This window comes from Motacilla alba, chromosome 10 (assembly GCF_015832195.1).
Source record: "Motacilla alba alba isolate MOTALB_02 chromosome 10, Motacilla_alba_V1.0_pri, whole genome shotgun sequence".
In the NCBI taxonomy this organism is placed as follows: domain Eukaryota; kingdom Metazoa; phylum Chordata; class Aves; order Passeriformes; family Motacillidae; genus Motacilla; species Motacilla alba.
In genome coordinates, this window is record NC_052025.1 from 7,538,302 (window position 1) to 7,801,109 (window position 262,808).

The window sequence follows — 262,808 nt, forward strand, 5'->3', positions numbered from 1 at the left end:
TAGCCTTGCCCTCCCTCCACCATTTGTTTGAATCGCTCTATTATTTTTGTCCCTCACCCACCAACAGTTTGATTTTGCTGCATTTCTCTTTCCAATCACCCATGAGCCTGTTGCCACTCCTGTCTGTCACAAAGTGTGAGAGAGACAGAGCGGGTCAGATTGGAAGGAGCCACAGCAGGGTCATCTGGTCCACGCTCCCAGCTCAATCAGGGTCATCCCTGAGCACATGGCACAGGACTGCATCCAGATGGTTCTGGACTATCTCCAGGGAGGGAGACTCCATGCCCTCTCTGGGCAGCCTGTTCCAGTGCTCACAGTGGGTTCGAGTGCTCACAGCCTGTTCCAGTGCTCGCTCACTGTGCAGTAAAGAAGTTCTTCCTCAGTTCAGCTGGAACTTTCTGTGCCTCAGTTTCTGCCTGTGTCCTCGAGTCCCATTGCTCAGCCCCACCAAGCAGGTTGTGGATTACTTGCCCACTCACCTGTTCATTCACTCCCGTCTCCTTTCCCGACTTCCTGGCGGATTGTGCCCCTGCATGTGACAGCAGCCCAACTGTCCTGCACCAGGTATCTGTGGAGCAAGAATAATGTGGGTCTATCCTGAGTTATGTGGGCTGCATATTATTTTAATGAAGAGATTTGCACAAGGGAAATCAGAAGGGCTTCACTGGCTGGAAGTAGAAGGCCTGTGCTGAAGGATTTCTGCAGAAGTATTACTTGCAAGATAGAATAAATACTTGAAGATTTTGAGCATGGAGACAGGCAATGTAATGGGATAAATAAGGTGAAATGAAAGAGAGGACAAATATGATTAGTGAAAGGCAAAAAATAGAAATATCGATATAGAAAATGAAAGTGTTTAGCGCTAATGTTGATTCAAAAGTATTGGCACACAGAGGGAAAAGAGTGAGCCTATGAAAAATGTTATGGCGACTTTGGAAAAAAAATCCATCAAGAAGTCAATCCATTTCCATAATTTTTATATTTTTACTAGTAAGAATAGCAAGGGGTTAACAGTGGCATTTAAAAAAACCAAAACAAACCAAACAAAACCAACCAACCAAACAAAAACAAAAACCAAAACAAAAAAACCAAACCAAAATGTAACTCCATCATTTGTGCTTTTGGTTTGGAAAAACTAAAAGGCTGAGATCAATAGTAGAGATCTAACCTACATGGGAAAAAGATTTTGTTAAGAAATGAATTACAGATTCTATGAGACATTAACACATCATAACTAAAGTCATGTTTTAGAAATATCTCTAGTGACATCCTGGGGGGTTTGAAGGGAAACAGGGGAACTAGAGAAGGAAACAAAGGTTGGCATGATGAAAGCTAAGAGGCGAAATATGCTCTTTCCAAACAGGAACTTTTTTTCCCCAAAAGTACTATTTCTTTTTGCAGAACTAAAATATCATCTTATTAATACTTTTACTTGTTTTAAAGTTCTTGTACAAAATAGCTATAAGAGCATAACACCTTAAAATGCCAAAAGTACTAGCAAGAAGATCTCTGCTAGTTAGATACTGAGGCAACAAAATCACTGGTTGAGATTAGAGAGATTAGAGCAACTGGTTTTCTAGCCAGCTTTTAGCTAAGACTTAATAAACAAAAGAGGGGTAATTTATTATATCATAAATTATTAAATATGTTAACAAACACAAGGTTGTTTTTGTTTGAAAGCCCCTGGGATTAATAACATATATACATATTAAGATTGCAAATTTGCACAATATTTCTAAGATTCACATTATGATTTATTTAATATTATTTATTTTTTGAAATATTATATCAGTTGGATTTAAACTTCAGCTACCTATATTTGAAGTAATATGAAAAGATCAGTATATTTGGAAAAATATTTCTGAGTGAATTTTCAAGTATTTCTCTGGAAAACAAAATTAGAAAAAATAAGAGATTTTCTTACATTCTTTATGCCTTACTCCATTAAGGTTTTATCACTTTGAAGTTGACCTGATGTGACCTTAACAGTTGTGGTTAATTCTCTAATACATAGTTGGTAACTGGGTAGAGAATAGGCTTATATGAGAGACCCCAACCAATAGGGAGATACATAAGGAGATAGGAAAATTTATCTCAGTATTTATCTGGGGGGAAAAAAAAGGCATTTGAAAGCATAACATTGGTATATGGTATAAGATTTAGCCAACAGTATTTGTTAGCAAATTCCCATTTTCCATTTAATTCTTTTTTAAGGGTTGACTCAAACGTGGTATCTGTAAAATGAAAATGTTTTTGTCAATTTGAGGTGAAGTGTGCAGTAGGTTAGAGACAGGTTTTAACCAGAGTGATGTTTGTGATCATAAGGATCTGTACTTGGGACCTCTTTCTAGGGACCTCTGTGATTAGAGCAGTATATCATCATTCTATTTTTTTTCAAGTGTTTCAACTTTTGTTTTCTGAGGATTATAAGACTGCAAAATTAAATTACTCCAACTGAAATGTTAAATTCAAAATGAAATTGTTCGCTGTGTTGCCCTTGGTTTTCTTCCAGCAAAGGAAGAGATAGGTCAGAGAACTGAAGAGCTCCATCAGTACAGCTGTTAGGAGTGGTTTGGGACAGAAGGGTGTGTGTAGCTCCTGGGATGTTAGAATAGTTTACTGCAGAAGACTGCTGAGGATCAATACACAGCATCTACTTTTGATTAAACCAAAGCACATGCATTATTTAGTTGTTACCCATTGCCCTCTTCCTTCTACAGGCACAAATTTTGTGATCTCCCTTTCCTCCTTCAATAAAAATACAAAAGCATGAGATTTTTATATGAGCCTGATATCTTCATGCTTTTAGACACAATTTTTGTTCATAATACCTTAATATCTTACTTGTTTAAAGATTCATTATACAGAATTTTCCTCTCTCTTAATAAAAGCTGTGATGTTTAGTAGAGGCCTCAAAAACTATCAACGGCAAAGGACAGGATTTCACTGTATCTCACATTACTTGTCAGAAACAGGAACGGTAGTGGTTTGGCAGAGTGTTTTCTTCCATAAAAATTACTGCAAATGTATCAGGCCAAAGAAATAACAGCTGATACGCTGGCTCAAGCTTTTTGGCTTTTTGGCATTTTTTTTATTGTAAGGCCCACTGTAAACAAATAGCACATATAGATGCCACAAATGCTTACAACTTTTAGACCAAGAATCACATTAAGGGCTGTATATTGGTATTGGTTTGGTACGTGATAGAGCTAAATTTGATTAATCTGTCACTACAGGCTTCTCTCATTTATACATCTGTTGATTCCACCTCTAGAAGAAAAGGTCTTTCATAGGACTCGCAGCTATATGCTGGACCTCCATACTAGAGAAGAGGGATGCTTCACAAAGGCAGGATGACTCAAAATGTTCATGCTTCCACATCAGCAAATTTGTTTGCCCAGGACCATTGTTAGTGCTTCCATTACCTTGCTGTGGGTCTGGCAGCCCCAGAGGTGCTGTTTCCCGCTGCACATTTCCTCTTGGAGGCCTGGCCATGGTGCTGCCCTCCGAGCAGCCCTGTTTGCAGGCACAAGGCTCCAGAGCGGAGCGCTGCAGCGTTGTCATCTTATTGTAAAAGCTCCGTACGGTTGTCTCCTTATCGCAAAAGTTTCATACCTTCTTAGTGTTTTCTCGTGGGCTACTCCTCAGAGCAGACTCTTCTTCACCCAGAAGACGGTGAAAAAGACAACAAACCACAACTCCCTTCTCAACCAGCCAACCCACTCTTTTAGAACACTCTTCTTCTCATTGGTCACAGCTGTGGCCTGGTAAAGTCAGGCCTGGTCCTAATCTTTGATAATTGGCCCAGCTGCAACTCCTTAGGGGTGAGATTACTTCCTACACTATCTTTATTTTCTTATATTCTATCCCCACACTCTGCAGCCTTGCAGAGGTGTGTGCTGCCAAGGGGCTGCTCCAATGCATTGCTGCCCTGTCTGTGCTCAGTATGAACTGCTCTTCACAGCATCCTGTGAGCAGGGCATGCACAGGGAGCCTCTTCCCGCTGCACAAACCCCGGGCAGGCTCAGCCAGCCCCAAGGAAGGGAACCAGAGACAGCAGCACTCGCTTGCGAAGGCAAATAATGTCAAGCTAGCAGGCAGTTGTTTGTTTACTTGTTTATTTTGAATGTGCCAGAGAGGATGTCAAATCCAAGGCATATCACTGTAACCTAAGCAACTGTAACCATTACAGCCACTTCATGCTTGAATAGTTTCCCTACCTTAAATTTCTCTTTCATTTTTCTAGTTCCAATTTTCTGGAGGGGAGACAGGGAAGAGCAAAATTTTGGAATGAATTTTATGTGGAATTTAATGCTTAGCAGATTTCTGGAAACCTGGATGGGTTGGTATTTTTGGTTTTGGTTTGTTTTTTTGGGTTTTTTTGGGGGGGGGGACTGTTTGTTTGGCTGGTTGGTTGATTTTTGTTAGCTTTAAATGCTCATCTTGTTTTTTACTTTAAAAGATAAAAATGGCTATTTCATATTTCTGTTGTGTGGAGTGTATTATAGCTAATCTTGAATTCACCTAAAAATCAGACTAAAATACATTATTATTGTGCAATCATAGGGAAAAAAAAAAGCAAAACCAAACTTGTGTACGGCAATTTCAGACATTAGTGGAATGGTGGGATCTAGACAATATGTAGCTATTAAATCAATAATCCAGACATAGAGGGAATTCCCCAGACAGCTGTTGGATATTTCCCTCTAATCAGTAATAATAATCCAATGGTGTTTGAAATGGCATGATTGTATATTGGAATGTATTTTTGTGCTGATATTTTCTCATGCATCTCTAATGGCTCCCTAAAATATGAAGAGGACCAAGCATTATTCACAGCCATGGATGATGTCCTGTGAAAAAGCTGCTGTTTGAATAAATGAAGTGTGTGCAAGTCCTTTAGCCCTTTCTGACAGACATCATAAGCTGGTTTAGCACCACTGTACCCTGGTATCTTTTGTTTCCTAGCAGGATAACCCTGATAGATGTCAGTGGTGTGTGCCAAGCTTTGTGTGGCAGAAGTCGGGGAGGTGTGTGAGAACCAGGTTTTGAGGGACAACAGAGCTGGGGAATGGGCAGGCTGGCCTGTTGAGTCTGTCCATCTCCACTGTCTCCAGTTTTGTTTTCATATAGATTTCAGTGCCATGGAAATATTTTTTCCCTACTTCTAATAGTTGTGTCGCCATTTACAATACCTACTTTCTAGGCTGGTCTGTGTTATGTTTTTATATAGCTATAACCAGCATACTTGTGCTATCCAGATTCCTGTTTACAAATATAAACATTTTTCTTTGTTCTTCTCTGCTTCACTGCACATTGGGGCTTACTTATTTCAGTGTCATCCTTCCTAACCTAATCCAAACAATAACCTTGGCTCAACAATTTAAACATATTGAATCCCCAGCCAGAGTAGTTTTCCCTAGTAATACTCTGATTACAGCAGCTTTTATGTCTGAACAGGAAAGGACCTTAAACACTAAATCTCATCAGCACTGTAAAAAATAAGTGGTGAGCATCAGTCACATTTTCTTGAAATACCACAAGTCTTTCTTGAGGCCTAATCCTTTAATCTCTGGATTTTGGGCACTTCTGTTCTGATTACTAGAGATCAAAAGGTTTGGCAAATACTCTTTAGACCACTCTTCAAAGTGGCCACTGTAATATTACCAGGTTGTTATGACAATTGTATGATTTTTTTTGTTGTAGTGGTAGCTGGTATTTTTGGAAAAAACAGAGAAGTTAGTTTATCAATGCAATGGTCTGCCACACTGAAAATTTTTTAAAAGCATGTGGTCCTCCAGTATAGAGGTTCAGAGTATTTGAGAACATGGCAATGTCAAAGTAAAGGAGAAATATCTTTCACTGATAATGGAAATTCCTCCTACTGTGTAAGAGGCAAACTTTGTAATGGAGGGTACCCTCAGAGGGCTGCTGCAACACTCACAAAGGCTCTTCTGAGCCTGTTAGCAAAGCTACAGAGTGACCTTCCATTTCACTGCAAATGAAAATCTTATGCCATTTCCTGCCTGAATTCCTGTCATGTGTGAAGTTACATAGAAAAAAGCAATGGACCAAAATCTACTTCTTAGACCCTCCTACCAGGTAGTTTTGTTAGATGTTCATTGGTCTGCTCTGGAGGTATGCAGTTTTTCGCTAAATGAGATTATTTCCTTGTCCTGTTTTAAACAAGGGCTACATAAGTTGAAACAAATCAGTGATTCCTCCTCCACAAATTTCATTTTACCTATTGCAAACTAGCAATAAAATTAAACTGAATATTTCCAACTATATTTGATCACTAGGATTCCAAAAGACTGTTACTTTATGTGTTAGATCTCTGTCTAAGGAAGACAACCCCACCTGACTTAAAGACAGCTACCAAGGTGCTTTTGAGTAATCACTCATTTTCAACAGAGAGGATTTCAATTAACGGAGCAGTTTTGGAAAAAGAAACTACCTTGTCACCTAAATGGAGGGCCCTGCAGTTATAACAGGAGCAAGTTCAAATCTCTCCATGCTATTCTTGTTCATTCCAGCCTTCATTGCTGGGCTGTCTTTATTGTTCCTGTCCCTGCCATTGTCTGTAAGAAATCCAACTGGGTATTTAGAACCTAAACCCCAGAGCCTGAAAGAGCCAAATACTCTTGTGCTCATCATGAATATTTTATCTGCATAGATGTGTCATCACTTGTATCCAGTTCCTCTTTACTTGGATTATGTTCTGTTACACAGCATAAAATTCATTTGGAAAAAAAAAAACTTTTATACTGTTGCTTTCATGGGATTTGCCACTTTGTATATTGGAGTGCATATATCAAGGGTGAATGCAGGTGAGGGCTTTCAAAGTTACTTTACTGTGTTGACAACACTACAACAGATCTGGCCTTTACTATCAAATTGCATATTTTTATTAATTTTTCATTCAGTGAAATATTCTGAAATATTCAGTGACTATAGTGGGCTGTGGCCAAACAAATTAAAATTGTGTATCAAGTATAAACAAGTTCTAACATTTTCAATGTGCTAAAGTTAGCATTCAATGTTGGCCTTAAACTAGAATAACACATGGTTTTGTGTATACTGTGTTGCTTGATAAAAGAAATGCTCATTGAGTTTGTAGTGCCAGTTCAGCCCTTGGCTTCCCTGATAATGCCTGCTCTCTGTGAGGAACTTGTGCCAGTGTAAAAGAAGGAATTAAAAGTCAAGCTCTGTGCCCCAAAAGGAGCACACATGGCTTGTTTGTGTATTAAACACTAAAAAGTTCTTTTGGCTTAGGGGAGGTAGGAGCTTTTTCACTAGCTGGAGGAAAAGATGTGTAGCTCCCTGTCAGCTGAGGGAGAACGCTGGTTTGTTATCTTTTGCCTGTTTTCATAAACAAATGCCGACAGCAACTGTTGTTTTTGCAGAGCCAGCAGAAATTCATAGGGGATTTCTTTTTGTTGTACTGCCACACTAAAAAGAGATGTTATTTTAACAACAGAATGTTTGATAGCTTTTAAAAATACAAGGCCTAGTTGTTAGGCATGCTGAGCCCCATAATTTCTATTGAAGTCAGCTCTTGCTGCAGATGCCCCAGAGTACTCTAAGGAGTCCCTCAGATTCAAGATCCAAGTACAGCATTAGGGAACATCTCTGATGTGAGCACAGTCACCAGGAAAAGCACAGAGGCTTTGTTTTCTATACATGAACACAAATTGGACTGAGTATTTTGGAAGGTGCATGTATTGAATGTGTCCATAAACTTGTGAAGTTACCATCTCAGCAGTCAGACTTAGTAAAGGTGCAAGTTAGCTTGCACTAAGGATTTCTCTAATGGAATTGCTTTGTGAGATGGAATGCAGAGGTAAGATTGCAGCATAACCACTGTGGGACAGGGAAACATCTGTCCTATGAAGAAACTAGCTATGGCAAAAATAACCTCAGACTGAACACTGAGCTCAATTCCCAGACTAGGTGCTTCTGACTTTAAAGATTTCTGTTGTGTGCTCAAAATGTTGGTTTTTAGGTTTTTTTCCCATATTGCAGCTAAGGTTTTCCCAGGATTTGTTCCTCATGAGGTAATAGTTAATGGAGAAAGTCTTCTGTTAAAAAAAACCAAACCACCAACAAACAAAAAAACAGCCAAAACGCAAAGCACTTAAGATTTCAAATCCCTAACAAAAACAAGTACATAATACAAAGTGTATTAATTGCATTTGCAAATAAAATGCAACCTCACTTCCATCCCATCACAACTTACTGTTTCCTTTCTCAAGCAGAGATTCATCCCTCCTTCATTTAGGTGTTGTATTTTCATTGAGTGTTTCAGGACAGATACACAAGCAATGTAGTGACAGATAAAGGACTCTTCAGACCTTTAAAATATATTGTCAACTGGTTTATTAGCATTATTAAGGGAATGTCTGTGTCCAAATGTTCTGGATCTTTAGTTAAGAAGATCGGAGGGAATCAAAAAGTGGCAGAAGTTAATTTTGAATGAATTCAGTTCTTGCACCGTTTGCTGTCCTAAGTAAAACAAGCACTCCAAAGATGTTGAAATTCAGAGTCTAGGTTGTGGGTTCTTTTCTGTAAAACCTGATCAAAAGGAAAAGATCCATTAGAACAGCTATTTTGTTTACTTAGATTTGGACATTCTTCTTCAGTGTTGGCAGCTCAGATTTTGCAAGAGCATGGCACTGCATAAGAAGCAGCAAGTGGGATGTAGAGATAAAAGCAACTGTTTGATATCAAAGAAAAGTTGAATTCTTACTGTACAGAGATAACTTGAAGAGTGAAAATATTAATTATAAAATGATTGTTCGTATCAATAAATTGAAAAATTGACCTTTAACATATAGTGTTAAGTTGCATTGAATAATTTTTTCATGCATGTTAAACAGCTCTGGTTATCAGCATAATTCTGCAGTACTTATTTTTATTGCAAATTGAGTCTTAAAAGGTACTTAAGTAGAATTAAAACTTAAAATAATAAATTTTGGACTGAGAGTGTCATAAACTGATACCTCCAGAACAGTGACTTTACTTCTGTGAAGATCACCTGCCTATCATTTCTTAACCAGGCTGAACTAACAGCTGTATTGCAGAAGATAGCCTTAGTGCAAAATTAGTCCAAAAGTGCAGTAAAAGCTCACACAGCTGATACATGAATAGCTACTGTACTCACTGTAAAGGCACTGCTTGTAGAGGAAGTCATTATCTCTGACCTGAATTTTAATGCGTTCAGTGACAGCAAACATTGAGACTTTTCCTAGAACTAGTTAGTTAAAATTATGTGTGATGCTGGCCGTGGAAAGTTGATGAAGTTATTTATAAATCTTTCTCCTCTTTTTAAATATTAGAAGATTAGTTCAAGTAGAAGTGAAGTAGTTTTAAACTAAAATCAGGTTAGGGAGATTCTGAATATAATAAATAATATTTTGTAACAACCCAATTTAGCAGAGGAGTTTCTGAGACAGTACCAGACTCTCAGGGGTTTGCTCACAGCATTCCTGGTTTCTGTTCTCTTGCTAACAACTCTGTAGTGGGCCTGAGTAACTCCTATGTTCTGCTCTGTTCACTGGCCTGGGGCACAGTACAATACTGTCTGTCCCGTGTGCAGAGGAACTCAGAGAAGGAACTTTGGCTGGTTTGGGAGATGATGCTAGAGATCACACGAACTGAGCAAAAGGAAGACAGATCCCCCGAAAGGGTTGTCAGGGTTGTGTAAATCTGAAAACATATTTTTCCCAATTTGTGTAGTATTTTTGTAGATCTCATCTAACAAAGATTTGAGTTTTGTTGGAGATTCATTCTAATGTTGGAACTCTTTCAGGAAAGTGGTTAAGCTCATATATAGTAATAAGTATGTGAGCTAACTAGGTTGCTGATCGGATTTGTTTCATCTCTTTTTGATTGGAAATTGATCCATCTTCTGCAATACTGCTCATGCTAATAAAAATATATTTATTCTTCCAGAAAGCCATGGTAGTTGAGTTAGTGCTTTCCTTTAAAGTTTGGTTTCTCCTGGCAGGGGGGAGTGTTTAAATTGTGTCTGGGCTACAGTAGAACAAATTTCTTAATGAATATGTAAGAGATTTGAGAAGCATACCTAGTTCAGCAAGTAATATGAGGCACCCTGTTTTATTGTTTTAACTATGGCTGTGCTGTACTGTTTGAAATTAAAAAAACATTTCTCCTTTTGCTTTAAATCTGTTCCTAATGTTTCAGTTTGTAAAATTATTCTTTGAGTTAGTAACATGGTATGAAACCGTACTATCTCTTTCCATGTTCTTTTAGAATTTACTTTTTTACATAAGTTTAGCTCCAGTTTTAAAAGTGTTGATGTTAACTGTTTTCTACTTGCACTCCGCTTGCCTTATCTATTTCTCAAATTTTTCTCTTCTGTATATAATTTTTCTGGCAGAGGCTAAGATGCAGAGACACACTTAGGGACTGGTGCTGTGTGATCTGGAGACTTTGCAATGCATATTGCAGTCATTGACACAGGGGAGACCTGAGCTCATTAACTGAGCTTTGCACTCATGCTGTGATATTTGTGTCTAGGTGACTTTAAGCTTTTACTCTTAAAATATCTCATTGTTGCCACCGCTGGTTCAGCTTCATGAGAGCTTTAGTCCACAGACAGTTCATGTAACAACCAAACTTTTGTTTTCTAGGTCAGCTGGTGTTCAGACATTCATCACTAAAGCAGACAAAATAGTGGCAGAAATAGTGAGAAACTGCTCCTTTGGTAGAGGGAGAAAAACTGAAGAATGGAACGGGCGTTTCATTATCTCAACCACCAGAGAGTGCTGACACTGTGATGTGTTGGCACATGCGCACAGTCTGACAATAACAGCTATCGTGCCCAAATTTCCATGGCATTTATTCATAATAATCCCTCTTCCTCAGTAAAAAAGCGAGGTTTTGGTGACTTTTCAGAATTTGTCTTCTGCCGAAAACTATGTATCTTAAAATGTGGATTCGGCTGAACTCCCTGGCTAAGACCGATCTGTTTGCTCGTTTGTACTTTGACCAAAGGATTATATTGATGGTTTCCCAGGATGCCAAATTGTATTTCATCTGTTCACAGAGCTACATATATTATTTGAATGAGAAAGAGGGAAATGAAAGTGCCCATAGCTACATCAGCTGGTAGCTGTTCACAGGAAGCAGCAATTACTGTCTAGCCTTCTTCCCCAGGAAAGCCCTCCTGACTGCTTCCTGTACCATGGAGCTGTGCCGTGCATGGCCACACAAAATAGCAAATAAAGCACCAGAGAGCCATAAAAACTAGTTTGAGGGGGTAAATAAATAAGAATGACAATAATTCCCACATGAACAGGACTGAAGCTAATTTCAGTTGCAGTTGGCAAACTGAGCTAAGCTGGCAAGGGAAGGAATGTGTGTAATCAGTAGCTGTGCACTTGCAGTGGAGCAGGGACTTGGGCATGGCATACTTGGACAGTCTCAGCGCTTCCAAATTTGCTCAGCCTGTACAGTACCCTGCATTTTTCCTCTTTGCTTTGTTTGGTCCCAGCTCACATATGTGTGAATCATCCAAGGGGAAAGTTTGAGAGATGCTGTGTGTCAGGTCAGTCCAGGTTCATTCACTGTTTATCCTTAGAAAGCCAGAAACACTGGTGTGTAAACAAGGGGGGAGGGGAAAGGAAGGTTTAATAAGACAATCAGGGTTAATCTTTTCTTTCAATATTGCATGTAATTTGGTTTTCTGATTATACACTAAACAACAGTTGTATTTTCTTTAATTCAGTTATACAAACACAGCAGCCACTTAATATTCCTGCACTCTCTGTGTTGCGAAGGGTGCACAGAGAAAACCTTCGTTATTTTTCTAGTGCTAAATCTGTTCATGTTAAACCATATTCCTCTACACAGCAACAGCAAAGTACACGACAGCATCAATTCAATCCAGAATGCTTGATAAATTGAGAGGGGTTGTTTACCTAGTGTATGAAAAAGTCCCTTGGGGATGGGTTTTATTGCAATCTGCATAGTCATCCATATTCCTGTACTGTCTGTGCTCATGTTTGTGAGTTAAACATATACAGTAATTTAGCATTCAGATAATCCCACGGCTATAATCCAGACAGATTTAGCTCAAATTTCTCTGGGATTTCTATTATCTAGATTTAGCCATGTGGTGTTGAGTGGATATTTTAAATTGCTGCAAATGCTTTTTTTTTTCCTGCAATAAACAACATATTTTGATGTTCTCGTAATTGAAGCTGTAGATTCTTTCTGGCATTAACCACATATAAAAATGTATCTTTGTGAGGACAGTGATTGCACAGCTGGAGCATGCTTTTAATGGATTCCAGCTATTTGACTACATACCACATAAGATCATACCATGTTTATATGAAAACCAGGATAACATATGTGAAAATACTAATAGGAATTATCTGAAGAACATTTATCTCCACACATCATCTCTTTGAAAATGAACTCAACTGCTTCAATTTTAGTAATGTTTTATTACAATATATTCGACAGTATAGTAATACAGAGTCTGGCTCTCTTACAGCACCTTTCCTAAGTAGACCAGAGCTTTTACTGTTTTCAGTTTCCTCAGATGGAACTTCTGGTCTTTCTCACTCAGCAGTTTCGAGGAAAAGAGGGAAGAAAGAGCATCATTATCCCCATGAAATGAGGGGATATTAAACCCAAGTGCACTGGGTACCTTTCACAGCAGACCACCCTTTGTCATATGTTGCTCTGATTAAGTGCAAATGTATTCAAGGGAGCAGAGCAGACACTGTAAAGAGGGTCCAAATGTTCTTGTACCAAAAATGCCAGCCCTCCCACACGCTCTAGCATTAGTGGGGCTGCAGGAGTAAGAATGCTTGTGTGGGAGATTTTTAGGAGGGAAGTGACTGTGGGAAAAATTGTAAAGCTGCTTCTTCTACCAGAGTAGCTGGAGTGAGAGTGTCTGAATTGAGGCAAACAGGGAGCAGGGCAATGCATGCTCTGTGCTCTGCCTTGTAATTGTGTTGCAAATGCACCAAGTACATTATTCACCCCCGGGCCAGATCTTCTGGGAAGAGGCTTGTGCACACTTGGCAATAATTTGATGCTAAGATTGTGTCATCCAGAAGTGTCCCAGAAATTCAAAATAAGCAAACCACTTTGAAATATTTGGAAAACAAGCTATTTGGAACCATTTGTGGGATTTAGGAGCTGTGTGTCATATTTTTGTTCCCTAAGCTGGAGGATTCAAACACCAGTTCAGTAAGTGAGTTCAGGTATGCTGCCCCTTAAAGCATCCCCATCATGCTGTATTCCAAGTGCCTTCTCTGACTGAGCATTACTGCCAGTCCCAGTAACTGTAAAAATCTGGAGAGGTATCTTCAATGTGAAAAAAGAAAGAGGATGTTCATTTAATCAGTTGTGATAAAATTGTTCCACGCATAAAATTGATTTGCTTAGTCCCCAAGCAGCAGGTTCACAAGAATGACGAAAAACAAAAACCAACATGAAAAAGCATAATGAGAAAGACTTTTATAGCTAGCAACCATAATTCTGGGTAAAACCTTCTGAAAGAAATATGCTGTGTCTGTGTGGCAGTACTTTTGGTTTCATGCTTGCCCTGAGTTACTCTTTGCAGTACTACAGCAGCTGGGTTTCAGAAGCAGAGCAGCGCTCACATTCTTGCCGTGAAAGGAGTCTGAGCGTTCACTCTCCTCGCTTCAGTGCCCTGCTAAAGCAGTGGGCCTGCTCCTTTCGCACTAAAAGCTGCTCTGAGAAGTTATATTTATGCCCAAATAGCTATCAATATCTGTGTTTGATCCCTAATAAGTAAGAACTATGAAGCTGTAATGCCAGCGAGATGGAAAAGCCATCTGATAGCTCTTAAACTGCTCTTCCAGACAGTGCCTCTGGCACCAGCTGTTGGAGCTGCGAGTTTTCAAGCCTAATTCTTCTCTTTCTCAGAAGAATTTCTTTAGATCCCTAAAGAGTGATATCAAAACCCCAGATAAGCAGAAGAGTTTAAAATGGATCTGACATAACTATGTGTTAGCTGCATCTTTTTTGAAAAGAAGTAAAAGTCAATTTAAAGTTTTACAGTCAGTGTCTGAGGAAGTTGCCAGTGCATCCACAGGCCTTCTCATTGCTGCACATAGCAGCTCGACTCACCAGACTCACCAGTTGGGTTCTGGCCACCTGCTTTATTTTCCTATGTGTTTTTTTTTTTCCTCCTGTTATAGCCTGACCTCTCATTCAGCAATTATTTTGAATCATGCTGAGGACACTTTTCCTCTCTCCCTTTGGATTTCCTCCAAATGTGAGATGCAAATGCATCTCAAAATACCATCTTCTGAAGTTACTACATCCAGAGCTTGGTGATGTGTACTGGGCTTAGCTGAAGTGTCAGACCAGCAAAGAAAGACCAAGAAATGAAAGAGCACCATGTAAATATTGACAGATTGTTTTTATGAGTAAGCCATGATTATCCTTCATTAATTTGTCTGTGCTTTCAGAAAGAGGAAATTGCTCAAAAGCAGAATAGTATTTTTTGCAACAGACAACTGTGTGCTCAGATTGTTAAAATTTATATTTAAGAAATCCCTCAAAATGAAAGAAAAGAAAGAAAAACCCACTCTCTCACAGAGAGGCAGGTCTGCATGTTTGGAAGTAACATCAGTGTGTTCTATATCTGTGTCTGTAATTTGAGATTAAATACATCGTGGATAAGGTTAAAAACATAATCTTTTCTAACCACCTACCAGGCATTTATGCAATATATTGTTTCCTTTCTGACAGATAAATTACTAGTAATAAAGCTCTATAACTGTGCCATGACAGTGCTTGTCCTCTAACATGGCTGTGCAACTGCTTCACCTGCTCTCCAGCACAGTGAGGGCAGAATCTGGGCCTGTAACATTTCTGTTTGATTACATTTCTGTAATCAAACTGTGTTCCAGTAGCAGAGCTGATACCTTTCAACCCCCTCCCTTACCTTGGTGCTGGAGGAATAAAGCAACTCAAACTGGTCAATTGCTGCAATTCTGAAAACAGATTTTCTGTGCACAAACTTGCCATCTGCAAAATCATCCTTTTCCTCTTCAAGTGGCAAACAGCCAGAAGGTACTGAGCCCCCTGTCAGAGTTGCAGAGGGAAGAATCCCAGACATTGCTTTGGTGGCTGAGACCTGCTGGGTTTTTTAACCCATTGAAGTATTTTCCAAAGATGCTCTTCTTTCCATGTGCTTGGCTGGTGGTGTGACCATGAGTGAATATATCAGGTTACTGGTATAGGAGTAGCCCTGCCAGGAAGCCAGAGGGCACGGTCAGTGCTAACTGTTTTTAGATGCCTGAACAGGCACAGCTCTAAGTTGGGTGCCTGCTAAGCTAATAAAAGGACTAAACATTATTTCTCCTACCTCCTGTGCGTGGACAGAACACAGCCTGTATCTAGACAAGCCTCACTCCTGGGCTAATTAGCCTTTACAACATTGTGTAAATAGCAACATTCTAAAACTGCATGTTTGAGTGTGTGTTCTGCTAGAATTTGAGGAGAGGACTTTTGAAAAACTGAAAGGGGAGAAACTAAGAAAAAAAGCAAACAGCAAAACTCCCCAACATGGAAAATTTTTATGAACAAAGTGTGATCAATTCATTCTCAAAGTTAAAGCAAATGAGCAGAGGGAAGCTGCCCCTACTTCCTTTCTTCTTAATGCTGAAAGAGATCTGTTCCTTGCTTCATGAAGGAAAGAAAATTATTTGAGTCAGGAAAATCAAGTTAGGAAGGTGACCTGCCAATTTATTTATTTTACTTTTTGCATGGTGGTAGAGAAGGTCCCGCTGCAAAGTGTACTGGTTTGTAAACTGAGCCACTCCACTAGAAATTGTTCAGATGAAAAATGCTGAAAAACCCTGAGCACCATCCCAAATAGTAAAGTCCAGTGTTTTATTAATTATAAGCCCCATGCTTTCCTCTTATTCCCAGATCATATTAGTCATAAAGTGGCAGCTTTTAGGTAAATTTTCATAATTTCACATATAATATTTATTAAAAAGGTATTTAAATACTTGAGTCATCTCTTAGGTTCACTTAACAGCAGAGGACATAAAGTGCTCTCTTGTATTAAAATTTATACCTTTTTCTCTTTTTTCTTTTGAATTGTTAGAGCAATGTTAGAAACCTGATAGTGTGGTAACAGCTGTTTCTTGGCTCTACGTGGTATTGATTTGTAAGAGTAGTGATACAGAACCGTCCAGCTAATTAAGAGGTTGATAAAGTATCTTGATAAAGGATGCCATTCTTCTCTTATCTAAACTGATTTGATACTGGGTTTCTTGCTGCGCACAGTTAAGACCATGGGTCCTGAGACCATCAGCACCACTGCTGCCTCATTCAGTGCCATGCTCACTGACACAGGAGCTCCCCAGCCCTTTCCTCCAGGCCGTTCACAGGCTGGTGTCTGCCCAGGGACCAGCTTCTCTACCAGCTCTCTGGCTGCATCTTCATCTCACTGGTACCTCTCTCCATAGCCTAACTTTGGCTCTGAGCTACATCTAGTGCTTAGATAGGATAAGATGTCAGCCAGATGGATTATGAACATTTTCTTTTCAACGTTCTTGGCTCCAACCCCACAGAAGGTTGCTTTAGCCCAACAGAATGAAGTCCTGTCCTTCAGATCTCTGAGCCAGTTGCGTTACTTTAGCATGCAGTGCAATTGTTGTGCATGTTCCACAGAAGGCATTCCACTCACAGCTTCTGTTTTGCACCTGGAATCTGAATGTGCTCCTGACATCAGGACCCCACAGTGCCTTGTAAAGACAGATGAAGGCATTAAGAATCTGGGCCTTTGTACAGTATCCTAAATAAACAATCTTTCATTTCTTATATTTCACCCTGATAAGAGAATATAATGTCTGTGCTCCACTGAGCTCTATGCTGGTGAGTAAAACTCTGTGTGAAGCTTATAAATTCATGCAAATAGATAATATGACTTTTCCCCACCTTGATTCAGATTATAAATCAATGAGATTTAGTCCACCACTCCTTATGAGCAATTCTGCAGTCACATATTCATGCTGAGGAAAACTTTTCAGTGGGATTTTTTTCAAGATAAGTCTTTGCCAGCTATTGGAAGTGTGATCATTGCAGAGCCACTAACATTTTCCTGCTCCATATCAAATGCATCACAAATCTGCCCAGCATCTTTGTCAATCATTTAGAGCGTAGCAGACAAAAATAATATTCTTAGGATTATTATTGGAAGAATGTATGGTCTCTTATGAAGTGAAAGTGATTTTGATATATGAACAGCATTGGGAGGAACTGCCAGTTTGAAAACTCACACCAGACCTGTGTGTGTAATATTCTTGTCTTGCAGGAAGTAGTGGGAGTAATATGTGAAAAAGAGTTCTTCACAAGTCAGAATCCTTAGGAGCTCTCTAGATGACTCTTCCTGCATTTTGTGATATTCTGCTAAAAGAAAGTTCCTCCTTCCCTTTCTTGAGCCTTTTTATGTCACAAACTGCACACAAAGGCATGTGTGTAGCAGCTCACACTGGTTGCTCAGCAAAGGATGTAGAGTAGGATCAGGTACAAAACAAAGGTTCCACTCATGATGGTGGTTACAACTACAAATCTCAGTGCAAAATAATGATAATTATTAAAAGAAAGATATTCTTAAAACTGTCTCTGTTGTTAAAGGCTGATTTATCTTTCCACACTATAATGAAATGAACACCAGACAAGGCTTTGCATTGCCTTCACTCACAGCTTAACTGGAATCACAAACAGTTTTCATAATGAAGTATACAGCCTGCAAAAAATTTGAATTCCAAGTGTGTGCACAGGCCCTGTTGTTCCAGACTGTACTTCTTTCCCCAAATGTGCACTGACAAGCTATTCAGTGTATTTATTACTGTACATCACTGTAAGCCAACTGATGCTTATTACTGGCTGTGCAATAGGTCAATGCAGAGTTTCACCACAACAAGGTGCATTCTGGTACAGGCTGAGCATGAAGGGCACAATCCCTTCTGGATCAGCTTAATGGGGAGAAGAACCTGCATCTTAGTAGGGATGTGCTGAGCACCCACCCCAGCCTCAGGGGAGAGCAGTTAAAGTGGCAAGTCCTGTCCTTGTAGTCTCCCAACACAACCACTCTTGATTTGTACCTGGCCTTTTCCCAGGCCTCTGTGGTGGAGGAAATCCTCCTCGTGTCTTGCCTCACTCCATATAGCTGCACTAAGGCCAACTGGAATTCCTGGTATGTGTATTATGCAGACTAATTACATCTATGTAACATAATAAATACATGTGTATTATACCTGTTCTGTTCTTAGAGCAAAGATGCAGCCATAAACATATGCATCAGACTGCTCTGTACAAAAAAGACAGATGGTATTTATTCCATATTAATTAATATTGCATGCAGAATTTCCTCCCTCTTTAAATATCTTGAACATCCGTTTCAAAATTTAAATGTACACATACAGATTCTTTTTGTTTTGACAGCTGGCTGTTGTATTTTTTTCTCCATTCAACATAGGTGGCCTTGGTTTGTTCTTACAAGTGCTATCATGTGTATCTTCAGCCTACCTGTCATCATTATAGTTCTCCTTTCTACTTAAATCAAGTTAATCAACTGATTTAATTAATTTAAAGATGGAAAGCAAACAACGGTGCAAACCCTCCTGAAATTTGGAGAATTAATAAATTAGGTTTGACAGGTTTGTGTCTGCCAGTTTTGTCTTCATTGGCCATGACCTTATTTCATAGTTTGCTTTTTCTCAGTTACATGTTTCAGAATAACATGACACATAAGGATGACATGCAGCCACTGCTGAAATTTTATTGTTCAGTGTAACTTGCTCACGAATGCTCCTGGAGACACGTGGTCTTTGTCTGCCATTGTAGTTTTACACTGGAACATTTCTGCCTCACAACTAGAGCCACACATAGACATGGCTAAAAACAAAAAAGCAATGGCACTGTCATGGATATTCCAACCCCATTGCTTTAAGGGATACTTTAAAAGAAAGTAGGCCAAAAACTTGACCTATTTTAAAAGACATGGCAATCTGTTCTTTTAAAAAATCTTTCACACTTCATTGAGTCCTTCTCTGTCTCCTATACCATGAAAAATATTGTACAGTAGCAAGATTCAGAATTCTTCTCCACTGTTACCCATACAAACAAATATTGCAAGCTGAAATCTGCAGTTTAACAATTTTATTTTTCTGCATCACTGATCTTGAAAAAGAAACCATCTTAAAAATTACCAAATGCATACATTGAACTAATTAGGTGTAACTAACTAAAATTGCTACATCACTGCACTTTCTCCATAGTGTTAGTTGCAACGGATCCATTTGGCAACCAAGAAATCTTAAGATCCATAAAGGATTTTTGCTTCTAGGAACTTCAGTGTTTTGAATTCGAAAACCAGAAGCAGTGAGCCATATTTCTCAGTTATTTTGCTGTTTGAAATCTGGCTGTGAAACTCTGTTTACTTTGTGTTGGACTCCCGCCAGAGGAGGCCTGGTTTTAGCAGATGGTCGTGGAGCGGAGGCCAGACGCTTCCTGCTGCGTCCTGACGAGGCACTGATAGCAGCGCTCCCAGGCGAGGCGCTGATGCCTTCAGCAGCCACCGAGGCTGGAGAGCAGGCGCTGCTGACACAAAGGTTGGGAAGAGTCCATGAAGCAGCCCCTCGGCAAAAGACTTTGTGGAAAAGAGGGTCCTGAAATGGTGCTCAGAAGTGGTGGAGCTGCCACACAGAAGATGAGCAGGGGAAGAGCTGGAGTTTTGACCAAGAGGAGCTGAAGTGTTAAAACCAGATGGGCATAAACCAGTACTGAGGAGATGCGATTGCTTTGATCTTTGACAGGACACTCCTCTGCCTTGTCAACAAGAGACTTGAAAGAAGAAGGTCCAACTGGAAGGCTTTACTGTGGTGTGGGTTTACCTGTCTGCTCTACAGTCACCGTGTGCAGGGAGCGTTTTCCTTTCCCCCATTTCTGGGGGGAGCAACTTCTCTCAGAACAAATATCCTTAATATGTCCTCAGGCTGGGTTTGATCTTTCAAGATGCTGCCTGCTCTCAGGATGGGGAATCAAAGGGCAATGCCATAATCGCAAGCACTTGAGTATCGCTGGATTGCTGCCTTGGCAATTTGCGTACAGGAGAAAATGCAAACAAATTTCTCAGGAGGCTGTATGACTTGGAAATCTTCCAGAAATCCTTCAGGCATCAGTAAGATTAAGGACATCCATAGTTTATCTGGGGATTCAGATCTTGAACCAATGTAGCTAAAATTCCCAGTTCCTCTGCCATATGGCTCTGTGTTTGGGGATTTGGGCTCTCCCATTCCCTGCTATCAGATACCTGGAACCACTGCATTAGCGTGTCAGGCTAATTTGGGTCGTGATTTTGTGCAGGTGGCAAGGCCCCTGTGAACTGCAGCTTATCCCTTCCTTGCACTCCAGCCAATCTGCAGGTAGGCAATGCTGGATTTTGCATGCTTGTGCCTTTCCAGTTCACTACTGGATCTCAAAAGTAAAGAAATCCCAGGAAGACTGAAGTGTTGATTGCTTTGTTACATGTCACTTGCATATATTTCTCCCTCTTTGGCCATTATTCACTCAGAATCTCCCCAAAACTGAGTCTCTGGGTCAGCATATGAGACAACTGACAAGATCAGGCATCTGCATAGGGCTCTGACTAAAAATATTTTCCCCTGAGCTTCTACCTGCAGAGCATCAACATTCAGCAACCCCAAAAATGGGAAAAGGAATGGTTTAAAACCTCATTCAGCCAAGTACTAAACTTTGGTCTTTCCTTCAGTGAGAGCCCTTCCTTCCTACTTATCAGTCTTACACAGGACAGTCTGAATCACCACTTTCATGATCCACTGTCCTCTTCTATGTAGTTTTCTTAGGCTGTAGTAGTTGCTGCCTTTTTCTACCTTATTGACTTCTTCCAACTTGAAGTCAGGAATATAGTATCTAGGAACACCACACTCCATTTTTAACAGCACAGCAGCTGAGCCCATTTGAAATTACACTGAGACAAGGATTTATTGTACTGTACAGAGAAGACAGTCAACAGAAATGAAGTTTTAAAGTATTTGTATCATCAAGGAACGTGGATGGACCTTGGGAATTTAATCTGGTCATCATCACTTATGGAATACAAGTGATCTGTGTCTTACCCAAGATGCAGAATGCCACATCCTCCTCTGACCAGCCCTGGTGAGCCATGGCCAGGCTGGGAGCCTGGGCCTTGCTGTCTTGCACCTCATGATTGTCCACATTCGCACAGAGGAGAGGCTCATATCCTGTTCATTAGCACCCTGAAGCTGCCATGCAGAGGTCTGAAGCCTGTTCCCATCACTAGGCAGAGGGGTGGTTAATGCTCTTCCTTTGCTAGAGAAGGACTCATGATCATGGGGCCTACCTCAGACTTCCCCAGCACGTTTTTAACATTTCCTGTTACTTGCCAAGAGGCCATACTGTGCACCACACAAAGCTCACTCCCACTCCAAACAGATGCTGCAAGACCCAGAAAAGCTTAGAAAATTTCTGGTCAAGCAGGCTTACATTGTAATTAAAGTAGCCCCCTTTTCACTGCCTGGTTTGAACACACACCATTTTCTTCTGTCAGCTGGGATGATATGAATTTGAAGCCGGGCTAACCGGCTTTTTTTTTTTTTTTTTTTTTTTAATTTTCTTTAATAATTGAAACCATAAAAGCTGAAGTTTTCATTAAAATTTGTTAGGTGAATTACTAGTTATTGCACTCTGATTTTACAGATCCTACACATGAATGGAGATAAGAAAATAAACAGCACCAGAGCGAAATGTCTTGGGCATAGCTCAGGATACACAGAGACAGGCATCCCTGGGGAAGGAGAGTTGCAAAAAGCCATCAAAATGGAGTTCACTGAACTGGCATTTAAAGCTTTTGGGAAGTGTCTTTTTTTTAGCAAACCTTTAAAGTCAATTATCCTCAGAGAATGTGCTTCATGTTTGCCTTGAGGATAAAGATAGTGAGATTTCATAATTTATCTGGCTCATACCTCTGAGCGGGCAGGGCCCTGGCCCTGTGCTAGACAAGAGGCGGCAGATCCCTCTCTACGGACAGGAGAGCGGGAAAAGCGCCTTCCCCTCGCTGCTGGCTGCGAGTGGAGAAAGGGCAGCGAGGCATTCCTCCCTGAAAGTGAGAGACGCTGTATTCCCCAACTGTCAGACACAATCCATTATGGAAAAAACAAAACAAAGCCATGCTGAACTGCCGCAGAGAAAATCCTGGAAAACAGGTGGGACAGTTCTTAAGCACAACTTTTCCCCACAGAGAGGGAATGTGTTAGATCTGAAGCTCCAGAAATGGAGGGAAAATAAACAGAGCTTTTGGAATTAACCTGGCAAAATGGAGTTGGCTCCCACCTGTGTCAGGACAGCACAGTGGAGGTTGTCCTCCTGCAGACAGCCAGCTCTTTCTCCAGAATGGCTCTTTCATTCTCTGTTGAAGATCATCCTCAGATGAATATGTCTGTCTGGCACAGGAGACTTGCAGTGCTCTTGAGTTAGAAAAGACATGAATTTTAGCACTAGTGCAGCAACATCAGTTTTCTAGACAAGTAAAATCTGCCTGCAGAAGGAGAGAGGAAGCCCCCACCTACTCACAGTTCAGCTGCTGTGCTCTTCCACAAGGGCAGATGTTTGGAAAATGGGGAAGAACAGGAAAGATCCTGGTCCTCCCAACACTAGTCTGGTTTCTGACATGCTTAAACTTTCACACATCTTTCTTTACAGTAAGGGGACTTAAAATTAACTCATGTGTATTACTTTTGGTGTGTTTGTTATACAGTGCTGACCAGCAGGTAAATGTCTGCATCAAATTACGGTTTTCAGAACCATTAGGTACAAGAACTCCAGCAGACGGTTGTAGTGGTCCTTGGTGGATAATCCCTGGAGATGTCCAGTCAGTCCATCTCATAGCTGTTCATCTCCTAGCAGTTAAATAATTCCCTTCAGTATCTTCAAGTTAATTCTGTCAGCACGAGCTCTTTGTCGAGACAGTAATTCTGGATCTGTTTGTTCTTTGCTGCAGTCACACACGGCCACATAAAGTGCGTATGAGCTGCCACCATCTTTGCCCATTTTGCACAGGTGCGTGAGCCTGTAGGAAACACGAGGCAAATTCAGCTGGTTGTGTGGGAGGCAGCCGAGATGGCCCCCATTTATGAACCTGTGAGTGTGTAAAGGGCAGGACTCCCCCCTCGGTGTGGGAACAGGCGCATGACAGACCTGTGCCAGCGCCAGGAGAGCACCGAGGGGAATTACTCCTAACAGGAAAAGGCTCGTGGAGAGCAGAGAGTGAGCTTCTCTTCTGTACTTATACACAGCACAGCCCCATTTCTTCTAAGTATCACACTGTGAAAAAAGGTTAATTTTTTATTTACTGCTAGGCCTGAGAAGGAAATCTCTTCTTTACACAAAACAGGACCCTGATCTAAGTTTGGGCTTTTGCGGAATCTTGTTTTGGGCCTGATGCTCAAACCCAGCAATAACAGGCTTATACTTGGAAAGCTTCACACCAAAGGCACAGGAAAAATAAAAAGAAAAAAAAAGTATTTTTATAGAACAATTGATTGATAGTGAGATATGGGAGCATAAACATAGCTTTGGAAGCCCATGGACCCTTTTGACCACCAAAATGCAACCTGGGAGTCTGGCTCACTTGTTTAATCTCTGTGCCAGTTTAATCCCATTCTGCCCTAAAACACCTGGTGTGATTTCAGGGTGGCACTGCTGGCCTTTGGGTGCCAGCCTGTCATGATATTGCAGATTTTGCAGAATTGCAGAAGAGAAATGACCTTTTTTTTTTTTTTTTTTTTTTTAATCACATGATGCCCATACAGCTGTAAATATACATTATTAAAAGGACATGTCTGGGTCCTAAATGAATGAGGAACTAAATAATACACTTGTCTTCCAGCTGCTGGTTTAGGCTGAAAGCAACACTGAAAAGATGTGTATTTTTTACAATTTATTGTAATGGTCTGTGCTCCTGCAAACATGATGGATATCTGTTGAACCTTATTCTGAGATGTAGGGCCAATATATAGGCGCTGGCCAGAATGATTTTATGGCTTGGATCCCTGTGGGTTAAATTCTGATCAGGCAGATGTGACTGAGTCCAACAAAAGATCTCAACAGAAGCAACTCTAGCTGTGTTGATACAGTTGCTATTAAGTGGAAATTGCCACAAAACTAAAAAATATCACCGAGGACATTCACCCTTGTCTTCCTGTGCCAGTTTACCTACATACTGATATAGTTTTCTTGCAAAAAGCATAGCAGTTAGGATTTAAAATTGATTACTTTTTAGTTTACTTCTGATTAAAAAATTGTACCTTTTTTCCCCCTTATTTTTTAAATGACCTTCAGAAATTTTCAATTATCATTAAAAAACATTTTTAATAAGAGGCAGGAACAAGAAAGCTTAGTTTTTTTGATTCTGATGAGAGGTTTTGTAAGGGGAAGATCACCGTCATTGTCATAGCCATTAATGTTCTGATTTTGGAGCAGTGGAGACGTAAGCAAATATTTATTTTTGAAAGGCCTTTGCTTCGGTTGATGACAAAATGCTCATCTCCTAAATTTAGCAATGCTGTGTCTCCATGTGTATATTTATATTATTAGTCACCTTTAAGCCCACATTTTCTGTGATCAGCACGAGCTAGGGAGTCAGTGCATCCTTGTGTCAGAGGGTACCTGCATGTCCGTGCCCCTGCCGAGTGGGCTGAGTGTCCAAGTTGTGAATTCCAGGGGGAACAGACCAGAACTGGAGCGGCTGGGAAAAGAGGGGCAACAGGGGGGCAGCCTGAGCAGGCTTTGTTACCATAACCCTACAGGGAAGAGAAACAATAACCATGGAATATCCAGAGTTGGAAGGGACCCGCATGGGTCATCGAGTCCAACTCCTAATAATGACTTTAATAATGGTCACCTTGTATCATCGTCCTTGAATGTAGGTATTTACCTGTCCACTATCCCAGGCTGTGCAGTTCCTCTGGCTTTTTTCATTAAAAGCCACGATCCCAAGGAGCAGAAATATGGCTTGCGCCTGTAGTTCAGAGAAAGCGGTTGCGGTAGCTGCACAATTTAAATTTTGGGAAAATGTTTTCGCAGAAAGGTTGTGGGTAAAGGCCGGCGGGACTAATGGCAACCCGGCCCCACTTACGTCTAGGGGACACACACAGGAAGCCTGAGGGCGAGCAGTGGCCCGGCCTACCGCCGCCCGTGCCGGTGTCTGGCTTCCTCAGCGCCATGTGAGCGCGGCGGCACTTGTTATTTTGTTACGAGCCGCGGCGGAGGGCGGGCCGGGCGCGGGGGCTGCGGGGCGCACCCGGCCGCGGTGCCGCAGCTGATGTAATGCTGCTGCCGCCGCAGCGCCTTCACGTGTCTGCGGCGCGCCCGGCCAGCGGGGCAGCAGCGTGTGCCGCACGGTGTGTGCGCCGCGACACACGGGGACACACACGCACACACACACACACACACGTGTTATTTGCGCCGCCGGGCCGCTGCGGGCGCAGTCCGCACCCCTCCCAACCGCGGCGGGGGTCCCGGGCCTGACGGAGGGGCCGGCCCCCTGCTCGGGCTGCGCTCGCCGCCCCCGGCCCCAGTCGCGGCCCCGGCCCCGGCCCCCTCCCCGGCGGCGGCGGCGGCGGCGGCGCGGGGCGGCCCGTGTGTCGGGCACGCCGAGCCTGCGCACTCGGCGGCCGGGCGGGCACGGCGGCCGCGGGGCGAGGAGCGGCGCGGGGCGGGCCGGGCCGGGCCAGGTGCTGCTGCGGGGCGGGGGAGCGCGGAGCGACCCTGCGCGGGGGCGGCGGGGGCCGGGCGCCATGCGCCGAGCCGCGGGCCGGGCTCGCCATCCTGCGGCGTAGCGGCGGGACGGGTTCCGCCCGTGATGTCCCCCGGGCAGCGGGGGAAGGCGACTCACTCGAGCGCTGCGGCAGAGGCCTAGTGCGGCCAGCGCCGCTCGCGTCCCATGGCCGAGGAGCAGCAGCCGGAGGGGGGGCAGCCGCCGCGGCGGCTCGCCGGCACCCCCGCGCCCGGCGGGGCCCTGCCGGCCCTGGTGCCGGGGCTGCAGGGCGGCGAGGCCAGCGCGCTGCAGCACAAGATCCGCAGCTCCATCTGGTAAGGGCCGGGCCCCGGGCCGGGGCAGCGGGGAAGGGGCCGGGGGGCTGCGCGGGCGCGGGGGGGGCGCGGCCCCTTTGTGCGGGCGGCGCGGAGCACACGCGTGTTCGCGGGCGGGGGTCGCGGCCGGTGCCGCGCGGGCGGGACCGGCCCCGTGTGCGGGCGGGCGGCGGCGCTGCCCGGCTGCGGTGGGCGGCGGGCTCGGGTCACCTGCCGCAGGCGCTGCAGCCGGGCGCATCTTGCGCGGCCCGCGGCGCTCCCGGTCGTGTTTGTAGCGCGCACAGGAGCGCCCAGCGCGGCGCTGGTGCAGCGGGGGATGCGGAGCTGGGCAGGAAGGGTGCGATTGTCCAGCCTCCTGTAAACCTCTGCTCTTCTGAGGTCCCAGTCAGGCACTTCAAATGCAGTTTTGGCTGGAGCTCACGATGGTTTTCAAGTTTCTGCATAGGAATCCAGGTTATTTTTTGCTGATTTTTTCCCCTAAACATTTAATTTCTTAGTAAACCAGCATTTTATTTAATAATTTCATTTTATGTGTATTGGGGGAATGAGGTGAACCGAGTTTAGGCTGGTGCAAATAGAGCACTTTGTTGTTCTTTTTTTTTTTGGTTTTTTTTTTAGCGTCTGCAGGAGGCTGTCACCTGCAGCATTTGTATTTTATGAACGTTTTTAAAAGCTGCTTTTGGCTGAGGGCACTGGTAAAGAGTACTGAAAGTTGGGAGTTGTAAATACAGGTTACTCATGTAATGTTTTCCTTTATATATACACACACACACCATGTGTATTTTATACATAAACTCATCCCAATAAAAACATACTGATCAAGCTTGCATATTACGTCATATTACAGTTAGATTGTGTGGTTTGAATGGATGTCGCTAGAAAATAAAGAGCATCTAAATATAATTTTGCCTTCAGATTTTACTGTATGGCATACTGAAATAGCTTTTATTATTAGGATGGTGGTTGTTTTGTTTTTATTTATTTAAACAGTAAATAATAGTTCATTCTCCTTCATCCACTCTTGCTACCTTTTGTTTTGGTCTTCTCTGCAATGTGACCTAGAGAAGGAATATGATCTGCAGAATTTTCTGTCTTTTTGGATCATAAAATCTTCACACCCTCCTAATTTATTATGGTATTTAGTGATGGTCTTTTCATGTTTCCTTCTCTTTGCATGAACGTGCTGTTTGGAAATGAGCCTCGGAGAGCATGTTTACATTGCATTCAGATTAGGAGGTATCATGTCCAAGTTGAAGACAAAATGGCTACTAAGTAAAACCTCTGCTTTTATTGTGGCTTTTCTTTTTCAAGGAAAAAGAGCACATATGTTAGCCTCTGAAATGAAAACTGATTGTTTGAGTCAGGTGAACTCGGTGAATAGCCCAAGCCCATGTTTGCTACAAAGGAATGAAGCGTTTTGCCCAGGGCCAGTGGCTTGCCTGGTGCCAAGTGCCTGTGACCGGCAGAGGTTTCCCAGCACCTTGCAGCCCCGTCTCCTGTTACTTCCCAGGCGTTCCTCACCTTCACAGTCTTCCTCCTGGCTACCTGCTTCTGCTCCGGGCTTCAACTTCCCTGCTGCTCTCAGGCAGCATCCATTCCCTGCAGGTTGTGCTGTTGAAATGCAGTATTTGAAGATAAGGTTATTTTTTATAAGAAAACCTTTTCTTTTGATGTTTTCAAATCTTAAATTTCTCTCTTGTGATCAAGCAGTCTTCCTTTGAGGTTGGAGTTTAATGTGAATTTGCATCTTCCTGGACGTGGGGTGGTTGTTTGGGCGCAGCAGGGATGAGGAGCGCTGCCAAGGCGTTGTGCACACTGTGCCCCAATGAACAGTGGAAGGTCTCCTTCTGAACTGGCATCAAACTGGGGCTTGCTCTACGTTCGGTGGCTGCTGGTGATGGATAAACAGCAGGAGAGGTGGAAGGCCGGGGTGAAAATGGCAGTGCACTGCTGTTAACGGAATGAGGTGTAATGTGCAGAGCAGAGTTTCTTCCTCTTTTCTCCTTCCCTCCTCTTCCTCCCCTCTTCCCTTGCCGTGCAGTTGCATGTGCTGGCAGGTTGGTGCATTCAGTTCCCCCTTTGCTTCCCAGCAGGTTTAGCTCATCCAGCTCGGTACTTTTCTCTGTTGTTGTCCCCCACCTTCTTTTTTCCTGTGCGTGTTTGTACATAGTGGATGGAGGCTTTTAGTTGGTTGTGCTTGTTACAGGTTTTGTTTGGTTGGTTAGTTTTTTAAAAGGTTTCAGCCTTCAGATTGTATTGTCAGTGAAAATAGTATAGCAAAATATAGCAGCCACGTAAATACTGGACTTGAGGATCACAAACAAGTCTGTGCTTGTCCCTCCACTTCACAGACAAATATAAATATAGAGACTGAGGCAGGCCACGAGTGGGACAATGAGCTATTAATTATCTCAACTCGCACTTATTTTATTCTGTTTATTAAATTAAAATGTAGTTTGACAAAAACATATTAAGTAATTGTGTCCATGTGGAGTCCCTTAAATTGAAACAATAGTTTAAGCCCTGCTGGTTACATTTGCAGGCATGGTCAGTATAGGTACAAGACTTAAAAATATGCTTTTTAGGTGTCCAGTCTGTTGGTGTTTGGTGTTTTTTTTTTTTTGTTGAGGTGTTTTTGGCATGTAAGGTGACCACTAGTTTGAGCTGAGGAGGGGAAGATAAAAGAGTGATTTAGCTGTGCTTAAAAACAAATCAGGAAGTATTTATTTGCATTACAACATCATATACAGGTATTTAACTGCTCTTTGGTTACAGTAATTGAAGCTCATCACTGTCTCTCTGTATTTGTGTCCTGGCTGCCCCACTAGAGCACATGCAGCAGTGGTGTCTGGTTTTGTTGTGCTGCGTGCGTGAGTTGCTGAGGCGGTGGGATGTGTTCTTACGGTGTGGGTGAAGCGGGCAGAAATAATACTGGGTGTCTTTTCCCATTGATGGATTAGAAGTCTAGACAGAGAGAACACGTCTTTGGGAGCCCAGCCTGGCTGATTAGTGTCAGCATGGGCGGGTTTGTAAATTGCCCTGGTCTTCGCTGGACACTGGGCCTTAATCTGCCTGTTTTTATTTCTCTTTAGATTTGTCAAAGCTTTCATATTTATTAATAGCTTTTTGTCCAGACGTTGGAGCCCGAGGCGGGAAAACCTCCCTAGTCAGCTGTCTGAGCATATAGACTAATGGGGTTTCACTTATTTCTTTGGGTGAGGGTACTGTATTACCAAATGTGTGTTATTTGTATATGATGTTTCTGTACCCAAACATATGGTGGTGAAGACAGAGTCTACTCAGTATCACATTGACTTGCCAAGGAATATCTTACAGCTGAAGACAGCCAGTGAAGTACGGATGTAAAAGCGGCGTGGCACGAGGATTGAGACGCAGAGATGGCCAAGGGAGGATGGTGTCAGCTGAGGGTCTGTCACTGCTGGCGTAAAAGAAAAAGACCAGCAGTTTTAGGCAATTTAATCCCTCTGCTCACTGTAATAATCCAAAATCCGGTAGCTGTGAACATTGAAGGAGCAGACAGGTTTGTTTTCTTGTTCACTATTGCAAATAACTGGCGATGGTTCTGCAATGAGCACTTGTTTACCATTGTAAATAGTAATCTAGTGCTTGCATCTGTGCATGGGTTGGCCCCAGCTTCTTTCACCTTGCCTGCATCTCAGCTCTTTTTGTCCTAAAGGCATCTGTTAGGATTTGAATATAGCAATTCTGCTTGAGAGATTAATTTCTCTCCTTCTCCGCCCCAGTGTCTCATGTGTAAGCCAAGCTGAGGACCAGGCAGTGTGGAGTGGCCAACACAAAGCACTGCACTTGCGGCCATTTCAGGCTGGACCTGGGTGTGGGTTTCAGACCCATCATTTTTGTCCTCCAGTCGCTCTTCTCGCTACAAGTTGTATCGGAAACCATCTGAGCGAGTCTGGGCAGTGCTGAAATTGTGTCCTAATGCCCAGTTTGTCTCACGTTGAAGAAGGAGTAGGAGGTGAATTGTGCCCTTGTTACTTTTGGACTCTTGTTATTGGGCTAGAAAACCAGATTAGCTGATTGTTACACCAGTGGGTTCTAATTTTTGGAAGGCTCCATTCTTTTTTATGACTTAAAACATTCCTGCTCCCTCCTGCAGTTGCATCCATCACTCCTCATTAGGCATTGTCAGCAAGCGTGGATCGTCACTTAGCTGTTGGCAGAGCCAATGTTCTGCAACTTGGGAAATGCCATTGAGGTTTTTCATAATAGGAATTGCTACTTATTTGTATAGTTAGGTCAGCAGAAAAAATTATTGACTTGATATTTTTAATAAAAATTAATATTGATTGACTTGATATTTTTTAATAAAATGCCTGGCAATGAAGAGGGAAGCTTGAGGGATATGTGTTTCAGGCTTCTAGCAAATGCAGATGGATATACCTTTTTGGTAGTTTTCTTTTGCAGTTGAAATTTCTGTATGTGTTTTTTTAAAACAAGTGTTTCTTGAGTCAGGTTGGATTAATGTGTAAACCAACCCATCTGCATTTTCTCTCTTTCTTGTAGCTTGGGAGAGGGAGACAGGAAGTAAGAGAAAAAAAACCAAAATACTGAAGGTTATATTAGGGAAGTAGCCTGTCAAAATTGGGAGAAAACTAAATTTCCTCTGATTACAGAGTACCTGTGGTTATTCTGTGCCCCCAGCCCAAAATGCAGCGCCATCATTCCCTCCTTCATCCTTGTTAATTCATTGTTGGAGGTGGGAAACACAGGTTATAATTCTTCAATTACAGATTACTGATTTCTGTGAGGAAAATCAAGTAATTGTCATTGACAGGTGTACAGGCTGCACTTATTTCACTTAGTCTATGCGACATCAGAAGTGTGTTTACCTGCTTTGAAAAAATACCTTGAGCCCCTTAGCTGAGAGGTGATGAGAGTGTAAAACTGCAGAGATTTCTTGTCACTGACTTAGTTTTCCCTGGCTTCTTGGTTCCAGTGATTGCAGGTGTTGGTACGGTTTGCCTGTCCGGAATGTGTTTCCTGATCTGGTGTATAAGCAGTCAAATACATAGGAAAAACCTGAACCATGGAGTGTATTTTAGAGTAGTTCCTGGTGATTTCAGGGAAGGTCACCCCTCCTTGGGCAAAGCATTTAGCAGCTTGTCATTCTCCTTCACACTCTGCTTCCCCAAATGGACAGGAGCAGAAAATGGAATTTGTTTCATTTCATTCCACCTGGTTCTGTACAAGTTCCCATGTAGTTATTGTGGGGGAAAAAAGGCATTTCTGAGATGAGGGGTAACTCCTAGGAGAGATATTTCCATAAAACAATCCATCCTATCACTTCATGTGCCGAATTCTCTGACTGCAGGCAAATTTCAAACCAGCGTGTAACCATCTGTGGTGCAGAACTCATGAATTGGGCAAAATAAATCCTACATCATTCGTCCCTTTCTCAGCTTCTCCTGGAGATGGCCTCCATGGGTTGTTCGGACGCCTTCCACTCCTCTGAGCAAGGGCCAGAACATGTTACTGCACGTTCCTGTGTACAGGACACTCCTTCGGTGAGGAAGTCCCCCAGGATTCCCTCTCAGCAAGGCAGGGTTGAACAGCTTTGCTGTCCCTGCTGCAGTGCATCCCTGTGCTGTTGGGAAAATCTGGGTGCCAGGAGCGGGCTGGTCAGCGGCGCAGCCGTCGGTGCCAGCGGCGTGGGAGGAGGAGCAGCTTTCCAAAACGGGCCACAGCCACCAGTGTGGTGGAGTTTCTAGGTCAGCAGGTGTGGAGGCCAATTTGGTCTGCAGGCGTTTTTACAAGGTTAGAAAATAAACCTGAGTTAAATGAATGGTGACCTTTATGTAACCTTTGGAGAGCGGAGCTGAGGTTTTATTGAATATCCTGGCTCTGAGTTGGAGGGAATAGCTTTGCAGAAAAAAGGTCTTTATAAACCTGCTTTTAGGAAGAGTGGATTTTTCACTCTTGTTTGTGAGTTTTGTTTGTCTTTGTTTCTTGAAACAATAGAATCTAAAAAAACTATATGGCAAAAAAAAGCAATATTCAAGTAATAAAAGATTTGGATAAGTTTTACTGTTGTTCATTTGGAATTCATTGGAGTGCATGCAATTGTTGACTTCACAGCATCAAACATACGCAATTTCTTGTTTCATAAACATTTTACTTTCCACTGCAGGAGTTTCTTCATTGAAGCAAGTCAGATGGTGTGACGTTGTGGTTCAGTGCAGCAGTTCTAATGAGTCCTTAATAAGCACAGACTTGCAGGGTTGTCATCCCAGGCCTCTGTAGCTGGGTTGCTTGCCCTTTAGGAGAGTTCTGCATTATTTACATGTGTCTGTATGTAAGACAAGTAGGCAAGTAGGAATCCAAATCTCTACCTGAAAAGCACACTTGGACAATCCCCCTAAAAGTTTCTGGATACTGTATAAATTAATCAGAAAAAATCATATAATTGGGTGAGGTTACTGTACTGCTCAGGTTAGGGTGGTCAGACTTACACTGAAGCACTGAAAAGTCCTTTAATTAATTGGAGCTTGGGATGGTTTTGTTAGTCTTTTTCTCTGTGAGTGTGTAGTTTTGAGAGCACGGGCTGAGCTTAATGTTTTTATACAGATCCCATAAGTTATGTATGTTGCCTTCTCTTGTTACTCTACTCAGCTGCTTGCCAAACAGAAGTATTTGGAGAAGGGCCAGAGCTGCAAAATTCAGATCAGGATCCAAATTTGGATTTTTGGTTCAAGCCTTTCTAATATCTAATATTACAAAACCTTACATATAAATAAGGAGTTCTTTATTTTTAAACTGTGGCGACGAGGACAGGGAGGTAGCTTCCTCTCCCTCTGGAGCAGTCCAGGTAGAAGGGTGGACTGTGTGTTACAAAGCTGGCAGCAGGTGATTCAAAAGGTAAGTTGAATAGGTGAAAAAGCAGTGAGTGCACTGTCACCCAGAAAGAGCCTAAGCAAAAGGCCAGCACAAATTGGTGCTTTGAAGCCAGTGAGAAGAATCCCCTAAATCTAAAAATTCTGGAAGTGGTGGGATGTTTCGTGGTGTTTGATTTGATCTTTGGGAATTTCGTTTGTTTTGTTTTGTTCTAAATGGAGTTAGCCAGTATCTCAATTTTAATGCTTTCTTGATTTAATGGAAAAAGGATTATCTCTCACCAAGTAGGATGCTTGTTATCGGCTGCTGTGCCATCAACAGGCTTTCAGTAAGCTGCCCAGTGTTTTGTGGTGTTGAACGTTTAGTCATTAAGACAGTGGAAAAAAAAACCATTCAAAACTTCCCAAATATTTTCCTTGTGGCTACTTTTTAATCGCTTGTGGTTGCTGTGGTGACACTGTACCTGTCAAAGGGTGACACTGTCAAAGGTGGAGAGGCTGGGTGTTGCTGCAGGAGTGGGATGGGGGCAGCTCTGGTGGGACCTGCACCCAGTGAGTGGCATTGTCCCCATGGCTCGTGTGACCAGCTGTGACCCACAGCCACCCTGCGAGGGCAGCACCTGGCTGCTCCAGGGCAGGATGGGTGTCTGTGGCTGTCTGGGGGTGTACCTGTGTTCCTCCACCGTCATGAGTCCCACTCAGCTTTTCCCTGGAGCTGGCTGGGAGTGCTATTGCTTGCCCATTCTCAGGTACTTCAAGTTTGGGAAGAGAATCTTGTTCCTGGGGAGAACTTTTTTATTAAATGGGGCACATTTGTATCTTCCCCTGAGAGGAAGTTTGTGGTTAAATGTTGAGGTCCATGATCGATGGCCATCCTTTCTGATGGATGGCCTCACAGGCGTGCAGGCAATGTGTATTTCTCAGTCAGAAATTCCTAAGTGCCATTATAAGGTTGTTGGGACACCTGTGTGTGAAAAAGATTGCACTGGACAGTAGAAATTACAGTTCGTGGCTTTGCATATGAAGCAGTGGATTATACTGTTTTTAAAGTGGTCAGCAATGCAAATTATTGGAACTTTTTCTCAATGTGAACGAGGTTGCCTTGTAAGTATCAACAGAAGCGTCCTTTAGACAAACAAAAATTAGTGTGTAAGAAAAGCATGCTGGACAATAGGATGGGCAGTTTGTTCTCCTGTGGTTGCCTTACCTTCTTCTTGCCCTTGTTTGCAAATTGCTTGAAAATACCTGGAGTAGTCTTTGTGACTTCAGTGGAGGTATTCCTGGGTGCCTTCTCCCTTCCTCTTCAGAACCACTGCCACATTAAAATACAGACTGGAAAGGCAGTTACTTAGTACCACAAATGGTAACTCTTTGAAGGCCTCTAAATTGAAAAGCTTTAACATTTATTTAATATTTTTGTGGATGGAATTTTAGTCTTGTTTTTAATCTGCTCTGAAAAAATACGACAGCTCCTTCTTTCAGAGCCACATGTTGGTTTTATTGCTAGTTCAGTAGAGGAAAATACTTGAGAGGCTTGGGTGCTTGTTAAATCGGGAGGAGAATTCTGCGCAGGGATTCTGGATCCTGTGTGAATGCAGAGTCTGGAGGCAGTCTGAAATTGAGACTCGAGGTGTCTGCTTCAGGGCTGGACATCCTCTGGCAGCACCAGGATGTTGTGTGCTGAGGGTGTGTGGGCAGTAGTTTCTTGGGAAGAGCACACAGGGTGCCCTGCCCAGGAGAGCTGTGCTCGTGGGTGCTTGGCATCGTCCGCTCCCAGCTGGCTTCAGATGCTTTGTGCAAGCTCCTGATTGCTCTGTGGTCCTTGTGCTGCTTCTGTGGAACTTGGTAGCTGTGGGTGAGGCATCTGTGAGGCCAGCCAGCCCTTGGTGAAAGCTGCAGCTCCTTCTGCTGTGATGGGGCTGTCTGAAGAAAAGGCTAAAAATAATTTTGAACTATTTTTGCAGGAGTCAGACTGCCACGGCAACTTTTTATCCAAGCTCTGACAAAGTGTGTCAAAATTCCTTTCATTAAGGGTGTATGAAAGGTTGGTCAATTTTCTTTATGGTTTGATTTTGTTGCCATATTAAGCCTTTTGGCATGATAAATGATGAGAGCCTACAGTTGCTATTAGTGGCCATATAAACTAAATTAATTAGTTGATATTTAAAAGACAGTCAAGTTACTCACTGGCAGTAATTGGAAGCTGCACACCTGGAACCACATTTTGCTGAAGAGCTAAGCCTGCTTTTGGCTCCAGGAGCCTGCTCTACAACATTACCTTCATTATGCTTGATTCCAGTGGTGTAGTTCAATCACTGACTCCTAAAGAGTTGTGAAATTGCAGCTGAGGGAAAAGTATTTGCCTTTTCCATTCAACAAGTGAGTGAAATGGGAATGGTAGCTATAGTTTTAAAATGCAAGAAATATCCCTGGAAAAGGATATTTTGAGCATAATCTGTTAGTTGTTGGGAGATAGATTGCTGCATCAAATAAAATATTTGGAAATGCTGGTGGTTTGTGTGTGTTTAATTACACTGGACAAAGGTTTGTCTAAATGCAGTTTATAGTGAATCTTCAGTTAAAAATTAATCTTGAGCTCATTTTATCATGAAAAAAAAAGTAAAATGCTGACCCTTAAGATTTAGTAACTTGTATAATTAAGTCTGTGATCCAAGAAGATATCCAGACACCTCTCTCTTATTGCTTACTTCTCAGTAGAAGCCAGGTGTCTGATTACCCTGTAGATCTGTGCCTGAATATACTCTGAGTAGTCAGTTTTTGGTTAATAGCAGCTAAAAAAATGGTAATAGTCTTGAGCTCTGAGGCTAAGAATAAACATGAAACAAAATTCTTTGTTTTGTTTAGTACCAGTGAGTTTAGGCAGTCCCCACTTGGCTTTCATGGAACTTATCTGCATGGACTGCATCTTTCTTGCTAGCAGCTTCCTTCTCTTGGTATGGTTTGTACAGTCAAGTTGGTGAAACTTGTAACTTAATTGAAAAACACAGTTTAGCTCATGTGTGCCATGGTTCCTTGTGTGGAAGCCCCTCTGTGAACACTTAGTCACCCATGTGTGCCCTGGGATGCTGTCAGTGAGTAGCTCCAGCTGTTCAGGGTGAAAATAATTGCAATGGGTGAGTGTTTGCAATGCAGGACTAATAATTGTTATTTGTGCCTTCACAGTGATTCTTGTCACTTTGGTAAAGTTCTTAGTTACTGCTGAGTACTTTAAATAGCAGTAGCTTTGTGGTAAATGTAGGCTTTGAGGGCCGGTGTAGGATCTGGAGATAGCTTGAGTGTGTTGTATTCTCCTGGAATTTGTCAAACTCAGAAAGGTGAGTTGCAGTTTTGGCTTGATTAGTTCAGCTCTTGAGCAAAGGAGTGGCAAAGCAGCATATAGTTCACTGTGAAAATTGAAATCAAACTGTGTTACTAATCAGGAAAGGACATTTTCATTCTCGTAATGTGAACATCTGCTCTCCCACTGCAATGTTTACGCATGATGTGATTCACGGGAATGAAAATCCAGACTGATCAGATCTGCAGTGCTCTTAAACAATGTCTGCTTCTGGAAGGACCCCTCAGACAAGTCATTTTGGGTACCATTGGCATGAGACTTTTGCAGAAGCATAATTCAGTGAACTGTTAGATGCTGAAAACATGTGGTAGCCTACAGGTGAATGTCAACAGCACTGTTACCCTGGTGAGTACTTGTATAGAACTGTCTACATACATCTGAAATATAATTCTCTGCTGTTATGATTTTTAGAAAGTCAGAAGTTTAGTGCAGCTTTTCTGAAATCTGATCTAGATTTAATCCAGCACAGCCTTTTCTGATTTTGACTCTTTTACTAAGTAAGTTGTGGTGTAATTGTGCAGCTCCCTGGGATGTTTAGAATATACATGCTATGGATAATGAATCCATCCAGGTGTTCTGTAAATTGTCTGAATAGGGTGCTAAACTCAGTGGCCTGTGTGGCTGTGGCTTCAGTACTTTGTACGAGGACAGGTCACATGGCCTCTGCTGCATTTTCAAAAGAAAACCATGACAGTATGAAAACTTCTGAAATGGGTACCAAAATGCTTATGGATGATGCTGTGCTTGCAAAGCAGGTGTTTTACTTGAGAAGAAAATGGCTAAGTTGTTAGGTTTTCGGGTCCTGTCGCCCTCGTTGCCTGTAGAAGTAGGATGGCGAGGCAACAGACTGGCTGCACACATTGTTCCCTGTTCTGAGGACAGAGAACTGAACCCTAAAGTAGTGGGGTATTAAATGCTGGTCAGATGGCAGGGAAGGAGGCAGTGTGTGGGGTGGAGTGCATGGTGTTGGCCTGCCCCACACTGCGGGTTCTGCAGTGCTGCCCTGGAGCTCTGTGCTGCTGCTGCTGCTGCTGTGGAGCTGGGCTGGCCTGATGGGGGCAGCCCCGGAGCTGCAAACATGATCCAGGTGGGAGCAGCCAGTTCTGCTGTGCAGGGCCATGTAAGCTACCTGTTGGACAGAGTTAATTTTCCACCTAGGAGTGAGTGCAGTTGTGTTTAAACTCCTTTTCATAAAATCCTTAAGAATTGGAGTAGCATGTATTTGTAACTCTTTCTACTAAAGATCCTAGTTCAGGGTTTAAAACCATTTAAAAAAGTGCCACATAGATTATTTTTTCTACCCCCAGAAGCAGAGTATGGCAAGCTGATGAGTTGCACTGCTTTAGCATTCAGTGAACTGACCTTTGAGATAGTCAAGAGTCTTCTGGCTACTTGCAGCTCTTTATTTGCAGAGACCAGAGAGCTTCTGTGTCTAGAGTGGGTTGAAGCTGATGAGCAGAGGTGACTGGGAAGTGCCTCGGTGCAGGTGCAAGGCTGAAGGATGGATGCCTGAAAGAACCCGTGGAAGCTGAACAAGGGGGAGTCCTCTGAGATGGGAGGTTGTATGGTCACCATCAGGCAGCAGTGCCATGTTCATCCTGCATGTGTTCAGCTTTAAATTTTCACCTGATGGTAAAGTCAAGGACAGGCGAGGGTTCTGGGATACGCCAGGGAGCAACATGGCACAAGTTGGAGAGAAGTTGCCTTTCCTATGGCAGTGAAGCCATGCCCATCTAGCAGGAAAGGAGTGACCCTTATAGTAGGCAGATGCTTGGAGAGTGCATGTAGATGCTCAGGGCATTACTCAGCACAGGGAAACCTAAGAGGTTGCAAGAATTGCATTCCATGGGAGTCAGCAATTGGGTACAGGTTCCTCAAGTGGAAAAAAGGGTGCAGAGGAGCTGTGTGGTGGGCAGCCATGAGAGAAAAGGGAGCAAGAAGGAGGAATGCATGTGTGCAGAAATCAGGGCAGAAGCAGGGGTAATAGGATGTTGCAAACAGCCTTGGGAGGAAAGGGCTAGATAAAAGCTGAATTTGTTTGCAAAAAGACAGGTTGATACCTATGGGGGGAGCTGTTCAAAGTGGAGGGGATAGAAGGATGTCTGTGGCATGGAGGAGGGACAGAGAGTGTGCCAGGGAAACCCTGCAGGTGAAGTTGGGCCTCCTCAGTGCAGCGTCTGTGAAAGGCCTAGGGCAGCCCCTGGATTGCTCCTCTGCTTCCCAGTGTGTGCCAGGCCCAGGGAGCATCGAGATGGCATCTTGGCGAGGCTGGGGCGCATCTCCAGGCTGGCAGTGGGACACCTGCAGCTGCTGGCCCTGCAGGTTTTGGGGAGGGGATGGCTGTGTGCCCTGTCTGGGTGCTGGCTTTTGTGTTGGGCTCTGCAGGGCAGGGGGGTCTCATCTGCTCCCTCAGGATAAAGCCACAGAAGAGCTTGGACGGGACTGGGTTGTGGCCCTGCAAACCAGATGACAGCCCCTGGGTACCAAATGAATAGGGAAATAAAGAGGCACAAATCTCTCTGTTAAGAGAATGTAACTAGGATAGCTGTGGGTCTTGAAAATGTTTAAGGAAATAATGTGAAATAAAGAAGAAGAAACCAAATTTTTTATGAGCAGGCTTAAATCTGCCATCCGGGCACCTGTGCCAGCACTGGGAAACACGTGTGGTGGAAAGCCTTGCTGCAGTGCTGCTGACCCTGGGAGCTGTTCTGTTGGGTTCAGCTGAGCTCTGCGCTGTGTGCAGTGAACACAGCACTGTGCAGATTTGTACATTTCTGGGTGTGTGTTACATGTAAGCGGAGCGTAGAACTCCTCCTATTTTCTTACATGAATATGGTTTTGCTTTGCCAAAACTTTTTTGTCTGTAGCCACCATTTCCCAAGGAAAAGGCAGTGGAGGACCAGGTCTGTGACCTGTGGCAGGCTGTGATGCCCAGCAAGGTGCTGCCTTCCTCCTCCTCCTCCTCAGCTAGTCGGCTCTGCAGGCATGGAAGAGAAACAATTTTGTGCACGTGTTTTATAGATGCGCTGAATTTCCTGTTTGGTTTTTAAGTTCTGCTGAGGAGTGTCACCCCCTTAGTTTCTCTAGGCATCCTTTCTTGGGGCCATGTGGGACAAAGGCTGGAGTAAAATCCCAGTGTCTCATTGTTGGCTTTACAGTGCCTCCAGTTCAGACCCTTAAGTAATAATGTTTTGATGGGGCTTCTGGTGACCTCAGCTGAAAATAGCACAGCAGATCTCTTAGCTATCTATAGGTTGGATTGTGAAGCAACCAAAGGTTGATTTGTTTTTTCATAATTAGTTTCAAAACCCAGTTTTCATTGTAGAATATGTGAGTTGTTGCAATGGATGGTGTGCTCTGTAGCCACAACCTGCACGTCTGGTGACTGTTTCCATCTTTCTGCTTTTAGTGGGACATTCCTGAGATGAAATTTCTTCTGAAATAATCTTTTTTCATTCTGCTTTTTTGAGATTGTAGATTGTTAGTAATAAATACAGGATGCGTCTCCTCTGAAGTCATATTATCTTCTCACATCCTGTACAGAGGGCACTGCATCCTTGGAACAGAATCTGCTGCCTGAATGTAACAATATGCACTGATTTTAATTCAAAGCAGTGCTGAAAGAACCAGGGTGAGAGCTGTGTAAAAGCATTTTCTTTGTCTCTTCTCAGAGTTCATTACAGTAACTTATGGCAATTTAAATAAATTTTTAAAAAAACTCCAACCCCAGGAACTTAAATGACTGTCTTGTTGGAATAGAGCACCTGGCAGTGTGTGGTTGTTGCAAGTTCTTCCCAGTTATTTTAAGAATAGTGGAACAAGCCTTTAGCATTGAATACAACAAGGTTTCTTCAGAGAGCAGAAAGAGATGTTTATAGACCCATGTTTCAGACGTAGGTATTCTCATGTCGGCTGGCTAATTATTTCTTGGCAGTTCATTACAATGGGCTACGTTTGAGACTTGGGCATTTCATTAGCAGCCTCATCTTCCTTCTTTGTTCAGCTGTTTGTATAGTTGGCATTATTTATACTCATAAAATGATGATAGTGTCAGAAATGGTGAAGGGATTAAATTTTTATTCTCTATGAACTATTTTAACTGCATTTATTTTAGTAACAATGTTGAAGTCACATGTTTGACACATTTTAACCTGCATTAACTTCAAGGTGTGCTGAACCACTGTGTTTTTCAGCGCTGTGGTATAGCATTGCTCCTTCCTATGTCTGATGGAAAACTGATTTAGCTTATTCTGTCAGGTGAGTGGAAGGAGGTGGTTAGGTTGCAGAGAGGATGAAGTAGTTGCAGTTCACCCTTCTTATTACACTGTTTTATTGGCTTGCTGAGTGTTTGCCTCCTGATTTTGCTGGGAAGGGTGGTTTACCTGGGATTGAGGAGGAATCTGCTTTCAGACCGAAAGAGACAATATTTACCAGTTGGTGAATTCTTGCTTTGTTTACTTTTTGAGGCCTGAGAGTTGTTGGACACTTTTCTGCATTTCCTCTGTTTTTATACTTCAGGGAAATAGCAATGCTTCATGTGCTTTCAGGATGCAATTGTGGCCCCTGTGGCTTTTATATGGAATAAAAATATATCTGCATTGGAATCCCGAAAGACCCAATTTGTCTTGTATTAAATGTTTTGCCGCTGTTCGCCTGTGTTTGTGCGAGGCTCAAGCGCCTGGTGCTGGGGCACGACCCTGGATTGTCCCGGGGGAGGGAGCAGTGCAGGCAGGGACAGAGCCCCTAGGTGGCATCAGAAGCCACCTGATTTTTGGCTGCTGCACGCCCGGGGGTGACAGGTGAGGCTGGGAGGGGGTTCCTGGCTCTGGGGTGCAGGGCCATGCCCGGGGTGTGCTTTCCTTTCCCGGTGCCCTGGGCTGGATGTCTTGCGGCATTAGCTGAGCAGTATGGATAGTCGTCATTTTGCTAATTCAAACAAGTTTCGACCTTGTGCGGCTCTGCTTTCTAAATATTTAATTGAAATGCTTTTACAGCCATTTTACTTCTTTATCACAGTGAGCCAAGCCAGACAATGTAACATGGCATATGTTAAGATGTTAATTGAGTAGCAGCACACATAGGCGGCTGTTTCATAATTTTCTCCTTAAATGATCCTTGGCTCCAGTTTAACATTTCTTTGTGCTTCTGAGTGGAAGGTTATATAAAGATATATTTAGAGCTGTTAGTCTAAGAAAGAGAAGCATTAATTCAGTAAGATTAAGAATTAAGGGCTGATTGCTGCAGGCACTGCTGGGACACAGTGCTTGTCGTGGCAAGGATGTGATAATAGTACCTTTCTGATAGTACCACTTACTGTAATGGGGCTGGTAATCCTTTTATTGAGTGGTTCCTCACAGCACACAGAGTAAATAGAGATTTTTTTTTTTAAATGTCACCTGATGTCGTCAGAGCAGTGGAATCTTTCCAAAAGGGTATGTGGTCAATTTAATAATGACCCTCCCTATTTTTAACAAGGTTTTCAGAAAGATGACTTTGCCAAAACTGTCGCTGTTGGTACTTTGTAGTGGACTCTGACTTGTTTTCCTTGGGAGCTGAAGTGGGTTTTTGCAAGAGGGAAAGGGGCAGCAGGACACAGCACAGGAGGAGGAGTTCTTGGGTGCTGTCAACACCCAAATGCCTCCTGTGCCTGGGAGACACATGCCTGGCAGTGCTGCTCATGTGCTCCTGCTGCCGACAGGAGCCGCCCTTCCAGGGTACCCCTGAAGCAGTTTGACAGACAGCCTGCGGGGATGGTACGGGGAACAGCTGATGCAGTGGGAAAGGGAGGCTTTTCAGATTGCAGTAATTTTTGAAAGGAGGTGTGGCCAAGACGCTCCTTGTTTGGCAGACAGCTCTTAAGTGTTGTCTTGGGTAGTCTTCTCTTGTGTGGGGCTTGTTTTCAGGTGTCAGTAAAATAGCAGGGCAGCAGTGTCTCCAGGCACTGGCAGGGTTGTGTGCTGCACATGAGCTGCTCTGAACTTTCCTGTGGCCTGAACAGTCCCTGGTGGGTTTTTGGTTTTTCCCTTTTTTCAAAGGATGTTTACTTTATAACTTTGTAAACATTTTCTCTCTCAGATGGCTGGGAGGGTGGTTTGCAGTCTGAGGTGAATAACTAGGTAACTGTGCCCATGGTAAGTAACTGCACGCTGGAGTTTTCCATTTTAGTTGCAACTTTTTGCTGTAAGTCCTGCATGTTGGGTAATAATGTAACTTAATACTCCAGTACTGGAAACTGGGAGCCTGCAGAGGGGAGCCCTTGCTGTCTGGTCAGGAGTTAAGCCCTGCCTTCCTGATGTAAGGCTCAGTTATGGGCAGTGATGGAAAGTGGTTTCTTTTCATCAATTGTGTTATGGTTTGGCATAAATTAATGTTTTCTCTAGGCTGTCCAATAAGTGCCAAGCACATGAAACAACAGCTATACGGAGGCTGTTTTCGGGAGGATGTTTCAGTTCATGCAGATATTTGCAGTCTTGGGCTGAAGGGGATACAGAGTATCTGTGGCAATTTCACAGAATGCACCAAACTTTTGATGAAAAAATCACTCTGGGCTTCCCACATGTGACCACCTACTCAAACCATTATTAAATTGTGCACAACAAATTGTAGCTCCACTTACCTGCTGAGTTTGAAGTGTCTCTGTTGTTGACATCCTCCTCCATTTGAGGGATGAGTCCGCTGCCAGTGCCTGAACGGTGACAGCCGTGTCCTGTGTGACTTTTGGGGCTGGGAGGTCTCCCCTGACAGAGCCAAACAGCGATGTCCTGGAGGTGCTGCTGTCCCCCTCTCTGCCAGGGACTCAGCCCAGGAGCCCCTGTGGCAGGGTTGGGCTCGGGATGTGTGTCCCAGGAGGGGAGCTGTGCTGCAGGGTGGGTGTTCACTGTGCTCCCACAGTGTTGGTCCTGCTGCTGCCTCTCATGGGGCTGAATGCTCTCACCTGCAAAGCTGCTAAGGGTTAGTTTCAGGGCTGTGCAGGCTTTGGGAAGGCTCAGGGTTAACCAGGCAGTAGCTGATAAATTCAAGGGCTTTCTTTTATTTCCCCCAACCACCTCCCTTTTTCTGGTCTCACAGACGTAAGGATTCTCTTATCCCTTGTTGTTATATGGCTTCTCTTATTTGCAACATTAAGGAGGTACTCGTGCTCAGAGCAACTGAATTCTGCCACTTCTGGTAATACAATAGTCCCATATTGCTCAGTACAATTCAGCTGCCTCTTCCTGAAAGTAAAGTATTGCTTAATTAGAGGAAGGTTGGCAGCATCTGGTTTTATGCCACTTAGAGAAAAGAATTGCATCTCCTTGCCTTATTCTTCTGCTTTTTTTCCCCTCTCTCTCTCTCAGTGCAAAGTAAACTCAGCTGCTCACCTGGGAAGAGAACACACTCCTCATTCTGCCCATGCCAAGTCAGGGCTGTTCTGAGCAGAAATACATAAACAGGTCAGAGAAAACAGAAATGCATACTTTGGCAGAAGATAGAAGAGCAGTTTGAGGAAATACTTTCATCTGATTTCTCCTGATCTCATTCTCCCAAAGATAATTTCAGGAGTTTTTCTTCAGCCTTTAGAAGCTTCAGTCACTACAGCCTTTGGAACTTACCCTCAAGAATCCTTCAGAGGTCTTGGCTCTTCCTGTAAGGCTTTTTGCTGCAGACCCAAAACAGCCAAAACATGGTTCTCTGGGAAGTTGTGGGGTCTGGGGTTCTCCATGAGACACAGCAGCTTTTCAGGGAGCTGCCCTGTGCTGCTTCTCCAAGCACAGCCTAAGAAACCTTCTTTTCTCTGCTGTTTTATTAATTAGTAGAAGCTGGGTGCATGTTTTTGAGTGGCTGGTGGGTAGGTGACCAGAAATGGCCAGATTGATCTGCACTGGTGGTATTCAGAGCAGAGCTGACATTTTTAAGGAGCATTGCTGTAGACTGTCCAACAGGGTCCCTCTTGAGTCACTCCCTGTGCCTTAACTTTGAAACAGTCAACAGGATGGCACCCACTGAATAAATGCTTCCTTGATAGTTGTGATAGTGTCTGTATTTTTTGATTGGAGAAGAGCACATACAAGGTTTTGATACGAAATTTTATGCTCCTTGGTTCTTGTGTTGGATGATTGGGCACAAGTTGTCAAATCCAAGGCAGCTGTAAAAGCAGCCACATTTGTTGTTGCTCACAAGAGACAGCTACCCCCAGAATCACAAATCTGGTCCTGGATAAAACTGCATGAAGTAGCCTGAATTAATTTTTGGATTAAGTAAGTGAACTAGTTTAACTTGAGGGAGACTGTCATCATGAAGAGCTGTGAAAGAGAGAGTAGCACCAGCTGTGCCCCTAGGTGGGGGTGAATCACAGTGAGCCTCCAGGAGGGGCAGTGCTGGCTGTGGGCTTTAGGTGCAGTTTCTGAGTTTCCAATAGGCTTAGGTTCCAAATAGATTCAAAAGGTTATTTTCATTAGAAAGAACATCATTCCTGCTGCTCTCCTGCAGCTGCTCATGAGTAGCAAAAATATGTGGGTAATGGCCTCCAGATGTTAGAAATGGCTCTGTGTAGGGCCTGATTCAGCCTGCTTGTTGGGATTGCTGGTTGCAGGCACTGTAATTGCAGTAGTAATTAGGTAAGGGATGCATTTGACAGGGACAGAAGCAGACTGACTTACTTGGAAATGAAACTTCAGCTTTCAAAGCATGTATGTCCTGCTAGAGAAGAAGTGGAGCAAAATAAACGAAGGTGGCAGGTGTAACTGGCATGTCTGTCCCTTTACCACCTTTGTCACTTGTCCTTTTGTATCCTGATGTGCTGGGGGTGTATCCTGCAGTGTCACCAAATGGAGTGTTTCTGTGCAGAGCTCAGGACCATGAGAAGGTCACTCCCAATACTCTCCCAATCAAAGGGCTCATTCCTCAGGGTTGCCATTGCTTGACTTGGATTGCCTTGACTGGAAGGGAAATAAGCATTTTTGTTGTTAGGCACAAGCTTTATGAAATGAAGCAACATTTACCTGTGTTCTGCTTAGGAAGAAAGAAATGTCAGTTTACCACTAACAAATTTAAAGATGTCCTCCCAGTATACTCAAGATCATGGTGCAGGAGATAGTAAAATTGTTTATTAAATAGAGATCACACTTACCCCTGCTGAAGCAGTGGGACCTTTGCCTTTTAAAATGTCACAACATCTGCTTGCAGATTGGAGGACATGAACTTGACTGCCCTTTTTGTGCTACCAGTTTACAAAAAGGAAACACAGTGAAGCTGTATTTCCTGGCCCTATTATTGCTCCTCTGCTGCAGCTTCTCAACGCTGTTGATCAGTGCTGTAGGAGCAGAGGTCACAACTGGAAGAGCCTGAACTAAATTTGATAGTTTACGTTTCCTGACTCAGACTGATATTTGGAGATAAAAGGACAGCTTTAGGGATCTCCTGCCCAGCTGCCTCCTGGCAACTTGCCTGTTTCTCTTTGCGAGAAGAAGATGTTAATGCAAATGGGCATGCTGGTGCTCAGGTTGGCAGAAGGGAAGCTGTGCTGGCTGGAGTGTGCTCTCCTGAAAAGCCCAGTGCATGGCGTAGTGTGCAAGTCTGTAGAGGCTGTGTTTGGGCTGAGTTTCCTGTGTCTGTACCCTGCATCCCCTTGCCCTTTATGCACCTTTCTGCATAAGCTGTCATGTGGGGAGCCATACAAGAGGTTTGGGTACAAGAATGGGTACAGATGCCTGATTCCTGTTGCCTGCTGCTTTGTAGGAGAGGCTGTTGATCTGTAGCAGCACAGGGACCTTGCTCGGGGTTGGAGGCAGTGGTGGAGTCCAGGGTGGAGAAGTGCTGCTGGAGCAGCTGTGTCCCTGTCAATTTGCTCAGCTTTGGGTCAGATGCACTGGCAACATGCAGCAGTAACAGGTCCCATGCTTGGTGTCCTTTGGCTTTTCTGTTAAGATGGTGGTTTTTGATGAGTGAGGTGACATTTAGGTTCCCTTCTTCAGTTGCTGCAGTATATGTGAGCATCTTACCCAAGGCAAGGCAAAGCTTCCATTTTACCATCCCTAGCACTCCCTGTTCTTCAAAATCTCCAGCAGCTCTGCTTCTGTCTCCTTGGTGTTCCTGTGTACCTACCTGATGGCTTCTCCTACACAAAGGCAGCCGAAGTGGATGTCTGCTGATGGATCTGTTTCAGTGAACTTGTCAAATGTTGAAAGCTTTTATTGTATTCTGTCACTGTAACCTGAGTGGTTTTTGTATGGGAAGAGGCATCAGTGTTAGCAGCCTCTAGAAAGCAGATTTTTAGACTGTCTTGTTTCCAAGTGGAAGTGGTGTAACAATCAGGGCAACCAAACTCCTGCCTCTGGGCATCTGATGGAACAGTAGATACTGGTTCCTATCACCACCAGACACTAGAGCCATTTGTTTTGCTTGTTTCTTACTTAGAGTTTTGGGAGATCCATCAGCTGCCTGACTTAGTCTAGCTTTTTTAGCATCTATACAAAAGCAAAATAGCTTCCATGAAATGTTTTGTTGTTTAAGGAGATTGAATTCTGTTTTATTTTACTAGGAAAATAATTGCTCTCTGAACTCAAAAAAAATTATAGTTTGATGCTTGTTCAGTGTGTGTTCAGGCTAGGGTTTTCTGTATGGGAAACCTCCTGCTCCTCTTCAGAGCAGTGATAAAATGCCTTCAACTAATGCTGTCAGACAAAGCTTGTGAAGTGCAGCACCCTTAAGAAACGCAAGAGCTGCTCATGGGTGTGTTTTTAGGAAGTATAATAAGTTCCATACTGTTTGCCCGCCTTGGCACATGCACCGAGGTCATTCCTGGCATATTTCTATTGAATCCCCACCCAGTGCAGTCTTAATGAGCCAGCTGGGAGGTAGAGAGACTAACTTGGAAAACTCCGGAGTTGCCAGTGGAATAACAGCTGTGTGCCTTGTAGCAGCCCTTTGGAAAGCTAGAAATACATGCCTTGTAGTGGTGGGATTTACTGAAGCATGGGGAGAAGGGGATGTTAATTGTGTTCACAGATAAACAAGTCAAATGCATTTGAATTGTGTAAGAGCTACAATAAAAGTAGTGACATCCATCCTGCCTGCACTGTGGCTTGGGATAATAGCTTGGGATAATAGTTGCAATGGTATTTCATTTTTTAAATGCAGTTTTTATGTAAAAGAAAAAGCAGCAAGAATTCTAGCAAGCAGTTAAGTTTGGGTGACTTTCTACAGAAAAATAGCTGACTATTATTCTGTAGATTAGCAGGATATTTCAGAGTAAGATACAAAGCCTGTAATGCAGTGATAGAAATTCTGATATGTAATGTTTTTGTCATTGATTTTAGACTAATTCAGTATTTCTCTCTTTCTTCCCTCTCATCTAGCAAAACTGTACAATCTAAAGTGGACTGCATTTTGGTAAGTACAACTCCAGAATGCTTTTCAATATTTAATGAGCTGCAAGACCAAAATAGATGGCTCTGGAGACTGACAGCTGTTATGAAGCCTTTCCTTAACAGTACTTGAAGGTACTACCACTAAATGTGATCAAAATTAGTTACCATCTCAGGTACCTTCCCAGAAATGTGCAACACTGCAGGTCCCGTTAGCTCTGCTGTGCTGCTTAAGGCTGAGAGATAATTTTTGAAGTGGGAAAGGCCCTTGAATTGCAAAATCTCCATTTGTGCATTAAAATAACAGGATCTAGGCAGTGATAAAAGATTATTTTTGGGAAGCACTAGTTCAGAAAGTTTTATTTGTTTTTAGTAGTGAGCGGGTTGCAAGTTTTGTTTTTTTTAAATCAGAGTCTTGAGTTCATAAATCTTAGGACTGGAAGGGATTGCTTATCCTGACTTTCTACCTTCAGCACTTCATCCAGAAGTACCAGTGGATAAGACAAAAAAGTGTCATAGGCAGCCATCTGGATCCTATCCTATCAGTATGGCTGAGCTAACAAAGAATGCTCTTCAAAGTCACCTGGTCAAAGGCTAATTCAAGTGGTACTGAATTCTCTTGCCTTAAAATGTTTTAATTTATTGTTGCATAAAATTTAAAGCTTTATTGTGTTTCAAACAAACTTTGGATCCCATTTAACCTCTGTTTAAAAGTTCTTGGATGCACCCAGTGGGAATAGGGATGCAGGATGTAATTTTTGTCCCCTTTATTCCTTATTGACGTTTGTGAACCCCAAGCAGGTGCCTTAAGATCTTAATTTTGTATTTGAGTCTTCAGTGGTAAAAGGACAGATTGCAAAACTGCATTTGTAAAACTCCTTTAACACCAGGTATTTCTGTAGAAAAAAAAATGGGAGTTGGGGTAGGTGTTTCTAAGTAGCATTGAGGAGAGAGTAAATAAGTGGGAGGCTTACCAGTCATCTACTTTTGGCAATCTGTTTTAAGAAAATGGAATTATGCTGGGACCATTTTTGCATTAAATTCTGCAGATTTATGGACTTTGTGAACTGAGGTAGGGATTATCAGGTGTTATAATGAATTTTTTGATGAGTTAGTATTGAGGGTATTGGGTAGGTCTCATCCGTTGGATTGGCAGAGAAGTCTTGGACACAAAGCAGTCTCCATGGCTTGACTTGGAATGGAGCAGCAGTGTCCTGATGGTCTAATTTTCTGTTCCAGATGCCTCCTTGTCTGTCCTGCTGATGAGTTCAGAGTTGTGTCAACAGTGGAAAAGCCATTCTAGGTTAGCAAAGATAGATCTAATGCTGTTCAGATTTTAAAAAGAAAAATCCAAGATCAGAATAGCTTGAGGAAATCAAAATTTAGCTGAATTCTGGCAAAATTGTTTCTGTGGTTTTAAGTGCTTGGGAAAGCTGTGAGCTGCAGGAGAGAATATAAAAGCATGTTGAACTGAAAGGCTGTGCCTGTGTAGCTCTGAATCCCTCCTTTGGGGGCATCAGTCACAGCCCCCATGTGCAAAGCCACACACAAATGTTCCTAGCTGCCAAGTTCGACGCAGATCAGCAGGGAGAGCTCTAGGAAGAAGCAGAGGTGGTGGCAATAGTCTGGTGTGGAGGTAACTCACAGCAGAGGGCTGTGGAAAGCAGCCAGTGTAAGGGCACTGAGACTGCAGCTGCTCATACAAGGGTCCAGAGTTACCTGCCTTCAACTCGTTACACTGCTCCACTCACATTCCGACATACTGTCACTTTCTGGGAGATCATAAGAAAATCATTGTGTACTGTGCAATCCAAAAAAGATAATTAGCAAGAATTGTGGTGTAAACAGTCATTAAAAATTCATTATAACATCTTTTTAACTGTAGTAAACAAGTCTAGCAGTAGATTCTCTTATGATTTTGCTTGTTATATTTGTAGCCACATACTAAGTGAACTTTTGAACCCGATTTTTAAAACAGTTTGCTCCATATAATCACTCAGCAAGAAGGCCAAGGTTTCTTTCCTGAGTGCTCTGAAAAGAGGTCAATGCTGGTGAGAGAGTGCTGGATTGATGGAAACCAGAGCTGCTGCTGCTGTGGAGTGTGCTGAGGCAGTGTCCGTCGGTCCTGTGGCAGCAAAGGTGCCACTTGTCTCCTGGGCCCTACAGGAGTCAGGCAGAAGCTCCAGGAAGCCTTGGCAGCTGTGCTTGGGCACTGTCAGAACAAAGCTGCCATGTGTTTTTAGGGCTTGTTTGGAATGTTTAGCACATGAAATATGTTCCTGCTTCTGCTCAGATAAAGCACATCAAATGTATTTATTAGCTGCTTTCTAGAATTAAAAAAGGTGGTTTTAGTATTAGTTATTTTCTGTCTTGGTGACATTTCCAACATAGCATCTGACCTAGAGTAATTCACCTTTGATTTTTGTTTCTCTATTCATAGAATGGGGAGATGATTGCTTGACTACTTTGCTATTTTTAGCTCTGGTTGTTAAATAATAGATATTTGTTCTGCTGAAGTATGACAAATTTTAGGGCCTGTCTGCCAGTAGGTGCAGGTTACATTGCCATTGGCACAGCCTTTTTCACTTTGATTATAGTTGTCTATAAGTACTCAAAATGTGGAAAGAAATATTAAGAGCAGTCCATGCTCTCTAAAACAGTAGTCTTGCATAAAGCTTGCCGAGTGCCCGTGGCCTTCAGCTCCCCTTATCCAGACTCGATGACAAAAATAACCTGTAATTCTGTTTTCATTATGGAAATCTGAAATAGTTCAAATTTGAATGACTTTTGCACTGTTTACATTACAGAAGTAGCAGCTCTTCTGATTGTTCCTTACTATATTCTTCTATCTTATTTCAAGTTTGGCCTGCCTAGGTAAACAATGCAGAAAAAGCACACGGTTTTTTTGCTTGGAGTTTTCCTATGGTAATCCCCTTTGACAACTTTGAAATGGAGTTTGACTAATGTTTGACTTGACAGTAGATCAGCAATCAGAGAAAACCAGAAGGAGAGAACCAACCCACCAAGGTCAGGAACCCTGAAAGATACTCTTTGATTTTGGGGATTCATGTTCAAATCTCTAGGTTCTCTGCTTCAAGCAGAAACATGAATAAACTCTGTTTCCTATAGTGCAGATTAAGTCCTTAACCTCATTCTATGCTGAATAGATCTTTGTCTCTTTATGCTGCAGAAACTTGCAGTGGCAAGTTAGTATCTCCCAGAATGGAAACAGATATCAAAACCTGCTATTTTCATTTTAAAAACCCTACCCCACATAATTTTGGTCATCCTGTTTATTTCACGGGTGTTTATTTTGCTCAATCAAAATGCTTGTTAAAATGATAAAGAAAGTTGCATCTGTTTTAATTAAAATCTTGTTTTATGTCTATCTTAGGCAGCAAAAGGACAGATTCATTTGGAACAGATCTGTGTGGTTTAATTTGTTTGCTACTTATTTTGTGCATTTCTGTAGTTACCTATCTGTATTTGGTAACTGTCAAAACAGAAATAGCAGAGATGTCTGTTCCTTTATGTGTTGCTGAAAGTCTTTGCTTAGCTGGGACTGGAGGTTTTTAATTCTTTGTCCTTAGTTTTCCTGTCTCAGAATATAAGATCATGGAGGTATTTTGAGTGTTTGATAGATTTTTGGCTAAATTGAAGCCAAGTTGTAAAACTTAGAATGAACACTGCCTGCTCCCCATCTTCTTTGAATCTTCCTTTGTTTTATATGGTTCCAGTTGCAGGGAATCAAGGTAATGTGTGAAGAGGAAGAGTACCAGAGGCAATGCTTTGTGCTGGCTTCACACCTCAGTCCTGCAAGCAGTTTAGCATGCTTGTGCATTTTTCTAATGCAACTTCAAGAGATATGATTTATAAATAGCCTTTGGAGAATTAGACCATCTTCATCTGATGTGATAGAACCAGTCAGTCAAGGTCAGGATACTTCAAGCAGGATTTTTACTTAGATCCTTTTAAGTAGCAGAAAAGGATTCCCCAGACGTTGCACAGGCTCTGTGGTTTTTAGAACAACAGTAGCATAAGCTTTAACAGGCTGCACAAAGGGGAGTTTGTCCAAGATGGTGCCAGCATCACATTCTTCCTTTTGATGCCACTCAAATGGCATCATTCCTTTTCTCTTCCAATCTAATGAACTATTTTTTCCCCGCTGTTGACCTATTTGGGGATTGGGGTGGGAATTTGTAGAATATTTTGTGTTCTTGTTTATTTTTTTTTATTTCCATACACATCCAACCTAGCACAATGCATAACACAGAATGAATGAACCTTTTTCTTCTTGGTCAGTTAGTAGAGCAGCTGAAGTGCTCTTCCAATTTCCCAAATTCTGTTATTCTGACTGCATTAAAAAATTGTAAATTCTCGATGGTTTGAACAATTGCAGTAACAGAACTGCAGTTATTGCTGGATTAACAGACCTTTAGCATTGAGAACTGGTGGATGTCAGCTGAGTTTGAAGAAGAGACTGTGCTTACCAAGACCGTCACCAAGTTTTGAGGGTTTCAGAAATGTGTAGAGAAAATAGCCTAAACAAAACACTGTTTAACAAATTTTAACTGATCAAAATGCAGTCTTTCCCAAATCTACTTGCACTGACTGTCACACTCCATCTCCTTTCTGCCACTTCTTCAGTTTTAAGATGATTTTCTCTAAATAGATTCAGTCTCATCTAATAAGCTTAGGTTTATCTAATTATCAGCCAGGTAGGATTACCTCTGTGAACTGCCTGTGACTTCTTTTAACTCTCCCATTCTGAGGAGGTCCTGCCTTCCAGGGCTTTCCTGCTACTGTCGCTGGAAGCTGAAGGAGTAGTGTAAAAAGTGCTGCCTAAGGCCAGGCATGGAGAGTGGGGTTTGAGCGCAGACAGTGAGATAACATCGCTCTCCAGCTGCCTCTGCCGAGGATGGGTGAGAGGAAGCTGTAATCCTCAGCCACCTCACTTGTAGGGATGCAGTTTTGTTCCTGGGAGAGTGACCAGCTCACTCACAGCCTTTGGAAAAGGTTCTACTAACGCAGTCCCAGTCACATTTTTTCCTTTGTTGTGGGGGTTTTTTGTTTTGTTTTTCTTTAATTAAAGGGGTTGGCAGGTGGCACCTGTGTAGCAGAGTGGCTCAGAAAGGGCCCTTCCACACAGCCCCCTCCTCCTACCATGACACAAAAATGACTTCGGCTGCAGTGGGCACTGAGACTGCTGCAGTGTATTTTGATGAAAGGTTTAATATTTCTTCTAAATCCTTGCCTCCTGTGTTGCACTTGGGCATAGATTTGGAAGGGAGAACTTGTCTTTCACTTCAATGTCAGACTCTTGGGGAGAGGAGGAGGGGATTTATTTTGCCTGGGATGCTTTTGTCTCATGGATTACTGCTTACCATGCAAGGTAATCCCACCCAGACAGTGCCCTTTGGTGTGCTGCTTGGGCTTTTGCCATTTAAAACAAAAAGAGCTAAGTTCCTTGGACAAAAGGATGTCTAATAATGAAGTACAATTTTTCTTGTTAAATTTCTGTCTTCTGAAAAATGATTAATTTTCTGTAAATTCTTTCTTTGGAGAACATTGACTTTGCAATGATGAGCTTGCTAAAGGAAAAACCACCAATTTAAATGTTGTGATTCATACAGGAAAGCAGAACAGAGAATTTGACAAAATGCACCTATTATTAAGAAATACCTCTCTTGGTGGTCTGAGCACCAACCACTGCTGTGTAAGCTGCTGTAGAGCCACACAGAAATTGGCGTCAGCAAATTTCAGGAGTTTGTCAGAGAAAAAAAAAACCCAACCAAATGTTGTGGTTTGCTGCAGCATATAAAAGCAACACATCCCGTGTCTGTTACCTGTGTGCTGCTGGAAGTGTTTCTCTTGTCTCTGGGCAGGTCTGTCACATCACTGGTGGCCCCGTTGTGTGCAGCACTTCTGGGGTGGGGTTTGCTGGCTGGGATTATTGAGACCCCCCGCTCTCCCAGCACCTTTCCCTGCACACCGTGTCCCACCAGTCCTTGTGCAGAGTCTGGGGTCAGGGAGAAAGAAGTGGAACCTCCTCTTTCATGTGCTGCTCTCAGTTTTGTGCCAGCAGGGTTGGTCTGGACGTGACTGGGTCCAGTAGGGAGCCCCAGTTTGAAGTGAAGTTTAGGTTTTTGGTTTCCCCATTCCCCATTGTGCTCACTGCTGAAGTGAGCCAGGTCTCACTGCATGTTGGTCCCTCCTCTTGTCTCTTGCTTCTGGAAGATGTTACATTGGCAGTAAGACACCAGTAAAGACAAAGAGAATTAGCAGTAATCCAGCATCTATTCTGACTTTAAAAAGGATCCTGTGAGTCTCCAACTCTGTACTGCTGGTGCACCAGCTCAGCAGTACAGAGCTCACCCCCTGTGCTTCCTGCTGTGTGGCTTTCCTTGCAGTGCTGCTGAGCAGACCCTGAGCATCTTAACACAGTTGATTTTCCTTCTATTTTTAAGTCCGTGTACTGGTTTCAGATGACCAAAAGCTGGTCTCTGTGTAGCAATCACTGGCTGCGTTCACCAGGTAAAACTCCCCCTCATTCTGATCCTCAGCTGGTATCCTCTGGAGGAGGAGTCTGGCATAACTGAGATGGATGTTCACTGAAGGGCTTGTGTGCAGTAACAGTTTCAATAAGTGATTTCCAAAGGAAACAAAAAAATACATATGTACATAGATGGGTTTTGAAACGCCTTCCTGAAAGTCTATGACACTTAACTATTACTGAATAGAGTGGATTGTGGGGTCACATCTGGCATTCTATGCTGTTACAGCATAACTGGATGTGATTCTGCTTTCTCAGAGGTGTTTCATGTGTGCTCTGTCTGACAAGACCAAGTTTTCATGTTACATGTCTGGTCACAGAAGTAATCCGTTGTTAACATTTTCCAGATTCTGCTTTTATTGCATGTATATTTTGTAATTGTAACAAGTACTTTCTGGTGGGTGAGGATGTGCAGATAAAATAGGAAATCCCATTTCTGGTCACGTAGTGCTCACAGTCATGTTCTTTCATATAAATAAATATATTCTTGTTTGAAATTATATTATTTAGGAATACACTGTCAGATGACAGTTTTAAGCTGTCAAGCTCAACTATTCTTACTTGTTTTTTCCTCTCCTTCCTCTCTCCACCCTTTTTTTTTCAAACCAACACACCTTATTTAGCAAGAAGTTGAGAAGTTTACAGACCTAGAGAAACTCTACCTCTACCTTCAGCTGCCTTCGGGTCCCAACAATGGAGACAAAAGGTATGTGTGTGAGTGTAAAGGTGAGCAGCTAGTACTGAAAACTTGCTTTATTTCCTGTGGCACTTAACTGCTGAGGAATCATTCACATGATGTTGGTAGCAGAAGCAACCTTTATTAAACATTAAGTACTCTTTTTTCCCTGAAGATCAGATGTTGGGCTTTTTTAAAACTTTAGAATCTTTTATTGCATGAAAAGCTTGTGATTATAAGTATCCTGAAATGAAAGAGTCATCAGAGAACGTGTTTCACAGTCTGTGTAATTGTTCCTACACTGTTTATGTATGAAGTCATAAAATAGCAACAGCAATGTGATGGTGGGTGAAAGAAGAAACTGGTGGTATTTCTGGTAGCACTCGTTTGACTAAAGGAAGTTCTAGAAAACCAGCCAGCAGATCAGAGTGTCACAAAATAAACCTCTTCCCAGCAGGATTGTTATAGGCAGGCAGATGCCTATAGGAAGCACACTGAGTATCTCCTGGGAAAACAGGGTGTTCCCAAAGGACAGCTGGCAAACTCAGTGGGCAAAAGCCAGTAAGGAATAATAAATTTAAGAGTCACTGTGTACTCGCAGCTGTGTATCAGTCAAGAACTGGAGTGTGGAGCCTGTTAAATTGTGGATGAAAGAGGGAGAAAGAAAACTGCTGCCCAAGGCTCAAGGAATAGGTAAATCCATGAGGTGCAGGCCCTCTTTGTCTCTGATGTCTCTCCACGTGTATAGGCAGACAGTCATGGAGCCTTCCATAGAGCCATGTGCTCATGAGCCCTGCTCGTTCTCTCCGCAGCGATCAGCTGTCCATGTCGTCCAGCCGTGCCCAGCAGATGCACGCCTTCTCGTGGATACGCAACACCCTGGAGGAGCACCCTGAGACATCCCTTCCCAAGCAGGAGGTGTATGATGAGTACAAGTGAGTGCCCTGTGTATGGCTTCAGCCAGTGCAGTGCTCTGTGACACTGACTCTGCAGGTACCTCACTGGTGTGTGTGGGACACGTGATGGACCGTGCTGCTGTACCTGAGAGTGCAGTAGCTGCTCTGTGGCCAACTATATTGATTACTACTGCCTCTGGAGATAAGGCTGGGATGTTTAAATTGTGCATTACATGTACAGTTGCTGAAGGAAAGGTACAAGTATTTCTTAACAAGTGAATATCAGTATCAGGTGAATGAATGAATAAATATTTGGTTTGTTTTGTGCAGTGGCACAGGTAAAAAGCATCAGTTACTATCTTACAGTGTGTGTTGGTCTGCTTGTTTACAAACCTGTATTTTGTTAAGGCTTGTTTACAAGCCTTAACAAGGGTGAGAGGTTGAATTGTTCCCCACAGATGCAGCTGTTACGCACATATGATCTTGCCCATCGCACCTTTCTTTCCAGAATAATGCATAAATATTGGACCTTCCTGCAGCAAACCTGATTTCTACAGAGGCACAATATATCTGAATATGTATGAAACCAGTAACCAAGGCCACTGTGAGTCTGTGTTGTCAAGTCTCAAAGCTACCGTGTAATGAGAAAGCGATTAGAAGCAAGGGAAAGGAAGCTGTCTGATGAAAGTTGGATTTGAATTCATTTACAGAACATACCCCATGGGGGAGGGGGAAAGAAATAATCATCCTCAGCCCAGTTGCCTGAAGATGAATAACAGATTTATGATCTAGTATGAATATTTCCATAATCTGAACGATTACTGTAATTTGCAGGGAGCTGAATCCCTTCACCTCCTAAGTGCCTACAGGATTCACCCCATAGTAGTTGTTATTGCAGGGCTGCCTTCTGCAAATACCTCCTTTTAATTAACTCTCTCTGCTGAAGTGTTTTACTGTGATTGAGCTGAAGCATGATGGCATTGGCTTGCCCAGGGTTGATAAACATGCACACACCTATTTGTGAGCTCCTGCAGGGCCGGGAGCGGTGACGCAGCCTGGCAGTGCAGCCAATGGCACAGACACGCTGCGCCGGCCAATCCCCGAGCAGCAGCCGCTCGCGCAGACACGGCAACAGCGGCAGCTGCTGTGCGCCAGAGAGATGGGAGCCTTATTCTTAAATATATTTCTTATTTAATAATTTATGGCCTGCTTCAGCAACAAATCTGCTTGGCTTCCATGCTGTGCCAAGCTGCAGATGCCCGGAAATATCATCATCTACAGATTGTGGAGTGTGAAATTTGGATGCCTTTGTATGTAGCGGCATCAAGTATTTGTGTATTGTATTTTTTTTTTCCCTAACAAAATAAGGGTGGCAAGCAAATATTCAGGAAAATATCAAATGTTTGGAATCTGTTCTCCTTTGAAAGCTTCTGTTCTGTTTTTAAAACATTCAGTTTCTTTGAATATTTTCGTGAGCTATTCTTACACACAAAAGGAGAGGTAGTCTTGGAGTGGGACGTGGGGAACAGGCCTATAAATACGTGAGTTAGTTTTGATATGTCCTTTTTCTTTACCTAAGGGTGCTACGACCTCGCAAAACTCAGTTCTGTTATATTAACCAGTTACCATTTCTCTCTTCTGTGTGCAGAGATGAATCTTGCATGAGCTCACATAAGCAAGCTTATGCACTCTGCATGTGTAAATCAAAAGTGCAAGGCTTCAGAAGACTGCTGCATCATACCAGCATCTTTGTTCCTGCCATAAATTTTGGTCAAAATAAATCTTGTAAAACTACTAGCCTTCTGCATCACCTTCCATATTTTTTTTTTCTATGAAGAGGGAAAGACAGAAGCTTGCACTCCACACAAGTTCACCATTGGCAAGTGCTGATAGTGTTTTCAGCTCCTCCACATTTCAGTAGCCCCTTCTCACTGGGCTTATTCAATACAGTGACTCTTGTTTCTGTTTTGTTACTCTTCAGTTTAAGTGTGAATTCAAGTTTCTAACTGGATAATAGTGAGTGGATTCATCTTTCTTTTGAAAGGGATAAAATAAATTAAAAATGCATCACAATATAAGGCAATAGCACTTGGGAAGGCTGAGAGCTTGCAGCTGAATTTTGAAAAGGAAGTAGAAGGAAGCTGGTTCACCTCCTGTTGGTGCTGTGATGATCCTTGAAGTGACAGAATACATTGAGTTATAAGAGGCTGGGTTTCTGTCGGGTGCTCAAAGTTCTTCTGCCATCTTCCTCTGGGAGTTATGTGGGAATACAGGCTGGAAAGTATGGGAGCTCAAGGGGAGGTGCCCAGCACGTTATCCAGCCTGCAGTGAATGGATGCTGCTTCCCATTAGATCCTTTCAATGTTTTCATGTAAGTCAATTTTACTTGAGTATCTTGTCCCTATTAGAAAACATCCTTCTGCACACAGCCATGTGTAGATTTAGCTGAGTTTAGAGAATTAGGATTTCAAATCTAAATGCAGTCCTGCAGTACTTATGCAGGCAAAATCCTTACTTGCCCACAAAATGATTTGTTGAGCCTTCAGGAAACACTTGAGTCCTTTTATCTTACTTCTGCTGCTGTGACGCAAGGGATGAAAGTCATTCATATTTCAGTTTGGTGTCTTGAAGATTCACTTGATACACTTAATGTGGATTAGGAGGTCTTTGAGTCATCCTGTATCTCTTTCCTTTAGTCTGTAAATCATTAATCCTTGCTTTACTGGCTGCTAGGCCACTGGGTGCCACCTGATGCATAGATTATATGCACCAAGTGTTAAGAATATTAACCAGTAAGTTAGAAGAATATTCAGAAGCTAACACAGAAGAGGACAGTAGGTATACGTATACCATGTCTGTTGAACACATAAAGGACACAAGGTACATACTAATCTTGTTGGGTAGTGCTTAGCCAGGGTTTTTATATAAAATTCCCTGATAGGAATAGGATGGGACCCATTGTGTTGCAAAGTCTAATCCCGTGTCATAAGCAACTACCCAACTATCCTTTGAAAGCAAATCAAACTCCACTTAAAGCAGTTGTTTCTCACCTCTGCTGCTGCTCCTGGGAGTCTGACCTGCAAATTCATTTCTCTAGTGGTTTTCAGACATCTGGTTTCCATCCTACCTGATTATAAGGACTCATTTATGTGCCAGCATTATTTGTCAGCCTAATGAGAGCCTATGTCTTTCTGAGGTTCTTGACTCTAACCTATTTTTGGAGACCAGTTGTTTTGGGGGTTGGATAAACCAAGAACTCTGTTTTGTTTCATTTGATAGGTTCTTTATAATTTCCTATTCATGCTGGGTTTTTCTGCCTAGGAAGCTGTGTAAGCTGGGCTGCACAGCCTCTCTTATCAGCTTTTTGGTTAATTTTTTGTGTGTTTTAATTCAGATGCATTGCCAGTGTATTTTTTGTCTGGAGTACATTCAATTCAAAGATCTTACCCCCCCCCAAAAAAAGCCTTTTCTCCTTATGATGTAGGGGAGCTGTGTACAAAGGAACAAAGCAACCGCGTGTCCGTTGTCATTCCTGTCTCTGCTCAGACCTTCCCTCCCCCCCCGTCTGTTTCCCACCCACCCTTCAAAGAGCAAAACAGCTCCTGGGCTCAGCGATGTGCCAAGAGTGCAAGTAGCAGAGAGAAGAGCTTCAGGGGAGAGACTCCTGGTATGTCCTGTCAAGTCAATGAGAGACCACAGATGGACATGGAGGGTTCTCCGCCAAGCCGGGAGGGGGAAGGGCCATGTAGGATGATCTGTCTGAAGGCTGAAATTCCATGATAATACTGGTAGCTCAGAATTTACAGGCTTGCAGGAGCTTCCACTGTGGATATGAGGGGACCATTTAGACTGTATGTTTTTGCTGCTAGCAAGTGATTGTCTTACAGCAGATGTGCTGGACTTAAGGAATGGATAATTTTATTCCCTTTTAATTTATTTATTTTCTCTTAAGGGGGAAGTAATTTTAACTTTGAAGTTAATAGTAGGTCCCTAATTCTGGTGTTTTGCTACCTTGTTTTTTTGGGGTTTTTTTGCTTTATTTTGCTGACATTGTTGAGTTGAGTTTCAATCAAAGATACTATGGTCAATGGCAGAGAAGTTTGGAGAGTCCTCCTTTGAATGGTATTTGAGATTTAAAATCTTGTAATCAGCATCAGTAAGCAACAAAGACCCTCCATTCAGGAATTTTCAGACTAAAGTTTGAATCCATGGAGGCCTGGCAAGATGCAAGGGACAAAAAGCACACAGAGATCTATTTATTAAACATGGAGCAATGTCTAATTCCTATGAGGGTACAGTGAGGCAGCAAAGAATTCCTTTGGAATGACTTCAAAGGGACATATCTAGAAACCAGCTTCTTCGAGTGACATACGTTGAAACGAAATGTGTTGGTATATAAATTGGATATAAAGCTTCTTGATGTTCCACATAGGAACTAGACTGATGCTTGACTGTGTACCAGTTGTAGGCAATGTCTCCTGGTTTGGATGTGGTGGGGAGGCTCTGCAGGGGAGTGTCAGCACCTAAGAGCATAAATGTTGCTGTTTGTCTTCATCAAAATCATTAAATCTGTGGTGGCACTTTCCAGGTGGAGGACACCAACATACAGCCAGGGTAAAAGCAGCAGATACTTGCTCTGTGGTAACCAATATTTTTACTGAGAAAGTAAACGTAGTGGAAGGATCTCAAGAAATACATACAGCATTCTACAGAGCTACAACTTGAAGAGAAGACATTTTGACTGGCCTGCTTGGATGCAGATTGTTACTAGGTGGTGCTGGGGGTGAAGCATCTGTTTCAGACTGCTGCTTTTTCCTTGCATCTGCCTGAGTTTTCAGGGGTTGGTTTGTGTGTGTGCACCTGATTAGAGTACAGGCAACTGTGGGGTGTGAAGTCATTGTTTCTCTGCTCTTGCTGATTACCACACTGATCATATGCACCTTTTCAGAGGCAGGTTGTTTTTGTGTATTGCTGATAGGACTTCTCACGGCAAAGGAGGTGATTGCTATCTCGTGTTGATGCTGTGGCTGTTGGGAATCTCACTGAGAAGGTTTTATACTGGTACATTTTAGGCCACAGCACATGAATGTCTGAGCAACAGCACATGGAGTTGCTCGTGCAGCCTTATGCACTTCCAGAGCAGATCTTGGTTTTCTCCTTTGCTTTATGTTTAGGATTTTCCAGAACATTCACCTTTTGCTGCAAAATCATCAATTCTTGTTCTCTTCCTCAAGAACATGGTTTTTTAAATGTCTCATATGCTGAAACAGAATTCCTTTTGCTGTTTTTGAGAACGGAAGACAGTTAGTAGTGCCCATTTTACTAGAACAAGTAAAGACAGCAAAATAATTATGTTTCTTTCTTTATTCCCCAATATCATCAGGTTGTATACTGAGCTGCATGATGATCTTCATTTGCAGCAGCAGTTGGAATCTCTGTTACTTTAGGACTGTTAAATAGGGTTGTCTATAATCAAGCAACTCTCATAGTTCAATAGAGCCACCGTGGTAGGAGGACTGCATCCTCAATATGTGCTTATGTTACACCTGTAAAGCTGGTTCCCTGGGAAGGCATCTTTTAAGTTCAGTTCTGTTGAGGTCTATTAAATAGAAGTTGTATATGCAAAATCTTTCTCTGGACACTGACACATCTTTTACCTGCTGCTTTTCAAATATTCCTGCAGGCCTTACCACACTCAAGCTCTGCTTCTGGCTAGAACAGGGTCTCTGCTTTATTATGTCCTGAAATATGTGAATTGAAACATATGCTTCAAACTGAGACGTGGAGTAAATCTCAACTGTGCTCTAGATAGTGCCACTGCTTGTTATGTCTCCACATGACTTGTCTTTGAACTCAGTAGAGAACAAGGCAAAAACTATGATATTAATAGCTCTGTTTATACATTTTTAATGCATTCAATTCGTTGTGGATAGCTTCATTAATGTTAAATGTGGTTCTAAATATGGATGGAGATAAGTGTTTTCTTTTGAAAACCTTTGGAGTCTAGCATGTAGGCTGGCCTCTTGTATTAACTACGATTCCATTCACGCTTTCTTTCTCTTTGTTGCAGGAGCTATTGTGACAATCTTGGCTACCACCCATTAAGTGCTGCTGACTTTGGAAAGATCATGAAAAATGTCTTTCCAAATATGAAGGCTCGTCGTCTAGGCACAAGAGGCAAATCAAAATATCCTTTGCTAGAACGCTTCTCAGTAACTTGTTCTGCTCTTGCCTGGAGAACATCTGTCGTTGTGGCTTAACTACCAGCTAAATGTAGAAGTAATGTTGAATAAAAAATGCCGACACTTTTCCAACATTCTTCAAAAATTATTAGTTGCAGTAGTGTTAGGTTGCAAGATATAACTTTAGAAACAAGTATTTATATTTAGGTTCTGACACTTAGTTGTCACAGCAGCAAGGCATCAAAAAAGTTTTATAATTTAGTGCAAAGAGAGATATTGGAATAAAAGAACCAAAACTGTTAGTGATGTTTGAACCAGTTTTTTCATCAGTCAGAATTTTTTCTGTTCTGAGCTGAGAATTGTACCTTCCCATGAGAGCCCTTAGAAGCCATGGTGAAGTAATGTCGTACCTGCTGCATTCCCCAGGGCTGGCTCTCGCTGCATCCTGATGTGCTGGGTGGGCAAAGCCCCTGCAGTAAGCAGGGGAGGGAGAGCATGAAAAGGCTAAAAGGCATTGAGGTGCTGGTAGGCCCTAATTAAAAACCACTCAAAAGCAGTAACAGTAATAATATGGATGTGCTGTGATACTGGCCTTTGCTAGGTCTCACTTGAAGCACGCCCCTAAAAAATTAAATACTAGCAGGTAGCCCAGAATTGAGGGAATAAACCTTCCATGCTGTAGTAAATGCAGAAGTTATGTGTCAGTTAAACTGTTTCATAAAAATACAGTGTTGGATTATCTAGCAGTGAAATCTGAAACCTAGTACTCATGTTTGGATAGAGCTAGAGAAGTGTTAAGGAAGAACTCGTACAATGTAATTGTAGCTTGACCCAGGGGATCTCTTTAAGTTCTATTTCCAGTGTTTCCAATTCAGAATGATCAAAATGTGACCTTGTCTCACACCTACCATAATTCCCAGGCTCCTTAGATTTCTTTTACTGTAATTGTGCTCCATCCAGGTTAATGCAAGCAATTGCAAACTACATGGCTTAGGAAAGAATACAGACATATTTACAGAATGTGAAAAATTAGGGATCCTGGAAAGGATTTGTGTATCATGGAGAAAAGACACTGTTTGTCAACTCCTAGACTGATGCTGTGGAGAGGAAAAAAAAAGGCTGATTTGGTTTTTAAACCTATAAACAAGTGAGTACAAATAATAAAGGCAGCATGTTTTTTGTACCGATTTGATGAGATCAGTGTAAGAAAAAGGCTGGGTCTTTATATTTTTACAGAAAAATTATCATGGATGAGGAGAGAGTGCCTCAAAAATAGTGTGAAATCTTAGAAAGAAATGCAGTCATTGGGCACTTTATGTTGTCCTGGGAAACTTCAGTTTGCGGAAGTCCTTTAGGAGAAGGAAACAAAGCAGAACCTAAGTTTGAGAATGCATTTTTTAATAGTTTTTTTTTAAATTAATTCTCCCATCTTGTATTAGAAAGAGAGTGTAGTCAAAATTTATATTAATGATTTGAATGTTGAGTAGCTAATTGAAGCTGCCTCGAATGGTTCAGTGCTTGTTCCAAGTCATCAAATGAAATTATTCATACCCAGCATCTCTGCATGGATTGAGAAACCCAATGACCTGGCCAAGAATGCAGCCATTGATAGACTTTGGATTCTGACTGGCTGTGAGATCATGCTAATGACAGGAATTCTTAGTTCTGTGTTGAGTTTGCTTTTGAAGCTTATGAGGGTTGTCAGAGGAATTACTGCTCTTCTCTCCTATCCCCCCGCTAACAAGCAGACAATGTAGACCTTAATTGTTGTTCACATATTGCTACAGTGGACTGAGGAAGAAGGCTTTTGTGCATATGCCAACACTGCCCAACCTTGACTTTCATAAAACTGGAGATGGGGTATGATACATATTTGCTTATTTATATATATTTCTGCAAGTTAGCATTTATTATGCTGTTTTTCTGTCAGAACTTTTCAAAACAAAGTGAAGATCTATGCAGCTTTTAAGATTTTTCTTTATGATTCTTAGATTCTGAATCGTTTTTTTCTGTAAAGTTCACAATGAATTGCAATACTCTTAAACTAATTTAGGAAGTGAGGTAGACATCCACAGTGTTCCTATCCACCATATACATATTTTAAACTCTGATTCTGCTTTGCTTTTACTGTATTTTTTTAAGTCAGTACTAGTGAAGAGATACCCCAGTGAAAGAAGCAGTTCCTGGGTAACTGAGTTGACAAGACTTTGGATACAGGGGAAATTAATTGTTGGTGCTCCAAATATTAGGATTCTGTCTGTGATTTTCTTCCAGAAATGTCAATTCCATATAATGCCTTTGGGAACAGCCCACAGATTATCGTTAAGACAATTTTGAAAGATACTGATGTTGTGATCTCATTCTCATAATTTCATGTAAAACTGTGAACACACTACTCCCAACTTCTGGTGTGATTTGGATAATAATTTGCTTTCTATTTTTGTTTTCATGACTTAATGACCCTTATTGATGAAAGTAACCTTTCCTCCTTTGTTTGGTTCAGTTGGATGGAGCAGAGCCATCGGGGCAGCTGCAAAGTGCCGATGAGGAAGTCGTCTCTGCAGCCTGCCGGCTTGTTTGTGAATGGGCCCAGAAAGTGCTGAGCCAGCCTTTTGATACAGTCTTGGAATTGGCTCGTTTCCTTGTCAAAAGTCACTATATTGGTACCAAGTCAATGGCAGCTTTAACAGTAATGGCAGGAGCACCAGCAGGTAATGAGATAATGCTGAATGTTGAAATGGGGGATCTTCCTGCAGAGAGTAGCAACAGCTTGGTTGGAGAAAGCACTTCTCTTCAGGGCAAACTTTAACACTGACTCTGAGCATTCAGCATTCATTTTTGGGATTTTAGTCGCATTGCTGAAAATTACTGTTCTTGCTGGTAGTCTGGGTAAAGATCTGAAAATTAGCACTGGTCTCATGTTTAGATGGTGATCCTCCCATTCCTCTGGTGAGGATCCTGGTCTTTTAAAGCACTTCGGGGTGTGTGAGTAATCGTGCTGAACTTACAAACTTGGCTAGAACAGGAGTTTGGTGCTGCTACACTGCTGGTTTGTAGGTAGACTGCTGGTGTAGCTGTGTTACTGTCTGCTGAGTTGCCCTAGTTTGGAAACAATTTTCTGTCAAGAGCATATTTTTTGGTGTGGTTTGTTTCCTTCTGCATGCTCGACATCATTTAGTGTGTTTTGGTGACTGTGGATAGAGTAAATTGCAAAAATGAAGGATGAGAAGGGAAATGCAGGTGCACAGCATGCCCCCAGACTTGCCTCTGAGAAGTTCTGACTAGGCTTATCAAACTAAATAGGCTTCAGATCAAGGCCAACCTCTTGAGACAGTTTTAAATGGAAAGTGGTGTTCAGGTGATCCCCTTCTGGATCATGTTCTTTTTCCTTCCAGCTCTCTTTCCTTTATTCCAACTTGGACTTGACAGGTGGCAGTCGTGGGTTTTGCTGTTTGTGTGCTCCACTGTGACCCAACACCTTGGCTACATTGGTTCTGCTTGCCATGCTGCTAGAAGGGGCACTCAGTGTATGGACAGTTCTTCAACTCATGTAGCTTCCCCTCCTCACTTCCTTCAAGGAAGATGGTTTCCTTCCAGGAAAAGGGCGGTTACTTCCAGTGCACGCCCATATGGCTTGGATGGTCATTTTAGAAGAGGTTTTTCCTAGCATGACAAAAATAATTCCATTCCTCTTGCAGGGAACTACAGTGTCTCTGTGCATTAACTGAGAAAAAACCATCATTTACCCTCAAAGAAAAATTTGAGGGTTTTTTTCCCTTATCAGTATTACTTGCCCCAAGAAGAATTGCGTGCCAGTAATTGCAATATATTTGGGCATTTCACTGCTCTGTGAAGAGGAAATTGTGGAGGTGGAGACATGTTGTGACATTCAACCTCTCATGGTACATGCAGAATGCTGCTGAGAGAGTGGGCTTCCAGATCACAGTTCCTAAGCATGTGCTGGCCATCAAAACCAAATACTTGGGTTTAGTATTGTAAAATAAGTATCAGTAAAACTAGTAATGTAGTAAAATGGTGTTGATTAATTTGTAATTAGGGGTAATTTTAAAATGCTGTAACCTCAAAGTGTAAATGAAACAATGTTAAAGCATTTCCAAAGGGGTAGCTCGGCAAGGTTATTTGGTCTCTAAAGAGCATGCTAATCCTCTTGACTGTTAATAAACAGAAGATCATAAATGTGATGTGATTTTGTAAGGGAAATTAGTACTAGCTGCACAGAGGACACTAAGTCTGTTTTCTCCATGAAAGCAGCACTTGCCTGCTTTATAATCAGCAAAGTAATTTCTCCAGAAAAAAAACCAAACTTCTCCAATTCTAATTTCCATTGTTTTTTGAACTTTTTTTACTTTTTTTCTTTTTTTTTCCTGAACAATTGTCCCTTTGCGGTTTTCCCTCATTATCCCTGATCACACAAAGGTTTGGATCCATTCTGATATTAGATGCGCTATATTTAATGCCTTGGCCATTAGATAATGTCATATACTCAAAGCTGCTCCTCTGTGACACAGACCCACAGCTTGCTGGAAACATTTTTCATTTAAAGCTGCCTTAGAACAGGTAACAAAACCACGGCAGGTGCTGGATTTTAAAGGCTCATCTGAAACGTGCCCGCCGCCCTCTGCTGCCGGTTCGGTGAAGTGCACCGGGCTGGGATTGTGCTGACACGCAAGATGCCATTTCACATTATTAGAAACAAGAGGCCTATACAGAGTATTTTAGCAGCTAATGCCCAGCTTGTCTAAAAGACTGATATTTTGCCACAAATATGGGAATAAACTGAAGCTGAATAGATTTAAACATGAAGTGGATGGGAGCAGCTCATGGAGGAGGTGTTCCCAGAATGGTTTTGGAGATGCTGCCAGATATTCTCTGTTAGATGTAGAAGTGGCACTACAGCACACAGCGTATGTTTGGTTGTAATTGGTTCTCCTTCTTTTGTTTTCAGGAATAAAAGGGATCCCCCAGCCCTCAGCTTTTATACCTACTGCTGAAAGTAACTCTTTTCAACCACAAGTGAAAACTCTGCCATCTCCTGTTGATGCTAAGCAGCAGCTGCAGCGTAAGATCCAGAAGAAGCAGCAAGAACAGAAACTGCAGTCTCCTTTGCCAGGAGAGTCTCCAGTAAAGAAAACAGAAGGCGCTGCAACCAACGGTGTGACCAGTATATCTAATGGAAGTCCTGCCATTCTGTCCCCTCCACCTATTGGCATTGTTGTGGCTGCCGTCCCCAGCCCCATACCGGTAATGCTCTCCAGCATTCTCTAGAGAATCCACCCTATGAAAAGGTTGTACATTGCCAGTTACTAAGCAGCGGTGTCAGTGGGTTAGAACAGTTTCCATTCAAAGGCTTGGGTGCCTTGATGCTTTTCTGTCTGCATTGTGTTATAGCACATCAGTTACAGGGTTGATAGAGAGGCAGCAGAATTCTGATCATATAACATAGGAAAAGTTCATCTTTGAAGTCATTAAAGTGAGCCTTGACATGAGGTTTAACATGTCAGATGAGAGAGCTGACACCAGTTGTGTGGGTCACTAAGGCCCTAATATGGAATCTAAATTGCTTTTCATTGGCCCAGTACATTTAGTGACAGGTACAATTTTATTTTGAATGAATGTCTGTAGTACAGAACATTTTTGTCTTTAAGCCATATAAAATTGGGCTAGGGAGTATGGGAAGGTTATTTGGTGTTAAGATGTTCACTGTGCTGTTCATTTTGATAGGTAAGCCAGTTTTCCTGCCTGAGAGTGAGTTTGTATTTAACTCACTTTTGGAACCTTAACACTGAGCAGTGTTTTGAACACATCCTCTCCTCTTTAGCCTTTGTACATCTGTCTTTTTGTCCCAGGTGGTGAAGGATTGTATGAGAATGACCCTTTCATTAGCAGAAGAGCAGACTAGTGTATACACCAGTGCCTCATGCCTTAAAAGTAGAAGGCATATGTCTGTCTACCAATCCTTAGGCAGAGAAATAGAAATTTTCTTGAACAAGTAGAAGAGCTTATTTTGTTTCAAACTATTCCCTAGCTTTGGTGTATTGAGCTATATTTTCTTTCACCTTTGAAATGCTTGAGGCTGAGGTCTTGTGTGGGCTTGGGGGCCTCTCGCTTTGTTACCACACCTTTCCTTTTTCTCTCTTTAAAGGTGCCAAGAACCAGGCAGTTGGTGACTTCTCCAAGTCCTATGGGATCGTCTGATAGCAAGGTCCTGCCGCTCAACGTTCAGGTGGTCACTCAGCACATGCAATCAGTCAAGCAGCCACCAAAGACTCCCCAGAACGTTCCCGCTAGCCCCGTTGGTGACCGCTCTGCCCGGCATCGCTACCCGCAGATTTTACCCAAGCCAGCGAACACCAGTGCTCTCACCATCCGCTCTCCCACGACGGTGCTATTTACCAGTAGCCCAATCAAGACTGTTGTGCCAGCTCCACATGTGAATTCCTTAAACGTGGTCAAAATGACAGCAATATCTCTTGCCCCGAGCAGCAGTAGTGTGCCGGTCAAACAGACGCCTTCAGTTAGCACTAGTGCAGGAGCAGTGGAAGAAGGGAGGACTGGTCCGCAGATCAAAAATGGATCTGTTGTTTCACTTCAGTCTCCAGGATCCAAGCCTAGCACTGCTGCAGCTACACCTGCAGTCAAGATCAAAACAGAACCAGAAGCGTTGCTGGATGAGAACTCTGCACAGGGCCAAGAGAGTTCTGATGTGTCTAAATCCATAAAGGCAACCCCTGACCTGCCTCCTGCACAGCTAATTAGTTTTGAGGCTGCAGACTTGAAGGTTTCAACGGATGATGTCATGGAGCTAAAACCAGGTAAGGGCTGTGATCAGGAAGCTGAAGAAGCAGGGACCAAATATAAGACACAGTCTGATGAAATCACACCAGTTTCTTCAGCAGGCAATAATCAAAGCACTCTTAAGCTCACAGTTGCCAGTCAAAACTTGTCCAGCACCAGCATCAATTCACCTCCTACTGGTGAGTCTATGATTAAAGACAAAACATGCACTAGAAGTCCAAGAAAGCGACAACCTTCCACACTTCAGGATTCCCAGTTACCACCTGTAAAGAAACCACTAGTGGAGCAGTTTACAGCTGGTAATGCTGTGGAGGGTCAAAAAGCTAACAATGTTAAGAAGGCTCTGAAGGTTGGATCATTAGCTAATAGTGACAATACAGCAACGCTTGCTCAAGTTCCCATCAAGGTACCCGTGACAGTACCTGTACCTCCTACAGCTGCTGCAAACTTAGCAACAGACCTTTCTTTGAGCACCAATTTAAATACCTGTGATCCTGCTTTAGAACAGCAGCTTGCATCAGCATCATCTCCAGATATAAAAGTAAAATTGGAAGGAAACTTGTTTCTCATAGAAAATGATTCAAAATCTGATGGCAGCTTTAACCCAAATACATGGCACCATATCACCAAAACCTCTGATTTTGCATCTGTGAATTGTGATCAGCAGCAAGAAATCAGTGTTATGACTATTGCTGGGCACTCTGGCTCTAGTGACTTACAGGAATCCGCGTGGGAGCCGGTGCACTGCGAAGGTATGCAGCAGGATGTGTACAGCCAGCAGTTACAGAGCCAGATCCAGGACTCCTTGGATCAAATACAAGCACAGTCTTCAAATCAGTTACCTCTGCAGTCTGAGCTGAAAGAGTTTGAGCATACAGTCCCTCAGTCAAATGAGAACTTCTTTTCATTTGATGACGACCTTACCCAGGACAGCATTGTGGAGGAGCTGGTGCTCATGGAGGAGCAAATGTCCATGAATAATTCCCATCCTTATAGTGGTTGTCTAGGAATGGCACTTCAGAGTCAGGCTGCAGCTCAAGGAGCTCCCGTATCATCTCATCCAAGCAGCACGCACTTTTACCATTCGATCCACAACAACAGCACTCCAATTCACACTCCCACCCCCACTCCCACCCCGACTCCCACTCCCACCCCGACTCCGACACCCACCTCCGAAATGATTGCTGGATCTCAGAACATGTCTCGAGAGAGCCCTTGTTCAAGGCTGGCTCAGACCACTCCCGTAGACAGTGCCCTAGGAAGCAGCCGGCACACGCCCATTGGCACACCCCATTCCAACTGCAGCAGCAGCGTCCCTCCAAGTCCTGTGGAATGCCGAAACCCATTTGCATTTACTCCCATCAGCTCCAGTATGGCTTACCACGATGCCAGCATCATCTCAAGTAGCCCTGTGAAGCCAATGCAGCGGCCTATGGCTACCCATCCTGACAAAACCAAGCTCGAGTGGATGAATAACGGCTACAGTGGGGTTGGTAATTCCTCGGTTGCAAACCATGGCATCCTTACAAGCTACCAGGAGCTGGTGGAAGATCGCTTCAGGAAACCTCACGCTTTTGCAGTTCCCGGCCAGTCATACCAGTCTCAGCCGCGCCACCACGACACTCACTTCGGTCGCGTGACTCCTGTTTCACCTGTGCAGCACCAGGCAGCCCCTGTCAGTAGCACTACCAAGCAGGAGGGCTTTGCTGTTCCTGCTCCTTTGGACAACAAAGGAACCGGATCATCTCTCAACAACAGTCTGAGATGCCGGAGTGTGAGCCCTGCTGTCCATCGCCAGCGTAATCTCAGTGGAAGCACTGTTTACCCTGTGTCAAATATACCACGTTCTAATCTGACACCTTTTGGAAGTCCAGTGACTCCTGAAGTTCACAATGTATTTGCTAATATCCATGCAGACACCAGTGCCAATAACATAGCACAGAGAAGCCAGTCAGTCCCATTGACTGTGATGATGCAGACGGCCTTCCCGTCTCTTCAGAAACAAACAAACACTAAAAAAATAACCAGTGTGTTGTTAAACAAACTTGATTCTGATAGCGATGATGCAGTGAGAGGTTTGGGAATGAACAACATGCCCTCAAATTACACAGCCAGGATGAATCTCACTCAGATTTTGGAGACATCCACCGCTTTTCCTAGTGCCAACCCACAAAGTATGATCAATTCCAGCACTTCAGTTTATGAATTCCAAACACCAAATTACCTCACAAAAAACAGCAGCACCGATCAGATCAGTTTTTCTTCTGGAGATAACCAAGCACAATCAGACATCGGAGAGCAGCAATTAGATTTTAGCAGCACTGTAAAAGACCTTTTAGGGGAGGACAGTCTGCCAACAAACCAGCAGCTGGTGAATCAGGTGGCATCAGATCTTAATAACGTTGCATCTGTCTTTCCCAGCGACATCAGGTTGTCTTCCGAGCTCTCAGGCAGCATTAATGATCTGAACACTTTAGACACAAATCTACTGTTTGATCCAGGTCGTCAGCAGGGACAAGATGATGATGCTACACTGGAGGAATTAAAAAATGACCCCTTGTTTCAACAAATCTGCAATGAATCCATTAACTCAATGACTGCATCAGGTTTTGAGTGGATGGAGAGTAAGGATCATCCTGCTGTTGAAATGTTGGGTTAATCTTGTTTTATAATATGTATGTAGCACACTGTATCTAAAAGACAGACGTATTGTATTTGTCTTAATGGAAGTGCCTCCCGCAGCAGAAACACTTGCTATGTATTGTGGCATTTTTAAAAAAAGTTTGCTGTACCTGTTGCTCATTCTTCAGTAAGGAAAAGGCAGTCTTACCAATTTTAAACAAATCTCTGAAGGTGATGGGCTATCAAAGAGCCAGTATTAAAATTTGAATTTTGGAGTGTTTCCCATTCAACATTTCTTGTTTTAGCAAATAAAGAAGTGGTTAATGGCAGCCAGTAATGACAGCTATGGTTGATGCTTTGGGAGGGTTTTAATTCAAGCTTGTTAGTAGGCTTTCCATACTTTGTATTGGATATTACTTCTTAGTAGGTGATCTTTACTGACCTTTGTCATTCAGGTTTGAAATGCAGGATGCCTGCAGGTAGGTAAGGTGGTGGGGAGTGGGCACAAGTGGACCAGGTGACATGCAGATGCCTGATCATTGTGTAGCTGTCTGGAGCACTGCTCAATGGTGAACTTCAGGAAATCTCTGTAGCATTGGTGCCACTGACATCTCCAGTAAAACACAGAGATGGGAGAAGCTAACAGGAATGATCAAGGAAAAAGATGCACTAAATTTTTTTATTTAAGAGAAATAAATCTATGTAGTTATTTTATCCATTAATATTCATGACGTACTTGATATTTTAGTTCTCATGTCAATGTTTTTATATTAGGTAAAATTAATGCAAAAAGATTTTGAGCACTGAGATTTAATCTAGGCATAACCCGCATATTTTAAAGTGATAGGTACTGTGTATCAATGCTAGAGAAGGAACATGATCTTTTCCCTCTTTTTTCCTTTTTTTTTTTTTTTAATAGAGAGCTGCTGGAGCTCATTAAAATACTGTTTCTAAAAGCTTTTTTTTTTTGAGGTTGCTCTTTCCTAACCTAGTGGAGGGCACAGGAAGATGTTAATTTTCTCTATTTCAGTAGGTTGAGCCTTTCTGTCTTTCTTGTTCAACGTCTTTCTCTCAAACAAAAGATTATTAAAATATTAGAAAATGTGGTTAATCTAAAAATATTTCATGTAGAGCCATAATACTGCCAGGCACTTTACAGATAAACAGTAAGACATGTGATCATTCTTTTGGTAAAACTTCTTTTAGAAGTACTTACTGTTTTAGAAGCCTGAATTCAGTTTTCAAAAGTGATTTGACAGGGTTGATGAATCTTTTTTTTTTTTTTAAGGAAAAAAATGCTGCCCCTGTGGATAATGAGAATTAGACTCCTGTCTCATTGGTTCAGTCAAACCAAAAAGACCTTCTGTTTTATCAGCATGGCATACATGGATCCCTAATGGTCAAAAGAGAGAGGTATTTACCCAGCTATGGCCTTGATGCTAGATAGAGGACTTTCAGAGGCAGATTTTTACAAAAGAAGTGGTGCACTGAGTATGCTACAATACTATCACTTAAGCCTGGTATGAAATGGATTACTTTTCCTGTGACCTGACAGAAAGTAGAAAATAGAGCAGGAAAAAATTTTCTTCTTTTGCATTTCTTTGATGAGTGGTCATAAATTTACGAAGGGGGAGGTTCAGTAAACCCCCCCTAGATTTCTCTAAGGGGAAGATGCTCAGATTTTTCATGTGATTAGTGTTTTTCTTTAAGTGACTTGGTGGTCTTCTGTTTCTTCAGTTTTTTTTAATTACTTGAGATCCCAGTACTGGTCAATTTTTTTGGCAGTGCTGATTCAACTTGTGCTGCTGCATTGGCACTGGAGGTGCTGGTATATCATGGCTTCTCTTGCCCTTGCCCCAGTTCATCACCAGTTTATGGCTTCTTCTGCAAGGACAAACAGGTGTGCCAAGTAATAGCACCTTATGGGGGCCTGATTTCACTGTGCTTGCATCAGAAGTTTGGCCGCTTCATCAGGAGCGAACCTGGAGAGTTCTGATCCCTCCTTGAAGCACAAGGATGTTGTGATAATGTGGTTTGCTTTAAGACCAAGTGACACTTCCGAGGTGATGGGGAGGAGACTAAAAGCTGCATAGTAACCTTCTGCTTGTTGTCCTGCCAGGTGTCTGTCAGTAAGACTTGAACCATTTGTCTTGTAGACTAAAGTTGCTGAAGGAGGGCTTGAATCCTGTACTTGCCCATGGCCTTTTGAGAGGATGTGTTGAACATCCTCCCAGCCTGGTAGGAGGATGGGTCTGAGAGACACTCAGCACCTTTTTGTTTCTGTTTCCTGACCCTGTGTGAAGTGCCAGCACTACTGTGAATAGGTGAAACCTGCTTCGATGAAGGGGGAGGGTCCCTTCCAGCTCAGCTCTTGTGTGACTCTGACTCGGTGCCAGCTGCAGGAGGAGCTGCCCGGGTGCTGGAGCAGCCCCTGTTCCATGGTGGGCTGGCTCACCTCGGGTTGCAGACACTGACACTGAGGGGTGCTTGGGGGAAGGAAGGTTTAGCCTAACTGCTACTTTTTTAAAGAAGATTTCTCACAAAAGCAGAAGTAGATTTAAAGTTGATGCATTCTAAATTATGCAGCCATCACCAAAGGTTTTTAAAAGTGCGTTTAAAATTCTCTTTAAATGCAAGCATTATATTGGGCCTAACATGTGACTTAATTAGCAGAAATATTCTATAATCACTGGGTTTAAAGCAAATACATGTTTAATTTTGAAAGTATTAAATTTGATAAGAATTGTTTCAAGTAAAATCCAAGGCACAGGCACAGCTTTGTACATTGGTATGTATCATTCTAGAGATGTTTGTGTGTTGGTGTTATAATTAATGTTAGGTCCCTGTACTTAGTGCTAGTTAGTTCTTTATGATACATTGAGACAGAGCACTACTGCACACCAAAGTATGCAATACCCAAAGGAAAATTCTGTGATCCTAACAAATGGAAGCCTGTCTTTGTCAGATACTCCAAAACTTTGAATTTGAGACAGTTCTGACCCCTTGTTTACATTATTGGCTTCCTACTAACATAAGAAATAAATTATTTTGATAGCAGTTTTTGCTAAAGTATACAAACTAGTGAATTTGTACCCTGTGTACAGTATTGCAGCAAACACTTTAAATTTGATTGCTTGGTTAGTCCAGCAAACTTTCTGGGTTCATATATTGCACTAAAATTCTGTTGAACCTGTGGCAGGCACATTCCTTAGGATAAATGCAACAAATATGGCCCACAGATTTAAAAAAAAGGCAAAATGAAAAAAAAAACTTTTTAATGTGTTTCATTATTAAAAGGCAAAATGTCATTAAAAGTGACAGGTGAAATTGTCTTATGTAGCAATGTGCATTGATCTCAATGAGATATTTCTATTTTTGATTCTCTTACATGAGAATATTGCAGCAGGAAAAATTAAGTTTAGTTTGCTTCACCATGTTAATACATGATCACAAAACGTGCATGAGTGTTAATGACTTAATCTTGTACAGTACTAGATATATTCCTGTAACCACTTTTATTTTTTTTATTCTTTTGCTGTATTGAAGCTGGTTCAGTGTTAACCAGGTGAGCATAGTTATTCACAAGTTATTTACTTTTTTATGTTAACTAATTCAGCTTAGTTATTGTTGAATATGTTCCTTTCTTGGATTATTTTTTATTGTTCTGGTGTTGAAAAACATTTTTGCATCATTTTATCATGATAAGAATTCATGAAGTAAATAATTTGCAAATAATTGCAATAAGCACTGACTTCCGAACTGAAAAGAAGGAAAGTGTTTCTTGTGCAGTGCATCTGAGGATCATATAATAGTCTTGTACTATACTGTGCTTTATTTACTGCACCATAAGGAAAGAAAAATCCCTGTTCCACATTTTCATTTAGTGCAGGAAATCCAGTTTCTCCCCTCTTCCCCAGTGTTTTGTTGTCTGTTGTACTGCTGAAACTACAGTAGTTGAATATTGCAGTAGCATTTCAGTTATTTTTTTTATTGAAAGTGCTCAAAAATTGTTTTTTAAATGTTTTCAAAAACAATAAAAACATTTTGTATTAAAATTATTTCTGGAGTTTTTTCTTTATATGGGAAATGTGCTTTAGGGCTGGCCTAAAATACAGAACTTTGTTGTTTGTGTGATGACAGATGACAGCTGCCTGGTTGACCCTTGCTGCAATTGCTGAGCCCAGTAAAGCTGAGTGTGAAGGTGAATCTTCCTTGCTGGGGTGCCTTGGTCAGACTTAGCCCAAGTGTTGGTTTCATGCCTGGGTGCTAGCTCTTGCTGTTGTGACATCTGACATCCCATTGCTGGTGTTGCCATCCACTGTATTGGTGCTTGCCTGGTTTTGTTTTCCCATATTTGCAAGGCATTCCTACAAGATAGTGTTAGTGTGGCTTGAGTTGCTGACATAAAGGAGAAATGTGTGCTTTGATCTATGGAGTCCTGTACTTGGATTGTAAAATTGTAAACCCATCAGTGTGCCTAGCACAATCTGTGTGAACGGGATGGAAAGGCATTGTCACAGAGCAGGAACTGGCTACAAAAAAGGAGAGGATAGATATTCAGATTTTCATGCCAAAGAGCTAGCACTTATTCAGACTTAGACTACATCCCAGACTGTAGAGGTGCTGAGATGAGCTGGCAGGTGACAAGATTTGATGTTTGCACAAAATCCCTTAGGCTCTTCAACAAAGAAAAAGAATTGTCACAGAGACTTAAGACAACATAAATGAAAGAGAATCAGAAAGATATGAATTTACCAAATCATGGGAAGAAATACTGTTAATATATCTCACTGCATTCTAAACATGCTTTCCAAAGAGTTCTCAATGAACAATTGACAGACACCCTTTATGTTCCACAGTCATAAAAAATGCAAATAAAAAACTCCCAAGGTATGAGATGGAATATAATGTAGGAGATAATAGAAGGATACTTTAGAAATTGCTGATTCACCTGAAGTAATAATGGGTTTTAATTGGAACCTCTCAGCTGAAAATTTGAAAGAATTTGTCTTAATGGATAGTAAAAAAGATCAAAATAACAAACAAATCTGTGAATGGAAATGTCCTAACATGAAAGATTTAAGAAGCTAGAAATCTTGGAACTGAAGTCATGAGCTTTGTAGGTTTCCAATTATTAGATGTTTATGTGCTTAATAAAGACATCCAGAGGAAGTCCTAAACAATTGCTTTGAAATATTTTTATATCTGCAGAAATACAAATCTGTATGTGTGAATGCAGCTGGTATTCCAGTAAACAGAATTCCACCTCTGGGGTTAGGGATTGCTGTGTCAAATGAGGCAGTGGTTCATGTAGTCCATACAGTGAATCTGGCAACTGATACCTCTTCTTTAGAGCAGACCTGCATTATTATGTGGTCACAGAAGAAATGGCCTCTTTGGAAACTGTTCTAGACTCAAGAGAGAGAAGCGCCATCTGAAGTCAGTCAGAGTTAACCAATGCTTGCATCTTGCTGCTCTCCTCCCTCTCTTAAAAATGGTACAAGTTAAGCTTGGATAAGGAGATAAAATTGAAGAAAAATATATAGTGAGGCTTACAAGTTGGAGCAACACTGGGAAGTTATTCCAAACTTAAGGAAGGAGCAGGGACCTGACTGAATGCTTAAGATGTTTCTGAGTTGGGATTCACAGAATAGTTAACTATTAACCTGAATGTGCCCAGGCCTGGGCTATGCTGTCCTTGTGTTGTGCTGTGTTTGTCCTCTGGCTGCAGGGAAACCTTGGCCAGGTAGCCACAACAGCAGAGCCTCTAGGCAGCTCCCACTCAGTGCTGGCAATGATGCCACTTGTGTGTCCTTGCCTTTCATCTGAAAATGCAGCTGGAAGTTCTCATGTGAACATCCTTTCTGCTTGACCTTTGAAGTAGTGAGCAGATTTCTGGTAGGAAAATCTTGTAAAAACTCAAATAAGGAGGTGGCCTTCCATGGGCAAGATGTGTGTGTGGACTGGAGGCCCACTCTGTGCTGCACAGTTGGGGGATCTGAAGGGATGTGAGCCTGTCTGTACTGTCCTCTGTAGTGCCCACTCCAGCAAATGACGTTTTAACCATTACTTCACAGGGTCTGAGTGCCTTTGTTACTGCTTTTGTAACAAACCAACACCTTCTAGTGCATAGTTAACATTACCTGATGAAATTGCAAATCTTTCTGTTTCTTTTGCTTTTCCTACTGAACTTGTTAAAAAAAGAGAAAGGGGTGAAATACAAACTCAGGAAAGCCAGATTAATTAAGTCAGAAGTGAACTGAGGACATGAAAAAAATTGTTTAGAAAGCAATTAGTGCTAAAAAGACAGCTGTTATCTTGCAGATTACAGTGTTCAAATACCCCAAATAAAAGACTATCTTGATATAATGCAGAATATATAACTGAATTATTATAGTTCGTGATAGGTCATAACATTTCTGCCATGTGCTTTGGATACATAAGGAATATCCTACTAGTGATGCAAATACTTGAAATGTGTTGGAACATTTGCATATCTATTCTCCAATGGCTTTGTCGTGCCTCCTCCTGAGTCCGTTCTTCCTGGGCCTGCCTACCCATTTTCTATATCTGGTAATACCTCAGTTCTGAAATCATTAAAAGGCTCCATTTTTGTCCCTGTGGCTCATCTTTTCTCTGCTGTCAGCTTCCTTTTAAATAAACTGCTTTCATATGGATTATGATAAGTTATGTATCATTGGAATTTTGCCTATCCACACTACCTAATTAGATGGTGCCTATTAGAATAAAATTTCAGTGGATCTCAAGCTGCTGGTTCAAGTAATGTTAGCAGTATGCTAGAGATCCAAAGCATACGCTGCTGTTTGTGTAGGGGGGTTTTGAGTCAAATGTTAAAATTGTACTTGAAAAATTGGCCCAAGGACTGAAATGAGTCTCAGCAGTTTGTGAGCTTCATTTTAACCTACCTATGCGTACAAGGGGCCACTTTTTGATGGAACTGTTTTTAAAGTTGTATATGTATTATGCCAAATAAGCTAAATGTGCTTTTAAAGCCTTCATATGTGGTGACATTAGGAAGAAGAAGATTCATTGGAAGCTGAAAATACATTTTTATTTCTTCAGGGGTTGATAGCCTTATATTCACTTCTTAACTTATTGGTAGTGGATTTTTGTGATGACTAACCAGAACAGGGTATTATTACCTGACTGCTGCTGGAGCTGAGTCCATTTGTAACTTCAGGTTTTTGAAGCACTTGTGTGGAGGAGGTAGCTAGTGGGAAGAGAAGCTGTCCTTGCAGCCTTCCTCAGGTAGCCAACCCACCTATGGCTTCAAATCAGTACTTCTCAACATACTTACTTTAGAGAGCTCTTGGGCTCTCTCTTTGCAAATACTCTTCTTTTGTTTCTAGTATGGATGGGAAAACACAGCACTGTAACTTATCCTACATTATAAATTAACTGATAAGGACTTGGTCATCTCCTTTCCCTATCAAGAATACCCTTGAGTGTTCTGTTTGCCTGCTCTGTATCAGTACTTCAAAAGGACACTTGTTCCAAGGGCTATGATAATAATTTCCCAGAGGGATCATGCCCAAATCCTCCTTGCTCTGAGACAAGAAGAAACATTTTGAAATGTGTTGTTTAAAAAGCTGCGTATAAGCAATGATTAATTCTGACTGGAAAAAAATTCTCCTTGATTCTATTTCAAATTGCTTTGAAAAATTAAAACCATCTTTCCTGCTACATATGTATAGATGAGAATGATGATGAAGTGCCTGTGGCTAAGAGGCCCTGCTCAAAGGTTCTTGGTTCTTGCACCAAAAGCATGATTAAAATCTTCTCTGACAAGGATTAATTGTCTAACATAGGGGCCTAAAATGGCTGTCTCTGAAAAAGCAAAATAGCAGATCTCAGTGCTGCCTAATAAGGAATTGCTCGAGACCTGTTATGCTGCACATAACTTTAAATTACTTCAGAGCTTTAGGAATTATCTGAGGTTAACTTTTTATCAAAAACAGTAGCTGTATAATAATAGGAGGATATTTGTATTTCCCTTTGCTTTTGGCAGAGGTAATACTCTAATCATTAATAAATATAATTTTACAGCATCCACAAAGCCCTACATTCTTGTCAGTCGGCCTGGTTTTTAGGAGTACCTTCTTGTGGGATTACTTTCTATGCCAGCCAGACCTGAAGATATGTGGACATTTCTTGGATGGTGTGCTATTAAGTGTAGTTTGGTATTATCAGTAATTAATTCCCAGTGACAAAACTGTCAAGATCATTGGAAGCCAATCAGTGGACCAAGGATAGCATATTGAGAATCTGTGTACTCAAAAGTATTTGAACATTAAAAGCACCTCAGAAGTAATTCAAACCAACTAATAACAGGAATTATTTACTATTCCCATTTTCCTAAAGAAGTAAGAGAGAAACACTAAGAAGGAGCATCTTGTGTGAAACTGAGATGTGGGAAGATGGCAGTGCATTAGTGATGCTCAGTCACACGCCATATCAGAACACAGCTTCTCCTGGTCTTAGCAATGTTTTAGGTACTGGCAAAGAGGATATAGCACATACTTCATACACATATGGAGAAAGATACTCTCAAGGTATTTAAAGAAGAAAAGCCCTAATATGTAATCCCTGGAAAGTTCTTACTTCTCTAACGTTGTGATGGGTTGAGCTGTTAGTAAAAATATCCGTAAGTAGTGTGTTAAACATGGGATCACTGGTGGATAATTTATCTGGGAGCAGTTGACTGGAGCTCATCACTTCAGGGTTCTGTTCTGGCAGCTCTCCTCCCCCTCAAGCTGAAAATAGAGAGAAAAAGATGACATCTGAGTGGTGGTGATTCAGACAAGTGTTTACCATTTCATTCAAATGCATATGCACAAAATGAGTATGACATTCCACCTCCACTATAGCTGCTCTTCCTACTATGCAGGTTTGCTCATCAAGACAGAGATATTTCCAAAAGAAATTGCTTGTAAACTGTTATACAAGTCACAAAAATTAGGAAAAACATTTTGTATATCTTTCTCTTCTACCCTATGAGAGTTGGAGAGCTCAGCATCCTTCCTGGGAAGCAGGGAAGAAGGGAGCTGGCCCAGAGCAGGTGTTGGTGCCTGGAGAACACAGGCCCACGCTTGGAGAGCAGTGTTAAATTTTGTCTGCAGGTTGCCCTGGAAAGGAGCTACTTGAGCAGAGAATTTCTGGTTCACATCTGGTCTGTCCCTGAGTGATCGTCACACCTTGCTGTCATCCTGCAGGAGCAAGTAGAGCTGCAGGGCTTGAGACTGCTGGAGGCAGTGGCTTGGCTTCAGGCCACCAGAAAGCACATGTATCCAAACAAGGACATGTTTGCTTTTAAGGGAAAGAAGAAAAGGAGAACAGAACCTGTGACTTTGGAGAACTGAGAGTGAAAAGGAGCAGGAAGGGGCTGATGAAAACCTGCAAATGTGCTGAAAGCAACCCAGTTGCAATGCAATGCAGAGACAGGTGCCAGCCTGGAGTGACTACCAGACTGAAGTCCTTGCTTACAAAATATAAATATAAGCCTTCATGTTTGGATCAGTTTTGCATCTCGTTGTCATGGTGTTTGAAATCAGTATTAATTGCCAGGATCTAGCCTGCATTTAACTGTGAAGCCAACAAGAGTGTTACGTCTTGGGCTCTTAACTCCATCTCTGCATTGGTCTCTTTACTGAGAAATTGCCTTAATAGTAAAGAAATTGAGATTATTAGGATTACCAATAGGTGTTTACTTCTCTTAGTCATAGCAATGACTCATGACCAATATAATTTTTCTATTAATTCCCTGTTGTACACAGTTTTCCATTTACCTATCACTGTGACATTGTGAGTGGTTCATAACATTTTCAATTGTATGACTCAGTAGAACAAATGACAATAGGACAAAAATCTGTTTCTGCTGCTTGCGTTTTTTTTGTTTTGATTTTTGGGGTTGGTTTGTTTGTTTGTTGGGTTTTTTGTTTTGTTTAGTTGCAGTTAAAATGACTTCTATTCCTTTCGTTTAAAGGAAGACCAGCAAAGATAATTTGTTATTAATATAGATAATTATATTAATAATAATATATTAATAGATAATTTAGTTTGATTTAAAATCCTCTGTAGCAAAAGGGTATCCTACATTTACTAAGTTAAAACATACTTTGGTGTCACTGGATGTCCTAGCTTTTATCACTTAACCATCACTATAGTTAACATATATTCTTAAATGAAAGGCTATTGTGATAATCCTTTGGAATTCTGAAACAAATGTCCTTTACATATCATTTCCTCCTTTAAAAGCAAACACTGCTTTGTTGGGTTTTTTTTTCCAAAGTAATTCAGTATTATGGTGTACGGATTCTCTTTGGCCTAGGAAAAGCATTTATGATAAAGAAAGACACAAACCATATTACCATAAATGTATATAAAATTCAAACCACAAATTGAATCAGGATGACTGCCTTCATCTTAGAGATGGAATTTTTTTTAAACTTTATAAATTTTTGATCTTTCATGGGACTGAAAGTTAATTTAGATGGCAAGAGAAGTCAAATTTGTTACCAGATAAGAACTCACTATTGGGCTATACTAATGAGATAAAATATTAACAGATTTTTAATGGTATGGATATACAAAGTGTTCCATTGCACTTAGATTATCCAAATTCAGGTTATTCTCTGCAACTGAAAATCAATTATTTGCTTTCAGAAGAGCTCTCTTCCACTAATAGTTTGTAATAGCATAACACCATAAAATACTACATGCTGGAGATATATATCTAACATAAGAACTGAATGTTTATTAACATATCATGGTTTATGTTCCCCCATTTTTAAGTAAAAGAATAATTTGGGTGGAGTGATAGATATCTTGCTGGAATATTGGAGATAACTATTGATCCCACTGAAAATGCACATAGACCTTTCCTTAATATATGGATGCCTCTGGGTATCAAACCCAGAACACAAGTTCTGTGTTTCAGACCTGTTCATAGCAGGTCATCTGCTTATGGGTACAGGCATTGACTAACTCATATTCTCAGTCAGTGGTCTTTCCACAAAAAAAAAAAAAAAGAGTGAGTGCTGTGTTACTCTGCTACTTAAAAAATGAAATATAACAAAATGAGTATGTTAATGTCCTGTTGTAAATTTCAAAAGGACGTTATTTTAAATTTCAAAGTTATTGAAATGACACATTACTTAAAATTTAATGTTTGAGTTTTGATGTCCTACAGAAAAGCCCAATAAGTAACACACTAATAAAACATTCACAATAAAACCTTTATTAAACAGGACTTTGGGATGCTTCTTCTTATAGCCTTTACTGTACAGAAAAGCTGAGACTGAGACTGCAGAAAGGCAGGCAGAGTTCTGGCTAGTGACAGTAATGTGTAGTAAGATATTTACAGGGAGAAATAAAAGAGTATCTTTTAATTGACTACAATTAGGAAAAAAATTAACAAAAAACCTCAGCTGTGAGCTTTTGGGGCTCTGATGCTTTGACTTAGTTTGTACACTCTAGCAGAGTATGAAACAGCACTGCAAAACCCAGTGTTCATGTTTGACAGCCACAAACCTACATGCTTTTTCTAGCAAGCTGTAACCACAATTTACTAATCATCATTATACTCAATCCCAGGAAAAACTGCACCTGAAGTCATGCCTGTTGTAACTTAGGCAGATTTTCCTTCCTTGGCTGTTACCCAGAAACTTCAATTTGGACACACCGCTAAACTTGTGCTGGAAGACTGATGCAGGCAAAGCTGAGCCTGAGGAATTGGAAACTTTGGGTGTCCAGAGGGTCTATTCAGAAACAGAAGATGGCTGTTAATTTTGAAATACCCAGAAACTTTTCCGGGTCTTATTTTCCAAATTGTCTTGGTTGGTCTTAAAACATTGTTTCCCTGAGTAAATCTACCAGTTCATATGAAGCCACTTGTCCAAATGCCACTTTGCCTGTTTGCAAGACACTCACCTGAATTTTCATAGCTAATACCCTACACTGATTCTGGGACACGCACAAACTGATGTTGATACTGAGAATGCATTTCCTTGGAGCATCTGGTTAGGCTCTGGAGAGCATGAGTGTGTGTGTGCTAATGGGCACAGGTTTGCCTGAGTCTTTCTGAGGAGGCGTTACCTGCGTGTTCTGTGGTTTGCTTGGGGCACAGTCCAAAGAGCTGAGCCTGGGTCTGTGTTTGTTTTGGAAAGGGAAGAGTTTCATCAGATGATGATGGCAGAAATAGGTCACCCAAAGTGTGAGGGGCCAGGTTGGATCAGTTGAAAGGTGACGAAAACCCTGGTTCCTTGCCAGTACAGGTGCTGCTACACTTGTTTGTTGTTAGTGACCAGTGATTTTCAACATGTTCATCCTACGAGGGAGGTATGTTCTCTGCACTCCCAAACTGTGCAGTGCCTGGAGGAGCTTGGCCTAGGCTTGTAGAAAGGCTCATGGATACAAAGCTCAGAATAAACCACTCTATTTACAGCTTTTTTAGCACAGCTCTTGCTGTTGTTCTCTGCCTGCTGGAAGGGTGGGTGGTCAGGGAGGGATTCCTGAGGGATTGATTCAAAGGCTTGCATGGGGCATGGGGGGCAAGCAGATTTTTTTCTCGAGAAAAGTCTTGACAACATCGTTGTTTTGATTTCAGACTTTTTTTTTTTTTTTCTGTTCTCTGGCATTCTCCTCGCTTGGATGTTATGTCAGGTCATCTCCTCACACAGCTGGGACTTCCTTCCTCCTCAGAGCACCCTGGAAGGCAGCACTGCCTCATCCTGGCGGGAAAAGTCCTTTTTTCCTCTCACTTTTCCCTAAATTTTTGCAATTTCATGTTCCTCGAGTACGAGGGGTTAGGCAAGAGCTCCATAGCTTGGGTCTGGCCCTCAGAGGTGCAAAAATAATCTCAAGCTGCAGTAGGAGAGGTTTAAGTTAGACACTCGGAAGAATTTCTTCATAAAAAGGGTGATTAGATACTGCCCAGAGAGGTTGGTAGAGTCACCGTCCCTGGAGGTATTTAAGAAAAGACTGATCACTTGGTGCCATGGTCTAGCTGACACGATGGTGTTCCGTCGTATGTTGTACCCGATGAACAGGGGTCTTTCTAAATATAATCGATTCTGCGATTCTGTGAAGAAAGACTTCGACAGCGTAAACCACTAGGAAACATTTTAGAAAGGCGCCGTTATCCCGCCGCGGCCCTGGGTAGGGCTGCCGAGGAGGGCAGGGCGGAGCACGGCGCGGCGCCTGAGGGGCGCTGGGGCTGAGGGCGGCGGCCGCGCGCCCCCTCAGGCTGCCCACGCGGCGCGTGTCTCCAGGCGGGGCGCGGAGCGGTAGCCAATCGAAAGGCGTCGCCTGCACCCGGGTGGGCGGGGCCGAGGCTCCGCACACCAATCAGACGATGGGGAGAGTAGCGGGGCGGAGCCGGGGCGGGGGCGGGGCGGGGCCCAGGGCGGGGCGTAGGTAAACACGGCGGCGGGGGGCGCGCGCCGTGCGGCCATGGCGGCGTCTCCTGCGGAGGTGCTCGGGCTGCCGGGCGAGGAGGTGAGCGAGGCCCCGGGCCGCCCCCCGCTGCCCTCTCCGCGGAGCCGGGCGGCGGCTTCTCCGCGGGGCTGAACGCCCTGCGCGGCGGCTATTCCCTGCGGACCTGCTGCGGTGTGGCGCGGGGCGGGGGAGCGGGGTGAGGCGATGAGGGGGGTTCCGGCGGGATCGGCGCCCCGGTGCCGGCTGCCCTGCGCCGCGGCCCGCCGTAAGGTGGCGGCTGCCGTGCCGTCTAGCACCGGCATTCCTGCCTTCGCCCATTGGAAGCTGTGGAGCCTCCTCTATGGACGGAGGGATCCGCGTGCGCTCGCAACTTCCTCGTGACGGAGTGAAGCGGGATTTCTTCTCCCTCCGCTCTCTTCCCGGTACCGAGGAATCGCGTCTTTGTTCCGGGCTTTGTCACAGGCGGCGTGACAGGAGCGGTGCGTGGATTAGAGCGGTGCAAATGGTGGAGCGGTGCCTGAGCGATGGGGCTCATCCCAGCACTGCCGTTAGCGGGAGTGTGGAAACCTGTCTGCGTGTCAGTCTTTTTTGCAATAAACCCGTGGGTGACTGAAAGTGACTCCTGCCGTGGCCTCTGTCCTCAGGTCGTAGTTCCTGAGCACGTGGATCTTTTGGAAGGTGGCTGGGGCTGGTGTACCTGTTACTGGGTGTAAGTGGCAGACAGGTGGGGGTGGCTGTTTCGTTGTAACAGAGGCTTGTGCGTGGGCTGCAATATTATGGAATAGTCAGCTTTATCAAGAAGAAGGAAAGTCAGGATTTTTTTTTAATTTTTGTTTTTAAATTGCAGATACAGGAAGACCAAAAGCAGTATCTCTGAAAGCTGTTTGGTGACCTGTGTGAAATGTCAGTAATTTTGTTTTTGAGCCAACAGGATACTTTACCGAGATTGTCTTTAATCAGCTCTTTTTTGTGTTCAGGCAGTGATGATCTCTGTGTCAAGGCATACTTGTTGCATCCATAATAGGAATTCGGTTTGTTAAAGCTCTAAAATACTATTCCTTTTCTTGTTAGCTTAAGTCTCTTTCTCAAGTTGTGCTTTATTTCTGGAGAAGTAACTATAAAGCTCTTGAATGACTTTCTTTCTTCATCATAGTATTTGGATTACATAGGATTTCTAATACAAAATTAGCGCTCCATACTGCAAGGGTTGCATAACACTTCCTATTGCAAGATCCTGTTTTCATTTGCTAGTAACTTTCTGAGGCTATGTAGTTGTACTAAAAGATTCCATGCCTTAGGCTCTCTATTTTAACATTGTTAAGCTTTGTTCGGTTTAGCTGCTTTGTAGCCTCCATTGCTATGATGAAAATATTTTGAAATCTGCTTAGAATTTAACAATTCTGATCTTTCCTCGATCTTTTTGAGCATAAATAAGTTCCTTTGGAACTGGGGAAAGGGGGAAAAAGCATGTAAAAATCCATTAGATCTAACATCTGTAATTCAAAAGCTTAGCCAAACTTTTTCAAGTGACATAATGTGAAAAGTGCAGTTTGTTTATGCTCAGAGACTTTAATATTCAGTGGGTGCATACTGATTTGTGTGTAAAGAACTTGCTCAGTTATCTCCATAGTTTGCATGTGAGATGCTGCATGCACAAATGACAAAACAAATTATCTTATGGTTACAAGAAAACTGCTCTGCTAGCTGCTCTTGCCTAGGATACAAGAATGGAAAATAGAGTTCTCCCTCCTTGGATGGTCTTCTGTCTTCACAGAGTTTAAGTCTGGAAGATTGTATACACAGAATCACAAGAAAAACATGGTCAGAAACACAAGTCGTATTGAAAGTATCATCAAGGACTTTTCTGTTGTCCCCCCACGTTGTTTTGCAGTCTTGTCACAGTCTGTCTGCACACTGCTGCTTTCCCAGGGCTGCTCTGGGACCTGCTCTGCAAGATGGTGTAAATCAGAATTGTCTAATAAAAGAAAATAATGTTATCTGCAAAACCTCTTGTTGCAGCTTTTGGGTATGATCCTATGGTAAATATAACAATTATAAATAAATTGCTGTTCAGGAAGGCAGGTGAGGAGAAGTTGGTGTAGTTGTTGGGGCAGTTAAATGCAGTATTAGTGTGGATTCCATCACAGCTCGGGTTAGGCATTTACAACAGATTTCTTTGTTAATGGTGTATTAATCACTTGGACTCAATAAAGGATTGCTAATATGATGTTGCTGACACAAAAACAAGCTGGGATAAAAAAGAATGTGTAATTGAGGTTTTTGTGTATGCAGTGGGTTCATGTATATGCTGTATGTAGGTATCCGAGTTGCAGTGCCTGAATCTAGCAGGTGCAGTTTTCCTTAATTTCTCTGGCTCAGTTTTTCTTCTGTAAAAGTATCCTGTCACCTACAGGACTTATGGCTTAGTTGAGTATTGAAATAATGAGCACTAGTAAGGTCAACGTGGAGAAAACAATAGCTCTGTATTCAGAGCAAGGTCTTAGCAGTAGAAAAGTAGATCTCAAATGGGATGGAAATAAGAATAACATGTTGCTTTTTATCATCCTAGTAACTTTTTTTAGAGGAGAAAGGAATGTGATAAAATGTACTTCCTTCTTCCCAGCAGGTCAGACTCCTGTTGGCTGCAGGTTCCTCGGAGCCATCCGCGGGGAGCGCTCCCTGCTGCAGACTCGGGCGTGGCCCGTGCTGTGGGAGCCCTGCCCGCTCCTGCCGTGCTCGGGTACAGCTTCCTTTGAGTGCAGGGGACGGGTTGGTTCACACCCACAGAGCAGACTGGCACAGCTGCTGCTGCTCCTCTTTGTCACGGCAGGGTTTTGGAACAGGGGCTTTCTCATACAAAACGTTCAAGTTGTTAAGATTTGGATTTCTGTAGGTTAATCACTTTGATCAAGTGTTTCTAACGAGGTATTCACTTCCATTTACTGTATTTTTGTGACAATTGACTGCAGTACTAAATACAATGTTTTCTAACAGTCATTGTGGAATGCTCCTTCAAAGACTGAAGGAAGAATTGTTGATAGCTAATGCACTGTTATTTCTCTGGTTGCAGAAGGAATTAATTTTTTTTCAGTGGTTTGCTGTGTTAAAAATATGATTTTTAGAGAGTTGTCTGGTAACTATTTCTGTTTTCTGTTATAATACCTGCTTGCACTGTAGGGCTTTGGAATGGCATTCAGTAAAACAATACTGATTGTCTATATACATGTCTTTCACAGTTTAATGTACAGATATCTGTGTGTCAGAGTTCCTACACTCCCAGCCTGAATCAAAAGACTTCTTATTTTGTTTAGCTCTTTTTATGTTGCCCAGATAACATTCTAAGTTAGGTAGGTTTTTAGATCTTTTGTTTCTATTATGTGGGGTTGCTTTCAGGGATGGAACTAGAAATGGGAACTTCTCACAGGCAAAAATACACTTCCTACGTGCAGGCATTTGCCATTTCAGCTTGCTCAGTCACTTGAGAACTGTCCTGTGTAGAAGAACGTTCTTGTTTACTGCAGGTTGCTTAAGATTTCTCATGGTATTTCATTCTGGAAAGCTTTAGATATATTATTATGTTCCTTTAGAGTCTGCTGCTGGAGTAGGTTGTTTATGGTTATTTAGCTTGTAGTTGGTGAACTGAATGTGTAGGATACATGGTTTGTCTTCTCAGCTTCTGCACGCCTTACCCCACAACTCTTCTCATATTGCTGTCTTTTGAAGGTGATGCTGATGAGTAGAAACATTTCAGACATGACTTCAGGGACTGGCATGGACTAATCTTCTTTTGGATTGCCTCTGACAAAACCAGTAATGTTGTTTGGCTTCTTTGTGCCTGAGCAGGTGCAGCCCAGCGCTTCCGTTCCTGTTCAAAGCCTGTGGTCTCCCCAGTGCCTCTGTACAAGGTGTATGCTGTATCTGACTGTTCTTACACAGGCTCTCCGACAGAAAAAATAGACATTCATGTCTCTGGACTTTAGAAGGGCTCCCAGTTTTTTCTAGGCTGTGAAGGACTTTACCATTGAAAGGCATGGCCTAGAATCCAACGTATCTGGATTAGTTGAGACTCATGTCGAAGTAGTGAAGCTTGATGGCTGGTAGTCTTGAGAGGTTTCCTGATTTTGTTTGGAGTTTGCTTGCATTTCTTTGATCAGCAGTGTAATTTGTGTAGATCTGGTGGTTTCCAGAAGCTATTTTACGTCCCTCTGTTTGTTTCGTGTTGTTTTTTTTTAAAGCCTTTCCTTTACACTGAAGTAATAAACACTGAGTGGGACTGTTATGGATACTAGGTTGCACATAGTGAATAAGTGTTTGGTTGGGGGGTTTTTCACTTTTTAAATTCTGTTGACAAGTTGGTAACTCCATTAGTGGACTTCTGTTGTCTTGAATCTCTTACTTGATTTGTAGCCAAATGCAGCTGTTAAATACAGTCTGTAGTAACAGCCAGCATTTCTTGATGGATGAAACTTTTGTATTTGTGAGCACAACATGCTCACATGGTACAATTAAATTCTTCTAGTGAATTATTGACACTGATCTGTAACTGGCAGGAGGAAGTTAATGTCTTTTATTATGTTTAAAAGGTCAAATAATGTAGTTTTGTAATAGGAATCTTTGTGAATCTAAAACTTTGCTTGTTTTGAAATAATTTCTTTCAAGAAAAATGGTTCAGCTCTCTTGGGTACTGTAGAGGGGACGGTGCTCTCTAGGTTGTGAAGCAATGGTCAGATGGGAAAGTCTCCTTCCCGTTTTCCATCTCCTGGTGAAATGAAGTGATGATGCTAAAAAGGACTTGCTATCATTTGGATGTCACATAACATGTATGGCTGCCTCACTTGAGAGGTCTGATTATTGCAGAAAGTACTTTTCTCCACCTGAGGCTCCCCATTCTTTGGGAAATGCTTTCTTTCAAATGAGTACTATATGCAGTCATGATATGAATTTTAAGAAAGCTTTAATATATAGTTCCTGATATTGCCAGAATCTTTAAAGCTGATGCTGCTCTACTGTTTTATTGTTGTAATAAGCTTTGGTGCTCTTATCTTGGCTTCAGTGGTAGTTGATTCTTGACCTATCTAACAGGAACAAAAGAATAACAGGATGTTATTGCCCAGAGGAATTGTTTACTACCAAGTGTTCTGTTAGACTACTCAGTCATTTTTGTATTGGCTTCCTCAAAAAAAACTATCTAGTAGTCCAGCAGATACTACCATTTTATGTTTTACATTAAATTAACCATCCTGACTTTGGCTATTGTCATCAACATGTCACCATTTCTTGATCTGTGTCTTTTTTCTCACCCTTTCTTCCTGCTGTCTATTGGGCTTCTATCACTAAGGCAGGACTCATTGTCCCAGTTGTCTTTGGTGTTATTTTCCTGTCATGTGAATTTGGAAAGGATGAGGTGAGAATGAACAGTTTGTTAATATCTGTCCTTTGTGATTATTGACTGTAAACGACTGTAAGCCAGGCAAGACCATGCAAGTCTTAAGGTTATGAACAAGTTTTAAACTGCTTATAAGGTTGAAATTTCTTTCCAAGTGCTGTTTTCGTGTCCAAAATGAACAGTTCAAGAATGCCTTATCCTAATGTGTATTCATTGAACATAGGTAATTTCATAGTGACTTTTGTGGAATGAAACTGTCTTCTTCTGCAAGTGCCACTTTATTAGTTTGCCACTTGCTTTGCTACTCTGAGAACACATTTTACAACTATTTTAAGGCATACATAAAAAGGATTTCTGTTTTATCTGTTCCAAGAATCACAAGCTGGAAAGCATTGCCTTTAAAGCTTTAAGTTACTGATTGTCAACATACTGGCTCAGAAACCTTTTATTTCATCCCTTGTTACACAGTATCTGTTAGTAAATAGATTAATTATTAGAGCCGGTGAAAAGGGTGTGGTTTAGTAGTCCAGCTATTTTGACTAGCATATTGAACATGTACTATAGAATATACTAATATGATTAACAATTAAGTAATGCTAAAAGCAATGCTAAAAGCTGGAAGTTGATAATAAGATAACTATCTTGCTGACTCAGCTCGGAAAAGGATGTTTTGTCTCACTTAATCAGACCAAGACGTTTTGAATAGTTTGGTCTCTGTAATATGTCTTAGCCTTATTCCCCTTCCCCATAGCTTTAAAATACTATGTAACCCCTAAAAACAATTTAAGTTTTAATTTGTTGGGAGCAGCCTAACTGATACAGATTGTGTGCAGCCACTCCCTGGCAGATTCAGTAGTTTTAACAATTTTTTTTTTCTATTTCTATTAGCTGTTTTTACCTGATTCATATTGGGTTACTTACATTCTCGGAGGGAACAGCTTAACAGTTCAGTTTTGACATTATTGTATTTTTTTGGTTTTGTTTTTCTGCCTCCAGCCTCTGGAATGGCTGGCAGTCAGAAGTTGTCAAAAGAAGCTGAGCGTCCTTGTTCCATCTGTACAAACAATCCCTGTGCAAGGCTGTGCCCAGAGCTGCTGCCTTTGATGAGCTGTTGTGTGCATGTCTGTGTTACAGAGAGCTGGGCACGCGGGCACTAAAACTGGACAACTCCCTGTGTGTGCAAAGCAGCAGAGGATGCTCAGTTTCTTTAGCTGTACAGACAGAATAAATTCAGTTTGACCCATTCAGGTTAATGTCAGACTGCAGAAGCTTGGGTAGACATTTATATCCAGGAGGAGACTCTTGAGGAGATAAACTGGTCTGAGAGAGCAGTCTCTTAGATAAACTGCAGTGCTGCTAGGCATTGCTGGTGTGTTCCTGCTTACTGGCTAGGTCCCTGTCCCCTCCTCTGCCCCCAGAACCACTTGAAGCACGGCAGTGGTGTAAAAGAGTGGCAAGGCAAGCTTGAGAGTGTCCATAGTCAATATGGAGGAGTAAAGGTACAGGCTGCAGCCTGGGTATTTTTTGGACTACAAAAACACTCGTGTTGCAGATGCCTGTGGATCTACAGGAGTTACTGATCCACAGTTTCTTGTATGTGGCTATGAAGGAGACAAATAAGGATCTCCTGAGCAAAGGTGAATGAAGAGGATGAGGTTCAAAATTGCCTTTCAAACCATGAAATTTTGATTTTGAATCTGTTCCCGGTGGGTGCCAGAATCAAGTATCTGATGCTTTGTCTCCATGCAGAGCTTGCATGGCCTAATTTTTGTCTGCATGAAATGAGCTTCAAAAGGTCCTGGAGTTCTTTGGCTGTTCACTGCTTTGTGGGATGAGCGTGCTTGTGGCAGCTTTTTTGAGCTGTGGCAGCAGTTGCTTGGTAAGTCTGCCATCAGTGAGTGAAGAGGAAAGGGGGGTAGGGTCACAGCGCTGCCCGGTATCCTGTCGGCAGGCTTTGTCTCTTCAGGATGTGCAGGGTCATGGCATAATGGCTCCTTCCAGTGTCAGGCCCTTCTGCCTGGGTTTAGATCAAGCTGTCTGAATTCCCCCTGATGTTCATTGCACACTGGCCTGACCAGAGAATGGGGAACCTCGTATGTTGCAATGATGTATTGCCCTCGCATGTTAGCATGGGTTTTTTCCTGGAGCTTCTAGTCGCTGTAGCTTGAGAAAGGTGACACTGAAGGGTCCACTTCTTCCTATCAATTTAAAAAAACCAAAAAGGGGTGTGGTGGCTTTTGGCAGTGAGAGTGGTTAGTTGAAAAAGTGAAAGTGAAAATGGAGATCTGTTGGGAAGATTGTTGTGAACAATTCTGGAATTTTTTTAAACTGTTTCTGTTAATCTAGAAAAGGTATTTCTGTGGGGCATACCTTTTCATACCTTCACGGTGGTTTGGTTAGTTGTTCTGCTCAGCTAACTAAAATGCTGTAGCTGTCCTAGTTTGGCACTGACCCCAAATAAATAATAATAACCTTTCTTTCAGCAAGGCATGTTTCAATCAACCTTCAGCATGCCAGCATTGGGTTTATGGCTTCTGGTTTCCTGAGGCTATGTGCAAAGCATTTTGTCTTTCTGTAAAATAGCTTTCATATCTCTATTATGATACAAGTAAACAAACCATGTGATTAAGCCAACTTTAAAATCTCAGGAGCATGGATCCTATTCTGGGATCTCCCCTGTGTGGACTACACTGATGCACTATTAAGCCTGACTCTGGGATGCCTGTGCCCAAAAGCATCTAATTGTCTTTGCTTTTCTCATGCTTGAATAACGGAGCAAATCTCGTGGTCTAAGCAACTGAATGCAGAGACAAGAAAACCTATTTGTCTTTTAGGGCTGTGTTTCCCTCATCAGCATCGGCTCTCGGTCTTCTTCTGAAAGGAGAAAGTGGGGTTGTTTGTCCAGCTGATTACTGTCAGTTGGGTCCCATGGGCTGTGACTGAGGACCATCCTCCTGTTGGAAGGGTGGTCAGGGTGCTCTGGGTGCGGTGCAGAGGCGCTCAGGGAAAGGAGAAAGGCACACACAGGACTCTTGAATCGTCACAGAAACTCACTGATGTTGAATGTGACTGAAGCCAAGTAATTGGTAGAAGATAAATTGGACATTGTTTTAGAATGTTTTAGATGGGTGGATATGTTAGGATATTTGTTAGATATAAAAATGTTAATAAATAACTCTTCTTAATTTGATGCCGACATAGTTTTTTATTTATGTTTTCTTTAATTGGGTCAGTTCTGTTGTTGTCATAAAACACATGATAATGTTATGTACCTTAAAAGCCTGGTCATGACTAAGGGTTTTGAAAGCTTATTGGTCAGTGCTGGGAGGAGTTGTCTGTTGGTCTTCCTTTCCTGAACTCTTAGAGTTTCTAGTAGGAGACAATTTCCTTTGAGGTGAGGGCTGAAGATAGACTTGTGACTTGGCTGGAATTGACTTGGACAATTGATTGTTTTGTCAGTGGGTGGACATTGTAGATGTTCATCTCAGTTCCCAGGCAATCACCTCTAACTGTAGCGGGTGGGAGAAACTTGCTTACTTTTTTATTATTTTATTTGTATTTAGTGGTCTGTTCTCAGTTGTACATTTTTAGCCAGTAGTTCCTGACTCAGTATTAGGATGCAGTTTTCTCCACTAGCTCTAAGAACCATTCCGCTTGGGGTTGGTTAGGGAGTCGAGCCCTGTGGTTATATAGGAGACCAATGATAAAGCATTCGTAGTGCTTGCTAGGAGTCTCCTTTAGAAAGCACTTTCAATAGTATGTGGAATTCAGAAAGGCCCCAGGGAGAACATCTACTGCTTCACCCATTGCTCTTGTATCTGTTTAACTCCTTAACCTAGATTGGATCAGCTTTCCTCACAAGTGTCTCTGGCCCACCATCTCCTACAAACAGCCCTTCATCTGGAAAGCTTTTTGCTTTCCAGAGAAACAATAATCATTTGTCTTCCTTCTCTGATACAGTCACAGCTGTTGGGAATTTTTTTTCTCCCCTCTTGAATTCAGTTCCTTATCAGATGAGCCATGTAGGACTGTGAAGCTGTATTAATTAACAAGAGAAGTGCAATTACTTATGTCACTCCTGTGAAGCTAATTTGTGTGATGTGTAATTAGAATATTTTTTTTGTTTCTTAAGAAACTCATACCCTGCTGGCAGGTCATATCAGTAATCTTGATATTTTAAGTATGACCTCTCTGTGCTGTTTACTAAAAATAGATGCAAGAATTTTTTTTGTTCTTACATTTCTTTCCAGAGTTTATTACTGCTTTATAAATCTATTTTGATAAATTTGATACCCTTTTCATTCTTCCAAGGAAATGGATATCGTCAGAGTCTATTTCCCTCCCTCTGATGCATGCCAAGATACCATTAGGTGAAAACTTCTGTGGTCCATGCAGATTTCTCTGAATGTTACTGATAGGGCTATTTGTGTCAGACAGAGTAACTGCATCATTTAGTCTGTAATTTTCAGTGTGAATTCAAAATTATGCCCATAATTTCTTTTAGCTTTATTAATTGAAAATATACCTGAAAAAGAAATTGGAATGCCTCTTGAATGTTACTTTGTTTTTAAGGAGAACACGCGAATTGTCCGAGTGAAGGTCATAGCTGGAATTGGCCTGGCCAAGAAGGATATCTTAGGAGCCAGGTAAGAATATGTTGTTAATGTATTAAGGGACAGCTGCTTCTTTATTTTCCTTCTACAGCTCTTTAGTTCTCAGTAAATTCTTCTGTGCCTCTTGAAAAAAGGATCTGAACTCCTTCAACTGGCAACTTTATAAAACTATTAGAGACTATATAAATATAAAGATATCTGCTTTCATGTCCAAGAGTGGCTTGGACAGATCTTAAGTGTTGGCAAAACAAAGTAGAGGAATGTTTTATTCTCTGCATGATAAAGTAGCTCTGCCATGGAGGACAGATCTGTGACTGTGCTTCACTTCAGGTAGGCTGCAGCTAAAATAACTACAGTTAAAATAAGCAGAATTTAATTGTACTCAGAGTTCTCATCTGTGCTTGAAAGATTTGGAATGAGCACAGTACTAAACACTGGTGGCTATAAGACTGTTTCAGCTCAAATTATGTGCAGTGGCTTAAAATTTAGCAAAGGAATGATCAGACTTGTGAGTTGGTAATTGAAATGCTTTTAGGATCTTTTAGAGTTGGCAAGTGGCAGAATGCATTTTGTGCTAAAGCCACTTGTGCTTCTGGCCTTTGTACCAAAGGGTCTAGAAAAGTATTGATGGGTTTAGTACAAGTTCTGCTGTCAGCCGCTTTGGCATATGTGCAGGAATGTTGTTATTTTAGCACAAAATGTGTGTGTGACATCAGTTTAGCAATAGAAAAAATTCTCTTGTGAAATAAGCTAGGCAGTCTGCCTTAAATTTTTGTTCACGTTCAATTTTTTTTTTTTTTTACTTCAAGCAAAAATAGATCAGTTTTTCTCATCATAACTTAAGTATGTGAAAACCATGTGCTCTTTTACTGTGTGGCAGACAGTCTTGGTCACCTTTTGTTACTACTCTGAGCAATTGAGTGTTTTGATTGTTCATGAAAAGTAGATATTCATATAATATGTTGGGTTTTAGTCCCACAGGAAAGGAAAAGGCAGTAGGACATTTTAAGCAGTAATATTGGGACATCTTAATTAACAGAAAAATTCAGGTTAAACTCAAACTCTGTCAAAATGATAGAACATTTAGTAAAATTGTTGCATGTTTGAGGAAGTACCTCAAATTCCAGGTGTTCTTAAGTGTTAAGATACTTAATACTTCAAGATTTTTCAGTCACAACTGATGTTTTTCATGCTTGTCTTGTTGAAATGTGAGAGGATTTATTGAATCTATTCTCCTGAAATAACTATGAAAGAGGACAGAGAGTCAAATTGTACTTATACACAGAATGGCACAGCTGATATGATCTTTATCACTACTAGTGTTTATATTAGTTTTATCTCTAAAACTGTGCAGGAAATGATTGTAATTACAAATGTCTGTGGTATTTGTAAAGTAATTGTAACCCCCTGATTACATAACTGCTATTAATTTAAGCCTTTCAAAACTTGCCTGCTGATAATGGTGACCAAAAAGGGCATAGAGCAGCATACTACTTGTTTGGTTTTTTTCCCTACCAGTGACCCATATGTGAAAGTGACATTGTATGATCCAGTGAATGGAGCCCTTACCAGTATTCAGACAAAAACTATTAGAAAGGTTAGTCATCTTATCTGTGTGGGTGTGGTGGGGTTTGTTTGGGGTTTCTGGTATTGTGTTGAGGTTTTTTTACAACAGACTCCAGAGGAAAAGTTAAAGCTGTAGGAAATACGAGAATTCATGTCTTTGAGTGAATGGACGTGTGGAAAGGAGTGTTCCACGGTCTGCTCAGTTTCTCTGTGGCATTATTGTGGTATTTTCCCTTCAAAAATTTTATTGAAAGGTAGAGGAAAAACTGAGGAATATAAGGTAAGTACTGATTGAAAACTACATCATTAATGGAAGTACTGGATAGTTGTGATTTTTCAGAGATCTTTAATGATATAAGAACCTTTCTTGTTGTACAACTTTTTATCTTTTTATGTTAAAAACACAAACCCAGTTTGTTCTGTTTAAACATCAAATTGCACCACTCACCTGAATCATGATACTACTTGTTTTTCTAGAATACATGCAGGAAAAAGTCAGTACTACTAACTCAGTTTAACTACAAATGAAGAACTGTAACTACAAATGAAGAACTGTATGTATGAGAGGGAAAGCACTCTTCCAAATTGTAGTGCTCAGATACTGGCTCTGATTTATGTTATGAGATCACTCATGCGCTTTTCCTTCCATTTTGAGAATTGTTACATTAAACTCTCTTTGTAGCTAAACTATCTGTAGTATTTTTTAAAATAATCACAGTTCAAAGGTGAGCTTAGCTGAGTGAGTTATGCTGTGTTTGGCCCATCTGTGCCAGGTCTGTGTAGTTTATATTGTTCAGAGATTTGGCATTTGGTAAGAGCTTGCATGTAAGTAATGTGGGTGTTGAACTGAGAGGGAGGCAGTGATTATTACTGAAGGGACTTACTCTAAATTAATTATTTTCAAGTGTCTCATGCACCTTCTCTGCATTCATGGCATGGCCAATAGCTCACAATACCTGCATAAATAGTCTCCATTCTGCACTGCATTAAACAGTACAAGACTCCTTTGACTTTTACCAGCAATAACAAGGTTAAAAGTACTTTTTTCTTAAGTAGATTGTTACATGGAATAAAATGTGTAGTACATCAAAAATTGTGAACACTTGTACAGAATTATCAGTATAACTAATGCTCTCTTCTTTTTTTTTCATTCCTCCGCACATAGTCCTTAAACCCAAAATGGAATGAAGAACTCTTATTTAGAGTAAGTGATTTTGTTTATGGCCTTATTACATGTTGGATATATTACACATTGGGAAAAACTACTCACTACTCTCCCCACTTCAGAATTCTTCCCTAATTCAGAAATAACTCTACAATTAATGTTCTAAAAGGCTCACAAACTGCTTTCCTTAGAAATATGTTAACTGTGGGACAAATGTCAGATTTTCAGTCTTGGTGTTGCCTTCTTTATTCTGTGAATGTTTAAAAGCATGTGCATGAGTTTAGAAACAGTTTGGGGTAGTACCAGTTATGGCTTATTGGTTCTAGTAGAAATGCATTGCACAGTAGAATGGCAGCAGGGTATAAATTTGCTGTTTAATCAAGACCTTTGGTATTTTTTTCCTCCTGCATAAACACAGTGATTTTGCTGAAGACAAGTGCTGGAATTCAGTACATATGTTAATTATCACTGTGCTTCTTTTTCTTAGGTTAATCCTCAGAAACACAGACTCCTTTTTGAAGTATTTGATGAAAACCGTTTGGTAGGTCTTCTCGTGTTAATTTTGCAGTGTATTAAAGACTTGAATGAAAGCAAGTCCGTCAGGATTCAGTGTGGATAAAAAACCCACTCCAAACAACCTTAATTTCTACAATGAAACTTAAAGCTAAAGGCAGACCTGATTATTTATCTGACATTACCACACTCCTGAAGCTCTGAAGGAGTTACATTATTACTGTAAACTTATAATGTGCATTAACTCATGGAAGCATTCTTCTTTCATAGTGTTGTTCACATGACAGGACCAAGTTCTTTGGTGATATTGAAAGCTCTGCATTGGATGTTTATTTTTCCCTACAAACAAAGCAGTATTGAGATGTGGTGTGAGAAGCTTCTTCAGTGTGTGAGGAGTAGCATCAAAGAAAGCATAGATGCATTTTCTTTGGAAAGCTCAAGAAGTGAACAATGGATTGTGTTCTTGTAGATAGGTGTCACTCTGAATGGCAGGTCACTGGTGAGATAGAGCTAGCTTGTGCTTTTATCTCAGTGAAATCAAAATTCCTCCTCTGACTCAAGCTCTCATTTTGTGTCCCGATGTCTGATTACCTGTCTTTGTTTGTGTGTTTCATTGTAAGTAAGCTTGTAGCAGTACAGTCATGACACTTGCATCTGTTTCACTGATGTTCCTTGTCACTACCATAGATACCTTTCCCTTCTGCAGGAGTTTGGAGCTAATGGGAGGGATTGAGTGCACTTGCAGGCCAAGCATAGTTTCATTCCAAAGAAAGGATCTCTTTGTGCTTTGTGCTTGAGGAGTGTGTTGGCCTTGAAAAACATTTTTTCCTAAAATGCATGTGTTCAGTAAACCATTGTATCTTCTGTGAAGGTGCTGCCCTTCTGAGGTTGGGAAGAATGAAAATGTGTATAAATATAAGTACAAACTGCCTAGAATAATGAGATTTAAGAAGGAGGAGGTTTATTTCTTCATTATAGGCATTACACAGTCCTCAGACCATTTACTACTTAACTGATGATATTACCTGTCCCAAGTATTCAAAATATGGCGTCTCTTTGATTAATTTAAAAGCAGTATTAAAGGCAATCACAAGCACTTGTCCCTACATGGGAGGTTAAATGTGGTTTTTCAGGATGCCTAGATATTCATCTGCATGTAGTATTATGGGCTAGAGCATATTCCTTATGAGTCAAAGTACTCTGTCCGTTGCATGTCTCGTTAGAGCATTGCTGCCACCACCTGGAAGCCACGAGGCATGATTAGAAAGTAGGATTCCTGATTTTTTGGGGGGAGAAGGCCAGTGTTTTCTTTGTGTTTTCCAGTAGAACTCCTTCACATTCTTTCTCTAATCTAAATATATAAGTTGTTTGATCTGTTTGCTTATGGAGAGGAACCAGTTAAATATTTTGTTGGTATTAACTGGGAAATGGTGCTTTGTTTCCCATGCATGATTATATTTAGAGATGCAAGTGTCATGACCTCATCAGTCACTCTATAGTTCTGTAATAAGATCCCTATATTTTTCATGGTTGCCATCTCACTTGGTGAATGGAACAGCCCATCTTCCTATTTCTCCTTAGCTTGCTCTCAGAAACTGTTTTTATCCCAGACATCTTGGGTTGTTTTAAGTAAGACAAATTGTTGCCTTAGCTATGATTGTTATTTAGTGTTGACAAGCTCCCCCACTTCTATTAATTCATCCTCACATGTCAAAAATCAGAGGGCCCTTGCTAAGTAGCTATGATCAAAAGGTGTTTCATCTTCTGTTATTTTCAGTGTTCTTTAATCTACCTATTGGATGACTGTTTAAAGTCTAAATGTGAGCAGTCTGGTAAAACGGAAATATTCTCATATTTGTGTCCTCCCAGTGGTTAATTTCCTCTTTACAAAATTTTCTCTGAAGTGCTTTTATTCCCTTTAACTTTTAGGGATAAATGGAAGCCAGAAATACCTGCTTGTTTTTAAAAAATGTGTGTTCTTGAATATCAGCCTCAAAACGTCTCTTCAGAGTTTAGGTTAAATTTCAGGTCTTGCTGCATTGTTTATATTGCCAGTAGTCAGAGTTTTGAAATCTTCTTGTAATAGCTTTAGAACTTCTCAAAAAATCACTTGTCTTGGATTTGCTAAAGGAGTGCGAAATCAAGTTTGTTCTTCTGACTTGCAAACCCTTGGTAGGAAAAAGAGCTTGAGTGGTTTGCAGAGTCTTTAATTATGGTTGTCTTTAAAAACACACTAGAAAAATGTCAATAAGAACATTGAGATCATTTAGGAGATGAATCAGTGAAGAGACCACACCTCTTGCTGTCTTACAGTACCTTGCCACAATTCAAGTATATTGCAAACTAAGTGCCTAAATCTGTTATTGATACTGAAGAAATCAGTGATATTAAGCTTTGAATGGATCTATTGGTATAGTTAAAAACCACTAACTTTTACTTTATTTTTATGCCAACTCTAATTCAGAAACATTGAATTTAACACTTTAAAAGCCATTTTAGATTGCCTGAGAAAGCTGTAGTTGGCTGGCAATACCTAGACAGGTATAGCTAAGGAAAAGAGACAAGACAAGAAATTTTTCTGGAATCTTAAGCCTTAAGTTACCAAATTATGTCAGTTTATTGTTTTCTTAGGATTTTTTAGTAAAATTGAACAAAACATTTCAGATCATCCACTGGGGGAGAAAGTAATGCTTTTAGTAAAAGAGACCAGCACCTCCAATGGTTGCATTTCACATCACACCAACATGTTACAAACTGTGCCACTAATATGTTTGTTCTTGGGGAGAGAAGCAGCCTTAAGAAATGCATTTTTTACATTTTGCTCATATATCTTAGGGTCACTTGCTGACGTTTTTGGTTTGTGTTTTGTTTGGTTGGTTTTATGGGTATTTTTTACTGTATTGCTTGCAGTACAAACATAACTTTTTGAAACTGACCAAAAGAACCTCTCATGTTATTTTCCTTTCCTCTTCTCTCCCCATCCCAGTCCCCACCAACATATAACTTTAGAAGAAGTCCTGTTGGTTATAATGAAATAAATGAAGTGTTGTATTTGTTGGCTTTTTATGAATAAGCTAGTATTCATTTATTGCTGCATTCTAATAATGGAATTCAGGTAATGGAGGTTAAGTAAGCCCTGGAGTATAATTAGAAAACAAATTTGTTGCTTGCAAACAAGGTACTGTGAATTTGATTCTTGGCTCTTTTTTGGGAAGGAGGTATAAATGTTAATTTTACTGCCTTCTAGCTTAAAATACAGTAAAGGTTAAATAAATATGAAGCAGAAAAAACTCCTAGTAGTATGACCTATAAAAGTATAAATGGCCTAGTGTTCTCTTCTGTTTGTACTCTTTCAGCAGCATTAAGTAATTTCATGTTAGTGCAGTAGCATTCAGTACTGCATCATATATGGCTTATGTATTCAAAAGTACATTCATAGCCAAATGTTGGTGTTTTTCAAAACAAAATCCACAACAGAAATCCCACTTAACAGCAAGATTCAAGACTTTTGTCTTTCATCAAAAGTCCCACTAGGTGCCAGCAAAGGACCTCTACAGATTATATGAACCAGAAACATTTGTAGGAATTCTCAATCCCTTTGCTCTTGGAAGAATTGACAGTATATTAGCTTCTTGACATGCTGACCATTTTATAATAAAAAAAATGAAAATTAAAAAAATAATTCATTATGAATCTGTGAGGCAGTTTGCATGTAATGACACAGAATAGTTTTCTTCTGTAATTCTGTTTGGACAGAGAAAAAGCATTACCATACTTAGTTCAGTGTTCTAAAGTTTGTGTAGCTGGTCACATATCTGCAAATCACATTGAACTGTAATGAATGTGTCCTTACTCTGGGCTTCCAGCAAATAAGATGAGGTAGTTTGATTTGTAAGAATAATTTTGTTTCTTTCTACCTTTAACAGCTGTAGTTAGAAAAGGTCAAACTAGAAATAAAAACAAATTATTAACCAGCAAAACTTTTTTTGGCTCCTTTTCAATTGCACCTCATTTAAAATTATGAATTAATAAGCACAGAGGGTTCTACTATGTGCAAATCTGTAGAAAGCGACTGCTTAGCAACATGTGGATTGCAAGATAATGCCAGATTGCTTTCAAGTTTTATTTAAATAGTGCAGAAAAACATTTTCTTAAGGGAGAGGAGGCTTATTTCACTAGTTTGTGCATAATTCAGACCTCAGCAGTTTGCTAGCATGGTTACTATTTGGAAATTCAATCCTGGACTTGATACTCAATTATATGGGACTTCATTCCTACCAACTTCCTGTAATTCTAAACCTATGGGTAAAAATATTAGTAGTCATACGCTGCTGAGGAAAGTACGGACACATTGACTCAGCTCGTGCAGCCGCAGCATTGCTGTTTGCAGCTTGGAAGTTCTGGAAGCCTATTATAGAATTCATTTATGCAAATTCCAGAAGGTGTAATTGGAACAAGGTCAGTAGTGTTTGCCAGTGTGTCGCAGCTGAGGTCCTTGGAACATAAGTGCTTTTTAAATGAAGGCTTTCTGACTGCAAGCAATCAACGACGGTCCAGAAACTACAGTTCAAGGAATGGCTGACTTATTTTGAGAGGTACTTTCTTTTAAAATGCTAGTATCTTGTAGAAATTAGGACAAAGACTGCAACTTTTATGGGCTTTTACTGTTGCAGTGTACCAGCTCTGGGTTCTGTGCAGCTGCCTGTAGCCTTTCTGCTGAAGGATCTTTGTGGGTTTCATTTGCTAACATGCGTGGAAATGAGAACAAATGGCACGACGGTTAAGATTGCATTTTGCTACCCAAAGAAGCAACACAGACCCATTATCAGAAACCTCTGAAGATTTTTTGGATAGTAATAATTGTATGTACTTCCAAAAATCGCAGAGTTCTGCACCTAGCTTTACACAAGTGAAACTAATTCCTAGACAAGCTGCTTATGCACCTGTAGTGCAACAAGTAATTAATCAAGAGAAAAGCACAACTATTTCTTCACTGCAGATAAAAAAGAGCAGTTCACTGCACATTTCCTTGCAGTCTAGGAAGCAGAGTGGATGTTCTAGGTTTGGTGATGCCGTGGCTGCTGGTGAAGACACTTCATTCATTGGTATTGGTAACGAAGGGAGCTGTGGCGCTGGAGCTGTGTCTGACCATCGATCTAATGACAGCCTTCTGAGCAGTGCTGCTCTGGGCAGAGGCAGCCTCAGCAGCATTGCAGCAAGTGACAGTGGCTCGTTCAGCAGTGCTGGCAGTGACTACGGATCATGTGCAAGTACCACAAGTGATGGAGGTTCATATACTAACAGTATCATCAGTGACAGTGGCAGTGGCACTCTTTGGACAAGTGACAGTACTTTCTGTAGTAGCGTTGCACATGGTGACTCTTCATATAGAAGCACTGGAAACAAATGTCATCCCTCCAGGAGCAACTCATCTCAGGAAACACTGTACAGAAGTAATACTACTTTTGACCAAGATGCTTTGTCAGTGAGGAAGAAAACTAAAATTCCATTGCGACGTTGTTCATCACTGGTTATTTTTCCTAGGAGTCCTTCCAGTACTCCTCCAGCTTCTCCAGTAAGCTCAGGTCAGCTACCACACAGAGGCACCTATCAAACATCTCATAAATTAGTTATTTCTCCTAGTGAGCTGGCACAAAAGGAAGATCAGACCATTTCCAAGGGATTCCTTTCAACAGCAGTCAATGGACTTAGACTGTCTAAAACAGTTTGCTCCTCTGGTGAGGTCAGAGACATCCGACCGCTTTATTTGAATGCATCATTACAGGACAAAAGTCAAATTCTAAATGGTCCTCAGCAGGCAACTTGTGAAGAAGTACCTGATGGCTTCTCATGTGTTTCAGTTCATCTTACACAGAGAGCATTTGCATCGAGCAGTGAAATGGTTAATGGCTCTTGCAGTCCAGAGTTAAATCTGAACTCTGGTACAAAATACCCTCATTTAAAACTGGAACGTAGCACATCTGCATGTCTGCCCTCAAAAACAGATTCAGAATATCAGATTAATATAAATGAGCTAGGAAGACCGAATGCACAGATGAGCAAAACTCCCCATACTTTGCAAAGAAGTGTTTCCTTGGAAGGATCACGTCAAAAAGTTTCTTGCTGCTTATCCAGCCTTAAATACAAGAGTCATAGTGCGAGGACGTCTCAGTTGCACATACAGTTCAAAGCTGGGAATGAAGGAAAAACAACTGGTGTTAGGAAAAGATATGGAACCTCTAAAAGGGAAATGTCTAGCACTTTGTGGAGGCCCCATAAGGTGAGTGTTGTGGTTTGTAGAAAAATGTGATGGTATCTTAGGGTTGAAGTTTAGCTGGAAAGTAGTAAAAGCTTACAACCGAGACTTAAACACAGTGATTTCAGAGTTTCCTAATGGTGTCAAATTGTCACCATTAGGAAGTTAATTTTTTAATTATCTGTAACATTTGGGTTTTAGATTAGTTTCTTAGAATATGGGGCATACATTAGCATAGGTGAATAGGTGTTGCTGTGAAATAAGTGTATTTAATAGATTTTAAACAATAGTTTGCTGTTTACATGAGCTCAGAGGGATTTTCTTGTCTAGTTATCGAGACATGGGAGTCATTTAAACTTCAGATTAAATTTTGTAGTTATAGACACCTAACTTTTCAGTAAATTAATTGTAGTTACTGAACTTGTTTGTATATAAAATGGGTAAAAATGAGTGATCTTTTAGTTTTATTTCAGATGGGCTTTATTTTACAGAACAGTTTGTTGTATTTAGAATTAAAGATAAGTCCTATTTGAGCAGAGAAACTGTAAATACCATTTGTTTCTGTATACACCCTGAACCACAGGAATTTTCAGTTTCCTCTCGCTCTTTTTTTCCTTCTTCCAACTACTATTTCAGCCTGAGCGGTACTGAGTAATTTAATACCTCTTCCAACAACATTGCTGTTCAAATTACAGTACTTGGGTCTAGAAGGCTTATATTAAATATACTTTTTTTTTGTAATGAAATTCATGTCCAGCTAAACTGCAAAGGTGCCTACTCTTATTAACTCATAAGGCAGTTAGTAAAGCATAGGCCACATGGAAGGTAGATTTTAAACCTTGTTTAAATAACATTGTGAGGACTTGAATTGATCTGAATATTTTTAGTTGTGAATGCTGATAAAAGTGCAGCAATTGATGGTTACTAAAATTGTTTTAAGAACTCATTCTCACTGATTTGACATTACTACCATGTAACTAATATGTTTGTTTAAGCAAAGGGCTTTTTGCCAAAGACCTTACAATTATGACAATCTCTTTCTAAACTATTAAGACACTTACCTTGGAGGTGTTAGCCTGGAATTTTCAGTCTTTTGTTGCCCTTAGAGCAGAGCTTGATAATTCTACACATTCTGACTTCTTTAGTGCATTTTGGTTAGAGTTTAAAGAAAAATGCTCTTTCTTTCTTGGAAAACTGTGATTTATGCTTAAGCTTCTTTATAAAACTCACAGTGGAACACAGGTAATCACTATATATATATATATATATGTATGTATGTATGTATGTATGTATGTATATGTATATATTGTTTGGTGATTCTTCTTCCCAAAATCTCACTGTAAAGTGAGGGGTAAAATCCACAAAAAGCACAAACAGATTAGATCCAGACTAATTAAAATGTGTCAGTTATTTTGAAAGTATATTGTGAAAAAAGTGTTGAGTCGTGTACTTCAATTACATTTCTCATCAACTTGCACTGCTGGTCTCTGTGTTTAATGGCAGCTGATATGAAAGATAGTCTGTATTTTAATCCAAGTTCAGGATTAGACTGTTAGCTAACATTCCCAGCAAACCTCCTAGGACACTGGACTGGCAATAGTTTGTTTCAGTTCCCAGGAGCAGTGTTTACAATGGATTGACACAAACATCAGGTGCAGTAAATTTTCAGTCCTCAAATGGCTATTTTCAGTTTTTATGTAAAACCAGTAAATAGGTAAATATTCTATAAAACATGTTATCAAAAAATGTAAAAGCTTCTTTCACCAAACCAAGCAAAACCCATAGTTGACTTCACAGCAGTTCAGTAATTCACTGGAATAAAACAGATAAATACCATTGTATTTGTTATTAGTCTTTGTGACCAATACAACAGATTCTATGGCAATCATTTAATTACATACCCCAGTTAATTATCATGGTGTATTGTGACTCATTTAAAAATAAACAACTCCCAAAATATTTCTCTTGACTCCAGTTAGTCTGGCCTAGTATATTGATATGCTGAGTCTGGGTTCAAATTTAACAAGTTGATACTGGAGTAGCATTTAGTAATGTCAGCTATCTGTACAGGGCAGCCATGAAATCAAATCAGTGCTGTGGTCAGAGACTCCAGAGGCTGAAGCAGCAAAAGGTCTATGCATTCTTTTCTTCCCTGCCTTGCTACCAGCCTTCAGCCACCTCGGATCACATTTCCTGCTTTCCATAATCAACAGCTTGTTAAAGGCTGGCTTAAAAAAAATCAACACCATTTCTATGACAACTGGCTTTGGATTATTTTTAATTAAGTTACAAAATGGGGAATGGTGGTGGCCAGTGTATGACTGCTGGTCTTTACTGAAAACTTATTGAATAGGTTCTCTAATAGATACTGGAATTTCATTTATGGGAAGCAGGAGAAAGAAAGAAGTCCATGGTTGCAGCATTGAAGGTTGTCCTTGACTATGTATTTCTGCTTTAATGTTTTGGGTTTTTTCATTATTGTTTTGGGGGTTGGTGTTTGTTTTTTTTTAGTGCATCTGTCTCTGCTTAGGGTAGAAATAAATCTGCAGCTAAAGTATTTTGACATCACAGGTGTGGATCGGGAGGGTAGGAGTGAGTAAGGGAACAGGTTACTTGTCATCATACATACATAACATCCAAGAGGTACAGAGAAAGGAAGAAACAGTGAATAATACAGTTCCAGTTCTTGTACAACATAAGCTTCTAAAATATTAAAAGTTCTGTTAATCTCTTCTACAAGTATAATATCATGTTGACATCCCTGTTGACATTAGCTATTCCTTCCCCATCAGTATCACTCTCTATTGGATAATATGAATATTGTAAATGTACTTGCAAATGTATTTCAGCAGCTGTATACCTTTAAAATAATTTCTTATACAATTGAGGGGCTAAATCGTGTTATAGGCCTTACAAGTAATTTTGCTTGAGTTTTGTCTCTAGTTATTGAAATGATCTGTTTTGAAGCAAAAAAAACCCCAAACTTCAGAGATAGTGTAAAATAACCAAATTGTTTTTCTACTGTCAGATTCATGTAAGGGAAACCTTTTAGTTGGAACTCTTGAGCTTTTTTCACCGATCTCTGGAACTTTGCCTTCATAAAAGATGTTATTTGAATCTTGCTGTACTAAATTTAAATTTAGTAAAACAGTAATTTGAGGGGGCTGTGTGTGAGGATTTCTGTCTTGAATAACTTCCCAGCTGATCCGAACACGCTCAGGGGACCAGAACCTGTGTCTGGAAGATTGTGATTCCCTTGATAAACGCTGCACCACAAGTTAGTGCTGGATAGTCTGAGGTTGTTTTGTCTCTTGCATTCTCCTAAGGCATAGAGCTTCTGTCATAGCATAACTCCCTCCCAGAAAACAGTGATCCAGCCAGGGACAAGTGCCAAGAGAAGGGAAGGACAGCTGTGGCTCAGCTCCAGCTTTGCACATGGAGCAAAGGGCTGTGTGTGCATCAGTGTCCCAAATCTGTGCACGGAAGTGAGGTGGAAAAGGAGCAGCAAAAGCCGAAGATTATGGAGCCAATACAAAGCAAAGCACAAACTGGCATCACTTTATGCTACTGTGCTATGGTAACCTCATAACCTAACAACTTTCATATTGTTCAGTGTTGCATATCTGGGAGGATCACATTACAGGACCATGTGGTGCATTGCTGTGTCATGGTCTGTCAGCTCAGTCAGGGAGAGTTGGGCTTGAAAGGAAGGTGGTGTCTTTCTGTGGAATTGTGGGGGTGATTATGTTAGACTTCAATCATATAAGAGTGTATGTATTGTATCTCAGACAAATTTTGGAAGCTGAAGTATACATCAGTACATTGAAGGGAAGACAGTGGAAACTGTATTAACCACAATAATGAACAATTTATAATTAGTTGTAGGTAATTTCCTGCTTCTGTGCTTTAATGACCTGTAGTGCTTTAGTAGGTGATACTAATTTCTTCTGGTTTTCGTCTTGCTTAAATGGAGAGTTTAGTTACAACTTCTTCTCTGCCTTTCTTCATGCTTTAGCTTTTGATTAGCAGCCCTTCTTCAGGGGAAGAAAAAGATGGCACACAAAGGATGGGATAGATCTTACAGCCTGCTACGTGGATGCATTAGGAAAGTGGTGCAAAGGAAGTGATCAAATAACATTTTTGGTAATAACTCGATCCCTGAAGTTTTTCAGGTTTCGCTGGTTGTGTTTGGCAACTATGAGCCATATGTAACTTTCAGAGTATCATCATACTCTAAGGAAGCAGATACTTGAATAGACCAGTATATTAAAGCTCTAGCACTTTGCAGTCCTCAGCAAACATTGCATGTACATATTCAGGAGAAGTTTTATTTGATTGTGCTCTGTGGAGATTATGATTAGCCTAATTCTGTTTATAGCCTGCAGCTGAACTGAATTGGGCAGGTTTCTCATGCCAGAAAAAAATGAGGAAACTAAAACTGCAAAACCATGCAGAGCAGGCCTCCTGAAACAGCTTATGTAAATATGTAATTATCCAGCCTTCAGGGTGATTCATGTCCTCTTAATCTTCCATGAGAGAGTGGATAGCGTTGATGCTGTGGCTTCTTTAATGTTGCCACAAGCTGTAGTTACTCTGTTTTTTAAAATGTGGTATACCTACAAGAATGTGTTAAATAAAACTTGTTCACAGGGCAAGCTAGGGACTTTCTTCCTTTACTCCTCACTACCTGAAGAACTTGCAGGCTTTTAGATATGAGACTTGATCATTGCTTTTTTTTTTTTTTTTTTTTTTTTTTTTTTTTTTTTTTTTTTTTTCCAAATAGGCAGTTTGGAAATCAGTGTTGAAAAATGCCGAGTATTGCACATATGAAAAGCAGCTAATGATGTACCCTTGGTGATGGCCTCCAGTACTGGTCAGGAAATGGTTTGTGTCATGGGGAAAGACTTGCTGAAAATGCCAGCTCAGATCTTACTGACAGGCCAATAAAAGCTTAAGATTTATTAGGGAAGAAATAAACTAACAAAATTAAAACCACCGTTATGGAATTGTATAAATCCACATAGGTGCATGGCATGTATATTTCTGGTGGTCCTTTTTCAGGAAGCATGGATAACAGAACTAAAAAAAGAAGGATTGCAAGATTGGGGTGAGTTTTATGTGAGGAGAAACACTAAGTAAGCCAGGGGTTTTTCAGCTTTGGGGAAAAAAAAAAGGTGGTAAAGAGGGAATTTATAAAACTATGCTTTAGGGTGGTGAATTTTTCCATTCCACTTTTTAAAAACAATGTTCTTTTATGTGTTGCTGAGCAAATTGTCTCAAGATCTGCATATCAAAAGTAGAAATGGATTTTAAGAAGTTAGGTAAGTTGAAGAAAGGTCCATCAAAGGGTATTTTCACTATGTATTTTAATGTCAGGATCAGGAGGTCCATGACCACTTATTCAGCTGGGGGTTGTATCGAAGGAAGTACTGTTCTTAATTGCCACTATTATTATTATTCCTTAAGCATCTGCTCTTGGCCATTACATGGAAAGGATACAGGGGTAGGCAGAGTGTTAATCTGACCCCCAGGCTCTCTGGTGCCTGCTCAGCCCTTGCAGCCACAGAGGATCAAGTGGTAGAAATGCTCTCCCCTCACCCTTGGCAGAGTGCTCTTCTGTGTTCCAACACGTGTTTTCTCATCTTCCAGAAGTGGATGAATTTCACAGATTAAGCAAGTAAGCAAAACTGAGTGGCCTTTTCAGTCAAGTCGTTTGCTTATGACTGACTTTCACCCTTGTCTGAAGGGGACTGCCCTGCATTTCTGTGAAGTGTGTCTGTTTCAAGTGTACTTTTTTCCTTATTCCCTGTAACAAACAGAACATGCTGATTTGGGAATGCAGCCAGCAAAATGTTTGTAGCTCATTGCAGTGTTAGTTTATGGATCTATAATCATCTCTGTTTCAAGAGAGTGCATCATTCTTTTTTTTCTGTCATGATAGTTTAGAATAAACTGAAAAGTCTACAGATAGCTGCAATTATTGTTTGAGACCTTGGGCTGCTTTCAGCTGTATCAACTGTAACATAAGCAAACAGAATTTAAGAAGGACATCAGCAAGTTCCTGGCTGGAATTACATACAAATTTGAATTGGAGTCATTGAAGTTAGGGCGTATTAAAATGCAAATGAGACACTCCAGCTACTCAGTACGAGGAATGTGGTAAGAAACACAGAACTGGATTCTTTCAGACCTGGATGATTTCTCTGGCAGTCAGGGATTTTCCTAGCATAAGGGAGACAGCCTCTTCAGTAACGTCAAAGTACAAGGGCTTTTTGAAGGAAAAGGAATTCCAGAGTTTATTATGAACATTACTTATTTTTCAATAGTTTCTGCATTAGCCAGGTATTCTACTAATTGTTGTTTCTACTAAGTTTGTTTTGGGACAAATATTTAGCTTATTAATGATAAATGAGAAGTGGTTAACATCTGGCAAATTATAGGCTACTAAAGCCATGTCTGAGGTGGGAAGTGTAATATAACTTTGGTAGAGCTTGTCTGAAATAAATTGTTATACTATTTTGTGGGAAAAGTGATTGTGGCTGGATTATTTGTGTTGTGGTCACCTTTTGTCATTAGAGGTTGAGGCATCCAAGGTCAGTTCACGCAGACTGCGTTTGGACAGGTGGGATTTATAGCTTGAGCACAGCAGACCTTAAAACAAGCCCAGCCACTGAGATCTGCTCTAGCCAGGTCCTGTGTCTACCCTTACACCTGGCAGCAAGAGGCTTAGGCTTGGGGCTGGAGAGGTCGATAGGTGGGGCTTAAGACTCCTGTTCAGCAGTGGCTGAGGACTAAAGCTGGGTGTGGAAAGCTGTGGTGTGGCTGGCAGTGGCCACTAGCTTGTGCTGGTGCACAGGCACAGGGCAGTCCTGAGTTAGTGTTGATGCTGCATTTGCATCAACAGTAGACTTAGGAATGCTTTTGAAAACTGCTGGACTGACTTTGGAGCAGGGTGAGGCCATGCAGCCTGCATCCAGTCCTGCTCTAGGCTCATTCTCTGAGAAGTGGCCAGATATCTGTAGAGCCCTGGCCAACTGATTTAATTTAGGGCTGAAAAGCAGCTTTCAGGTTCAACCTGACTTTATGCCTCTGTGTGATCCTGAACTGGATCAGTGAACTTCATAGGAGTGAGACCATGATGCAGACATGTTCAGTTGTCTCCCTTTTGGAGAAAAGTAGTTCATCTTATTTTTAATTCTATTTCTTCCCTCTTGCTCTGAAAAGTAAAAAGTTGTTTGACTGTATGAAGTTCTTCAGCTGAATGTGTTAATTAGCCCCTGCAGTAAGCATCTGCAATATCTGGTTTATCTGTTGTTACTTCTGGGAGCGAATTATACATGCAGTTTTAACATTTGAGAGGGTTTTACATTTCTGTGTTTTAAGCTTTATAGTGTTAAATGGAGAAGGTGAAAATGCACCTGGAATTGTTACTACGAGAGTTTGTTTTTCAAACTTTCTTTCAGGTCTTAAGATATGGCAAAAAAGTTTTCCCAAACAGATGCAAGAGTTTTATGTTTTTATACTATTATGAAGATAACTGACTTGATGTCAGGAATGACTTGTTGAAATAGTACCTAATTAAATATTTGGTACTGTTTTCTGAAGTCTTTGTGGTGAATATTGGCAGATTTAACACAGGAGTACAAGTCTGGATTGGCTTTTGACTTTTCATAAAATGTAATATCCTGATTTTTATATGGTAGCTTGTTTGGCGTATGCATACATCAAACCAAAGGAACTCAGAGTTCTGATTAATAAAATCAATGCATTAATAACTTTGGACATGTTCTCTGTTTATGTTGTTCTGAAGTATGCTGTCGTTATATTAGACAACTTGCCTTCCTGTGAACTGTGTGGAAAAAAAGCCATCTTAAATTTCACTGTTAATAAGCTTTTAAGGCCACGTTCTCGAAGCAGCACACATTGAGTGGACTAATACATGAATGGTGTTGTAAAAGTACTGTAAACTAAATATGAGCTTTTAAGGAAGTGGTAAGATTTTGGTGCCGTATAAAATGTGTAAGCTATAAATGGAGAAACAGATGATGCTTTTACTCTGGTCTTTAGATAAGCACTTGTCTGAAAATATCTTTGGAAGTGAGAGAGAATTAGTGAAAATAACCTCAGATGCTGAAGAATTTCAGCATTAAATTTCAGCATTAAATGTCTGTTAAGCAGATGGTAAAACTGCTGAGGCATGTTGTGCTGACACCTTGCTGTTGAAACAGCCAGCAGGGCTGAAGGTCCTGCAGGAACACATGTTGCATAATAACTCTTGACCTAACAGCATTCTCCCTATTTTGAAAATGCTGATAGGGTCTTATGTCTGTCATATTTGCCAGCTCTAAAGAAATGCCTACGTGGCCTACATGTCATTAAAAAAAAAAATCTCACAATCCACAGGTCCCCCTTAAAAATACGGGAGATTGGGACTGTAATGAATTCCATGCAACCAAGTATTTATTGCATTGCAAGATAGAGAAAACATTACTTGTGGAATCCGTGAATTTGGTGCAGTCTTAATGTCATAATTGGATCTTGGTTTTTTGAAACCGTAACTTTTTTGTGATGAATAGCATATGCTGGCAGTATTTTATGGAAGAAAAAAAATGCTCACTTTTTTCAATTTAGAGTTTAAGAGAACCAAATAATACAGTGCAGCATGAAAAGAAAAATACTTGAATTTGCTAGTGTAGCTCAGGAAAGTTTCTTCATTCTCATCAAGCTTGTAGCTAATGTTGATGTTTGGGTTTTTAAGCTAGAAGAATGTTGGTTTTATAAGGCATCTATTGAGCTCATGTTTTCTTAAGCAGCGATAGTCCAGATCACTGTTTGTTTTTTCAATTTGAATTGATACTTATGTTCCCTCCAATAAAAGCTGTATGCTTTCTTGTTTTGCCATACAGCTGTGGATTTCTGTGCAAAGACCAACCTGTGCACAACTAGCTGCTTGTTTATTCAGAAAAAGACTGGGAATATGCTTGGATTCTAATTAATGTCCTAATACCACCAAACATTTGTCACAAAAAATGGTAGAGAATATACTTGTTATTTCAACACCCTGGTCTTATACAAAAACTGTTTCAAAAGGCTGTGTGGTGAATCCAGCAGTTAAGAAAGGCATTAAATTAGTGACCCATTTTCAAACCTGATAAATTTTGGGATATGTTCTCATTACTGCTAATAAATGTGTGACTCAGATAAGCATGTCTGTTTAAAATGTACTTTGATTTCTGATGGGAGTTGCAGAGAAAAAAGTCCAAAATCTAAAACTTAGTAAGCATATATTCATAAAATAGATGAAAATGAGTTTTGAACAGAATTACTGTCTTTTGGTGTTTCTCTTTGAATGCTTTGGCATTGCACTGGAGTTCTTCAAATGAATTGTATACAGCAGCTGTCTGTCCTCACCTGTTTTTAATAACTTTCTATAGACTAAACCAGTGAATCAGTAAAATACAAGGCCTCTCTGTTAGTGCAGTATATCATTAATTGAGGTTTATGCCAAGCAGAAAGTTTGAGTTCTCTGGCTGTTAAGAAATTAGAGGTTGACAAGAACAACTGACCCACTTGTGTGTGTTGCCTGCTCTGATGAAACAGAGATCCAAACAGTTTCAGCTCTGCTGGCATTTAGTTGTTCCTGTGTGCGATGTCTGTTGCTGCTTTGGCACCTCTTGGCAGGCAGTTAGTCAGCTTGTCATGGGGGGACACATTGCTGGAGATCATTCCTGCTATCTGATTTATGTGTTAGTTGTTTGGAGGTCAACAAAAATCTCCACTCAGGGTTTTGCTTTCTGGCTGGAGGAGAAAGTACTGTTAAAGAGTTGGTTATGGAGGCTAACTCTGCTAAAAATAGGAGGAGAGACAGCAGAATAATAAAGTGAATAGCAGGAGCCCATACTCAAATTATGCTGGTAACAAACACAATGTTCTGAGGGTTTCTAAAATAGAGCAAACTTTTGTCCCACATTCCAATAATTTATTTGGAAGGCATGTTCCACTTGAGGATTGCCAAGAACTTTACAAATACTAAGCCTTTTAACATGTCTAAGGTATGTGCTGTGCCATTTAAAAAAGAACCTCATAGGCAAAAAAGATAACTGTTTTTTCCAGAATCCTGTGACCTATAATAGCACAGAAAGTTTTCCTTCTGTAGTTCAGGGAAGCCTCCACAGGTATGAAACCTGTTGTAGCTTTCTATCTCAAATAAGTTTGTGGTTTAAAACAGTGGATGGTTTGTATATATTTTCATTTTTGTCCCCTTCAGATCTAAACATGGCATCCACGCTGCAAACTGAATTTGGAGTGACATATCTCCAAATTTCTACATTTTATCACCTATGACAATCTAGTTGCCCTTTTTGCAGGTGTAAAAATTAGAGGCCCATGTGAGACACTGATTCTCCAAATACATGTATGACTTAAAGGTTAAATGGATGAACTTAGGACAACAGAGCTAGAGAAAAAAGGTACCAGAATTACTAAGGCAAAAAGAACTGCTTCAAGAAATACCTGCACTTTAATGTCAGAGGGACCAAAAAATGGATAGGATTAGATTGGAGTTTTAAGGCTGTAAAACATTTGAATTGAAAATTAAAATAGGTTTTCCAGAAGAAAATTGGAACATATGGTTTTGCCCTGAGGTGAAGGAAATAGATATCAGCAAGTGCAGAGCCTTGTGATGAAAAGTTTTATGGACAAACATTAAAATTCTGGGGTGATTAGTTTGAATAAATGCAACAACAGATTTAGGAAAGAATAGTCATCAGATTTTTCGTTAGCTAGAAAAATCAGGAAGCCTAGAATTTTAGAGGTTGCGCAAGCCACAGAGTTGAAGACTTTTACAGCTCCTTACTCAGTCTGTGCAAAAAAGTGTAGTCTTGTTGTAGTGTAGGGTTTTTTTTTTTTAAGCCATAAGCTTATATATACCTTCAAAAAATTCCATGCTGACCTGAGTTTATTCCACAGGCACTGATATGTCGTCATGTTAAATGACTCTTATAATACATTTTCCTCCTTTTGTGGAGGTTCACAAAGGTTTTCAAATCATTAATTAATTAATTTGAAGCAGCTTAGCACATGCTTCAGTAATCCAGCAAAAAGTCAAGTAAAATACTGCTGGTGGTGATGATTGGTGAATACTGAAATTACCTGTGTAGATTACTGAAATTGTAATTTATTTGGCAAGCGAAAATCCATGATGAAATGTCGAATGTGCAGCGATACTGGGTATTGTCAGTCCCTGCCCTGGTCTGACAGCTGCTGTGTTCATATTCTGGTCCCAGCTGGACAGTCCAGACGTCTAGGTCAGGTAAAATCTTTTGGATGGTTATTGTTAAAACTAAACTCTGCAATGTGTGTGGACAGAAGGCATTTTTTCATAGTTCTAACAGATTTTCATGCCAAGCTTGGGACCACTGGAATTACTGGAACTTCCAAAGCACTTACCACAGATCACACTTACTTTTGCTTCTTGTTAGCTTTGACAGTAGCTGTATGATTTGGAAAAGAAAAAAATGTTTATACGTGCTTGTTTGAAACAGCTGCCTAGGTTTATGGAAATTGTTGGGCCCTCCTAGGAGAAGGGCCCTTTAGGACAATGTTTCTACTGGAGATACTGACAGTCTGTCCTGATGCTGAACAACTCTCCTGTTTTGTTAACATTACCCTGTATAATTTAGCAAACAGTCTAAATCTCCACCTCCAGCTCCCACAAATTTTGTTTTGAGGAAGGCAGAGCTGTCCAAGGCTTGGAGTGTTGGGTCAATCAGAACTTGCTCTGTACAAAACAAGTTATTGCCTATAATTCAAAAGTGCCTTCAGGTTGTAAGAAAGCATTGGTGTGCTATCAGGGCCTGGGGGACAATGTTTTTAAAACACTTTGCAGCTTTCAACTTTCTGTGGTGTTTGTTTTTGTTTTCTGTAGACTCGAGATGATTTTCTTGGACAAGTGGATATTCCTCTTTATCAGTTACCGGTTTGTATTTTTGTTTGTTTTTAAGACTACGAAAGGGAAAAAATATTTCTATATGCACTCTATTAGGCATCTAAGGAAGTTAACAATACTGATAATAAAGTGATTAAATTCTCCTGCTCTGTGTGTTCTTTGTTTTATTTTGTAGATCAGTTTGGGATTTTTTCAGTGCTGATATTTATAAAACAGTGTAGGTTAGCTGGTTTTTCAATACTGGAGTGCTTTTAGTTTTTCCGTGGTTTTACAGTCTTAAAGATAAGAGATTGTAATTATTGTCATGTCATAGAATATTTCTTTAAAGCCTGTAAATTTATTTTTACTGTTTCTTATTCACATAAACAGATCCAAAAAAGAGGGTACATGGGAAATAGAGCTACTGTTGCTTTGGTCCAATTTTTTGTGTTTCTTGTAATCCTTTTGCAAGGCAGATAATCAGTTTTTGAGAAATGTCACTAAGAAAAATAAGCTTTTTCATTTTCTCCTGAAGTCTCAAAAACATGAGCAGATATAAACAGATTTATCATGAACTGGCTTAAAAACAGGGTAGCAACCATGGCAAACCCTTTTCAAGAGAAGGTGTTTCATTCTGTAATGTGCATAGATACTGAAAGGTAGTTGTTGTTTTCTTGAACCAGAGTATTGGTCTTACTGCTAAGATTAAAGCTGGTATTGCTGTTACTGTTATAAGGCCTTTAAAGAAATCAACTGGATACTTCTGATAGTTTTCTTTGATTTCAAGTGCTTGATAAAGATTTTTATTGAAAAAAATTCTTATTCCAGACAGAAAATCCAAGTATGGAGAGACCATATACATTTAAGGATTTTGTTCTTCATCCAAGAAGGTTGGTAAATACCACGTGGAAATTCTAATTTTTATATCTATACAATGCTTGTACATATGCTCTTACAATGCTCTCTTATAATTAGTTGTAACTACATATGCATTTTCTAAGTTTTTGTGTTTCCATCCAAGAAATTTGAGTGGCCAATTCTAAGATATTGATGTTCTACTAAAAAGTCAGCATTATTTTAAATACTTACTGTATTCAGAAGTCTGAAGCCTCAATGCTGTTATAGAACTTATTATTAATTTAAATTATAGAAAGTCAAGTTTGTGTTGGAATACTTAAGAATAATCCTCTAGCTGTGCTTTTTCAGCTATTTTGTTTTACGAGTGCACAATAAGATAACTTTATTTTGTCTTCTGCAGCCATAAATCAAGAGTTAAAGGCCACCTTAGATTAAAAATGACTTACTTACCTAAAAACAATGGGTCTGAAGAAGAAACCACAGAACAGGCTGAAGAATTAGAGGTGGGAAAAAATGCATTTATTGCTGAAAAATGGATGTTAGGAATCACACACTAAGCTATAAATAGTGTTTTAGAATCAAACCAGTTAAAAGTGATTGCTTGTATTGTGCATACAAGTTAAAGTGTTGAAGTTTCTGTTGTAGGTACTGTTTAATGTTTTTTAACCCCAGAGAGACCCTAACATCTCTCTGGTTTTAGAATTTCAACTCTCTCCAATCCACCGGGCCATTTTGATCTTACCTACCATGTATGCCTAATCTTTTTAAGCCCATCCAATGTAGATTAATGGATTTCTTTTCCAGACTTGATTCTATTCAGCATTACCAGCTTTGCTGTAATTAAACTTTGTTACAGAAGGGTGTGTTCACCTGCCTCGTACATTTGCAGTGTATGTGCTAAATGACAATATTTTAAGCTTTTAATATATTATTTGAATGTTTATTTTCCTGGAATTAACAATTTCTGGTACTAATATATTTAATGATCTTGAGTTAAAAATAAGATTTCTTGCATGCATAATATGCCCTGTCATTTTTTAGAAATAAACACACTAAAACCAGAGTCAAGTTTTCTGGTTTAAGATGAACTGCAACTACACCTTAAAAGGGGGAGTGGCTTGAAAAATTAAGATATATTTTTCAACTTCTATAGTATTAAAGGGAGTTATATTATGTCTTTCAGCCTGGGTGGATTATATTGGACCAACCAGAGGCTGCTAGCCAGCCTCAACAGCAGCAGCAGGAATCTCCTCCACTGCCTTCAGGCTGGGAAGAAAGACAAGACATCCTCGGCAGGACCTACTATGTCAATCATGAATTCAGAAGAACACAGTGGAAAAGACCAACTGCACAGTAAGTCTTGTAGCCTGCAAATTCCAAGTTTTATATTAGCTAGTGTAATTCACCCTAGTTACATTGAAAGCAAGGAGGAATAAAAAGTGAAGAGCTTGAACATTAGTAGAGCTTTCCCTCACTTCACTTGGAAACCTTCATGCAGTGGTCACTGGCTAGTGATCATTTTGACTGTACTGTGCTCTGGAAGTATGTGTTCAAATAGAAAGTGGTTGCAGTTGAAGAGATAACAACTAGAGGAATGGAAATGAAATAGTTTTTCAGTTTTCAGCCTGGCTTTTTCCTCCCATATGGGACTCTGTTAAATTGTTTGCCTTAATTTTTTTGGTTCCCCTGCCCCGAAATGCTACCTGGTTCTTCAGCTTACACTTCACATTGACATGAATCCTTATTCATCTTAAACAGTTTACATTAATTTGAATAGTCTGGACTGTTTCTTTTTCTTCTGCCAAAATGACTGTGATGTATGTTTTTGCTGTTAGCCTGGCTTACTGTTGAAAGATAAACTCTGGCTGCTGTTAGCTGACTTCTCCCACTCTGCCCCACCAGGGACAGTGTGGCTGTTGCAGATCTTGGCAGTGTGCAGCTGGAGGCCCAGCACGTGTTCACTCACCGGCGACAGATATCAGAGGATACAGAGAACACTGACAACAGAGATTCCCCTGAGGTAAAACAAGAAATCTCAACATGTTTCTGAAATGCAAGTGGTGTTTTTAATCTAGCCTACTCAAAAAGCTTGTTGCAACTTGGAATTACTTTTTAAAAATGTTTTCCCTTTGTTTTCCTTTTAAAGAGCTGGGAAATTATAACTGAAGATGAGGCAACAATGTACAGCAGTCAGAATGTTCAAATACCTCTCTCGCAGAGTAGCTGTGATATACAGAGTCATCTTGCAGAAGAATTGAGTAACAGACTTACTACCTCTGGAAGTCCAGCTACTGGCCAGTCAACAGCCTACACTGTAAATTATTTTTCTCATTGCTCTGATAGAATTAGATCGATAAATACTTTATTTAAGAATTATATTTTTAATTTTATCTCAAATGCACAGACTTCAAGAGTAGTCTTTTTACTGTAGAATCCCATCTAAGCAAGCATTTTCTTCTCTCTGCTTTCCTTATATGGATTTCTGCCTGAGGTTAAAACAGATTTGTGTGAACTTATTTTTCAGTCTGTAAATCTACCTCTTCATCTAGTGTCGTGGGGTGCTGAAAACTACAAATGAAATATCTGTATCTTGAAAGCTTATTTCTAAGGGAGTTGTGCTATGTGAGTTACTTTTCCCATTAGAACAAGTTCTAAGATTGACCATTTTTCATTCTGGATAGTGGGTAAGGTTTTATGATTGGCTTGTGTAAACCTGCTGCTTCCTTAGCAGCAAAACAGGGAGCTTGCTCATACAGTTCCACAGCCCTTGTGCCAGCTGTGGAACTTGCCAGACCTCTGCATGAGGCTGTTCAGCTTGCTAACCCAGCAGAAAACTGCTGTCTTTTCCCCAACACTGCTTTTTTTGCAGTTTGAACAACTGAAACAGTGTGCTCGGTTGTCTGACGAATGCTACAGTAGCAGAGGGAAAACAGCAGGAACTCGTAGCCAGTGTGAAACTCGACTTTTTGGTGGTGTGGCAGCAAGCAATTAAATAAGCTCAGCTGTCCTGTGAAACCCGAGCTCCACAAACAGCCTTGTAACCTGATATGTGATGTGAGAAATCCACCGTCCATTGAGGAAAGCCTTTAGAGGTGACCCAGGCCATCTAGTCTGCTAGATTTTGGTATTGAAATAATCATTAGTTTATGTGATGTTAAGAATGCCCTTCCACATGTAAATTTGGAATTGACAACGTTTATCTGAGTTTGTACAAATGTATCACTAGTGTTGCTGGAAACAGTCAAGTGAGAGTAGCAAGACTTTACTTGATCTCTGCTCTTCAGCATTCAGTGGGTAGCAAAGAAGCTGTTATTTCAGCTTGCTTGGGTGGCCTGAGCAAAGAAAGAAGCAGATGTTCAAATTATTTGCATGAGTCAGCTAGAATGGCAGTGTTGCCTTTTTTCACCTGCATTACACCCCATCCCCCCACCAAAAAAATTTTAAAAGTTAATAATGTTTTTTTCTTTGAAGTACTTAAGTAGTATGTGGATAGGGAAAAATCCTTCCAATAGTTGTGGAAATTCTAGAGCAAAATGAAATACAGGTGCCTAATTAAGTAGCAAATGAGATCTAAATGTGGCAGGAAGGTGGACACTTAGGCAAAGTCTAGGGATTTAATTGCTCTTCTCAAACTGGTTATCTCAGACTCTCATACCTTTTCATTATTGACCTAATTTACTCTCTGGAAAGTTGTATTAGCTCTGCTCTATCACAGACTTTACTGACAACACAAAAAGTTCAATACTGTAAACTCAAGTGTACTGTAACTAATTGTAATTAATGTTTTACATGTCAAAACATCTATTGCTAGAGTATTCTGAACTTTCACAAGCCTCTATCATTCTAAGATTATACTAGACTCTGTGAACTTGATGTTTCTAGATGTTAAAACAAGAGTTTGAAAAATACGATATTAAATCATGTTTCAAAATAAATACAACACTTTGCTCAGGATGGAAACTGTAATAGCTTGAAGTGTGACAACCATTGTTGGCTGTTTGCTGCCATCCCTAAAGCTGCAGTAATAGCTAATGTGTCATTCCTCTCCACTCCTTCAAGAACCATTCCAGCAGGAGAGGTAGTCTGCAGACATACAGACTTGAAGAGCAGCCTGCACATCCAGTGGTAAGTCATTTTTCAAAAAACACAGGCTTTTAGCTGTGTTAGCTGCTGACATTTCAAATGAGATTTGGCCTTCCTTGCCGAGCAGCTGTCCTGACAAAATGGCAATTATGGGTCTAGTTCAGCTGTAAAGCTTCCACGTTTCAGCTTTGTTTAGCATTATCTTGATGCATAGCCTGCAGAAGGAAGTAGTCTTGCCCTGATGATATGAATTTCATTTTTCAAATGGTTTGTCTTACAATTGTTTACTTCTAATTAAAAGCTATACCACATTCCATTATGCTCGTATGGTGACACTGCAAACTGTGGTCTCATAGCCAGAAGTATTAGGCCGGATCAGCCTAAACTAGGTATATAAATGAATCCTTTACCATGAAGAGTTTGAATTTTGTATAAACTATCAAATAAATATCTGTTACTTCATACTATTCAGAAAGGACTCAAATACTTCTTATCTATTTTATCCAGCTCATAAAAGTCATGAACCTTCTGGAATATAGTTTTGTTGTTTTAAATTGACAGAGGAAAATCTTTTCACAGTAAGTTTCAGAGTTTCCTTAATTGTTGTTTTTCTCTTATCACTAACATTTAGTTACTGCCTACTTCATCTGGATTACCCCCAGGCTGGGAGGAACGACAAGATGAAAAAGGAAGGTCATATTATATAGATCACAACTCTAGAACCACTACCTGGATAAAACCAGTTGTACAGGTACTGCCTGTCTTCAATGTACTGATGTTTGTATTCATTGAACCTTTAAAACATCTCGTGTAATAGAAGTGGAGACAGCTTTGAAATAGAACACGCGAAAGGCGTAAACTGTAAAGTACCACATAAAATACCTGAGAGACTGCATGGAGAGTTAGCAACAGTAATGTTTATGGCAAGTCACTCTCCCTTCTGGAGAGTGGTAACTGACTGAGGAAGCTGGAAAGCTCCTGTAAACCTTCACCACAATCAGTGATTGTTAGTCTTCGGGGTTGATATCGTGAAATCCATCAGGGGCTTGCTTTATGAAACTGCTTTCATAAGTCAAGAATACGGGTTAATGGAAAAAAGATATTGCTTTACAGGGCTTTGATTTGATAGGATGTTTTTTGTCATTTACCATAGATTGCTGCAGAAACAAGTCAGGCATCAGCTGCACAAAGTATTTCTGTAGCAAGACAGCCACAAGCAACATCAAGTGATTCATCACAACAGTCTTCTCAGCAGCAGCCTGAAATGGAGCAAGGATTTCTCCCTAAAGGCTGGGAAGTTCGACATGCACCCAATGGGAGACCATTCTTTATTGACCACAATACCAAAACTACAACATGGGTAATGGAAAACTGTTCTCATGAACTAAAATTCTAGTTCCTATTGAATCAAAATTTTGCTGCTTTCAGCAAGCTTCCATATGTGTCTTTAGTGCCAAGATAGCTGTGTCTGTTCGGGAGCATGGTCAGATCATGGTGCTAATAAACCAAGGTGGGGCATTCAGTCCCTGTACAGGCCATGGAGATGGACTCCACGATCCTTGTGGGTCCCTTCCAACCCAAAATATTCAGTGTGAGTCTGAGTGATATGTAATAAAAATGCCAAGTTATAATACCTGTCATGAGTAGAAGATTATCCATTTTACTAATTGTATTGGTACTTGAAAGTTTAGCTTGGAAGGAGGAAAACAGGAATCTGCTTCGCAGATGTAAGCCCCTCCTAAATGACATTGCAGAGCTGTGGTAGCTTATAGGAGCTGTTCACAGAAATGAGCTCTGTAAACATACCTTCAACAGGAAATCCATTACCTTGAATTTATCACAGGGCACAACACAAATTCCTGTGAATGCTTAGAAGAGCAGCCCAGGTGCAAGTACCATATGGATGAGGGAGCTGTGCAGCTGCAGCTCCACAGAGGGGCACTGCACACCACTTGGCAGTGCTACTCGAGGGCTTAAGCATCTCCAGAATAAGTCAGTGTTATTGTCAGGTGAAAGGGAAAGAGAAATGCATTAAATTGATTCAAAATGGGTATTCTTTTCTCCAGGTAGATGAAAAGAACTCATATAACACAACCATCTTCATCCTAGCTCCCACAAAAAGCCCCAACCTATCAACCAAACAACAAAAAACCCCACCAAACCCAAAAAGTATAAGGTGTGTCAGAAATCGTGTGGAAAGAGTAATTCAACTCAATTACACAAAAATTGAGTTGAATGAGGGATTTATACTTATATATATGTAAATAAAATAAAGTGAAAGGTTACTAGAAGATGATTGTAAATTACTGGAGGACTGAGAATCCACAAGGATTCCTCTGGCTGCAGAATATGCAACCATTACCTAATTGGTACTAGGCATATTCTGGACAAAATCATTAATAAAGACAAAAAAAAATAAAAGCAAAAGAAAATAGTGAAAGGATTTTAACATGCTGCTTGTTTTCTTTTCAAAGGAAGATCCAAGACTGAAAATTTCTGCTCATCCAAGGAGAAAGACTTCCCTAGATCCAGTTGACCTGGGCCCATTACCAGTTAGTAAACCATTTTGTACTTGTTTTGCAGATGAAACAATTTAACAGTTTAAGTTAGCATTATTGAAATTTGCACATGAGAAAATGCAGCCTGCTTTCTTTCTATAAAAAATACTGGTTTGAATTTCAGTGTTGACAGTAGATGAGAGAGAAATGCCCACAACTGTAGATCATGTTGAACTATATGATCAGAAATTTATAATAAAAATGTAATAAAAAAGTGTAATAAAAATGTTATCTTTTTACAGCCAGGGTGGGAAGAGAGAACTCACACAGATGGAAGAATATTCTTCATAAACCACAGTATGTACAATGTAGAGTTCTTCCCTACTCATAATTTTATTTGTGAATGTTATTTGAATTAATGGAACTAATTAAAAATTTTCTTGCAGATACAAAGAGAACACAATGGGAGGATCCTCGACTGCAGAATGTGGCAATAACTGGACCAGTAAGCTTTCCTAATGTAGATTTTCATATTTTTCAGAAATATTGTTAATAGAATCCAAACAAACTCTTGTCATTTATCAGTTAGTCTAGAAAGTGAAACTTTCAGGGTGTCTGAACAACGCATTTTTATTGCTTTCTAAAAACTGTTCAGAAAGCTTTCTGGGGAAATGGTTTTTAAATGCCAGAAAGAAAAAGCAGTTTCTATAGTAGTAAGAAAGTTTCCTTATAGACTGGGGGGAGGGCTTTGAAGTGTGTGAGGAAGTGTTATTTATTTCTTGTCCACACTAGCTCAATTCATGAAGTAAATCTGAGGAAAAAAAAAAAAAGAAAAAAAAAAAAAAAAGAAAAGGGCTTAAAGAGGAATTAAATTGATTTTCAACTGAAAAATAATTATCCAGCCTCCATACTTAATCTGAAGTGTGAAATTACCAGAACTAATTGCAAAGATGGTTTGCATTATAATTATAGATGGGTTTTAGTGTTCAGCTGATATCTGTGTTTATTAATAGCCTACATATGTAAACAACCTTCCCTGTCCATGGAAAATAGAGGTGTTTGTAGCCAGGTCTCTCATGATCCAGCAGGGAAATGGACGTCACCAAAGGCATTTTGGTCACTTTGATCTGGGCCACTCAGGGATCTCAGGCAGTTACATCAGCTAATGGGGAAGTACAGCATGAATTCTGTGGATCTGATCTGAACAGAGAAGTGCTTTTCATTCCTGCTGTTTATAAATTGGAAGTTTCCCCTGGCACTCAGTAAAACATGTATTCCTGTTATCTCAGAATTTAAATGGGTTGTCTGTGTTTCACAAGACACACAAGACTTCTTTGCTTTTTTTTCCTCAAAGGCTGTGCCTTACTCCAGGGACTACAAGCGGAAGTATGAATTCTTCAGAAAGAAATTGAAGAAACAGGTTAGTAATCAGTAGGAATGCAGCAGAAGGCTATGAAACTTAGGCCCCTAAACAAGGGAAAGCAAATTTACAGGGAAGGTAAATTTACTCTCTGATCACAAATGCATTTGTCAAGTACCAGTGAGCATTTGCTGTAACAGTAGGGTTTGTGACTTTATGCACTGATGAAGACTGTAAGCAATCTAATTTAAAAAGCAGAAATTCTCAAAGGTTAAAACGTCGTGAACCTGAAAGTAAGACTGGCAACAGAAAAGTTTGGAAATCACTCATCAAGCATAGAATAGTTTTTGAAAGTCAGAATATGGAAAGTTCTCAGAATATATTTTAGTGTGTCTATGTAGAAATCTCTGCTGTCATCATGATCAGGCTGGATGACTGCAATAAATTGTTACAGCCTTAAAATCTGAAGTTTATGGATCTACCACACTCTAGTTTGAGGTGGCAGTGCCAGGTATATTTATAACATGTAGCATAAAAGACTGTAAATAGCATCTGGGCAGCAGATAACAATGAGTCTGCACAAGTTCAATCAAATTTTACATCCTTGGGAGATATTTTACGTGTGTAAATAGCCTTTGAGTTTAGATCTGTGCTTTGCCTTCTATCTGCCAAGTCTGCCTGTCCACTTTGAGCTGCGTGTAGGTTGCACACAATTATACATGCACCTTGTTTTTTGTGTTCCTAGTAAAACAAGATTGACATTCATTCAAATGTCAGTATCTTAATCTGAGAGAGCTCAGCCACACAATACAATTATGGTAGTTTAATAATGAAACACAGCTGTAGATTTTATCTTAAGTAAGAGAACAGGACACCTAGGCTCATAGAATATTGAACTAGAAGGTGAATAAGTCAGGTAAAATGGTTGCAGATAATTTTGTGTCAACTGTGAGCTGTTTTTAATCAAGTGTGTAATATGATAAATGTTCAGTGTCAGAAGAGACTCCATGCCTTGCTGCATGCGGAACAACTGCCCATATGCTGTTACTAGTAAGAACTTTAACTGTATTTTCTTAGCATGAAATAGAAGTTAGTGTCTGAAATTCTCTTTGCTAGTTGAATTGTAGGTAAACGGAGCCTCTTTTCAATCATACTGTGTTATGTTTCCAAATTATGTAAGGAAACAGTTTCTATGCCCTTTGTCTATTTTCAGAATTTGCATACTCTGCAAAACTATAAAATGCTGGGTTTTGTTTTATTATTCTTTGTTTTCATGTTCTCTTTTTTAGAGTGATATTCCAAATAGGTTTGAAATGAAAATTCATCGCACAACAATCCTTGAAGATTCTTACAGAAGAATCATAGCTGTGAAGAGAGCAGATTTTCTTAAAGCAAGACTTTGGATTGAATTTGATGGTGAAAAAGGTTTAGACTATGGAGGAGTTGCCAGGGAATGGTTCTTCCTTCTCTCTAAAGAAATGTTTAATCCTTATTATGGATTGTTTGAATATTCAGCTACGTAAGTAATACTGCTCTGGAAGATGTGAGAACTTAGGAAAAGAAATTTTATTTCTCGTACCTTCTTTAAAAATGGGGTTCCTGCTGCCCTTGTGACTGTACCAGAGGGTTTAGTTGATAATAACTGCAATAGTCTTCACCCAGTTGCTTGACAGAAGAGTAATGTGGAGACAGTATTGTGGGGTTTTTTTACAGCAGTCTGACATAAGCCATGGCATTTTTGCATGGACAAGCATGTGCTTGCAACCATCTCCTGCATACAGAAGAGGCAGTATGTAACCAGCAATGCAGAGAATGTTACTCTGCTTTGAAACGAATGGGAGTTAATCCCTTCTCTTGGGTGTATCTCTAACTTACTGAGGTAGTGCATGGTGGTTGTTTCTGATATATTAATGGTCTTCTATTATGTATTGTTTAATATTAGATATCATTGTGAAAAGCGATAACTGATTTAAGAAGTGATGTCTTTCAGATCTTCAAATGTGAGACTGGTCCAATAGTACAACATTTTTGTTTTTCTTTCTCTTCCCTGTTGCCTCCTACAACTCTTCAGGGATAACTATACTCTGCAGATCAATCCGAACTCTGGACTTTGCAATGAAGATCATCTCTCTTATTTCAAGTTTATAGGTCGTGTGGCTGGAATGGCTGTTTACCATGGCAAACTTTTGGATGGTTAGTATTTATCTTATGTAGTGTGATCTTCAGATTATTATTGCACATGTTTTGAGTCCTGAGTTGCATCTGTTAAATTTATTTCTTCTTCTTTAAAGCCTTTTTTATTCGCCCTTTTTACAAGATGATGCTCCAAAAACCAATAACACTACATGATATGGAGTCTGTGGTATGTAATTTGCTTTATCATGTTGACAAATTTAATGTTAATTTATTCTTTTTATGTGTATATACGTATATATCTATAATGACATTTTGAAGGTTGAAAATGCATGATTTAAAGATATCTTAGGCTACATCTTTTATAAGTCTGTAAGTTGTATAGGAATTAAAACTTCAATGAAAATCAAAGACCTAGACTCGGGTTCAAGTCAGTTAAGCTATATTGGAAACTGGAACCTAAACTTTCTGTGATGTTTTCTTAAAATGTTTTAGAGATTGTTAGAATGGAATATAAATACAGTCAGGATTCCTATCTTAACCTGATTTTTAAATTAGTTATTTTTCTTTGATTATAAAAATTAATAATTTTCAGGGACTGAAAATTGAGCGATACAATGTAACATTTTTAGAGGAAAGCATGTCCCTTAGACTTTGCTTGTTTGGTTGGTTCCCTGATAATGGCTATTATGTAGAATGCTCATGGACAAAGTGATTTTTATTCTGTCTTTTTAATCTGTTACTGGTTTTGCTGCCCTTTAAGATTACAGCATGTAGTTGCTATCTGTTTCTGAGTAATAGATTTATAGATGTATCCTGATTTTTTTTGTTTTGATTTGGTCTTTGTTTGGTGCTCTAGAGTGATGGAATGGTTTGGGTTGCAGGGACACCTTCCACTAGAAGGGTGTGGCACCAAGCCCTGTCCAACCTGGCCTTGAACACTTCCAGGGATGGGGCAGCCACAGCTCCTCAGGGCAACCTGTGCCAGTGACTCACCATACTCACAGGAAAGAATTTCTTAATATCCCAGCTAAATTTACCCTCCTCATCTTATCACTACACTCCCTGATAGAAAGTCTCTCACTGTCTGTTCTGTAGCTCCTGTATTGATGCTGGAAGGTGCTGGAAGGTCTGCTGGAGCCTTCTCTTCTCCAGGCTGAGCACCCCCAGCTCTCCCAGCCTGTCTCCAGAGCAGAGGTGTTCCAGCCCTCACAGCATCTTGGTGGCCTCCTCTGGACTTGCTGCAGCAGCTCCATGTCCTTATACTGGGGGTCCCAGAGCTGGGCACAGCTGAGTAGAGGGACAGAATCACCTCCCTCGACCTTCTGGTTGCACTGCTTTGGATGGAGCCAATATGTGGTTGGCTTTATCTCAATTTTCATTTCCTAAGGTTCTTTGTAGTAATGCCTGACAATAAAAGGAAGATGATTAGAGGATGAGAGACGAGAGAAGAGTCCAAAATATATTGCTTCAGATAGTGCTATACCATCTTACCACCATTTTGCTATTGGAGACATTTACATAGATTGCTGAGCAAGCAGGTTTTAAAGGTCTTCAGAGCTTTGTACAACTGCAATGTCTCTGTATCCAGTATAGGATTACCCTAGGCAGAAGTGTTCACTGGGCTGTCATGGAACCTCTTGCAGTTTATAAGGTGGCTACTTTATTTAGCATTTTCTCTTTTGTAATTTTCTCTTAGGATAGTGAATATTACAATTCTCTGAGATGGATTCTCGAAAATGATCCAACAGAACTGGACCTCAGATTTATAGTTGATGAAGAACTTTTTGGTCAGGTTAGTATGTTCATGTAATGTGGAATAGAAAAAACATGGAAGAAAATACTTGACCTGTGAAATTAGGGGATTTTATGTGTATGGTGTTAAGAAAACCCCTTCACTCACTCAGGTCTTTCCACTCATGCAGTGAGTGCATTTCAACCTGGTGTGATAAAGAACTTGGAAATAAGCAGAGCTTTAAAAAATTGCTTGTGCTTTTTGGTTGAATACTACTTGCATTGGAATGTTGCTGTTGCTGTGAAGGCAACCAAGACTAATATATCCATAGTCCATTATTTGATCAGGAGTAGAGGTTGAGTTTATATCATTGGCTGGAAAGGATGAGTTCCTTTGGAAAATGCTGGAATTGCTGGGAGATAACACGTTTCCTTTCTCTTAAGATGTACTAGAAACCTATAGAATAAACAAGTTGTTATTGCATACAAAGCTGTTTAAGATAAGTCATGTAGAAATACCACAGGTCTTAAATAAAACTTCCAAATTGCAGTTGCTGGCTAGATCTAAGGATAATAACCTTTATGGTCTTGTGTAACAGCAGTGATCCTGAGAAGAAGCAATGAAAATGTACATCCATGGTAACTGAAAAGGACATATTTGTCTTCTGAGGTTCTAGTAGTATAAGTCACTTTGTAAGAGATATTTATATTGATTCACTTACCGGGATGATTGCTGAAGTGGTTTCTGTAATCGTTTTTCCTTGAGATTTGGAATGAGGGCTGGGTCGTGGAATATGCAGTTAGAGAAGCATGCCTTACTGTGAACCTGTGTGCAGTCTTGGGTGGTGTGCTGTAGCAGGTCAGAAATAATGGAGGTTTCCCATTGCACCCTTAATAATACATCTTTTTTTTTTTTTTTAATGTACCATATTCTATTTATTAGGTGACTTGTGTGGCTGGATCTGTTTCTCATAGTTCTCAAATTCTGCAGTCTTCAAGAGTTGCATGAATTATCTAATATTAACATAGAAATTCTATTATATATTCACCTTGTTTAAGACCTCCTCTGTGCATTGCTTTTAGACTCATCAACATGAACTGAAAAGTGGTGGATCAGAAATTGTTGTCACCAACAAGAACAAGAGAGACTACATTCAGTGAGTAGTGGCTGCTGTGTGCAATGTACCTCACTGGATTGCCCTCTAGCACAGGGGCTCTGTGTTAGCTTTATTTACAAAAGGAAGTTGTTGCTTTATATATAAATCACTTTCATTTTAAATGTGGTTTTGTTTGGATTTTTTTTTTTGCAGTCTTGTAATTCAGTGGAGATTTGTGAGCCGAGTACAGAAACAAATGACAGCCTTTAAAGAGGTACAATTCTAATTACAAAATAAATTCTTCTAAGAGTTTGTTGCATCTGATAATTTTGGACACCCTGAAGACTAACTAATAATTTTGTTAGAAGTATTAGAGAACGCAGTGATACTGTTTGTAGTGTCAGCTTTGAATTATTTCAGAGTTTAAAATATTTTGGTATGTTTTTACTCTGAGGTGTTTAATTCATCTTGAAAATTTTGCTTATTTCTCAATCCTGACTGACAGCTTTAGCTGTAAACTATTTAATGACCTCTGCAGAAATTACACTTAATTATATTATATATTTGATTTAAACTAGGCAATTTACCCGTTTTTGTACCAATTGTATTACACAGATGATATTCAGACTTCCCTACTCATCAGTCAGTGTTGCACAGTCAAGATGTGAGAAATCAGTTAAAAGTACTATTACGAAACTGAGCAGTACTGGTGTCCCAACATCTGTCTTTGATATATTGCTTTGGCTGTGTTTACCAAAGCCTCTCAATATCCCTCTTCTTGACTACAAACTAATATAATGTTGCCTTGATTTTTACAAACTTCCCTCATCTTTTTTAGGGCTTTTTTGAACTAATACCACAGGATCTGATTAAAATTTTTGATGAAAATGAGCTAGAGGTAGGTGTATCATACAAAAGAGAGCAAATTATGTCAAAACTTTAGTTTACTGACTTAAACTTTGGTGTTGTTTGTTTGGTTTTTTTTATCTGTGTAGTTATTAATGTGTGGATTGGGAGATGTGGACGTGGCTGATTGGAAACTACACACAAAATACAAAAATGGCTACAACATAAACCATCAAGTAATACAGTGGTTCTGGAAGGTATCGTGAAGTTCTAATATTTTCTTATTGAAAATGTGTTCAAAAGCTGCTGCCTTTCTGCTAGTTTATAGTTTGATTCATTAAAAGGTTAGGTAAATATTATCTGACCATTAAAATTCCTGAGAAAGTAAGAAAACTAAAGATGAGATGCATGGTAAGAATTTAAATATAATACTGATGATTGCTTTTTCAAAAATATCCCTGTCTAACTGGGGTTAAAAATAATTTGTGTAGGTTTTCCTGGCATGGTTACACTAAAGAGGTGTTAAACTCTTCTGTTTAATAAATTACAGGAGTTTGGCTTCTAGTTCATAACATAAGAAACTTCAAAGAAAGTAGGGGGCCAAATCTTCAAGGGAAGCATTTTAACAGCCTGCTAAGCCAGTAACCATACTCTTGTTACAGTGCCATTAAAAAATTGTTGACTTCATAGCTTTAAGCAATAGGCAGAGAATTAGACTGTGTGTCACTAAAAACAAATGCATATGTATTTCATAGATAGTGATTTAGAGGTAGATACAATGTTGCATGAGTCTACTAGCTTAAAACCTTAATTTAAAAAGAAATCTTTAATTGTAATCATTATCATACATAGGCAGTCTTAATGATGGACTCTGAAAAGAGAATAAGATTACTTCAGTTTGTTACTGGCACATCACGTGTTCCTATGAATGGGTTTGCTGAGCTGTATGGTGAGTACTTATCTTCACAATTAAGTAACAAAGAACTCGATAGCAACATTGTCCTCATGTTTGATTTCAGACATTGTCAAATTTTTTTCAAATTTTGTTTTAAAATTTAGTACTACTGGCAGTTATAAGAAACAAAGTTAGAGAAGAGTCACTTATATCACGTTTCTATATGAGAACATGTTTTAATTCTGGGTTTGGAAGTTTTTAAATGTATAGGAGTTCTCAAATGAAAGTGGATTTTTAAAGTTCTCAAGAGCTGCAAAAATCCCTGTTTAACACATGATTGAGCTTGAAGAAAATTCTCAGTTATCCAAGATCTGATTACAAAGACATGCTGGCATCAGCAGTTAACTTCAGTTCCACAACTGCTTTTATCTGCTCACAAGCCATGGTTGTACAGATGCAGTTGTTTGTAAGGATATACTCCAAAGGGGACCACTGAAATGTCACGAGTTAAACATAAAGTCAGAAGAAAAGTACTGAACCTGCAACACTGAGACTGAGACAAGCAGAGGACAGCAGGGAGCAAATTTCAATAGCAAAGCCAGAAAAGCCACTGTGGGCAGACTGCAGGCGAGCAGATAGAGCAGCCCACAAAGAGTGGGGATGCTTGGCTTAGGGGAGGTCTGTTCTCAGCTGCCATCAGCTATTATGTTTTCTGCTAGACTACTTTATTAAGGCTAAAAGTGCTTGAGATGCTGTGCAACTGACTGAATAGTCTAACTTGCCTCTTTGATGAAACATTTCCTATTTTATAAACAGGACATTAATTTGTTAATAAAACAAAAGGATTGTGAACAAAACCCCCCATCTTGTGTTCCCATTTCTCCATGTCTTCATTTTCACCATAAATGCTTGGTTTATTTTTTTCTGTTCCATCAGTAAATGAGTTGTGGGTTGCAGTGGGAAGAACAGCGTGCTCAGCAGGCTTAGCCATGTGTCTGCTGTTGCACCTGAGCCTTGGCATTGCTGGTGTTACAGCACGTGCTCATCACAGGGGAACCCAGTCAGAATTCTGCTGCCTTAGGAGCTCTGCTTATTTGTCTAAGAATACTACTAGAGATAGAACTAAGAATTGATATGGGGAAAGAAAATGCTGAAATTCTTGGCTTCCTTCTACCAGGATTAGAATATACTTGAGCAGTTTTTTGTAGTTGTATTCACTCACTCATTAATGAAAAATTCAACTAGCAGTTGTCTTGCGCAGTGCTTTGTTTGTTTCTCTTACAGTTATTTCTGCTTTATTGTGGCCAGCATGCCGTCCTTACTAAACCCCAGTAACAATGGCATGTCCTGTACCTTGTTTTCGGTGTTTTCTGCTGGGCCGTGGCGCTGTGCCGCTGCCGGGCCGTTCCTTTCCCCGGAGCCGCTCCCTGGCCGCGATCTCCCTCTCGTGGCGCCGCCGGGCGCTCCTCTCCTCCAGCACCAGCGCTCCCAGCTCGGGAGCAATCCCAGCCGCGCCGGAGCACGGGCACGCTGGACAGACATTCTCCGACATAGTGCAGCTTTTGTCTTTCTCTTTTTTTTAACTGCAGTCTTCTCCCAGCTTAAGGAAACTTGAGCTTTTCCTTCCTTAACTCTTCTCCCAGCTTCTCCTTGCATCTGCTTGGTGAGAATTGAGTAGTCCAAGAAGCTTTGAGAGAGATGAGATGCTGTAAGACAGTTGTTGAAGGGTAGAGGGAGCTGGAGCTGTTTTTGCTAGCCGAAAAATGTTCTCTTAGATGCATAGGACCATCCTGGGAGTACACATATGATTGCCATGTTTCCAGAAGTTCTCAGTTACTCGATTTTTGTTGCTGCATAGGTGCATTGACTACTTCCTACCAGCTTATAAAACTTGGCACATGGTGATAAACATGTATAAGTTTTTACATGCAAAATTTATAAAAGTATAAAATTGTCTTGTCAAGAAAACTTCAATGCCAGCTACTATGCAAATACATTTAGGTCTTAGGCTTCTGAGCTGAAGGTGTAAAAGTCTCTTGAAACTGAGGTATAGCAAGAAATAATTAAAATACAAGGGAATTGGGATTATTGACTATTACTTTCTATAGTCTGTATTTTATTCATGTAGATAGCTCCTTCAGAAGTCAGACCTGGATTACAAAAGACCCCAAAATATGTCATCATTTGAATCTCTCATTATAAAAGGATTCCATAATAGGGTGAAAATTGATGTGTTCTTTTCTTCAGGTTCAAATGGACCACAGTTGTTCACAGTTGAACAGTGGGGTACCCCTGAAAAACTGCCAAGAGCTCATACCTGGTGAGTATTTAATTCAGATAAATTATGACCTCTAGTATAAGTGATAAAATACTTAAGAGTTTTCATCTGTTTTTCAGCTTTAATCGCTTGGATTTGCCTCCATATGACTCGTTTGAAGATTTATGGGATAAACTTCTTCTAGCGATTGAAAACACTCAGGGTTTTGATGGGGTTGATTAAGACACAGACATAAATTATGTTGGTCCAGTGCTGCAATTTCATTTTAAGGGTTTACAAACAAATCTGAATTTTCCAGGGACTACCATTGTATTTAGTCACATGGCTATTGAATCTTCATAGTACCGTGTGTAAAATAACTAAGTATTAAAAATCACTAACTTTTGAAAATGTATTTTGTCATTTCCATAGTTTTGTGTATTTGCTGATACATGCAATACACTCATTGGATCAGCCAGTGCCAAGTAAGTAAAAAACTAAAATGTTTTTAGCAGTTGCCTCTTGTACAATATTTGAGACTTTCCTGCAGTAAACTACTGAAGTAAAGCTGTGAAGAAGACTTTGCAGAGGATTTAAATTTGATTTGCTGCTTTAAGAGGAGCAACTGAAATTATTAAACTGTTTTAAAAATAACTCAGCCAAACAAAAAAAGCCAACAAACTTCATGTGTTACAGTATCATAATTTGTGCTGCTTCAGGCTCTTTGCAACAGATCTGCCCAAAGCACCTTATAATTCAGCATATTATATAAAACATTGGAAAACATTTGTTTGCAGAACACTGACTTGCTACAGTTGTTAGACTTCTGTTTAGACTTCTAACTTGCTTTTGCTAAAACAGTGTAACAAACCCAAGATTTTTATACAAAACAGATAAGCAGCATAATTCTGACTTTTAATGAGAAATTATATCAGTTTTTTGTTTGAATTTGTATACTGATGTTGGTTTATTGAGTGTTCATCACTTTTTTGGATAAATTTGTAGTTGAACGATAATATTTTCGATTCAGCCTTTTGCAACAAATCAATCCTAAAATGAAATTTGTATGGATATCACTCAGTATTTAGTTACTGATAGTTAGAGGCCTTTTATTATCCATTCTTGCAGTATTGCACTACATAACAATAAAGAACATGTTTACAGGGTTTTCTGGGCCAAATTCAGCAGTCTGTTATGTGCAAACTCCTCTGAACTGCATGGAGGTTATGCACATGTGATCAGGTGCAGAATTTGGTTCTGTGATATGTTTACAGGTTGCTAGTTTCTACAGCTGCATTTTTATATTTTTTTCTCCAGTGTTAGTCTAGAAACCAAATTTGTTAATACAGTATAACCAAAGTCATAACCAACAATGTGCAATTTATTGTAGATCAACTTCTCATATATAAATATTAGTTTGATTTCTTTTGTAAATGTGGGTCTTTTTTGTATTAATATTAACTTTTTTTTTGAGCAAGTGCTGGTTAAAATGATTAGCAAAATTGGTTCTTAAAGAAAACAAATTGGTTTGTATACCTGGCTTGCTCAAATTTTAACATTTTATTACCAATATGATCTGAGGAAATGACAGTACCTAGCTTTGGCCACCAAATTTCTGTTTATTCACAGTCTTTATAAATATGCAAGAAGGAAGTGTAGCACATCTCTCTCTGAAGATATGTAAATTATGTAACAAATGTTAATGGGTCTTAAGGGATATTTAAAATCCCACTTTGTTTTATCCTTGGACTAGGTCATTAGGACTGAGAGTATTACATGTAAATAAGGGTAACTTATACAAATTTCTCAAATCTATATGCAGTTTTGTAAAACGTGAATGATATATCAGTAAATCTGTATAGATTTGAATGTAGCAGGTTTTGTTGCATACTTTAAAGTATAAAATAAGGATCCTGAGAGCAGTAAATAAAAGTTTATTCTAATAAGTTGTGGTTCAGTTCTTTGAAGTTTCAATCACTAATCTTGAAATAGCAAGAATTGAGTAATTTTTGTACTCCTAGGTAGGCCACGGCAGTAGTTCCACCACAACATGCTGCTGCTTTTGCAGAGCAGTGAAGATGCAGCAGTGCTGTTTGCTGGTGTTCTGCTCCTGAGATGTGCAGCCTTGAGAAAACACACATTGTGGTTTTATAGAAGCTCTGGGTCACTGTCAGCCTTCAGTGCATGGCCAGCCTAGAGGTGCTGAGGGAGGCCCCTCAGCAAGGCCACTAAGCAGGTGAGGCAGGGCCAGGCTCCTCCCTGCTGGGGGAACCTTCCTGGCAGGTGCACAGCTGGGTGGGGGGTGAGAGAGGGCCCCTGAAGCCCTGCACCAGCAGCAGGGAGTGCCCAGCAGCAGGTGCTTTCTGTGGGCTTTCAACTGGGTTTGTGGGGGAGTGGTGATAGCGGCTTGTGCTTAAGTAAAGGAGAGCTTGGGGGTGCTGAGTGTCATAGAGTGGCCTAGGTGGGGAGGGGACCTTGAAGATCATCCAGTTCCAACCCCCTGCCATTGGCAGGGACGCTGTCCACCAGACCAGGCTGCTCAAAGCCCCATCCAGCCTGGCCCTGAACATCTGATGGGGCAGCCACAGCTTCTCTGGGCAACCTGTGCCAGTGACTCACCGTCCTCACAGTAAAGAAGTTTTTGGTAATATCTAATCTAAACCTACTCTCTTTCAACTTGAACCCATTCTCCCTCGTTCTGTCACTACATGCCTTGCCCCATCTATCCTGTAAGTTCCCTTTTGGTATTGGAAGGCAACAGTTAGGTCACCTTGAAGCTTTCTCTTTTCCAGGACAATCCCAATTCTCTCAGCCTTTCCTTAGAGGAGAGGTGTTCCAATCCTCTGGTCAGATGGGACAGGATGATGGGAGGGAGGCAGCCTTTGTGGAGGATGGCACAGGCTGAAGGGGACTTGCCTTGTATGCCTAAACACAGAGGCAGCCAGGGAAAAGCCAGGGAGGAGTAAAAGACATGGCTTGTATTGCTGGATGGAGTGAGGGCTGCAGAAGGGGCAGCAGGCTGGTGCAGACCCTTATGGGAATATCCTGGTCAGGACTTGCCCTAGGCTGCTGTTTGTCATGAGGAAGGGAGCAGGGTGGGTTTTGTAGCTTGTCAAGGAATTCTGGAACTGTAAACCCTGTCTCTTAGGGGAGACTAAATTCCCTCACATCTGTGGGCAGGGTGGTGCAAGGGGAAGCAGCCTGGGAGGATTCTGTAAGGAGTCATGGACAGCCAAACAAGGGTGCAGTCTTGGGCAAGCAGGGAGATGCTCTTTGGGATCTGCTGCATGTCCCTTTGCACTTGTACTTTCTGCACATCACCCTCTGTATTCCCTGAAGCACATGCACACAGAGAGAGGGGGAAGCTCCAGAGACACTCCTATGAACACCCATTTTTTTCACCAGAAAGAGTTCGGCATGCCAGCTTCAAATTTCTTATGTGCCATTGCAAGGAGAGGTTAACAGCTGCTTCCTTGTGAGCCAGCAACCAGCTCTGTCCCACTGATTTCATTGCTCTTAACACCCAGGTGAGGTGCCAGGTGAGGGGTAAGGAAGAAGAGTTTCTCAGGTAGGTAAGAGCTAATCTGGGGGGGAAAATGGATATAGGGTTGATGTTTGGTCTGACTTCGTGCAGATCTGGTTAAGAAATATTGATCTATAAAGAGACTGAAAGATGAGAAAGATCTTGAGAAAAATGTTCAGTCTCGGGCAGGGGATGGATCACAACAGGAGGCAGAGGATGACTGCAACAGGAATAGTTTTGCTTCTCTCAGCTTTAAAAACACCACACTGAAAATTCAGGGGAGCTTGTGATTGCAGTTTTCTGCGCTGCTTCAAGCTGGAGAGCTGTAAGCAAAACAGTTCCCTTTTGTTGGTTGTTGTACTTCTGCAGCTCAGTACTGGTTCCAGGAATCTTATATAGAACCTGGAGACTCCAGTGGAGGCTGTGCCTGGGATTTGGACTCTTGGCTGGGCTGTGGGTGGCCACAGGGCTCACTGGGCACTGGAGATGGCTGGGCCAGGCCCCCCGGGTCAGTGGGTGATGGGGCACAGCAGAGATGTGAGCTGCTGGCACAGGGGTTAGATGTGTTAGGATGGTGTGAAACTCTGGGAAACTTCTCAGGGGCTGAACTTCCCTAGGAAGTTAAACTATTCCTGTTGCATGTTTAATAAGGCTGGCGCTGGTGTTTATTTGTGTGTTAATTATTACAGTTATATAATAAAGGGTGTTTTTGAATAAATAGTTACGATACTTTTGAAGAGAATTTATTTAGCCTAAAAAAGGTAATTATATAGATTAAGCTCAACAAAGACTTGCAGTGGAAACTTGAAAATTTCTCCTTTACTCTGAAGGTTATGTCTGTGTAACTGCTCTGCAGTCTGGTGGGAGTTGAGACTTTAGGCATGAACAAGACACATTCAACACTCACTTGGAGGTTTGAGGCAGTGGGTGTTGTCAGCTTTTCCCTTCAAAATTAATTTCTCTCAACAGGCTGGGTGCTACTTGTATCAAGTCTCTCACTTCTCAAGGTGGTGCAGGTGATTATTCAGCATTCTGACTGCATCATGAGGTAGAGCTGTGGGTAAAGAGAAAGTTAAAAACAATTTCTATAGAAAGTTCCATTGAGTCTTCACTTATGCAGTTTGAAGAACACATTACTTGAATTCTTTTAAACTACTGTTAAAAAATCACATCTGTAGCGTATCAAACATATTTTTTATTAGCTACTAGGACTAGTGCATAAAACCTGAGCAAAATACATGAGTGTAATCTACTAATTTTCCTTCTTTATCCTGTCTCTCTTTCTCTAACCTCACTATTTCATACATACACTTACTTTGTAAGCTATCTAGTGCCTTGACATTTGATTTGTTCTGTAGATCCATAGCACAGGTTGGTGCTATTTCACTAATTGATGACATCTTTACAAAAATCTGCACATGCGTCCTTGAAATCTGTGGCTGCCTCTGGCGTACTGTCAATGTGGAACATGTCCTGGATCAGCACATTTCCTTTTTCTTTCCTTGTGTGGTTTTTTCAGTGCAATTTCAGCATTACTTACCAAATACATGATACTCATTAATTCCCTAGGGTGGGAATTGCATTGTGGCAATGGTAACTTGCTAAAACATATGAAATACTTAAAACTGAATTTGTGTACTTCTAAATGTTGTCTTCATTTTACTAATTTCTTGTGGCATCAAAAATAATGTCAGTTGATAGGAAATGAGATTCTTCTGTTATTTTTCATGCTGTCTGTTCATGTGTATTTTCTTTTCTGTTTCTCATTAATTAGTTTGTTGTGGTGCTTGAGTTCTTCACATAGGGTCTTATGATACTGCTTTTCTATGAGATTTTGCTTTTCATCAGGCAGTTTGTTTATTTTAATATCTCCCCGTTTTATGAGCTATTAAAAGACTCACTCTGCAGTTCTTATGATGTGAACTGAGAGGAACTCATTTATCGTCAGTCTGACCACCACCAAGCAGCCATACCTCTGGTGGCCTAGAAGCATGTTTTTGAAATGTCTATTCATTTAAAAGATAACCCACATGTACCGTCTTCCATGGTTATAAATGGGAATTAAGCATTTAACAGCTGTCATTTTGCTCTGCAGCATCACAGAATCAGTAGGAGATGCAAGCACAAGCTTTAGTGCTCTTATACTAAATCATTTTTCTTTGAAGTGGAGACTTAATTGCTTTTTCTCTGTGGAACGTATATCACTAGCACGCTAATCAGAATACAAACAGCTCACAAAGGGGATAATGAGGGAGAACTTCCATGTAATGCTTGGTTTATTGTGCACGTGATTCTGTAGAAAAATGTTTTGTTTTGCTGAGCTGTCCTTAATTTGAGGTTTCTTGTTTAATGAGACTTCAAACAAATTTTGCATTGTAGGTTTCAGGTTCTCATCCCAGAGAGAGGCTTGGGATTTTGGGGAGGGGGAGGCCAAGCAGCTTGGAAAACCTAAACAGACATTAAGTAAGTGAGCCTGCCTCCTGAGGAAAGACAGATAAGGCAGCTTTACCAAATGTGACAGAATGTAAAACTTCCCGTTGAAATACACCAAAGTCTGAAAACATACATTACAATTTGTTTTTCTTAACCAATTTGAGTTTAATTCAATGGCAAATGTTTTCATAATTGTTGGCTTTTCTGGTATTTTCTACTGAAAATAGAAATATTGAAATTTTTCTGATTGGGGTTTTGTTTTGAGGGCTGGGAAGTGTGACCTTTTAGAGGATGTGAATATACCTCCCTCTATGCACTGCTCCTTGGGAGTATGCAAAATGCTAAAGGTTTAAATCAAATTGCCCCGAGGACTGCTTACTGACCTTTTGAATGCAAAGCTGTCAAAACCTTCAACTAGATATCAGCTAGAGAAGAACATTTAAGGCAGATCAATGCAAATAGAAAAAAAAAGTGGTTTTGACTTTTGGTAACTCCTAGTTAGTGAAGAATAGTTCCTGTGCTGCAAGAGCTGCTGGGAGCAAACATGCACTTTCGTGAAGGAGTTGCTGTGAGTAACATGTAATAGTTACTTTTCAGGAAAAACCTTTTATAATCTGCTTAAGAAATTAGAAGTTTTCATTAATTGCCAAATCCTGATATAGTTATCTGAGCAGGATGCTTCATTGACTTCAAAGGGATTTTTGTCTACTTAAGGAATGCAGGGTCAGGCCCTTAACTAGTGATAACTTTCTTCAGTGGCTTGTCAGATATGACAAACTATGCCACTTTAATAGAAGTTACCCAGGCCAGGCCAGGCCATGCCATCCCTTTGTCTGGAAAATCTGCTTTCTTCCTTTGCCCAAGTAAAGGAATTTCTCTATAGAAGATATTAGAAATTACTCTCTAGCTGAAGCTGTAGTTAATGAGAATATATTTTATTTCTGATGAACAGCTACAACACATTATTTTCTAGTTATGATTATATAATAAATTCAGTTTCAGAAAGTGTTTGATGGAGTTGTGAGCCCCTCCATTCTATGTACTGTTGCCCAGGAATTAGTTGTCCCTCCTTAATAGATTGATGCCTAATTAGTTGTTCATGCTCTATTGCTTGCTGTAATGCAGAGTTTTAAATAAATGCCTGCCTTTCTATGTAGACCCACAGAAATGGGCCCAAAACCAGGGGACTGAGAAACTATTCATTCCTATTTTGGGTCTCAGTCCAGTAGTTAAAGACATCCTGTGCTGAAGACTCACAGAATAATTATTTCACAGGTTATAAAAAGTCATTCTTTGTGCTTTATCAGATTGTTATAAGTGCTTTTCTTAGTATAATTAAAGATTAGCTGTCAAAATGTGAGGTGCTGCTTCATCCAATATAATATAATGGAGCTGTAGTTATATGTAACTAAAAATTATTATTTTGCAAATTAATTAATTTTGCTATTCTCCACACTGAGAATTTGGGGTCTGACTGTAAGCTTTTCTAAGGACAGATTTTCATTTTTATAGATGTCTATAATTTTGTAAAGATAAAAGGTGAAGTTGAAATTTTGCATGCCTACATAGACCTGAATTTGAATAATGAGCAACATTTTGGTCACGTAAATGCTTTTCTGTACTGGAAAAGGTCCAACTATTTAGTTGACTTTGAAGGTGCAAACAGGCTGCATCAGTTGATCTCTCACTGGAGAAAGAAATTAATCTTGATTAGGCTGCATGTAATTGAAGCAGCTCCATCAGTTGGTGTGGGGCTGCAGCTGCTGCGGGGCTGGGCTGTGGTGGGAATGGGCTGCAGGATGTGACTGGAGGTGTCCTGCACTGGAGGTGTTAACAGGGCAGGCTCCAACTGAAGCCAGCAGGAGTTTGAAAACCCAGCAGGATTTGGAGGGCTGCTGTCTGTTTGTTGAAGGTTTGCTCCGGTTAGGCATCGTGCTTTGGGTGCTGCAGCTTGCTGAGGCAGGGTGGGATGGCCCCAGCTGCTCCAGATGGGACTTCCACTTAGGCTGCAGTGGCCTGGTCCTCAGTTGAGCACATTTGGCCAGTTTAACTCCCTAACTTGTCATAACTGTCCCACACACATGGCACACATACTTTTTTCCCCCTAGTTACTTAGTATGAGCATTTTGGTATATACTCCATATGTGTATTATTTAAACAATACAAGTTCTGTCATGTGCCAGCATCTGGCCTCTGTGGTCTTACAGAGGTATCTGAACACAAATAACAGCAAAATGTTATTTGGCATTTAGCAAACATAATCCTGGACTAATGATTAGCAGAACAGATAGCTGGCTAGCAGCACAGTTACACTATGAGCAGCTTTAACTGCTGGTTGCTCTCCTGATACATTATGCACCCATGCCTGTGTATACCACACACTAAATTGAACCAGGGAATTAATTCCTGCAAAACAAAACAAAAGAAGTTGTAATTTGCCCCCCAAGTTATTTCTATCGGGATTAGTTCTCTTGATTCCTCACTTGGCCACACAACCTCTTTGCAACTGGCAGTGCCTATGCTGGGGTTGCAAGTGCTGAATTGCATCAAACTGAAGGCACCTGAGGATGTGCTTCCAGCAGAGCTTCTGATCTTCTCCTGCTCTGCTGTGCCTGGCCAGAGACCAGCTGGAGACGTAAGCCAGGTTAGTAACAATGCAGGGGGAGGAGGAATTGGGGTGGGCTGCTTTGTTTCCCCACAGTCCCTTGGGCCACACAGGGTGCTGTGGTCCAGCTGTGTCTCCTGCCTTCATATCCTGTCCAGCCCTGGGCAGACAGTTCTTCCAGAGCCTTTTATAAGGAGAGATCCCCGCAGGTTTCCAAGTGACTCCTGCAGCCCAGCTGAGATAAAATCCCAGCAACTGCAACTGATGGAGGTAGCAATTTGGGCATCAAAAGAAATCACCCCTGCAATGCCCAGCTTTTGGCTCCCCTGGGTTCACCCCCCTCAGCTTGCTCCTTGCACCGGGGTGTTGCCTTTAGCGGGTCAGCCCAAATTCCCAGCAAAGCCGTTTTGGTGCAAGTCACAGCTTCGTGTGGCCCTTCAAAAACATCTCGGTCTGCATCCCCAAAGCCGCCTTGTGCACAGGGGCGTTTGCAGGCCCAGTCTCTGTGTGCATGTGAGGGGGAGGAGGTGGTGGGAACATGCCTTGAAGGCTTCAAATCTGTTTATCTTCACACTCCTGAGAGGCGATCGCTCTCCCGTGACAGGGCAGCGCGCTGGAGGGAGCAGCGCTGGCAGCACCGAGATAAACCCATGGGGCACAGCCTGCTTTGGCCAAGTGGCCTCTCCCTGACCAGCAATTCCTTATGTCTCTGGGAGATGAAATGGGACAAGAGCAGCAGGAAGCCTCCCCCAATCCTTCTTTTTAATAGTTCCTTGGGATAAATTGTAGATAAGAGGAGAGACCACATTGTTAACATGCTGAGAATGCAAAGACAAAGGAAAGACAATCTTTCGCAGCAAAATAAATAGGTATCTGTAACACAGTATATTCAGCAGTATGTCCAAGTGCTAGCTAGCCTCTGACTTGCCTTGTTTTTCATTTATTTTATTTCTAATATTTGTTTTACTTTTGTAAACATACAACGAAAAGAGGAAGAAATTATTTGCCTGTTTCCTGTTGTAACAGCCAAATGAAGGTAACATATAGGGATGAAAGGAGACCATATTTCATGCCTGTTGCTAAACAAATAGCTGCAGAACAGTGGGTTATCATGATAAGCATGACAGACTAACAAAAAGCTGCCTCTGAGAGATTCCTTTGTAGATTGAAACATAGAAAAGGGTAACCTAGGAGATATTTTCTTTCTGTGGAGTTATTCTTGGTCTGATACTTATTTTATTGACCCAGTGCCTAAACACTTTGACTTATGGAAGATAACATCAGATCACAGTACTGCAGCTTTACCAGGATTTTGTTTGTTTCCATACTGGGGAAAAGGTTGAGAGACGGAACTGCACTGAGCCAATTAAAAAATATATACATTGCAAATGCATTTTATGGGACAGCTCCTGTAAAATGGGAGTCTCCACTTGCTGGCTACTTCTGTGCCTCATGATTTCTACATATGCATAAACCCTTTATGAAAATATTCTGTGTGTTTCAGTGTGCAAATTCCAGCTGCTGATGCCAGTCTGCTGTCACTTTGGTCCCATGCCAGCCAAGTAGTGAGGACTTCCCTCCCAGGATTGCTGAGCACTCCTGAGCTCAGAGGAAGTAAATGGTGCTTAGCTCCTTGTTTGGAAGCCCAAGGTGGCATGGCAGGCTCACTGGCCTGGGAAATGTTCATGATGGTTTGGCTGATCTGAGCTGCTGTCACACGCTATTGCCATACCTTCTGCTCCATGTTGCAACCCTTGGTGTTTCTACACCTAAGAGCCAGGTTAGGGAGATTAAGCAGGAAAAAACAAGCTCTACTGAAAAACAGAAAGGGTTTTCGGGCAGGTTATGTCTTCAGAGAAATTCAGTGAAGCAGAGGAGCATCAGCTGTGGCATGAAGACCAGAAGAGAGAGCTTGGAGCTGCAATAAATCCAAACTTCACACCATAACATCTTAACACTGTATCTGAGAGCAAGGGTGCATCTGGGATCAGGTATGTCCCTTTCTCTGTAGCTCTGTGGTTTGTTAAAAGTACCAACAAGATCCGGTGGCTTGCGTCTAGGAGACTGACCAAAAATAATTAGGTATTTTTCACACCTTCGAGTAGCAGCAAATGGGCATGGGAGAGCAAGTGAATGCACTTTGCCAGATCCCTATGAGGCTGCTCTTCCAAACTGCCTGTGGTTACCTCTGGCAGCAGGGGAGAAGATGATGGGATGTCACCCATAAATTCATGGCAGGGTTCCTCTCCATTCTGGTGTGATGAGCCTTAAAGGGTCGGGGTAAACATCTGGAGGCTGCCTCTGGGGCACTGTGAAACAATCTGGCAAAGGTACACCACTGGTTTGGGCCCGTGAAACACTGGAAGGTGGCTGGAGGGGGAAAATATGCTAATACAGCAAATAAAATTATTGCTTTCACTTTGGAGTTGTTTTTTGATGAGATGAGAACTGTGTTAAAATGCCTTTGTTTAGGTGTGCTTTTCCTGTACGCTAAGGCTGCCTGGAGAGAAAGTACATTAGCATCCCAAGGGCTCAGCCCAAAGTGTCCTTGCCCGTCTACTCATGGAAGGAGTAAACCTCTGCTGAGAAGGCAACGGAGCTGGTAACTGTACACAGGTTTAGAATGAAACAAGAATCTACTAATTGACCAAAAGTGCCAAAAGTAAACATTTTATGGTGGGTCTTAATAGAGTTAGTGTAACATACTTAAAACCTGGGAATACAGTTGTCATTGGGTCAGGAGTTTGGCATGAGAATCAAGGAAGTGTCTAAACATGCTTACAGTGACACCAGATCAAAAAACTCAGAGCAAGAACTGTAAGGACAAAAGGGGCTACCCCGAGAAGAAGAATTAATGACACACTGCCACGAGTGCAGTGTTGTGGCAGCCCCTTAGCTGGGCTTTGGGGACTCTGTCTGAAGGCAGAGCTGGCTGGTGCAAATTGCAGTAATTCCCCTGCAATTAATGGGTTTCTGGCAATTACCACTGCTCCCAGCCTGTCCTGGGCTGCAGCTCCCGTACTGCTACAGCCACACTCAGCTGCCTGTGCTGCAGGTACCCTGTGGTGGCTGCAGCTCCAGCTTCCTCCACACCAGCAGTGACACCAGCAGCTCCTACCAGCAGAGCTGGAGGATGAGCTGGGACCTGGCACTGGTAGCTGGGAAGGGCTGAGCCTGTGGGGGACCAGAATAATGATTATATGCCCATTTGAAAATAGATCTGGGCTCGGGACCCCACTCCCACATCTTATGGGCTACGGTTAAGTGAGGATAGTGATTGCACATATTCCAGCGGGGACACTTTCAACTGCTGTAAATAACTCTCTCCTCATCTCTCATTTTCCACCCAGGGGTGCTCATTCCCCTCCTTTCCTGTTCCATGATGTTGTGGTGTTAGAGCACAGCCATATGAAGCCAAAACAAGAGAAAAGGTCATGTGGGCAAAACCACTTTCCCATTTCTGAGCTTGTTATATCAGGTGGGATGCAGCAGCATGTGAGAACCCAGCTCCACCCATGCTGCTGTGACAGCTTTTTCCAGACCACAGGGATGAAAGAGCTAGCATGATGCTATTCATTTTCTCAGATAGGGGTGAAATGCTCAGTGCAAAACTGAGCACAGACTAAACAGGACTGTTTCTGGTTTAAACTGAAGGAGGTGTAAATGTTATAACATCAGAAAAATTGTATTCTAATGTGCAAAGAACTGCATTCTTCATCCTGGGTTTGAGACTGCAGTGATTTGATAAATACAGAGTTCACATTGGGAAGTTCCAGTTAGTGAATTTCCAGCTTCTTTCCTTTTCCTGAGGCTGCTACATTCCATCCCAGGGAAGACTCCTGGCTATCCGTTTGCTTTCAATAGATGTTGGGAACACTTTAGACAAAACGTATAAACACCACAATCATGAGATTTCATTCATGTTTGGAGAATCTTTGGTTCACAATAGTACCAAAAATCTGGATTTTATAGCCCTAGCTCAGTTTAGCAGTCCTGGAGGTATTGCCAGCTGCCCTTGGAGCAAAACATTGAGTCAGTTCTGTTCAAGTCAATCTGATTTTTAAAATCTTTCTTTCCAGGAAACATATAGATCAGTCTGGCCAGGGCTGAGGTTGAAATGCAGCATAAGGTAAATCAGGTTATTTACAGACAGCAATCTCAACAGCATGCTGTTGATGGCACTTCAAAGAGAGTTCTTACATAAAAAAAGTTTCAAAAATTGGGGAAGTTTGGATAACCAAAAATACAGCTAAATTCAAGCAAAAAAAAAAAAAAATCAGTGTTGGTGACAGAAGAAAAATTGCTGACTTGCAGCAAAGTAGGCATGGCTTTGTTTATGTTGGCTGCAAGATCTTGTGTTCCTGGATTGCCTTTCTGTCTTTCTCAAGATAGTGCTTCTGAAATGGTTGGTCAAGTAGATAATTGTGTTAATTGGCTGCATATTTACAAATACAGTGTATTTGACAAAGTTACAACTGGCAGCGCCTTTAAACTGTGGTTCAATGAGTTTATCAGATACGTGTGAATTTAGATATGTTATCACAAGTCTGCACTATCTCTTACCCAATTAATTATTTGGAAATGTGTTAAAACAATGAATCCCGACAAATTAAAGAGGGAGAGTTTATACTCATCTAGCTATTGAACTGCTTATTCTAGTAGGAATTGCATTACTTATTTTGTTAAACAGAAATGTGAAAATGAAGATATTGGTGTTTGTAGCTGCCCAGACACAGGCACAAGGAGCATTCCAGAGGGAAGCACTTGCTTTGTTAAGCCATTTAAGACAAATATTGCATTTGATCTCATGAGTCAAAATCTCCTGGCTGGCACAGTGTAGTTCAGGGAGATGGTAAAGCACTTTCCTCATCACAGCAGAACACAGCAGTGAGCACAGATGACACAGATAAGGCAAACCAGCCCGCAAGTAGGACAGGACTACAACTTGCTCTCTCTCTGTTGGCTTTTATTCAGTCCCCTGGTCAGCTTAGACCAACTCCTCCTTCAAAAAGGGCTAGTAAATTGGGCAAGGAGGTGTTCCCCTCGGACAGGTGGGATAGTGTCCAGTGCTGGGCAGTACAGCTCAGCCACCTACTCATGCCTGCAGGAAGCAGAGCCAAGGTCTGCAGGGAAATGACCTTACATCTCCCAGGGACAGCTCCAGCCACTCCACCGACTGACTGAGGCATCTGGCATAGAAATGTTACTGGACATTGCATTCTCTACTGTGTTTTTCTTGTAGGTATGCTGAGCTCCTCTAGTAAATCTCAAATGCAGGTCACACTGATGAACCAGAGTTTAGCATGAGCTGCAGGTGAAAGTTGTGTGTTTACCACAAGAAAGAATGAATATTTAGTCCTTAATGCTCAAAAATAATATAAACATAACTGCTTGTGATTCTTTTTCATAGTTCACACTTTTCTTATTAGATAAATTAAAACACTGAGGAAAATTGAAAAATATTTGGTGAAGTGGATCCTGTTGCTGTATTTGGACCTATTTGGACACCAAAGCAGTGCATGGGCAGTTCTGATCTGCAAAGTAAAGCTGTCTGGATGCTTTTTGGGTAAGTGATTTGCATGTAAAGCAAATATTTCCTAATTATCTTCCTTGTATTTTTGACAAGTGAAGAAGGTGATGTAGATCAACCTATGGCTTACATCACGTTTTAGTAGTTCTGATTTTCTCCTGAAGACTTTCAGAGGAGTCACTGACTCAGGCTGTAGCCAGACCCGGTGATGATGCAGCAGAAGGGACTGGTGTGGCTGCCAGCTCTCAGCTCTGTGAGCTTTGCAGTGCTGGCAGGAACAAAAAGCAGTAAAAACTTGCCTGTCACTGAAGTCAGCAGCTCTCACAATGAATGCAAACATAGGGCAAATCTGCTGAGTAAGAAGATGCCTTCCTACACGGTAACTTTAGAAACTAGAAATCTGAACAGACAAAAAAAGAGACTAGAAATTGCTGGCTGCAAGCATGGAGTAAAATTAGGGGTGGAACTGAAAGCTTAAATGATAGTGGCAGCATCTGATGCTATCTCCCATACACATTATGCAGAGGGTGCTGATAGCATAAATTCTGAAGCCATGTGTTCTGTTCAGGTTGCATTTTTGCAAGCTAGTTTGAGGCAGATGTGAACTTAAGACTGTTTTCTGAGGATGTAAGTAAAGGGCATCCTGGACAGCACAGCACTGTCCCATGTGGCCTGCTGGAAGTGGTTTTATTGGGGCTGTAGGATGGGCTCTGTGAGAACCACTAACAAAATTGGCTTTTTATTTGTGATCAGTGCCCATCCTCAAGTCATTTGTCTGCAAGTGTGGGAAGGCCGGTTTTAATCGGGGTGTGAGGATGCTCTGACACACCTGGACAGTTCAGCACCTACGCCGGGCAGTGCAGCGTCCAGGGCTCAGCACTGGTGATGTGCTGGCCCAGCACTGGCTCGGTGCTCTGGGCGGGGAGCTCTGGCACAGCCTTTCGGAAACGCCGCTCCAGGTCCGGCGCACGTGTTGCCGATGCTCGCCACGCCGGTGAGCCGTGCGGCGTTCCGGGGGAGCCCGGCGTCCCGGGAGAAGGCATGGCCGGCAGCTCCAGCCGCGGCTGGAAGGCTCAGCCCGCCCGCCAAGTACCACAGCCGGCAGCGCCTGCCCGCCTCGGGGGTCGGCCGAGCTGCCGTCGGGTCCCGGTGCCGCCGGGAGGGGCCGCGTCTGCGGGGCCGCGCTCGGCCCAGATGGCGCCGGAGCCCGCGGCCCCTCGTGCGCGCGGCCGGCCCCGCCGCCCCTCAGCATTGTCCGCCGCGACCCCCGCCCTGCGGCCCGCCCCGTCCAGCGGCGTCCCTCCCTCCTCCGGCCGGCCCTGCCCCTCGCCCCTCTTCTCCCCAAAGGCCAATGGAGACGAGATGCAGAGAGTAGGGCCGGGACGGGCGCGCCGGGGCCGCTCCGTCCGTCCCCAGTCTCCTCCCCTCGCCCGCTGACCGGTCTGTGGAGCGGCCGGCGGGGCATGCCAGCCGCGTCCCGCTGAATGGCGCCGCTCCGCCGCCGGCCGCTGCTGCGGGCGCTGCTGCTGCTGCTGCTCCCGCTGCCAGGTGAGTCCGGCCGGCCCGAGCCCCATTGTCCGCCCGCGTCCCGGCCCCGCTGCGGCCGCCGCACGTGGTTTTATTTATCCGGCATCGGCGGGACCGGCGGGGAGGGAGCGGGAACCGGCGGCGGCTCCGCGCTTTGTTCGCGCCGCGACGGGGCGGGGGGGCGCGAGGGGCGCGGGCGGTGCGCGGCCTCTCCGCGCTCTGGCGAGAGGTTTTCGCTAACGATTCCTTGTAAAATCAGCCTTTTTACGACGCGCTCCGCTCCGGCTGCTTTGGCAGGCTTGTAAAATTAGCGAGCGGGCCGGGCGGAGCGGTCGCACCTGTGTGGGCGCCCCGGCGCTGCGCTGCCCGCGCCCTGCGGCCCCGGGGGTCACCGCGCCCCCCGCCCGTGCTGTGGCGGTGCCCGGCTCGGTGAGGAAGGTGCTGATTCTCCGGCTCCTTAGCTTTTTACAGCCTGGGGGCTTCGCGCCGCGTGGAGTCAGTACCAAGTTTCCCCAGAGTTGTCCGAGTTGGGAACGAGCGCTCGGAGCGTGTGTGGTAGCGATGGCTTCACCTCGTGCTGCGGGTTCCGCGGGATGACTCGCAGCTCACAGTGCGCTTGGTAACTTGCATGTCTCTGCTCACATGTCTGTCCTTGCACGCAAAACCTTTTTTTTTTTTCTTTTTTCTTTTTTTTTTTCTTCTCTCTTAGGAGCGTGGTGCTTCAGTGAACTGTTTTTTGTGAAAGAGCCTCAGGACGTTACTGTGTCAAGGAAAGATCCGGTGGTTTTAGACTGCCAAGCCCGTGGTGAAGCTCCTATAACTATTACATGGCTGAAAAATGGAGGCAAAGTGTCTGAAAATGAACGGATCTACACTTTATCCAATGGCTCGTTGTATATCAGTGAGGTAGAAGGAAAGAAGGGAGAACTGTCTGATGAAGGATTTTACCAGTGCTTAGCTCTGAACAAACATGGGGCCATTCTCAGTCAAAAAAGTCACCTCACACTAGCAAGTAAGTCCCAGCTCTTGTTTTTTAACCTGTTCCTGAGTTTGTGGCGGCAATTCTCTGAACAGCACACAACAACCTATCATTTTGATTGTGTACCTGAAAAGTTAAAATGCAAAATCATAGAGTAATTCTAGAGAATCTTTATTTCTTTTTAAATGTATAAAGATTATGGGAAAAACTTATGATAGTCCCTTTTTCAGTCCCTGATGTGGCAGAAGTATCACAGGCACCTGTGAGACCTCTTGGGCTGTGTGTGGTGCCTTGTGTGGTGGTTTATGTGTGTCACTAGTCTCTGGAGCAGGTGGTGATGCAGGGTCATGCTAGCTACAGAAGTCCTGGGTCTTGTTTCCCAAGTGCTTTTCTAGCAGCCTTACAGGGGTTATCTACAGATCTGACTAAAAAAAAAATTCCTTGTTCGGTAGCTTGACGTTGTGTTGTGCCATCTTGGGGCAGGGTGGAATGATTAATGTAGATGTTAATCTCTGGGAGAGGAAAGAGGAGAAAAGTTTTCTGGGCAACCGTAAGGCCTTGCTTTTCTGACTTGTGTTCAGCCAAGCAGATGTGCGTGCTGTCCCTTTCGGTTCCTCTGGAACCTCCCATAAGGGCCTTTTTATGTGGTTCCACCGGGAAGGGAGAGTTGCATTTCTGGAGTGACTCCCTGCTGCTGGGTGAATGGTGAAGGAAATAGTTGTGTCTAAGTGCCTTTATGGCTTTAACAGACTGACCCCGGGTGTTTGTTGCTCTCCATTTTCCTATCATCTTTAAACATTGAGCAAGAGATGTGTGTGAGGGATGGAATGCTGGGCCTTTTTCCATGGCAGAGCAGACCTTTCTCACTAGACTACTTCTACAACATGATTTCCCTTTGCTTCCCAAAAGTACATGGGAATGCACTTTTCGAAGAAAAGTAAATTTTGGCAAAGGAAAGCAAACTTTCATTTCAAAGAAAGTATAACACAGAGAGTACACAGTTTATGTAGTCTTCTCATGTTCCCTCTATAATGGGACTTAACTGATGAACTTAATCTAATAGGAAAAGACTTCCTATGACCTCTTCGACCCTGTTCTTAGTAGCAAGTTGAATAAAACTAGTGCTGGTACCTCACTGAAAACTTGACATTAATTCTAAGTTGCAATTTTTACTAAATTCAATCTGAAACTAATTAATGAAATTGGTATATTAGTTTACATTAAAAAATGTGTGAATGTTAACATTGGTCAGTTTTTTTCTGTGTGCTACTGACCTGACTCTAAATACTGCCCACGAGATGCCCCAGGAAGGTGTGAAAAGCCTTGTTCAGTGAGCCAGAGCACTGGATGGTTTAAAACCATCCTGGAAGCAGGTGGCTCCAAGTGAGTGCTGAGTTTTCACATGCTGTAAGAATGTGAAACTCTGAAGTCTCAATTTCAAAAACCTGCCTACATATGACTTTTTATCTTGCTCATGTACAGGATCAAGAGACTAAGTAATTCATGGGTGCTTTTGGTAAAAAATGAAGAATTGTGATTTTTAACATTTAATCTCACTAAGTTTCAGAGTGTCAGCATGATTAAAAATTAGACAAGAAAACCCTCCTAAATGGGATAGATTTTTTTTTGTTGTTGTTGTTAACCAACATAAAGCTGGCTGATGGATTCTGTGGTAGGACTGGAAAATTCAGGGCTACTTTAAATTGGAAACATTGCAGAATGAGCTCTATGCTTAATACCAGAGAACTTCTGAAATAGTACAGAGCACTATGGTAGAATAGCTTGGTAATGCAATTTGATTTTATTCAGAAAATACTGAACTTCTGTAAGTGTTTGTTTCTCATGGGCACATTATTTCATCAGAAAGGTGGTTTAATTATGCTGATTTTTACCAAGAAGGTCTTGTGAACCAATAGATTGTGTGCTGTGGAGTGAGATTCTTGTTTTGCAGCCCTTTTTTTCCCCTCCCTCCCCTTCTCTGTAAGACTGTGACAAAAGGTTTCTTTTTCTTGTTTGAATACTTGAAAGGCTTTCTATGGCTGTTGGAGAAAACTGGAAGAGATAGCGGATCCATAATGATCACAGTAGGTGTTGTTGACTTAGTGATTAAGTGGTTAACTAGTGGCCAAACATGAAGTTATCCTATGTAGCAGTCTCTTCTCTTTAGTCATGCACCAATCTGACCTGTTTCAGAATGTCATCTTTACTGTAAAGCTGTGAAATTGGGCAATAATTTGTATTGTGATAATTTGGAGCCCATAAAACATGTGCAAAATTAGTTTTCTCTCTCATTTTTACAGTGTTTCTGCCTGCTCTCATGAACTGATTGAACTTTGCAGACATTTTAAGTGAAATAAATGAAAGTCTTGTGGGGGACTTTGTAGCCTTACAATTTTTCTTTTTAGAAGAAGTTGTCGGTTGCTGCAAAGGCAAATTACCTTGTGGTCAGGGTAGAGAAGGAACTATACATATTAAACAGGTGGAGAATAGGCATTAAATGGGCATTCTTTCTTTGGAGAAAAAAAGCAAATGCTCTCTTCAGTTGCTGGTAGCAGCAGGGTGTGAGGATGTTCTTTTACTTTGCCTGGTCAGAGGTTTTGCCAATAAGCTTATCTTTTGCTTCAGGATTGTAATGTTTAGTGTTGCATTTGGAAATCAAAAACTTTAATCTGTCCAAGAGTTTTAAGATCTGAACACACAAGGAGATCAGGTCTTGGTTTCTAAAGTTAGAAACTGGAAGCTGAAGGTTGCACTCTTGGCAAGAATTCCATTATTCATGTGCAAATTAAGAATTCACAGGGTTAAAAGGTTAGAAACTGGCCAGGATGAGGTTTACCCTTGTGATAAAGAGCAGATGACCCTCATTCATTGGCCAAAGCTTTCATGTAGCTCCTCTGCAAAGTTAGTGATTGCCATGAATTGTTCTTGAGGAATGCAGAAATTCAAATGTGAGCAGGCCTTTCCTTAAGTGTCACTATGGAGCCTTATCTCCCGAGCACATCAGAGTAGGTCTGCAGGGACAGGGTTCCTCCCCAGAGGCCCCAAGGCTTTGCTTTCCTGTTGTTCATCCATGCACAAAAGAATTTGACTAATTTAGGGCTTTTTTTTTTTGGTGAGATCCCCCTACTTTTTTAAAAGGAAACTCTGGTGCTGAGGTAGTGCTTAGGTAAAACTAAATATTAGTTTCAGTACATGCTTGTAGTTACTTCCAAAGCTGGCTGATTGATGTGGGGGCAGAGGAGGAGGTCCTGCCTGCTGCTTGTGAGGGGAAAATGGTACTACTTAAGAGCATGACTTACTCAAAATTCGACTTTTGCCACTGCTACCGAGAGAGATCTCTTTGAACAGAATATAAAGGGAATGTAGACTTCAGAGAAAGTCCTTTTGGTGCAACTTTGAATCAGTCAAAAGTAAACAAGCTGAGATTCTTTTCCTGCATTTTAAAATTTGGATTATTCTATCACAGTTAACTAAGAGTCTAAAAATAAAGCTAGACTTCCATTAAAATATTATTCAGGAGAAATGGAGAAGGTAGATCATGCTCTGAAGCTGGTAACATGGGCATTGTGCAGTGATTGGATAGGTCACTCACTGTTTATGTCCTTTTCACAAAAAGTAGAAATTGAAGTCTTGAGATGGTTGGATGGTATATAAACAGCATTCCTGGATAACCCTTTCTCCTCTTGTAACTTGGCTGAATTGATTTTAATGTTTGTGAATTAGAAGAAATGTAAGCCTAATTCTTCTTGTACAGGTTTCTACATTTCACAAGAGTGAAAGGTGTTGCAAGCAGAAGGTTTCTGGGACATGCTCCTGGGGGGAAACTGTGTTGAGCCCACTGCACTGCAGCTTGAGGAATGCTGGGCCCTTTTCACAGAGCAGGCTGTACTTGGTGGGAAGTTCATAACTTTGCTTACCTGCTGAGGCAGTGATGTGACTTCAGGTCCCACTGTCCTGCTAATAATTTGCCATATTTATGTTTTATAGCCTAATAGCATCTTTTGCTCTGCTTTTAAATATTTGCACTGAGGAGTGCGTCCTGCTGAGCCTCTTTCTGTACTGTGGCAGTCATGTTTCCTTAGCAGTTCAGGAGTTTGTTGCCACTTTGGCATTGTGCAGTTCCTTGTGTGGGCACAGCTGCACGTGTAGCTAACTAAACAGGGAACTGGTCTGGGTTAAAATAATAGAATTAAAACAAAAGATGGTGTTTAACCCAGATGAGTTCCCCAATGTGGTTTGTCTTGGAGCCACTCGGTGATTGCACTGGTGTAACTGAGAGGACTGAAGTGGAGGTGGAAAGGCTTAGTGGGGTGGGGGAAGGTTAATGGAATTTACACTCATCAAACTATGGCCTTTGTGAAATGTGTAGGCAAAACTTTTGCCCCTCTGCTACTAATTTTTTTTAAATAATCTTTCATCTTGCCTTAAAATAAAAGGATTAATAGCTGTAGACTATCGATACAGTTTTCGCTTTCCGTGGAATCTGGCATTTCAGATCTCTTCCAAATGCATTGAGAACTCAAAGTTATGTTTAATTATTTTAAATAGCAATGGAGAGAGGTACAAATTTTGAGAAAGAAAGGTGGTATTAGGGGGCAGAAGTGTTTTTGGACTGAGGTGGAAGTGAAATGGCAGATGGCAGCTGTAGGCAATAGTATTGTATTGAAAATGAGCAAAGTCTTAGTGCTGTAGAACTGTGATGCTGTTACAGACAGCTCGAGGAACCTGGTGGTCTGGGTTTTGACAAGTGCTGCCCTACTGCTGTTGCTTTGATTAGTTGATTGAATATCCTGAGAGGAAAATTTGTTTCTAAGCTGAGAGTGCACATGGCTGATTGTTAGGGCATTTAAATTCCAGTGGTTTTAGGCAGGAGGATGAGGTTCCAATGTCTTAGTCAGCAATGTCAATTGATAACAATGAAGAACATTAAGATTTTTTGTTCTTTAACTGAGATATCCTGAAGAAATAAGAAAACTGGGAAGTACTGTCTTGTTAACCCTTTTTATTGGAGTATTTTCCTCTTCAACTTCCCAGGTGTCTCTTGACCTGAAGTCCTGCAGCACCTTGACAGAAGACAATGATCAGCATCTTTTTAAGACATAACCATTAGTTACCTTTTTTTGTTGTTGGACCAGGGCATTCCCTCCTTTTTCAGCAATGATTGGCTCCACTCGTAAGAGCTCTTCCACAGAATGAGGAATGGGCTTTTATATTGTTACCCAGATAAAAAAACTGTATAAAACTTTTCTTAGTGCACATGAACAGTGTTTGTTTCCACTACCATGTCACTTAAGAGGTGAGCTTTTTATGGGTTTCCTCAACACCTCAGTTTCAAATTTGTGTCCAGCCTAATGCCGGACTGAGGCCTGCCATGCCCTTGCTTTTCTTCCTAGCTAGTCAGACCAAAGCTGTTAGGGTTTATTTACTAGTTTTTATCAGAGTAACTTTACAATGCATAAAGTTTTTACTAGCATTCTTTTAACAAAGAATGCTCAATCTTTTTGGCAGTGCACTCTGTAGCTAATAAAACCTTCGCCTACATGAGAAAGGTTGAAGGAAAACAAGGTGCTGTGCTAGATGTTGTTCAGAGCTGTGTCCAAAAGCACTCACTCCTCACCTGGTGTGAGTTCTGTGTGCACAAACCTGTGGAGATTCCTTTCCTGCTTGCAAAGCAATGTATGGCTGCAAAAGATGCTGTTCTGTTCCTGCAGCGTGGTGCTCCCCCCCCACTGCTCCCTTTCTTCCCCCTCCCTTTTTCTCTGCATTTCTTGGTGTAGAAATTGTTGAAAGGGCATTCAGTAAGGCCCCCTTTTGTCAGCCAGCTCTGATTATCCTGAAGAAAAGGATCTCACTCTGAGCAGTTGTTTGCCTAGAGACTTGTTGTCACGTCTTCACAATTTAACAGCTGTGGCTATTGATGGTGTGCAGAACAATTTAAGACAATGACAAAAGAGAATCTTGGAGGAAGAATTTAAAAGTTACTAAGCGTTTTCCTACAGAAATATGGTCGTGCCCATTGTTGGACAAACTTGTGCTTCGTATTTGATTGTTTTCCTCAGCATTTTGTAATTTTTCCACACTTTATCTCCAAAATTGTGAACATAATCTTTATTTAGTTTTGCTTTTTTTTTTTTTGTTTTTGTTTCATCAATAGGCCCAGCTGTTAAATTGGGATTGATTACTTCCAGTCTTTATAACTGGTAATCACCACCTAAGTGAAAAAGTAATCAACAATGTCAAGACTCCACATTTTGTTGAGTAAGTGTAGGTTGTATGGTCAACATTAGTTACTAAGGTCAACCTCTAGGTAGCTTTTAAGCAGCAGCATTTTAAGCAGTGTTTACATTTTAAAGTTGATTGTCTCAGCAATTGAGTTAGAGGTGGAAAAAATCGCTCTAGATCATTTGTGTTAGGAGTTAGAAATCCATCTGGCAGCCTTCCAAAACCTGCATCTGTAGTGGAAACAATTTTTGGTTGTATGGATTAAATGGTTACTTTTAAAAGACCTAAACAGCAGACATAGGGAAGAGATGTCTGTTAAACCACCTGAGTATGGACAGTTTGCTTATGACTTAGTGTATGGAATTATTGCAAACTCCTCCTCTGTTTTTTCTGTATGAAAAAACTTTGGAGGGAGATGGCCTTCCTAAATTATTAGAGGAAAATATAAATAAGCATTACTAGACAGATTTTTTTTCTGCTGCTTTTACTTTGTTTCATAACTCTCAATAATAATTCTATTGGTTTTGTTGGTTTTTTTTAATGAAATCAAATTTGGTCTTAGGTGAATGGAAGGGGTTTTTTTGTTTTTAACAACATAAACACCATCAAAGACAAAATAAACTAAGTTGCATCTGGTTAATACAGTTAACATCTCAAGGGCCTGTTCAAACTGCTTGTTTCTCGAGTGCCCATCTCTTGTAGTTCTGGTAAAGGTTTCTGACATATCAGAGCATCTGCAGCATAGGGAAATAGAATCTTGGTGTCATTTCCCCAGAGGCAGACAGGTCTGCTCCTGAAGTTCACTTAGATTCTTATTATCAAAACCCAACAATGACAGAATGTGTCATCTTTGTATTTTATGGGGTAAAAATTTCAGGGTTCCTGAGCCTTTCTGTGCCAGTATTGTGCTAAACAACTTTTAAAACTCCCACTGTGGTCAGGGTCTCTTCTGACTTTGGCTGATGAGAAAACTGTAAATTATTTGGTAGCTAAGCTTAAGCAAGTTTGGTTCTAGCCTGAACATTGTAGCAATAGTATTCAGTAAGTAGCCATTTGTTTACTGGATGTCAGAGCAGTAGAATACAATGTGAGAAATGAAATATTGAAAATGAACTTGTTATAAAAGACATAGGAATGCTGACAACAAGCTTTATATCTAGAGCTTTTATCAGGATTTAATCATTTGAGGCAAAAGTTGCAATGTACCAAGACACTACTTCACCATCTCTGGCAGGGTTACTGGGGAGGAAGAAAGTCAGCAAAGAGTGCAGTTGATTAACCTTCTGTAGTCATGATTCTTGCATTTATACCTGTTTTAACTGACTTCCTCTCCTGATTAAAGTGGTGAGAATACACCTTTATTCTCATAAATTATTTGAAAGTTCTGCATGTGGGCAAAGCTCTGAGGAGAGGAAGGATTCCTGGAACACAAAACAGAAAACAATGATCAACTCTCTTCCTCTCAAGACCTCACAGCTACATTTTGGCTTGTATTTTACCAATTTTTTCAATAGTAGAATACTGCTGAGCAAATGACACCTCCAGCCTAGGAGAAAAACTGTGTTTGAAAGCAGTGTCTGCCATCAGAGTCCCGGTACAATTCTCCTGGACAGTGAGGAATAAGATGGTTGTTGTTTCAGAGCGCTGGCAGAAATGTGTTGTGAAAAGCATGAAGCCAGCTGCAAAGAGGGTCTTTGATCTATTTTCCCATCTACAAAATCTTAGGAAGAAAACTTCCTATGTACATAGGAAGTCCCCTTTATATCAGGGGAATGGTGGTTGGATAGGTTTTATCTCAAACTTTGCAATTCACTGTATCTGTATTCTGATGTGGAACATCTTTGCCAAGGACATGTTTTAGGTAGATGGTGGTATGGACAACAAGACTTACGTGTGAGACTTTTGGAAGTTTTAGGTGCAAGCTTTAGTGGGGCAAGCACAGTGTTTTAGAAAGGAGAAAAGTCTGCCTTAGCTGCAAGCTACTCTGAATGGTGTATTGATGGCAAAGCAGCAAAACTTACCTTGTCCCAGTCCTCTAGCCTCAGAACATGCTAAAATTATAATTTAGATTTTAATAATAGCAATAATTTACCTTGGCTTAGAAGAGTGTTAGAAATTTGCTCTTAGCTCTGAGGTGCAGTAGTTTAATTTTAAAATGATTTGCTGATGAGAGAGAGTTTTAAAAGAAATAATTACTGATTGACCAGGCATAAGAGGTACTTTATTATAAGAGGTAAGTTATTACAAGCATTAAACATGTCATCGGCTGTTCTTTTAATACATAGCTGGGGGGAAAGTTAAAATAAGCCTTTACAGCTTGTGGTGTGCATCGTTTATATGGTGAAAAATGAATGTTGGAAACTGAAGAGAATTCTGTGAACAGAAGCAACTTTAAATTTTCCAAATTTGATTTTTAGTATCTTCAGATAATAATCCTGATCACACTGATTGATTACATTGTTTGTTCTCATTCCAGTCGACCAGAATTTCTTGTGTAAAACCTTCATCATTCCGGGGTTTTCTTGGCTCTACGTCAGCCATTTCAGATTAAAGCCCAAACAAGTTAAAAGAAGTTTAGAAAACCATGTTACATCTCAGCCTTTGCAGCATGTGAAGTGGCAATGCTGTCTTCTCTCTAAAATCATAGCAGTTATCTATCAGGATGTCCATATCACCACATTTTACAAAGTGGGTTTATCTGCTATTTTAAGCTGTATCGAGACACTTTCTGTACACCTTAAAATGGAGAGGAAAACATATCAAATAGCAAAGCTTTTCATTGATTTGCTGATCTGTTCTAACATTGAAAATTTTCTCATCATTTGTGTTCTTTCCCACGTTCCCACTCTTTCTTCTTTCTCATGTCACGTGTAGGCTGATTTTTCTGCATTTAGTTAGTTTTTGTTTTTTCCTTTTCTCTTATAAATTGTCATGTATGTGCTACATCATTGCTTTGGATCTGCAAAACTGCTTCTGCTGACCCTCCCTCCTTATTCCTGTCTGATGCCTGGAAGGAGGTGCTGATTTCCAGGGGAGCTTATTTTCACAGCTGTGGCAGAGGAGGGAAGTGTCATAAGATACTTTGAGGTCAGTTTTGACCCCAAATTTAGATGAGGTAAAAATGATTCTACAGAAGTATAATACCTTGTCTCAAGTGGTCTGCCTGTCACTTAAGATCAGACAATAATTGTGATTAAGAAAAAGCTGTTTTAGTAGCCATTGCAATAATGTACAATGAAACCAGGTCAGTGTTACGCAGTATTGTTTTTTGCTTTACAACTTGTTACAACTGGAAGTTTTCAATAACCTGTTATCTTTTCAAAGAAACCTAGAAACCTTACAATTCAAGTCTTTGAACATGCAGAAGAATTTTAAATGCTTACTCCTGCTTGTACAGTCTTCAACATATTAATAAATTGCTTAGATTACTTATCAGCAAATTAACTAGGGTAAATTATTAAATTACCATTTCACCATCCACATCAAGATCTCTAGTAAACCTCTAATAACTGTAACATGTGCCTCAGGCAGAGCAGTGCATTATGTATGTTCTTTGTAATGAGAATTCGTGGACTTTATGAAGCCATTGACAGCCATTTATCATTTTGTTCATTAAACTTGTCTGTGACATCCGGTAAATTGATGTTAACTGGAAATATTCTCTGGGAGTTCTGGCACGACTCTGTCATTTTGCCTGAGGAGAAACTTTGTACCTAACATGTCCCAAATTACAAGGGTGAAACTTCCTCCCCCCACCTCCTCTCCAAAAGCCTAAGTGAGCATATGACCAGCTCTTTTTTCCCCTCTTGCTTATAATGCTTATTTATGCAAACACCCCTGTAGCTCACAGTTTGCAAGCAGATTTATCATTGATCTTCAATAGAGGTTGAAAGTGGATCCTGCTTTTATTAGTTCAGCCAGTCTGGGCCAGGAAGGCAGCTCAGTTTTATCCCACAGCGTACAAGAAATTAACTGTGGAATTCTTGGTAGCATCGGTGGGAGTTTTGTGGCATTCCCAGCACGTGGCAGTTAGTACTTGTTTTTACTGGTCCTAATCTTTACCCAGTGTTGCTTACTGCTGATTCTTAGAGTGTTTGGTAGGTGACCAAGTGCATTGCTGAAAGCATTTCTAGTAGTGCTTTGTGTGGTCTTTTGAAATTCCTTTGTTTGGAATGATGAACAATATTATTTTTTTTGTTTTTTCTTCTTTGCTCTTGAGCACCCAGTGTGGAAAAAAAAATGCACCCTTTTAGCACCTGCCAGTGTTTGATTCCTGTGGGATAGCTATCTCTGGTAGTGGTAGAGGTAGTTAATAGGATATCTGCCCCCCTTCTAGTGCTCTTGTTGTGCTACCTGAATCCTGGGTATCAGGGATCTTTCAAACAGAAACGAGTGGACTAACAAATTGTGCCATAACTGACCAAAACATTTGTTAAAGGGTCTAAAATGCCATCAAAAATTGAATATCCAAAAAATCCATTACATAAATTTTTTTTCTTTTGAGCAAAAGAGTAGAGCAGTTGGCTCTTGAAAATATATTGTGTCTCACTACATAATAGTTCACTGGATTAAATGAATTTATTGATTTCTGCTTCTTTACTGACACACATTTATGAGCAGTTTCTTTGGCACCATGGCCACATGTCAAAGGTCATAACTTTCCTTCACTGTGGAAGAATAAAAGCTTTCAGATGGTGAATCCCTGAAATCTAAACAGGGCTTTATCCTCCCTTCCCCCCTCAATATAATTACTGGTTTTGCATGGATTTATTTAAGATAAATGCACAATAATAATAAAAAACCCCGTACATGCTGAAGGGACACCTATATTATCTATCAAAAGTAGCTGCAGGAAACTCTATACATGAAAAGCAACATTATCTAATCTGCAAATAGGTATCATTATGGAGCACATGGTCATAGGTTAGACTCCTTTATGGTCAGAGATTTTATTGAAAATGGTCACTTTTTAGAACAGAAGAAATGCTTTTCATGAAGAATTTTATTAGCTATATTTTAGAAACAATATATCTTTCCTTTTAGAGTTATGTATACTTTGTGCACCAGAGAAGATCCTAGAAGTAGATCCTACTGAGAGAATAAGGACGTTCAAAATCTGTGCTTTGTGTTTAGATGAATGTTTATAATGTTGACATTTTCTTTAACGACCTTCATTAGTAGCAAGTCGCCTGTGGGATTTTTGTTGTGTACTAGATAGGAAAGTCCACTCAGGATGTAAACATGAAGTTATTGAAAACAAGAAACTGCGGTGAAACATAAAGTGAAATTCAATCATCCACTAGTTTATTAGAGGTGAGTAGGCAGGAGTAGTGGGTGGGGCTTTGGGTCTATCTGAGAAGAGCTTGTCTTCTCTTTTTGGCAGCTACTGACTGGTAGATGAGCTCTGACCATCTCAAGAAACAGCAGTGTAAAGGTAACCTCGCCAAGGTGTTGATGTAAAATAATTGAAATATTTGTGCTAGGTAAGGTGACATAGGTTTGAATTGTTAGCATGGTCTGACTGTGGTCCTCTTAGCAAGGATGTTTCTGAAGGAACAGAGCCTAGAGTTCTATCAATGGGAAAAATACCCCATGGTTTTCTAAGAAGGCATAAATAGTCACCCCAATGCCTGCCCTGAGAAAGAATCATTTGCCAGACTTTACTTTTGCATAGTAGAGATGAAACCTATTGATGCTTTTAATCATGTTTCTTAAAAAAAAAAAAAAATCAGTGGTAGACTTTTCTTCTGCTCTAATATTTGTGTGTGTATGTGTACAAATGGTGATCTTGTTCTTAGCGTGCTATTGGCACTCTCATCTTAAGTTTACCAAAAATTTATATTGTAGAACTGTAGTTGTTAATTTTCTGACATGTTAACTTTCTCAATAGAAATTTGTCATGTCAATATTCATCTCTGGTTTTTAATTTTTCTAATACAATGTATTTCATCAGGACTGTTTATCCAGTTCCCTAGAGCAAATTGAAGATGAAACTGTTTTCTCTGTATTTTTTTTTTTTTCACTAGGACAGCATGGAAGCATCTACTTTGGGAAAAGAGACATGGAACTTTTTGGGGTCTTTGTGTCTGGAAGTAGCTTTTGTTCTTGCTATGACTAGAATTGTTTTTCCTGTAAGTTCTGAGGAAAAATCTCAAACTTTTTTTTTTTTTTTTTATTTTGGCATATGTTCACACATCTTTACTCAGCTTGACTAGCTCAGAACAGGAGGTGATATTAGTGCTGAGCCTGTTGCTCGTGAACACCAAGCTGGGCTTTCCCTCTAAGCAGTCCTGGACAGATGTAGACCTGCTTTTTTTCCTGTTCTGCATTAATGAGGAGCTGAAGTGTGATCTAACACTGCCTGGAGAAACCAGCTGGCATTGAAAGCTGGAAACAATGCTCTAATTACCTGGAGAGGAAGTCTGGGAGGGGAAGGGGGTGACGTGGAGGTGTGAGTGGTCTCATGTGTCTAGAGGTCAGGAAGGGGATTGGTGGGAAGAGGCGAGTGCTGAGGAGGATCTTGTGGAATGAGGGGACCTGGGCTTGGCTCGTTTGCAGATTGCCATGGGTACAAGTTCAGAGTGGAAGAGGGATCTGGCAAAGACAGACTCAGGAGAGTCCATCAGAGCAGGACATCGTATGTGGATCCAGGAGGCCTGGACTTCCCTTGGGAACTTCAGAAAGACAAAGAATAATCTCAGTGATGCCTTGTAATGCCTGAGGCATCACTAGTCTGGGGATCTTCAGAGTATTAGAAATGCATTTCTGCTCCAGCCAGAAGCTTCTGTAATATGTGACACAAGTCTACTTGTCCCAGGTTTCCATGGGAAATCTTTGATTATGTATTTCTTATGACCTCAATATTTGATACAAGGCTCTGAGGTCTGGTCAGTTGGAGCTGCAACAAACTGGAGGAGCTGTCCATGATTGCAACACATGGAGGGCTGTGAAGGATCAGTGTTGTGTCTTGGAAGTCTAAATTCAGTGAATATTTCAGTCCCTCATCCCAGTGTTTGTCCACACCCAACAGTAAAATTAAAATAATAATAGAATGTAATCTCAAGGTGTTGTGAAAGTGGATGCAGTAACATTTGTGAAGAACAGTAGTGCAGAGCCCTGCAGGGAAGGCCAGAAGGAAGCTGGTAATTCTGTTGAGGGCAGTGTTTAACACAGTGTAATAAACAAGGAATGAGGCCACACACTGAACAGAGAGAAGAAAACAAAATATTGAATAGATGCTCAGTATGTGAGCACCATTCATTTGGTGCTGTGAATAGTGGGGAAGTGTGATTGTGCACTTGTATTGTTTCCTAAAGCATGTATATAAACAGAGCAAATCAGTTACATAAACAGAGTATTTTCTTCAGTTTCCCAACTTCTGAGCATTTGGGAAATTTTCATCATGTATGTATACACACATGTAAGAGATATATTGAAGGTGTGAGTGGGAAAGTTTAGGGATTAGCTTCATTTATCTAATGATGTATGTAACTAAAAAAATGAAATAAATATGCTTGAAAGTATTAGAGCTTTGTATGGGCAGGATGTAATGAAAAAAGGTTTTTAACAGTGTCTTGTGGCAACTTTTTAAACAAGTAAGTTTGTGAGAACTTTCTGATTCAACCAAAACATGGACTGGTATCTGAGCATGTATTTAGCAATAACTTTAACTTGATAATATTAGTCCTCAGGTAATATTTTTATATATATACACATATATATGCTCATCTATGCACTCTCTGGTGATTGTCAGTACAAAATTTACTTTTTGTCATCTGACTGAGGTGAAATCTGGTATATTGCTGGTGCAGAGGAGAAGAGCTTTTTTGAGGTGCCAGGCAGGACTGTGGGCTCCAGTGCCATGGAGGAGTTGGCCCCTGTGGGTTTCACCTCCTCTTTCATCTGCTCTGTCTCTTCTCTCAAATATTTACGCCCCCACATAGCCTAGACTACCACCTGCTTGCTAGGCTACAGGTCTTATGTTGAGCCATAGGGCAGTTTTTTGGAAATACAGCCCTGCAGTCATGACTAGAGAAAAGCTCCAATGTTTGTTTGTTTGTTCTTTCTTTCTTTTCCTCATTTTGTTGCTTTTCCTGACACATTTATGTAGAGAATCTCAAAGGCAGCGGAGTATTCAAGACCTCTTGCCTTGGATGCAGCGTGGTCCTCTTTGGGATCTGTACCTTTGGGTGCTGGGACCTTCTTTCTCTGAGGATGTTTTTTGCAGGCCTGTTCAGAAGCTGGAGTTATGGGGAAGTTAAAGCATTGTTTTTATTTATTTTAATTGTTCCTTTTCTCACTCTTTAGTTGCTGCTGTGTTCACCATTGTCTTCCGTTTATCTAAATAATGGTTGCTTGGCCTTTCACAAACTTGTGATGGGGAAAGATGGTGACCACCTGAAACAATAATATCTGTGGCAGAATAGCCTGAGAACTTTAAATAACCAAAGGGGACCGTTTCCAAGGCAGCTAAGTGACCTTTGGATCCCAGGAGTAGACTATTCATAGAGGCAAAGCCTTTGTCCTGCTTTGCCCAGTGGTCAGTGAACTCTGGCAGGCCCCTCGGCTCACCATCTTGGCCCTAGACTAGCAGCTGGTGATTGATTCATTTAACTGTCCAGATTCACATTCTTCTGTCAAGGACTTGTCAAGGAAGAAAAAGGTTCTATGGAGGGCTATTCATTTTACTAAAAGGAAGGGGATGCATTATATGATTGAGTGGATTACTTTTGGGTCAGAAGAGTTCCTGCATTGCTCCATTTTAATTCGGCCTTCAATCAAAGAGAGATTTAGTTTATCAGTGCAGTGTGGAGCTCATGTAAAGGGACAGATAATTTCAATTCCATCAGTGCAATAGGGTTGTTTTGTTTTGTTTGTTTGTTGTTATTGTTTTCCCCATCCTTTCTGTGATTTGTCCACCCTACTGTGTTTCTGCCAAAAAAATCCATAGATCTTTGTGACCGGTTGATACGACAGAGTTAAGAATATTAATTACTATTAATCTCATTCTTAGATTTAATGTGTATATGAGTATTAATGTTCCTAACTACCTCTCATATATGGTTTTGAGCAATCCAGGAAAGTGTCAAGTAAGTAAAAGGTCAATGTGTTACCTCTGTTTTGGATGAAGAGAAAAGTGAGAACAAAATAAATTCAACAGGATTAAACTAATAAATTACTTTCCTCTTGACAACACAGATGATAGTAAAGCTGAGGGTAGAACCTTGTATTTTCTATCTAGTACCTGTTTTCACCTGAAATAATAGTTTGTTGTAAAAACTCAATTTTTAGCATTTTCTAGATTCTCAGGAGAACTGTTTCCCTCTGCTGGTTTAGAATGCCCTTTTTTTGTAAAACTAGGAAGGTTTTGTAAAGCTATGAAACTTGAATCATGTTTTCAGTTCTACAACTAATGTGTCCAAAAAACCAACTTTGAGTTGTGCTAGGGAGGTGTGTTTCAGCTTCGGTGTCCTGCCAGCTCCTCTTCCCATTTGCCCTCCAGCTGGGTTGTGTTTCCTTAGCATTAGGATTTCCTTGCTGCTCCTCTTCATGAGGTACTGAGCAAAGCGTGTCGTTGCTTGGCTCCTTCCACTGGAAATAACAGGCATTAGAGAGCAGATCCTGCCAGTTAACCTTCTGCCTCCCTTTGAATGAACACCATGAGCTGCAGCAGATGAAATACGACCTTCAAGTTTCTTTTCCCCACTCTCATAAGCTACGTATTGTTTTGATTTGGCTTATTGAACGTATTATGAGGGATTTCTGATTGGCTCCAGGCCAAGGTATTTTACTTCCGCTGATGAAAGTACAAGTGCATAATTTAGAAGAAAATACAGTGAAGCTTGATCTGTTGTTTCCTTTTCTCTCCCTCTTTTGTGGGGGAAAAGGAAGAATTTTGTCAAGATAAATGAATGGCTTAGCTACCTTAAGGGAAGATGGAAGTCTGAGATAATCTAACCTTGGTAACGCTTCTCTGTTATACACCTCTACATATGTGTCAGAAATGTGGGATGAGTAAAACACCTGTTGAATAGGCAGCCTTCTTTCATGGAGGCCTGGTGGTATTCCTCTCCTGCCAGCAGCTACATTTCCCAGGGAGCAGCCCCTTGCTTGGGACTGCTTGTTCCAGGCTCAGTAGGACATCTGAGATTCGGATACCAGCTTCTCTGGGCTCCTGATAACACTTCCTTCAGTGCTGCCCTGGCGGCTTTGATTCATGGCTTGACTTGGAGACAAACAATGAACTTTTAAAAATCATGGAAAGGAAAAATGGGTTGTCATTGTGTATTGGAAAATATAAATAATCTACTGACTAGATGGATCACCTACTTAGTAGAACATGGCTGTTTGGTTGTGCTATGAGTGGGCAAACTGGAAATCCAAGAGTCCAACAACTGTGTCCCACCCAAGCAGTCAACAGCCATAGCAAGGTGACTTCCTCTTAAGACATTGAAGGCAAAATAATTTTTTTCTGGAAGCTGCACTTCTGATTTGTTTTATGTGAAAATTGCAAGAATTGTAAACACTTCCCCCTCCCGTACCTCTAGAATTTTTCAGATAAACATCTAATTGGAAGATTTAAGTAGCTTCAATAAATAGGTAGCACTGACAGTGTCTTTTGTTGCTTGTTTTGTTTTTTTTGTGCAGTATTTTTTTCTGAATTTCTCCCTGCTGCTCTCAAAGTTTAGGACTTTCAGATTTTAACTGTTAGTTACTACTCTCTGCTGAAAAACTGTTCCTGGGTGAGATCTCTGGGCTGTGTCATGCAGTAGTGGGGCATTTGGTGGCAGGGAAATGAGCTGCAGGCATTTGGCCCTTGAGAGTGGAGGCATTTCTTCTTTCCTTTCCCCGTGGGAATGAGGAAATGTTGACATTTGGAGAGGGGGCTGAAGGGCTTGAATTCCCAACACCCCTGCTCAGCGTTTTGCATTGAAATGGTCTTTCATCCTGGGATGCTGATTCTGAAACACTGTGAGCAAAAAATGGAGAGTGCTCCCATCTCTCAGGAATAGCATTTCTGACAGTCTAGAGAGTTAACAGCACCACCATATCAACTTACACTCATTCATATGGGGATGGTGTCAGTTTGCCACTGTATGAAATGGAACCCCTTCCTCTGCCTTCCCCCAGATGTGAGCGAAGGCGCAGGGTGGGTGGTGCAGCACAGGAATGTGTGGGGCCCCACTCCTGGCCTGGGATGTGCTCTCTGGTGCTTCCTCTGATTGATGAGCTAGGCAGGGTGAGGTGAAGAGTGGGTTTTGCATTCTGCTTAGGGTCTAGTTTTATTTTAGCCAGGAATAGCATTTATTTATTTATAGAGATACAAGACCAATAAATAGAGGTCTTACCCTTCTGCTGGCATCTGCAGTGAAATTCGTTGGTGAGAATGGGGCAGATTTATGCTTCCAGTGTTGCAGACTTCTGTTAGCATTCTGTTGCAAAGTGCTGAAATGGTCTTTTCTGTGTTGCACTGAGCGATTATTAAATTGTTCTTGTTCTCTGAGGAACTTTAGAATCATAGCGGTCAATCTTTAAATCTTTCATGTTATGTTCTGATTTGTGTCGGTTTATTTTGGTTTTGTTTGGTTTTGTGGGGTTTTTTTGGTTTTTCTTTTGGGATGCCAGATTAGGTTAGTTGTGAAGGGACATGTCTTTTGTTGCAAAATCCTGCTTGTGTTCTGATCCTTGTCTTCATGTTGTAAAGTGCAAAACTGTGCTGGATGTTCCCCATGCAACAGTTGGGCTATTAAGCAGAACTAATTCTTCACAGAATGGCAGCAACTCCAAAGAAAGGCATCTGTGGGATTAAGCATAGATACTAGAAGGCAATCACTGGGCAAACTGCTGAAGGAAATCAGTCCTTGCAAGGGAGAAAGTGGTGTGTTCTTTCTCCTGAATGCATGCAGCCACACAAGTAGAACAGCTTTGAAGCTGGTTAATGTGGCTTACTGTGTGCCTTTTCTCTCCTATTTCCTATGCTTCTTGTCTGCAGAAGAGCAGAAGGGAATTCCTTGATAAGTGCATTAGCATTTATTGTGCCTTCTGGGGCCACACACTGTTGCCTGGATGATAGATAGACTGAGAAGGGAAAACCCCAGCTGGGATGGCTTCAGAAGTGAAAAGATCAAATCTCTCATGCTTGTTTACATGGTTCAGTAAGGAATGTCAGTCACACCATCAATAAACTGTTGAATATATGGAGCCACATTTTTCAAAGCCTCAAGCTTTTAATTCCTTTAAAACAGTGCTAGTGATAACTCCTGAGGTGATATGTTTGTCCGCTTTTGTTGGGAGGGGTGGTAGTTGTACATTTTTTGCCTCCTGTTAAATGATTCAGGTGTAGTAAGGCAATATGTGTACTCATGTGAGTACTTGCATGTAGCTGCAAGAGTGGTGGCATTTTTACAATATTGGTAGCTGCTTCTACCAAGGTAAAATAGCAAGACCTGGGTGTATTACCCTGTGCTTTCTTCCCTCACAGGCTGAGAACTCTGATGCATGCCCTTGCATTGCAACATTGGATTCTCATCTCGATGTGGCTCCAAGAGGAGCTGATGGGCAGGAGAACAAACTGTAAAATAAAGCATTCATGGGATGGTAGTGTGTCAGTGAGGAGCCTCCTGTTGTTTTCCCTGGCACATTGCTGCTGCCCAGGATCCCATTTATTTTCACAATTTTCTTAATATGGCAGGGATAACAAGCTCTGTGTCTGTTCCAGTGGTTTGAGGAAGTGAGGAGGGAACAATACATTCTAATAGTCACCTTGTGAAATTGTGCCTTTCTGTTCCTGCACGTGTGCTTCTGCACTGAAGAGACCTTTTTGATGAGTGATTATCCACTTCTGAGGAGCTAGTTTTCTTCAACTGTTTTGAGATTTTTTTCCATAACATACCGAGTGGACATGCTAATTATGAACTCTTTCTAAGGTTAATACTTCCCAAAATTTAGTGCTGCCTGTTTAGCAAAAGAAAATAGTATCTTTCTTAAAGTACAATATATCCTGAATAGAAATGATTGCATTTATCCTTGAAAAAATGGATCAGTATCAGAGAGATTCCTGATGTATTGTGATAGTGTTGAGGTATTTGTTCTTAGCTTTTCAAGGTTTTCCTCCTTTACTGTGAACTGTCTTCAAGATGCATCTGCTTGAGACCTCTTCTCTTGACTTTATGCACTGCAATTGATCAGAAACTTGCTCACAAAACTTCTTTTCTGTGTGTGGATATCATGAAACGAGGACAGTGGAGAAGTATTTTCCTACAGTGGACAGTATTTTCCTACTTTCTGAGGATACTGTAAGAATGAAGGAATAAGGGTAGAGTGGAGTAAAGAAAGGATAAATGAGTACATTTCCCTAAAAACCTGGTCCAGAATAGCCTAGCTGACTTCCAGGATTTCAGGAAGAGAAAATGCTACATATGAAACTTCAGACTGGTCCTAACTTTGAGAAGCTGGTGGTGAAAACTGCCTGTGTGTGGCCATAAGCACTTTTATAGAAGCTAGTCCCAGCCCAAATGGTGGAGAGCTGAATGATCTTCAGTGGACAAATTCAGACTTGGTTATTCCTGTACAGGGATTTTTAAAATGATCATTTGTCAGCCACTGAATTAGGAGCTTTAAAGAAAGGAGCAGGGGGACCTGAAAGTGTTAGAGGAAACAAATGAGATTGCAGCTGACATCTCCAAGGGAACTTTTGTTCGAGGGTGCTCAGGCTGTTGACCTCTTTGCTTCTCTGTTTCATTGCCTTTAGATTATAGCATTCTTCAGTACCAGCAGAGTAGTGGGTAGTTTGTGAATGGGCAATTTTTTAATTTTTGGTTTTTTAAGCAGAGACACTGGACATTGCTGTGTAGAGACTTTAATGCACAAAGAAACAGTTTTGCTTTGTCTTTTGTAAGTATGGGTTTTGTGTATGAGGCTAATGATTTCTTTTCTCCCTTGTCAGAGATTAGAGAGTAGTTCCTGGTGATCTGCATCTTAGTTTGGAATTCACTGACTCTAAACACTGCACTTCTTAGATATCTGCACAAGTTGGCAAGAATGTGAGGGAGGAATGGAAAAATGAGAACATACCTTTGTTTCTTACCTTTTCCATTACTTTCTTTGTTGCATTTCTAATTGCTTAGTTTAGTGTGGAAGTAAGTATGTGGTAGGCTTGGAGTAATGGTTTTTGCAAGAAGGTGACCATAACTTTCAGCAGAGCAGTTTCCTAAATTGTCTGGCACTATGTTGGAGGCAAACTGCAGTAAGCTGTGCCAAGGAGTTCAGCCTTCAGCTGAGCAGTCAGGGCCTTGGAGAAGATTTGTTCAGAGCTGAAGTAATGAGTGGAGAGTAGCAGAAAGGGCAGATGGCCCAAATCCTCACTCATCGCCTCATCTGGGATCTTCTTGGTGTTTATTAGTGAAAGCTTTCTTTAATTACCCCTATGTGCAGAGCATTTTCTGGTCCCTCCAAAACTCAGAATATGATTTTGAAAGGGTTTTGCAGGCTAGTGCCTTAGAAAAATTTGCTTCTTCGATACAACAGTACTGTTCTGTGAACTGAAACGTGAGGAGCACATGGTGTGAAGGATCAGTTTTGTCTAAAGGGAATGTCAGGTTTCAGAATGTGAATTTTCATGGCCAAACCTGGCTCATATTCTGTGCTTGTGTCTTTCACACTGTAGAAGTGGAATTTCTAATCTTGTTAGCTTTTTGCAATATTTGGGCCTTTTAAAATTTTTTTAAAATTATTATTGTTTAGGTTTGTGTTTTCAGGAACGCAAGTTGTAGTGCTAAGCTAGCAGCTCATAAAAATGCAGTTCAGTCATTTCCCACTCTGCAGGGTTTTCCAAAGCATCAGAATGATTGCTGTAGAATATCATTGTGTTCTGTACAAGCTGTATTCTGATCCACCTTCCCTAAAATGTTAAAATGTCTGCTAGGAGACTCTAAATGGCAAATGGTTAAAACAATTGTGGGATAGAGAGATTATTAGGTTTCCCGTATCAATTATTGATAGTGTCAAATCAATATGGCAGTTTCAGTCTCATTTAACCTCCCTATTATTTAATTGTGAGGTAATAGTTTGAGTCTGGATTCCTTTTTCAATTCAATTCTGAACCATCATCCTTAAAATTGCTGCTACAGTTTTGATACTAAAGGGAAGGATTTTCTTCCTCAGATTTGATATCAGTAATTCAGGGCTGCTTTTTGATTTGGTCTCTCATTTTTCCTTCTTCCTTCGAATATTTCTCTTCTGTTACATAATATCTGATTTGGATGTCATTTCCCCCCACACTTTTTATGTGCAACCTCTAGATTTCCCAGGAAAGTTATTTTCTTCTTCATATTGAAAAGAATTACATGACTATTACATGTCATAGCCATGGCAAACCAATGTGTTTCTGTCATGTTGTCTTAGGTCTGTCTATCCTGCCTTCTTTCTAAGAGTGAATTTGTAGTAAGCAGCTTCAAAGAACAAAGGAAAGGCAGGAATTAAAGCTAAAATAGGAAGCTGGGAAACAAACCAGAAAGGTAAAATGAATGCCCTTTAGCAGGATGACCACATTTCCAGGCAATTTGTGTGCATACTGATTTGAAAGTCATGTCTGACCGTTTAGTGTTAGTACCTCATTAAAATCCAGGGATTAATAGCAGCAATCTCCTTGTTGCACATTAAAAGGATTTGGTTTAATTTGGGATTAGAGGGTACAAGGTGCCATTCTAGCAAAGCTTTTCCCAGGATATCAGTGAGGTGAAGTGAGATAGGTTAAAGACTCTGGTTTTTCTGACTACTGCAGTTATGCTATACACACACACACACTATGGATTTAAAAACTGGGGAACTGGTTCATTAATCCTTTAGAATATATACTACCTGTGGAAGTGAAATTGTCTGGAAAAGCTTGTATGAAGTGTAAGGAAAGGCAGTTGGAGTTGGAAAGACACTGAAGGTGTGGTGAGGCCTGGGTTGATTCAAGGACCTTCACATCTGTGGGTCCTGGTGTTGGAGATTCAATCTGTAACAAGACTTCCCTGTGCATTAGATAAGGATAGCATGCAGTACTCTGCTCTCCTCTCCTGCAGCTACAAAGGGGTTGGAACAGGATAGGTCATTATTCTCCTCCCCTTTTCCCCTCCTACAGGTGTTTCTCAGCATGTAAGTGAGAAGAACAACCATCCTGAGGGCCTTAAGTTGTATCTTGTAAGTTAAAAAGGGTGAGAGCATCAGCTTCTCAGAGTAGCATTAATAATTTTCTTTTGGCTATAAATCTGGGAACAAAATGATTAAATAGACTGGAGAAGGGGGGGAACTCAAATAAAAAGGCACTTACATTTATTGAGTTGCAGGGCTGTTTTTGGGAGCAGGGTATGTCTCTTGAGACTTTGTTTCTTATCCATTTTATAGAGCTCTGGCCTCTTAACAGCGCTGCTTTAATGACTTGTTCTTGGGGTTCTGAGTGGGAATCAGTGCTTGCCAGGAAAACAAGCCTGTTACAAAGAGGTCAGATTTCACGAGACAGCAATAGACTTGTAAAAACAGATTTTACTGGAGCAAATAAAATCAGAATTAAGAAGAAACCAGAGATGTACGTAAAGAAGGATACAGAGGGAGCAAGTATTGAGCTAAACTGATAAACAATGTATGAACTTAGATGAGAGGTAAGCGGAGATTTTTTGTTTCTAAAAACTCCATTTAATATCATTAATAAGTTTTTTTTGAAGATTTTATGCAGTTCTTCATAGTTGTGACTTTTACTGTCTTTAAAAATGAATTTTCAGGGGAAATACATTGTTCCTGCTCAGGTGGAAAAATGTTCTTTGCATATCAGCTTCAATTAACAACTTGCATGGGACTTTCTATACAGTGTAGAACCTGTTCTTGCCTGCTGTTGGGGTGGCATTTTGTGGTCTGAAATAATAATTGCCCTCAGTTTGCTTTGTAGTTCTGGAGAGTGTCACTTCTGTCTTTAATCTACACCTATAATGTACTGAGTGCATGGAAGTAAATAATTATGTTTATATACATGAATGAAAACCTATATTGTTTCATTTGTCTTACTGTGTCTCTTTAAGTAACTGTACCAATATAAGAAAATTCTAGGTAATTTATAGTTCCAGTGGAGATGAAACTTTTAAGGCTGTGAAAGAGCTTTGCTTCAGTAAACCTGTATGATTATCTTTCTGCTTTGTTGCAATGATCCTTTTTAGTGCCACTGGCTGTGGTGCAGCTGTGCTACAGAATGGCTCTGAAACTCACATTGCATTGGTTTGGATTCTTCATATCATTTATGCCTTTATTACATTCCTAGAGATTCTATTTTGAAATGTGAGCAGACTTCTCTAATTTGCATCATATTTTCAGTAAATAAATGTAGAATGCAAAGCATTGTATTTTCTGTTAAGAAAGAAAATCTGTTAAGAATGGCACTAGGGAAATATTATTCTGAATCCAGGTGAACACACATTTGTGTAAGGAGAAATTAGAATGAAGAAGAAGGCGAGAAAGTAACACAAGCTTGGCTTCCTTTTATTTCTGTTTCTTCTTCTTTTCCCCCACCTCTCTATTTTGTGGTGGAAGACTACAGGAGAGCTGGAGGGCATCAAATCCAACACAAAGCAAATCCAGCAAGTTTAGAGATGTAGGAACAACCTGCTCTATGTGCAGGTTATTTGCCTCGTATTGAATCTATTTTGTGAAGTGAGCTTTTGTAAACTGTCAAAAAACAAAGTCTCTTTTTTACTTGTTAGTTGTTCTCTAAGTAGCAGTAAATAAGCAATTAATTAGCAGGTTTTGTATTACTTTCCCTTGTCTTTGAGCAAGGAAATCCAACAACTGATCAATTTCTTAGCTATTAGCTGCAGAGTATCTATTGATCTGCCACTTCAATTGGCTCAACATTGTGAACTCAGGTTGTAGATGTTCAAAATGACATTGATGCTCTGTGCATCAGATGTTAGCTTGGTGACTGCTCAGACCTTTGGGATAAAAGTGTTCTCACCTGCTTAAACTTATTTTGAGATACTTTTTTTGATTTTGATTTCTTTTTCTTACCACACATGAACTTGTACAACTCTGCAAATGCTTTGTTTTATTAAAGTGAGTCAGCAACCAAAAGTTGTTTTGGAAATTTTCTATTGCAGTCAAATTTTTTAAGGCTGTCCCAAACTAGTTAAGTTGACTTGAACTTTGTTAGTCTAATAATTGATATGGTTTCCAGCTGCATGCCAATCAATTTGTATGCTTAATTGTTTGAGTGTGTCATATTTATTTTCATTGAAACATTTTTTTACTGAATTAGGTTAAAGCAAAGTTATTTTAAGTAAACCTTCAACCAGTGAAAACAGGGTATTGAGCTAAGTTGGCAAGGCAGTTAGATCCATCTTTCTTTGCATACAGAAATAAAAGGGGCTATGTGAAGTATTTCTGGGTATTTTCACAAGTTGATATATGAACTAGAGTTCGGTTTAACTGGGAATTTTTTCTCACTTTAGTCCCTTAAAATTGATGTTCTCTTGCTTTTAGCCATTTCTGCATTTGAAGTCCAGCCACTTTCAACTGAAGTCCAAGAAGGTGGAGTAGCTCGATTTGCCTGTAAAGTAACAGCAAACCCTCCTGCCACTGTGACATGGGAAGTGAACAGAACAACTTTACCCTTAGTCATGGACAGGTATGTAGGATTACACATTTTAGAAGGTATTTTATTCTCTGCCATCGTTTTGATCCTGCTACAAGAAGAAAATCTGGATACTTGCAATGCCATTACATTAAAAAGGTTCCATGTCAACTACTGAAATAGGTGGTCATAGGTATGTTGCTAATTTATTTTAAATAGGTGTTATGAGAGCAGACCAGAGTCACCCACTGTTATCTGCACAGCAATCACTGATATTTGAGTTCTTATTGGTGAATTTTGTATGCAAGTCATCCTCAGGAGCAGGCATGGCAGTGGGGAACAAATGGGTGAACTTCGTCTCTGGGAGTGGCTTGAACTAGCAGGATTGCTTTCACTGAAGAATTGATGCTGAACTTGTTTTTCTTTAGAGGGAAAATAAAGAATGATATATACAGAAATTTGAGTTAAAACACTTGATACCAGGGAAATTCTATGCAAGGGGGTCTTCTCATGAACTGATTAACTGGAAGAATACAGTCTGCTCTCTGCTAGATTCTTTTCCATGTCCAGTTTGTGTTCATTGAACTGACTCCTGTGCTTTTTGACTTGTAACTCCATTTGAAAGAGTCTAAGATACCCCACGTACTAAGGAAGGAAAAAAGAGAAACTAAAAATTGAAACCATAGGTGGGTTTCTGGGAACTGTACACCAGTTATGCCCATATATCAGAAACTGCAGTAAAAAATCAGCCAACCTTAACAGTATGAATATAGTAGCAGGCTAAAGAAGGCTGGGATGGTTGACTCTGAGGGTGAGAAAGATCTGCTTGTCAAAAGTAAATTGCTCTGCTCTCATTGTGGTGCTGAGGGGAATTTTGCCTGTAGTTCAGAAAGGCAGGAAGGTGAGTCATGTATTGGGAATGTTTTTGAGTCTCCAGCCTGCTGTTCCCGGGTCAGTGTAGCAATGGCTATTTGTAAATCAAGGAGTTAATTTCACCACTGGCTGAATGTTTATCTACATTTCTTATTTTTGGTTTCTGTGGCAGGATAACTGCTCTGCCTACAGGAGTGCTTCAGATCTATGGTGTTGAACAGAAGGATGCTGGGAATTACCGATGTGTTGCCACAACTGCAGCCAATAGACGTAAGAGCACCGAGGCAGTGCTGAGTGTTATTCCAGGTATTTGCCATGTGAGATTTCTATTCAGTGCCACCATCTTCTTTTTCTTAAAGCATAGCAAAAACACTTGAAAGCCTTGAAAAGCTCTAGACGAACCATTTGTCCAAATAATTTTGCTTGCTTTTATCTTGTGCTAAAATATTGTTCAATTTAAGTTTTTCCAGTTACTGAAATAAAGATTTGGTGTAAATGTAACTGTCAACATTCCTAAAAAAACCTGCTTTACTTCATGTCTAATTGAGTTTTTGTTCAACTGTGGTCACTTTTTATCTCTTTGTTTTTTATCTCTGCAAAGCCTCAGACTTGAAGCCTTTTCACAAGCCATCTATAATAGCTGGTCCCCAAAACATTACAGCATCTCTTCATCAAACTGTCATACTGGAGTGTGTAGCCACAGGGAATCCAAAGCCAATCATCTCATGGAGCCGGTTAGGTAGGTCTTAAAATTACAGCATGCGACCTTCAGCCTGTGGAGAGGAAGTAAAACTGGAAAGAAAGGATTTGAGCAATTAGGTTTCTGTTCTGAGGCTTTGTGCAGTAGGTAACCATTAGTAGGTTAAGTTAGGATGAGTGAAGCACTTTGAGTTCTGTGCTTCAGTACTGCTGTCAAAAAGCCCCGAGGTTTCCTGAAGCTTTGGTCTCCCTGCTTCTGCTGTCAGTCTGCACTGCCCTGGGCACGAGGTGGGCACAAGGACCGGCAGGGTGGTGACTGGAGTAGAACTGGGGGTGGGGGGCAGGTTGGGATAGCTGCATCCATGAAACAGACCTGTAAGAGTTCCTTCCACTCTTCTTTTTAGAAGCCCTGTGGGAATGTGATTTGCACCTTGTACTAATGGGCCATTTGGACTATGAGTAGACAAACCCAGGAGAGTCAGCTTGGAAGGGTTGAAGAGGGAATGCAGTAAGGATAACATTGAGCAGTGCATCATGGTTTTTTAATGAAAAATACTTCCTGTTTTCATTCCAACGTGTACCTAAATGTGAAAGTCAGGACTGTACACGTAGAAACAAACAATGAAAAATTTCCTTCATTTCTATTTCTCAAAGTGTAAGAAATAAATGTATCTTTCCTGGTTGATTCAGTGGCTCTTATAGACACACAAGTAGGAAAAAAGTTCACATTACAGTCATAGAACATTTGGTGTGAGAGTAGGAGAAAGTACATGGTGCTCAAATGGATTAGTTTTATCTGCAGTGTAATTCAGGAGATGGTTGATGACTGTAAAGATCTTGTGGATGTTGGTAGTGATGAACTGAATCATTGTGCTAGGCAGATGGGAGGCTAACTTCAACTGAGATGGTGAATTCCAGATATAAACCACTTAAGAAGTGGTGAGGCCCAACCATCTGAATGGTCAGGTAGCTAGTGAAGAGCAAAGTAAATGCAAAATGGAAACCTCTGAAAGTTCAGCTGTGATTTTCTTTTGCATTTTTTGACTTTTATGTTCTAATCTAAGGCATCACTGCATAGACAACCCAATTTAGTTGTTTAGATGAACAGCCTTGTAACCCACCTGTGCTGCTCTCTCACACAGACCACAAGTCCATTGATGTGTTCAACACGCGGGTCCTCGGCAGCGGGAACCTGATGATCTCTGACGTGAAGGTGCAGCACGCGGGTGTCTACGTCTGCCGGGCCACCATTCCTGGCACGCGCAACTTCACCGTGGCAATGGCAACCCTCACTGTGCTGGGTGAGCCCGCTTCCCTTTTCTGTGTCTGAGCGCCCTGTGTCTGTCCTTCTGAGCTCTGCTGGATGCTGGGCTGACGTTTTATCTCAAACATGGTGTGCTAAGGGCTGTAGGGAGACTGCAGAGATTGAACAAACCACAGAACTGTGGCTGCTTTCTTCTGTCTATTGACTTAGATAAGTGTCAGATACTCAAGATTTGAGTTGTGAACTAGCACCTGGAGATACCCAAGCTGCAGTGTTTGCTCTGGGAAGACAGGTTTTCAACACAGAAAAGGACTCTGTAACCAAGTAGAAATAAGTAATGTGTATCTATGAGAGAACAGTATGTCATATTCTGGAGTTTGATTTGTTTGTATTCATAAATGCATGAACAAAATACTACCTGTGCAGATAGTGTATCTTTAAAGAAATGTGCTGTTTCTGCTTGTTTTTATGTGTGTTTGAGTGGCTTGAGGAGAGAGGTTTTTATTTGGAAAACTAATTATTATTATTGTTATGACTGTCTTTGCATTTGTAGGGGCTTGATTTTGTTTTAACTATTTTTTCTTCTTGTAATTTATCTGTAGCTCCACCTTCATTTGTGGAATGGCCAGAAAGCTTAACAAGGCCTAGAGCTGGTACTGCTCGTTTTGCTTGTCAAGCAGAAGGAAATCCTGCCCCCAAAATTTCATGGTTGAAAAATGGAAGGAGAATACACTCCAATGGCAGAATAAAAATGTACAACAGGTAAGATTGCAATTGCTGTAGGAGAGCTGTGCTAGTGATGTGCTACCAAAAAATGACATTACAGTAGCTAGCTACAGACAATCAAGATAGAAAAGTCAGCCTGAAATGGGGCATTCAATGTAGTGATGGATGTGCACTAATCAGTACCTAAAATCAGTAAGGCTTATTATGCTAAGTGCCTTACCTGGCAGGGAGGGTGGGCAGGACTGAACTGAAGAGTTTCACCACAGAGTTCCTTTAGATTTACAGAGCAGCAGAATCTTGCTGCTACTTCTGTTAAGTGAGCAGTTTATATTAAAGATTTGGTTAAGGAGTTACAAGCTTAAGGGTCCGCTTTTTGCAGGGAGGGAATAGATAAGTAGTTTTGTTTTCACTGTGCCTGGCTTTGCAGGCACAAACAGAAATATGGCAGGTTTTGCAAAATGCTTCAAGCAGCTACATTTCACTGCTGAGCATCCATTTGTTATAGAAGAATTTGTGGCGTGTAAGTCAATTATACTAAATTTAGGAAGCAGAGGCAAACATAACTTCTTTCACTTATGTGGCACTAAATTTATCCAAGATGTGAGCTTCTTTTCCACCTTTTTCTTCCTTTTGGATGCAGTAAATTGGTGATTAACCAGATCATTCCTGAAGACGATGCCATTTATCAGTGCATGGCTGAGAACAGCCAGGGCTCCATTCTCTCCAGGGCCAGGCTCACAGTGGTTATGTCAGAGGACAGGCCCAGTGCACCTTACAACGTCCATGCTGAAACCATGTCCAGCTCAGCAATCCTGCTGGCCTGGGAGAGGCCACTGTACAATTCAGACAAAGTGATTGCATACTCTGTACATTACATGAAAGCAGAAGGTAAGCAGTTTGATTTCAGTGCCATCTAATGATTTGAATGTGAACTTGAATGTCCTTGCAAAGACTGTCAGATTTGAATGGTTCATGTTCAGGGCTGCATCAGAGCATTCCAGCATATAAATGCATACTGTCAACAACATGCAAGTTTGAGGAAAAGTGCTTTTCCCACATCATCTCCTTTGTGGGACTGAGTGTTCTTCCAGCTTACCTGTGTCTGATGGCTCCAGTGAGCAGATCCTGAAGTTAGGACGGGACCTTGGAACCTGGAGCCTTCATGGTGCTCTCTGGATTTCCCTCTGTCCTCAGCAGCAATTTCTGCCTATCCTCTTCCGTGTGTGCATGGCAGGGAAGAACAGAGCATACAGCAGAGTCCTGGAGGCTTACAGAGCTGAACTTCTCCCCACAGACTGCTCTTTTGTCTAGATCCCCAAGTTCTTGTGACTTTACTGGCTTTCATATATTTTGGAGTAGAATAGTTGACACTTCGTCTTCACTACCTTCTCTTAAAAAGAATATTGGCCAAATGGTAAAATCTACTCTTCTCTCACCCCTTGGTCTCCTGTAATGAGAAAAGTCTATTCAAATGCTGGATGGCCATGAGTGGCTTATCCCAGTCTCTGAAATGATATACAAGTTCCTGCATGGAATGAAATGGGCAGTTGGAATAAAAATGAGTAACTAGGCATTTTAAAATCTCTTAGTATTATGTAATTGCTTTGAGTTAAGGTAATTTAAGGAAGTAGGAAACAGCCATTTTTCAAAAGCAGAAGGTGATGGCTTAATGACTCAAAAAATTGTTAAGTGCATGGCTTCAAGTAAGGTGCATTGCAGCCCTGGTTTCTCGGACTGATTTCTGTTTCCATTGCTATTCATTAAGTGGTTTATTCAAGGACAGGACTGCAGATGCTCAGCTCTGTGTGGAATACCAGCCTGCCATCTGCTAAGCAGAGGACAGGAAGGACAGCTTAATTACTCTAATACTGATGCAGGAATAGCCACATTTGCTTTTGCAAGTGGGATATTTCAGGACACAGGAGAATTCTGTCTGAAGGAAGGAAGGAAGGAAAGAGTTTTAAAAGATAATGAGAACAAGAGGTGTGGGAAATTACCCCCTACTCTTTCAGTCACTGAGGTATTGTGTTCACAATCCCCTCTTAGAGATAATATGAATAAAGTCACACTGGATAATTTATCTGGATAATTGTGGAGAGCAGAGACCAGATAACTTCAAAGAAACTGGGAAAGTGTCCTTAGGGAAGTTTGTGCAGGAAATAATCTTGCACAGTAGTGAAAGGAGGCATCTTCTGGAATATGTTTTTTGCAAAATAATTTTGCAGTCCCTGCCTTATTTGCTTGCTTATCCAAAGGTTATTTTTTGTGAAATGAGATTATAGCTTGTCTTGGTGCAAAAAACAAAGCAAACTTCAAACAAAAGCAAGCAGCCAAACAGAAACATCTGATTTATTTGAACATACTTTCCCAAATACCCATTTTTTTAATCTTTCCTGACTGACTTGTGGTATTTATTTTATTTCATGTAATGTTGTTGTACATTCTTTCACATTAGTGAAAAAATCCACACAAGGAGATTGGAGAGGGCTGTGTACAGAGGAGTAATTACAGTGGTGGGATTCAAAATGTAGGTGATCTGCATGCATTTTGAATTTTGTAACATGATTGCAGAGTATCAGAAATTTGCATCAGAACTTAAATATTGCTTTTGTCTTATTTTATGGAAAAATGTTGAGCTTCCAGGACTAGTGGACTGCACTTCTGTGAAAATAATAACTTTCTAAGTGATAGAGTAGTAGTCTGTGAACCTTTCTGAGGATCTTGCTCTCATGTTAGAGGCATTATTGAAGGTCTAGAAAATGCTTTTGTGAAAAATTATTACATCAACCATCCCTCTAATGTAAATTTAGAGACAACTATGTTTAAAGAAATGAAAATTATATATTAAGGAAAATATTTTGATGAGATTCACACTGTACCAGGTCGGTTCTAACATAGACTGTTGACATTGTCACCATGTTATTTACTCTCTAAGAAATCTAGATAACTATCTATTAATGTAAATATTTTGTATTAATGTATTGCTTTCATTATTCCTTTCAGCTTGTCTTTCCCCATTCTACCTTCACACCCTGTTTCTGACCATAACGAAGGTTAAAAATTATCTCAGATACATCTGACCTGACTAGGTTTTATCTTTGCTTGAAGCTTCTTATGAACATAAATGTATAAACAAAAAAGTTATGGATATATTGCTCTTTTGTTTTAGTTAGGAACCTCCTTTGCAAGTGTGAGGAAAGAACATAGTATTGCCAAAGGAAAGCAGTGCTTGCCAAGTCTCTAAGTTGTACTGATGTTTAGGATTCCATAAACTTTAAACAGAAAGCAAAACTGGATAAAGCATGAATTGTATGCAGTTGTAAAGAGGTTTTTTTGTAGACATCACAGTGTGATAGGTGCTTTGAATACAAAAGATGCCATCAGTTATTGTTACATTTCACAACTCTCATATTCTGATGTTTCACTGTAAAAACAAGTTCAGGTTCTTGTCCCTATATAAAAAAAAAAAAAAGTTAGTGTTTTAATCAAGCTAGTTGAAAAAACTAACAGGTGTGGGTTTTGTGTGTTTGTTTTTTGTTTCTTTTAGCAGAAGATTTTACATTCAAATTGGGGTCATAGTAGCAAGAAGAATAAGGGTCTGATGAGCGTGCATGTTGGAGTGTGTTAATTCCTTGTTAGTGATTTAGAAAAGGCACAAAGGGGACACTGATTGTGGTGGAAGGCAAGCCTTGTTCTCTATTATGGCTGTTTCATTAGGGCCTCTGCATGAGGCCCAGCAATCCATTCAATGAGAGAACAAGTCCTTTTAATTTGAGCTCAAGGATCTTGTTTAGCAGGTCAGAAATCGTGCCTTGCAATTCCTAATTAACAAGTCATTAACTAGTCTGTTGTGAGATGCTCGTAATCTTGTCTAATTAAAATGCTATCAAGTTAATTCATAAATGTGGGAAAACTTAATGGTGGAATTTGCCTTTCGTTTTGTTTATAAATTCAGTTGTGAAGGGGAGGAGCTGGCTCTTAGAGAGTTTTGATTAAGTTGACATGCACTTGGTGTGAATTGTTCCTTAACACAGGAGCTTTCACCACATTTGGTCCACTTTATAGCCTTCCTCTATAGGAATAAACCCCAACAAAGACAAGGACTGCTGCATGCATTGCTATGCATATTTTAGTGTGAATTGCTGACAATTTTTTTCTTTTTTTTTTTTTTTCTTTTTTAACAACTTGCTAAGGAGCCAAACATTTTTGAAGATTATTCTGGTCTGTTCTTCTTGGCCTTTCTCCAAATTAAAATAAAAAACATGTCAATCAAATGTAATAGCAGTTGCCCGGCTAAAATGAGATCCTTTTGCTGAATAAATTCTTTTTGTTTGTTTCTTTTGGGGGGCAGGAGGGTGTTTGTTTTGTTTTTGATGGAGTGGAGCCCTCACATTCCTCACAGTCTGCTATAGAAAGGCTCTGTAAATTGGTTTTGAAAAAAAAACCCTGACTCTAAACAAATTGATTTAGAAGCTGGGTATGAATGATAAGGCTATTAGAGCTTGTCTGTTGTGTTACTGTACAGTGAGCACAGTTTGTTGTGACTAATGCTAAATAGGGTTTAGAGTTGCATTCAGCATCCCTTATTGAGAAAAATCCTGAAACACCCCAACTTATACTGCATCAAGACACAGTTACTCCTGCGCATAAAAGAGCTTTTGCTTAACAGGGTTGAAAAAATAGTGGCAGGCTGGGGAAGAACATGAAATTGACTTCATAATATCTTAAAGCCAAGATTCTGTGATGTTGGAGGATTTTCAGCAATTTTGGTTTGTCTAACCCTTGTTTTATCCCAGGTTTAAATAATGAAGAGTACCAAGTGGTGATTGGAAATGATACAACCCATTACATCATTGATGACTTGGAGCCAGCCAGCAACTACACCTTCTATATCGTAGCTTACATGCCTTTGGGAGCCAGTCAGATGTCGGATCATGTGACTCAGCACACCCTTGAAGATGGTAAGAAGTTATTTTGGTGAATGTTTTTATCTGCACTGAGTCAAACTGTGCAGTCCTGTGATAGCAGTTCTTGAGGGTCTTGAATTTCTGTTGGTACCAGTGAGACTTCTGGATACCACAGTGCAAGACAGCAGCTCATGAAAGGATTGAGAAAAAAATAACATTCTGGCAGAGCAACACTGTGTATTACACAGAGTCTCCTTCTATGCTGAAAGACATTTCATTACATCATGTCAATAACTATTCTAGATCTTTAAGAACTCCTTTCATGATGACAATTGGACAGTAGCCTAGGATTTAGTCTCTATGACGCTCTCTTGGGTATCTGAAATGTGGATCCAACTGCACACCTACCTCATCTTTTGCAAATTTCATAGGAAAATTTGAAATACAAATTTGATGTACCAAAAAAAAATTAACCTGCTGTTTTGTTTTGGGTTTTTTTTGTGTCTATGTGCCTTTTTTAGCAGAATCAGAATTTTGTAGAAGACCCTGCTGACTTATTTCTGTGCAATGATTTAATTAATCTGAACATCATGGCAACAACACACTGTTTAGTGTAGATCATTAGATCTGATTAATAAATTCTGACAGGGTTAAGCTTTGGCAGCATGGAACACTGCTATTTCTGGTTGTCTGCCAGTCTCTTTATCAGAACCCTCATTACATGGTAAGTGGAAGAAAACATGCACCAAGCGTTCAACTGCAGGTTGTTGTCTGGGCCCTCGGCTGGAGCTGCTGCATCTAACCTTGGCGGGCAGTGTGTCAGACCAGTGAGCTGCTGACTGCCTTTGATTACTGCTGGCAGCAATAAGAGGGCCTTGCAACTGTTGAGGGGCTTAAAGAAAAAAGTTGTTCTGCATGCAGCAGGTGAGAAGTATGAGAAGTGTCAAATTATCCTTAAACAAGAATCTACAGAACTTGTTGATTTATTTAGTCTTACATTACTGGCATCTCATTGTAGGCTGAGGTATCGGATGAGCATTTTCTGTCTTTTCCCTGAGCTCAAAAGCTTTGTCTTTGCCTTTTTAGTTCCCTTGAGAGCTCCTGAAATCAGTTTGACGAGCAGGAGCCCGACAGATATTCTCATCTCTTGGCTGCCAATTCCTGCGAAGTACAGGAGAGGCCAGGTGGTGCTGTACCGTGTGTCCTTCCGCCTCAGCACCGAGAGCAAGGTGCAGGTGCTGGAGCTGCCGGGCACTGCCCACGAGCACCTGCTCGAGGGGCTGAGGCCTGACAGCCTCTACCTGGTTCGCATCACTGCTGCCACCAGGGTCGGCTGGGGAGAGGCGTCCTTGTGGACCTCGCACCGAACTCCCAAAGCTACCAGCGTCAGAGGTGAGCTTAGCATGCTGGGCACTCCACAACAGGGGCTTTTGGGGTCCTTGGATTTCTAAATTTTCTTCTTAATTCGAATTGCATAGAGCAGAAGAAAATGAGGCTAGAAACTAAAGCATCTGAGCTTTAGCTACATGTTTCCTGTGGCATTCCTGAAAACTAGAGTTTCCTGTGCCATTTTGTTCAGTGTAAAATACATTTCTGCAAACTGGAACACTGCACATTAGTGCAGTGTAATGTTCTAATAAACACACAGTGTAATATTCTAATAAAGGATCTGAGTTGATTCATGTATGTCTGTATTATAAAAAAAATTCATGCTTCTTTTAAATATGCAAATTGACTGGATATGTGGAGTCTAATTTGTTATAATTGAGCTTTGGACTTCATTATAATTTAGTAATGTCATGCAGAAGAACATTCAACTCTGCACAAATAGCTTGGAAACTATGCAGATTTGAATTTTTAACTTTATTCCTTAGCTGTAGTTCACATCCTTCTGCTTTGGATTTAATTGAGTTTTGACTACTATAGTGAATTATTAACACTTGATGAAGTGTGATGGTATTGTTAATCATATTTGCTCTGGCTGGCTTTAAAACAGGAAGTAACTTTGTAATTATCTTTGAAATGTTTTCATTTTTGCTTAAAAAAACTACCTCATAAATTTATTTATTTATTAAGATGCAGAATTAAACGCTGTTTCTATTCTGTTGTATTCTAAATTAAGTTGTTAGATTTAGGTTCTAGGGAGTCAGATATCATAAGAAAGAAATAATTACATGACTACACAGATGAGTTAGAATCAAAGTCTGGAGTGAAGTTTGGACTGATTTTCATGCAAAATCATCCAGATTTTTGCATGAAAAACAGCTTTTTCCAGGATACAAGACTATTTTCTGTCTGTATTTCTGTAACCACAGCACCGAAGTCTCCTGAGCTGCGTTTGGAGCCCATGAACTGCACAACCATTGCAGTGCAGTGGCAGCAGGACGCTGAGGACCCTGCAGCTGTCACGGGCTACAAACTGTACTACAAGGAAGAGGGGCAGCAGGAGAATGGACCCATTCTGCTGGATGCCAGTGACCTGGAATATACTGTCAGTGGTTTGGGTGAGTGGACAAAATACCTCCCAACTCTTTTGGAAGACTGTGACACCTTAGAGAGCTTAAATCACTAGACCTGTAAGGCAACAGAGTTAGGTTTGGCCACCTATTTTGCCAGCAATAAGCTTTGCAATCATGAGTTAGGCTGCTGAGGGAATAATCCTCTCACAAAATGTGTTGCACAATGCTTAGATAACCAGGTGTTGTAAATCTTGTGTAAGTTGGAAGGACACCCAACTACTTATCACAAGATACAGAGCTTAGTTAGCAAATACTGCCAGTAAATGACATGTCTTTTTAATATTCACTTTAATATGCAGGTTTTTAATATTTTTGGTGTTTATGCCTGATTAGAAAAAGTGAAAGATTACTACAAAACACCAAAGATTTTTCTCTGCTATTTTTAGCCTATTTCTGTCTTACTCATAGCCTTTGTCACAGGTATACTGCATGACAAGTACTGCTTGTTCAACATAGAAGCAAGTAGCTCTTGTACATGCTTATAATCCTGGTAATATTTTTAAGGAGTACTGGTAAATATTTGCAGGACTGAGCACAGAGCTTGCTGAGTACCACTGGAGTCCTTCCACTGATTACCTGACTCTCTTTCCTCCTGTAGCTCTTGCAATGTGTATTAGTTCAGATGTGTTGGGATCATCCCAAGGTAGAAGGTGCATTGTTTACATGCAGAACTGAGAGTTTCTTTCATCAAAAGATGCAATCTATCACATAATCAGTAAAAGTAATGTAGGACTTGACACTTGCTGTTTGAAATGTGTTGAGATAGTTTGCTTGGTGGTATTGTGGAGAGTTAATCTTGACTAAGTTGTCAAAGTTGACCTGCAGTCTTAACTAGGTCAAGTGCCTGCCTGACCATGCTCAAATATTCTCATCTGCTGCATACAGTTGAGATACAATTTTAGGGGAGATTTGAGAGGAGTATTCTGGTCTGTTAACTGGACAACTGACCATCTGTGACCATTTCTAGCCAGAGCATCTGGCAGTGGCCGACTGTTTAACAGAGCCGTGAGACAAAAGAGCACTTTTGAGAGCATAGAAAGGATGTGGTGTCTGTGTGTCCTAGGACAGAAATGCATAAATATTTTTCTTATTATGCAGTAAAAAGCTGTAATTTCAAACATGTGCAAACTTATTAACAATGTGATCTACATGATATGGATTGTGTCAGTACACTAATATTCTTCAGATGAAAATACTATTTTATAGAATTATATTAAAAGCTATATTATCTGTGTGGTTTTGTTGGATTTACTTTCTATTAAGCATATAGACAGATGGGAAAATGAAAGAAAAGTGAGTTTGGAAATTACAATTTTCACATGATCACAGCTGTCTGAATGGCAAGAAGGAAGAATTCATGAGTTAACCATTCAGTCATGATGCGTATGATGTGTTGAGTGTTTATTCTTTATCATAATTCTCAGTATCTAAATATGGTGACCAAAACATGATACATTCCAAATACTCTGATTGCTGTTATTTATAATTTTTGACATCTACATAATTTGTGCTGCTGGTTTCACTGAAGAGTAGTTGTTTGTTTGGTTTTTTTAATGGGATGTATTGAGTTACTTGAAGTGTATATCAAATATGAATTTTCCTAAGTTTCTTTGCTGTTTTTTTTTTTCTTTATAGCATTTACAGTAAAAGGCATTCATCACTACAGCTACAAAGGCTCAGCTCAGGAAAATTGATTAGGTCATGATTTTCCACTGCTAAGATGATTACTTACACTGCAATTTGGAAAGTTCACAGAGACTTCTTGTAGTGATAGTGCCTGTCTGACTGCTCTGTCTGCCCTTTGCCAAACTGCCTGCTTGAAATACTTATGCATGCCAAATTATTTCTTAGAAAGCAGTGTGCAGCCAATCTTCTGTCTCTGGCAGCTGCACACCTGGTGATTATGGCAGGTAGAACTGTATGCATTACATAAATCCACAAAGACTGTAGCCACATCCACACATTAAGAACGTGATTTGTTCATCTTTTTATTTCTTGTGAATAATTTAAGTAATTTGGACCAGTATATTTATTTATTTATGCATTAAAAAATTAAGAATAATTTTTATTAGGAAGTGTCCTACCTGGTACAATTGGAGGTGTAACAAGGCAAGCCACCACGCTGGGGTTTGTGACTGTGGTAAACTGATTTTTCATGAACTGGACAGAGGCTTTGAGGACTGATGCTCTGTCATCCATTTGCTTCTCCTGAGGACACTAAACTACTGATTTATTGACAGAATCTTTAAAATGAATGTCTTCATCATGAGCTACAGGAATTAGAATAATGCAAGTGTGAAACTTGAAGGGGAAAGGTGCGTGTTAAGACTTTTGGTGTAATGTATGTTGAATAATATGGTCAAAAGGAAAGGTTATTCCTAATTTGAAAGGATATGCTCACAGTCCTAGGTGCTTCCCAGTGGCAAAGAAGGAGCAGTTTCTCGTGTATTATCTGTTGCCACTGAATGTATATGGCTTCCAAACACTCCCTCTTCATGTCTTTGTCATGACCTATGGCTGCCCTACACTTCCTGTCCTCTTGCATAGTTAATAAACTGCAGGTAGACTTGTAGTGACGTTTAGAGCATGTCAATACATCTGTCCATGGAACTTTCTGCAGATGTTGGTAACAAATGCCAGTTCTGCAAGATATGTGTATTAAAGAAGATATTTCACTTACCCTGTGGCAATTAAAGGGCATCACAAAATGAGAGTTCATGATTGTCTCTAACCAGAGAGAACATTAGCATTGTTATTGCAAGCACTGTTGATTGCTTGGTTGTTGGTAGCTTTGATATAACTAGTGTAAATGATTGCAAATGTCTACAGGAGGACTCTTGATGGAAGAATAATTATGATAGATAAAGCAGAATCAGCCATGTTAGTGTGAAATAGATTACAATGATTAAACATGGAATGTAGCAATATGAATATTATGCTGCATATTTTTAGTCTCTTGTTGGTTCCTACCTTGTGTTCTGAGATGTGACCTCTCTTTCTCCAATGTAGGTCTACTCAGTTCCTTCTGTGTGTTTTAAAACTGGATTATTTACATGATAGTCACCATGTAAATAGAATTAAATCATCTGATCATTTATTTTCAAAATAAATATCCACAGTTTCACATGGACGTTTGTTTGTGTTAAAGGTCTTTGCATTTATTTTTCAATAGCAGGGCATTTCCTAGTCCAGTGTAAAATTCCATTATTACTTGAATGTGCCACAGGAGCAGACCCTTGGGTGCATACCATGCATTTTTGCCTCTATTTTTAATTCCTCCATTGCTTCCTCCTGGTCTAGAAATTTTTCCCTCACAGAAAGTCTTTCATTGTGAGGCTTGATAAGTCAGGTAATGGTTCAGGATGTGTGTTCAGAAGCTGGAGTGAGTTTTGCTGGTGGAAGAATTTGTTGGGGAACCTTCTCGCTGTGCAACAGGAGAAAGATTGGCAAAACTTGAAAGTTAAAACAAAGCGTCCAGAGAAGCTCAGCTCCCCATTTAAGTGTGTTCAGATTATTCTTTTCAAAGAGTATTTAAATCATGTGCACGTGCATCTGTGCCTCCATGAAGCTGGTATCACGGCTGGGCTGAGTGGAGTGTTTGCCTGTCGGAGCTCACTGGGTTTGTAGCTGTATCACTTGGTAGGGAAGTGGAGCCTGTGCAAGGATGGCAGTGACTCAGAAGAACCCATCTGAAGCTTATCTGGGAGGATAAAATCAAATTCAACTTCTTGGTTAGCAAACTCAAGAAAGTGTGATCAATTCTAGTGCAGTGACACGAGAATGTTTTTCAAGCTGCCTGGAAATCTTAATCACTGAACTTCATTGTTCAATTCTTATTGTGCTGGTAATTAATTAAATGAATGCCACTGGTGATGTTAGTGTGCCTTTAGCCTCCAAGCCTTCTACACTTGGAGGGAGGGAGGAAAGCAAGAATTCATTCTGCTAATTCATTCTTCCTTGGCTGCTGTGTGGGAGCTGTACCACCCTGGCGCTGGCAGTTACATGAGGTGTCAGGAAGTTGCACTTTGGTGACAAGGCAGATGTAGGGTCACAGTAAATGCACCCAAAACCCTGAGGCCAGGAGGCACTGGCAGAGATGTGCACACATTCTGTAGGTGCTCTTTTGTTTTTTGCTTCATGATGATATCAGAGTAACACCTCTCACACAGACACCTTTAGGGGATGGAAAAATGAGTCTGTTTGCTTTGGTGAAAATGCCTCGAGCCTGGGAGCCCAGAGCTCCTTGGCCTTTCCCCGAGAAGGCCCCTCCCCATGAGAGCCTGGGCGTCTTGTGCTGGGAGCATTGTTGCCTCTCCAGGGCCTGGGGCTGCAGGGGCACTTGGAAGGAGCTGCCAAGTGTGGGATGGCCATGAAATGGAGTGTATGGAGTGTGTTATAAAATAAACCATTAAACTAATAAATTGGTTGAGGATTCCTGGGAGGCTTGGAGACATTGCAATGCAAGCTTTCTCTCTGGGAAAGCTTCTCCTGTGCTGATGGGGTCATCTGAACTGTTTAACATGAGGTGCATAATAGCCCTGGTACTTCTCCTGTGACCCTGGTTTTACATTACCCATTGGCATTTTTCCCTGCCCCAATCTAGTACTTTTGGAAAAGAAACATTAGATTCTGTCACACTCCTGTGTGTGATGTACTCCAAAAAGTTTGGTCTTAATCAGAAAATCTTCCCTGTCTGAAAGCTCTTTTATGTTCTGCCTCTTCCCTTACAGAGAGGAGAAATAAAGCAAAGTGCATTTCCCAATGTTCCTTGACTTGGACAATATTTCCAAGTGAAGAATTTGTCAAAGTCTGAGTGACTTTGACACAAAGGCACATTTTGTGACCCTGCATGGCACTCCCCTTTGGAAAGGGAGCTTCTGCTGAAGAATTAGCCAGACACCTATTACACTTAGGATTCCCCCAGAGACTTGGCCTTCAGTTGTTTAATTTCCCTGGGATCTATTTATATTGTGTTACAGCCATGACTGTAGCTAAGCTTTAGTTCAGGGCAGCAAAGATGACAAGGTCATTCAACAGTCTATAGAAATTGAATAAGGGTGTGTAAGAAGAGTCCGTGCAAAGAATTCCTCCAATTAAGCTGCCTGCTGCACATCACCCAAGCTTCTCTTGTCATGATCCTGTTAAAGTGCTTTAAAGTTTCATAAAGCTGATAGGGTGGTGAGATGGCACGCAGCAGTTTCATTTGCACCATATTGCAAATGAATGTGCTGGAAAAATGTCAGTTTTAAAAACTTAATGACATCTCTGACAGTGTTGATGCTATCTTTCTTAAGAATTGCAAATGCTTAAGTATTGAGAAGGAACACTTAGTGCATTTTGTGTGTTAATGCAGTCATTTCTGAAAGCTGGGGCTGTAATTTCAGTTTTATCCCATGTTTTGTGGATGCCAAAATGTAGTCTCACATGCTTGTATCTGACAGTTCTGGAATACTGAACATTGTGTATATGGGAGTTGATATTGCTTTTTGTTTATAAGTTACTGTGGAAATTTAGTTTGGAATTCCCATACAAATTCAAGGAGCCAGGCATTCCTACAGTTTAATGAAGTGATGTGAAAGAAACACAGGTTTTTCTTGAGAAATACTATTTTTTTCATTGTTAACTGTTCTCAAATGGCATTAAAGAGAATATAATTTAGTATAACAGATGTACTTTTTTTCTGCTTGAGGTATTTTACATCAGATCAGACATCCACAAGTAGTGAAATGCTGATTTGAGCAAAAAGACAGCTCTGTTAAAAAAATAATCAGAAATTCCTTTAGTTCTTAAAAAAAGATCAACTAAAAGCTCAGTTTTCTTGCTTGGAAAACCAGATGATTGCACTGCCTGCTGTATATACTGTGGTCATTATATTTACATTGTTACATAGTGGAAAGTGTGTAACAGCTCAGTAGGTGACCAGGACAAATATTATCATTTATTTCCACTGTTTACAGCTGGGTCAATCTAGTGTTTACTCCTGCTGATTATATCCTTAAACTAAACCTCTTATCTGTCAATTCTCCTGATTGTGTGTAACAGCCTTGCTACTACTACTTATCAGCTAAAACATAAGGGATTTACTGAGAGGGGAGGAGGAATTGGTCAAACTGCACAGGAATAAAACCAAAAGCCCTGGAAGTAAACTGGGTATGTTTAAAATCAGCTAACTGTGACCCCTTTCTCTTCCCCAGCCATGGCAGATGATGTATATTTGTAGTTAACAAACCCAAGCTCTTGCCTAGTCCTGCTATGATAGTGCTTCTATGGCACCTCAATAAACGAGAGACACACATTCCTTGCTCCACAGTCATGAAAGACAGACCTGTCACCACTCTAAATGAGTCTGTCTTCCAAATGCAGACATGACATATCTGCATATCATTTTTTCCTGTTTTTTTTTTTCCTTTCAGGTTTTGAAAGTTAGATTATAGATTAGAAGAGAGAATGGAGGGAGTTTCATTACCCTGTAATTTTTTTACCTGTAAGATATCAAAGCAAATGCTTCTTTGATAAGCTTTTACCTCTTTTATATAAGAACCATATTGCATTTTACAGGCTGTAAATGCACACAGAGATCAAACTGGGTTTTGTGTTTTGTTGTGATTTATAAACTGCTGCATCATGTTTTGTTTCCAGTGTATGGCAGTGCTAGTAATTTCTCCAGGACTGTTTGTAGCAGAGATCTCCCTTTAGGCTTAGATTTAACATCCATGCTTGTGGAAGACAAGACTGAGAGGCAGAAGCAGGGAAGGCATCAAATCTCTGTCCTTTGTGGCATTTCTGCTCGTGTCCCTGTTGGTCTGTGTGCAGCTGGGTTGTACTGGGGAATAGCAGGAGGCTGCCCAGTGCAAACACACTCACACAAGGTGACCAGACACTGGTTCCAGACTCACCCACTTGGTTCGTGCCTTCCTTATGGAAGGAAAATACTGCAATGCTCTGCTTAGGTGAAAAATTGATTCATCAGGGTTGTAAATTGAATTCTTACTGGGCAAAACTGAAGCTGATGCTGGAGTCTGTGGCCCTTTGTTGGAGGTTGTCAGCCAGGCTTCCATTACATCAACTCTGTCTTGGGCAAAGCTCTGTTTAAGCGCTGAGTGGGAATCCCAGATAAATATCAGCTTGTTCTGAGCAGATTTGCTGGGGAGTAGCCAGTTAACTGTCAGCTGCTAATGCTGCATACCTTCTGTGCAGTTCAAATGACACATCTGTAAAACACTGTAATGCCTTCCTTCCTGTGTAGTTCTGCCATTATTTGTTTTGCGTTGTGCAATATTGCAGATTTGTATCATTAGTGCATATTTTCACTTTAATTTTTGTTCTTAAAAAGATTGATTTGTCCTCTATGCTGTCTGTCAGAATTTAAATTTACGTCTATTAAAGAAATTGGATTTATATGTTTTTCTAAACCACATCACAGTTACTTCTGCCCATGTTTTTTGGTTTTTTTTTGAAAGTAAACATTATTTTCATACAGTTAATTTCTGGTGGAAAGGTCTAATTAATTTTTAATGTCTTTGCCAATTTTAAATTGCATCATCAAGCCTCTCTAGGTTACCAATTCAGTCAGTAATCAATTGCAGTAGGCACTGGAATACTGACATTTGTAACATCTGCATTAGCAGTATAACTTGTTTTGGTGTTGATTAAAATGTTATGTATGACAGACACTTATGAAGAAGAATCCCTGGGCTTTCTTTTACTTAGATACAGAGTCCTGGAATGGCTGTAAAACTCGTGGAAATATATAAATTTGTCAGCATGATAAGCACTTAATCTTGGGTCAGATAGATGCATTCTTGCTCTCTTAGTTAAAATCTTTAATGAACAGGTAGATTGTGTTTTGGAACGATTTTTTATGTCTAACATATTTTTATGTAACCTTCTGGAACCTGCTCTGGTCCAGTTTGAACTCAGTTATCTGGGAAAATAGGCATGATATCCTCATTTAAACATGCCTTGACTTTCAACTTCCCAAGCTAGTGGCTCTTTAAAGCGGAAGGACATGGCAAAGGAGTAGATCCTCAGTGCAGAATAAACATTGAGTATACTGTACTTAAAAAAATCAAAATCAAGAGTGCTAAGACAATTTAAGCCCTACCCTAAAGAGATACTATGAGCTGTCAGGATGAGGGAAGTGTCATTGTTTGGGACAATGCCTTGTAGCAATGTTAAAGGTAATAATGTAAAGATACAGCTTTGCTAAAGCAACAGGAGCAATTATGTTCCATGGGCCCACTCCAGCAGCATGGAGGGGTGTTGCCTATTTTTGAGACTTTTGCTTCCTTATCAACTGTCTCCATAATTGAGTTGGAGACGTTTTTCTCAGGGGATCAGATTAATTGTGTCACAACTCAAAGAAATGGAATCAGGGATGCTTCAAAGTAGGAGAAGATTTTTTGCACTCCGGCAAAGGAACTTGCTAGCCTGTAGTGAAGAAAAATGTGTTGCCCTCAGGGTATTTAAAGGTAAACTTTTCCATGGTGGGAAAGCGATTAGAATCTTGCAGGAAATGCTCTCTGCGGTCCTGGGGTAGGAATTCCACCGTTTAGAGCTAAACCTGTGTGGGAATTCAGCTGGGAGATTGTGTCATGTTGATTGAGTAACAGTTAGGATGCATGCAAATAGTGTTGCATTGTTCATTTGCTGGAGCTGAAGGATAAAATTTGCTTCATGAAAGGACACATTGATCACTCCTTACAATAAGAAAGTAGTAAATAACTTTAGATTAGGAACCACCAAATTGTTTTTAAGTGTTGCAATGAATATGTAATAAGTACGTTTTGATAGCTCTAAAGTAAGAGTGACCACTAAATAAAGACTTAATTTCTTGAAACTGGAAATTAAGTTAAATGTATAACCCCTGTTTAAAGCTAAAAATGAGCAAGCAGATAATGATGGCAGGAATGGCCAGATAAGTGGTAAAGTTTCTTAAACAAAACAACAAAATAAACCAACCCAAAGAACCCCAGAAATCTGAACTGCTATGTATATTCCTGCTGTACAATCCTTTTCAGATTTAAACAGAACTTTAAATATGGTGTGTGGGTTTTTTTCCCCTCCTTTTTTTTTTTTTCCTGTAATGAGAGGATTTGTCTCTGGGAGACAGCATTATTTAATTTGCTATTTATTGGACTTCATTAGTAAAATACTTAAGTCTTGGATTGCAAAGAAACTGCTCCTTGGAGAAAGCTTAGAGAAAACTCCTGTTATAGGAAATTAAATCAACATTGTCCATTAATCATACTGCATGTCAACCCCCAGACCTCTCTTGATTGTTCTTGGTGAATGTGAGGAACCATTAGATGTGTGAGGTCCTTAAAGGTCTGAGTAAGTCAAAGGGGAAGAGTTTAAAAAAATGCCACCATTAGCACATGAAAGAGACTTCAGAGTGGACAGAAGAAAACATTTGCTGTACAGGGCTAGTTACATTTCTTAATTTTTTTTTCCTTTTTTATTTATTATTTTCTTCCGTTGTTAAACAACAATCCAGATGTTGTGATCCAAATGTTAATTTAATTCATCCTGAAGCTTTTTTTCATTAACTTTTTTTTGGGGTCATGTTACCAGTTGTAGTTGTATGGGAAAGGTAAGAATAGGGGATCTTTGTAATTTCTGTGTTAGTGATAAGTAAACACACTTCTAAAGCTGAGCTAATATGTCTTCTGGTAGCTTCCCTGTCTTGAGTAACACTTTGGTTATATATTTGCCATGAAGGCATTATTGCTTACAGAAGCATTTTTTCAATTTTGGGAAAAGATGCAATTGTGAAAAAGTGCATGTTTGTTTTTTTCAGGCTTCCTGGAGTCACACTTCTGTGGCAAAGGAAGGGGGGGATGCAGGAAGTGGGGAAAAAAACAATCTTGTGTTGGAAGAAGCCCCTCTTGCTGTAAAACATCTCTTCCAAACCTGGGATTTTAAGTTTTTTTTTTATTTCTTTGTTTTTAGTGGTGTTTTTTTTTGGGGGGGTGTTGTTTGTGTTTTTTGCTTGTTGGTTTTGTTTTTTATTTTTTGGTTTTTTGTTTTGTTTTGGGGTTTTTGGTGGAGTTCTTTTTGGGGGGTTGTTTTTGGTTTTTTTGTTTGCTTGTTTTTTGTTTCTAGTCTTAGAAAAAAGGCTTAGTATAAGTAAGATTTGCATTAAAAAGTGCGTTTCAACATTTATACTCACTTTCACAGTGTTTTTTTACCTTTATCATAGCCAAATATTGTACCCCTATTCAAGCTGATTATCATTCAGAATAAAATCACTTGTTGCTGCACGTGCTTGTAGAAACCAGGACAGGGAAATCATTCTGATCCTCTTTGGTTGATCTGTGAAAGACTTGAGTTTTCTGTCTCTGGTGTCTGGTGGCATCCAGTTGTGCATGCTGGGCATCTTTGTACAACTGACACTTTTGTATACTCAGACAAAGGAGGAGTATACAGAATCCTGTATACAAATACACCTTGAAAATGTGGATTATTTTAAAGCTGGTTGAACTGGAGATGTTTTGGGATGGTAGGTAGGATTATGTATGGGGGAGAAGAGAGAGACAGATAGGTAGATGTTGCACTACTGTGCCTTTAATCCATTTACCAGCTTTCTCCCTTGTATGTTCAAGGTGCAGGGAGGGCTGTGCTCACAGCCTGCTGCCCAGCTCAGTATGTGTGTGTCTATATTTGCATGTGTACATAGACATTGCTGGGAGAAAAATAGGATATCTTTTTGATCCTCTTTGTCTTAGCCCAGCACTTCTCTATCACAAGCATACCTCTCACTGTGTTAGTACTTTGTATTCATTGTTATTTCCACGATAATTTCTAATGGCTTAACTTGGCCTTTTTTCTCTCTTCATGTCTTGGCTGCCTTCTTACAGCTTCTCACCTGCCTTTATTTATAATCTCTCATAGTTTCCCATCAGCCCTTGTTTCCTTGGTGACAATCACTCGCCTTAGAAATCTCTATCTGTAGCACTCCCTACCAGTTGTTCATGCTGGAAAACTTTTCTCAGAGGTGGCTTGGATGTATAAAGTCTGTGTGCTATCCAGGCAGAGTAGGCAGGCACACATGGGCTGTGTTTGATATCACTGTCAGGCAGGGATGTTCATCCTTCTCCTTCAGAACTGACAGCCAGATCTTGCTTCCAGCCAAGCCAATGAATTACCTGAAGAAAAGCACCAAGCACAGTCCAGCTGTAGGACAGAAAAGTGAGCTGCTCGGTGTGATTCAGAGTCAGGCACCGAGCAGGGCACTCCAGCTGACCCAGCAGTGCCTACACCTCCCTCTTTCCCTTGAGCCTCCCTGTTGGAAGATCTGTCTCTCAAGGGTCATCTTCCCCCTTACCTGGAGGAGCCTGCCAGTGGGACCTCAGAGTCTGTGCTGTCTTATGTGCCCCTGTGCAGGGCAGCTCTGCCTGGAGCATCCACCCTAGGCAGTTATTCTTATTTCCACTTTTCTAAAAACACGTGTTCATCTGTCTGTGCTAAGAACGCATGCCGTGCTCTCCCAGCAGCTTGTAAGCATTCCCATGAGTTTCCCAGGTGAGTGAGTGTTCACTGTCCCATGGCACACACGGACACCTGGAACACAAGGAAGAGAAGGGTCATTCCCATGGACTGCTCAGGTACTGATGGTTTAAGCTGAGTGTGACAATGATATCCCTGCGGTCAGTGGCAGAACTGAGCTGTGAGTGTCCAGCTTTCCAGCTTTGCATTCAGTCTATTAGATAACAGCTCCCCCTTGAGGGAAATGTCTTTTGTTAATAAACTCCTAGCTCTGGGATCAGTGGAGGTTTTTGGGTAGGTTTGAGGGTCACAGTTTCACCGGGCTGAATAAAACAAAGCGGACTCATGGTGGCTGTGCCGAGTCCTGAGCAGCTGCCAGGGCTCCCTCTGCTGCCTTGGGATGTTGTTCAGCTCTCAGAATTCATCCAAGTGCAACTCAGAGCACAATATAGTAGCAAAAGGCGGCACTTTTGGAAGAAAGCACCCCACATTTCTTGTGTACTCTGTGAATTCGTGCTGCTGCTCTCTGTGCTTGCACACTTGTGACACTTGTGTTGGGGCACAGGGATGGGTGGGAGGTGGCAGGGGAAGGCAGTGGCACCAGGGAGTGCTGAAGGGTGAGGGGACCAGGCTGGCTTCTTTCAGCAGCAGCACAGCTAATGCTGCCTTGAAATGCTCATCTGCAGGCTCAACAGAGCGTTTGTAAAACTGAATTGATGATGGGAAGGCCTTTCAATTGTACAGAGTGAGATAGCTAGCTAAGAGTTAAGTAGCTGTGTGTTTATTTTACTTAAGCAATCAATCAGTCAGACTGCTTTCCACTTCCTAAGTGTTGTATAAACTTCATATGCAGGGGGATTACATCAAGATAATTTTCTTCTCCTTTTTTCAATCAAGATATTGGTATAGGTTGAATTTAAATCTTGAATGCATTAGAAAAGTTAACAAAAATAACTTTCATTATTAATTGTATCCCACTTGTTTGCTCTCTACCTTTCAGTTTGTTAATACAATGTTTGACAGGTATTAAATGCTTGTTCCTCACAAAGATATTAAATAATACAGTAGGTAAGGCAGAAGATTTACATTATAACTTGTCTGTGGTCAAACATCTGGACAACAGTAGCATTGCTTCCTATGAAAAGTGATTTTGCTTATTAAAAAAGAAAAAAATTAAACATTTTGAAGGAAAAATTTAAACCAGAACAAATTCCCACATATATAATTCTGGAAAATACTTTACAGATATAAGAAACTTTCTAGAAGAAAAGTGCACAGTAATTAAAATTCTCCTACAGTTTCTGCAGTGGTATACTTTCTTTCCTATGTTGTTATTGTTATCCTTTAAAGTACAATAGTTTTTACCTGTAGTAAACACTGTCTATATTAAAAACATATAATGTTGTAACCCATTTCCATGTGGGGAAAGATATAATTTTGTCTTTACGAAATGCCACAAAGTGTAAAATAAGTCGTAGAAGTTGTGTTGTCAACCAGAAGAGAAAAAGATTTTCAAAAGTTTGAGGAAGCCTAAAATCTTTTAGACTACTCTTCTTATTTAGATGCTTCTTTGTGTGGACATTAAGCATCTTGTAGAAGGGTACTCAGGCCACAATTCACTGACTAAAGAATTTAAGCTCCTAAGAATATTAGGTCCAAATTCAGATTGCACATGTTGACCTCTTTTGCACCACCTGCAAGATTTGTCTGTGGTGCTTTCAAGAGTTGGTGTTTCAGAAACTTGGTCTTAATTAAATAGTCTTCAAATAAACCACTAACATCTATTTAACTAAAGGCAACAACATCATTAACTTGCACAGCTGCTGCCACTAATATAGACTGAGTAATCTTCCTGATAAATGATCTTAGAAAGCAGAGTCTTGGCCTGGAAAGAGATGAACACAAGATGTCATTGAAATACTGTTTTGGGAGGAATCAATGTGGAGAGGAAAAGTTATTATAATTTTTACAGAGAAGCAGGTTGTCATGGCCTTCTAGATGGGTATTTTCAGCATGCTGAAAGCACTCAAAAATGAGTGTAAGTATGTATATATCAGGCTTCATTGCCTGGTGACAAGCTGTCACTTACTGTGGTCTTTTAATAAATGTTTCTGTGCAAATTCATATCATAAAACTCATTATGAATAGCTTCTGCCAGTGTGCCATTGGATGTAACAGTGGTGAATATTAGAGCCAAGGATGTTGTAGGGTCCTGGATGTTTCTATTGTCATTACAAAAGGAAATTTTCTTTAGGGCACGTTTTAGAAGTTTGGGATGTGCTGTATGAAAATATAAAGGGTAAAAATAACACTGCTCTGCCAAACCATTAGAGAGGTGGTTCAGCATAATCTAAATGTAATTAAAATGAATACCCTTCCTAAATGTCAAAGATATGCAACCAGTCAGAGACAGTGAAGGGAATGGGGCCTTTAAGAAGATGGGGAGGGAAAAGAAACAGACATGTTCATGTATGGGAGAGATCCTGCAATGCATTTCACAGCTGAGGAAACAGAGCCCTGTGTCCTCAGGCCATCCCACTTCAGGTGGAATTACATGCTGAGCCAAGGCATTTGAGATGACCTCTTTACAAGTCCTGTTAGCTGTCTTCCCTGCTTCCTGATTTACTAATGTGTAATTGGAAAATATTTAGCATTGTATGATGGATATTCAATGAATAATTTATATTAAAAGCAGTGTAATAGAGAAAGCTCAATGCCACCCCTTTTGTAGTTATGTGGTTTTTTTTTTTTAATGCACCTGGATTTAACTTCAGCAAATTAAGTATGAGGGTTGTAATATTAGCAGTAAATGTATCAGTCTAGCTGGCAGCTTAAGACAAATGGGTCAGTTTAGCAATTTCACTATAAAATTTGTCAGCTGTCTAGGTTAGTTTGCCCCCCTTCTCCTGTATTCCACCAATGAGTGCCAAATTTTAAGCTTCCTTTAGAGGCTGCTTTATTTACATCTGCAGACAGTCTGTATGATAATAGCCCCAGGCCCATGGACAGGAGTGCAGGTGGGTGTCTGTGTGTCCTGCAGTGCCCCATGGCTGCCTGGTGTCCCTGCAGTGGGAGGGAGCCCTGTGTGAGCAGAACAGGGCCTGTGACACCTGCAATAACAGAACATCCTGCTGAAGGCTGGGCCCTAATTGTAGATGCAGCTGGATAGAGCCCATGTAGCCAAATTTTGCCTTAAGAAAAATACAGTGGTGGTTTCCCCTCGCATGTATTTTGTTTGTTTTCCTGTAATGATGGACTTGTTTGACACTTAACAAGTGGAATGTGTTTTAGTGTAGTTCCTTGTTACCCTCTGAAGGAGGAAAGAGCCAGACTGATTTCTAGTTGCCCTGCCTGAAACTTTTGCATCTTGCAGTCATGCTTGCAACAGCACGGATCTTGAAGCCTGAGATCTGAGTCACCAGACCACAGATGTTTTTGCAATGAAACCGTGCACCTCCTACAAAGTCACTGTGGTGCAAGTAATGATAGATAGTGTTTTCATTTTGCTGCACAAAAGGGTCAAAATGGCACGGAGAGTCCATGACAGACCAGCAGAAAATGTTGGTTCTGAAAGAAAATTTATATCATAGCTCCAGGGGAAAGTTTGGGCGCTGTGAACAGATTGCCTTTGTCATTGTGTGCAAACGCGTTGTTTGTAAGGTGATGCTGGATGTCAGGCAGTCAGTGCATATGTGTGATAGATCTTGGTAACTAAACAAATGTTAAGCCAAATTTGGTAAAGTGCTTATTGAATTGTGTTTAGGTGTATATTCTGGAAGCATTCCTCTTAGCATGAAGGCCAGGCAAATTGTCTAAACATTCTTTCTATCTGCAGCCCAGAAATGTTGGTCTCTCCACGGGGGAGATCATCTTTTCAGCCTCTTGCATCTTACAGAAAAGACCTTTTAAAGCATGCTCCCGTTTTGTAGCAGCATTTCTGTGTGGGTTGTTTCTTTGCCCTTTTCCCGAGCCACTGCAGTAATGTTTGATTCACTGGCAGCGTTCTGTCACTTATGCAGGGCTCAGTGCTGTATGTAAGGGAACCTGTTGTGTGGGGTGGCACATCCTGTTTGGATCACTGCATGAATTCTCTGTGGACATGTGTGTGTTAGTAACTGGGGTAATTACAGCTCTGCTGGCTCCTTCGGACACTCTCTCCCTCCCCCCTCGCCCTCCCTTTCTTCGTGCAGAGATGGCCTCTCTACATAATTCCATTAAAGTGATTGTGCTCGGAGGGGTGGACTCAGGGGCAGTGCTCTCATCTTTCAAAGCAGGACCAATGAGCTATGTGCTTTCCACTGGGCAGCAACAAAAGAAAAGGTCTCTTAGAAGAAAAGAGGAGCACAAAAGATCAAAATTAGGTGTTTGTCCAGGCCTCTGGTATTGCTTTCAAGTTAGCTTTTGAGGGCTCTCTTTGAAAATGGTGAGCCAGGCTAGTTAACATAAGGGTGTCTGCTGGTTTAGAGAGCACTGTTAGAATAATATTGGAAGAGAGAGCTTTTTGCTTGTGCAATTGAACAGTTCTCTGAAATGCAGGAGAAACACAGGGACTGATGGCAGACCTTACAGGCGTGGTGGGAATGTCCTACACCCGGGAGGAAATAGAGAAAACTTAAAATCCTTGAGATTGGCTTCACTTATTTTAAAACAAGATTAGAAAGCTTTAGATAGTTGTTATTTCTGTGTGCTGGGAGCTCATCCTGCCCTGGCAGCCCTCCCCCAGCAGTTTTTGTATGAAGCTGCTGTTGCTGATGGTGGGCAGTAGGAGAGGTGATGTTTTTACTGCAAGGGGGTGTGAGGTGTTGTTTGTCCTGGGGCCCTCTGAGGGGATAGCACAAAGCTACAAAAGGGATACAGACCCTTTTCAGATTTAGACAAATAAGCGAGAGCCATCCAAAGCCGTGGAAAGCCAGACTGTTTAGCTGGATCAATTCACATGTGTCATATGTTCCAGTTTCTACCAAAATAAACTTTTACAACGTTGTACAAAGAACAAATTGCTTAGTTTTTACTCCAGGTATTTGGTTTGCAAAGGAAAACATGAGTATCACAGGCAGTCTTTGTTCTATCTAGACGTTTAAAGTTACCTTTAAATTGAAAAAGAAGTCATGACATATAAAATATTGGTGATTTGTAACTACTCAAACTATTTTAATGTGATATTAAAAGGTTGTTATTTAAAATTCGATCAATTCAGTTGTGCAACCAATTGCAATTCCAACTCATTTAAAATAAAAGAAAATAAATATTATTATTTGAAGCCAGTAATAATGCTCAGAAATTGCATATCCAGAGCTTCTACAAGTTTTTAAAGACTGTAATAGAATATGGTGTGTTTAATTGTTTAATGATGTGTATAAATAAGGTAAAAGGGCTTTTTTTAGAAAAGTGGAATAAAATCCAGTACTGAAAATCTGAGAGGGAATACCTGCTTTAGAGAAGAGCAGACCTGAGTCTGTATCATCCTCCTGCCTCCCAGCTCTGTGTTTCTGTTTGGCTTGATGCGCTTCTCTCTATCCTTTTCCTCTGGTACATTTGAAATGTATTTGCTTATTTTCCTAATAAGTTTCTGCTGTATTTACATTACTTTGCTTCAAAAGTACATTTTTAAGGATAGTATTTCTCAGTGCTCTTCCTTTCCCACCCTTCCCCCTTAATAATTCCCCTGGACCTCTGTTGCTTGGAGCAGACTTTGGCTAGCCCCAGATTCGGTGTCAAAGGCCGTGACCCGATGTCAGAGCAGCCCATGCTGCTGGCCTCTTCTTTGAATAATTATCTGCAGTTTATTGTGTTGGAGGGATGGGCTTGGGGGCAGCACAGTCACCCTGGCAAACCAGACCAATGAGCTCTCCAGCCAGACCACTACTCAACAATGGACCTGTAGGTTACACAAAAAATCCAGCAGCACAAAAGATTAAATTAAAAATGGACATTTGGACACAGAAGTTTTGTCCTTAGAACAACTATTTTTTCAGTCTACTTTCAACTGAAAGGAAAAAAATATTATTTTAAATTTTGTATGCAAGATAGAATAAAGTTAAAATATTTTCTTATCTCCTTCCTTAACTATTAGAATTGCCATACTGGCTGTTGCTTAAGAAGTTGTTTCTTGGTTTTAGTCACTGAACTCGGCTTAAAACATCAAGACACCAAACCTTATTTTTTTTCCTCTAGAAATTTAGTGCTGTACCAATTATTTTATAAACAAGAGCCACCAGTAATTTAATTTCTTTCAATATTTTCCTTTGCAATTGTTGAGAACAGGGATGTCCAAAACAGGCATGAAAGTGTGTTTCAACAGTAAATGATAGTAAAATGTCCATTTTCTTTCATCTTCCCTATCTTTTCCTCCCTGCAAAGAGGACTTAAAATGTCTGAAATCCAGATTGTGGGGTGCTGTCTTTTCTTATCAGGACTGAATGAAAGGCTGCTGGAGGTGGACTCACTGTTCTGGAGGGGTGGAAAAAAAAAAAGAAGTTCTTTCATGGTCTGACCTTGGATTCTTTCTTAATTTTATCTAGCCCTGACCTGTTGGCTCTGCTCTGGCTCCTTTCAAGGCCTTCAGAGCTTCACAAACATGCAGCAGCTGAAAGAAACAATGACAGGGCTTTTAGGGGCTGCAATATTACACTCTCTTGTAACCTTGGCTAAGTAGCCTGTAAACAGATGCTTTCTCTGAAGCATTTGCCAAAAAGCCAAAATTTTGGCTCTGTTGATGTCAGCAAACACTTTCTTACACTTTTGATTTAGGACTCCTGTATTCAATATAAGCTTCAGCTGAATGAGCAGTCACCCAGAGTGTGCCTCATGTGTACAATATATAAAACCTGCTATTACAGGTTTTATACTAATCTTTAATACTGTAAATTTAACTAGGACAGAAGAAATGTATGAAAACAAATTATCAAAATCTAAATGGGTTAAACTGATTTGAAGATAGTGTTAATATGTAATCAGGACATTTGTATTTCTCTGCATTCTTTTGAGAAGGGAGGATGGAACTGAGTGAAAAAAAAATCCATTTATTAGGATTTTTCATTGGCTGTGTTGTTAGTGTCATGCTGCTTTAGTCTTAGAGAGTTTTAATAATGTGATACAATACTGAAAATGGAATTTTTGTTCCTGTGAATGTGGAGGTGACTTTATTTTTCTTAGTAACTTTTTCTAAAAGTTGGATCTGTGCAATCTTCGTAATTTAAGAATGAGGTAGCTGCATTATAAAGTGCTTCACCAGCTGCAAAGTGATTAGAAGCACGTTTCTGTTGTTAGTGGTTTAAGTGCAAATACAGGCATTTAATCTTTGCTGCCTCCCGTTTTTCCAGCTGTGTCCACTGGAAGTGCAGGAGGACACCCCCCGGCTGCCGTGAGCCATAACTGTGCCAGATGGAATGAACCTTCCCCTCCCCGTGCCACCTTTATCACTTGGGAATGGCTTCAAAGCAGAGACCCTCGAGTTGCCTCTGCCTACCACTGTGTATATATTTACTAGACCATCTATTCTATCCCAGGGTTTGAAAACTAGGCTCTGAATGTTGAACCTGTGTTTAAACAATAAATAGGCATGATTTGAACATCCTAAAACCATAAGTGTTGGAAAAGAAAATGGGAATATCTGAATATGAATATTTCTGACTGACAGCTGTTTTGTAGTTGCAAGTTTTCCCCTTCCTGAAAGAGAAATAGAAGATTTACATAGAAGCAAGGCTGATGGCAGGAGTAAAAAATACTGAGTAATTTCAAGCTGGTGCCATAAAATGTAGATGTTCCAATGGAGTGTAGAGTAACAGAACTGCTAATAAGTCAAGTCTCAATTCTTTGTGATATTTTTGCAGTTTCTCTGTTTCTCACATTCAGACAGATAAATAGCTGTGGTTCTTCCTCCATGCTGGGAAATGAAAAGAGTTGTCACCAAACCAGGCTGGAACATCTGAGTTCAAGAATTTTTCTTGAAGAATCTATATCTTCTGTGACCTTCTTTTCTGCTTTCTGACAAGCTAAATATAATCTCTAAGATTATGTATCAGGGATGGAGGAAGACAGTGAAATACACCAATAAATCATTGTCATCTGAATTCTTACTGAAATTCAGCTACTGCAATATTTTAAGTGTTTCCAAGTTACCAAGTAATCCATGTTTTAAATTATAGCTCAACTTTTTTTTTTTTGCTCATACTTGCAGTATTTAACTCTGTTCTAGTTTTTCTCTGAGGTGTAGAACCCATTCATAGACTCAAAAAATGAAGGCAAGGCTCCCCCATGTGTCTCTCTGTTGAAAAGAAAGACCTACCATGGTTGGATCTGCAGGACTCACTCAAATGTTTATGGGGGAGTGAATGGCAGGATATGGGGTTCCAGAGGAATATCACCAGGGAGCAGTGCCCTACCTACAACAACTGCCATGGGAAGATGAGGCTGGTCCAAAGTAAACTGCAAACCAGTGATTTTGGGGACATAATCTATTTTGATATTTGAAGTTAGTCAAAATAAGGCATAAACAGAGGATGTAAGATACTTTTTCATACTCTTATTTTATAGGAATATTGTTTCCAGAAGCAAAATCTGTGCCTCTCATTCATGTGTTCTTAATGCTGATAGATTTGGTTACATAAAAAAGGTGTGTGCAGCAGATCCCTTGAACTGTGTGAAGCTACTCCAGCTTATCACATGCACTCTGTGATGTCTTTTAAGTCAATCTCTGTGTGTTCCAGAGGCACTCTTAAAATAAAATATATGAATTAGCTTTGTGTTCCTATCAGCATCACTACCAACCCCCTGAGTTGTACAGTGTAGATTTTTTGTCCTTTCCACCAGCTGATTTAAGTAATAACAATAATAATGCCTATTAAAGACCTCTAGATGCTGTGACAATTTTAATGCAATCTAATACCAACAACACAAAACCCCCCAAATTATACTTAACAGAAATAAATAACTTTAAAAAATTCTGCCGGTTGGTAAATAGGCTACAAAATTGTTCCTGTTCACCTTAGGACTGGGAAACAAGCCTTCAACTTCTACACAACATTCTCTTGCAATTGCAAGAGAATTAATTGAAACAATTCAGTGTTACCAGTTATTTAGAGAAGTTTTCAAAATGCAGAGATGAAATCTTGATGTGTGTTTTTTTTTACTCAAGCTGAATTTATGTTGAGGAGACTGAGTAAATCCCTGCACCTGCTTTGTTCCTGAAGAGCTGTGATTTTCTGGGGAGGGATGTGTTCCTCCTGGGTCTGTTATGAGCAGGACTGTTTCCTCCAAGCCTCCTGTGCATGGATGGTACACAATGGATTTGAGACTGTCAGTCCCCAGGTGGCCATGCTATCCCCAGTCTTTTATCAATGATTTATGTGTTTCATGTGTAAACTACTCAAGATACCAGTGCTGGTTAAAGATAAAGCTCCTGAAGTTTGTTTTCTCTCTATGGATGTGTCTGGCTTTGAGTGTTTGATCCAGCTGGTGAACTGTGAGATGGAAAGTGTTTGTGCCAGGTGTGTGTTGGGATTGCCACTGAGGAGTAAATCACATCATCAGCCTGAAAATAAAATGTAAAATTGTAAAAAAATATTCTAAACAAAGGCTACTTCAGACAAAAAAAAATTCCTGCCACCTCATAAAACAAATAGAGAGCAAATAAGTGTTGGAACTGAGGCAAGTCTTTGGCAGAGCTTTGGTTACTGTGTTTGGCACATGGTGAAAAGAACTAGCAACGTAGATCTGCATCCTTGGTGGTGTTTTGGTCTGGTTGTTCCTTACCTTATGTGCGTACTCTATGAAGCAAGTTTCAATCAGTTTCTATTGCTGCTCAGTACACTGCCTTTAATGCTTTTCTATTCTCCTTAGGTGACTGTAGCATTTGGGCCTTCCTAGGCCAGTACATAAGGTACTCCTCCCTCCTCAGTTACTGTCTCAGTTCTGAAACCAGCAGATGGGTTTAACCATAGATGCCCTAATGTGTGACAGCTTAAAAATTATGACATTGCTTTTGGCTTGACCTGGTCCTGCTAGCAATTGAACCATGATATCATGAAGTGGAAATAATCCTGTTTTTCAGATGGTATAGACCGGTTTACTTTTAAAAAGGTTTTTCTATATCAAGATAATTCTGCTTGAAACTTCTTATGTTATACAGGACTAAGAAGAATAGCATTTAATATTGTGCTACTTCTACATGTAAAGTGTTACTGATACTTTAAGTAAGATTTTAAAAACATGTTTTTCTCAAAGACATTTGAATTTTTTTGTGGGAGTTAGATTTTTTGCCTTTCTTCCACATCCCATTATTCTTCCTTTTCTCCTCAATCAAGTGTTAATGAGGAATTCAGTTTAAAAAAAATGCAGTGAGGATAAACAGACCTCACAGGCTCCTCATTCAGCTCAGCAGGGCACTAGAGCTCAGCTATCCCTCATTTCACAGCAGAGATGATCAGTTCTGGGTGAGCACTTTCAAAGGCCAGGGAGTTTTTGAAGGTGCTCGGCAGGATGATGGATGGACGGCCGTGCCTGTCACGCTGTGTCCTGCGGAAATGCGCGGGGGCCGCGGGCGGCGGGGCAAAAGCCGCGGGCAGCGGGGCACCGGGCGGCTCCGGGCGCTCAGCCCTGCCCCGGCCCCGGGCTCTGTCCCATTCCCGGGCTCTGCCCCGGTCCCAGGCTCTGCCCCATTCCCGGGCTCTGCCCCGGTTCCCGGCTCTGCCCCGGTTCCGGGCTCTGCCCCATTCCCGGTCTCTGCCCCGTTCCCGGGCTCTGCCCCATTCCCGGGCTCTGCCCCGTTCCCGGGCTCTGCCCCATTCCCGGGCTCTGCCCCGGTCCCAGGCTCTGCCCCATTCCCGGGCTCTGCCCCGGTCCCGGGCTCTGCCCCGTTCCCGGGCTCTGCCCCGTTCCCGGGCTCTGCCCCGTTCCCGGGCTCTGCCCCGGTTCCGGGCTCTGCCCCGTTCCCGGGCTCTGCCCCATGCCCGGGCTCTGCCCCGGTTCCCGGCTCTGCCCCGGTTCCGGGCTCTGCCCCATGCCCGGGCTCTGCCCCGGTCCCAGGCTCTGCCCCGTTCCCGGGCTCTGCCCCGTTCCCGGGCTCTGCCCCGGCTCCGGGCTCTGCCCCATTCCCGGGCTCTGTCCCATTCCCGGGCTCTGCCCCGGTTCCGGGCTCTGCCCCGTTCCCGGGCTCTGCCCCGTTCCCGGGTTCTGCCGAGCCCGGCCGGCACAGGGCACTGGTTAGTAGCAGTCTCCGCAGCGTTGGTCCCAGAGAGGTGTCAAAGGTGTCCTGATGGCCTCTGATTTAAATTCTGGCTTTGTTTTTGAATCCTTTGGCTGCGCGCTAATGTGCATGTTTCTAGCGCAGGCTGAGAGCCTGGCAAGGTGTTTCTGCTTTTCTGAGATGCATGCTGAAATATTCCTCAGCAAGGCACCCTTGATTTTAGTGTATTCAAATCACTTGGGACTCTTGAAAGATTTTTATAATTTGTCCTTTTGGTTGGGCCAAGTGTTCTTAAATTCACCTTGCATTTTTACAATTTTTTTTAAAAGTGCAATTTTTTACTTGTAACATCTTACTATTTTTTCTGAATTTTCAATGTTGGAATTCCATATTTTCTTTTATCACATGCTTAAGATTATTCTGTGTGTTTGTATCCATCTCCATTTTTTCTGATTTGTAATTTGTTGCTTAGGAACAGCTGATGTCATCTGTTGTAAAAGTACTATTGTAAAGTGAAAAAACCTTCAAAGCAAATGAGAATTTTACTCTAGTTTAAAAAAATGTGGTTTTTTCTTTTATTTTCTTCTACATTTCTTTATTTACATTCCCTGCTAGTGATGTTAAAGGCTTCAAAAAATGGGAATGGCCTCCTCTTGCCTATTCTACCATTATGGTCAAACACCTCAAAGAAATACTTCAAATATAATAGTCCAAATACAAGAGCCCTTTTGCTTTTGCCCCTATATTTAGATTTTGGTAAAATAACCTTTCAAAAAAACCATAAAATACATAGAGATAGTAACTCTACCTAGTGATATCTTATTTACAGATGATATGGGTAACTACAGTACAAATAGTGTCTATTTCAAAATAAATACTAAAGGATTTTATAAAGGGCATTATTAGGAATTTACTCTGCTACCTTTACAGAAGCATCCAATCATTTTGTTCAGATGGCGTTGCTGGTGCAGTGACTGCAGAGGGAGCCAACGATCTGATGGAAACAGCAGTCCTATTCCTGGTCAAGAAATGTCAGCACTTACTTTTCCTGTCTATTTCATGAGAGGCCACATCAAATCTCAACTAAAAGGAGAAAGGGAAGGGCTTATTTTGAGAAGGGACAATATTATGGTATCTTAGGGCAAGGAAAAAAGGCATGAGCAAGATCAGCACACTTATATAACATCTGGACCTTCCAAAAATCCTAATTAAAAGCAATATGTTCATGTCATTGGTAGAGGAGAATATCCCAGTGCCTGCTTTAGTCCTGGGGTGAAGTTCAGCTCATATGAATTGGTAGCAAACGCTGCCACCCTGCAAATCATTCTTGTGTGCCAGGGGTTGGTTGCAAATGCAGTTGCAAGGGAGTAGCTGCAGGAAGCAGAGCAGCCACCCTGGTGCCTGCACTCAGCCTCCTGTGGGTGCCCCACGCCATCACCACTTAGAGGGCTCCAGGGCCCTTTCTAACTCATTCCTCTGCAGCAATTTTTCACTTGGATCAAGGCCAGCACGTCATCAACAGAACAGAGAAGCAGCAAACTGAAATGGGGCCACCCAAAGGTGTGGGCAGAGAAAGGAAATGGGGAGAGCCTTCCAACTTGGAATGGTGACCCTCTAGGACTGTGCCAGAACCAGCTTTCAAGAAAATATATGGTGGCAGAATTTCCTAGTCAAAGCATTATTAACAATCCCTCTTGTTTCACAGTTTATCTCCTTCAGAGCCCGGAACCAAAACATTTCCCATTTCTTTGCTGTCCTGCCATTGCTTTGACTGCCCTGCTTCCATGCAGCTTGTGTATCCAGAAACAAATGTTGGTGTCTGTGGACCTCCTGCTGTTTGTTTTAACAAATCTTTGTTAAAGGTCTGAAAACAATATGCTGAATCGTACTATTAAATCTAGTTCTGTAGCTGTTAAGGTGTGGCTTTGTTACAGATAGAAATGTGGTATTTGTCCTATTCCCACTGATTCTGTTACAAACCTTTGCTTTAGGCTATTGCAAGTGAGACTGGGAGATAACTGACTGTTTCTGAGCAAAGAATTGGGGGAATTTGAAGGGCAGGAGAAAAAGACAGACTTCCAGGGATCCAGCCTGTCCATCAGTCCACTGCTTGTAGCAAACAAGTTTTGAAACAAACTTTCAGGATCATCTATTTGTCTCACTATCTGTAAAAGTCCAATTCTTTTTTTTCCTTGAGCTTAATTATTCCTTTGCTCTTTCTCCAGATCCTAGAAGAAAGTATCATGTAAGGCTGCTGGCATACAATAGTATGGAAGAAGGTTATCAGGCTGACCAAACAGTCAGCACTCCAGGATGTGTCTGTAAGTGTTGTAGTTGCATGAAGAATCTATTGAGAGTTGAGGGGTTTCAGGGTCCCAGCAGCTCTGTGTTTTTAACTTTTAAATAATGAATTAATTTTGTGTAAAACAGAGAACAAGAAAGATCATATCAGTGACAAATACTGCCTTAGTCATCCTGCAACTGAGACAGAGTCCTGTGTCCAGTGTTCCTGGACCACAGTTGAAGAAAGAAGACAAGCACATTTCCTTCCCTTGCTGAACTATCTGCATCATCTGACATATTGTATCTGTATCTTATGAGAGATTTATCTCTTTTTCTTGTCTCTGCTGATCGTTTTGACTTCATTTTTGAATAAACAAGTGGGATTGCAGAAATGATACAGGACATGTATTGGGTTAGGAGAGATCTCTAATAGCTTTAAGACCAGACTAGCTATAGACCCAGATTCCTGGGTCTGAATACCAGGTAGTGCTGGGTTAGGGAAGATTTGTATCTGAACTGTGGGCTCAGACCTCTTCATGTAAGCAACATCTGTACACAGTGCAGTTATTAACTCCTGCTCCTATTTTGTTTTTAACAGCTGTCCGTGACCGCATGGTGCCGCCGCCGCCACCTCCTCACCACCTGTATGCCAAAGCCAACACCTCCTCGTCCATCTACCTGCACTGGGGCAAGCCTGCCTTCACCTCTGCCCAGCTCATCAACTACACCGTGCGCTGCAACCCCGTGGGGCTGCAGAACGCCTCCCTGGTTCTCTACCTGCAGACGTGAGTGCAGCTGTGGGGACTCTTGGGTTGCCAGTTCCACATCCTTCCCACTCGCTTTCTACTCTTCTGCTCCCTTTTAATTTTCTTTTACTAGCAACAACTTTTATTTCCCTCAGAGGATTGTGTGTTTTGCCCATTGGCTGCTAGGGGTTTTTTAAGATCTATTCACAGGACAGCTTCATTCTCTACCAGTGATCCTTGGTAGTGTTGGGTCGTTGGGCTAGCTCTTTGATTGTTTAATGTCTTTTTAGCTGTCCAGGTTGAATTTAATTCTAAGCTCTTTTTCAACTATACAAAAGGCCATACTATTTTATAGGGCAAAGATGGGACTTAGTCCAGTGTCTGATTTTAAGACCGAAAATGAGAATTTTTGAGGGGCTGAGCATTTCATTGTGGGAATGCCAAATTCCTGAGCGTGTGGCACCCTGCCAGAGGGAAGCTGAGTAGGATTGCTTGCTCTGCAGACAAGCAATGTGTGAGGCACAGAATGGCTGAACAGGGAAGGGAGCCTGCCTTGGGTTCCTGTTCAGCCTCTGCCCTGGTGGTGTGGGAGCAGAACACTTTGCTCCGTGCTGGGGGCTGTGGGGCTGCTGAGGGAATCCATGTGTGTAGCTCCCTCAAAACTTCAGTTTACTCAAGCCTCTAAATAAGAAAAACACTGTCTTAAAGGATAAATAGTTTCCATCCTTATATTCGTGGTTTTCTCTTCCAAGAACACATCTGCTGCTGTATAACTCCCAGCTTAATGATTAGACACAGTATAATCACCATGTAAAGTTCTTAGTGTGCAATGTGGAGCATAGCAATGAGCGCTGCTTTTTGTGATAGGATGAGGCTACTGCAAGTACTGGTTACTGCCCCTGCAGTACAGAAGATGAAAATACTAAATGAGATTTAATAAAGCAATATCTGTAGAGTAAGACCATTTTAAATTGAGATTTAATCTTGCTGGGGTATTATCATCCAGAATTAACCCTGGCATATATGAAAGATTTCCCTCTGCCCCAGAATCAAAGTAAAGTGAAATGTCTACAACAGACTTTTTGATCAAACTGTAAACTGCAGTATTATAATTAATAGAATCAATTCTGCAATTAATATATTACTAAATATTGCTACCAGATCAGTAAGGAGCATTCATACTCATCTCCTAGACATGACATGTGGAGGCTGTAAGTGGAAGGGATGTTGCCTGTATAGCCTCTGGGTATGAACTGGGAAGCAGATCCACGTGCCTTGTCAGCTGTGACACTGATTGCAGTTTGTTACTCCACCTTGAAGCACAGTGTCCTATGGACAAGTGTGGAAAGAGCTGAGTTTGGGATACCTGCTGGTGATTCAGACAATAATATTGTTTGTGCATCAGCTGTTCAAGCAACATGTATAAAAAGCTGAGCTCACATCGATTGACAGCAGATACAACATCCTCCTGAGAGCTCCTGGGCTGGTGCAATTGCATTTCCAGGTAGGCACCCCAGCTGTGCCACGTGTCTGGACTTGGACTGGTGTGTCCTGTGTGGAACTGACATGGGAATCTACTCATGTGATTGAGGCATTTGATTTGGGGATCTTCAAGTCAACTGCTGCTGTTTAATACATTTTATTCCTTCATCTCTCCAGGTCAGAGACTCACATGTTAGTTCAAGGTCTTGAGCCAAAAACCATGTATGAATTTGCAGTTCGACTGCACGTGGACCAGCTCTCCAGTCCTTGGAGTCCTGTAGTCTACCACACTACCCTCCCTGAAGGTAAGGAACCAGGACCCTATGGTTCTAAGAACATTTTGTAAACCAAATGGCCTGAAAAAGTGCTTAATAATTTTAGGCTGTGTGTAGGAGAGGGAAATCTTTTCCTCTGAGACACAGATAGTGCTCTTCTTGGTGAGAGATAGAAAAATGCTAGCAGGGAAATCCCTGCTTTGGAACTGTGAAATTATTTTTCAAAATCCACACTAAATCAGCATTGATTTTTGTATAAAATGTGATGCTTTCACTTACTAGCAGCAACTGACTAGAAATAACTTGAATAAAAACATGAAAATATGTATATATTCAAGAGGTGTGGCTGATTCATAGGCATTTATGAAAGCATATTTTAAGCCCCAGAAGGTTTGGAAACTGTAAGACTATTACACATCGACTGCCTTAGCTGCTGGTTTGATTCACTGTCAGCTTGGCAGGGGAAAATCCACACCTGCAGTTCCACGTTCTCACCAAAGCAGTGTTTGAGAGGTACTTGTTCACTGGATAATGAAGTGGGAGGTTGTCAGTAACTGTTTCTTTCTGGATGAGGGAAAAATACAAAACTTGCTTTTACAGAATCTAAGCTATTGTCTGGCTCAGAGGTAACAGGAGAGTGTCTCTGAGGAGCAGTATGTGCTTGTTTCAATGCGGTGTCTGGGATGTAGCAGTAGCCATTAGGACTACACATCAGTTCCTTTCTGAGCAATTTAATTGCATGTAAATTGGGTTAGCCTAATAGCATTGTGTTACTGTTCTCACAGCACCATCTGGCCCTCCAGTAGGAGTGAAGGTGACTTTGATAGAGGATAATACTGCTTTGGTTTCCTGGAAGCCACCTGATGGTCCTGAAACAGTTGTCACACGGTACACTATCCTGTATGCATCCAGGAAGTCTTGGATTGCTGGGGAATGGCAAGTGTTGCACAGAGAAGGTAAACTAGAATCATCAGCCTATGAACTGGAAAAACACTGATGCTACTTATAAGATGCTCTGTTACTTTCAGCAACCTTGGACTCCACTACTACTATGAATTATGAAATAAATTCATGTAAATGTTTACATGAAAGTTCCAAATAGTTTGGAATTATTGCCAAGGGAAGATGTATTAAAAAACAAGTTCATATTCAGAAGGTGGGGGGAGAAGGGGCTCTCTGTGTTGCTTGGGAGCTCAGTGTGTGCGTGTAAACCAAAATGTCTTGTAAATCCAATTACAGCCATCTTAGTTTCGTTGTAACCAGGATTGTGATGGTTTCATTTTGTAAATGCACTCTCTCAAATCTGAAGTCTCTGAGAGGTTTAACTGTGGCTGTGTGGGTTTATATGTTTCTGTCAATCACTGCCAATCCAGTTAGCTCAGTTTGCTTAATGAACTTTCTCCTACTCCCAGTAAATCACTCTGCAAATTCAATTTAACTCTCTGGCTCTATTCTACTGCTGAGCCCCAGCTAATCTCACAGTACCTTGGGTATGCTGACGTGAACTGCAGTCACATCTTTGTGATTAAATGTGGAGATAGTAAAATTTTTATAGGCATTTTTTCTGAATAATACTGGGATTTGAAGAGCTGAATCAAGAACAAATTTCTACTGTAGCTAGAAAAAAAAAAAGTGAAAAGCATTTATTGTTCTGTTGATAGTCAAAATAGACAGAGGTAGTTCAGAACAGATAATGTTCTAATAATGTCTTAAACCAGAGAGGAAAGCTCAGTGTTACAGAGTGAAGTCATGTGCTTGAGTAGCCTATTTAAGAGGATTGCCCTGGAAGAGTTACTGTTTTGTTGTTCTGTTTTGTTACCTGGCTGGAAACTCAGCTGTCAGCAGAGAGTGAGGCTGTAAATTTTCTGTGGAGATAATTCTAAAAACTGAATGAGTATGATCTCATAGAGGATAATTAATTTCACCATCATGGAGAGTGAGCTGTTCTAGTTCAGAGCTGTTGTTCTTCGTGCTGCTCCTGAAGAGAGGGCAAAGGACCAACAGCCCCTCTGAAAGGTGGCAGTGCCACTTTGTCTGCTGCAGCACAATGGAGTTTGTCAGGCTGGCCTGAAAGAGAATGGGCAGCTGTGAAGAGTTACAGGAAAAGGACTAATAAACTAAATTTGTGAAAAATAACTAGTCTGAAATATCAATCAGGTCTAACTACAGGGGAAGATTGAGCCCATGGGTTTTCACTCTTAAAATTGTTCAGTGAAACAGTAATTTAAATAACAGCGATATTGTTACATTAAAGGACAAATTTACTTTTGTTTCTTACTCAATAAAATCCCCAGCAGATTTAAATTCACAGAGAGTTTATATTTGAAGGCTAAATCTTGTCATTCTGTTGATGATACACTGTATTTGCTGCATACAGCAAAGTGGCTGAATTGCTTTCAGATACATTGTTCAGCTCAGCCATGCCTGTGAAACTGAGCAGCATCTCTGCTAGTATTTCACCAGAGATTTCAGATGGCAGGATGGCAATAACAGTAAACATTTTCATGTGTTCCCATACTGAAAGTGTTGGAGGGAATGAGCAAATGGAGAGCTATAAATCTCAGTGTATTACTGTGTCCATCAATGTTAGAGCCACAAATTTTGCATTTTGACAGATATATTGGGGTTTGAGGCATGGTGTGGAATTCAGGCATCTTGACACACCAGAACAATCTGTTATGGTCTTCGTTAAAGTATAGATGAAAAAGTCTATGAAAGGAAATTAGTATGTAGAGATAAAATTAGGCAGGTACCATGATCAGTCCTGTGACAGTCCTTTCAAAGGTAATTTGAGGCAGAAGCAGGGTTTGGTTTTTTTAATGCATTTATTCTGATTAGATCAGTTAACCCTATGCAATAAATAGCATTGTTTTTTCTTGATGCTAAACTTGTTCTGCAGAAGATTTGTGAAATCTTGACTCCATTCCATTCTCACACTTCCAGAGAAATCCCCTTGAATAAAAAAAAAAATTCAAAAATCACCAAACCAAACAAATCCAAACCAACCCTGCCACTTATAAAACTCCTAGCATGGGCTTTAGTTTGTGCAGAAAATTTTCTCCCAGTCCACCCCCTAATTTGACTGATCTTGTGTTAGGCCTGGCAAAACCAGAAAATATAACTGCATTTTGGTGCTGATTGATGAGGTGAGTTATGTCCCAGCCACCTCCCCCTTCATCCCTAGCTCTCTTCAAGTGGATCAGAAGTTACAGCCCTTGCACACTTGGTGAGCAGTAAATCAGTACCAAGTGCTCCCTTGCTTTAGCAATGCAGCAGATTGGAAAGGAGCTGGTGGCAAGGAGCCTGTGATATTGAAATGTGACCTTTCACCCTTGCTGGTGCTAAATATTACAGCTCCTTTGGTTACAGATACCTCTCATTTTACTTCAAATGCTTTCAGCTAATGGGCTTTTTTATGGAAGAACTGAAACAGCTTTTGAAGTAGCTTCCTTTTTGCCAGATGTATAATCTTTTCTGTCAACAAAACAGCCTTATATTTTATAGGCTCCCATGATACTATAAATTTTGACTTCTCAAACTGATTAAAAAAGTTAAAAATTTGACGTCAGTCTGAGGAAGTAAATGGAATATGTGAAAGCAAAGAGATAGATTTAGTGCTGTAACTGCCACTGTAGGGAAATAAAAGCAGCATATTTCTGTGGTACCAAGAAACACAGGCATTTTAGAAATGAATTGGAATTCTAAGCAGTAGTTGCGGTCCCTGGGCAGGCAAAGCTCTCATTGACTTTGATAGGAGTTTTGCCTCTCTAAGGACAATGTTAGTGAATCCTATTTATGTTCTTAATCCTTTTTCCTGCCTTCAGGGACTTCAAGCAATGAATCCCTAGCATATGAAAAAGACATTTTCTGTAATATTCTTACTAGCACAGCTTAGATGCACAGTGATCAAGGAAGCCTACACAGGTCTAAATAGAATTTAATTTTATTTTAAAATTATGGTATAAGGTACTCTTGCAGAGCTTCCTGTTCATTTAACTAGACTGAAATTTGATAAACTGAACTAGATTTTTTTAATGTCAATTTTCATTTACATTCATGTTACAGTAGGTGGAGGAGAGGAACCCTCTATATGAGAGAGGTTTAATGTTCTGGTTTCTCTGCCTGAGAGTCTGGTTAATGCTGGGTGCATCTCCTTGCAGATGTGATCACAACGTAAGGCTGTCACACTGAAATGCACCTGTGCTAGGTTTAGGGTTGGTGTGCCGTGTGCCACAGCCAGTACTTGAGTCTTGGTTTTGAACTATACTGGCCCTTCACAGTGTCCTCTGTTCAAATAGAATAGAAAGGAAACCGGGGATGAGAAGGCAAGTCGAGTGCTTACTCTGTAGCTTGTGTATGCAGGGTAGAACATATCAAAGTCACAATCCACAGTGCAAGATTTAGAGGTGCTATTGGGAAAAAAGTGTAGGTCCCAATGTCTAAATCTGAGTCTTTCCCCAAGATTTTTGTCCAACTGGAACTGTTTATTGTATCTTTTCCTAGGAGCAATGACCATGGCTTTGCTGGAAAACCTTGTAGCAGGAAACATCTACTTGGTTAAAATAGCAGCCTCCAATGAAGTGGGAGAAGGACCCTTCTCACACGCAGTGGAATTTGCTGTCCTGCCAAAGGAGACATCAGAGTCTAACCAGAGACCTAAACGCTTGGATTCTGGAGATTCCACAGGTCAGGAGCAGTGTTTTGATTACTCTGTCACAAGTACTGGGGAGAAAAGATCCCTGTTTGTTTTAGCTGTGACCACTTTCTGGGTAAACCGCTCAGTTTTATGTGAGGCAGTCCTAACAGTGTAGCATTTTCTTCTTCTAAATGAAACAAATTCAGAACTTTTCTCTCAGTTCAACTCAGAACTGGTCTAATTCTCTTGCTCAGAAATGGAAAGTTTGCCTTTCAAATGAGAACACATAATTGGTTTGAATTTTACATCAGTAACTTTGCAGCCAGTCTTCTAAGGCATTTCCTTTAAGTCCTTTATCTGTACCAGTAGCACTGGGTCTGTCCTCTTCCTCCCCTCCCAGGACTGCACTGACCAGACACTCCTCTGGTCTGAAAGTTTTATTTTCAAAAGTATAAAAATATATGACTGAGAAGGCCTGGAAATCTCATTAGAAGGAAGCATTTGTCTCTGTGGTTGTAACTGTAACCCTATTAATTTCCTGACAGGGAGCAGGGGTTAACTCTTCTTATTTACTGAGCCTTTCTGTGGTCCTTTTTGATACAGCTTATTCTGACTATTACCATCTGGACCAGAAATCAATGACTGGCATTGTTGTTGGGGTTTGCATAGCCTTGACCTGCATCCTTATCTGCATCCTGATCTTAATTTATCGCAGTAAAGCCAGGTATGTTTTTGTTCCCAAAGACTGAGCTCTTTTTCAATGCACTCACTCTTGGGCATCCTTCTCCTCCAGGAGTGCTAAGTTCTCTGAAGTACTCTGTCTCTTCACCTGTTTCTAGCAGTGTTGGAAACAAAGCGCTTTGTTGGCTCTTCCTACTCTACCTGAGCCCCCTCTCAAGGGAAGGAGGAAGAACCCACAGAGTGAGTCAGTGGTGGTGCTCTGACAGCTCAGTATGAGGCGTGTTCACAGCCGAGCCCCTGTTTTGGGTCAGACGAGCACGCTGCTGTTCATCATCTGCTCCTCCTGCTGAACCCTCCAGCCTGCCCACATCTGGCTAGCGAGGCTTTAACCCCCCTGGTGCTGCTGGGCAAGAGGAACTCTGACATAAAGGAGTTCCATGATGCAGATTTTAAAGCAGATCCATGATGCAGTTTCTTTGCAGTGGTGCAAGCCACCATCTATGTCTGTCATCAGCTGCTAAAGGGTATAAACTGGCCCAGTGACTCTGCCCAAAACTTTAGGATCAGAACAAATATATAAATAATATTGAATTAATATTATAATATATATATATAATTATAATATAAATAATATTGAATATATAAATAATATTGAAGTAATACTTGAAATAATAAATAAAAAAAACTCACTGAAAGTGTTTTCCAGTAACAAGGGCTTTTTAGCTTACATGCAGGAAAAAATATGGATTGGGAAACAGTCTCTGTGTAGTATGGTAGAAAGGTCTTAATGTCATTAGTGTTTACTTCCTCCAAGTAATATTACTAATCATGACAATTCCTGTCTGCACATAAGCTTGTAGCCTACTGTGTATGATTAACTGGAAGCAGATGTTATTTTTATCACAAGCAATAACATTTAAATTCCATGCGAGTTAGGAGTATCATATAACAAAATGTAAATGCCAAGAATATACCAGGATTACTTGATTAATAATAGCTTTGAAGTTTATTCTTTATTTTTTTTGTCTTGTATTCCTGTGGGTCAATTTTATTCCTCCGTAACATTGTGTAGGAAAGCATCTGCTCCTAAGCCTGTGCAGCAAAGCACTGACCAGCTGTCACGTACCAGCATCTCATTAGCCAGTCCTAATGAGGTGGAGAAGAATATTGAAGGAATTGCAGAGAATGAAGAATCCTTATTGCCAATGATAGTGGGAAACAGCTTCATTGATGCTAAGGTACTGTGAGTTTTACTAACTCCTGGGTCAGAAATCTTTTTTTGGAATTCATTGTTATAATATCAGAGTCCTTATCAAAAGTAAAATATATATCCTATGAACCTCCAGGAGGCTCTTTTATTAATGGCACAAGCACAAAGTTGGCAATCCAGGCTCAAATTTTCAAGACTTATCTGCAAGTTCAGCTGGAGATCTGGTTGAGTACACTTGTCTTCAACTGTACTCTGCAGGTTGCAGAGTTTGGCCCTGGCACAGCATCAAAGAATAAAGGCTCCACAGACTTGGGGTTGCTCGGTGGCCTCTGCTGGTCCCAGGAGAAAAGTGAGAGTTCCTGCCAGCACCTGGCTCAGGCAGTGCCTGTGCACAGTCTAGTCAACTATGGCACTAAGCAGGTGTTCAGAAAAGTATTATTTTTCCCTATATTTACTGATAAGACAACGTTGCAGTTTATAAACTCAGTCGCATTATAAATTAGCCTAGATGTGGATGTGCAGAACCTCCAGTCCAGGAGTGCAGTGTGACACCCCCACCGTGGCCTTCCTTTCACATGCAGACATGCTGTGTTCAGGCTTGTTCTGTTCACACTGCAAACTTGAGTGCAGCTGCTCCCTGAGAAGATGTGTGAGAGCTGAGACATGGAAATGGACCCAGCAGAGGCACAGACACTGCCTAGGAATGGCCTCATTCAAAGTACTAGAGCAAGAGCAGGAGCTGGAATATTTTGCTGTACGCCTGCAGTACTGCAGCTTTGGGTCAGGACAGAAAGCTTGCCAGATGTAGCAGGTCTGCTCTTGACTTGTCTTAGCAGAGGTGTACCAGACCACACAAATGTGACTCACTGCTGAGGCTTCATTTGTCCTCATTTTCAGTATGCAACCAATAGGTAGGAATAGAAAAATATTTTCAAGTCTCTTAGAAATTTACTTTATTAAAATAAATGTCTGCATTTTCCTCTGTTGTAGGGAGGATCTGATCTGATTATTAACAGCTATGGGCCTGTCACAAAGACTAATGGCAAGAAAAGGTGGTTGTTCTTCCAAGATGCTAAGAAGGCAAAGACTGAAGAGGTAATTGCACTAATGGGCAGAGATGCACAGTCTTTACTGTAATACCCTCTTTGCAAAGGGAGATACATAGATTTCTGGTTATGGAAAAACATATTTAGTGCTCTTTGTATTAATTGGATAGTTTCAGTTGTGTAAGGTTGATGTGTTCTATCTCACCACAGTACAGTCTTACAGAAATTCCATTTTCTGACAGATATTATTGTCAGGATACTGTGACTCTTTACAGTTGGCAGACCCTGTAACTCTACTTCTAACTGATTGCTTACTTGCCTTTGTACCTGTGAGCAGAAAGATTTCTGTGTACTTTGCATTGCATGAACTACTTCTGCAGAGACTCTGTATAAATATAAGCACAAATTAAATATGTAATTCCAAACAAAAATACTATTAAAATAGAAAGAATCCCTTCCTACTCTGGCAGCTAAATTTTTTTTTGGCTGAAGAGAAACAAAGGAAACTAAATTATATACCCAAACTACTGAGAAAATTGAGAACCTGAATAGAACTGTCTGGCTTCTGAAATTGTCGGTCTGGACATATTTGTTATTTGGCCGAGAAAAAAGAGCAGTTTAAAACTGAAGCATTAAACCAAATCTGGGACATTACTATGCAAATTCATACCTATAGAGCATATAACCATTCTTCATTGCATGTTAACTTGTATTGTGCTCCTGTGTGTTTAAGAATTAGGAAGTCTTGATATCCATGTTGTAAAATCCCATTGAAAAATATTTCTACAAACAGCTGTTTATTTCTGATGCCTCTATATGAAAAATATTTGCCAAGGAGTAGTGCCTAAAGAATATGCATAGGGGATGGGAAGGAGCTCTACCAAATGTGTTTTTAAAATATTCTTCACATCTCTCCAGTGAAATAATTTTTTATTAGCCATGCTTATCTAGAAGGATTATTTCATCTACTGTGGAAAAGTATGAGCAAGACTTGAGATTGATTGTTTTTAAACTCCTCCAGGAAAGCCCTGAGAGAAGCATTCTGGTGGAATAGGAGACAGGAAATGCAGTAAAAATCCCAGTTACGGCTCAGCTTTTCTGAGGCTCTTTTCTCTGTGCTCTTGTGCAGCCGCAGAGGAGGTTCGTGTGTCTGTACCAGCCCGGCCCCGCCGTGCTGCTCGGCCAGGCCGGCTCCCCCGGCTCCCCCGGCGCGCAGCCGAGCTTCCCGGAGCCCGACACGGAGCATTCGGCCAACAGCGAAGGGAGCCACGAGACCGGCGACTCCGGCAGGTTTTCCCACGAGTCCAACGATGAGATCCACCTGTCCTCCGTGCCGGGTGCCACCCCTCCGGGCAGCAGCCCCCTGTCCGCGGGGAGCCCTCCGGGCAGCGGCTGCGCGGCGGCCCCGGGGCTGCTGGCGGCCGCTGTGCCCCGGCCTGGGCAGAGCCTCCCCGCCGCGCCCCGCTGAGCCCCGCGTTCGCAGGGTGTGTCTGTTCGAAGGACAATGAACAGGGAGCCAAAGTTTGTTGTGGAAAGCCCGGCTGACCTAGCGGGTGATCCGTAGCTCTGTCGAATGTTGGGTTGATTTTGGGTTTTTTTCTTATGTTTTGGTTTGTTTTTTTAAAGCTCGCTCATTTTGAATGTTCGGTGGTCAAAAAATGTGAAAAGTGAAAATTTCTGACGAAGGTTAAAAATATGTCACTGGAGCAAAGGGAAGGCTGTTGGCCCTTTTGCTGACTATCTACCTCAGTTTGCCGAGAGGTGAACTCTGAATGACGACTGCTTTACCTCATTTGTGTTCTAGTTGGTCTCAGCTATGGAACTGATGATACTTCCTAGTAGTGTTGTTTTATTTAGGGTTTTTTTGTTTTCATTTCCCCTCCCCAAGTTGTGTGTAGAGAGAGAGAGAGAGAGAGAGAGTGTGTGTGTATGTGTATGTACTCAGTGATCAGGGAGTTGTATAGGTTGGTGGACAAGATTGTTTAGCTGAAGCTCTGTCTTTAAAAAGAAGGAAACCTCAGAGTATAAAATGTTATGATTTCATGTGGTTGACACAGAGTGTGTTAAAAACTGGGAGAACTGGGACTTCCACATATACAGCCACATGAAATCTTTTTTACCTCTTGATTTCTTAGACCCTCAGTAAGCCTAGGACAGTGCCTTTCCTCAGAAACCTGTGCCAGCAGCTGCTGGCAGCACATCTACTGTATCCCTGGGGCTCTGGGACATGCTGGATTCCCCACAGTGTGACAAATATTGCCCCTGTATTCACAGTTAAGGCTAAAAATCATAGCAAAACGAAGAAGTACTCAGCATTTTCAAGCAGCTTGGCTTTGCCTGAGAGTTATGGAATAGATAACAAGGCTGAGTATTCCAGTATCACAGTACTTCTTAGCGGTGGTGCCTTGCATTATATATTATGAAATTACTGATTTGCCTTATTCCTTTTTAGCATTCATAAAGTTCCTTTGGAGTACAGAAAGATGCCTTAAATGCTTCTTAGATATTTTAAATAATCTGTAACATGAGTTTATAGTTCATTTTTACCCATCTTTGAGTGCTCATAAGCAGTGCTAGCATTGTAGTATGTCTCAGAACTGTTGTTAGGATGCAAACCTGCTCCTTGCCTTCACCTAGTGTGCTATTAGCCAGGAATTTTAGCTCAGGGAGTGACTTTACCTATATGCCAATCTAAAACTCTGATTAGGCTACCATGAGAAATAAAAAAGCCAGAGCTTTAGTTGAAGAGTCTGTTGAAAGAGGTGAGTACTGCTACTGCCTCGAACCCATGCAATTCCTGTTTTATACTACCTCCTTTAAAAATGGTTCAAGTGTTTTTTTGGATTTTGTTGTTGTTGTTTTTTCCTGTACTCAGGGAACAGTTTGTTACTTTTAAGCTGCCTCACGGAAACGTGGAGCAAACTGACAGGGTATCATTTTGTGTTTTAATAGGAGAGAGCGAGAGACAGGGAGGAGGCTGGAATCATCCAATGTTATAAACTTGCCTGTATCTATATCCAGTCCTCTTCTCACTCCTCCTCTTTCCCTCTTCTACTTAAAAAAAAAAAAGTAAGAGAGAAAGAAAGAAAAAGAAAAAAAAAACATTAAGAAAAAAAACATTAGGCATATGTTTTTACTTTAAAAAATTGTTTAAAATATAATGTTGTGTGAAATCAACCATAGGAACTCCTGGCTCTATTTAAGTCTGTCAGAATTCCTACTGACGTTACTGAGGCTGAGATGTCACCTCCAGGTGTGCCAGGCTGACTCCTGTGTTGCTCCTCAGTATCAGTAGGTGATCAGAAGTTGTGGGTAAGCCCTACTCTCATGGTTGGATTGTGCTGAGGAGTCGGGCTCTGGTTCCTGGAGTTCTTTCCCCTGGAGCAGTTGCCAGTCCTGAAGCACGCAGTACACACTCACCAGTGGCCATTCAAATGCTTGGAGAATGATCTTGTACCAAAGACTTTTCTGTGGAGAAGGAAGCCACATATTATCCAAAAGGAATTGAACTAGTTAAAAAGCTATAGGTTTGAAGAGCTGAATACATTTTATTGTTTAAGTAGTTACTAACAAAACCCAATAGGACTTCTTGATTGAAGTAGCCGATTGCATAGGTGAGTTGTATTCAACAATTTTAACTACCTTGTTGTTACAAGAGCCTTTAAAGGAAGTTAAAATGCCAGCAGATATCTCCAAAGAATTCCAAGTGTAATTTTTTTTCTCCAGCTTGTAGCTGATGAACAGTACAGTATTAAGAAAAATATTTTTAAACAGTTTTTTCACTACTTGCTGAAGAAAAAGGAAACTTTTCACCAAAGATTTATTTTCGGTCTTGTCAGGCAGAACGTGCAGTGTACAGCAGAGTACTGTTTTTAGTTAGGTAGAGTGTGAATTAATCAAAACTAGAGTAAGAATGTGTAACTGTAGCATGAAGTTTCACACTTCAGCTTTCAGAGTAGCCTCTTGTGTTAGTTGCATTCAGAAAGAGCTGATATGCAGATGGTAACTGCTTCTCCAAAGACTTGTTTGCTGTAAGTACTGGCAGTGGGGTATAATTGAATGATCCTTATTACAGGTAAATACTATAAATCCTAAACTCTTCCTTCCAAAGACCCAGTCTGTAGTTTAACGTATGGATAATCTGAGAGAAACAGGCTTCAAATAAAATCTGCCAATCTGATATAGATGCTTGAAGTTCAATAGCCAAAGAGTTGAAAACACTCAGTGTATTAGAGAGCAGCGCGTCCAGAGCTGGATTCATCACTTAATGTTTTATCAAGGTACTTCTTATCAGCAAATAAAGAAAACCAAAGATATTTAAAGTTACCTCAGCGTATAGGAAAGCTTAGTTAGGCATTAATTATTCTGTCTTTTTCTTTATTTTTATGTTAACCAAATATAAAACACTTCTCCAGAACCCAGTCTACATTCACGTGCTTCCCTTTGGCACAGTCATGATTTCTACAGAACAAAAATCCTCTCCTCAAAATTCATGGCCTAGTACTAATATATCACAAGATTTTGTGAGAGAAAATTTGTCTTGTGATTGAAAACACCAATAAGGTAAGCAAAGGAATATCCAGAAAAATTGTAGAAATTGATAATGTCTCTATTGAATTTAGCAGAATCAATCCTCCGTAATTTTTACAGTGCAAAATTTAAAAGTTTAAATGCTTCATAGCCTTGAAGCCAATGCATGTAATTATGAATATGATCATACAGATGATAATTTTTTTCAAAGTTTATACCCATGGCTGTCTAAGGGAATGAGTTTTTCCCTTTGTTCATTCCATTTGCCTAGAAAGAGCTGGCAGAACACAGCAGGCAGACTGGTTTCGGGTTTTCCAGGTTTTTCTTCCAGGTTATGTCTGTAGAAACTGGGTCCTGGAGAAAAAAAAATTTCTTAATTATGAATTTTGCTAAATATGTTCTGGAAGATGAACATAAATATGGAATTTAGTGTTAAACTATATGAATTGATTTTGTTTAAGTGTTGTAAGAACTAAGGGGCCATGGCTGGTGCAATGAGTGTATGTGCAACCCTTGTGTTTTAAAAAAAAAAGCAAAAATGTTACCGTTGATGTGACTCGAAAAGCATCAAAACTTACAGAAGAAACCTCAAAACTGACTTACCATGGTGACAGTGTTTGTAAGAGAGGATCTGCCCTTCAGTGCCACAGCAAGGCCTGGAGTCAAAACTAAATGCTCAATCTGGCCACAGCTACACTTGTGTGCTTTCTTCATGTTTTACAAATACAAAGCACTGCCATCTTCCAGGAGTTAGCCAGGACTGGGAATGTGTGTGCTGTGCAGGACAGGGCACATCACTTGGTTATTTCTAATAGCTCTGCTATTGTAAGGGAAACCTGAAAAATCTACAAATCACTTTCAGTAATTTCCTATATTAACTCTCCATTTTTTGGATAACTGATGAGATTTTTAACAGAAAAGAGTATCAAGAGAATGCTTTGCCTGTTTTTAGTTATTCTTATAGTTCATTCCTTCTCTGGGTTTAATCTCAAGCTTTTGATATGAGCTCCATCTTGTTTGTCTTATTCAAATCAGGGTCCTCATCCTGTTTCTTTGTAAGCCAATGGGAGAATTAATTTGTATTTCAATTTGCATAGTCTGGACAAACAAAATAAGCTTCTGTTTGTTTTTTTAAATCTTCACAGTACTATTATTTTAAAAGGACAGAAGTCTTAGAACTCTCCATGAATCCAGTATTAGCCTGTAGTAAACACTGAGTATTTCAAGTCAGTTTACCTCTTTTTCATTGCAAATCAAGTCAACTTGAATGACTTCTCATTTGCTGCAGCCTGGGTGTACACAAGCATAGCTACTGCTGGCTCTCAGTGAAATGTTGCTCTGAGCAAACTCTGAGCTTTTGTTCATTTAATGAATTTTTGCTCATTTAATGAAGTTCATGCAGGGAAAATTCCATCCCCTAACATGGGAAACATTGGTAAGTTTTGCAGGGCACTCCATGTTTTGGGTTAGCTCCCATGGGCACTCCATGTTTTTGGGAAAATTCCATTCATGGCAACGAGAGAGAGCTGTACAGGTGTAATGCTGGTGGTAATTCACAGAAATCAATTAACTGACATTATTCTCATAAAATTAGTAATTGGCTAAAGTGGTAGTTCTTGGCTTGAACAATTGTTACTCGTTTGTCAGTTGCTGCAGCTCTGCTAATGGCAGGCAACCTCTAAAGAAGAGAGATTCCTGTCTGCAGGAAATACCGAGCACCTTTCTACAATAACACCATGTAGCATTTTGGAACATGTGTTTCAAAGCCCACAGCTCTTCCATTCAAGTCCAAATCACTTTCTGTTAGCAGAGAGAAGAACACAAATTCAGTTTGGCTCAAATGTAAGTTCATTTCTTTGAAATTCCTCTAGATTTATGCTGAGCCCACTCCTGACTGACTCAAAAGGGATATAAAAACATGCTTAAGGCTTTGCTGTGTTGGGCCCTCTGGTTCCACAGGACTCCTTCAAAAAAAGAAGTTTTCAGCTTTTCATGGTTGCATATACTCACATTGCATCTGCCTGGTGTGTTTTCAGTGAAGACTAACTGTATATGAAAAACTGATTTATACAAATGTTACTTTTTGATTGTTTGGCTCCTTTGTTTTTTTGGTTGATTTTTTTTGTTGGTTTTTTGTTTTGTTTTTTGGGGTTTTTTTTTTGTTTTTTTCAAGTTGTGAATGACTTGCCAGTGTAGGAGCCAGGTGTGTATCTGACATTGTGGTGGTCTGGATCCTTTCACTCTGTGTGCCATTTTCTTCTAAGGGCAGCAATGGCTGACTGGTAATGGAGGATGGAGCTGAATTGTATTAATTTTATATTTGTCTCAGGGGATCAGCTCCATGAATTCCATTGCATGAGGGAAGTTAATGTTTGCCCTGATTTGAATGTAACTTTTTAATGTCTTTTTAAAACTATTTTGTTTAATAATGTGGATTTGTTTTTCTTTTTCTAGCATTCTAGTAAATGTTACCTAGTGTGTTGGTTCATTTTTCCCCTCCAGGGTTGTTTATATACTACCCCAAGTCATGCCAAAAAATAATAGAAGTTTAAATGCCAAATGTTTATGAAACTGCTGTCTAAATACTGATTGATTGCACAGTTGAAATAAAAGTTTTCCTTAGTAAAGATGTTATTTGATACTTTATTTTCAGTGTCTCTGAGGAGAGGCTCAAAATGAGGAAGATAAAAACGGTAGCACCTCATTTCAGGCTGAGCAGATAGGGTATTGTTGGCACTTGAAGTCATAAAAAGAGGTAGACAGTAAACTGAACTTATAATTGAATTTCATAGCACTTGCTCAACCATATATTCATTTATCACTTACGGACCTGGAATTGTTTCCCACGTAAATCTCTGTGTCCCAGTGCTGAACACCCATGCAAGATCTCTGCTCTGCTTTGTTTTCATGGGGTGTGAAACACGTGGTTCTCAGTGCAGTTGCTCTCAAAAGCCTGGAAAGCGCTGACAAAGCTGCACTGCTGAGTTTTCCCAGCACATTTACACCTGTTGAACCCCATGTTCAGTGCATGACAAGACTGAAAATGCAGCTGCTGTTGGTCAGGAGGCAAACTGCTGCTCTTACAAAGGACTGCATGCTAGATGGAAGTCAGTCAAGTTCAGTTAGTGAGGAGGTTGTGTTCTGGAGGAATGAAATGGTTTTTGTTCTAGCAGGTTGATCACCGATTGCCACCTGAGAGCAACAAGAACTTGGCTGGGCAGTTCAGAGAGTTAGGTTCAGAGCTGGAATTAAAGTAATGGAGCCCATGCAAACTACTGGAAATGAAATCACAGAAATTACTGCTGTCATTTACAGAGCCTCTAGGGAGACTAAAATCAAAACATCAGTGGAAGTGGAGTCTTGCAATACTTGGTAAGTTTGCCTTCAGTTTTTGTCTATGTTGTTCCCTAAAAGATATGAATTCTTTACTGGCACTAGATATACTTAATGGGAAGGAAAGATATTCACAGGTATTTTGAAGGTTTGAAATCACAGTATTGGGAATTGAAGATTTAAAATAAATAACTGCTAACGTTTTTCCCTGTCCCGGAAATGACTCTTTCTGAATACATTTACTTCTTATTCTGACCATCTGTAAGAGTATGAGCCCTGTCACTTCTGGGTTCCCCTAAAAGAGGGCACACTGTGAACACCTCTGGGAGTCAGGGCTTTTCTGCTTTGTCAGTGTCTCCTGCTGGTGACTTGGGATGCCTGAATTCTGCAGTAGAACCATGAAGTCTCTTTGCTTTTGAATTCTCAGAAGACAAAGGAAATCCCAAAAGCCTCATCATGCTTCTTTATGAATCACAGCTGTTCCTACCTGCAGAGTCTGCTTATAGACCAGTTCTTCCTAGCTTATATGACATTTATCCCTGGGAGTTTTAGAGCACCAGCTGTGGAGATTATTTATAAAACCAACTCTAATCCAAAAGTCTTTACTCCTTATGTTCAAATATAGGAGCACTGAAATATACTTATTGAGAGATAATTGAGAAAATCAGACCAATGCTGAAAATACAATCAAGTATTTTGAGAGCATTTGTAAAAAATGAATAAATCCTAAATAGAGTAAATAGATTCAATTTTAAAAGACAACCATTTCAAATAACTAGGGAACAGTCAATCTTGGACTGTGCAGTGATACAAATGCTCTACCAGTGCAATCCACCAGAGATGTTGCTCTTTCTCTAGGTGAGAACAGGAACCAACAGCAGTTTCCAGTTATGTTACTGCTGGTTAGTACAGGTTCATTTTACAGTCCAGAATCCTTGTTCTCAGTAGCAATAACTGAACAGTAAAGCTCCATCTTCCAAGGAGTTACTATTGCAAAGAAAAGCTTGGAAGCAGGGCCAAGCTTTGGGATCTGATGCTGTGCTACCTGCCTGAAGTCTGCCACCAGCCTGTGGGCCACTTACACTGAATGGCCACATCCATAGAGGTGCCAGCATTGCTGTTTCTTTGTTTAGTTTATCAGTGACAACAATCTACAGTCTTAGCTTTTCTGTTTTGGATAAAGGGATCAATACCTTGGAATATGAAGGCCTGGGCTAAGAATCGCCTTTGCACCTGAAGCCAGACTTCACATCTTGTTATATATGAAAAAAGACCTCTGCTTTCCTTTCATTTATTAAAGTTACTTCTCTGAATATATACAAGTAAATCCAGTTGGGTTTTCTGTTTGGGGATGCATAAACATTTGTTACCTGTAGGCTTAAACTATGCCCTATCTTATTTCTGATACATGTTGGCACTGTGAAGCCCAGCCTGTTTTCCCTTCTTCCTTCCTCTGCAGTCATGGCTCAGCATTGCTTGCTGGACAGTAGAGCATATCCTCTGTCAGTAAGAGAGAAGCTGCAGGTGCTAATGCTGCTGCTGTCCATGTTGCAGGGTCCTCTCTTTCTAAAACTGATGTATTAAGCCCTGGCTTCACCTTTTCCTCCCATTACAGCAAAGAAGATGAGATTTGAGCCCCTCCCTCTTCACATACTTGCATGTTAGAGCCCCAGGTAAACATATTCAGATTTGACAAGGAGAGATCAAGTTGTTTCTACCTGAAAGAGGAGTGTAAGCTTTATTTAAATCCCATAATTTAAATTCTATTTACACAGGAAAGAATCTTTAAGACATACAGAAAATATAAACAATGTAGGATCTAGCTGTGCTCAGTGACAGAGATGGTGTTCAAGGATACCCCTGGTCCATAGGACCCCCTTGGCTGCCAACAGAGGCCTGGCCTCTCACCTCTGAGAGACTCCTGCCCATCCTGGTGGCTCTGAGGCCCCTGCAAGAACCAGCTGAGATGCTTTTCTGGCAGTGCTGCCAAGTGGCCCAGGTTCCTCAGGGTTTCTCTGGAGAGATGACTCAAGCGTCACTGGAAGTTGACCAAAATTCCAGGTGGGTTCAGAGGGTGCTGGATACTGTAATTATCCACGGTTTTGAAGGATGACAGTAAATTTTTATGGGCAATGGAAGATAATGTTTCCTATTATACTCTGTGGGACATTTTAAATCACCGCCTAAAACACTGGATTCTACTTTAGCTGGAAATAAAATGGGGACTCCCCAGAGCTCCTGCTAATAGAATGGTTTTGAATTTCCTTTTATCTGCATAGCACTACACTGGGAAAAAAAAAGATTTTCATGAGTAAAGCTGCAGATTTCTGGCTAGGCTGCCAGGCTATTGCACCACATGAAAGCAGGAAAAGTGTTGCGTACACTGCAGCTCACTACAGCCTTTTAACAATTTGCAGTTTGGTGTGCTGGTCTCAAAGATTAACCCCCCCTAGTTTGTTGAAAACTGTCACCAGGGAGTGGGTGACAGACCTCAATCTATGCTGCCTCCTCACTTTTTGCAGTTTACAGACACAATAGTATAAAACAATCCCACTGAACTACTTGCTCATAGCCTTCCTTATGATAGGTTATACAACTGAAGTTGGATGTAAGATAGTTTACAGCACAGACTGTAAAATAACAATAATTAAAAAAATTCCATTAAAATTATTCATGTTAGCAACCATCCTGCTTTGGAATGGGTCCTGAATATTTAAAAGTCAGTAACAGCTTGCTCAGGCTCTACCAAATAAAACAATCTGGCTTTGCTTTACACAAAACCCACAGTCAAGGCAAAATGAATCCCTTGAGACTGAGATTTCCAGCTTCAAAGGATAAGTAAACCCCAGGCTTGAGTTTCTAAGTATTTCAATTAAAATTCTTCTGATAAATCAAAAGCAAGACAACCCCTAGTTCATAATAGAAAGAATTCTGGCTTTTAACACACTTTACAGAAAAATGGCTATATTAAAGAGGAAAGCACTCTCGTTTTTTATAAACTGCTTCTCCACCTCTGTGGTGTAGGCAGGATAGGATGACATCAGTGGGGAAGGTCAGTGTGTCAGAAGCCATTGTAGCACAGCTGCCAATCCTGGCCAGTCCCCAGGAGGTCACCTGTGCTGGGAAAGGCTCAGAGGTCACCTCCATGCTGGGCTGTTGGGCACTGGCCAGGGGTGGGACCCTGGCACCCAGCAGTGCTGGCTGCTGCCACAGCCTGGGGTTCAGAGGTCTCAGCCCAAGGGAGGAGGCTGCCATTTATAGTGGGGATGACTGGAAACAGCCTTTTAATAGGAGCACTCTGCAACTCGGTTTAGCATTCAACAAGGTTTTAAGAGTTTGTGATGATTCTTTTCTGTAGCTCAACTGGGCCTAAACATAGAGCCCAGCCCTGCAGTTGCAGATAACAAAATGACAGGATCCCCAGAGGAACAGCTGTATAGCATCCTAAAACCTCTGCCTCTAAATTTCTGATTTGGAATTGTCCCCACTAAACATAATACATGCCAAGTAACTTAATCCAGTTTGGTGTTTGCAGACAGATAGTGCATATCTTTTAAATAATTCTGCATTATTTTCTTGAAATCCTGGATTTCATGTGAATTTTAGCCTGGGGATTAGGGAGGCTCCTCTCAGATGTAATGGGTGAGTGCAGCATCTATGTAACTAGGTCACGGTGTACTTAGGCATATTTAGTTATCTGTTCTTGTGTTCTTCCCTACTTTAGTGGCACAATAAACAAAAGAGGGAATGAAGATGGATTTGTTATCTCCTCTCCAAGGATGGCAGAAGAGATTTCATTGTGGAGTTTTTTTGCTACATTTTCTAACAATGTTTGTGATTTTTCTTTATTTTTAATTTTGCATTTTGTAAGCAATGAAGTGCAGGAGTTAAATGCTTTCCTTCTTTTCATCAGACCACAATAAATGGGAAAATGCAAAGGATTCAAGATGATGATCCAGTAAGAGCAAGAAATTGCATTTCTTTCCTTTCCCCACAGAGTGTCCCCATTTCACTGTTGGTTGCTCAACAGGCGACCACCTCTGAGTAGGCAGAAGTCCATTTTGCAGAGAAGCCTTCAAAGGTGACTTAAGCATGTATTTGTCCCTTTCCAAAATGTATTACATTGCAGCTAACAAGGCAAACTGAAAGTTCCCTTTTACTTATCAAATAGGTTTCATCTGTCTTGGTGACTTGAAGATCAAATGAGGCTTTTTAATGCATATACACACACACTGGATTGATTGTCAAAACTTTTGTTATTTGGTATATATATAGCTGTAAGTACAAAAATTAAACTTAAGTTCCTAGATAATCAATATCATCTTTATATTTTAATTCTTTAGGTACTAATTAATTTTGATATGTTGGATGTAAAATGTTATAGTTTAAAACTACTGGAAAATTGTCGCTTTTAACTTTATAAGTCTTGCATTGTTGGCAAGAGTATCTGAGTGCATGAAAGCTGCTGAGATACTTCAGCATATACATGTTTCAGATATAAGCTGAAAAAATAAATATGCACTCAAAAAAAATCAATTAGTCTCACTAGGTTTCATAACTAAGAGCTTGCTTTGAACTTTAAAAATTTTGTTCCAGTATAGATAGGACACTAGAGTGGCCTTTGTACAGCTGAGACATTTTTTGATCAGTTCACTAATAACTTGTCTTGCAAAGCTTAGAAAAATGTGTTTCATCAGCCAGTGATTTGCAATGTGACTAGACAAAGGCATGATCATTCTCAGACTTGTGTCATATGGAAGAAAACTGTAATGGGCTACAGACAAAAACTTACATTCTTTCATAGATCAATTCATAAGCCAATATATTTTGCACTTTTTTCCTACAAACAGCTTTGTATTCATTTCAGACTGAAGTTAAAACACGAATAAATGATTAATTAGATTCTGGTTTGTATTTTGTACTTTATATTATGTGGCTAAGTGGCTAGTGCAGAAGTTTAGACAGTCCTAATTTTTGCTGATTAAAAGCAGAAACGAAACAGACGTGTGCTGGTAGGGCCTGGTTTGCATCACCAGAACTGATGCAGCATTCACCAGCAGGCAGAGCAGTTTGCACTGAAATGGCTTCAATGACTCATGCTCGAACTGTTTCAGTTACAGCAACAACCCAGTCAGGTCGGCAGAGATGCTCTGCATCTGACAGACCCAGAAGGGACCTGCTTAACACATATTCCCAGAGTAGTAGCAGCTGCATAGCCAGCCAGGCTAAAAAAGCATTAAAAGCACATCTCAGTGTAACTTATAAACGTGCACGTGTTCAGTTCTACTACCAACTAAGGCAGGTGTGGAGGAGGAGAACAAATGAGTCTGGAGCAGGGGGGTAACTCCAGCAGAACAAACCCAGATTTTTGGTATTGTCTCAGCCTGACAGAAACTCCCTCCAGCCTTGATAAACAGTCCTGTTTATCACAGTGGTGCTGTGAAACATGTACAAGGTTGTAGAATTAGCACTTATATTTGTTTAACATGAAAAGGGGCCTTTCAGAAAAATGAATTACTGTATTTTTCCCTCATAGCAAGTGGGAGAATCGAATTTACTGATGCTGGAATAGTGTTACGAGCTAAGATTATTGCAATCCAAATTTCCTTAAATGTGTTCCTTTTTTTTCTAAAGGAAATTATTTCAGAATGACAACATCATTACAGTTCAAAAGGGCTTTGGAGGTCTTGCCTTTGAGCCCAGCCTCTTGCATAAAGCAAGTCTAATGCTGAACTTGGACCAGCAATTCTGGGGTTTGCACCATTGGAAGCTCATTTCAAATTATGAGTCTAATTTTTCTGTCACACTCTTCTGTGAAGAGCTTTGTCTCTCTTTTCTTGGTAACTTCCACTTAGGTGTTGGAAGGTTGCTAACTACCTACCCCTAAGTCTTCCTAATTAATGCCAGCTTTTGAGAGGAAGAAATGTTGGAGTAATTTTAAGGACAACTAATGAGCAGTGAGGCTTATCAGGTGGTGAATTGCATGTCATAATGAGAACTTCTGTAGATTTTTGGGAAATATTTGGGATACTGGTGTAGCAGGCACCTGAGCCAGTAAATTAGCTCCTTTCAGACACCACATCAGCTGTTTCAATGAGAGTTTAGAAGTAAGTCCAATAGGATTCCCACAGACTGCTCACAAAAGACCTGAGCCAGTTAAAAGCTGGATTTGGATGAACAGCAAAACAGACATAATTTTTTGCAAGTAGAGCACTGGGTTAAATCTGAATTCCCAGCTCCCATTTCTGATGCAGACAATGTCCCCGTAGGAATCTTCATAGACTCGGTGACATCAATCTGCGCATCCATAATTACAGTCTACATGCCATTACACGGCAGCTGTGCACAAAGCTCCTGCAGCCCTGGGAGAATCAGCTGGGCCTGCAGCAAGCTCTGTCACAGAAAATGCAAATCTCTTCACAGATAAGGCACATCTTCCTCCAAATATAGACAAGCTCACACCCACCTTGCTAATATTCTCTTCAGTAAGATTACACAGAATCAAGCAGTACATCCCATGAGAGTACTGGCGGTGTGCTGTTCTTTGAGGTACGCGCATCTGGGATCACTGCGAAGTAAGAGGCTGTGGACAAATAAAAATGATGTCTAGGGAAGGACAGAAATCAACATAAATTGAATTACTTTCTTTTTGCATTTTGCATAACTAAGTAATAGCCATACCAATATCTTAACCTTTACATGAACGTAACCTTTTCCCCTCAGAAAAAGTGTTTCAAATACTGGAAAAGTACTGACTGTCCATCTAACAAGAAGGTACATAAAGAAATAGCACTGATCGAAGTCAGGCACGTGAGCAAACCCAATACTGTACAGCTGGGCATTTTTTATCCTTATAGGAAGAATAAATCTTTATTCAAATGGTACTTTTAATGCAGTTGACTAACAATTTTGATTTAGACCGAGAACTGCATACATAACACCTCTATAACGCAGCCACTTCAGAAGATGGGAAACCGAGGCAGAATGTGTTTGCACAAAACTACACCGGCAGCGATTTATCTGTCCCGTGTGTTTTTAAGGGTTCGGCAGGGTTTACCGACGCCTTGAGGGCACCGGCTGGGCCCAGTGGTTTGCGCGGTACCCCCAGGCCAGAGACCCGGCCGGCGGGTGACACCTGGTGTGGGGAACCCCTCCCTGCGGAAGGTCCCCCCCCGCCCGGGAGCCGCCGGAGCGCGATGCTCCAACGCTTCAGACACCCGCCCGCGTGGGCTGGGAGAAAGGGAGCCGCAGCCCGGAGGCGGGAAGCAGGCGTGAGGCACGTGCCGCACCGGAGCCGCGCCGTGGAACCCCTGACGGCCCCGGCCGCGGTCCCGGCCAGCGACTCCCCCCGAACAGCGGCCGAGGCGGCCCCTGCCCCGCTCCTGCCGCGGACCGGGCACTGCCGGCCCCGGCCCGCCCCGCGGCTGTCCCGCGGCCGGACCGAGTCCCAGCGGTGGCCGAGCGGAGGGTGGAGGCGCCGGCGGAGCCGCCCCAGCGCGGCGCCTTTGTTCCGAGCGGCGGCGCGGCCGGGGCCGAGAGTCCCGCCGCGCTCATGTCGGGAGCAGGGGGAGCCCCGCGGAGCGCCCCGCGGGCGCTGCCGCTCCTGCGCGCCCGGGAGCCGGCGGGCAGCGGGGGCTCGGCGCGCTGAGCGGCGCCGCGTCCGGCGGGGGCGCTGCGCGGGGCCCGGCAGCCCCGGCGGCGGGGGCCGGGCGAGGCGGGCGCCTGCAGCCTGCGGGGGCCCTGGCCGGCGCGGCTCGGCGCTCCGCGGACCCCCGGGCGGCCTCCGGGCAGCGGCGCTCCGCTCGCCGGACTCCGCCTGGCCTGGCCCCCGCCGCGGGCTGTAGCGGAGCCCTCCCGCGCCCAAACTTTGCAAAGTCTCGTAGCTCCGCTGCTGGAGCGGCGGCGGAGAGGGCAGCAGCGGGCGGGGGCGGCGGCGGAGGAGGCGGGGGCGGAGGGGGCGGGGTGCGGGCCGGCGGCGGCGGCGGCAGCAGCATCAAAGAGCCCCGATTCTTGCCGCCCTGGGAGCCATGCGCTGCTGTCTGTAATGTCAGCGGAACAGGAGAAGGACCCCATCGCGCTGAAGAGATCCCGAGGTACGGCGAGGGCTGGGCCGAGCCCGGGGGCGGCCGCCGCTGGGGCCTGGCTCCCGTGCGGAGCGCTGGCGGAGCCGCGGGATGCGCGTACCGCCCGCGCCGCCGCTGCCCGCCGGGCTCCCCTCGCCGCGCAGCGCGGGCCGGGCCGCCCCCGCCGCGGTCCCTCCCTGCGGCTGCGGCGGGGCCGGCGGTGCGGGGGCCGCTCGAAGTTTGGTCGGTGGGGCCCGGCCGGGCCCCGCGGGCTCCCGCAGCCTGCGGGCCCTGAAAAGCAGCCCCGGGGCTCGCTGTGCGCGCAGGTGTGCCCCGCGGGGGAGGGCGGCGTGCGGTCCTGTCTCTTGTGTGTCTGGGGATGTGCAGCGCATTAGTATGCAGCGAGCATACTGCTGGTGCAAGGGAATACGGCGGCAGTGCCACATGTCCGAGTTCGTGCTGATGCAGAGCCCATAAATTACACTTGAGTGTTCGCTCTTCTGTCCCCAGTCCTGGCTCCTGTGCTTGAGTCTAGTTGGGATTTTGTCTTTCCCTTTTCGGGTAATGAAAAAAGCAAGAAATCGAAATATTATTCTTTACTGATAGCACTGGTGGATGGCTCTGGTGAGGTTTGAGGTATGCCTTTCTTTCAAAGGAGTAGGAAGAAGGGCAGAAATGCAGGGTCTCCTCCGACTTCGGCAGTGCAGCTGACTTTAATGGCAGTGGCACATCAGCCTGCGTAGTGATTGTTGTGTCCTTATAGTCCTTAGACACAGAAATGCCTCTCTGAATGAAATAATCAAAAACAGCAGGATGTGTGACTGGGTTGGGTGAAAATTGTGGCAAAATTATAAAATTTGCAATTTAGTGCTTCTTGTTTTCTTGATTCCTGTTTTGCCCCTGGAATTCTATTGTTCTTGATGTTTTATGCTTTTTTCCTGGTTGGATAAGTGGGAAAAGGTGTGGATTCCTCGGTGCATATTGTCATTGATTTACAGTTTGCTTTTCTAAAACTGCTATAGTAACAGCTGGATTGCAAGCTTGAGAATGAAGACACACAGCAGTGTTACAAAGGAGACTGGGATTCGTTAGACTCCTCCACTCTCAAGCCCTGATTCTGCAAATATTTAAGCATATATGGTTTCACATGGCAGAATTACCCACCAAGTTCCACCTAATTACAGCTTAATATCAAAACTGTTTACAGTCTCAGGGCCACAGAATAGGCTCACCGAATTTGGTTGAAATTAGACTATTTTTGTTTTCTGTCTATAATGAAAAGTTTATTCAGCCATTTATGTTTCTTGGGAAAATGTTCTTACTGAGATAAAGTAGTGTTTAAAAAGACTCTGGCATCCATCCTCTAAAAACCTCAACTGAGATTTGTCAGTGAATATGAAAATATTCCATACTGTATTTGCAGTATGTTAAGTATGGCATAAATTACATGCAAAGTCAAAATCCCTTAATGTGTAAGCCAAACTACAACTTGCAATTCTCCTAACTAACACTGAAAATCTCCATCTTAGGTATGTAAGAAGTAAAAGAGAATATGAGGCTTATCTCTTCTCCTTTGCCCAAGTGTGAATGGCTGAAATGAATTTTATCTGTAGTTTAATAGGGGAATAGTTGTCAGATATGTATTTATACCTTTAGATCCATGAGATAGGTGATGTCCCAGTCAAAAGGATTTTTGCCCAAAAAATTAGTCTCGGACAATGAATAATTTTCCATCAGTTCAGCATTCCAAAATGCTTGATACTCTTTAATGAAAGTCTGTGTGGTAGGTACCAAAAGTGACTTTGTGGAAAGTTTATTTTGGCCTCATGAAAATGAGCCTTATTCACTCTTTTTTGGAGGTATGCTAGGACTAACATTCTGTTTCCTTTCATGTATAAATTAAATCATTATAGAACCCACAGGGAAAATATAAATTCTTAGGGCTGAATTAAATCATTGGCCTCACACAGTGAGAAGTGAAAATACAAAAGCTTTGTGCCTTTCCAGATGCAGGACTCCCTTCTGTAAACCAAGGCATGTCAATGGCTTTGCCAATGAAAGTAATTCAGGTAGAAATGGATGGAACTTGTCACTGGAATTCTAACGTTCATATGGTTATGCTTTTGAAAAATGATGTCCCAGAGAGGGAATTTATATGTAGTTTTATAAAGTTTTAACTTCAGCTACTGCAAACCAGCATTTGCATATGACCCTTAGTATTTTACTTGATCACAAATTTACTGATGTCTGTGCTGCTACTTGTTGAATTTATTAAAAGAAATCTGGATATTTGGAATATTTTGCTATCAGTGTTTAACGTCAATTATTTTTAAGAGTACAGGGACATGAAAAGGAGTGTAATTTATGCAGTTGTGAGGATTAGTGTTCACGGTGCAATCTTACACTAAATTTAGTATAAACTTATAGTAGTGCTGGAGAAGAAGCCAATAGAAAGTACAGGAACAGTTTGAGAAAATAGATTATAAAGAAGATGATTTATAGAGTTGAAATTTAGGGGAAATATGCCATTATTCTTTATGTAAAACCTCATGCTGCAGTCATTTAGTATCTACAGGTAATGTAGTGGCAGTGCTTCATAGCACACTAAGTATATGCAGGATTTTATATTCTAAATCAAGGCAAAGAGGTCTCTTTTTAAAGAGTAATCCCTCGTTTCTCTGATGGTATCTTAGACCACAATATGCTATGTGCAAGCCTGAGTTTATTTTGAGAGCTTGATTGTGATATCATGTCCTTTTCTTTGAAATTCAGACTTAAAATTTGATAGGTGTTGATCTGGGATATCCATGTATCTTCCTCATGTGTAATGAAAAATAAAATCAAATTTGAACAGTGACAGCTAGAGCCAAAAGGAACTTATTAAAGCAGAACTGGATTCTTACTTGAAGTAGAACTGCTAAATTCCCTGAAACCTCAAAAAAAAAAAAAAAAAAAAAAAAAAAAGAGGCATGGAGGAAGTGCTAGGAGTGAACATTTGACAATGATCCAAGATCCAAGTACTCTTGGATACTCTACTATCCAAGAGTAGATCCAATACTCCTTGGATCAGGAGTATTTCAAATAACTTGGATATTTTGGTCTGTGTACAATAGGATTGCTGCTTCCCTGTGAGAAGAGAGTTTGTGTTATGTTGCTGAATATTCCCAAAGCTGGTTTACCTGTCTGCTGGGAACACTTGTCTAACAGAGCAGTGCAATGTCATACATTGTGCTGCTTTGCATAATACTGTTGATAATTCACAGTTATCTCCAGGTTGTCTTTGGTAATGAAGACCTGTGTGTTCAGCTGGATGCTTGCATCTTGATAAAGTTTGACTCATATTCTGAATATCAATTTTAAACAAACAGTAAAATTTTTAGGTTGGATTGCCTGCTTACTGTTCTGTGCTGTTACTATATATTTTTATAAAAGGCAAATAAGCTATTATCCTAATGGGCCTGGGGAAAAAAATACTGTTTCTTAATATAATGATGTTAGTACTTCAACATGTGTTGCTCTGGTATCACCTGAAAATGCTTCTCATACTTCAGCTCAGGGTTTTCTTTGCATTCCCATATTGTGGCAATTTCACTTGAGCCTGTGAAGACAGACTGGCTGGGATAATAATGAGATTGCTAGATTTATTTTTCACTTATGGTCTAACTAGGGTTTTAAAATGAAAGCCACGATTCATACAAATTTGAGAGCTTGTCCTACTGTTGTGAAAGGTGGGGAATCCCAGGGGAAGTACAGATATCTCTTTGTATTGCTCAGGGTGAAGTCTGATTGAGCAACCAGTGAAATGAACATTCCTTACTCTTTTTTTGTGCCAGGATAGCCTTGCTTAGTTATTCTGTAAGGTTCCTGCAGAGGTGGGCTGGTTCACCTTTTATTGGCAGGTGTCTTTTTGTTTGCTCAAGTCTTGCATTTAGTGAAATTTAGATTTGATGCACTGGAGATTAGTCTAAACAGCATGGCAAGTTTTCAATGGTTTTTGTTCGTGGATCTACTACTGTTTACTTTTCTTTTCCTTCATGGTGGATTGTAACAATCTGTTGTATATTGCTACACTGATGCTGTGTCTATGTGAGTTAAGAGGCGAGTCTTAGACATGGCTTTTTGCAGTTCTTTTGAAAGTTTTATGATTTATACAAACAAGAAATACTTCTAACTGGTGATGTGGAGATGTTAAGAATCAAGGGACAGATAAAATTAAAATAAATGGAAATGTGTATTTCAATAACAATGAGCATGAATGGGACATGAAATTGGTAGCAGACAGAGGTATAGGAGGGATGTTAGCTTACCTCCAGATGTGTGCTCCTTTAGCACTTGTGACATAAGGCACCAGAGTCAATGCAAATTCAGTATTTGTAACAGATATCTGAGGCTATCAAACTTACAATACAGTCTGCAATAAAATTAATGTATTATTGCACTGATTGATATCTTGTAGGTGGTGACAGTGGATTGGATGGGTTAGGAGGACCAGGAGTTCAGCTTGGAAGCCCTGATAAGAAAAAGCGCAAAGCAAATACACAGGTAAATTCCCTTTGCTTCTTTTGAATTCCTAATAAACAGTGCACTCAAATGTTTGCTGGTATGAGTATCTCTCATTGTTCAGAATATCAGTTTCTTGTCACAAATAGCAGCTACATAGCAAGTATTTCAGTTTACTTTGAAGTTGAAATCTTCCTGAATACTAGTATTTGCGCTGAAGGTATTTTAATCCCTGTAAGTTGCCAAAGACATATAAAGAGAGGAGCACAGTGAGACTGCAACAACTTGGATTTTACCATAGGGATTTGATTCTGAGGCAGACTTTTCTTTAATGACTTTGTAGCCATTGGTAGAAATCTGTACAGCATAAGTAGTTGCCATGAGACTACTTTTTACCTTACTTTCATTTCTGTATGTGTGGGTTTGTGGGCTAATGAATCAGTAGGGTTTGTTAATGCTTTGACCAAGCTCTTGGCATACTCCCCAGGTGATTTTCAAGCAAAAGCTAAGTCAGGTAGGGCTCTTTTCCAGTGAATTCTTGCAATGTGACATTTCTATGCAGTTTTTCTTTCCAGAAAAGAAAGCTTCAATACAAAATATCTTAAGCAATTGGGTATCTATAGCGCTGAGTTTTCCTTTGTGTGTTCATTTGGCTTTGAGTGACAGTATCTGTTAATTTGGTACTGTCCAGTGGGAATACCTTTATTTATGTAGGTAAAACAATCACTTTCTGTTAGGCCTATGCAGAGTCCATTGAAATGTGGATCTGTTTTCTTTGTTTTTGTTTTGTTTTAAATTAGTCATGCTGAAACTTGCTCTGAGAAATATTCAGTTACTTTACAAGGCTTCACACCTCTTTTTTGGGGGAGTTTCCTTGTGTTCTGAATGGTAATAACTAGAGGAGATGCAGATTAGCTTGTGCTCCTTCTGACCAGGTTAAAATTTGTACTGCAGCAATTTTTTAAAAATAGATTTTCAAATTATTAAAATAGATTTTCATTTTTTTAGAAATAGTCTTAGTTTATTAGTACTTAGGAGGAAGTGCTTTCTGTGAGCACAGTTAGTGTGAGGGTGAACCCAGCAGGTGTTCCCTACAGGCTAGTCTAGAATGAATTTCAATTGTATGACTGCACTGGTGACATTTAAACAGACTCTGGGCTCCATTAAACACTTGATTATGCTCTGTAACCAGAGCGTAATCCTCGTGTTTCATAATCCTCGTGTTTCATACCTACTCACTATGCTTTGCAGACTGTCCACAATCACTGAATGCTCTGTTTGGTATAGAAATGTACAGCATAGGATATTCCACAGACTATAGAAGATACCAGTCTGCTGACTCCTATATTCCAAATACCTTTTTTAGGGTTATAATACCATTAGATTTGTATATCCTCATGGAAGTGGAGTGTCTTATGAGATGTATATTCAGTAGCATGAACCCAGAGTGAAGTTAGGGAGCTTCAAATCTGCTCTTCAACTTTTGGAAAGACTTTGTGTATATGTTTGTGACAGTTGCATTTCTGTATTGTTGCTTGTCTTTTGTAAAAGATTATGAAATAGAAGTCACATTTCAAGTAGCATTTTCAACTGCAAACTTTTTAAAACACTGAAACTACTATAAATCACAACATTATCTGAAGCCCAAGCTCCTCTCCTGCCTCTGTACTGAAATTTCAGACAGCCTGGCAGGGTACAGCGGCTGAATTTTACACAACAGCTGATCAGTTCTTTCAGCAGTTGTATTGCTAATCCAGAACCTTTGTGGCTGGTCTGTCTTGCAGGGAAATACTAAAACTAATTCAAGTGTTGTATTTAAAATATTTGTAGGGGTCGTCATTTCCTCCTCCATCTGAATACGCTCCACCACCGAACCCAAGCTCTGACCACCTTGTAGCTGCAAATCCCTTTGATGACAACTATAATACTGTGTCTTATAAACCACTTCCTTCAGGAAATCCATATTTTAGTAACCCTGGTTATCCTGGCTTTGGAGGCTATAACACTTTCAGAATGCCACCTCACATGCTGCCCAGAGTGTCCTCACCATATGGTGGTTCTTACTCCCTCAGAAACCAACCACATCCTCTTCCTCAAAACCCTGTTGGCATGGGTTTTAGTCGACCCCACTCTTTCAGCTTTGGTCCTCATGATAACCCAGGTTTTGGGAATCAACCACCTTATGGCAGTGGTCAGATAAATCAAAATGTCAATATGTCTGCTCAGCATTTCAGACCAAATCCTGGGGAGAACTTTGGCCATTCTGGTCAGATACCTCACCCTGATGTGCCAACTAACTTTGGTCCTGGAAACAATCCAAATTTTCCAAATTCTCAGCTAGAGTCAAACCATTCTTTTGTTCCTCCACCAAACACGTACAACCAGACAAAATCATCAACACAAAAGCAAGACTTTAGTCAAGGTGCGAGCAAAGCATCCAGCCAGAACGCTGCTGCTCATCAGCACCATCACAGGACAGAGGACGTTGTGAGTCAAGGTAACAGTGACCTGAAAAATGTTACTCGAAACAATGTGGTAAATCAGGATAACAGCCATTCTAACAGTGCTGAGAACACCAATGCTGGCCACTCAAATGGGACTCAGAGCAAGTCCCGCCAGCCTCGAGGTACTGCTGAAGGATGCAACTCTGAAAAGAGCAGCAAAACACCCCTCCATCCCAGTCGTCACGGACACTCGTCCTCTGAACCCGTCTACCCGTGTGGAATTTGTACACATGAAGTCAATGATGACCAGGATGCCATCCTGTGTGAAGCCTCTTGTCAGAAATGGTTCCATCGGATCTGTACGGGCATGACAGAGTCAGCATATGGCCTTCTCACGGCAGAGGCATCGGCAGTGTGGGGCTGTGACACTTGCATGGCTGACAAGGATGTGCAGTTAATGCGCACGAGAGAGACTGCAGGACCACCTGCGCTGAACACAGAAGGCTGACAGCCTGAATGGGTGCTAGTGGAGCAAATACTTGCTATGAAAATTTGGTTACGAATTGGGTACTTCACTTTCTGCAGACAATCAGTTGTGTTTGATTGCTGTCATCTTTTTTCCCCTAATCTGTATTCATTCATAAACTTCCATCTCAGCTTTTGTACTCTTAGTTTTATGTGTGCAAATGTTTTTACAGGATGGAATATTTTTTGTTTCTGATTGAACTGTAACTGACAATTGATCGGAAGTAGGATGAGCGTTGACAATATTATTGAAGGAAAAAATGTGCCTGTATGAATAGCCCTAATTTGCTAGTGTATATTAATGTGTTAACTAACGCTAGCATTTAGTGCTTGGTTTTAATGGTACTATATTTGCAAGTACTCATTACTTTGTTTTTTTCTTTTGGCGTGAATGTCTGTTATTGATGTTCTTGCTAGTAGAGAATATAGTAGAGATGACATGGAGGAATGTGCAGTACTAATAGTTGTTATTTTAGGGTAAATACAGAGAATTTTGTATGTGCTTTTTCCTATTTTTGAAGTAAAGCATTAATGTGCTATTCAAAAATAATGAATTCATGCTTAGTAACACAATGAAACCCGCTAAGTATGACACATTTCTATTTCCTTGAAAAGGCAATAATCTCTTGACTTCTCAGCAATTACATGCTGAAGGCTCTTGCTAGACCTTGCATTATTTGGAAGTTGTTGGGAAATAAGATTAAATTGGAAAAAGAACACATCGAGTTTATGAAGTCCACTGCTTTAAATCTAGAGAATGCCAGAACTAGGGTTGCACATGTAACCTTAATTCATTTATCTTGAGAACATACCTTGGGATACAGTCTTTCATCTGTCACAGTTGTGCAGTCATGCACCTCTCTCTCATTCTGTCTCACTGATGGTTCCAGTCTCCTGCCTCAGTGCTGCCTGAGAATTGTGGATGAAGTAGTGCACGGAAAATCCTGCCCAGCTTCTAGGGCTGTCAGCTCCAGCCTGCTCAGTCACCCTGAGCTTACACAGTCCACTTGGCATGAAGGAGGTGGCAAGGCAATGGAGTGTGCTCTCTGAATTGCTTGATAATTTGGCTAGCAAAGTCTTAAAACTAAATTCCCACTACTGCCTCAGCCAGTCTTGCAGTGAGGGGGTAGGAAATCTAAGGTGAAGAAAGAAAATACAGCTGTCATATCAGGTGAGTTTAGCTCACATCAGAACTAAGTAATCAGAAGTTTAGCTCCTTTGCTAAACCTGATATCCTACTGACAAGTATGAATGGAACTAGAGCTTCATGTGTGATGCTAAAAAATTCTATTTTAATAAGGGTAATTTCATCTTATTCTTGATCTCAAAAATAACTCCCCTTCTTTTTTGAATGTCGGGAAGCATCTAGCCTTGAACAGTTCAGCCTTAGCAGTGTGATGAAGTTGCACATGCAACTGAAAAAGTTTCTTTTGAGAGAAATATTGTTTTGAATTAATGAAAGGAGGCACTGTGATAACAGATTCTGCTTGGAATATGTACCATCGTGCTGGAAACAGTCTTTAAACTGCAATTAAATCATATGTCAAGCTTACAGGTACTAGTCATGTTCCTTAATGTGATACATATTTCAGGTCTGTGATGATGAGTGATATAGGAGTTAATAGAGAACTCATTCATCTAACAAAGAGGTAATTTTCATGGTAAGCCATGCCATTGAGTGAAAGTAAGGCCTGTTTGATAGTTCACCATTGTGTTTGGTTTTAAATGGGCTCTACTGTTTACATTCCTGGAAGATACTGTGCAGATCTACACAACTTGTTTTATTTTAAAAGTGAAAAGTTTTGCTGTATAAGTGCAGTATTACCCCACCTTTTTTTTTCTTTTGGTTTGGTTTTTTTTGGTTTTGTTTTGGTTGGGATTTTTTGCATTCCTCTCATCAGGAAAAAGAAAATAATGTCTAGAGTGTAAGTGATGTATTTAATATCTTGAGAATTTTCCTGTATGGATTTGTAAAGTGTAAGATAGATCCAGAGCTTCTGTTTTCATCTGTAGTTGCTTTAATTTAGTACACTAACTGGACTTAATCTTGTTTTGTTAGAGGTGTGATTTTAAAACCACCAACACAAAACCAAACAAGCAACAACCTCTGTTAGATTTATTCTTCAGTAGTTCTCCTAATGACGGAGTAATGTTTGAATTTGCTTTTGGTACCTAAAGTAGCAATTAAACCAAACCTTGTTTAGATAGATTTGTTCCTCTAGGAATCAGTTTAATCTCTGCAACAATTAGCACTGTGAACATAATGGAGCTAGTTCACACCTACAGTAATGTAAGTGGAATCAAAATTCTGCTCAGTGAAAATTCAACCAAAGCTCCAATGATATTGTCACCTTTCCCACTCCCACACCCTATGCCTCTTGTGAGAAGATTTTGGGGCATTTGTTCTCAGAAGTCCAATTAATTTTATGTTTTAACATTTTGGAGCAGACATTGTATTCAAAATAGTCACATATTTCTTAATCTTTTCTTCAACCCAACATGAAGTTAGGCAACTATTTTCTAGATTAGCTGTTGGGACGTTAGTATTTGAACATAGTGTTCTTAAGTACCTAAAGTCATCTGGAACATCATTTTATAAGGCCTTAAATTGTGTATTTATGAAACTTACTCTAACAATTTATTTTAGATTTTTTCTAAACTGGTATTATTTTGGGTTTGTAACCCAGTAAATTTTCTGCATTTATTAACTTGTAAGTTCAAGGCATTAGCAAATGTCAATGATATCAAATGAAAACAAATGAACAACCAACTCCACACTTGTTAGCACGGTGATCTGAGATAGGACTGACAAGGATCTCCAGAAGTCATCCAGCCAATATGCTTACCCTACTGATATGCTCTTGGCATACTTGAACTCTTATCTAGAGTTATATTTTGGTTTTCTCTGCATGTGTTGACTAAGTAGTAGTTCAAGTATGCACAGGAGAAACAGCAATCATGTTTAATTAGTGAGGTACTAGGAAAATGTCAGCTGATTAGCATTAGAAGTTAGTTCTAGAATGATGGGTGGGAGGGAGGGCGGGAGGGCTGCCTAGAATAGGTGAGGTTTTTTGTAATACATGAAACAATTTGTATTGAACTCTCATGTGCTTCTTTCATTACTGGTGATTTAGACTGTACTGGTGCTGCACACCAAAAATATTGCAAAGATTTTGTAAATCTTGCAAACCTTAACATTTTTGTGGGAAATACCTGTGTCCTTTTTACGTAGTTTCTGGTCATGATCAGAAATGCAGCCTTATATTGCTTCCAAATTTCCACCCCCACCCCAGGCTGAAATAAACAGGTTGTGCTGTTGTTAAAACTTTTTTGCTAGTGACCAATTTTAAATGAGAAAACATGTAAGTGACAGTGCTGGATACGAACTAGAGGGCAGGTAGCAAAAATCCTGTTTCTTCCTGTTTTACTCATTCCTTCTACAACTTGAAACTAGCAGGTTTGTGCTTGTCTCTTCTGAAAGAAGATGGGACTGATGCTTACTTCCAAAGGTTGTTTAGAGGCCTAGTTATTATTTGAGATCTTCAGATGAAAGAAGCTAGAGAAAAGTAATGAAGTTTGCTTTATTTAAAAGAAAAATATAATTTTGGGGGCTGCTCAAAGAAGATTATATTTTGTGAGCTCTGAAGTTTTTAATCTAAGAACCAGTTTTGTTATCACATGTTTCAGGCTTAATTTCAAGCATGTGACAATTAATGAAGTCAGTGAAACTGCATGCACACAGTCAAGAATGTTTCAAAGTGTTTGCAGTTTAGGGCCTGTGATATTTGCAAGTGAAATGCTTATATGGTTTGAGATTTTTACAAAATCAGTGGTGTTAAAATGTAGCACCTTTTTAACATTTGTCTTTATTCCAACTTAATACAGTAACACATCTACATTAAATATATCCCTCTCATTTTATAAATAAACATTGCCTGTCAGTAAAAGTATTGGTGTAACATTTTTAAAAAAAGGAAGTCATGCTTCTTATCATGTTGTATGTGACTTAAATGACTGTTTCATATTAAAACTAATCTTTCCTTATGTACTGCTTAAATATACCTGTTTTGGGATATCAGTTCAGTACTTTTTATACAATCTTGAATGTGTTCCACATTGGTGACATGTATTTTTGCAACAACTTTTTTGTTTTGATTTTAAATTAGAGCATGTCTGATGTAATACATGCATTAGTGCTGTGGTGTGTGACAAAGTTAATGTATGTAATTCAAATTGGAAAAGTTTCCAGACTTTGTCCAACATTAACCCTGTGGCCAGGGATTAAATTACTATGTAATACAAATTATTTCATACCATGATGTGTTTTAAGCTACTCTATGAAGTATGTGAAACATTATTGTTTATGGATTGGTAGCTGGTGAGGTATCTTGCATAGAATGAGGTATGATAGATGGTAGCAATTCATAATTAAAACTGAGTACCTTTCAGAACACACAGCACTGATATGCATTATCATCTTGTTGCCATTACTTAATATGAATTTCCTAATATTATCCACTGATAAATGGGTGAACATTTGGTAATCAGCTCTTGTGTGTGAAAATTCTATTCTAACACTCTTTACTTGTTTAACAAAGCATATAATTTTTTTGTTTGTTTAAAAGGCTTTTTTTTTTTTTTTGTCTGTTGGATGTGATTAGATATATGCAGGAGGATGTAGAACTGGATGTATTTTAAAGTTATTCTGCAGTTGCTAAGTTTTGGCAGAAGCTTTCTATATTAGAATAGACTCTTCCCTAAAATTGGAAACTAAGTGTACTTAGCAGAACTCTTTAAGGCAATATAACTATCCTACACTACATCTTGAGTTATGCACATTCACTTCTTTATGTGGAAGTGATAACTTCTGCTTTATATAGAAGAAAAGAAAGTTCCCTTTAGTGGCCTAGTGCTGTGTGTCATCAGTTCTGGGGTAATTAGTTCTGAGTGGTGTTCAGGCCCTCAGAGGTGCTGCCTCTAGCTTGAAGTTTTCAGTGTTACCCTTTGTCTCCTGGTTTAGAAATGGCTTATCCCAGCACCATGGGGAATAACTATTTCTGCATTGTTTACCATACATAATTTTCCTTTTCATGTTCAAAGAAACTGTCTCAAAATAATTTTTTGATCCAAACCCACCTTTTTCCTTGGAGATTTGTGCACTGTATTTCAGGAATTGCTGTACTGGAGACATTTTGGGATTGGAGTTATGAGAGTTGTCTGTTCCTGAACACTCATCTTGTCCTTTACAGAATGGTCTGAATCTGAGCTTCCTTATAACTTAAGGAGGGCAGGCTCTTAATATATTATTTTTTCTTTTTTGTTTTTCTTTCTTGATAGTTAGTTGTTTTTTTTTTTTTTTTCTGAAATGTGAAAAAATACAAAGTTGTTTGGGATTTTTATTCAAAACTTGGTCTTTCTTCCAAGCTTGTGTTTGGGGCCTTTAGAGCAGGCACTGTGGTCTTTAGGGCCTTCTGACTTGGAATTTTTTGTCCACCTTCTCCTTTTAGAGTTAAAAGTGAGTAGAAAAAGGCAAGTTACCAATCTACTGCCATCCAAACAATGCGAAATATAAGCTGATTAAGATTGTTGACATTTATTTTTTTTTTTTGTTAATAATGATATGATATTTTTACCTTTTAGAAGAACATATATCAGAATCTGATTCAAGTGTTCTTGGAAAATGTATATGGTAAGCTTTGTCCAGCACTGTATGTAACTTTGTTGCTTTCTGTTACCTAGTTTCAATTTCTTTTAAAATAAAGATAATTTTTTGTGGGGAAGTTGCCTGTGGACTTTCTGATGATGCAGTGCCTAGATGGATGCTTCTCATATTCTGCCTGTTCAAACACATTTGGATTAGGTGTTATCCTGCAAGAAGCAGCATGAGGTCATGTGGATCAGAAAATACAGCTCCTGCCTCTCTTGGAGAGCTCCACTGTTTTGTAAAGGTGTTCATCTGCAGTGACTTCAAAGCAGATGGGAGAAGGTCTTGTGCCTTCAGCCCCATTTCTTTCCTCACAGGATGGGAAGGAAGGCTTAAGCACCATTTGTCCAAATAGATTTTTTAAAATAACTTTTTGCACTTGGAAAGTGATTATATAAAGAATTATTTATTCCAGTTTATAAAATTATTACTAAGCTCTTCCTGTTAGTTAAAATGCCAGAACTAACACATACCAAATCACTGCTTTACCAATAATTTTTAAAAGTAACTGATAGAGGTTCCAAGCTACATATGCAAAACAGTTTGTTGGAATAAACAGAGTCTCATAAAATGTTTCTGCTTTTTGTTAAAAATATGGAGGGATGAGAAAAATGAGAGAGAATTTAAAAAGGATGTGAGAAAAAAAGGTTAATAATTAAAGGTAAGAAAATGTAAACTATCTAAATGATTTTTTCCCCTATATTAAAACTTCTGAAGCCATTAGAAGTGAAATAACCCCTGAAAAGATATGTGTATGTATAGGCAGCTGGAAGGTGCAGAATATTAATAATATTATTGAGGTTTGTCTGGAACATAAATCTGCATCCTTCATAGCACAGGAGATTGGAATTTAGGAATCAGATTTTCAATGGAAAAATTTCTCCTTTCACTGCAAACTTTTCACTGCAGACTTTTGACTGATAAAGTTAGTGCCAGCAGAAGAACCACGCTGCATGGGTGTCTCTTGTTTATCAAGTGTGTGCCACAGTGAGAGCACAGCAGCTTGTCCAGGTAAGGCTGTGGAGTGGGTGGGACAGAGGTGGTGGTTCTGCACATACACATCAATTCAAAACCTTTAAGGTTGATCCAAGACCTTGCTGAATCCCTTTTGTGTCCTTTAGCAGCTAAATCTGCTATTTTGACATAAAAACATGTTAGTGATATTTACTGTCTCTCCTAAAAGCTTTGCATTGCAGATCTAGGTTTTAAGTAAATAGGCATTTTGGTTGCTGTATGGGAGCTCTTTTGTGTAATTTGAGAAGACTAAATACTGGTAACCATAACTGTGTCTTGTAAAGCATGTATGCATAATATAGTTCTTCTAGCAGGAATAAATAATAAGCTGCTTCATTTCAGTATATTCTCTGTGATTAAACTAAAAATGACACCTGGGTGACCAAGGCAGAAGACCTGCACTCAAAACCTCTGACTTGCTGGATGACTGCAGCTGGAGTGGTAGGAAATTTTGAGTTACTACATTGTAATCATTCTAGCTGCTGCTGCTATGTACTTTGAATGTTCTTGGAAAGAGGACTTTAATTCAATTCTCGGATTCCAGTCCATGCAAGGATTCTTCCAGATGATATTGATGTGGGTGAGTGAGGGTGGAGAATAAACCAGAAGTCATATGAGTTGTGATGGATTTCTTGCTCTAAAAAAGTTATAAATCTCTGCAATACCTACTTTTATATATAAATAGTACTTAAAAGTAACCTCTCCTATTTGAATATTGCTATGTATTATACATAATAGAACATAAAAATTAAATCTTAACATAAAAATTAAATCTTCAGTGTTTCACATTAGAAATACCAGCTAATGTGAGCCATGTTAAACTCCATTATTCTTGGTCTCATTTTAAAAGAAAGAGGGAAAACTAGACTTATTGTTTCTGGATTTTTCCTAATATTTCTAGGTAATTGTATACTTTTGAGGAACTTAAACATACCTGAATTTTTATCCAGCTGTGTTTGCCTCATCTTTCAGGCCATATTCTCCAGAAGCAGTTGCTTGCAATATACTAGACTTTATTTTGGCAGATACAGTGTTACAGTTTGTTTGAGAAACATGGAGTGGTAATGTGCACATTACCTCCTGAGTTTTTGGCAGAGACAGTACAGCAGACAAGATTGCTCAGCGATAGCATGGGGCTGCCTGGATGACCCAGTTATTTTTAGGGGACATGTGGAAGTTTCAGTGCCAGCATTGCCAGAGTAGGTCAAGGAAGGTGATCCTGCCCTCTGCTGAGCTGTAGTGGGGCCACTCTTGGAGTGTTGCCGTTCTGGGCTCCTCAGTTCTGGAGACATGGAGATCCTGGAGCAGGTCCAGCACACAGCTACCAAGTTCATTCAGGGGTCTGGAGAATCTCTCTTACAAGGACAGGCTGAGGGAGCTGGGCCTGTTTAGCCTCAAGGAGAGGTGGCTGGGAGGGGACCTCAGCAATGTGTGTAAATGTCTGCAGGGAGCTGCCAGGGCATGGAGCCAGGCTCTTCTCAGTGGTTCTGAGCAATACAGCAAGAGGCAACAGGCAGAAACTGATGCTCAGGAAGTTGTACCTGAGCTGAGGGAGAACTTCTCTGTGGGTACAGGCTGCCCAGAGAGGCTGCGGAGTCTTCCTCACCGGAGATATTCCAGAACTATCTGGACACATTGCTGTGCTATGTGCTCTGGGACGACCCTACTTGAACAGGGAGGCTGGATCGGATGGTTTTTTGATAAAAACTAACGTTTGATAGTTTTTGTCAGAAATTCTGCGCTACCAGCAGTCTGTCTCTTTCTAGAAATGCACGCGGATGACCTGAGCCGCGTTCCTTCCTGCTCTGCGGAGCTGTGAGCGCCGGCGGCCGGAGCCGTGCCCGCGGCCCTCAGCCCCTCGGGCCTACAGCTCCCGGCGTGCGCCGCGGGGCCGAGGCCGGCAGCGCCCCGGAGCCGCTCCGGCCGCGGCGATGCCGGTGTGGCTGCGGGAGCACAGCTGGCGCCAGACCCTCACCGCCGTGTACCTCTCGCTGCCCTTGCGCGGCGCCCGGGCCACCGCCGCCAACATCTTCTGCAGCGAGCAGTACCTGAAGGTGGGGGCCGCGCCCCGCTCGCCTCACGGGCCTGCTGCCGCGCACGGCCGCGGGGCCGCTCCGGAGCCCTGCTCGGAAGCGATCGCGCCGTGCACCATGGCAACTCTTCAAATGCAGAGCCCTCTATCTTTTATAATCTCCCTCTGTCTGCTGCGGGCTGCTAAACGCCCGTCCTGAGGCAGATAATGGCTTTAGTACTGCTCATTTCCTATCTGTGTTCTTGCCACTCAACAGGTGCCAGCTGCCTTTACTCTCATAAATGGACTGAATTTGTACATTTGCTTATACTGCGGAAAATCCTGAATTTGAAATCCGCGGCTTCTGTTGCAGTGCTGCAGAACCGACTTTTCAAACTCATTAGTGAAATACATAACCTTGTGAGGACCCACCCTTAACGAAAGGGAAGCTCCTTCTCTGGGCTTCTACAAACCTCCACAGTGGATACAAAGCAAATTAGTTCTGTCAATAGTATCTGTTTCTTGAGGTTTACTGCATGCTCGTGCTCTGCTTTGAATACGTGAGAGTTAATTTAAAACAGTAAATATTAGCAAAAATTATGTTTTTGTAGGTAAGCATCCCTCCCTTTTTGTTTGAAGCCGTTTTATATGCTCCTATTGATGACACAAACAGCACAGCAAAGATTGGAAATGAAAGCATTTTCTTCACTTTGTATAAAAAAGAACCGGCCATGTGGGATTCCCTAACTCTAGCAAATGGTAAGTTTTCCACTCTGAAAGTTAGATTGTGTGTAAGGAAACCATGCTGTGAAACTTCTGCTGGTAGATATCTGCTCAGTTCAGCCTTGTTCATTATTAAAAATAGAAAGTATGTGAGAACGAAGAATATCTACTAGTTCTAGCATGTGTAAAATAAAACAGGATTTCTTGTACAACTTACATTTTGTGTTTAAGCAAATCTTAATTTTCCTCTTTTAGAGATGGGCTTGGTAGACACTGGTTTGTCAAATTGTAATCATGTTGTATTTTGCCAAAGCAGCAGAAGAATCATGTTTTCATTAACATGTTATATACCAATAGAACACCAGGCCTAAATGACTAAGATAACTTATTTTTCTAAGCTGACAAGGAGAAACTACAACATCTGAGAGAGAATGCTGTTCTAAAAGCCCAAGAGAAGGCAAAAGAGGAGACAGAAGCAAAAAAAATTACAAAACAGGAACACAAAAAATATGCTTTGGAGGCCACAATGAAGGTAGGTTTAGAAGAAGCTCTGCAAGACATTCATGTAAACAGCTACCAACTGATCTGGCAGATGCTTTGTTAAATGTATGTTAAAAAATATGAAAAGTTCCAATTTTTATTGTAGTGGTGGTGAACCTTTGCATTTAAACCTATTTATTATTAAATAAGAAAATTTTACTGACAAAGTGCTTACGAGTTGCCACTTTCTGTGAGTAATACTAATGAAAGTTTTTGGTGACAAGCTCAGATTTTTGTCTGTTCAAAGGAGAGTACAGACATGTGGCAAAACTGTAGTCTTTTGTGGCCTTTGCAGGTGTTTAGTCCTTTATCACTGTGAAAAAATACTGATTAAAAAAATTCTCACTTATTCTTTGTTGTATTTTATACCAGACTTGTATTTTTTTGGTCTTTTGTGTGTTTGTGTCTTTGTTATTCTGCTTTTTTTGTATATTTTAAGATATGTTCTTACAATTTTTATATATATAAAAAGTCTGGTCCCTTCACTTGTGTTCAAAGGATTTTTTTTTTGGAGCATGCAATGAAATTTTAAGAGTGCATATGCAATATTGACCAGAAAGAACTACGGTTATTGACTTTCTTAGTAGCAGTATTGTACCTCTTCTTGATATGTAATAATCTCAAAGAGGAGAAATAAGAAACAGTGTATTCAGATCATCACATATATTTTACATTTCTGTATTTTCCAGAGATCTACATTGGAACATGGCTAGGATTTTCACTGTTTAAAAGTAAAACTTATTTCTGAATGTTTCTGGATTGTACCTTGGGGTTGTTAGTGAAATAGTTTTAAGATGAGACCTCTAAAAGCTGATCAGAAATCTTTACTCTCACAGTCATTTTCAAGCATCTTAATTGACTCTGCTAGTATGGTCACATTATTGGTTACACTATGCTTGGGATATGGAACTGGGAAAATAATGGTAACTTTAACTTAGGCAAGTCAGTATTATCAGATGTTATGTATCTCATAGGGGTTTTTTTTGTTCAAATAGCTAGAGGAAGCAGAAAGAAAAAGAATTGAAGATCTAAAAGAAAAGGAGCGGCAGAAGGTTGCTAAAGAGTTGGAGTTATGGAAAAACCAACAAAAAGATGGTGATAAATACAAGAGCATACAAACAAAAGAGGAATTACATCAAGAAACGGAGCCATTAAAAGAGAGAAAAAATGAAAAAATGAACAAAACTCGGATTCCTAATGAAGGAAGTTCTAAGACAAGGCTCAAATCCACAAGAGGTTGTATAATTGAACTGTACTTTGTTATTCTTTAAAGTGTGGATATAACTTTATTCCCAGATGTTTCTAATTCATCACTTATCTTTGTTTCCACCATACTGAAACAGTTCTTTTAGCTCCCAGTTATTTTAAAATTGATATTTTCAGGCAATTTATTGAGCTAAAGCACATGAGTTCTTAGCTCTTGTTAAAGTTTTTGGGAGTACAAGGGTGGGTTTTGTTCTAAGCTTTAGAAAAGTAAGTCAGAAAGCCTTTCTGGCAGTGTAATGCAGACTTCCTGGGGGTGGGGTTTCTGCTACCCAAAGTTACCTAACTGCTGAATTTCATGGAAATATTCAATCTCCTTTTGTGCTCTCTGTCCTGTGTTTTGGATCCATGGGGAGCCAATTCAGGGAGCTAAACCAGCAGAAGACATTTAATTGTTTGTTTGTTTGATTTTATAGATTAGCTTTAGCTCTTATTGTTGCCCTGTCACAGCAGCATCATACAAACAACCGAGAGGTGTAAGAGGAGTTTAAGTTCATTTGTGACAGATGCTGTATAATTCCATTTATTTACTTGCTACATTAGGAAGAAAAATTGTTTGAACCTTCCCTTCAGAAGAGTGAGTCTAAGCTTTTCTCAGGCGATCAGTGCTTTAATTCTAGTGTGCCACATTTCTAAGTCAGGTGTACTTTGGACTTTAGTAGAAAACCAGAAAAATATCTTGCTTCATTTTTAATTTCCAGTGCTCTAACTCTTTTCATAGGTCATGGTTCTTGTAGTATATTTTCTCAGAATTTAAAGGAAGAACAGTTACCAGCTCCCCGAGTTGCTGCTACTATTAAAGTCAACTTTACACCACGAGTTTTTCCCACAGCTCTGCGAGAATCTCGTGTTGCAGAAGAGGAGGAGGTAAGGTGGGGAATTAATTATTGTGTATTCAGTCAATACAAAAATAGAGTCTGTGCCAAGGAACGATACCTGTGCAATATCCTCGTCTTCCAAGGCAGTCTTATTTAAATTAATATATAAAGAAACAATTTTATACAAAAATTGTTTTCACCATGTCGTGCAGATTAATAAATAATGTGTTCCTTTTTTTGGGAGAGGGAGAAAAGGCAGCAATATTAATTTAATTCCTTGAAGTACAATATTTTAAGTGTCCTAACTCTTATATTTAAATTCTTTCAGTTTTGTCTTAAAGAAGGTCACAGCTCTTTTGAGCTCGATTCAATGAATACAAAGTAATTTCGAAAGATCAAAACAGACAAGTAAAAAAAATGTATTAGAGATGTGGTAAGCTGACTTCTCATGGTAATAAAATATTTGGGGAAACGTTGAAGTTTTTCATATTGGACACTATCAAATGTTTTCCTGTGTCTGAAATACGTTGTCAATAGAATTCTTTTGATAAGTATGAGTGAAGAGATGAAAACAGAAACCTTTTTTGGATTTGAATTTTTGCTTCAGAAATAATACCAGCACATTTTGTATTTACAGTGGCTACAAAAACAAGCAGAAGCTCGAAGAATAATAAATTCTGATTTATCTGAGCTGGAAGATTTAAAAGAAGAGGAGAAGAATCCAGATTGGTTAAAGGACAAAGGAAAGTAAGTTACATTCCACTTGAAGATGTATTAAAAACGAATTAGTTTTATGGTGTTTGTCTACTGTTCAGTTTTGGTATATTCTATTCATTCTAGACAGAGTTGGTGAATGTCTAGAGTAGTCATGGTAGTCGTACTAGAGATTTTATTGACAGCTTAAGGGGTTAGCATCTGATAGAATGAGATGCAATTGTTGAAGCTGATGATGAACAAAATCATTGTAAACACATTATGTATGTTCTTCTTTGAAGAAAGTTGAGGCAGTGCACTATTATACCTAAGTGGATTTAATTTCATTTGTACTTTTTTAGTGAGACATTAAACATCAGTGTAAAATAAACTTTATACAAATATTGGTTTATTTATATAGCTGTGTTATACAGAAAGCTTTGATTAGGCAATCATAATCAGATATATAAAGATTTCACAATTAGTCCTGTGTCTACATAAATGTGTCCACTCTTACACTCCTTCATTGCTTGTAAGCAGTGACTGTTTTTGTTGTGTATCTCTAAGCTATATTGTCAGCAGCAAGGTGCACTGAGCTTCAGCTATGTTGTTCTCAGAAAAGGCTATAAAGGGGCATTTCAAAGGAGAAGAGGCTAAAACCTCAAATTTTGAAAATGAGTTAACAATAAGTGGGTGTTTGTTTTGTATCTATCCCCTTCTTTAAACTGCATGTTTCATTTTTTTTTGAATACTTAGCAAAATGTTTGCAATGGGAGACTACCTTGGGGCTGTAAACGCCTATAACCTTGCAGTGAGGCTGAACAATAAACTTCCCCTGCTGTACCTGAACCGTGCTGCTTGCCACCTTAAACTGAGAAATTTGCACAAAGCTATTGAAGATTCCTCCAAGGTATAAAAACTCAGGAGCTCAGGCTGTCATCTTTTGCATTAATTACTTTGATTTGTTACTGTGATGGTTCTGTTTTAAGCAGATCTGTAAATACATATTAGTGCAATTCGAATTTTTAAAATTCAAAATTGATATAATGAAGCCATGGTGAAATATTAAAATTTGATAGTGATTAATGAACTTTCAGAAATTTAAAACAAAACAACAGTAGCATAAACCCTAAACCAGTCTCTCACACCTTTGTGACAAATGGTCATATATTGACCAGTATGTTTCTTTTTAGATAAAAATATTGTAGCAATATGTACACCTGAAAAAACCCACAACTGGGAGCAGAGAAAAACAAAACCAAAGTATACTCATACATTTTCTATTATGTTGTGGTGTGCTTAATTTGGTTGGAAAGAAAAAAAAAAGTGGTGGTGATGAGCAGGATACTTTAAAAACTTCCAACAAGCCAAACATTTTCAAAGGTCTGTATTGTCCTGATGTTTTAGCAGCTGTTATTTGTGCAGTAAGAGGAATGATCTCAAATGGCACCTGAATAATGTGGGAAAAGTTTTCCAAAAATTACTTTTTGAGCTAATAAGTACTTGAGTCTTGAAACTTGGGGGATTTTGGTCTTGCTTTTTCTAGTAACTACTACTGAAACACATGTGCTTTTTTAGTGCTACCTTTTTCTTGTCGTTTGATAGCATGATAGGTCATATGATGTATGAAAACAGAATACATTATTTGAATGCAGTAAACATTTACCATGGTATTTGTCAGTTTTTAACCATGGCAATGTAACTGTAGGTGGCAAACTGGGATGATGGATACAGATCTTAATGGCTAGAGTCACAAGCCATTTATAGTTAAATTTGAAGAGCTATTTTCTGTTTGAATAGTTATTATGTCATTGTATAATAATAGTAATTAGGTGAGAGAAGTGTTTGTAAATTAGAAAAAAAACCCAAATTATGGAAAACCTACTTATAAGTACTTTGGGTGTTGGCATTTGTAAAGGCGCTGGAACTGTTGACACCACCTGTTCCTGATAATGAGAGCGCTCGAGTGAAAGCCCATGTGAGACGTGGAACAGCATTTTGTCAGCTGGAATTGTACACTGAAGGTGAGGCCTTGCTTTTAGGAAAACATGCATAGGAATTTATAGTGACATGCAAGTAGGTCTGTTTAGCTCAGTGAGGCTGCTCACACCTTTATGTTTTCAGGAGTGACTTTGAAGGAGGTCCATGCAGTCTATGTCTATTTGTTATGAACGTTTATACCACGTTCTTTAATTTTTAAAAAATTTACTGGATACTTGAAAAATCTTTACAAGTTTGAGAAAATGGATTGCATTCCTAATTTAAGGAGTTTTTCCATTGAAAATGGAAAATAACCTGAAGATTAAAATTTAAGATCAAAATAACCTGAAATATTTCTAAAATACTTGTGAAGTGCTTAGTAATATCTTTGTAAAATGAGGTAGGAAGCCCATAATAATGAGTAAAATGATTCATCAAGTACATGTGATTTGTTTGAAAATAATTGAATTTACAGTGTCCCTATTCAGTTCCTCAAGAGTATCAGATTAGTTTTGTAAAGCAAGTTTACAAGTGAAAGCTGATAATAGAAATTGAAGAATATTCAAAATGTCAGTGTTGAAGTACTAAGCTTTGGCCATTGCTTACCTTTTTTACTTAAGCATCACTTGGTTATTCCCTTACAGCTTCATTTGCACTTTGAAACCTTATAAAAAAGACTGATGTGAGCAAGATTTTACTTCCTGTACTTGTGATTTGTTTTTTTCACCCCAAGCTCTGGTTTTCATAGTTCATGTATTTTTTGTTCACATTTTCACACAGGATCATTTCCTCTCTTCTGCAGAACACTTTAGAACAGTCCCCTTATGCACACACACACACATATATAGTTGTATATGTATTTGAATGAAGAGGCTCTGTTTTCATGTTTTAAAGCCTGAAAATATTTATGTGGTACAACGTTTCCACTACAGTGTTTTGTAAAATAAGATAAGCAAAATATAAGTTTATTTACTGATGGAAGCTAAACTCATGTCATTCTGATGCCATCTTACTTAAGGACAAACCTCAAGATCAATACTTTATGCATACGACTGGGGGGTAGTTATTTCCAGTTAGTTGCTGAAGAGGATGCTCTTGCATTATTGATTGATATTCTTATTAATGTGTCTATATTAGGCCTCCAAGATTATGAAGCAGCTCTCAAGATTGATCCTAAAAATAAAATTATAGAAAAAGATGCTGAGAAGATTCGACATCTAATTCAAGGAACAATGCAAATTTCTTAATTAAAAGAAGTATAAAAAAGAAAGTTTGATGCCTCTGAGGACATCACAAGGAATGTTATTTCTCTTCAGTGTGTGTTTCTGCTTCACTTGGAACACTTACAAAATTGGTAAAAGATTGGATATATTATTGGAAAGTATAGTATTATAAACATTATTAGATTTATTTTATATAATTTTGAGACAAAGTTGTTGTATTTTTGCTTTTTGTTAGCATTCTCTATTACTCTGACAATCTGAAACCCTGGACTTGAAGTGGTTCCTTTTTGTTAAGTATTCTTTCCAAACTGGGGCCATTTCAACTACACTTCTTTCAGTAGCAGTTTTAGCAGACTTCTGAATTTTCTGCGTCAGTCTCTTTCCTGAATACCATTTATGACTGATTTCTATCTTTCTAATAAAGTATTTATCATGCAGATATATATTATTGTGCGCAAATTTTACAGTGTTGTATCAGGGAGAAGGTGGCAGGCATTGTTTCCAGCTGTTTTACTTAGAACCCTGAGAGGAGGTCTGAGGTGAGTCAGAAATGTCTGGTAGGAAAGCTGCTGCCTCTGCTTTCCTACAGAAAACTGCTGCATTGCACTGGAGGGGGCTGAAAACCCTTTTTGTAACAGCTGGAAGGAGGGCGGTGCAGCAGTTTGAGTGCCTCTGTTGACTGTAATGCTATACTTACAGATATTGCTGTTTTCCTTTTATAATTACTGAGGGGAAGTGAGGGCTCAGGAGGAGAGACACTGGCAACGGGAGAAAGATCATCTGAGTCAGCCCTTCGGCTAACAGGGCAAAGCATTTCAAATTTGTCAACTGTTTTTGCTCAGAGCAAACATTGCTCAAGATGTGTATTGAAATACATGCATGGTGGAGAGTGAGGAACTTAACATTTTGACCTTATTTAGTAAACTGTGGACAGTGGTAATTTGACTCATAATGACTATGGAAGATAGTAAAATTTGAGATTGATGTAAATTTCTGCATTAGTGATAATCTTGAGCGTAGAAAATATCTTAATATGTGTGGCAGAAATAGTTTGGATAATAAAAATATGAATGAGAGTAAGAATAGAGTGAGACTGTGGGTGTTTTGATTTAGTTCTGACCTTTTTTCCTAAGATACAGGAATATGAAAAATAGAGCCCTAGAGAAATTTACAAGTGACTGTGCTTCCTCACTCATGTTCACATGCAAGTATTTTTATTTTTATTTTTTCCCCTGTAGAGAGTGAGTTACCATATGACAAATACTTTTTGGTCTGTTTATGGGAAGTGCTGTATTGATGAGCCTGCCATAAAACTTCTCTGAGTAAGGTGCCTCCCTTAGTGCTGCTGAGCAAGCCAGTTACAACCTGCTGCTCTTCAGAGGTGCAGCGGAAGCTTTTTTCTTTGTTTCTCAGTCATGTAAGACATGAAGCCTACACTTAATGCTGTCTTAGATAAAACTTGAGTAAGACATTGCCTTTATTAATGAGGCCTGCTGTTGTCAATCTCCCATTTATTTTTTGTTCCAGTATCAGAGCACTGTTGGGGTCTAAACCTCTGGGATTTTGGATCTGCTCTGTTTGTGCAGTGCCTGTTGGTGAGATGTGATCTAGGAACGTGGGTGGGAGTTAAGAGCTGCCTTATCCCCAGTCCAAGTGGCTCTTAGGACAGTTTCTCCTGAAGCAGCAGGGCCTGTGCTTTGAGGAGACTTCCCAAATTACTTAATTCCCAGTCATCAGAGTTATTCCACCTGAGGCTAGACGAATCAAAGATTTGTTGTCCATATACAGCACCTTTGGGTTTGTTTTTTGGTGGTTTTTTTTTGGGGGGGGGTGGGAGGGGCATGTTCTGGGCTGTTCTTTTGGTTGTTTTTTTTGGGGGGCGAG

The 262,808-nt window shown here is 40.7% G+C and overlaps 5 protein-coding genes across 12 annotated transcripts; all 5 read left to right on the forward strand.

Moving 5' to 3' along the window:
* Positions 1-25,816: 25,816 nt before the first annotated feature.
* Positions 25,817-75,539, forward strand: RFX7 (regulatory factor X7). The gene is made up of 9 exons (XM_038147317.1): positions 25,817-26,163; positions 47,730-47,763; positions 54,915-54,997; positions 55,780-55,902; positions 61,934-62,050; positions 63,821-63,905; positions 64,549-64,756; positions 67,012-67,307; positions 68,209-75,539. Exons 1-9 carry the CDS (start codon positions 26,015-26,017, stop codon positions 71,518-71,520), a joined length of 4,407 nt encoding a protein of 1,468 aa, XP_038003245.1. The 5' UTR covers positions 25,817-26,014; the 3' UTR covers positions 71,521-75,539.
* Positions 75,540-84,907: 9,368 nt separating this feature from the next.
* On the forward strand, positions 84,908-136,070 carry NEDD4 (NEDD4 E3 ubiquitin protein ligase). Of its 7 annotated transcripts, none has more exons than XM_038146861.1 (30): positions 85,017-85,360; positions 94,897-94,970; positions 96,456-96,534; positions 96,613-96,783; positions 97,669-97,707; positions 98,156-98,209; positions 116,364-116,414; positions 117,192-117,253; positions 117,622-117,724; positions 118,405-118,574; positions 119,124-119,241; positions 119,368-119,535; positions 121,281-121,346; positions 121,936-122,055; positions 122,458-122,664; positions 123,779-123,856; positions 124,105-124,159; positions 124,249-124,307; positions 125,157-125,222; positions 126,452-126,681; positions 127,234-127,355; positions 127,454-127,524; positions 128,995-129,090; positions 130,113-130,186; positions 130,340-130,400; positions 130,965-131,024; positions 131,122-131,229; positions 131,825-131,921; positions 134,115-134,187; positions 134,265-136,070. In XM_038146861.1, exons 4-30 carry the CDS (start codon positions 96,655-96,657, stop codon positions 134,365-134,367), a joined length of 2,640 nt encoding a protein of 879 aa, XP_038002789.1. In that variant the 5' UTR covers positions 85,017-85,360; positions 94,897-94,970; positions 96,456-96,534; positions 96,613-96,654; the 3' UTR covers positions 134,368-136,070. The 7 variants fall into 7 exon arrangements, with proteins under 7 accessions (XP_038002788.1, XP_038002789.1, XP_038002792.1 ...); XM_038146864.1 differs by lacking the exon at positions 85,017-85,360 and adding an exon at positions 96,981-97,057; XM_038146860.1 differs by lacking the exons at positions 85,017-85,360; positions 96,613-96,783 and adding an exon at positions 84,908-84,998.
* Positions 136,071-149,652: 13,582 nt separating this feature from the next.
* Positions 149,653-225,461, forward strand: PRTG (protogenin). 2 transcript variants are annotated; one of them, XM_038146977.1, is made up of 20 exons: positions 149,653-149,763; positions 150,452-150,754; positions 175,451-175,595; positions 176,587-176,720; positions 177,016-177,153; positions 178,256-178,414; positions 178,980-179,139; positions 179,744-179,991; positions 183,900-184,064; positions 185,097-185,402; positions 186,326-186,514; positions 211,427-211,522; positions 212,083-212,269; positions 213,890-214,017; positions 214,773-214,943; positions 218,491-218,673; positions 219,227-219,347; positions 220,377-220,542; positions 221,505-221,609; positions 222,690-225,461. In XM_038146977.1, the coding sequence occupies exons 1-20, from the start codon at positions 149,700-149,702 to the stop codon at positions 223,026-223,028; spliced, it is 3,507 nt and encodes a 1,168-aa protein (XP_038002905.1). In that variant the 5' UTR covers positions 149,653-149,699; the 3' UTR covers positions 223,029-225,461. The 2 variants fall into 2 exon arrangements, with proteins under 2 accessions (XP_038002905.1, XP_038002906.1); XM_038146978.1 differs by lacking the exons at positions 149,653-149,763; positions 150,452-150,754 and adding exons at positions 173,091-173,128; positions 173,333-173,586.
* Positions 225,462-237,333: 11,872 nt separating this feature from the next.
* On the forward strand, positions 237,334-245,676 carry PYGO1 (pygopus family PHD finger 1). The gene is made up of 3 exons (XM_038146591.1): positions 237,334-237,516; positions 241,943-242,028; positions 243,817-245,676. Exons 1-3 carry the CDS (start codon positions 237,468-237,470, stop codon positions 244,936-244,938), a joined length of 1,257 nt encoding a protein of 418 aa, XP_038002519.1. The 5' UTR covers positions 237,334-237,467; the 3' UTR covers positions 244,939-245,676.
* Positions 245,677-253,476: 7,800 nt separating this feature from the next.
* On the forward strand, positions 253,477-262,007 carry DNAAF4 (dynein axonemal assembly factor 4). The gene is made up of 9 exons (XM_038146599.1): positions 253,477-253,727; positions 254,296-254,443; positions 254,806-254,939; positions 255,943-256,183; positions 256,932-257,077; positions 257,666-257,775; positions 258,478-258,631; positions 259,640-259,745; positions 260,839-262,007. Exons 1-9 carry the CDS (start codon positions 253,605-253,607, stop codon positions 260,946-260,948), a joined length of 1,272 nt encoding a protein of 423 aa, XP_038002527.1. The 5' UTR covers positions 253,477-253,604; the 3' UTR covers positions 260,949-262,007.
* The last annotated feature ends 801 nt before the right edge of the window (positions 262,008-262,808 follow it).

Coding starts and splice junctions, on each gene's coding strand:
- RFX7 (XM_038147317.1), top strand. CDS start 26,015: ATGGCCGAGGAGCAGCAGCCGGAGGGGGGGCAGCCGCCGCGGCGGCTC. Junction 26,164..47,729: donor AAGATCCGCAGCTCCATCTG/GTAAGGGCCGGG, acceptor CCTCTCATCTAG/CAAAACTGTACAATCTAAAG. Junction 47,764..54,914: donor CTAAAGTGGACTGCATTTTG/GTAAGTACAACT, acceptor CACCTTATTTAG/CAAGAAGTTGAGAAGTTTAC.
- NEDD4 (XM_038146858.1), top strand. CDS start 102,950: ATGGCACGACGGTTAAGATTGCATTTTGCTACCCAAAGAAGCAACACA. Junction 125,223..126,451: donor GAAAGAAATTGAAGAAACAG/GTTAGTAATCAG, acceptor TCTCTTTTTTAG/AGTGATATTCCAAATAGGTT. Junction 127,525..128,994: donor TACATGATATGGAGTCTGTG/GTATGTAATTTG, acceptor ATTTTCTCTTAG/GATAGTGAATATTACAATTC.
- PRTG (XM_038146977.1), top strand. CDS start 149,700: ATGGCGCCGCTCCGCCGCCGGCCGCTGCTGCGGGCGCTGCTGCTGCTG. Junction 179,140..179,743: donor AGAATAAAAATGTACAACAG/GTAAGATTGCAA, acceptor TTTTGGATGCAG/TAAATTGGTGATTAACCAGA. Junction 221,610..222,689: donor AGAAGGCAAAGACTGAAGAG/GTAATTGCACTA, acceptor GCTCTTGTGCAG/CCGCAGAGGAGGTTCGTGTG.
- PYGO1 (XM_038146591.1), top strand. CDS start 237,468: ATGTCAGCGGAACAGGAGAAGGACCCCATCGCGCTGAAGAGATCCCGA. Junction 237,517..241,942: donor CGCGCTGAAGAGATCCCGAG/GTACGGCGAGGG, acceptor GATATCTTGTAG/GTGGTGACAGTGGATTGGAT. Junction 242,029..243,816: donor AGCGCAAAGCAAATACACAG/GTAAATTCCCTT, acceptor AAATATTTGTAG/GGGTCGTCATTTCCTCCTCC.
- DNAAF4 (XM_038146599.1), top strand. CDS start 253,605: ATGCCGGTGTGGCTGCGGGAGCACAGCTGGCGCCAGACCCTCACCGCC. Junction 257,776..258,477: donor TGGTTAAAGGACAAAGGAAA/GTAAGTTACATT, acceptor TTGAATACTTAG/CAAAATGTTTGCAATGGGAG. Junction 258,632..259,639: donor CTATTGAAGATTCCTCCAAG/GTATAAAAACTC, acceptor GCATTTGTAAAG/GCGCTGGAACTGTTGACACC.